Source organism: Oncorhynchus masou, chromosome 18 (genome assembly GCF_036934945.1).
Source record: "Oncorhynchus masou masou isolate Uvic2021 chromosome 18, UVic_Omas_1.1, whole genome shotgun sequence".
NCBI classification, from domain to species: Eukaryota; Metazoa; Chordata; class Actinopteri; order Salmoniformes; family Salmonidae; genus Oncorhynchus; species Oncorhynchus masou.
This window is the reverse complement of record NC_088229.1, coordinates 37,449,713-37,738,070: the sequence shown is the minus strand read 5'-3', so window position 1 is coordinate 37,738,070 and position 288,358 is coordinate 37,449,713. Positions and strand designations below refer to the sequence as shown.

General features: G+C 42.0%; 9 protein-coding genes and 1 long non-coding RNA gene across 25 annotated transcripts; 4 read left to right on the top strand and 6 right to left on the bottom strand.

Moving 5' to 3' along the window:
• Window positions 1-27,964: 27,964 nt before the first annotated feature.
• Window positions 27,965-35,912, bottom strand: LOC135504527 (ERBB receptor feedback inhibitor 1). 2 transcript variants are annotated; one of them, XM_064923204.1, is made up of 4 exons: window positions 35,542-35,912; window positions 33,091-33,295; window positions 32,428-32,516; window positions 27,965-31,208 (listed from the first exon to the last, which is right to left on the bottom strand). In XM_064923204.1, the coding sequence occupies exons 2-4, from the start codon at window positions 33,186-33,188 to the stop codon at window positions 30,058-30,060; spliced, it is 1,338 nt and encodes a 445-aa protein (XP_064779276.1). In that variant the 5' UTR covers window positions 33,189-33,295; window positions 35,542-35,912; the 3' UTR covers window positions 27,965-30,057. The 2 variants fall into 2 exon arrangements, with proteins under 2 accessions (XP_064779276.1, XP_064779275.1); XM_064923203.1 differs by lacking the exon at window positions 35,542-35,912 and adding an exon at window positions 33,678-33,814.
• A 27,436-nt stretch (window positions 35,913-63,348) lies between these two features.
• On the top strand, window positions 63,349-72,445 carry LOC135504523 (outer dynein arm-docking complex subunit 1-like). 8 transcript variants are annotated; one of them, XM_064923192.1, is made up of 15 exons: window positions 63,349-63,433; window positions 64,416-64,495; window positions 64,645-64,744; window positions 65,748-65,937; window positions 66,618-66,740; window positions 66,838-66,951; window positions 67,053-67,120; window positions 67,268-67,455; window positions 67,775-67,921; window positions 69,364-69,446; window positions 70,200-70,368; window positions 70,706-70,869; window positions 71,133-71,236; window positions 71,700-71,787; window positions 72,017-72,445. In XM_064923192.1, exons 2-15 carry the CDS (start codon window positions 64,429-64,431, stop codon window positions 72,110-72,112), a joined length of 1,701 nt encoding a protein of 566 aa, XP_064779264.1. In that variant the 5' UTR covers window positions 63,349-63,433; window positions 64,416-64,428; the 3' UTR covers window positions 72,113-72,445. The 8 variants fall into 8 exon arrangements, with proteins under 8 accessions (XP_064779264.1, XP_064779262.1, XP_064779269.1 ...); XM_064923190.1 differs by having other exon boundaries at window positions 72,011-72,445; XM_064923191.1 differs by lacking the exon at window positions 63,349-63,433 and adding an exon at window positions 63,874-63,954 and having other exon boundaries at window positions 72,011-72,445.
• On the bottom strand, window positions 72,446-83,817 carry zgc:154075 (uncharacterized protein LOC556929 homolog). Of its 2 annotated transcripts, none has more exons than XM_064923199.1 (14): window positions 83,708-83,817; window positions 82,300-82,411; window positions 81,958-82,042; window positions 81,634-81,707; window positions 81,380-81,439; window positions 81,049-81,156; window positions 80,754-80,810; window positions 80,235-80,365; window positions 80,074-80,128; window positions 77,723-77,815; window positions 77,442-77,576; window positions 76,910-77,011; window positions 76,369-76,530; window positions 72,446-73,220 (listed from the first exon to the last, which is right to left on the bottom strand). In XM_064923199.1, exons 1-14 carry the CDS (start codon window positions 83,815-83,817, stop codon window positions 73,095-73,097), a joined length of 1,410 nt encoding a protein of 469 aa, XP_064779271.1. In that variant the 3' UTR covers window positions 72,446-73,094. The 2 variants fall into 2 exon arrangements, with proteins under 2 accessions (XP_064779271.1, XP_064779272.1); XM_064923200.1 differs by having other exon boundaries at window positions 82,300-82,408.
• Window positions 83,818-84,051: 234 nt separating this feature from the next.
• On the top strand, window positions 84,052-85,677 carry taf10 (TAF10 RNA polymerase II, TATA box binding protein (TBP)-associated factor). Of its 2 annotated transcripts, none has more exons than XM_064923202.1 (5): window positions 84,052-84,184; window positions 84,511-84,668; window positions 84,914-84,978; window positions 85,103-85,217; window positions 85,382-85,677. In XM_064923202.1, exons 1-5 carry the CDS (start codon window positions 84,052-84,054, stop codon window positions 85,469-85,471), a joined length of 561 nt encoding a protein of 186 aa, XP_064779274.1. In that variant the 3' UTR covers window positions 85,472-85,677. The 2 variants fall into 2 exon arrangements, with proteins under 2 accessions (XP_064779274.1, XP_064779273.1); XM_064923201.1 differs by having other exon boundaries at window positions 85,379-85,677.
• Window positions 85,678-85,864: 187 nt separating this feature from the next.
• On the top strand, window positions 85,865-129,669 carry ppih (peptidylprolyl isomerase H (cyclophilin H)). 3 transcript variants are annotated; one of them, XM_064923187.1, is made up of 9 exons: window positions 85,865-86,053; window positions 116,852-116,916; window positions 117,161-117,184; window positions 122,963-123,007; window positions 123,354-123,396; window positions 123,755-123,847; window positions 124,024-124,111; window positions 124,204-124,244; window positions 128,925-129,669. In XM_064923187.1, exons 1-9 carry the CDS (start codon window positions 85,988-85,990, stop codon window positions 128,991-128,993), a joined length of 534 nt encoding a protein of 177 aa, XP_064779259.1. In that variant the 5' UTR covers window positions 85,865-85,987; the 3' UTR covers window positions 128,994-129,669. The 3 variants fall into 3 exon arrangements, with proteins under 3 accessions (XP_064779259.1, XP_064779261.1, XP_064779260.1); XM_064923189.1 differs by lacking the exon at window positions 85,865-86,053 and adding an exon at window positions 93,552-93,676; XM_064923188.1 differs by lacking the exon at window positions 85,865-86,053 and adding an exon at window positions 115,297-115,394.
• Window positions 110,843-115,236, bottom strand: si:dkeyp-100a1.6 (probable G-protein coupled receptor 160). The gene is made up of 2 exons (XM_064923186.1): window positions 115,129-115,236; window positions 110,843-112,356 (listed from the first exon to the last, which is right to left on the bottom strand). Exon 2 carries the CDS (start codon window positions 112,260-112,262, stop codon window positions 111,189-111,191), a length of 1,074 nt encoding a protein of 357 aa, XP_064779258.1. The 5' UTR covers window positions 112,263-112,356; window positions 115,129-115,236; the 3' UTR covers window positions 110,843-111,188.
• Window positions 129,670-136,782: 7,113 nt separating the features above from the next.
• ybx1 (Y box binding protein 1) lies at window positions 136,783-143,019 on the top strand. Of its 2 annotated transcripts, none has more exons than XM_064923185.1 (8): window positions 136,783-137,037; window positions 138,766-138,829; window positions 139,092-139,125; window positions 139,245-139,334; window positions 139,734-140,009; window positions 140,689-140,774; window positions 141,765-142,045; window positions 142,691-143,019. In XM_064923185.1, the coding sequence occupies exons 1-7, from the start codon at window positions 136,932-136,934 to the stop codon at window positions 142,009-142,011; spliced, it is 903 nt and encodes a 300-aa protein (XP_064779257.1). In that variant the 5' UTR covers window positions 136,783-136,931; the 3' UTR covers window positions 142,012-142,045; window positions 142,691-143,019. The 2 variants fall into 2 exon arrangements, with proteins under 2 accessions (XP_064779257.1, XP_064779256.1); XM_064923184.1 differs by having other exon boundaries at window positions 139,734-140,072.
• Window positions 143,020-143,113: 94 nt separating this feature from the next.
• Window positions 143,114-178,325, bottom strand: arhgef16 (Rho guanine nucleotide exchange factor (GEF) 16). The gene is made up of 15 exons (XM_064923183.1): window positions 178,156-178,325; window positions 172,357-173,027; window positions 171,435-171,486; window positions 169,808-169,965; window positions 169,082-169,138; window positions 165,096-165,256; window positions 159,565-159,717; window positions 159,013-159,142; window positions 158,247-158,321; window positions 154,910-155,002; window positions 154,590-154,744; window positions 151,897-152,082; window positions 145,903-145,967; window positions 143,886-143,987; window positions 143,114-143,494 (listed from the first exon to the last, which is right to left on the bottom strand). Exons 2-15 carry the CDS (start codon window positions 172,930-172,932, stop codon window positions 143,355-143,357), a joined length of 2,103 nt encoding a protein of 700 aa, XP_064779255.1. The 5' UTR covers window positions 172,933-173,027; window positions 178,156-178,325; the 3' UTR covers window positions 143,114-143,354.
• Window positions 178,326-179,477: 1,152 nt separating this feature from the next.
• Window positions 179,478-278,762, bottom strand: espn (espin). Of its 2 annotated transcripts, XM_064923181.1 has the most exons (13): window positions 278,179-278,746; window positions 267,991-268,184; window positions 256,986-257,172; window positions 255,753-255,935; window positions 251,546-251,677; window positions 245,442-245,691; window positions 242,662-242,942; window positions 222,323-222,484; window positions 219,471-219,702; window positions 209,469-209,614; window positions 197,948-198,310; window positions 183,114-183,193; window positions 179,478-181,948 (listed from the first exon to the last, which is right to left on the bottom strand). In XM_064923181.1, the coding sequence occupies exons 1-13, from the start codon at window positions 278,470-278,472 to the stop codon at window positions 181,801-181,803; spliced, it is 2,652 nt and encodes an 883-aa protein (XP_064779253.1). In that variant the 5' UTR covers window positions 278,473-278,746; the 3' UTR covers window positions 179,478-181,800. The 2 variants fall into 2 exon arrangements, with proteins under 2 accessions (XP_064779253.1, XP_064779252.1); XM_064923180.1 differs by lacking the exons at window positions 179,478-181,948; window positions 197,948-198,310 and having other exon boundaries at window positions 182,052-183,193; window positions 278,179-278,762.
• LOC135504518 (uncharacterized) lies at window positions 203,805-207,065 on the bottom strand. 2 transcript variants are annotated; one of them, XR_010450139.1, is made up of 4 exons: window positions 206,854-207,065; window positions 206,543-206,592; window positions 206,094-206,222; window positions 203,805-205,697 (listed from the first exon to the last, which is right to left on the bottom strand). It is a non-coding gene; the product is annotated as an uncharacterized LOC135504518 (long non-coding RNA). The 2 variants fall into 2 exon arrangements; XR_010450138.1 differs by having other exon boundaries at window positions 203,805-206,222; window positions 206,854-207,064.
• Window positions 278,763-288,358: the final 9,596 nt, after the last annotated feature.

Here is a 288,358-nt window from a genome sequence, read left to right as displayed (position 1 = left end):
AGTCCTCACCCGGGAAGTGAACTCACAACCTCTTGGGTCATAGTACACCAATCCTTCTGCTACACCACCATGTTTGTATCATGTAGAGGTTAATCTGACTATTTATCAGAATAAGGTAAGTCCCAGCTGCACTGTGTAACAATGTTTATTACAGCAACAGAGGCAAAGGTGCAGGACGGCAGGCAGGCTCAGGGTCAGGTCAGGCAGAGGATGGAAATCCAGATAGGGGCAAAGGTGCTGGACGGCAGACATGGTCCGGGTCAGGGGCAGGCAGAGTGGTCAGGCGCAGGCAGAGTGGTCAGGCAGGCGTGTTCAGGGTCAGGACAGGCAAGGGTCAAACATCAGGAGGGCGAGAAAAAGAGAGGCTGGGAAAAGACAGGCGCTGACAGGACAAACACGGGTAAGCTTGACAAACAAGACGAACTGGCAACAGACAAACAGAGAACACAGGTATAAATATACAGGGGATAATGTGGAAGATGGGCAACACCTGGAGGAGGGTGGAGACAATCACAAAGACAGGTGAAATAGATCAAGGCCTGACACTATTCTCATCATTGATTTGATTGACTTATTTCAGCAATTTAAGCGCTTTCAGTATAGTTGTCTAGTGTTAGTTTTTTGTGAGTTGAGATTAACTTCAAAGTGACTTCACCCTATTGTTTACATCCTTACACCAATCAATTTGTTTCAGATCTACACAAGTGTCTAGGGATAAGGGAGTAGGGTTTCTTATGGACAGGAGAGGGCCTAACTATACTGACACAATAAGCACATGTCGTAGAGGCAATCCTTATTGGGACAGGGGTTGGAGCCCAAAAAGGTCACATTACTTGCTTCAGAAAGTATTCATACCCCTTGACTTATTCCACATTTGGTTGTGTTACAGTCTGAATTCAAAATTGATTACATTTATTTTTTTTCTCACCCATCTACAAACAATACCCCATAATGACAAAGTGAAAACATGTTTTTAGAAAAATGTGCAAATGTATTGTGAATGAAATACAGAAATACCTAATTTACATAAGTGTTCAAACTCCTGAGTCAATACTTATCACTGCCAAAGCAACTTTGGCAGTGATAGCAGCTGTGAGTCTCTCTGGGTAAGTCTTTAAGAGCTTTCCACACCTGGATTGTGCAACATTTGCACATTATTCTTTTCAAAATTCTTCAAGCTCCGTCTTATTGATTGTTAATTATTTCTAGGCAACCATTTTCTGACTGAACCAGGTTTTCCTCTAGGATTTTTCCTGTGCTAAGCTCCATTCCATTTCTTTTTAATCCTGAAAAACTCCCCTGTCCTTAACAATTACAAGCACACCATAATATGACGCAGCAACACCTCATGATACAACAATTCTTCCCCCATGTGACCGACTTGATGTGTGTACAGTACAGGTCAAAAGTTTGGACACATCTACTCATTTTTACTATTTTCTACATTGTAGAATACTAGTGAAGACATCAAAACTATGAAATAACACATATGGAATCATGTCTAACCAAAAAAAGTGTTAAAAAAATCAAATGTATTCTAGATTCTTCAAAGTAGCCACCCTTTGCCTTGATGACAGCTTTGCACACTCTTGGCATTCTCTCAACCAGATTCAGCTCAAATGCTTTCCCAACTGTCTTGAAGGAGTTCCCACATATGCTTAGCACTTGTTGGCTGATTGTCCTTCACCCTGCAGTCCAACTCATCCCAAACCATCTCAATTGGGTTGAGGTCAGGTGATTATGGAGGCCAGGTCATCTGATGCAGCACTCCATCACTCTCCTTCTTGGTCAAATAGCCCTTACACAGCCGAGAGGTGTGTTAGGTCATTGTCCTGTTGAAAAACAAATGATAGTCCCACTAAGCGCAAGCCAGATGGGATGGAGTATCGCTGAAAAAATGCTGTGGTAGCCATGCTGGTTAAGTGTGCCTTGAATTCTAGCTAAATTACTGATGGAGTCACCAGAATTGGACATACTTTCAAAATCTTAGCTAACAAGCTAGCAGTCATTATCATGTCATTATCATCATTAACATTTCAAAAGCGCTGAAAAAATAGTTATATTGGCCACGTCAGTCCTAGCTCGCTCATTGATGTCTTAAACGAAATTACGGATTGCCTCTTATCTGCTCTCATCCTCTTATGCCATAGCTTGTACATCTCAATTGTCAGTAGAAACCACATTTGTTTAAGCAAGACAGCCATATCAGCTATGTTCTTTTAAAAGGCAGTAAATGAGGCTGAATTAAGTGTTTCGCTGCCAGACAAGGCTCCGCTGATAGCCAGGTGTAGCAGTGGTAAGGTATTGGGACTGTTGTTGGGACTCTGCTATTGGGACAGCTTTATGTAGGCCCTAACAGTGTGTGGGCACTGTTTGTCACCGTTGTAGCGCAATTAATGTATTGTTTAATGTTGTGTTGTGATGTTGTGTAGTGGATTTGCTGGATTGCATCTAAAAAAATGTTTTTTTCATTTGCCCCCAGATTTACATGCTAAAATCGCGTCTGGTTGCCATATATGAAGCAATCATAGAACCCTTTCTGAGTGTAGGGCAATCGACCTGCTCTCACAAATTATGCGAGCAATGGCGGTGGAAATGCCTTAATGCGCAAATATTGTTATAATAACCATCATATTGAGGTAAACTTGGAGTCACGCGATGATATGGTGTGTGGTCCTCCCATTACGACTCGGGAAACCATGAAGTTTATTAGGTTACAGATTAAATAAATTATTATAAACTTCACAGGGTGGTGAAAGTGCATAGTGACTTGATGCTCCTTTCCAATAAATACTGTATCAAGGGTCTTATTCTGGTGACATGATGATCGATGCTTGACTGCCGTTTGTCAAATAGTAATATCAAGGGTCTTATTCTGGTTATCCATAATAATCTCATCGTGTGGACTAGCCTATCTGCACAGCCATACCCACACTGTATCTGCCAGCTGTTGACTAGAGCACACCTGTCAAGACCAGAGTGGGCATGTTTGCTATTTTAGACAACAGTTTTTATGACAAAACTATTTGTAGAGTTCAAAATGGGATGGAAACACATTTTTACTCAATACATGAAAATGTATACAATGTTATGTCATCACGCACAGATTTGTATCTTCAACAAGTCCGTTTGGTGGAAAGGTCGACACATCATTGGTGGGAAAATTAGCATATTTTCTTTATTCGTATTTTTGAATATTGGCATTAAATCCTGTATTAAATTGTTTGGGAACCTAACTATTGAAAGATGGGAATCTGTAGGATTTCCCCTTGAGCACGAATTATGACCACATTTTCACTACTTCATAAATGATCAGTATTTATTAATTCTATATAGCTGAGCATCTAAAAAAAACAACGTTATCTTATTTTTGAAACCTACACCATATATACAATGTAGAATAAAGGTGTCAGTAGTTCACTTCCAATTGGCGAAATATTTGTATGCGCATATTCTAAAATCAACATAAAAACAATATGCGCATCTCCCACCAGAGATGTGTTTCCATCAAAATGACGTGTAGGAGGCTGTGTGTGACGACGTAGTGCACATAAAACTACCTTCCGTGTTGAAATTCCCTTGTACCGAATAAAAACTACAAATTAAATGGGTTTTCCATCGCATTTTCAACTCAACTGATGGTTTTCTCACAAAACAATGTTGTGTTATATAGCGAATGTGCCCCTAATTTTAAATAGATCAGATACAGTGCCTTGCGAAAGTATTCGGCCCCCTTGAACTTTGCGACCTTTTGCCACATTTCAGGCTTCAAGCATAAAGATATAAAACTGTATTTTTTTGTGAAGAATCAACAACAAGTGGGACACAATCATGAAGTGGAACGACATTTATTGGATATTTCAAACTTTTTTAACAAATCAAAAACTGAAAAATTGGGCGTGCAAAATTATTCAGCCCCCTTAAGTTAATACTTTGTAGCACCACCTTTTGCTGCGATTACAGCTGTAAGTCGCTTGGGGTATGTCTCTATCAGTTTTGCACATCGAGAGACTGAAATGTTTTCCCATTCCTCCTTGCAAAACAGCTCGAGCTCAGTGAGGTTGGATGGAGAGCATTTGTGAACAGCAGTTTTCAGTTCTTTCCACAGATTCTCGATTGGATTCAGGTCTGGACTTTGACTTGGCCATTCTAACACCTGGATATGTTTATTTTTGAACCATTCCATTGTAGATTTTGCTTTATGTTTTGGATCATTGTCTTGTTGGAAGACAAATCTCCGTCCCAGTCTCAGGTCTTTTGCAGACTCCATCAGGTTTTCTTCCAGAATGGTCCTGTATTTGGCTCCATCCATCTTCCCATCAATTTTAACCATCTTCCCTGTCCCTGCTGAAGAAAAGCAGGCCCAAACCATGATGCTGCCGCCACCATGTTTGACAGTGGGGATGGTGTGTTCAGGTTGATGAGCTGTGTTGCTTTTACGCCAAACATAACGTTTTGCATTGTTGCCAAAAAGTTCAATTTTGGTTTCATCTGACCAGAGCACCTTCTTCCACATGTTTGGTGTGTCTCCCAGGTGGCTTGTGGCAAACTTTAAACTACACTTTTTATGGATATCTTTAAGAAATGGCTTTCTTCTTGCCACTCTTCCATAAAGGCCAGATTTGTGCAATATACGACTGATTGTTGTCCTATGGACAGAGTCTCCCACCTCAGCTGTAGATCTCTGCAGTTCATCCAGAGTGATCATGGGCCTCTTGGCTGCATCTCTGATCAGTCTTCTCCTTGTATGAGCTGAAAGTTTAGAGGGACGGCCAGGTCTTGGTAGATATGCAGTGGTCTGATACTCCTTCCATTTCAATATTATTGCTTGCACAGTGCTCCTTGGGATGTTTAAAGCTTGGGAAATCTTTTTGTATCCAAATCCGGCTTTAAACTTCTTCACAACAGTATCTCGGACCTGCCTGGTGTGTTCCTTGTTCTTCATGATGCTCTCTGCGCTTTTAACGGACCTCTGAGACTATCACAGTGCAGGTGCATTTATACGGAGACTTGGTTACACACAGGTGGATTGTATTTATCATCATTAGTCATTTAGGTCAACATTGGATCATTCAGAGATCCTCACTGAACTTCTGGAGAAAGTTTGCTGCACTGAAAGTAAAGGGGCTGAATAATTTTGCACGCCCAATTTTTCAGTTTTTGATTTGTTAAAAAAGTTTGAAATATCCAATAAATGTCGTTCCACTTCATGATTGTGTCCCACTTGTTGTTGATTCTTCACAAAAAAATACAGTTTTATATCTTTATGTTTGAAGCCTGAAATGTGGCAAAAGGTCACAAAGTTCAAGGGGGCCGAATAATTTCGCAAGGCACTGTATGTGGATATATTGAAGCAACACCTAACTGACCTAAGACAGGGAATATGTACTAGGATTAAATGTCAGGAATTGTGAAAAATGGAGTTGAAATATATTTGGCTAAGGTGTATGTACACTTCCGACTTCAACTGTATGTTAAAATGACTGAAATCATATTGAAACTGTGTATAAATTATAATGGATTTCCCTTCATACAGTTTCTTGACTGTGCCCAGCTTGCTAATAATCACCAAAATGATAGCTAGACAATCAGGAAGCATCAAAAATCAAAAAACGACGGATAGAGGGCTATTTTCTTCTCACATTTTCACGGCGTGGAAACAACCAGTCTTCAATGTGGCCTTCCGTACCTTATTGAAGACCGAATGCGGCCCCCGGGGCAAAATGAGTTTGACACCCCTGCTCTAGGGCATGTGCTTATTGGGCCAGTATAGTTAGACCCTGTCCAGAAGAAGCCCTAACCCCTCATCCCAAGGCACTTACTGTATGTAGATGAAAACACTTGATAGGTGTAAGCAATAGGGAGAATGCAATTTGAAGTAAATATCAGCTCTGTTAAAAGTACACTCAACAAAAACTATTTTATTGATCATAGTGTTTAAGGAGTATCATTAAAACAGGTTAACATGCCCCACCAACATTAGACAACTATACCGAAAGCCCTTAAATTGTTGATATAAGTAAATCAAATAAATTATGAGAATAGTCTGATTAACCGATACCTGACACACATGGTGGGATAGCAGGAAAATCGGAGTACCGTGAACCAAGAGGTCATGATTTCAAAGAACACGTGAGAACATTTTGAATAAGAATATGATGGTGATGGAATATTCTACTAACCCACAGAAAACTGGACACATGAACGTTCTTGCAACGTTCCCATGAAACATGTCTAGAACGTTAATGTGTCTGTTCTGAGAACATGGAAACCATGTTCTGTGTATGTTTGGTGGGACACTGATGGAATATTGTCATAACCTTCAAAAAACCGGACACATGAATGTTCTTGCAATGTTCCCATGAAACTAGAACGTTCATATCTTAAATTCAGAGAACAAATAACCACGTTCTGGTTATTTATATTTGATGTTAAGGGAATGGACCCTTGGAAACAATCCTTGCACATCACAGGAACATTCCTACGAAAATGTGAGTTATTGGCCTAATGAGACTTAAGGGAACATTTGTTGTTAGTTGGGTAGATCCCTGGACTGCAGAAACCTTTTACTGTACATCTGTGCTACACACTTGTTACTTTCACAGTACAGTTTGATGTGGCCTACTAAATACAATATGATACCTGTTATTAACAGTTAGTGTTGGTATATGAATTATAATAAACAACAAGTTATACAAAACTTTTTGCCAGTGAATTAACTATTGTATATATATATTTTTCTTTGTTTGCTATACTGTGTTCTGTTAATACATGTGGCTTGAGACCTCAAAAGATAGACAGTGGAGTTGAAAGAGTCTCTGAAAGAGAGGATGTAAGTTCTCTGAGAAACAAAGATGGAAGATGGAAGGTACAGCCAAGAGTGTGGAGAGAGCAGGTGCCCCGAAAATCTACCCCCACGTCATTGGAACAAGAGTTGGAAGCCACATGACATATTTAGCATGGGGGCCAATGGGGGGCCGAGCAGGGGCCCTCCATCTGGACTTGTTAAACGGTGTTAAATCACTGGGTTCTGCCGTTACACCCTTTCACCATATATCATCACCAATGGGCTCCAGGAATGTAAGTGATGTAGAACCACTATGTGTGTGTGTGTGTGTGTGTGTGTGTGTGTGTGTGTGTGTGTGTGTGTGTGTGTGTGTGTGTGTGTGTGTGTGTGTGTGTGTGTGTGTGTGTGTGTGTGTGTCTGTCACAAACTTGTTCTCCATACTACATGCAATCTGCTCTCCTATTGCATTACCTCAATGATTTACCATTGAGTATGTTGGTCCCCATCAAACATTCCACAGTGAGTGTTTCTCCTCAAGATGTCATACTAAGATCATTAGAGTAAAAGTACATCTGGGTATCTGTAAAAGACAGACAGAGCGCCCTGGCTCTCATATAATCAATGTATGAAAAGGAAAAGGTTAGAGGTTTTGTCGGAGGACTTTTCAATCCTTTCCACTGGTTGGACTTTGGTTCCTAATGGAACCACTGCGACACCTCTGTAACCTTAATGACCAGGGCCTGAATCTGCAGGCTACAATGTTCTGTTTTTTTTTAATCCGTTTTGGAAGACTAACTGGCCAAACAGCAAGTTACAAGTGACCAAATTGGATTTGTATGTGTTCAGACAGTTGTCATTACAGATATGGTTACACTAGTTGTCATTGCTGATTGATGTTGGTGTTCCTGCTTCCTCTCACTCAGAAGTTGTTATGTAGCAAGCTAAGGTGACAACAATGCCTTCCATGGAAGTTTCCCAGTTGCTTTGAATGTTCTAAATCATAATGTAAGTACACTTCTAATGCCTTAAAGGATAAGGTGAATCAAACTTTCAAAACAAGGGCTTTTTCGCTAGCCACAATAGTCAACAAGCTAGGTAGCTGATTAGCTTGCTAGCACACTAACTAATTTGTTTGTAAACAAATAAAAAGGTAGTTAACCATGTTCTTGTCAAATTGTAAACATAGTAGCTAGCAAGCAACAAGAATGCCAAGTAGTGCACCACAGTATCTCCCATAAATACCTAGCGGTAAAACACGTAAATGGTTTCAATACTTTTCATATCTAATTTTCATATCTCTCTCGTACAAGGTGACATTTATCAATATATTTGGCTCTATTTACTCTTAGATTCGAAAATGCTAATTAGCATCCAATAGACCTCATGCAAGACTACAAATCCCTGCAAGTTCCTGCACGTCATAATCTCTGACACTTTTGCTGTTAGCTAGCTACTAGCAACCTTGATCCAAAACTAAAGATATATTGAACATTTTAATTTACTGTTCAATATTTAATTTAACAAATAATTGTTGGCATATTTATGCATATTTATGCATTTGGTATTGTGTCTTGTACAGAATACTATCCTAGTAGCAGTCAGATATTTACAATGTGCCATGAATACTAATTCTTTGCAAAGAAGCTAGCTAGCTACCTACCTAGATGATATTAGCAACATGCCCTTATTTGATCAGATCCTCTTCTCCTTCAGATGGTGGGAGGACCATATTTAATCCCTTGTCATTTATGACAACTATATCAACAAGGTGAAATACATGTCAATTCATGGTGTCAGAATGCACTACTGTATTAAAGCAATTCAGAACTAACTTGTTGACATATTATGTTGCAGATTCAAAGCATGAATTAATAAGCATATTGTTTGACAAGAAAGCCCCTAGTCACCCATCAATCACATCAAACACTTGAATGCAAGAAATCAAAATAGTGAAAATAGTGAGTACATATGCTTTTCATACTTAATAACATATTAACATCTGATGAAGCAAAGATTAAATGATTTATTGATCAATGGCACAAACCTGGGACACTCAAGAGCACCATATTAACTATTACTACTATCCGAGAGCGAACAGATTCTTCTGCGTTTCCATTTTAGGAATTAGCCCAGCACGAATAACACAATATGTAAAACAACGTATTTTGCAAATTGAGAAAGTTACAATTTGAGAAACAACTGAATGTGTAAGGTGGGTTTAATATTCAATACCAAGTCAACTCTAGCAGAATTATAAACATACTGAAAATAAGGAAGCCATGCTAAATGCAGCCACAGTTGCATAGAAGCATGTGTTTCAGACATAAGGAAGTGGATGGCAGCAAACTTTCTACTTTTAAACTCGGACAAAACAGAGATGCTTGTTCTAGGTCCCAAGAAACAAAGAGATTTTCTGTTGAATCTGACAATTAATCTTAATGGTTGTACAGTTGTCTCAAATAAAACTGTGAAGGACCTCGGCGTTACTCTGGACCCTGATCTCTCTTTTGAAGAACATATCAAGACCATTTCAAGGACAGCTTTTTTCCATCTACGTAACATTGCAAAAATCAGAAACTTTCTGTCCAAAAATGATGCAGAAAAATGAATCCATGCTTTTGTCACTTCTAGGTTAGACTACTGCAATGCTCTACTTTCCGGCTACCCGGATAAAGCACTAAATAAACTTCAGTTAGTGCTAAATACGGCTGCTAGAATCCTGACTAGAACCAAAAAATTTGATCATATTACTCCAGTGCTAGCCTCCCTACACTGGCTTCCTGTTAAAGCAAGGGCTGATTTCAAGGTTTTACTGCTAACCTACAAAGCATTACATGGGCTTGCTCCTACCTATCTCTCTGATTTGGACCTGCCGTACATACCTACACGTACGCTACGGTCACAAGACGCAGGCCTCCTAATTGTCCCTAGAATTTCTAAGCAAACAGCTGGAGGCAGGGCTTTCTCCTATAGAGCTCCATTTTTATGGAACGGTCTGCCTACCCATGTCAGAGACGCAAACTCGGTCTCAACCTTTAAGTCTTTACTGAAGACTCATCCCTTCAGTGGGTCATATGATTGAGTGTAGTCTGGCCCAGGAGTGGGAAGGTGAACGGAAAGGCTCTGGAGCAACGAACCACCCTTGCTGTCTCTGCCTGGCCGGTTCCCCTCTTTCCACTGGGATTCTCTGCCTCTAACCCTATTACAGGGGCTGAGTCACTGGCTTACTGGGGCTCTCTCATGCCATCCCTGGAAGGGGTGCGTCACCTGAGTGGGTTGATTCACTGATGTGGTCATCCTGTCTGGGTTGGCACCCCCCCTTGGGTTGTGCCATGGCGGAGATCTTTGCGGGCTATACTCAGCTTTGTCTCAGGATGGTAAGTTGGTGGTTGAAGATATCCCTCTAGTGGTGTGGGGGCTGTGCTTTGGCAAAATGGGTGGGGTTATATCCTTCCTGTTTGGCCCTGTCCGGGGGTGTCCCTGGGTGGGGCCACAGTGTCTCCTGACCCCTCCTGTCTCAGCCTCCAGTATTTATGCTGCAGTAGTTTATGTGTCGGAGGGCTGGGGTCAGTTTGTTATATCTGGAGTACTTCTCCTGTCCAATTCAGTGTCCTGCGTGAATCTAAGTGTGCGTTCTCTAATTCTCTCCTTCTCTCTCTCGGAGGACCTGAGCCGTAGGACCATGCCCCAGGACTACCTGACATGATGACTCCTTGCTGTCCCCAGTCCACCTGGCCGTGCTGCTGCTCCAGTTTCAACTGTTCTACCTTATTATTATTCGACCATGCTGGTCATTTATGAACATTTGAACATCTTGGCCATGTTCTGTTATAATCTCCACCCGGCACAGCCAGAAGAGGACTGGCCACCCCACATAGCCTGGTTCCTCTCTAGGTTTCTTCCTAGGTTTTGGCCTTTCTAGGGAGTTTTTCCTAACCACCGTGCTTCTACACCTGCGTTGCTTGCTGTTTGGGGTTTTAGGCTGGGTTTCTGTACAGCACTTTGAGATATCAGCTGATGTACGAAGGGCTATATAAATAAATTTGATTTGATTTGAGTTGAAGTCAGAGGTTTACATACAATTAGGTTGTCGTCATTAAATCTCATTTCTCAACCACTCCACAAATTTCTTGTTAATAAACTATAGTTTTGGCAAGTCGGTTAGGACATCTACTTTGTGCATGACACAAGTAATTTTTCCAACAATTGTTTTAACAAACAGATTATTTCACTCATAATTCACTGTATCACAATTCTAGTGGGTCATAAGTTTACATAAACTAAGTTGACTGTGCCTTTAAACAGCTTGGAAAAGACCAGAAAATGATGTCATGGCTTTAGAAGCTTCTGATAGGCTAATTGACATCATTTGAGTACCTGTGGATGTATTTCAAGGCCTACCTTCAAACTCAGTGCCGCTCAGTGCCGTTTTGACATCATAGGAAAATCAAAAGAAATCAGCCAAGACCTCAGAAAAAATTGTAGACCTCCACAAGTCTGGTTCATCCTGAAGGTACCACTTTCATCTGTACAAACAATAGTACTCAAATATAAACACTATGGGACCACGCAGCCGTCATACCGCTCAGAAAGCAGATGCATTCTGTCTCCTAGAGATAAACGTACTTTGGTGTGAAAAGTGCAAATCAATCCCAGAACAACAGCAAAGGATCTTGTGAAGATGCTGGAGGAAACAGGTACAAAAGTATCTTTATCCACAGTAAAAACGAGTCCTATATCGACATAACCTGAAAAGCCGCTCAGCAAGGAAGAAGCCACTGCTAAATAACCGCCATAAAAAAGCTAGACTATGGTTTGCAACTGCACATAGGGACAAATATTGTAACTTTTGGAGAAATGTTCTCTGGTCTGATGAAACAAAAATGGAACTGTTTGGCCATAATGACCATCGTTAGGTTTGGAGGAAAAAGGGGGATGCTTTCAAGCCGAAGAACACCATTCCAACCGTGAAGCATGGGGGTGGCAGCATCATGTTGTGGGGGTGCTTTGCTGCAGGAGGGACTGGTGCACTTCACAAAATAGATGGCATCATGAGGTAGGAATATTACGTGGATATATTGAAGCAACATCTCAAGACATCAGTCAGGAAGTTAAAGCTTGGTTGCAAATGGATCATCCAAATGGACAATGACCCCAAGCATACTTCCAATGTGTGGCAAAATGGCTTAAGGACAACAAAGTCAAGGTATTGGAGTGGCCATCACAAAGCCCTGACCTCAATCCTATAGAAAATTTGTGGGCAGAACTGAAAAAGCATGTGCGAGCAAGGAGGCCTACAAACCTGACTCAGTTATACCAGCTCTGTCAGGAAGAATTGGCCTAAATTCCCACATCTTATTATAGGAAGCTTGTCGAAGGCTACCCGAAACATTTGACCCAAGTTAAACAATTTAAAGGCAATGCTACCAAATACTAATTGAGTGTATGTAAACTTCTGACCCCACTGGGAATGTGATGAAAGAAATAACAGCTGAAATGAATCATTCTCTCTACTATTATTCTGACATTTCACATTCTTAAGATAAAGTGGTGATCGTAATTGACCTAAAACAGGGAATTTTTACCTGGATTAAATGTCAGGAATTATGAAAAACTGTGTTTAAATGTATTTGTCTAAGGTGTGTGTAAACTTCCGACTTCAACTGTAGGAATTATGAATCATAGTGTAATACTCTATAAAAGTTTTTTTTTACTTCAGGGGAACAACATTCTAATTTGACATTTTAGGCACAAGTTGCAAGGTCAGTGCTGTTCAGGATCCTTGGGACATCCCTACCCTAAACCCTAACCTTAACCATAACCATAACCCTTACTTAACCTTAACCCTTACCTTACCCATTTTAAATGTCAACTTCAATACGGTAGGGATATCCCAAGGATAGCACAGAACCAAGTCACATGGCCAGGATTCAGAATTGTATCTGACTTCAAAACCCCCTATGTATGTGGTTTTAATCCGCTTTGAAAATGTGTAATTCCATGTGCTTTTTGGCTGTTCAGACTGCAGGAAAAATATCAGATTCAAATCTGATATGCAATTTTCTTTAAGGGATTCCAGTCACTTCAATCTGCCAGTGTGAACAAGCCTAAAGAGTCACAGAGCTAGGATCAGTTTTGCCTTTTAAATCATGATTAATAGGCGTATATGGACTGGGACGACGGGGGGGGGGGGGGGGGGGTTGAGACGACTCCTACTCTGTGATGCTTTCTGAATACAGGCCCTGGTCATGTGGATGGCTTTAAAAACAGCAACTCGGTCACTCTGGAACCTTCACTATCTTCTTGGAAGCAACTCCAGTGTAGATTTGGCCACGTGTTTTAGGTTATTGTCCTGCTGAACTGTGAATTCATCTTTCAGCGTCTGGTGGAAAGCAGATTTTCCTCTAGGATCTTAACAGTGCTTAGCTCCATTACATTTATTTTTATCCTGAAAAACTCCCCAGTCCTTAACGATTACAAGCATACCCATAACATGATGCAGCCACCACTATGCTTGAAAATATGTAGTGGCACTCAGTGATGTGTTGTATTGGAATGTCACGTCCTAACCTTAGATAGCCTGTTCATTTCTCTATTTGGTTAGGTCAGGGTGTAATTTGGGTTGGCATTCTAGTTTTCTATATCTTTGTTGGCCATGTAGGCTTCCCAATCAGAGGCAGCTATCTATCATTGTCTCTGATTGGGAATCATACTTAGGCAGCCCGTTTTCCACCTGAGTTTGTGGGATCTTGTTTTTTGTACTGTAGCTGTCTAGCCCTGCAGTACTTTAGGTTTGTTTATATTTTGTTGTTTTGTTGGTGTTTCATTATTAAATTATCATGAACACTTTCCACGCTGCGCTTTGGTCTCACTCATTCAACGACGGACGTAACATGGATTTGCCCCAAACATAACACTTTGTATTGAGGACAAAATACATTTTTTTAAAGTATTACTTTAGTGCCTTGTTGCAAACATGATGCATTTTTTGGAGTATTTGTATTCTGTACAGGCTTCCTTCTTTTTACTCTATCAATTAGGTTAGTATTGTGGAGTAACTACAATGTTGTTGATCCATCCTCAGTTTTCTCCTATTACAGCCATTAAACTCTGTAACTGTTTTAAAGTCACCATTGGCCTCATGGTGAAATCCCTGAGCGGTTTCTTTCCTCTCCAGCAACTGAGTTCAGAAGGACACCTGTATCTTTGTAGTGACTGGGTGAATTAATACACCATCCAAATTGTAATTAATAACTTCTCCATGCTCAAAGGAATATTCAATATCTTCTTTTTTAAAGGTTTTCCAATATACCAATAGGAGGCATTGGGAAAACATCCCTTGGCTTTGTGGTTGAATCTGTTTTTGAAATTCACTGCTCAGCTGAGGGACCTTACAGATAATTGTATGTGTGGGGTATAGAAATGAAGTAGTCATTCAAAAATCATGTTAAACACTATTATTGCACACAGAGTGATTAAGCACATGTTCACTCCTGAACTTATTTAGGCTTGCCATAACAAAGGGGTTGAATACTTGTTGACTCAAGACATTTCAGCTTTTCATTTTCTATTCATTTGTAAAAATGTCTAAAAACATGATTCCACTTTAACATTTTGGGGTGTTGTGTCTAAATGTAATCTATTTTAAATCCAGGCTGTAACACAGCAAAATGTGGAAAAAGTAAAGGGGTGTGAATACATTCTGAAGGGGGTTATATATTTTTGTTCAGTGTATATATGGTGAGGAGGACTGTAGTGTCTCCTTTGTGTCACCACACAGGGCGACTGGGCATCCCTGAAAACTCATTTCTGTAAAACAAAGTTAAATGTTGCTAATGGGACACTGACAAGGCAAAATAATATTCAGAATCCTCACTTACTGAGTACAGATTTATCTCAAGCAAATATTACATGTCTGATTATGATTAGCATGACTGAATATCTGAATTTACATGAGTACTCATGTCACTCAAATTAGGAACAACCAATTCAGAAAGAACATTTATCTATGTACTGGGATTTTAATGGGCATCTCTGTAGGGCCAACACCTATTTTATTGAATCTATTGAACTACACTCCTAATAAGACACAGCACACTCATGCATATCATAATTCATTATGAATAAATATATTTTATTTATGGAGCGCTCTCAAAAAGTGTCAACTCTAAATGCAGGTGCAGTGACGAACACAGATATTTAACATGTACTATTTTTCATGTTTTTTCAACATTATATGAAATGTTAAGACATCTGAGTTCTTGCATGTCTCAAGATGAGAGCAAAGTTGAAGACCCCCTCTCCAACAAGCCGGTCCCTGGCATGTGATAGACTGGTTGGTTGTTTTTCTATAATCAGTTAGCACAGGCTGCCTTTGAAAATGTCAGAAAGAAAGGATTCTGTTTAACAAAGATGAAAGTTACAGCCTCAATTTTACATGCTGTCTCAATTGGTTTCACTAAATCCATCTGGGTGACCAACCCATGAAAAGTGAATCAGTTGATGCCCCATATGCCTCCCACTCACTCCCAACCCAACTTTCATTTCTGCTGTATACGTGTGTGGGTGAGTGAACACGTGATAAAATATAAAAATAATTTGTGTACAGTACACATTTTTATTTTGTGGCCATTTTATATTTTACAATTCCATTTGTTTTCCAGGTTTAAGGGTTACTGGAAAATTATCCTGAAAAGATGAGAAGTACAAGTAAAATGGCCCCCAAACATGTGAAATTGATAAATCAGTGGAGAACATATTTCATGAAACGTGTGAGAATAGGTTGAAACCTATTATTGTGTCTTAGGCTCTTCCTCATTTCTGCAATGCTATCTTACGACTATAGACTGTGTGTTGAAAGTGAGTCCACTTGCCACAACTTACACCAATATGTATAAACAGCAATAAATGCAAAAATGAAACTTTTTCAACAACCAGATCATGCTTAGTTTAAAATGACATGATCTGGCACAATAGCCATGCTTGTTTGACTGTGAACTGAGAGTCTGGACATGGTCACATTGTAGTTCATTGTTCCCTGCCGAGGGTCCTAGATTGAGAAAGCTGGATAGTTTCCTTTATAGTGAGTATGGTAGGCCAGACTGACATTGCAATCACAACACTGGTTCAGCAAGAGACCAAGCCGATTAGAGAGGCAAAACATTGATTTAAATCCCCACTTTTCTCCCCCAATTTTCCAAATGCGTTGGAAGCCATTGGACAGGAAGTAATCCATTGAGTCTGACCAAATTACTCGGCAAAATCGCTCTTCTCAATCTTTCGGCTGTCTCGTCATGACCGTTTGGTTTCAGAGAGCGTGGAGGACTCAGTAAACGACCTGAAACACAAATGTTAGTGCAAACCCATAATCCGATTGAAAATGGAGAAAACGATTCCCCATACAATTAAATGAGGCGTTCGCTAGATTTAGGGGCCACTGTGTCTATGGTCACCATAGACAACCCCAGTAATCTCAATTAGGAGTGGGGTATTGGATACAGAGATGGTGCATATAAACCCTGCCATACCCCCTTTCAGGGAATTTGGACATCAACTTCTACCTCAGTGACAGCCCAACCATTCTTGGTGTGTTAAACGTCTCAGTCATTTTGCAACCGTGCTTTATGATGGAAGCACTCAATGCATGACCATGACTACAACTACTACTACTTCTTCCGCAACTTCATCTCCTCTACAGCCACTCTGTCATGTTTTCATTGTTGAGCTAGTCATCTGGTTCTACATGTGTATAAAAGTATGGAACCGGCATTAGGCCTACAGTATGTGCAATCCTTAGAAGCACGTAATACCATTTAGATATTTATTGAAAATCAATCAGTCTCTCAAACATAGAAAATACCTATTTTACTGTATATTCTGCCTTTAGACCTGGTAGATTCATGCAATGGCACATGAGTAAAATTGCATTTGTGCACATTTCAGTTAGACACTCAACAAAAACATCCCATTGCCATATTGAGAGCACTCTAAACCCAACACAAAGTTCATGTTCGCAGAAGGCCAGTATCGTAAACATAGCTAATTTCTTATGGTGGGGTATTTTTTACTATTCTCCGGCTTGTTATCGGCCCCATCCAAGCATTGCTAACTTGTTTTTCACAGGCGATTACTGCTGGAACAGGCTGTCTCAGAGTCCAGAAGAGCATGGGACCTCCATGAGGGGCGCGAGGCACCTCTGGGATCAATGGTAGCCATTTTGTTGATCAACCAACGCAGATCCACCATGCAAGATGCATTTCGTTTGCTAAGTAATTATCTGAAGTGCCTATTCATTGGGCGATTTTTCACAGGAAAAAGTAGACAGCGTGATGATGACGCTGTTTGGTTGAATAACATTTCTAGTCTTTATTTGGCACAATGTTATATTATATTATTCCTGTGAACGGACTGCTGGGGTATTCTTACTCTTCCTCAACTGATCTACTTTAAAGGGCGTGTCCAGTCAGTAGAGCAAGCAAGAAGGTTATTAAAGTTCTTTAGTCTATTGACTGCTATCGCTGTAGCGCAAAAACAGATATTGCTTTTTGTGTACTTTTGTTCTCTTAAACTAGACAATGAAGGCAATGCTTCAATTTGTCCACCTCGAGAGCCTCCACATTTCTATTGGGAACCAAAGTTTGCTATGCAATGGTGTGGCCGACAATGTTAGACCTACTTTTGGGTTATGAAGTTTCAACCAGACCTGGGTAAAATATGCATTGTATTTTGATGCAAATTTTCAATGTCATTTTCTTAAAGGCTTTTCAGACTATGCCGCAATTTCAATCAATTGCATGTAACTAACTGTAAGTCGCTCAGGATAAGAGCGTCTGCTAAATGACTAGCATGTAAAATAAAGGAAATCCCACTACAGGTTCACTCCAAATGTTTAATTTACTCTGTATCAGGGGTGTTAAGCAGTGGTGTAAAGGACATAAGTAAAAATACTTTAAAGCACTACTTAAGTTGTTTTGAGGGTATCTCTACATTATTTTACTATGTATATTATTTGACTACTTTTACTTTTACTTCACTACATTCCTAAAGAAAATAATGTACTTTATACCAGTGGTGTAAAGTACTTAAGTAAAAATACTGGAAAGTACTACTGAAGTAGTTTTTTGGGATATCTGTACTTTACTATTTATATTTGGACAACTTTTAATTTTACCCATAGTACAGAATGATGACTTAAAAGGGTGGACATCTGCAGATCTGAATGTCAGGAGTGTATACAAGCTTTTGTTCCCGCCCAGCTCATACCTGATTACAAAACAAAGCTTATCACCATGATTTGTGATGTTGATATCTAAGTCAGGTGTTAGAGCTGGGACAAAACCCTTTACTCATTCCTGCTCTTCAGGACTTCCTGCAATGACTGAAACAGACCAAAGCAGGAGAAAAGTGTTCCAGGTTGAAACAGCTTACTAGTAGCAATACTAATGACCGGCTGTCCAGAGGGTAACAGCAAAGAGAGGAATATCTAAAGTAAGCACACTGTTGACTCACAGTGGTGTAAAGTACTTAAGTAAAAATACTTTGATTTGTTTTTGGGGTATCTGTACTTTACTAGTTATATTTTTGACTACTTTTACTTTTACTTCACTACATTCCTAAAGAAAATTAGAAACTTTTTACTCCATACATTTTCCCTGACACCCAAAAGTACTTTTAAAAAAATTTTTTTTAATGCTTTGCAGGACAGGAAAATGCTCCAATTCACACACTTATCAAGAAAACATCCCTGATCATCTCTAATGCCTCTGATCTGGTGGTCTCACTAAACACATGCTTAATTTGTAAATGATATCTGAGTGTTGGAGCGTTCTCCTGGCTATCGTTAATTTAAAAAACAGGAAAATTGCATAGTCTGGTTTGCATAATATAATGAATTTGAAATTATTTATACGATTACTTTCGATACTAAAGTATATTTTAGCTACTACATTTACTTTTGATACTTAAGTATATTTAAAACCAAATACTTGTATACTTTTACTTTGTGACTTTCACTTTTACTTGAGTGATGTTCCATCAAGGTATCTTTACTTTTACTCAAGTATGACAATTGGGAACTTTTCCACCACTTGTGGAAATTGGCACATTACCTGTGTGATCTGAGACAGGTCACCAAGTTTGACTGACTGGGTTTTGACCCTGGGTCATCCAGACAGCTCAAGACCATGCCAGAACACTGAGCTAAAGTTTGGGCATTAGAGCATATACCTAAACCAATCTCTGCTCCACATGCATTGATAATCTATAATATTGAAGTGAATTTTGCGTGTTGAGAGTGCATATAGAACCAAACTCCTGATCTTCTTGTCCCAAAACAAACACACGAACCAGTCACGCTCCTTACCAAAAATGTCAACCAAAATTGATTTCTGGCTCTGTGCAGTCATGTACTCATAATATACACAGAAATGGCTACAACATAAGCCCACTGTGATATTATCCTTATAACAATTTTAATGTTGTATTTCAAAATGATACTGATCATAAATGCAACAGCCTGGGACTATTGTGACAGCCCACTGCAGGTTCACTCCAAATGTTTAGGTTACCCTGTATCAGGGGTGTTAAGCAGTGGTGTAAAGTACTTACGTAAAAATACTTTAAAGTACTACTTAAATTGTTTTTGGGGTATCTGTACATTATTTTACTAGGTATATTTTTTGACTACTTTTACTTTTACTTCACTACATTCCTAAAGAAAATTAGAAACTTTTTACTCCATACATCTTCCCTGACCCCCAAAAGTACTTGTTACTTTTTTATGCGTAGCAGGACAGGAAAATGGTCCAATTCACACACTTATCAAGAGAACATCCCTGATCATCCCTAACGCCTCTGATCTGGCAGACTCAATAAACACATGCTTCATTTGTAAATGATGTCTGAGTGTTGGAGCGTTCCCCTGGCTATCTGTTAATTAAAAAAAAAAACAAGTAAATGGTGCCGTCTGGTTTGCATAATGTAAGGAATTTGAAATGATTTATACTATTACTTTTGATACTTAAGTATATTTAAAACCAAATACATTTATACTTTTACTCAAGTAGTTTTTTACTTTGTGACTTTCACTTGAGTGATTTTCCATCAAGGTATCTTTACTTTTACTCAAGTATGAGAATTGGAAACTTTTCCACCACTGGTGTTAAGCACATTACAACAGACACACAATCAATTCCTTTTGTGGAAATTGGCACATCACCTGTGTGATCTGAGACAGGTCACCAAGTTTGACTGACTGGGTTTTGAACCTGGGTCATCCAGACAGCTCAAGACCATGCTAGACCACTGAGCTGAAGTTTGGGCATTGGTGCATATACCTGAAGTCATGTACTCATAATATACACAGAAATGGCTACAACATAAGCCCACTGTGATATTATCCTTATAACAATTTTACTGTTGTATTACAAAATGATACTGATCATAAATGCAACAGCTTGGGACTATTGTGACAGTTGGGGACTGTTGGGACAGTACGTCAGTTAGGTATCAAGGTCGAAAGCAAAAGATGATCATCTTTTGTGTTGATGGCAGTCCGGAACGCTTCACTTGTATATATTATATAGGGTTGGGAAGGTTGCAAATAATTGATCATGTTTATGCCATTGTCTTGTATTTTAAGGAAGATGGCATTACTTTTTACTTGGTTGACTTGCTACAAACATTTGCTACATTGCAGTTTGAACCTTTCTTACTGAAAATCTTTTCAATGTGAAAGCAATACATTTGAATTAGGACAAATGTCATTTTATATGTGATTGGAGCAAAACGGAGACATTGTTCATCTCTCCGCTGTGAAAGGGTATGTAAAAAAAAGTATTTATCTGGCCTCTTTTTCCAGACTCATTTTATTAGTGACTAGTGATCTGAAATGGCATGCAAATTGCAGTTGAGACTTGTTGGGCATGATACAATCTAAACGTTCATTGATTCTAAATATCCACTTGTTTCAGATAAGTAATAGCATAAGAAAGAGGTAAAAAGGAGGAAATCATGTAAGGATATTTGGCTTCATTAGATAGATCCATTTAAGGGGCAACAGGGTAGCCTAGTGGTTAGAGTGTTGGACTAGTAACCGAAAAGTTTCAAGTTCAAATCCATGACCTAAGGAGGTACAAATCTGTCGTGCTACCCCCAAACAGTCAACTGTTCCTCGGCCGTCATTGAAAATAAGAATTTGTTACTATCTGACTTGCCTTGTTAAATAAAAAAATAACTGGTGTGTTACTTCAATTTCTGATGTTATACTGCCATCTGCTGTTCACAATTTGAAAGCATCTACTTGATTGAAGCAAGGATCTTTTATAGAACGAACGAGCATGTACACGCAGGAATTAGTATGCAAAACATTGAATGACAAAAACAGACGGGCCATGATCGTCAACACCGTCAAAATCATCATGCGCTTCCAAGCCTCGTTGCGTTTGCGAGCGTTGCAAAATAAATGTACACACGTTATTGAATAATTTCATCCATCTGCTCCCGCCCATCAACAAGCATCTGCTTAAGGAGGCGCTAAATAGACGCTTGATGCACTGCAAGTCCTGCCTCTCCGATCTCCTCATTGATTTTTAGGAGCATATACCCATGTGGTGATTGAAAGATGAACAAGGTCCACACTCCGGTCCAGCTGGTGGCAGTAATGCACCTTAAAGTTGGTTGCCAACACCATATAACATCCACAGAAGAAGAAGACTGAACTAGGAGAGATTACTAGAAACTGACTAGGTTTCCCCTTTTCTTATTTTAAAAGAAGCTGAAATGTGACATTGGTGTAGTGCTTTTCTTTTTTAGGTGAGAGCGAGCCCAAAAAAAAGAATGAATGCAATCATAATTTCTCAAAGTATGTAAAGACACTGAACAAAATGATAAACGCGACATGTAAAGTGTTTGTGCCATGTTTCATGAGCTGAAATAAAAGATCCCAGAAATTTGTCATAAGATCAAAAAGCTTCTTTCCCTCAAATTTGGGGTGAAAATGTTGTTACATTCCCAGAAGTGAGCATTTCTCCTTTGTCAAGATAATCTATCCACATTTTTTGAAATATAATACACCTTTATTTAATTAGGCAAGTCAATTAATTATACTCCTGAGCAAATATTCCATAACTGCAGGTGGTAGTAAATCAACAACCTTAGGTTTAAACCTGTTCAGAAAACACAATTCAGGTGGCAGTATGCGCCATTTCAGTTTGTTTACCTAGTCAAATATAAGAAGAAGAAATGTACTACTTTAAAGAGCAATTGAACATAATAAGCAACTTCAACTTTGGAAAACGGCCTATAGACAGACAGGTTGGCTGACATTGTCACGAAAATTATGTAAATGATTTGCGTGCATCGACGTGGCCTGAAGGCGTGCGTTGTTATGATTCTGAATGGTCAGATAGCTAGGAACAATGACAAGAAGCTGGGGACCCGTAGGTGGCTCGTTTCAGCTCATTGAATCTTGTTATTGATAACATGTCTTGTTTTTTAGGTGTTTTGACTGATGTCATGACTCATGTCTATGCTAATATGATTAAAATAGCTAGCTATCTAACCAACGACTGTAACAATGTATTTGAGGGACAGCAAGTGCTCATTTTGCAAACGCATTTATGTTTTCAATCAAAATTGAGACTAAGTCATATTTACATGCTGTTAACAGTAAGCCAACCCTGTCTGTTTTGCCCCATAGTTGCGCATACATCGGTTTTGTTGCTAAACAACCAACCTGTCCATGTGACATCGATGAGTCAGAAACATTTATTCTAGTGTCAAAACTACAAAGTGTAAATAGGATAATTTTGAGGATAAGATTTGCAAGATAATTCGGAAAAAATGGTATGTCATGGAATGAAGTGTACGTAACAGTTTTTTCAAGTTTTATTAGCGAATCGCAACCAACTGCATACACCGCCATTTACTGTACTGGAGTGTGAAGCCGGTCACGATTTATCTATACCACTATATTATCTAAACTAACCTTGAATTTCTAATAAAATAAAATAATTCTCTACAAACATCACTACTCCTATCACCCCCACCAAAAATACCACCCACTCCCCATTCCCGTCCAACCTCTCTGACCCTGTCAAGCCTCTCCATTTCTACATCTTACATTTCACAACATAATAATACATGTTAAACCGTTTCCTCTTCCATACATCCATTACACATTCCAGTACCGTGTTTCCCTTTCAATTCCAAAGATGAATTCAGTCCCGTATGCCCTAATCTCATCCTACACAACCTCCTCCTTTATGTTCCCATGATATGACACTATCTACCATGCAGATTTCCTTGTCTCTGCCAGAAATCTAACCCATTTTTCAGAATCAATGTTTTAATTTCCCCTCTATCCAACTGCACCTGTATATCCACAATATTACTTTTCACTGCTCTTTTTGCTATTATACAGTGCATTCGGAAAGTACTCAGAGCCCTTGACTTTTCCCACATTTTGTTACATTACAGCCTTGTTCTAAAATTGATTAATTTGTTATTTTCCTCATCAATCTACACACAATACCCCATAATGACAAATCAATAAAAAATGTAAAACTGAAATATGACATTTACATAATTATTCAGACCCTTTACTCAGTATTTTGTTGAAGCACTTTTGGCAGCAATTACAGCCTTGAGTCTTTTTGGGTATGACGCTACAAGCTTGGGGCACCAGTATTTGAGGAGTTTCTCCCATTCTTCTCTGCAGATCCTCTTAAGACTCTGTCAGGTGAAAGGTGAACCTTCGACCCAGTCTGATGTTCTGAGCGCTCTGGAACAGGTTTTCATCGAGGATCTCTAATGTACTTTGCTCCGTTCATCATGCTCTCGATACTGACTAGTCTCCCAGTCCCTCCTGCTGAAAAACATCCCCACAGCATGATGCTGCGTAGGGATGGTGCCAGGTTTCCTCCAGACATGACGCTTGGTATTCAGCCAAAGAGTTCAATCTTGGTTTCATCAGCCCAGATAATCTTGTTTCTCGTGGTCTAAGAGTCCTTTAGGGCAAACTTCAAGCGGGCTGTCATTTGCCTTTTACTGACGAGTGGCTTTCGTCTGGCCACTTGACCATAAAGACCTGATTGGTGGAGTGCTGCCGAGATGGATGTCCTTCTGGAACTTTCTCCCATCTCCACAGAGGAACTCTGGAGCTCTGTCAGAGTGACCATTGGGTTATTGGTCACCTCCATGACCAAGGCCCTTCTCCCCCAATTGCTCAGTTTGGCCGGGTGGCCAGCTCTAGGAAGAGTCTTAGTGGTTTCAAACTTTTTCCATTTAAGATTGATGGAGGCTACTGTGTTCTTGGGGATCTTAAATGCTGCAGAATTGTTTTGGTACCCTTCCCCTGTGCCTCAACACAATCCTGAGCTCTACAGACAATTCCTTTGACCTCGTGGCTTGGTTTATGCTCTGACATGCACTGTCAACTGTGGGACCAAAGACACGTGTGTGCCTTTCCAAATCACGTCCAATCAACTGAATTTACCACAGGTGGACTCCAATCAAGTTGTAGAAACATCTCAAGGGTGATCAATGGAAACAGGACGCACCTGAGCTCAATTTCGAGTCTCATCGCAAAGGGTCTGAATACTTATGTAAATAAGGTATTTCTGTTTTTGTTTTTTTAATACGCGTGCACAAATTTCCCAAAACCTTTTTGCTTTGTCATTATGGGGCATTGTGTGTAGATAGATGAGTAAAACAAATAATTTGATCAATTTTAGAATAAGGCTAACTTAACAAAATGTGGAAAAAGTCAAGGGGTCTGAATACTTTCCGATTGCACTGTGCATCGTTTGTAATTTTGTACCTTTGCGCTTCCATGGCTTTCTGTTGTACTTCACATCCTCCGTATGCTGCACTGTTCTCCGTCACAGTTACAACATTTCACTTTAGCATCAGGCCCACATTTCCCATACTCGTGAACCCACCACACTTTGCACATCTCATTTTACCTTTGCACCCATTAGCAACATGCCCTATCCATTGGCACTTAAAGCACCGAAGTGGAGTCGGCACATATTCTCTAACTGGATAACTGAGTAGTGATCCTAGCTGCACCCTATTCGGCAGGTTCCCTTCAAATTGTAACAATGCAATTGTAGTGTCCACTCGACTCTTTTTGCTTTTCATACTTTTCGCATCAATAACTTTTCCTCCATTCGGGGAAGCCTTAACTTCTTCCATGGTAATTTCCAATGGCATCCCAGTAATTACTCCTCCTCAATTAATCCTTTTAGACATAACACCGGGAATGTGACATTTCACTCAACCGCCATTGAGTGAGTTCAATTTTAAAACTTTCTCCTGCTGAATTTTACTTTTTGCAGTGATCAGGACCTTCCCGTAACCCATCGGTTTGGCATCCTTAATCACCCCAATCTCTTCCCTAATTGCCTTTGTCAATCAAATGCAAAGGATGGAAGTACTTACCTGCTGGTTCTGGGAACACTACCAAAACTTTATCTGCGCTTTGCAGGTCTACTCTCAACACTACTCATTGTTTCCCCAGCAGTATTCATCCCTCCATCACCCTCATAGCGATTTATCTTACTCCTGTTTCTCCTATTTATAAAAAAAGGTGTAAATAGCTGATCATCATCATTATTAATTGCCCTAATGCTACCATCTGAACTATCTGCCATACAGACCACAGTCACAGTACAATTGCGCCAAACCAGGATAGCTCTTGCTCGCTCTTTTCAACCACCTCCAAATGACTAAGGGCACTCGTCAATCTGTGTCACATAACAGTTTTCCTTGGGTTGGGTTTATTTCAACCCTGCCCACAGCTGGCTTCACCCAAGTAATTATCACCTTGGAGCCCAGCTGCACATGATATAATCATAATGCCCATAGCCAATTAAGTTTGACATCCCTATAAGGCTAATTAGGGACCATCAGTAACTTACACAATGTACATTTTTATTTAACTAGACAAGTCAGTTAAGAACAAATTCTTATTTACAATGACAGCCTACCGGGGAAGTGTGGGTTAACTGCCTTTTTCAGGAGCAGAACGACAGATTTTTACCTTGTCAACTCAGGGATTCAATCCAGCAACCTTTCAGTTACTGGCCCAACGCTGTAACCACTAGGCTACCTGCCACGCAATACATGGGACAAACTAACTATATTATAGAAATTAATATACTAATATTGAAAGCATTTAATAAGACAACTAAAAGGTGTGGAACATTTACATTGTGTAATTATTTGATGGTCCCTAACGAGGCTATCACAGATAGGCTATCCAAAGTCAATCCAACTTTGCCAAGGTCACACACCAGCTGACTGAAGCTAAATGGTGAAAGAAGTTGGCAAGCTAGCTTGCTCGATAGTCTAGGCTTTCTTCCAGATACAAGATCTGGTTAGAATGTTTCAACTTATCTAGAAGGGTGAGTGACTGTAACTGTGTACTGTTTTGGCAGGGTGAAAGTACAAACGCTTCCCACATTCGAACACACATACAAGAGACACCCCACATCAAAGCACGCCTCCAAAATCCAAATCTCGTTCTCAGTCGCATTTCCTACTAAGGATAATTGAAACTGAGGCTAAATCAGGAAGTTCAGGTGCCCCGGAGGGTAAATTTCTCCTTGCAGTATTTTTACGCAATATATTTAGCATGCTGGTAGACTATTGGTTAGATTCAAAAGGTTGCTGGATCGAATCCCTGAGCTGACAAAGTAAAAATCTGTTGTTCTGCCCCTGAGCAAGGCGGTTAACCCACCGTTCCCTGGGCAATGAAGATGTGGTTGTTGTTTATGGCAGCCCCCCACACCTCTCTGATTCAGAGGGATTGGGTTAAATGCAGAAGACACATTTCAGTTGTACAACTTATTAGGTATCTCCCTTGTTTCAAGATTGGCTTGCTCGGAGTTTGGTGTACGAAACACAACGAAGGTTTTTAATGACATTCCAAAGTCACTTTACTTGGCTTATTAGAAATGTACACTAGGGGGAATCCAGAGATGTCCGTGTACATGCGCCCCCTCAGCATCACAGAATTGTCACCATGGAAATATTATCTAACTAGATCATTTTTCTATGGTTGTCACTGCAAACTATTGTCCACTAGATGGTGCCTAAGACCTTGATGTGGACAGAATTTTAAGCCACTTGACCCCTCAACCCGGCTTTTTCCTGTAAGGGAACTGTAGCTAGTAGCCTGTTAAATAGCAGGGATCAAGTGCAGTTAGCGTAACATGGTTTTGTTATGTCTCATGTTGTTGAACTGCACACGTTTAGAAGTTGTAGTAACTCTTGATAAAACAGTAGAACCTTTAGGTTTGAATGGATTATAGTATGGATTATGGATGACCATGGACAATGGTGTCTCTGTTTGGTTTCGTGCCATGATCAGTTGTGTAAAGCACTTAAGTAAAGGTACTTTAAAGTACTACTTAAGTTGTTTTTTTGGGGTACTTGTACTTTACTAATTATAATTTTGACAACTTTAACTTCACTACATTCCTAAAGAAAATAATGTACTTTTTACTCTATACATTTTCCCTGACACCCAAAAGTACTCTTTACATTTTGAATGCTCAGCAGGATCAACATTTTTTTTCAAATTCACGAGAATCAAGAGAACATCCCTGGTCATTCATACCGCCTACTGTGTTGGAGTGTGCCCCTGGCTATCCGTAAATAAAAAATAAATTGTGCCATCTGATTTGCTTATTGAAAGGATTTATACTTTTGATACTTAAGTACATTTTTGCAATTACATTTACTTATATTTACATTTAAATAAGTATATTTAAAACCAAATAGTTTTAGAATTTTACTCAAGTATTATTTTACATGGTGACCTAAGGTATCTTTACTTTTACTCAAATCTGACAATTTAGTACTTTTTTCCACCACTGGCCGTGATAAAATATTCTCGTTCCTGTTTCAGCTTACACTGAAAATAAAAAGTATAGATTGAAAAGAGTGTCCTGTGACAATCCAGTTGTTTATCAATGTTCAACACCGGTAAGTTGAACCATTACTATAGTACAAATGTTAGCTAAATGTGTTTGTAATAAATATCTGTGTATGTATGGGGTTAACCACTGTGCATGTTATGATGATGATTTTAATGTGTAATATGCCTAATTTACCATAAAGCAGTATTGTATTGAATACCATATGATAGCCTGAAAATAAAACAAACAAAAAAACATTTAATAAATAAGGTATTTATTTAAATAGATTAAGAATACATCATTCAACATTTTTGTCCAACACAATCACTTTTAAATACTGTAGAGAACTACCCATGAAATGACAACACTTTTTAAAGCAGAATGTAACCATGTCTGCTGTGGGAAAAACTTCAACGTCTGTTGATGTAACAAGTATCATATCATGTAAACAGTTTTCTGAACTTCAGAATGAAAGGTAACAACTCTCGTTTACAGCACCACCATAGCCCCCCCCCCCCAAAAAAACGATGTAAATACCCCATATCCATTTGAAATAATATAGTTTGGTAATTCAAGTCATGAAATTGGCTAATCTAGATGGTTATCAATCTCATGCACTATCCCTTAAAATAAATGTATGCTGTAATACACAATTGTACAAACTACAAAGTCACCATACATACAGTCCTTAAAAAATACTATAATTAATTATATTCCATGTTAATTGCATTGATCATATTAAGTAGCCCTACCTACTCATAACAATTTAAGTACAGATATAAATCAATAGTATTTACCTTATCATTGGGTGGGAAATGACTGTACAGGGAAGTGCAACCATTACAACTAATATCACACCCTCATTCTATCTCCCTTTAATACAGGCACTTTTCAAAAACATTTACAAAGACAATACTGTGAGGTGAAATCAAGAGTTAAACTTGGCCAAATTGTGATAATATAAATAATGTTAAATGAAAAAAGTAGATACAATTATGAGAGAGAGACTTATTTATAGAATCAAAAAATCCACAACATCCACTTTGTGTAATACTTGAAAACAGACCAGCTGTTCGAAATGGAGGAGCGACCCAATCTCCATTCATTGTTAAAGGCTCTGTGTTTTTCCTGTGTTTTATCAACTCAAAAAACTGATTGGATTTTTAAAGTCATCAATGTAAAGGAATTTCTTTCTTTTTTTACTCACCTTTTAACCCAAACCCACGACACAGTGAAATGTTTAGTTGTTTAGTAAAATGTTTAGTATAAAAACTGCTGCTTTGGGCCTTTTAATGTAATCACATAGATTGTGGGGTAACTTTGATGTACAGCAAAGCCAATAAAACAACAGTCTACAGCCATCCCCCCCCCCCAAAAAAATGCCTTTTCGTGAACTAACACCTTCACTTCACCTTTTCCCCTCTTACTATCTCTGACTTTGTTTTAGGAAACATTGACTGACTGGGATAAGTGGTTGTCCCACATAGCTATCTTAAGATGTATCTTTAAGTTGCCCTGGATGAGAGCATCTGCTAAATGAATAAAAATATAACATTTCTGAGTCAAGGCCATCCACTGTCAGGTAATCCAATAGGATGCCTACTAGGGGGGGAATCTTTGTGACGTCCAACTCTGGTCATACTGGGTCATATTCATCAGTGCACACACTAGCAAAGCGTTTACCAACAGAAAACAAAAATGAATGTTTCTTATTGGACAAGTTCAGGTAGTCCCTCCCTGTTTCAGTAGGATTTCTTCCATTTGGTGACTAGATAATACGACTCTGGCTGAAAAGGGACGATTTCTATACATATTTTTTGTGAACAGCTAATTAGTGGGTATATACTCCCTAGACTCTGAATATTATAAATAGACCTTTCCCCACATTGAGTAGAACATTTTACATTAGTTGTTACATAACCATGATCAGTAGGGACCAACTAGACCTAGATCAATTAGTTTAAAACTAAACATGTCTAGTAAACCGATACCTTCAAATGAATCCCTCAACAGATTGGTCTTTCAACAGCAAAATAACGTACAACAAATGTTTCACTTGCATGTCTTCAGTTAACCCATACCATTTAACAAAACACTACTCACAGAGGACAACAAAAAAACACCTTATACCAATCCATCACACTGTTTTCTGTTTGAATACAGTGACAGTACAGATCTGACACGAAGCCTCCAGGCATCTATGGTTTATCTTTGCTTTGTTTGTTGCATCAAATGAGGTGGCAAAAGTTTTAGTGGTAGCACCCTAGACTGAATGACTAAGGGTTCGTCCCAAAATGGCACCCTATTTCCACTATAATTAAAGATGCACATTAGTGTGTGGGGGGGTCAGTCTTCAAGCTTTCCGCAATGTTGAAGCTCTATATGATGACAGGAGGTTTCTGCCTGTTCTGGCAACCCCACTCTGAGCTGGGAGTGTTGCTGGACACTGTCTGCCTCCTTCTCCCTCAAGAACCTTTCTAACCTGTCCATGTAGGATGGCCGCCGGGGTAGGAGGAAATAGTGCGTGGCACTGGCTTTCCTCCCATCCTCCATGATAGGCACGATACAGGGGGAGCGTGGCCCCACCAAAGGCCCAGTGGACCCCTCCCTATGCTGCTGTTGTGGCCTCTGGAGGCCCTTGCTGACATATTTGGGGTTAGGGGCGAAACTCTGCGTAGGGGGCATCACCCCATTCACGTATATAGGGAGGCTCTTGGGACTAGGGGTGCAACAGGAGCCACAAGGGGGCGCTATCGGTTTCCTGGGAGGAACTTTGGGTGGCTTGTCCTTGTCTTGGTCCTCGGTGACAGACCAACGGTGGCAGTTGGCAGTCTTGGAGGGGCGTGGGGGGATGGGGATGCGGGGAGGAACTTCAGGCTTGTCCAGCTGGGGGTTGCCCCTGTAGCTGCCATGGTGGTGGTGGTGAAGGTGACACGACTGGCGCAGGCCGGAGGGCTTGAAGGAGCTTGCAGGGCCCGAGTGGGAGCGCCGCAACTTGGACCATTGGGGCCGATCGTGTTGCTTGCTAGAAATGTCCCTCGCTGCTACCACCACGGGCCCTGGCCCTCTCTGTCCCCCAAACTGGGCCTGCTGCTCCTGGGTTCCACTTTGGGCTCCACCATTAGCCGAGCCGCTAGCCCCGGGGGGCCCCTCAAGGTAGGCATAGTTGACCTGGCCACAGCCCCTGAAGCTTCGTCGTCCGGTGGCTCCATAGTGGAGAGCCAGGGCATTCGTGGAGCAGCGCTGGGGAAGTAGGTGCTGCCTCTCGTCGATGAAGAATTCCACCTCGCTGTCTGCCGCCTCATCTGAAGAGTTATCCTCTGGGTCAGGGAGAGGGGGCAGGGGCTTGGGGCCGCAGGACGGACTCTGCTCATAAACTGATAGTCTCTGGAAGGAGGGGACCACCTGGTCCCCCTCAGGAGGGCGGGGCCTGGTGGAGTGAGAGGTCAAGGGATGGCTGCTAGAGTACAGTAGATGGTAGGGCTGGGGCATTTTGTCTGTAAAGACAGCAAATAGAGAGAACATTCAACATAACTTGAATGAAAGCGTCATATTTGCTATACAGAATGAATCTGATAATGTTTTTAATACTCACAATTTACAGTCAAATTAAAAGAGAATGAGCAAAGGAGAAACATTAATTTATTGAACATGGAAAATAGAAAACAGAAACATTTTAGCCTTACAATTATATTATCTTCACTCTTATCTCCTCCCACAAAACAACAGATTTGAGCCAAATGCATTCAACAATAGTGTACAATACACAACCACACTACACATAAATGATACAAAGAGCATCAATTTCCATCCCAAGGAAGGAGTGTCCTCCACAGACACCACTTTCTGAGAGGAAGCTCTGCTCTCTGTAAAATATCAGCCACAACAACACCCAGATTAGTTGACGAATAATTTATCAGCGACGCAAGTGACAATCTTTAAGAAGCTTCCCATAACCTTCGGGAGCTTCCTGAACAACATCCTCCAATGAAAACATCCGATTCTGATTCTGCCACAGAGCTCAGGGACAGCCAGTGACCAGACAGCAAGAGATAGCCTTCTTCCTTTCTCTGCCCCAGCCCTCCCTCTCTCCCATCCCCAAGCCCAGTGTAGACTACAGCAGACCTGGGTCCAAGCAGTATTTATTTACTTTCAAATACTTTAGGTGAACTTGATTTAGCTTTTTGCTGACCTGGCATAATGGAACCAAACCCCTCCTACATTTCCGCTTTTGGAACTATTCCATTGTTGCCATTATGCTTGGCAAAGCTCAAGAAAACAAACTACTATTTCAATCTAGGTCTGATCAGACTCAATTCAACTCTAGGCTCAATCAAATCTACAATCCAGTATTAACGCAGTAGCAAATAAAATTAAAATGCCATTTGTCGAAAAACACAACAGAACAGCTTTGGATCGGAAACAATCCTAGGTAGACACTGCCACAAGTGGAAGGTTCACGTTTTCTAAATAAGACACATGGCATGTCCACAGTATGAAGTATTTTGTAAACAAAGACACTGGGGAAATGTGTGTTTACACACACAGCCCAATTCTGATGTTTTGCCCAATTATTGGCAAAATAGCTGATCTGATTAGTGGAAAAATAACAGAATTGGGATGCCTGTGTAAACACAGCCTCAGACTGGTTGAATTGAATTGTTTTTGCTAGTGCAAAAATATTGCAAATGTCTCCCGCAAAAGTATTTCACTCACTGTCAAAGCCCTGGGACACTGTGTGGTGTTGGTGATGCTCTCTCAAGTTGTGTTCCATCGCGTCGTCAGCATCCAGGCTAAAGCACAGGCTGAAACACAATGACACACAGAAGAATGCTTGAATTCAACACTTGGCCATGTAGATAGTAGATACAGTATGTAGACTGGTCCTACACTTGCCATTGTGTCTGTAATGTCATGCATTATGTATGCATTAAGCTTGAGTCCGAATTCTAACTTCAGGCAACCACACGTAATTCAAATGAACTCAAACAGAAGTCAATGCAGGATTTTTGTGAGAGTTGGGCGCGAGTTATGATTCGTCCTTCAGTAACATGATTGCACTAAACCCATTCTCAATTTTTGCAATAACCATACTATGTATGTCAATATTTAACAAGCATCAATATAACAATATCAATTACACAATTTGAATGAATATTTTTTTTGAAATAAAAAATTATTGCAACAATAACAATATTAAACATCAATACAGGGACATTCCTGTGAATACAATGAAAATACAACTGATTATCAAGTATTTCAGAACTACATTAAGTATTTCAAGTATTTCTGAACTACACTATTTTTTTATGATGAAATGTTTATCAACTACTAATAATTCCTTAAAGTGTACCTTAATGTAAAGTGTTGCCCACTCACCTGTTTGTGCCATGTGGCTGTCCCCAGTAAGCCTTGTTTCGGGCCATGCTGTGACAGAGACTGGGGGAAGGCAGGCTACTCCTAAAGGACATGTACATGTAGATCCATAGAGCACCCAGTCCTCACAGAGACACTGTCCATCTGCTTACTGCAGTCCAGCCAACCAGTAGTAGTCATCCTGTCTCCTTGTTAGGTGCTGGCATACCTGAATAACAGTGTGACAGAGAGAATGAACGAGAGACAGAAAAGGCACGAGAGAGGGAAAGAAACAGAGAGAGAGGAAAAGAGAGAGGGTGAGAGAAAGATAGTGAGAAGAAATAAGAAAACATTCAAGTGTTCATCAACTATGTTGCTAACCATTTTGCTAACCATTTATTTCACAGGCCTGTTTCAGCATCCTTTTGCCTGGTATTTTTGCCTTGTACACAACAGGTAAGCTACCTGATACTAAATACATAGTGGGCCTTGTTATAATAAATCCAGTCAACAACAAAATAATTATTAAACAATGTACTTTCCATTTGACAATGTAATTTCTCTGAAAACACCAAATAAATTACCAATATAATTTAATCATAACCTCTTACCCCTTTAACCATAACCTGACCACTACACTCCTTGTACCAGCGGTTGCTTTGCCTTGCTTTACTGAGCTAAGCCTCTCATGTGTGTCTCTCCTTTGTAGATCCAGCTCAAAGAGCCTGACTGAGTCTGACTGAGGCATGGAGTTGCATTGCACAACCTCTGGGTCAACAGTGGGCAGGCCTAAGCACTTTCTCCACTCCTTCTTCCCCTCCCAGGCCTGTGAGGCTGTGCTCTGCTCTCTGTACTCTGTAGTCATTCTTATTGCAGTGCTGAAGCGTAGGCCCACACCAAGGGGCCACAACAAAGCCCTTTCAACAGAGGCCATTGTGCAACAAGCTCCTGTGACGCTGGAATGACAAACACTCCCAGTGTGAACGTGCGCCAACACTCACACACACGCTTTACTGTGTGTGCGTGCGTGTAGCCGAATGTGCGCAAAGTTTCTCACACATTTGCATACTAGCGTGCACTCACACGTACACACACACAGTAAAGACCTACTTGGTCAGGAGGAGAGCGCCTCTGGCAAAAGGTTCAAGTACTTTCCATATGTCATATGAAAAAAAGTGAATGTCTGACACCACAGAGATCAACATGTTTTTTTCAGAGCTGTACAGCCAGGTGTTCTTGTCAACTTTTTTCTTTGAACATAGTCTTCATACCACCCAGGAAAAAAGGTTCAATTCCAAATTCAAAACACTGACAGCTGACAACAACAATATTGATAATGACAAGTCCACTGGGGAGAAAGACTGGACAAAGTGTAACCACATGCTACACAACAACCTGGGCCCTTTCCTTGCTGCCACGAACGGGTCATGGTCTTGCAAAAAGCTGCTCTTTATGCAAACAAGTGTCAGTGTGACAAAAGGGGATTTGAACTATAATTGTAATGGTGAAAAGTTGGTTGACGTGTGGTGTGGGAAGCTTATGCATATACCATCCATGGAACGCTCTCTAGACAAGACATAACATTTATCTACCTTCAAGTACAAGAAACAACCTTCTGCGTAATTTATGTCAAGAGAGAGCTCAGAGATGCAAGAAACCAAACAATAAGGAATTCTACCGGCAAATAACTCAGTGGTCATGAATGAGGCCACTCTGGGCCATGAATGGCCCTTTGTGTTTTGGCTGTGCGGAGAGAGGCCTGCAAATCCCAACGAACTCTCCCATGAGGTCAGGCCAGAGACATGCCATGGAGACATCCAGGGATGGCAGAGGTGTGTGAGAGAGAGAGATTCCTGGTGAGATTATGACCCGCCATTGGCATCTAGAGATCCGTTTGAGGAAGGGGAAACTAACCTAAAACACAGTCAGCACTAAGCCCATTAGAAGAGATATGTGTTTATAACGTCTGTCAAACGTATACTGTGATGAAATCAAATTCATTTTGTTACTGTCAAATGTTCCCAAACCGGGAAACTATACCTGCTCTACCTGTGCAACAAAGCAAAGAAGCATGAACAGAATAACACACCCTGTCCGGCAGACTCTCCCAGCTGACCGGTGACTCAGGTGAGAATCATTTCCCAAATAGAGGCCCTCAACATTATTCCATTACTGTGTTCAAGTCAAGTTTATTTGTCATATGCACAGGATACACATGGTAGGCGACACAGTAGGCTACAATTACATGCTTAATCGCTTATTTCCGAAAATAGTATTAAGATATAAAAGAAATAAAAAGCATGTTGATCTAATAATCTTCTCATTCACAAATAGGCTAGTGCCTGTTATTGACACAATACTTTCATTTCAGTCGCAGCAGGCTTTAACATAGTAGCCTACTATGTTAAAACAGCCTATTTGATTGTAATATTGCTACTATACTGTCATTGTAAATTAATTTATTAGGCTACTTACCATCAAAGTAGACAGTTGTGTAGTGGAGGTATCGTAGTGTAGTAGCTCCTTCGAATTCTAGCAGGTCTATCCGGTTATTGGACGACTGCTGACGACAACAAAACTTGCACGTGCTATATCTTTTCCGACAACATTCGCTCGGGGAATTAATTCGCTCACAGCAACGCGGTTTCTCTATCTTTTTATAAGCAAGGGTCAACGCTTGAACATTTGCTCCACCCGCGCCTTGCTCTTAAAGTGACCAGTTCTTATTTCCAGCTACTTGTATCTATCCTCTCCCTTTGATATCTCTCCCAATACATCACTGTTCAGAGGTGTAAAGACAGGCTACCACCCAGAATAGTCTTGACATAGTAACCTGTCCGACTTCTGACACCAATTGGACACTTCTGACACCAGCACAGCAAAGGAGGGCGGGGATTCTTGGAACAAACATTTAAACCCAACAGGGGGGGTTCGATTATCTGGTGAGGACACTACACTAAATACTGGTCAACTGGACATGGCATGATAATAACACTGACGCGTTAAACACTTCCAGAGAAATTAGGCTACAGTTTAATAAGTTGTTTTCGATTATACCAATTTATAATAACATTTATTTCTGTCAGTGGGGGACGAGGTGTTGATGACTGTAGATACTATCACCATTCACCAACTTTGTTTACCACCGAATGAGGTCTAGATTTAGATTTGATTGGGATCCCCATTAGCCAACGCCAAAAGGCAGCATTCGGGAAGTAGGGGTGCTGAGGGTGCTGCTTCATTTGAAAGAAATTGGCAAAATTATGTAAATGAAGTATTTCTGTATTTTAGTCACAATACAGTTGCACATTTTTCTAAAAACATGTTTTCACTTTGTCATTATGGTGTATTGTGTGTAGATGGGTGAGAAGAAAGCGTGAATTTAATCAATTTTGAATTCAGACTGTAACACAACAAAATGTGGAATAAGTCAAGGGGTATGAATACTTTCTGAAGGCACGGTACCTATACATATGCCTTATCTGGGTTTACTAGGTTAGATGTGGAGAGGCGTTGTGGTGTGAGGTGTTGTTTTATTTGTTTTTTAAAGAAAATGTTGCTGTTTGCTTGGATCATTTGAGATGGAAGGGAGTTCCAAATGATCATAGCTCTATATCAGGGTTCTCTAACTGGTGCCCGCAGGCTGAATTTGGCCCATGGGTGATTTTATTTGGTCCCCCCAAGTTTTCTGGACATAAATGACTGCAAGAACGCCAGCATATCAGCTCTAAGTGATTTTAATTTACAAAATCTGTTCCAAAGTATTCCCATGCATTATAGAGAGATATATGTGATCGTTTGAAATTATTGTTTTCGTCAAATATTACATCTGTTTGGTCTTCTTGTGGACTACAAATGATTTGTAATTATGTTCCGGCCCCATGACCATCCGCTCAAGAAAGAATCGGCCTGCGGCTGAATCTAGTTGATGATCCTTACTCTATATAATACTGTGCATTGCGTTTCCTTGAATTACAGTATGGACATTGATGAAGTGAAGTTATATTGCACGTCAGATAACAATGTGGGAGTGAGGGTGTGGGGACCCAAGAGTGTGTGTGGGTGGAAGTTCACGGGCGAGTGTGTGGGTGGCTTTGGGCGAGTGTGTGTGAATAAGTGTTTACATGACAAGTACAGTACAATGTGTGTGATCCATAAAGATACAGTGGAAGGGCCATGTGAGCAGGTTGGAAACCTCTGTCTGAACTAACTTGTCTGTTGTACTGACCAATATAATATCCATGAACTTTGTTCTGCCAAACAAAACACACACACACACACACACACACACTACCCACCTAACCCTTCACCCTTCCTTTTGGCCAGGAGTTTGATGTGTTGACATCATAGAGACAGGAACTGCCATATAAGGACATGTCTGACTGCACCTGCAGCCAGGCTGCAGAGGAACAGAGTGACTCTACAGTATATAGATCCACTGCAAATGCTCCAGCAGCACAACAGTTTAACAACAGAATCATCTGGTGGTTTGACAGTTTTAAGTGTGAAATAGACATCTCATGTCTATCTGTGTCAGTTCTCACTAATGTCACACAGTATTTATTTAATAAATTGATCACTAAATAATCACTTTAAATAATGCCACTTTAATAATGTTTACATATCCTAAATTACTCATTTCATATGTATATATTGTATTTTATACCATCTATTGCATCTTTCCTATGCCGCTAGGCCATATATATATATGTATATATATATATATATATATATATATATATATATATATATATATATATATATATATGTGTATATATATATGTGTATATATATATGTGTATATATATATATATGTGTATATATATATATATGTATATATATATATATATATATATATATATATATGTATTTATATGTACATATTCTTTTCCATCCCTTTACATTTGTGTGTATAAGGTAGTTGTTGTGGAATTACAGCACTGTTGGAACTAGAAGCACAAGCATTTCGCTACACTAACCATGTGTATGTTGCCAATAACATTTGATTTGATTTGAGTAATTGAACAGCTCACATCTGCAGTCTCATAAAAGCATCTTTGCGACCTCCACGTCAATTGGGCTTCTTTCTGCCAAGGTTTCTGCTGGGATAATTCAAGCACGGGAATAACATGAATCTTTTCCTAATAAAACAACCAGTACGCTGGTTATTACCCAGCGGGTGACGTTTGGAAGTTTTGTTCATGTATTTTTAGCAACCAGTAAAAAAATATTTTTGGGACTTGTAAACAGGTTTTGTGGTTGAGAAGACGTCATATAACAGATTACAACCAACTGATCTCTGCTATAACCAGGTATCTTGTCTTTTTTCATTACAAGATAAAGATGTTATTGGAAAGATGTTATATTTTGGTTGTTATCAGTCAAATAACCATATAACAACCAGATAAGTTAATAACAAACATTTCTTATACAACCATTACACAACCTGACCATAAAAAGACGTCATAATGACGTCATCATTGCAACCGTTTTTGCCCACTGGATAGAGCACTTAATGCCTAAACACAACATAACTATTCTCTAAGGCTTGGCTGGATTCAATCAATTAAACTGGCACTGATGTCAAACTGCACTCTGGAAAAATGGCTGTTTTCATGTCATGTGCCATTAAAATGTAAGATTATATCAAGGTAACTATTGGCAAATATAAATTGTTGGAAGTAATATGAAGTCACTTTGATTTTAATCAGCAATTTTTTGCATAACATGTTTCCATGCAGTGTTGATTGAATTTCAGCTAAGTCTTTAATCATCTCATGGATCTTGAGGTCCACTTAGTGAGAGGACATTAACAGACATGCATGATATATGGCTTGGTCCTCTCCCCCTGTTCCCCCCTACTGCAGTTTCTTACAATTGGCCATTCCACTGAGAGCTCTGTGGGTTGTAGCTACGGTATGGGGTGGGCCCAACTGAACTCCCACAGGGGAGGTCGAGTCACTTCCTGCTTTGAGACCTCTGTCCCTCACATCTGTTTGTGCCATGCAGATCCCCCATTTGCAACTTCCTCGGCTCCATCTCCATCAAAGTCTTATGATGGATAGATTGCCGTGAAGAAATCTTCAAGCTCTTTGACTTCAAACAGTTGGTCTGAACTGTTTGAAGTCAAGGAGACGTTTTTGAGTTTTTTTGAGCAATAAAACTCAACATGAAATCAAGAATCTGTACATTGTATGAATGTTGAATGTTCATTCTCTTACTGGCTGGCAGTTAGCCATGCTGACATGTGTAGGAGGTGAAATATCCCAGCTGTCTTGATTAAAGGTGTTCAACTGTACACATCCATTCTGGTAAATACATTGTGTAGGCTTGGCTTCATTACATCATGTCAAGAGGAGTTTCCTTATAGAGAAACCACCTATGAACAAACATGACATAACAATTACATTTCCAGGACAGGACTTTATATGGCTGGGATTGACTTTGAATTTAACTTTAAATGATGTTTAAGTAATGTCCTTGAATCTGATTGTAAAAGTAAAGTTCTAATACAGTAGTTAAGAATTAATACAGTTAGTGCTGTTAAAAGAAATACATTATGAGAAAACAATGTTGGGAAAATGTTCATTTTGCAACATTAAATCCAACTTGATCTCAATACACTTACCAGTCAAATAGACTCCTAAAGTACATTCAAATCAATTAAAACGTTATTTCCATAACACTATCCACCCATTTTTCACATTTGTGTTTCTTCACCAAAAAATGATTGCCTATGGGTACCTTCATGTATGTGTAAAACATTATTGTTCTCAGATTTTCAATTCATAGATTCTAGGTGTTTTTATCCAAAACGCTGTATATCCATTGTTGAGCTTGAATGGAAAGGTCATTCCCTGTATATTTGACTGTGGTATTTGATTGTCTCACCTAGCTATCTTTAGATTAATGTCACTCTGGATAAGAGCATCTGCTAAATGATTAAAATGTCAAATGTAAATGTTTTACATACAGATCTCATGTTACTGTACTGATTCATAAAAAAAAATATATAGATGTCACAAATGATTCATTTTTACAGTTCTTTATAAAAAATGTAGTTATTTGTTTCATTTGCTGTGTAAAACCTAGCAGTACTACTTACTTCTCTTAGAGTGAGGTGACTATATAGTATAGCATTTTGCAAAAAATCTGGATTATTTGTCTCTTTGTGATAGATTTAAAAGAAATACATGTCTGTCATTATCACGCCATGACCTTAGATATCTCTGTTTTTCTATATATTTTGGTTAGGTCAGGGTGTGACTAGGGTGGGTACTCTAGGTTCTGTATGTCTAGGGTTTTTGTATGTCTAGGGGTTTTTGTATGTCTATGTTGGCCTGATATGGTTCCCAATCAGAGACAGCTGTTTATCGTTGTCTCTGATTGGGGATCATATTTAGGTAGCCATTTTCCTCATTTGTGTTGTGGGATCTTGACTATGTGTAGTTACCTGTCTGCACTATTTTGTATAGCTTCATGTTTCGTTTGTGCTCTGTTTTGTTTTGGAGAGTTTTCAGTTTATTAAAATTATGTGGAACTCTACTCACGCTGCGCCTTGGTCTCACTCATACAACAATCGTGACAGTCATTCAACAACCCCATGCTATGATTAGATAGCTAAAAAACCCACCTTTCTCTTTCATAAATTCTTTAAACAATAACAACTAACCATGTAACCTTTCTGAAAATGGATATATAGCGTTTTGGAAAGAAACTCTTCAAACTATAATAAAATTAAAAACCTAAAAGTAAAATCCATTCCCCAGCAAAAAGTAGGTCACATGTGGGAAACATGACAATGAACCTTTATAGGATTAAGATGGGATGAGACACGAGTTTATGGTCATTATCACACCCTGATCTGTTTCACCTGTCTTTGTGCTAAGTCGCTCTGGATAAGAGCGTCTGCTAAATGACTTAAATGTAAAATGTAAATGTAAATGTCTCCACCCCCCTCCAGGTGTCGCCCATCTTCCCCATTATCCCCAGTGTACTTATACCTGTGTCCTCTGTTTGTCTGTTGCCGGTTTGTTTTGTTTCGTCAAGCCTACTAGCATTTTTCTTGTGCACCTGTCTTTCTCTAGTTCCTGTTTTCTAGCTTTCCTGGTTTTGACCATTCTGCCTGCCCTGACCCTGAGCTTGCCTGCCATTCTGTACCTTGTCACACCACCCTGGATTACTGACCTCTGCCTGAGCCTCCCATTCTGTACCTTTCGGACTCTGCTCTGGACTACTGACCTCTGCCTGCCCTTGACCTGTCATTTGCCTGCCCCCCTGTTTCTGTAATAAACTTTTGTTACTTCGAAACTCTCTTCATGTTCTCCTGAGCCTTGATAGTCGTAACTGTATGCTCCTAAGCAAACAATGTCAACACAGCCTTGCATTCCAACTCCACTACACTCATACCTCTCCTTTGCAATAACAAAATGGTATTGGGTAAAGTAGGTGTACAGTATGGTATACAATGGGCATTTCACTATTTCATGACCACTTGAAGTGATCCGCCTCATTCTCAATGGGTGATGTCACAATCAGAATCGAGGAAATGTGTCATAAAGGTTGTGATTAAACTGTGTGATGAGGGCCATGACTAATGTCCATATTTCATTCTTACTTACTCACTTATCAATTTATTCCACTGTTTGTATTATCACTTTCCTGGTATGTGTTTATAATGTACTGCTTTTTTCTCTCATAAAGCCTCCTCTTGAGCACAAGATGAATCATTGTCCTTCACAAAATCGAGGTCTATATGGGTCAGTTTCCCTATATGGATCAGTTTTCCTTACCCAGAGATTAAATGTAGCCCTGGATGAAATATCATTGTTGATATATCATTTTTTTTTGTCCAGGCCTAGGCTAGGCTTAGGCTAGGCTTAAGGTCCTAGAACCCTGCCCTATGTGTGTTATAGATACAGTACCAGTCAAAAGTTTGGACACACCTACTCATTCAAGGGTTTTTCTTTATTTTTACTATTTTCTACATTGTAGATTAATAGTGAAAACATCAAAACTATGAAATAGCACACATGAAATCATGTAGTAACCAAAAAAAGTGTTAATTAAACAAATCAAAATATATTTTATATTTGAGATTCTTCAAAGTAGCCACCATTTGCCTTGATGACGGCTTTCCACACTCTTGGCATTCTCTTAACCAGATTGATCTGGAATGCTTTTCCAACAGTCTTGAAGGAGTTCCCACATATGCTGAGCACTTGTTGGCTGCTTTACCTTCACTCCTCCCAAACCATCTCAATTGGGTTGAGGTATGGTGACTGTGGAGACCAGGTCACCTGATGCAGCACTCCATCACCCTCCTTCTTGGTCAACTAGCCGTTGAAAAACAAATGATAGTCCCACTAAATGCAAACCAGATGGGATGGCGTATCGCTGCAGAATGCTGTGATAGCCATGCTGGCTAAGTCTGCCTTGAATACTAAATAAATCCTTTCCTGTGGCAGTCCTCATGAGAGCCAGTTTCATCATAGCGTTTGAAGGTTTTTGCGACTTCACTTGAAGAAACTTTCAAAGTTCTTGACATTTTACACATTGACTGACCTTCATGCCTTAAAGTAATGATGGACTGTCGTTTCTCTTTGCTTATTTCAGCTGTTCTTGCCATAGTATGGACTTGGTCTTTTATCAAATAGGGCTATCTTCTGTATACCACCCCTACCTTTTCACAACACAAATGCATTAAGAAGGAAAGAAATTCCACAAATGAACTTTTAACAAGGCACACCTGTTAATTTAAATGAATTCCAGGTGACTACCTCACAAAGCTGGTTGAGAGAATGCCAAGAGTGTGAAAAGCTGTCATAAAGCTGTCATTTGGCAAAGGGTGGCTACTTTGAAGAATCTCAAATATAAAATATATTTAGATTTGTTTAACACTTTTTTGGTTACAACATGAATTCATGTGTTATCTCATAGTGTTGATGTCTTCACTATTATTCTACAATGTAGAAAATAGTAAAAAATTAAGAAAAACCCTTGAATGAGTAGGTGAGTCCAAATGTTTGACTTGTACTGTATGTTTATTTGAAATAAAGTAAGCTTAAGAACAAATCATTCCAGGAGTGCTACCAATATGGCAACCCAGTCATTGAATGAATAACTGCTATATTCCTCAGTGTACTGTAAACTGAATATCCTGATAGTCTTTCCCTCTACTCACAAGTCACTTCCTTCTCTATCAGATGTTCCTTATTGAGTTCTCCTTTATGTGTTTACTGATGTCTGCCCGTAGGCCTACATCCTCAGGTTACGCTCTGGGGAGGATGCTAGCCAGAGTAGCCAGGTGACTGTAACTTGTTCTTCCGTTCTGTGAGCTCTGGAGGGTGGGCTGCTGTAGGGATACAAAGGCCTAGCGTGGTGGTGTGGTAATGACATTACCGCGCCAGAGAGCTACTCTGCTAAATGGTTTTGGCTTATCAGTCTTCATCTCCTGTCCTCTCACCAACACTATCACCACTTCCATTTCCTAATCGTTGTAGATAACATCCAATAGTGCCACTTTTGTGGGATTTTTTATTTAGAATTGATATGCTGATGAAATATCTCATTAATTATGGAAATTATTTGTCGTATGCCAATTCATAGCTATGTTTCCTGTATCGTATCTATTCATTGTGCATTTTCTTTAAATTAACCTTATACACACCAGTATCTAACTGGTGTATTTCTAGGGAGATCCAACCATTCACAGCCATGTCACACCTGCAGTATGACTCAAATAATAACATGTATACCAGGGCAATATCATAGAGCCCAATCTTGTTTAAGCAGTGGAACCTGACTGGCTAGTTGGAAAACTTGTACTTCCTGTTGTTGTACTAAAGAAGAATTGGTACATTTGAGTCATATCCAATCAGTGAGCACCTTTTTACATGTGGGGAACCATCCAATGATCAAGAGGTCAGCTGGAGGGAGTGGTTTGCCACTGTCACCCCATGGTAACACACACACATACAGTACACAATGTCAAAATACACACACACACAATGTCAAAATGTACACACATGCACTAATTAACAGTGTGATTTCAATAACAGAGGCTTGAACAGAAGGCTTGTTTATTAATGTGTCAACGTGAACGCATCTGTCCCTATCCAACAAAACTAGTCATGAAATAAGCCTAGCTGAATGAAAGCTTGGCATATCAGCTTTGGTCCAACATGAAAAGGAACTGGACTCCTTAGATGTATGCGTGGGCTATACCATGACCTTTGACCTTGACCCAGAAGAGAACAGCTGTCACAGCAGGGTGGCGGGCTGAGACATCAACCACGGGGAGGAAGAGGAGGATGGACAGAGGATGGATGATGTTTGTTTTTCTTCTGCGAGTCAACTAGGAGGTGGGAGAAGAGCTCCGGTAGCCCACAGATGTGGAATAGGGTTGATATACCTGAACCAATGAAAGTTGTGAATAAGCACTTTAAGCTGTATGCATTAGGGCTGTAACAATATTGAGTCTTTAAAGTTGATGACACAAGCGTACCAATATTCTGTGTCTGTGTTGTGTATATGCATTGGTCATTTCAACTGGATAACCTAATCAAAACACTGCACTCTATCATATTGAGGGAACTTGAATGCAGATAGGAAAACCCACTAGGCACAGACGTCTAGTTTTGATTTGCATTTGGTTGAGTTGTCAACTAACGTGAATACAACATGAAAACAACAAAAAATATTGACATGTTATTGGATTCAGGTTAAAATTTGGGTGAAAAAAATATGAAATTCCCTTACGTTGATGACTTTTTGCAAACCCAATCAGTTTTCCACCTGTACATAGCCCATCTGTAAACAGCCCATCTATCTACCTCTTCCCCATGCTGTAATTATTTATTTATCTTGCTCTTTTGCACCCCAGTATCTCTACTTGAACATTCATCTTCTGCACATCTACCATTCCAGTGTTTAATTGCTATATTGTAATTACTTCGCCACCATGGCCTATTTACTGCCTTAACTCCCTTATCTTACCTTATTTGCACTCACTGTACATATACTTTTTTGTTTTATTTTTTTCTACTGTATTATTGACTGTATGTTTTGTTTATTCCATGTCTAACTCTGTGTTGTTGTATGTGTCGAATTGCTATGATTTATCTTGACCAGGTCACAGTTGCAAATGAGAACTTGTTCTCAACTAGCCTACCTGGTTAAATAAAGGTGAAATAAAAAATGTAAATATACAAATTGATTCAATGTCTTCACATATGTTATTTTGTTGTTGAAATGTTGTGGAAACAATGTTGATTCAACCAGTATAAATGGCATTGTACTGCAAATACAGCATTTCAGTTACACACAGTTATTTGCAATCATGGCCAGCTGTGGTTTGAAATGTTGAAATATGGTTCTATATAATTTTGTTGTGTTGTGTGAGTGTATACAGGGGTGTATTCATTATGCCAATTCTGTTGCAAAATGCTTTGTCTGTTACAAATGTTTAGCAACATAAACAGTTTACTCCAAACGGAAACCGGTTTGCAACGAAAATGAGAGTTTCTGTTGGACAAATTCAGGTAGGTCCTTCTACGTTTCATTCTGTTTGCTTCTGTTTGGTTCTTAAACGATAAACGGTTTCTGTTGCAAGACGTAATGAATACTCCACTGGATTCCATGGTTGGTATAAAAAGTTGGTAGTTAAACCCTAGTGAGAAGTATAGAGTATTCAGTCCGTATCGTAATCCTGGGATTCCAATAGAACAGAGTATGTTTTTTAATCAAGGATAATTGTTTCAATTGCCAGCAGGAGATTGGAAATGAAAAGATTAGCACTAGACTACATACACAAACACACACACATACACATACTTTCACAGGATGCTGAGAGAGGGCGAAACAAAGTGAGTCAGTGACTAAACAACTGGGCACGGAAGTGGGCATGGATTCAAGTGATTTTAACACAACACAAATTATTTCATCGTGACGGCCAACTGTGAAAAGCAAGTTTAAGTAGGATCTCCTAAATGAAAGGGGTGATTCTTTGCTGTTTGCCCAGGATACAGCACTGGAGGCCTGGGCAGCTTCCCTACCCGTAGTTCCAGGCCATGGAGGTTTGCAGGCCCAGCAGGAAGCCTTCCGCAGCCCATTGTGAGAGAAAGGCCAGTGCATTAATTTACCAGTGAAAGACTGGGAAAAAGAAACTCCAGCACACTGGCATTCTTGTATGATCCACAATATTTTTAAATGGGGCTACTACTACTGAAGTACTCCCAATTAAAAAGAGGAAGAGAGGGCGAGTGAGGAGACAGAGAGACAGATAGGCTTATTTGGGATTAATTCAAGAGAGATATGTAGGCTTATGATGAGTGGGTTGGAAAGTAAAAATGTATTTCCACACCAACACTGCAAATATGATGAACACATTCATGTTAAGTTCTACCTCATTTACCTGTATACAGAAAGTACTTTGTGAAATGTTAAACGCTTATATTCATCATTCTATGACATTTTTATATTTACTTGTTTTCTTTCCCCTCAGGGACGCTGTGAGTGGATATGGGTGACAGTGTGTACACAGCGTGTGTAACCACCTCCTGGTGAATGTGGTGCTCGTGTGTGTGCGTGTGTGTTTGTGTATGAGTGTTTGTGAAGTTCTGTTGTGTGTATTCATCTGATTAAGTTAGGGGAGCAGTGACTGGGACGTCTATGTATTTTCGGCCCACAAATTTCCTCTGAGGTCCTCTGGCCTCTCTCTCTGGCAGGAACTTGTTTTGGAATCCAGAGGCATTACAAAATATAGCCGCACCCCCTCCTCCCTCCTTTCCTTCTCCCACCTACTCACTCCCACCCTCCTCTCTTTCCATCCACCTCACACTCCACTTCCTGTTGAGTAACAGAACAAGACAGAACCATGTTTTACACTTTTACAGCTCCCCTCATCCCTTTCTCCCTCCCTTCTTTCTGATCTGTCTTTCGTTTTGTTCAATCCCTTACAGAGGGAGAATGAGTTGGAAGTATCTTTCCCTTGGCAGCAAGCAAAATCAATGAATAGCAGATGGAATGAGTGTACAGTATGTATCCATTCCTGGCAATTGAAGTTCAGCAGAGTTCATTGCTACAGTGCATGACAAAGTGGATCACTGAATTATGAGCTTTGCAGAGAATATTCAACGGCAATATTATACCGTAAAGAGAGGATAGAGGGGAATCTGTGAATTGTAACCATCCTAAGTGCTGGTATGTATCAACATAAACACATTCAAAGGCACACACACACACACACACACACACACACACACACACACACACACACACACACACACACACACACACACACACACACACACACACACACACACACACACATAGTTAGCGGCGTGGAGGCACAGCAGCCAACTGAGTCAGCAGCAGTATGTTAAATGAGTCAACCAGGCAACCACTGAGCCCTTAGTGTTTCCAGGTCCTCCCACACGCATACAAGCACGTAGCCTACATTACACAGTGCCCTCCCTTTGCCTCACCATAGACCTTTCCCTCTGTCTGCCAAATGTGTTACCACCTGGTTTTTATTAAATGAAATGATGCTTGTATAATGTCAAAGTATGCAATATTTTTATAGGGAAAATGTTTGAGGCAACAAAATTGGACAGAATTGGACAATTTTGTAATGACCTTTCTCGCAAATGGGCTCTCTAGTAGTTACTTTACCATATATGTAGCCTCTTTATCTTCTGCTCCTTCCAAAATATATGAGGTAGTATTCTGTCACATATAGGCCAGGAGTGTCACGCCCTGGTCTATATTTATTATGCTTATCTTCATTTATTGGGTCAGGCCAGGGTGTGACATGGGTTTATTTGTGGTGTGTTTCGTCTTGGGGTTGTGTGGGGTGTATAGCATAGTCTATGGCTGCCTGAGGCGGTTCTCAATCAGAGTCAGGTGATTATCGTTGTATCTGATTGGGAACCATATTTAGGTAGCCATATTCTTTGTGTGTTTCGTGGGTGATTGTCTTTAGTGTCCTTGTTCCTGGCGCTGTGTTAGTTTACATAAGTATAGGCTGTTTCGGTTTTCGTTACGTTCATTACGTTCTTGTTTTTGTAGTATTTTGTATTGATTCGTGTTTACGTTTTTTGATTAAACATGGATCGCAATCTACACGCTGCATTTTGGTCCGACTCTCCTTCGCCGCCTACAGAAAACCGTTACAATTTATAACATTTGCAAAATACAAATTAAAACTAGAACAAAGTGTTTTAAAGTGCTTTAAATTTTTTTTTAAATATATAAACGATTTATTTAATATTTTTAAACAGACCGTCCTAAAAGCCTCAATTTAAAGAATACCTGAGGATAAGATTCAGGAACAGAGTATAACATACAACTCACAAAAGGGGACTACAGACAGAGAGATTTTAAATACAGACTAACATTATATAAAAATGTTATGTACTGATCAGATTTGAAATACAAACATTATTTTACATTATTGTAGCATTAGTACACAACATCAATGTATCAAACTACTTAGCTATTTTAAACTCTTTAAGGGAAATTAATTCCCCCGCGGTGAATAGAGGGGTGGCATTTCCCAACACTGCTCCAGATCCCTTCTTCAGTATTCGTACTTCAGTATTCCTTTACCAGAACACAACCGGTATTCATGCTGCGCAGACATGTTGCCGGTGTGGTGATACTGATGATTTGTTGAGACTGATGGTTTGTTGACAGCAGTAGCATTTTAGCTAAGCCTAACCTACTACGGACAGAAGTGACTTTTTGCAGCAGTTTATGAGAACAACACAGCAGGTTAGGGGAATTAGCGTAGCAGGATAGGAGAATTAACGTAGCGGATTAGGAAAAGTGTAAGGGTTAGGTTTAGCAAAAATGGTTATCCCGGACGTGACAACTAGATAGAGCGTACTATTCCGTACAAATGTGCGAAACCGCAACATTCAAACAAGGCTACAAAGAAAACTAATGGGACTGTAGCGACTGTGTTGACATAAAAATCGGGGGTGTGATTCAAATTCGACACAAACCTTCAAATAGGTATGTAATGACACACTATATAAACTCTTTATAGTGTTTTATTTACATTTTAGAGACGATAAGGTGAGTTGGACAGATCGAGTGAAAAAAAGCAATTTTCCCACACAACATCTCTCCTTCTTACTATCACGCATTAGTTTCGCTTCCCCACCCGACATTTAAAAAAGACCAGACGGGCCTCATTGCCTGCTTGAATTATGCAGAAATGGGCAGCATTTAGGTCATGTAATTGATTCTGTTGGAGAGGGGAGAAATTGTGCTTTAAAATGGTATTGACATTAGTTGATCTGGAAGTATTATGTCTGGAAGTATTACAAATGTCAAGATTGCGTTTTTGAATTTCTGCGATAAAGTTATGTGATATAAGAAACAAAATATATTTGTCACGTTGCTATTTATATATTATGTGTTAAGTGTATCGCCATGTTGATAGTGCAGAGTTTGACAGTTTTTTACTGTGCAGTGCAGCCGTCACACATACAGACCTGGGCCAATAGGTACTTGATTTAGCTTGCCTGGCGTGACAGGTTGACAGATTTTGCACTTTTGGGAATATTCCATTGGCTCCATTTTGCTGGGCAAGCTAAATCAAACCCATCTATGATATTTGAATGACAACAAATACTATGTTGACCCAAAGAAGCCACTGACTTGAGCCAGGCTTGAGTATTTCCTCTGATTCTATCCCTCTTTAGTGATTTAATTTGTTTACACTATACCCACCCACATATATTGTCACAGCCATATAGGAATTGTGTCAATTGCTACAAGAAATGAAATGTGGTTCTACTGGTAATGTGGACATTGTGACGTAGCCAGGATTACTCACATTAGAAGTGTTGCAAGAACCTGATCACTCACATCAACATTCCCAACACTGTAGACAATGACATTAGGTCATGACATGAGTAAATAATCCGTGGTATGTACAGGACTAGTCAAAAGTTTAGACACACCTACTCATTCAAGGGTTTTTCTTTATGTGTACTGTTTTCTAATGAACTTATCCTCAGCAGCAGAGTTAACTCTGGGTCTTCCTTTCCTGTGGCGGTCCTCATGAGAGCCAGTTTCCTCATAGCACTTGACAGTACTTGAAGAAACTTGTAAAAGTAAAAATAAAATCTGCATTTAGTGACCTTCATGTCTTAAAGTAATGATGGACTGTCATTTCTCTTTGCTTATTTCAGCTGTTCTTGCCATAATATGGACTTGGTCTTTTACCAAATAGGACTATCTTCTGTATACCAACCCTACAACTGTTAATTTAAATGCATTCCAGGTGACTACCTCATGAAGCTGGTTGAGAGAATGGCAAGGGTGTGCAAAGCTGTCAAGGCAAAGGGTGGCTACTTTGAAGAATCTCAAATATAAAATATATTTTGATTTGTTTAACACTTTTTTGGTTATTACATGATTCCATATGTGTTATTTCATAGTTTTGATGTATTCACTATTATTCTACAATGTAGAAAACAGTACAAATGAAGAACAACCCTTGAATGAGTAGGTGTGTCCAAACTTTTGACTGGTACTGTATATAGTCCCTCCATTTGAGGAAATCATAAGTATTTGGACAAATTCACTTATAGTGTATTACAGTTGTCAAAAGCTTAGTATTTGGTCCCATATTCCTAGCAAGCAATGACTACATAAAGCTTATGACTACAACATTTTTGGATGTATTTGCAGTTATAACACCTGTTGTCGGAAGGAGTGGACTAAAGCGCAGCTTGAGAAGTGTTCATGAGTTCTTTTATTATCACAAAAACACTTGGAACAAAATGAATGCAAACAGTTCTGTCATGTAACAGACACTAAACAGAAAATAACTACCCACAAACACAGGTGGGAAAGGGCTGCCTAAGTATGATTCCCAATCAGAGACAACAATAGACAGCTGCCTCTGATTGGGAACCACATTCAGCCAAAACAAAGAAATAGACAACATAGAATGCACACCCCAAATCACACCCTGACCTAACCAAATAGAGACATAAAACGGCTCTAAGGTCAGGGCGTGACAGCAGTTTGTTATTGATACCACTGTCAATGTACTCATAGGTTCTTAAGACTATAGTTCTCATAAACATGCTCACGTAATGCCCTGTTAAATGATTAATGATGTTAGTAGAGAAATAATGGTTATGCGAATTCATGGTTGTAACTTATGGTTGACGAGTCATATTGTGATCCTACAATAAATCTATATCAAGCATCATACACATTGTTAGTCATGAAGGCTCTGCCATAGGGGAATGTGTACTGTCACTCTTGGCTAATTAATTTACTGGTTGGCAGCTGGGGTGGGCGGGAGCGTGTTCTGTGCACACACGCTGTCACGCCTATTCCCGCTCCTGCGCTAGACGTGGTAACCTTCATTATGCACACCTGCTCCCTGTCATTACGCACACCTGGACTTCATCATCACCTTGATTACCTTCCCTTTATTTAGCCCTCAGTAACCAGGAAATATTGGTTTGTTTTCATTCACGGTCTGTATGTGGCGCATGGTTTATTTAGCTGCATTCTTCTTTATTAAACTCACCTTCTGCACCTGCTTCCTGGACTCCCTGTAACGGCTTTCGTTGTGGGAAGGAGGAGCGGACCAAAATGCAGCGTGATGGTTACTCATGTTTATTGTAGAAAAATTACTAGACGTGAAATAACTGAACATGTACAAAAACAACAGACGGAAACGTGAAAAAACTATACAGCCTGTCTGGTGAAACTAAACACAGAGACAGGAACAATCACCCACGAAAACAGTCAAAGAATATGGCTACCTAAATATGGTTCCCAATCAGAGACAACGATAATCACCTGACTCTGATTGAGAACCGCCTCAGGCAGCCATAGACTATGCTATACACCCCAACACAACCCCAAGATGAAACACACCACAAATAAACCCATGTCACACCCTGGCCTGACCCAATAAATGAAGATAAACATAATAAATATAGACCAGGGCGTGACAGAACCCCCCCTAAGGTGCGGACTCCCGGACGCACATCAAAACAATAGGGAGGGTCCGGGTGGGCGTCTGTCCATGGTATCGGCTCCGGCTCCGGCGCGGGACGTGGAACCCACTCTATAAATGTCTTAGTCCCCCCTCCTCGCGTCCTAGGATAGTCCACCTTCGCCGCCGACCATGGCCTAGTAGTCCTCACCCAGAACCCCACTGGACTGGGGGGCAGCTCGGAACTGAGGGGCAGCTCAGGACTGAGGGGCAGCTCGGGACTGAGGGGCAGCTCGGGGCAGAGGGGCAGCTCGGGACAGAGGGGCAGCTCGGGACAGAGAGGCAGCTCGGGGCAGAGGCGAAGCTCAGCACTGAGAGGAAGCTCGGGACTGAGAGGAAGCCCGGCACTGAGAGGAAGCTCAGCACTGAGAGGAAGCCCAGCACTGAGAGGAAGCCCAGCACTGAGAGCAAGCTCAGCCAGGTATTTGGATCCGGCAGATCCTGGCTGACTGACGGATCTGGCAGATCCTGGCTGACTGGCAGATCTGGAAGAGTCTGGTTGACTGGCAGATCTGGAAGAATCTGGTTGACTGGCAGATCTGGAAGAGTCTGGCTGACTGGCGGATCTGGAAGAGTCTGGCTGACTGGCGGATCTGGAAGAGTCTGGCTGACTGGCGGATCTGGAAGAGTCTGGCTGACTGGCGGATCTGGAAGAGTCTGGCTGACTGGCGGATCTGGAAGAGTCTGGCTGACTGGAAGAGTCTGGCTGGGCGGATCTGGAAGAGTCTGGCTGACTGGCGGATCTGGAAGAGTCTGGCTGACTGGCGGATCTGGAAGAGTCTGGCTGACTGGCGGATCTGGAAGAGTCTGGCTGACTGATGGATCTGGCTGCTCCATGCTGACTGGCGGCTCTGGCTGCTCCATGTAGACTAACAGCTCTGGCGGCTTCTTGCAGACTGACAGCTCTGGCTGCTCCATGCAGACTGGCAGCTCCATGCAGACTGGCAGCTCCTTGCAGACTGACAGCTCCTTGCAGACTGACAGCTCCTTGCAGACGGACAGCTCCTTGTAGACTGGCAGCTCCTTGCAGACTGACAGCTCCATGTAGACTGGCAGCTCTGGCTGTTCCATGAAGACTGACAGCTCTGGCTGCTCCATGTAGACTGACAGCTCTGGCTGCTCCATGTAGACTGACAGCTCTGGCTGCTCCATGCAGACTGACAGCTCGGGCTGCGCTAAACAGACGGGAGACTCCAGCATCGCTGTAGAGGAGGAAGGCTCCGACAGCGCTGAACAGGCGGGAGGCTCCGGCAGCGCAGGAGAAGAGAAAGGCTCCGGTAGCGCTGGAGAGGCGAGGCGCACTGTAGGCCTGATCTTGAGAGCAGTGTTGGCACAGAACGTGCAAGGCTCGGGATGTGCACAGGAGGCCTGGTGCGTGAGGCTGGTACCAACTTCACCAGCCGACTAACACGCACCTCAGGACGAGTATGGAGCGCTGACCCAGGTGCCATCAAATCCCTGACACGTTCCGACGGGCGAATTCCATGCAAAAAGCACCAACACAGCAACTCCCTCATTTCTCTCTCATCCAATTTCCCCATTAACTCCTTCACAGTCTCTGCTTCGCTCACCTCCAACACCGGTTCTGGTTCTGGTCTCCTCCTTGGCCCCTCACGATAAACAGGGAGAGTGGGCTCAGGTCTGACTCCTGACTCTGCCACACTCTCCCTGAGCCCCCCCCCCCCAATAAATTTTTGGGGCTGACTCTCGGGCTTCCATTCGCGTCGTCACGCTGCCTCCTCATACCAGCGCCTCTCAGCTCTCTCCGCTTCCAGTTCTTCTTTGGGGCGGCGATATTCTCCAGGCTGATCCCAGGGTCCTTCTCCAAACAATTCGTCCTCCCATGTCCATTCCTCCTTTCGCTGCACCTGCTTGTTACCACGCCACTTGGTCCTGTTGTGGTGGGTGATTCTGTAACGGCTTTCGTTGTGGGAAGGAGGAGCGGACCAAAATGCAGCGTGATGGTTACTCATGTTTATTGTAGAAAAATGACTAGACGTGAAATAACTGAACATGTACGAAAACAACAGACGGAAACGTGAAAAAAACTATACAGCCAGTCTGGTGAAACTAAACACAGAGACAGAAACAATCACCCACGAAAACAGTCAAAGAATATGGCTACCTAAATATGGTTCCCAATCAGAGACAACGATAATCACCTGACTCTGATTGAGAACCGCCTCAGGCAGCCATAGACTATGCTATACACCCCACACAACCCCAAGATGAAACACACCACAAATAAACCCATGTCACACCCTGGCCTGACCCAATAAATGAAGATAAGCATAATAAATATAGACCAGGGCATGACACTCCTGGCCTATATGTGACAGAATACTACCTCATATATTTTGGAAGGAGCAGAAGATAAAGACATCTCACAGATGGTTGGTGAACAGGGACAGCTAGTCTGTAAACAGCTGGCTCACCTGGGTGTGACTATGGATGAGGTCCTGTGCGTCCTCCACTGCCTCGACACCACCCGAGAGGATTCGCCTACAACTAGCGAAGGGCCTTTTACCTCAAGCTGTACCGGTGAACCAGTCCCTCAGCCTACCCAGCAGTCTGCCTAGGGAGGTGATGCCCGACTGTCCCTCCTGGACAAGTAGGATGGGACTCCATCCAAATGCCTTGGCTTCCTACTCCAGTGCTCCCTCTATTTCGCCCATCAGACTGGAGCCCCACCACCGAGAGGTCCAAGGTTGCCACGGTCACTTCCCTACTGACCAGGCGGGCATTGGCGTGGGCTACAGCCATCTAGTGGAGAGTAAGAGTTCCTACGAGAGATTAATGGCTCTGTTCACAGCGGTCTTCAACCATCCAGCAGAGGGAGGTGAGTGACTATTCCAACTCCGGCAGGGTGCACAGACAGTTCAGGAGTACCTCAACTTCCGGCCCGTGGCAGCCTCCATCAGATGGAACGAACCGGCGCTCTGACTGCGGAGGTGGTCAAGATGGAGTTGGCGTGCCTGGATGACAACCTTTCCTTGGACGCGCTCGTCGCGATGACCATCCATCTGGACGACCTCCTTCAGGAGTGCCAGTGCTTTCCTTGCCCTCCTCCTTTGGTCATCCTGAGACAGAGCCTGAACCCATGGAGTTAGGGGTCACACCTCGTCGCAGCAGAGCGGTATCACCAGAGACAGCTGGGGCTGTGTCCCTATTGTGGCCAGGAGGGGCATCAACTCCAGCGGTGTCTGGTGCATCCCAAACCGAGGTCCACTAGGGCAGAGGGACGGCCCCGTGATCATCCGTCTCCCAGGGGAGGTGCGAGTATTCCTTCATGGTTTTCCGTCAAACCCTTCCTGGTTTTCATTTTGCTGGCTGTACCTTAGGTGTTGTCTATACAGCCCTAGTGTACTCCGGTGCCGTGGGGAATTTCATCGACCAGACCCCTGTCTCCTCCCTATACATCTCCTCATACCTGCTCTGGCACTATCACGCATATCACCACTCACCCTTACCGTGGGACCAAGAAAGCCTTCCCTTCCTCATCACTGCACCCATTCAAAGTCTCAATGGAGATGGATAAACTTTACATCAATGGGCAACTATATAGGGACTCTAGAGTAACTCCCTGGCTATTTTAATTCAATGTTCAAATCTGAGTTTGTTGTCGTGTATCATGACTTCAGCTATGACAAATGCATGCGCTATTGATCTCCTTGTTATGCACGCCTCTATGAAGAGGGAACGCAACACCTTTCATATACCTTTGACTATTGGATGTTCTTATAGGCACTTTAGTGTAACAGTATAGCTTCCGTCCCGCTCCTCGCCCCTACCTGGGCTCGAACCAGGAAGACAACAGCCACCCTCGAAGCATCGTTACCCATCGCTCCAAAAAAGCAGCGGCCCTTGCAGAGCAAGGGGAGCAACTACTCCCAGTCTCAGAGCGAGTGACGTTTGAAACCCTATTATCGCACACCCCGTGAAATGGCTAGCTAGTTAGCATCGGGTACACCAGCTAAATCTTGGGAGTTGATAGGCTTGAAGTCATAAACAGCTCAATACTTGAAGCATTGCGAAGAGCTGCTGATAAACTCACAAAAGTGCTGTTTGAATGAATGCTTAGGAGCCTGCTGCTGCCTACCATCGCTCAGTCAGACTTCTCTATCAAATCATAGACTTAATTATAACATAACACACAAATACGAGCCCTTGGTCATTAATATGATTGAATCCAGAAACTATCATTTCAAAAACGAAACGTTTATTCTTTCAGTGAAATACAGAACCGTTCCGTATTTTCTCTAAAGTCTAAATATTGCTGTTACATTGTACAACCTTCAATGTTATGTCATTATGTACAATTCTGGCAAATTAATTACAGTCTTTGTTAGGAATAAATGTACTTCACACAGTTTGCAATGAGCCAGGTGGCCAAAACTCCTGCATATACCCTGACTGCTTGCACGGAACGCAAGAAGTGACACAATTTTCCTAGTTATAAGGAATTCATGTTAGCAGGTGTAACAGTATAACTTTCGACCATCCCCTCACCCATACCCAGGCGTGAACCAGGAACCCTCTGCACACATCAACAACAGTCACCCACGAAGCATCGTTACCCATCGCTCCACAAAAGCCGCGGCCCTTGCAGAGCAAGGACAACTACTACTTCAAGGTCTCAGAGCAAGTGACGTCACCGATTGAAACGCTATTTAGCGCGCACCGCTAACTAAGCTAGCCGTTTCACATCCGTTACACTGGCAAAATTGACTAAATATGCAGGTTTAAAAATATATACTTGTGTATTGATTTTTAGGGAATGCATTGATGTTAATGGTTAGGTACATTGGTGCAACAACAGTGCTTTTTTTCGCAAATGCGCTTGTTAAATCATCACCTGTTTGAAGTAGGCTGTGATTCGATGAGAAATTAACAGGCACCGCATCGATTCTATGCAACGCAGGACATGCTAGATAAACTAGTAATATCATCAACCATGTGTAGTTAACTAGTGATTATGTTAAGATTGATTGTTTTTTTATAAAATACGTTTAATGCTAGCTAGCAACTTACCTTGGCTTCTTGCAGCCCTCGTGTAACAGGTAGTCAGCCTGCCACGCAGGCTCCTCGTGGAGTGCAATGTAAGACAGGTGTGTTGGACTAGTAACCGGAAGGTTGCAAAAATGAATCCCTGAGCTGACAAGGTAAAAATCTGTCGTTCTGCCCCTGAACAAGGCATTTAACCCACCGTTCCTAGGCCGTCATTGAAAATAAGAATGTGTTAACTGACTTGCCTAGTTAAATAAAAGTGTAAAAAAAATGTTTGGCCAATCGGTGTCCAAAATTACTGATTATGAAAACTTGAAATCAGCCCTAATTAATTGGCCTGCCACGCCTTGGTCTTAGTATTTTGTGTTTTCGTTAATTAGTTGGTCAGGCCAGGGTGTGACATGGGTTTATGTTGTTGTATTTCATGGTGGGGTTTTTGTAGTATTTGGGATTGCGGCTGAGTAGGGGTGTTGTATAGGCTTGGCTGCCTGAGGCGGTTCTCAATCAGAGTCAGGTGATTCTCGTTGTCTCTGATTGGGAACCGTATTTAGGTAGCCAGGGTTTCACTTTGTATTTCGTGGGTGATTGTTCCTGTCTCTGTGTAGTGCTCACCAGATAGGCTGTAATAGGTTTCACGTTCCGTTTTGTTGTTTTTTGTATTTATAAGTTATTTCGTGTATCGTCATTTGTTCCATTAAAGAACATGAGTAACCAACACGCTGCATTTCGGTCCGACTTTCTTTCGACAAACGAAGAACGCCGTTACATGGCCATTCCGATTTAATCGGTCAACCTCTAGATGAGAGTCCTGTGAGTGCCCACCAGCCCATCTTTCCACCCTCCCGTATCGTTGGCCCCGTGATTTGGGATGTAAATGTGGACATCCGCCACGCTCTGGAGAAGGACCCGGCACCTGCTACCTGCCCTCCTAAGCACATCTACATCCCCACGGTGGTGAGGGATCGGCTGTTGACCTGGGCACACATCCCTTGCCACTGGACACCCAGGTATCACCCCCACCAATCAATCCATCTCTGTGAAGTACTGGTGGCCCAACTTTGCACAGGATGTCGCCCGCTATGTCAACTCTTTCTGTATGTCCCCAAACAATCTCCCCGGCACGCTCCACCAGGGGGACTCCTTCCCCTTCCCGTGCCTCAGCAACCTTGGTCCCATCTGTCCATAGACTTCGTCTCCCTCTGTCTGATGGTTTCAGAGCTATTATGGTTGTTGTGGACAGATTATCTAAATCCTGCTGTTTAATCCCTCTGGTCACCCTACCGCTCTCCAGGTCGCTAAGGCACTGTTGGAAGCTGGAAGATTCCTTAGAAGGACCGGCAGGGGGTGTGGGCCCGGGTTCCTTCCCTGGGCAGAGTATGCCCACAACTCACTTTGTCACTTCTCCACCAGGCTGACTCCTTTTCAGTGCATCCTGGGGTATCAGCTGGCCCCAAGGACCCTGAGCCAGATCGAGGCCCCTGCGGTGGATGAGTGGTTTGGCTGTCACGCCTACTCCCGCTACACCGCTCAGGTACCCAAAGTCGCCGGTCTACTAACCACCGGCCCTAGCAATCTTCATTACACACACCATTGTTTATCATATATGCATAGTCACTTTAACTATACATTCATGTACATAGTACCTCAATTTGCCCCGACCAACCAGTGCTCCCGCACAGTGGCTATCTGCATTGTGTCCCACCCGCCAACCCCTCTTTTACGCTACTGCTACTCTCGGTTCATCATATATGCATAGTCACGTAAACTATATCTACATGTACATACTACCTCAATCAGCCTGATTAACCCGTGTCTGTATGTAGCCTCACTACTTTTATAGCCTGTCTTTTTACTGTTTTATCTCTTTACCTACCCATTGTTCACCAGATACATTTTTTTGCACTATTGGTTAGGGCCTATAACTAAGCAATACACTGTAAGGTCTACACCTGTTGTATTCAGCGCACGTGACAAATAAACTCTGATTTGATTTGATTCCTTTTATTTAGCCATCAATCATAAGGTCTGTATCGTATGAGACACTGACTGCAGATTGGGTTCCCGGTGGGATGGACTAATAAATGGTCATCTTTGACCATCACTATTATAGTTCAAATGATCAAATATTAATTTCTTGTGCTAAGTATGAAGATCCCTCCTGAGCTCCATGCAATCTTAACGGGTGTCGGGATAAACATGAGGCCCTTCTCCAGAAGCTACTGTTCTGCCACTGTAAGCATAAAAGTAACTGATAGGTTAAGGACATTGGTGTGTTGGGGAGTGACACTAGTACTGTCTTCCCCTCTTAGTAGTTTAATTGGTCTAGCCAGTAGTTCAAAATCTTTACAGCTGCATCTGGTCTCCAATGCACTGAATCGTAATGCGCTGTCTAGAATCTGAGCTCAGTTCCGTAAAAATGTCTGGATATGCTTATTCAGTTGGTTCAGTCCCTCCTGCAATTTCCACGGTTAGCCCATCTGAAAAGTGTATGAGTGTGCATGAGAAACTTTAGCTGCTCTATTCAGTAGCTGTTGTAACTGTTTGATTGCAGTAGTGTACTCCTGATTCAGACCATTAACAAGAACCACTGATGGAATACGCTGTGTGTTCAGCTGTGGCTCCATCTTGCCTATCACTCCTGAAATATGTCTGAGAGTTGCTCTAAGGAAACTATCTGTATGCTATTGTCAGGGAAACTAAGGAATGCGAGCAAGGTTGGAATCCCCAATAAAAAAACACAGGTTTTGTAATCTCAACACTCCAATTAATTTTACTTTCAGTGCTAGATTGACATTGGGTAGAGAAGTTAGTGTTAGCCACCTAGTAACGTTAGCTACTAAGGTTAGGGTAAGGAGTTAAATTAAAGGGTTAGGGGAAGGGTTGGTGACCACTAACGGATCAGCAACTCCGGGGAAGCGGATATTATGTTTGAATCAGATGGCATGCCGTAGTGGAGATGCGGGTGAGAGGAATTGCAAAAGGAAATAAGAGAAGTAAAGTGGTAGTGGAATCTAGTAAATGAAAGCCTAGTTATTTTTTGGTTGGAGTAAGGGTTTTTAGATCAATGTTATCTGGGAGATCTGATTGAAGTCTCTATAAAAATTGTGTAGGCGTTGGATGAGGTGGCGTCTATAAGAGCAACGAGAAGTGTGCCAATCTAGTTTTTTGTGTGTATCTATGAAACAGAAGGAGCGTGCTCTGCACCTCAAGAAGATATCAGATTGTAATGTGTCGTGTGGTGTGTGGATCTTCGAAGCAGGGCGCCTATCAACGGTATCTCTGGGGTGGCGCTAGAAGTAAAAGCTAATTATATATATAAGAATTGGATGAAGTGGTTGGTGCGCACAGACTAACCAGCATGGTGGATGGAATGAGGAAGCCCACTTCATCCATTCTATTGTTTTTATATGAAGAGTCACTCCCTACTCACGTGTATTTGGGTTTTATGATATTTGGTCAAGTGTATCTAGACGGGGGGGGGGGGGGGGGGTGTATTGTATGCAGCGTATGAAGTGTCCTGTTAGGGTGAAGGAGACAGAGGTGATAAGAATATGGACTGTCCAGCATGTCTCCTATGCGGAGGCAGTGAGAAGAGTAGAAGAAAGGACTGAAGTTAAATAAATAATAATGATAGTAGGATTAGAGATGCCGGATAATATTCCTTGTCAACAGAGGGATCCTGACATGTTGCATGTCAAGTAGATGGACTTTGTAGCATTTATTGCACTGGTTGTCCACGGCACAGCACAAACAGAGAGGAAATTTGAGAAAAAAGGCATCATTGTGAGTGTGGATGAGCAAATCTTCCCGCAATGGAATTGTTTTTTTCCCAATACCCCTTAACAATAGGTGTCTGCCATAAAACCTTGAAGAAGAAGTAGGGGACTGGTTAGCTAACATGCTAAGTAGGTGCAAAGTATCTACAAAAGTAGTAAGTAGTTGCAAAGTTGCTAATTAGCTAAAATTATAAGGTTGTCCATGATGAGATTCAAACACACAACCTTTGAGTTGCTAGACATTTGTGTTATACGCCCATCCATCTTTCGTTTTTGCCTTAAGTAACCTTCTGTCATCTGTAACCATACCAAATGTAACATATCATATGTGTCCCATAATTTGAGTGTCCCAGATTTACATTTACTATGTTATGTCTAGTATATGAGACCAGGCTGGTGTCACATGCTCACTGCTCAAGTAGCCTAGCTTCATTAACGTTTAGTCGGTCATTGACCATAAATATATATCTAATAAATCTATATCAAGCATCATACATTGTTAGCCATGTAGGCTCTGACATTGGGGGAATATGTACTGTCACTCTCTTTGCATATTAATTCACTGGTTGTCAGTTGGGGTGTGCTGGAGTGTGCACACACACACACACGCACACACACACACACACTGTGGTGTAAAGTACTTTAGTAAACATAGTTGAAAGTACTACTTAAGTAGCATTTTTGGGTATCTGTACTTTACTTTACTATTTATATTTTTGACAACTTTTACTTAACTACATTCCTAAAGAAAAGTATGTACTTTTTACTCCATTTTCCCTAACCCCCAGAAGTACACTTTTGAATGCTTAGCAGGACAAGAAAATAGCCTAATTCATACACTTATCAAGAGAACATCCCTACTGCCCCTGATCAGGCGGACTCACTAAACACATGCTTCATTTGTAAATTATGCCTGAGTGTTGGAGGATGCCCCTGGCCATCTGTAAATTTAAAACAAAACAAGAAAACTGTGCCATCATGGCTTGCTTTTTTATTAAGAATGTGAAATTACTTATACTTTTACTTTTGATACTTAAGTATGTTTTAGCAATTACATTTACTTTTGATACTAAAGTATATTTAAAACCAAATACTTTTAGAATTTTACTCAATTAGTATTTTACTGGGTGACTTTCACTTGAGTCATTTTCTATTAAGTTATCTTTACTTTTACTCAAGTATGACAATTGGGTACTTTTTCCACCAGTACACACACACACACACACACACACACACACACACACACACACACACACACACACACACACACACACACACACACACACACACACACACACACACACACACACACACACACACACTACAGAGGTTGTCTAATACAATACAGCTGAAGCATAACTATCCTTGGGCCAGGCCTAATATCTGTTTTGGCCTACACAGACAACATCAAAGGTGCTTGACAGATAAGCGTAGAGGTTGAACAACTCTGACACCCAGTGGCAGTCACTGAAATTGCAAAAAAATATAAGTGGGTCTCAGTGCCTTCTATAAAATATCCTTGCTTCAAGATCCTTCATATGCACTGAGTGTACAAAACATTAAGAACACGTGCTCTTTCCACGACAGACTGACCAGGTCAATCCAGGTGAAAGCAAGACAAAATATTTAAGTGCCATTGAACGGGGTATGGTAGTACGTGCCAGGCGCAACAGGTTGTGTCAAGAACTGCAACGCTGCTGGGGTTTTCACGCTTATCAGTTTCCCGTGTGTATCAAGAATGCTCCACCAACCAAAGGACATCCACCCAACTCGATCCAGTCAACTGTGGGAAGCATTGGAGTCAACATGGGCCAACATCACTGTTGAACACTTTCGACACCTTGTAGATGCCATGCGCCCAATGACTTGAGGCTGTTCCCGAGTGCAAAAGAGGGTGCAACTCAATATTTGGAAGGTGTTCTTCGTGTTTCGTACACTCAGTGTACACATACTGTCATTGGTCTATGACCCAATGTTTGTTTGTCAATATCATGGCTGCATACATTATTTACAAACTCACATCTAAACCACCTAAAACGAACGATACAAATATAGAAATGTAACGTAACTTATCAGTATTGCAACATTGTAACTAGCCAACTAGCTACATATTTTGTCAGTAGATATTTTGCTACATGTGTGTCTGTGACAGGTTAAAGGAAATATTCATAGCCTGTTATACATTAAAAAGTATTAGTAAATTCATAGTATGTGGGGATCTTAAAACATCTAAGGTTAAAAAGATGCATTCAGTATTAGTTGATAGAGATTGATAACATTCATATAATTGTGTTAAAGATCAAATCTGTCAAAGTGTACGAATTGTGAGAGTAATGTGTAAGCGTTATATTGATTACTTTATTTTGTAGTGCCTAAAAGTGTTAATCTGTGATCTACGAAGTGCTCTTAATCTATGAGCCGGTGATCGATTGCTCTGGTCTCCACCCATATTCCTGGGGAAAATCGCGGTCTTTTCTCATTACACTAAACGTTGAATTGAGAATACAACATCGTATCACTCTCGTGATTATTTCTCCCCTGTTTTCAGGTACTTTATTGATGATAAAAATAGTAATTTAAATGTTATAACTCGCTAACATGTCAAGAGTGTTTAAGGTGTGTCTTAGTAACGTCTTGAGGAAGTTAGAAGAGAGTAATATTAGCCCTGCTCGGTTGAAGTGAAGAATAGCATCGTACTGAAGAGTAGCTGTCATCTTATGTCGATTGTGAATGAACATGTGCGTTGTTAATAAGATATTTTGCTGTGTTATTTGTATAATGGGTTTTCTGTTGTTTTGTAATGTGTTACTTTTGTGAAATGATTACACTAAACGTTGAATTGAGAATACAACACCGTATCACTCGTGATTATTTCTCCCCTGTTTTCAGGGGCGTAACATGTCGCGTGGTCAAGTAGCCAAGCGTCGTCAACGGTTACAATCGGTCATTGACATTGGAGAGAAAGCCAGCTAGCCAGTCAGTCATAGGCAAATGTGTTGCATATTATTTTAGCAAATATCTACAAACTACTACTACTACAAAAAAGGAAGCTTCACGATCCTGATAACAGTAAGAAAGTCACATATGTTTGTTAGCCAACGTTAATGTAAGTTAACCAGTGTTCGCTGCAGCCAGCCAGCCAAATGAGGCAGTTTGCAAATAACGTTAGGTGTAATAATGGCCGTTGGACAATATGCCTTATAGTAGTGGTCATTGGCCAAAGGCTGTTCCTTCATATTTCTTCTGATCTAGCTAAATATATATATATATATATATATATATAGTAACTAAATGCATATCAGGTAAGCATATAGCAATTAGTGATGTTAGGCATAGCTAACTTTATCAGGGGTCCACCCTAAGTCCCTTCAGCCTTATGGTCCAATGTTCCCTCAGCTCTATGTTCCCTGGGCCCAATGTTCCCTCAACCTATGTTCCCCCAGCCATAGGGCCCAGGGAACAAAGTGCTGAGTGAACATAGACATGGTCCCCTTTATCATATCACATGAATCTGAATTTCTCTCCTCCAGAACAATCACCACCATGCGTCGCAGAAGATCAGCTTGTAGTGTCAACTCTGACAGCAGTGAGATCGATATTGATCTCTTAGGTATGCGTTTATACAGTTCCCCTACCTACAAGCATTCAATAGCATCTGTTGCAATGACTAAGAAATGTCCTTTTGTCTGATATCCTACCTATTTTTATCCCATAAAACATTAGGATACACTTACCAGTTTTCAAAGTTGTGTGTTGCAGCTGAGACAGAGTTGAGCAAACTCCAGAGACAGTTTCGCATCATGGAAGGAGACAGGCAGGCGTACACCGTAGAATCACAGGATCTCATTCGCAGACAGCTGTGAGGATATTTTTGTCTTAAAGACTGAAGACATAATTACTTAAGATTCAGTGTACCTCTAAAGTTGTCTTTTGCTATGTTTACCTGGACATTGAAACTATACTGTACGCCCATGACAACTTATTGTGGAACATGTGAACTCCGTTCTGCCACCTTTGGTCACTTGTCCCACCGCCCCCGCCCCCGAGTCCCTGCCCATCTTCCGAAAACATCTGAGAACCTACTTCTTCAAAGAGTATCTTAAAGTCCTACTCCAGTCTCCTTTTCACCTCATTTATCACCTGATTTACTTAGCAAAAGGCACATCTTAATAGGGGCTCTAGGTAGCATCATGAATTTAGGATTTTTGTTTTGTTCTCTATTGCTAGAGGGGGAGGCCGATGACATCAGAGAGCGCCATAAGACCAACTCCTTGAATGGCCTACTCCTTGAAGTTTGCAGTTGTGTCTGAAAAAACATTATTTGCTCAAAATAATACTATTTTATCCTTACGTGTGTGTTCATTACTGTATTTATTTTTCAAAAGGAAAAGTTCAAAAAGAGCTGGAATACCCCCTCCAATTTGTTTTAATTAAATGACACCCTTGCTTTACGTGAAGTAACACTATTTTTTCCTACTAGCACTGACTTTGCTGAAGGCTACTTTGAGGACAAATGTATTTACTATGACTGAGATATGTGGTTTCCTCACCGAGCTTTCTTAAGATTAACACACAAAATTTAAGTCACTCTGGATAAGAGCGTCTGCTAAATGACTAAAATGTAAATGCAAAATGTAATAAAAAGGAGTTTAGTTGGAGAAATGTAGCCAGCCCAGCCACTGTCAATTGAACTGGCCTAATTGCTAACAAAAGGTTTTTAAAACCGTATGATTAAGTGTAGTACAGTGTTCCTCCATATCAGGGCTAACGCTGTCTCTAGTAAGAGCACTAAGTCCAGTATGACACAAGCACATGGCTTCTTCCTTTGACACTGAAATGATGCATGTCTGTTACCCAACCAGGAGGGAGATCCAAAGGCTACATTGTGAACGCGATGAACTTCTCCGGAGCCTGCGTGTCTCAGAGAGTCCATTTCGATGCTCGGATGACGCAGACGCCACGCAAAATCTGAGCAGCATGCTGGTGTACCGCGACAGGGTGGTGGAGCAGCTCGACTCTGAACAAGGGAAAATGGCTTATCTGCGACAGGAGGTGTTTGTATTGACGATTGCTTTGTTACAAACATTATGGATGTGAATTGCCCAGATAATCAGGAATTCGTGATAGTTTAACCTCATCCTACCCATGCTAGAAATGGACTTTACCCCCAAACCTGCAGATGGGAATCTGGGAAACTCTTTCATCAGCCTGAAGTGTCGCCCCTTGCCCTGTTTAAGAATGCTTTTTTCAATAGCGCAATGGGTTTTGGAGGGTGGTCACGTGTTTGGGAGGTTGTGAGTTTGAGAGGTGAATCAGGAGAAGCAGTACTCACTAAGCAAGAAGCGTGACATCCTTTACAATGGTGCTGTGACCCAGCTCTGCAGCTGCACTCCGCTCAACCGCTGGGATTGCTGTGGAGTGAGTTTGGAGGGTGAATGTCGCAGATGAGGACCTGTGAAACTCATTCCTCAGCCTGCAGTGTCGCCCATAGCTCTGTTGAATAAGGCCTTTTTTCAAAAGCGCAGAGTTCCTAAATTTGAGTCTTGGTATCAGGTAGAAGCGCTAAGCAAACAGCATGAAGTCCTTTACACAGGCCTATATCCTTTTCTAATTTATTTTATTTTAGTCAGCTCCAATTGACAATGTTTTATTCTTGCTCAAATACCTAGTGATATTCCTTAGGTAACCAGATGTATTCGCTTATCTGCTTTTATCGGCTCCTTCTGTGGTAGATTTTGACTTGGGAGAGTAAGCTGGCTGGCCAGAGGAGAGGAAGCACCGCATGCCACAGTCAGAAGTCGGAGGCAAACCAGACACAGAAGAACAGCCTCATCTTGGAGAACAAACTGGAGAGGGTTAGCAGTAGCCCGAGTGCCAGTCTGTTTCTGCACTCTTGTCAACTCCTTATGGAATTGTCATGGTGTTGACATGTCACCCATGTCTTTGCACCAGGGTCGTGTTCGCTTCAATAAGCTTTTGGCCAAGAACGGGCAGCTGAGAGAGGAGCTGAAGATCTTGCACGTGGAGAGGAAGCAGTTCCTCCACCTCTACTGCAGGATGGAGAGGGTAGGGCTCACAGCACCATAGAAATCAAATTACTCGAATGGGTAATGAGTTGAGATGCACCCAACTCACTGAGCAATGTTGTGTTCCTGTTTGTCATTCAGGAGCTGCAGGAGATTCGCAAGGACATCCGAGACATGATGGCTCAGTCCACTGCTGCTTTTGAGGCCAGGTAATACATACAGCTTTTTTGTGTTGATGTGTTTTTGAGTAGAAAAAGGTTATTTGGTCTGCATTGTAGAAAACAGACTAAAACAGGGAGGGACTACCTGAACTTTTTTTTTTACGATGGTGTGCCATCATGAATATGATCCTTCAGAGTGGAGGCTCGGTGCAAACGGATGCTGCTGAAGGAGAAAAAGGTGAAGGACCTGACCCAGTATGGCACGGAGGTGAGCGAGCTGCAGCGGGTCATCTCCCACGACCACCGCCTAAAGACCTTCATGAGCATCAAGGGCAACGAGTGCAGCAGCCAGGAGGAGGGCCAGGACCTGAGCCGCAGACAGGGTCATAGATGAGATACTTATTATAAGCCTTGTTATAAGACATTATAAAGGCTTATACATGCTTATGAGAAGTGACAGAGCATTATACCTGTATGCTTTAATTCACACAATGACAACGATTACAAAATGACAAATTACTAAATCAAATACACAGCGCCATGGCTTTTCAGCAGACCGATTATTTTATTTAATAGCCAAATGCAACGCAGAATAAGCAATAGTTGAGTAGTTCTGATTTGGGGCACTGAGTTGATGGTGTACTGCTTTATGTAAGTCTGACTTATATCTGTCTGATTCTGACCTCTAACCTCTGTCTTTAGTTGAGGAGAGGCAGCGCAGGAGACTGGGACTGGACACTCAGGGAGGGACTTTTGGGACTCTCGATTCCTTGCAGGAGACCTTCCACAAGATCCACTGTGTCACAGGGGAGGAGGACCTGCACAAGCTGGTGGGGACCTTCATTCAGAGTGAGTCACAAAGCCATGTCTCCTCAGCAAAGGGGCACCTCTTAACTTCAAAATACGTGCATTTACTACTTTATTATGGAAATATGATAAGGAAATATGCCGTTCTCATATTTTAGGCCCTCTAGAGTATGCTCCTTAACTCTCAAACTACCAACATATTTTACATACATGGATTATTACCTAGAACATTTAAGAAGAAACTATTGGAAAAAGCAACAATCGTAACAAAATATCAACTTAATTATTTTAAAACATCATTAGGTATGTAAATAATGTTATCTGAAATAAAAACAATAAAAATAACCAGTAAAAGTATAGTTAAGTAGCATAATCTGTCAAATTAAGATATACATTTTTCCCTTATATAATGTGCAGAATTTTTCAAAAGGATAATCCACATTAGTAATAAAAAGCTAATTTACAACCATTTGATTGTAGTATCATTTCGTTTTTTAGAATTTTGAAGTACATATTAACATTGCCATATTTATGTTTGTAAAAACCAACATTTGAAAGAGCCTATACTTAATGTTATTGATAAAAAGTGAGTGATCCGGAGAGATGGCTTAGTTTTCTTTATTTACTTACCCCCCAGCCAACATTAGAATTGCTGCTTGTGTAACAATGGGAGTGGTAGGGCCTATGGCAGAATGTTTCAAAAAGCAAGCCAAACCCTCAAATTCACTTCCAACCAAATGTTATAACAACCAAAATACCATAGCAAGTTGCAAATATAGAATATTGGACGGTATTATATGAATGCTGGTATTTATATAACATTTTCCAGGAGGGTATTGTATGAATTCTGGTATTTCTATAACATTTTCCATAAAATCTATTTTTCATAGTATACACACCAATACACGCCAGGTAGCCTAGCGGTTAAGAGCGTTGGGCTAGTAACTGAAAGTTCTCTGGTTCGAATCCCTGCAGCCAACTAGGTGGAAAATCTGTCGATGTGCCCTTGAGCAAGGCACTTAACCCCAATTTTTATGGGGTTAAAGTGTAATAAATGTAATACGGCACTGCAAATTCAGAAGGCTGCTGGTTTCTGTAATTACAGTTCTACCAAGTATTCATAGCACTGACAGACTTTTATGAGCTGTTTTGACTGCAATTAAGCATATAACTAATTTAGATTTTGTACACGGTCATACCTAGTAGTTATAACCATAGGCGAGTACATAAGGTGCATGTGATCTGTTTATCCGGTCAAGATCGCTCCACCCTCTGAGGATATGTATGACTTGATATTATGAACAAGTTGATTGACAAATTTGAAAAATTTAATGAACCACCTTCAGGCTATGATAAAAAAAAAATATCCCAGTTGGTAGTTTGAGGGTTGAACAAGGTCTGTGTTGACACAAGAGGCCATCTAAGATCTATTCTGTTATATTTGTAACTGTGAAAAATACCTTTTGTGTTTATGCATCCTACAGTTGAAGACAAGAACTTTGCTTTGCTAAACTTTGTTAACGAACAGAACAACAAAGCCGAGACCTTGAAGGACGAAATCAACCAGGTCTGGATGAAATTGAAACTACGTGCATGTTTACCTTTGAAATAAGTAATTTCTTTGGATGTTGTGCTTTAATGCACACATTAAACTATAGTGCACCTTCCTTTCTATTTGGATACTTTGTTAAATGTAGCCAACTAATTGGAGGAGTGTGTGCATGTGTGAGTTCTACGTGTATGTATTATTGTGCATTCATGTGTCCATTAGGTGCCTCTTCTACTTTTGTGTTCAACCTGATCTCAGAGCATTTCATATTATTCGGACATCTATTTTAGTATGATATGTTACGTTTCGTATGGTATGTATTAATTTGTGAATGTCCGTCACCCATTTTGTATGATACGTTATGAATTACAATTTGTACAATATGTTTACGAATTAGCAAAACTTACAATATCTTACAAATTTGCAAAACGTATGAAATGTTACAAATTCTAGCGAAGTTGGTAACGTTAGCTAGCTGGCTAGGGGTTACGTTTAGGAGTTAGCTAAAAGGGTTAGCTAACATGCTAAGTAGTTGAAAAGTTGCTAAATAGCTAAAATGCTAAAGTTGTCCGTGATGAGACTGTCCGTTGTGTGCCTACCCATCCACCCCGACCAACCACAATAGTTTCGTTTTTGCCTTAACTACCTGTCTTATGTAACCATATCAAACGTAACATATCATACTAATTTGAGTGTTCCAGATTTACATTTACTATGTTACATCTAGTCTACGAGACCAGGCAGTTGTGTTTTGGTGTGTGTGTGTCACAGATCCGCTGTGAGATGGAGGTGGTTTCCAGAGAGGAGCGCAGACAGCATGAGGAGCGCAGGGCCGTGCTTTGGGGGGTCAGTGTGCAGCAGCAGGCCACAGAGCAGCAGATGGAGGGCTACCAGCAACGCATCACCTCAGTGGGCAAGATCCTCAACCAGCTGAAGACGGGTATGGATGGGAAAGAATGGTTTGTTTTGTTTCAGCCCAGTACTATCTACATCTTACGGCTATGACTTCCCTTCCTGTGGAGGCCTTAATAAGCTACTTACTATGACTGTTGGTACTTATACTACTATAACTAATAAAACTATTACTACTAACTTACTATTTTCTTCAAATTCAACTAAATCAAGTTAGTGCTGGGCTGTAACAAAATGTGCACCTCCTGGTGGTCTTGTCTCTCATTGCAGTGAAGAGACTCACCGAGTGCCAATTTCTTTCTGCTTCTTTAGACAACCAGATTGAGAAGAACCATAAATTCTTCTTGTGTGTTTCCGTGCACCAGGAATAGACCGTGTGTGCCACAACATAGACTGTGACAGGTCAGTGATCGAAGACAAGTTAGGCTCCTCGACCGGGATCCGGGACAGCACCATTATGACTTACCTGGGATTGGTGGAGCGCAGGACCAACGAGCTGCTGACTTTGCAGTCTTTCCTCAGCTCCAAGGTCATTTCAATGTCACAAGGTTATTTAAAATGCATCCATCCCTCCTTCATTACTTCTCTGGATTAAAAATGGATCCGATAGGACTGGATTGATGAAAGCTATTGTAATGTAGTGGAAACCTACTACTACTATCAAATTGTGTCAGATCAGGGATAGGCTACATCAGTGGAGGGAGGGTGGAAGTATGGATTTTAGAAGTGAACAGAGCCTCAGTGAAGTGTTGCCCTTGAAACATTTTACGTTGTTCTCTGTCTCCGCTCCAGGACCTTGATAAAGATTACAATCCTAGAATGGTTGCCAGGCACCTCCTAGGACAAAGTCCACCACTGCCTAGGCAAAACAAAACGGTTGAGGCTCCCACTTCTGGGTATGTCTGTGTGTGTGTGTGTGTGTGTGTTCAATATAGAAGCTGCTACATCTAATGCCGGAAAGGGATGCCAATGAACAGTGGCAAGTTTGTTTCCAATCCTGTAACAATAACCTATAAAATACATGTGGTTCTGTTTCTGAAATATATCCCTGACGATGCAGTTATATCCACTTTGCAGCTCATGTTTTTTTTGTTTTACCTGTGCTGCAGCTTAGAGAAACTTTTTAACCAGCCCAACTGTATTCACAACCTTGCCGGAGGACAAACTAGTGTGCTATTCCAGGGCATAGTGTGCTATTTTAAGAACCTATTTTAGGAGTAGGACCTACATTTTCAGTTTTTCTCACGTTCATAAGGAAATAGTAGGTGAATGCAATACTTGGTACTAAGTGTGTTAACCATAGAAATATAACATATAGTTTAACTTTATGGTGGTAATGTAAGACTACTACTATTTTAGGGATGACAATGACCCAGAGGAGTCCCTGCTAACAGACCAGGTGAAGCCCCTCTCCAAGGACGAGCTGCTCCCGCTGGTAATGACGAGGGTGAGGCTTTCCCTTCAATCAACATGGACCACCACAACCATATAGCCGGAGATGGCCTACCTGACTCTAGTTTAACCCTCAATTGGTAGCAAAATAGTGTCCACAATTCAGAAATATCATCCATACCTGATCATTGTTATTGTAATACTATGGGTTGATAGCATTCTGAATTTCCTACCGCACACATAACAAAATACGGTCTCATTGGGTTGTTTTCTGCCAGATGCAGAGGAAGGCAAGGATCGTCCGACCAGAGGTCCGAAAATCAGCCTCCAAACTCAGCGTTGTGGCCAGCAGAATCCACCATGGCTCCCTAGGACTCTGAACTCATCATCGCTTTATGAATATTGATTGGACACACACAAGGAAATAGTTTATTGACCTCATCCTCGGTACCTTGACCTAGTCCCATGTAATCTGACCTCATCCCTGGTAGCTGCAGACTGGGGGACCGCAGGAGGCCCACTCCTGTGGAAAGCAGCATCACAGCCCTGCTTTCATGAGCCATTCATAATCTGTTACGTTTATAATGCCTCATTAGTTGCAAATTTGAGTTTAAAAGAATTGAAGTATTCATTATTTGTTCATCAAATAAAATATTCGGTGGTGTAAGCTTTTAAAGATGTATAATTAATTTAAATCAGAATAAATGTCAGCCTCAGATAAGACATTTTATTTTTACTATGGCGGGCAAAATGGTTCAACGTGCCAATAAATCAGCACAATCGTCTTTTTCGGTTATCCAAATTGACAGCATCTTGGAGCAAGAATTGGTATCATCTATACTGTGCTAATGACAATACAAAAGAAGAGTAATGTAGAGCAAAGTACAATACGGAAAAAGAAACATTTTTGGTAAGTGCATGGGGTGTATTTATAGATGTTTGCTTAGATAGGCTACATGTGTGTAATTTCAAAAGCATCTTCGAGGGGGCCTTGATTCCAGTTTCTTACAAGATATTAGAACACACAACATTTGAGAACTGGCAAAATATATGATTCTTTGAAAATCAGTTTCTCACATAAAAACAGTTGCTGACATGACAAACAGTACATGCATCACATTTTGTTAAGAAAATAATTTTCATGGAATGTGCACATGAAACAATCCTTGAGAATTAAGCAATCTCAACACTAGGCCTCGCTACAAATTACATACAGTAAAATCAAATATCCATTAAATATCCAGTTAATCATTTTCATGTGCTGCCTGAGTGAGCTCTGTCATAATTATTAAGAGTTGAATCATTAATGTTGATGATCAAAATGATGATTATGTCCCTTCACGTCACCGTTCATGTAGACGTCTAGTCCTGGTCAGTCCCACAGAACACCACCTTGCTCTCCAGCCGAGACCGCTCAGCCTCAAACACCAGCTTGTGGCTCAGTAGAGTCTCCTCTGGTCCGGAACGGATAAAAGATGCATCTCCACTCTACGCGACACACACACACGCAAACACGAGTCACATTTTTTTCCATCGACATGAGTGTAATGTAAGGTTTATTTATTTCACCTTTATTTAACCAGGTAGGCTAGTTGAGAACAAATTCTCATTTACAAATGCGACCTGGCCAAGATAAAGAAAAGCAGTGTGACACAGACAACAACACAGAGTTACACATGGAATAAACAATAAACAAGCCAATAACACAATAAACAAGTCAATGACACAGTAGGGAAAAAAAGAAAGTCTATATACAGTGTGTGCAAAAGGCATGAGGAGGTAGGCAATAAATAGGCCATAGGAGCGAATAATTACAATTTAGCAGATTAACACATTGACAAATGAGCAGATGATGATGATGTGCAAGTAGAGATACTGGTGTGCAAAAGAGCAGAAAAGTAAATAAAAACAGTATGGGGATGAGGTAGATTTGGTTGGGCTATTTACAAATGGACTATGTACAGCTGCATCAATTGGTTAGCTGCTCAGATAGCTGATGTTTAAAGTTGGTGAGGGAAATAAAAGTCTCCAACTTCAGCGATTCTTTGCAATTCGTTCCAGTCACTGGCAGCAGAGAACTGGAAGCAAAGGTGGCCAAATGAGGTGTTTGCTTTGAGGATAGTCAGTGAGATATACCTGGAACGTGTGCTACGGGTGGGTGTTGTTATGACCAGTGAACTGAGATAAGGCGGAGCTTTACCTAGCATAGACTTATAGATGACCTGGAGCCATTGGGTCTGGCGATGAATATGTAGCGAGGGCCAGCCAACTAGAGCATACAGGTCGCAGTGGTGGGTGGTATAAGGTGATTTGGTAACAAAACGGATGGCACTGTGATAGCAAACTGGATGCAGTCTGAGTATTGCAAGCTATTTTGTAGATGACATCGCCGAAGTCGAGGATCGGTAGGATAGATAGTTTTACTAGGGTAAGTTTGGCGGCGTGAGTGAAGGAGGCTTTGTTGTGAAATAGAAAGCGAATTCTAGATTTGATTTTGGATTGGAGATGTTTAATATGAGTCTGGAAGGAGAGTTTACAGTCTATCCAGACACCTAGGTATTTATAGTTGTCCACATATTCTAGGTCGGAACCGTCCAGGGTGATGATGCTAGTCGGGTGGGCGGGTGCGGGCAGCGAACGGTTGAAAAGCATGCATTTGGTTTTACTAGCGTTTACGAGCAGTTGGAGGCCACGGAAGGAGTGTTGTATGGCATTGAAGCTCGTTTGGAGTTAATTAGCACAGTGTCCAAGGAATGGCCAGAAGTATACAGAATGGTGTTGTTTATGTTGAGGTGGATCAGGGAATCGCCCACAGCAAGAGCTACATCATTGATATATACAGAGAAAAATAGTCGGCCTGAGATTTTAACCCTGTGGTACCCCCATAGAGACTGACAGAGGTCCGGACAACATGCCCTCCGATTTGACACACTGAACTCTGTCTGCAAAGTAGTTGGTGAACCAAGTGAGGCAGTCATTAGAAAAACCAAGGCTATTGAGTCTGCCGATAAGAATACGGTGATTGACAGAGTCGAAAGCCTTGGCCAGGTCAATGAAGACGGCTGCACAGTACTGTCTTTTATCGATGGCGGTTATGATATCGTTCAGTACCTTGAGCGTGGCTGAGGTGCCGCACCCGTGACAGGCTCGGAAACTGGATTGCACAGCAGAGAAGGTACGGTGGGATTCGAAATGGCCAGTGATCTGTTTATTAACTTGGCTTTCAAAGACTTTAGATAGGCAGGGCAGGATGGATATAGGTCTTAGGTCTGTAACAGTTTGGGTCTAGGGTGTCACCCCCTTTGAAGAGGGTAATGACCGCGGCAGCTTTCCATCTTTAGGGATCTCAGACGATACGAAAGAGAGGTTGAACAGGCTGGTAATAGGGGTTGCAACAATGGCGGCAGATAGTTTTAGAAAGAGAGGGTCCAGATTGTCTAGCCCAGCTGATTTGTACGGGTCCAGGTTTTGCAGCTCTTTCAGAACATCTGCTATCTGGATTTGGGTGAAGGAGAAGCTGGGGAGGCTTGGGAGAGGAGCTGCGGGGGATGGGGGGGGGCTGTTGGCCGGGGTTGGAGTGGCCTGGAGGAAGGCATGGCCAGCCGTTGAGAGATGCTCATGGATTTATCGGTGGTGACTGTGTTACCTAGCATCAGTTCAGTGGGCAGCTGGGAGGAGGTGCTCTAGTTCTCCATAGACTTTACAGTGTCCCAAAACTTTTTGGAGTTAGAGCTGCAGGATGCAAACTTCTGCTTGAAAAAGCTAGCCTTTGCTTTCCTAACTGATTGCGTGTTTTGGTTCCTGACTTCCCTGAACAGTTGCATATCGAAGGGACTATTTGATGCTATTGCAGTCCACCACCAGATGTTTTTGTGCTTGTCAAGGGCAGTCAAGTCTGGAGTGAACCAAGGGCTATAACTGTTCTTAGTTCTGCATTTTTTGAATGGGGCATGCTTATCTAAGATGGTGAGGAAATTACTTTTAAAGATTGACCAGGCATCCTGACTGACGGGATGAGGTCAATATCCTTCCAGGATACCCGGGCCATGTCGATTAGAAAGCATTTGACAGTGATGAGGGGTGGTCGTTTGACCGCGGATACAGGCAATGAGGCAGTGATTGCTGAGATCCTGATTGAAAACAGCGGAGGTGTATTTGGAGGGCAAGTTGGTCAGGATAATGTCTATGAGGGTGCCCATGTTTACAGATTTAGGGTTGTATCTGGTGGGTTCCTTGATGATTTGTGTGAGATTGAGGGCATCTAGCTTAGATTGTAGGACTGCCGGGGTGTTAAGCATATCCTATGAGTGATACTGCAAAAGGTGTCATGACTGTTTTTTTAAAGGTGTTATGAATGCCTTTTGTATACCCCCTTCAGGTAGAGTTAGGCTAAGAGTTTTTACAGTACCCAATACCATTCTGTGATTTTATTGAACCAGGTACTGCAACAGTGTAAATTTCGCAATGGGGTTTGATTGAATCCAAACAACGATCTAGATAACTCAAATAACATTTTGTTCCACGACGTTCCACGACATCAACGTATGATTAACACAAGCCTAAGTCAAAGCACAGATCTAAAGTTTAAAAAAAATGTCCCTCAATGTTGACATTCACACAGGCTCCCAGCACTCACCGCTACAGCAGAGATGAAGGCTTCCACCAGTTGGTAGTCCGCCCCGCCGTGTCCGCCCATGCCAAAGGCCCCTGGGGCGCAAGTCTCTGCCGTGTGCTTGGTGGCCCTCCCTGTGAGGAAGTCAAACACTCGAATCTCATGTCCATCACACGACAGCTCCCCCTATAGGAACAAAGCAATCATTACATGATAAGAAAATGTTTGCAGGTTATCTTTATGTACTAAAATCAGACAGTAGCCAGATACATCCAGCTCTAGCTTTACTTTTACTACAAATACAGATTATTATTTATAAGGATAAATATTCCCGGACAGAGAGATTCCAAAGTTCATAAACTATGACACAGAAATTCACGTCAATAAACTATTTCAGTTTGTGTGTGTCCCATCAATATTCATAATCTATCTATATCTTATTATCATATCACATTAATTTCAATCACACAAGTGGCATATTAATGATCAACAATGAATTATTCATAATGATTTAACCTTATGTTGGATTATTCAAGATTGTGTCTGGACTGGAGTGCTACAGTACCTTGCTGCCATAGATGGTGGTCCTCCGCTTACATATCTCCTCTGTAAATGCCACCATGGAAAAAGCAGCTGTAAGACCCCCTTCAAACTCCATGTTCACCACCTGTACACACAGGTACAACAAGGTGAGAGAAGAGAGATGAAGAGAGGAGTTGTGTCGACTTGAGCCAATATCAAATCCAAGTCAAATTGTATTTGTCACATACATGTGTTTAGCAGATGTTATTGCGGGTGTAGTGAAATGCTTGTATTATTATTTCTGACCGAAGCATAAACTTAATTTAAATACAACAAAAGTGTGCAGGACTTAATTTACAATTCTGTAACCTCTCTTCTGACACTCGGAATGGTCTCTGTTACGAAAGAGACACTTATTCTAAAGGAGATATCCTGTTAAAATAAAGGTGAAATACTGAGTAATAAATAATAAATAAATAATTCATAATAACTGTAGCTGTATAAATGTAGAATAACCCTTTTTCTAAGCATGGTTTCTCTGCACTAGCGGCTAGCCAGATGGTGGTCAGTCTTACCTGGTTGGTGCAGACGTCGTTGTCACACTGGTAGACACAGCGGCCGTACGGCCCTGATTTCAGAGCCTCGGTCACAGACTCAATGTCTGGGAGAGAGCTGGAACATATCACAGACACGGGCCAGCCCACACAGCCCTGAGAGACACACACAGGCCGGGTTACTGTAAAGTGCTTTGTGATTTTGGTCATTTTCTATGAGCCTTCTGATTTACACTGCTTGCCCTGAATAATAATTGCCCCTCGTGGGACAGATCAAATGTAATTGACATGAATGGAAAAACCTGTTTGACTCTGTCCAGGTAGATCTTGCGTGCAGAATATGGGCAAGATTCCTCTACAGGGCAGTCTAGGCAGCGGTCTGCAGCACCTGGTGGCTGGAGGAAAAACTCTTTAGCACTGAATCACCTTTGACTATTCTTGGGTGGGTTTACCGAAAGCGTCGTAGCACTCACATCATCTACAGCAAATCCATTGTAGGCAATGGATCGAAAGATGATCTTAGTGCTACAAAGCTTTTCGGAAACCCACCATTATACTATGTAGGACTAAATGGAAGCTCATTGTGGACTTATGTCCCAAAGGGGCCAAAGAGGGTTGAGTACCTTTGACAGAATCAAAAACGATCTAAAAACAAACATTAATACAACGAGTGATAATATCGCACAATGAGTACAGTATGATTAGAAGGTAACTCAAAAGTGGAAATCAAATGTAAAAGCATGGACATCAGCTGCTTCGGGAGAGGTGGATGTAAAGGCAGGAAACTGGGGTTGTGGTTGTGGGAGTGTGATGCAATGCTTTGTCAGCTATGTTTTCCCAGACAAAGAATCACCAGGAGTTAGTTACAGTCAGTTCTCAGGCTTATGGGGCAGCATCTCCCACTGTATCGCCTGGGGGGGGCTGTTATTCTGACACAGTTACTCTGTGTAAAGGTTGTATCGGCTGTTGCTGTAATGTTTTCCTTAACGATCCATATTTTCCCTAGTTTGGGTCCAAATAGTTGTGAAATCAGTGGTTCCAGTATATTAAAAACTAAACAATATATTTGAGATGGTATGGGAAGTATTTGAGATGGTATGGTATTATATAGTATTTGAGATGGTATGGGAATGTGGATGCTATTATGTTAAAGTAACACATTCATCCATGTCTATGTAACTATGGTTGTCATCACTCCAGGGCCTGTATTATTGTTCAATGGCATGACAAACCCATTGTTTAAAACTATTTAGAGTTCAATCAGTGTCCAAAACAGACACACATAGTTGTACCACTTCCTTTCTGATTACAGTGCATTCGGAAATATTCGGACCCCTTTACTTTTAGCACATTTTGTTGAACAGGTTTTTAGATCTTTTTGCAAATAAAAACAATTTAAAAAATACCTTATTTACATAAGTATTCAGTCCCTTTGCTGTGAGACTTGAAATTGAGCTCTGGAGCATCCTGTTTCCATCGATCATCCTTGCGATGTTTCTACAATTTGTTTGGAGTCCACCTGTGGTAAATTCAATTGATTGGACATGATTTGGAAAGGCTCACACCTGTTTATATAAGGTCCCACAAACCAAGCCATAAGGTCAACAGATTTGTCCGTAGAGCCCCGAGACAAGATTGTGTCGTTTGGAACCAACTCTTCCAAGACCTGGCCACCTGGCCAAACTGAGCAATCGGGGGAGAAGGACCTTGTTCAGAGAGAAGACCAAGAAACCGATGGTTACTCTGACAGAGTTCCTCTGTGGAGATGGGAGAACCTCCGGAAGGACAACCATCTCTGTAGCAGTCCACCAATCAAGCATTTATGGTAGAGTAGCCAGACGGAAGCCCCTCCTCAGTAAAAGGCACATGACGGCCCACTTAGAATTCAGCAAAAGGCACCTAAAGGACTCTCAGACCATGAGAAATAAGATTCTCTGGTCTGATGAAACCAATATTGAACTCTTTGGCCAGAAGGCCAAGCATCACGTTTGGAGGAAACCAGGCACCGCTCATCACCTGGCCAATACCATCCCTATGGTGAAGCATGGTGGTGGCAGCATCATGCTGTGGGGATATTTTTCAGTGACAGGGACTGGGAGACTAGTCAGGACCGAGGGAAAGATGAATGGAGCAAAGTACAGAGAGAGATCCTTGATGAAGTCCTGATTGCTTTGGAGCAGGTTCTCAGACGGGCGAAGCTTCACCTTCCAACAGGATAACGACTCTAAGCACACAGCTAAGATAATGCAGGAGTGGCTTCGGGACAAATCTCTGAATGTCCTTGAGTGTCTTAGCCAGAGCCCGGACTTGAACCTGATCGAATATGTCTGGAGACACCTGAAAATAGGTGTGCAGCAACGCTCCCCATCCAACCTGACAGAGCTTGAGAGGATCTGCAGAGAAGAATGGGAGAAACTCCCCAAATACTGGTGTGCCAAGCTTGTAGCGTCATACCCGTGAAGACTTGAGGCTGTAATAGCTGCCAAAGGTCTAAAAACCTGTTTTTGCTTTGTCATTATGGGCTATTATGTGTAGATTGATGAGGGAAAAAAACGATTTATTCCATTTTTAGAATAAGGCTGTAATGTAACAAAATGTGAAAAAAAGTGAAGGAGTTCAATACTTTCCAAATGTATATGAGAAGACCACACACCCTTTTCTCTTTGCGGAAGTGACTGAGAGATCCAAATGATGACACTTTCAAACACCTGTGAAGAACAAGCTTTTTTTAATAGGGCTGTCAGTCGATCAAATAAATGAGTTGATTAACTTGTTATTTTATTTATATATATTTTTTAAACATTGCCTCTTTACCTTCGTCCTCCAGCCCAGTGATGTATCAAGTCAATGTCATGGCAGGATTTGGCCAGAAGTGCAAAAGAGCTCTCAGCCTCATTCCTCCAGTTCCCTCGAACAAAGGAGTGGGCAAAGTGAAAGAAACCCACCTAGAACAGGAGAAAGTAACCATGGAAATCTTTGCAGATACTTTAACCCATGCAGGCTGCACTGAGAGCGGAGTGGAGGTCACTATTCAAATGTACAATACTGTACGAAGACCTGGGTTCATATACTATTTGAAATCGTCCATAAATATAAGCGTTTGCTATAGCCTGTCTGGAGAGCCTAGGTGAGCGGGCTTTGCAGTTTTGCAACTATTATAGTAAGTGAAGTTTATTTCTTTATTCTGTTGGTTCCACTGTGCACGGCAAGATCACTCAAACACAGATACATTAAATACTATTAGTACTTTATAGTAATAGCACTTGAACCAGGTCTGGCTATACTCTATGTAAATTATGTAAAATTTACAGAGTATTGTAAATACATCCCTACCGGTTCTAGGTGTTGAATATGGACCGGGTCTCCAATCGCTCCACTGTCCATCAGCACCTGTGGGGTCAATTCCAAAGCATTGGCAACACACTATATGGCAGCCCTTTTCAAGATTGATTTGACTGCTTCTATCCCGCGAGGAGTACCTTGTTACTAGGCATATTTTCGCTCGAGCTCTGATTGGGCATTAAATCCAATCACAGTAGCCATTGTCCTAATGATGCTGGGCTACGCAAAAAGCATAGATCTGTGCAAAACATACTGTAATATTTCAAATAAATGAATATACACTTACTTTTATCTTGTGAATGACAGGGTCATATCGGAGGACATGGCACACTGTTAGCATCACACCATTTTGAATGCAAGTTCTTACAATCTCTGTGCAGTCCTCAGCTGTTACCTAAAACGAAAAAAATATCAATTTGACACTGTGCGTACACACGCCTGCACGCCCACAAAAACAAACACGGACAGACACAGACACACTCTTTCTATATCTCTAGATATGATTGATTGTATAAACTATGTGTACTGGGCTGGTATAGGGTAGCTGAAATAATCTTGTCTTGATCAGACATCACAACAACATACATCGTATTTACAGGGGTTGGGGGAACACTCACAGCCATGGGCTTCTCCAGAAGAATATGGTAACCTTTCTTTGCCAGTGCCACAGCGGGGTTCTTGGCAAGAAGACAAGAACACACACTCACTCAGAACAGCCATCATGGATTCTCAATCTTAGCCTGCTGTAGCATCAATGGGCAAAATACTAGACACTGAGCATCCTAAAATAGTTCTGTTGAAATGGTTGCTCAGATTCTGTCATATACCAAATTTGATTAATTGAGTAACAAGTATGCTCTACTACTATTACCTTATGTTGGCGGTCTGGAGTACAAATGAACACAGCATCAGCAAACTTCTCCCTTTGTACTATACCACGCCAATCTGGGAAAGAGGAATATAGGTAACATATGTCATAACACTTTTCATAACTGATTACAATGCATGCAAAATTATACTGGTTTGTACTTAACATTCAGAGACATAAGATGCCACGAGAGCTTATTGTTACAACATGCTTGTGATAATATGACGCTGTTATGCCGTATAGTTCAAATTAAGTGCTACTAAATAATCAATCCAGCGTAGGGAGAAAATGGGTGTGGACCGACAATTAAATATGTTTCACTCATACCAGCAAACACGTTGACATCTGCTATTCGGTGTTGCTTCTGAAGTTTCTCCCGTGCAAATTTCCTGGGGTCAGCCACTCCAATGACCTACAGTTAATTTGAGTTTTCATTGTTTCCATTATTATCATCATAATCATCATCATGACTTTTATGTAAAACCTTAGTCAAGACCGAATGGCTACTAATCGGTAGGACATTTCAATTCTGATGGAAAGAAGTGATGAATGATTTAGCCTAGCAGGGATGAAAGCCTATATCTCACTAAGATCAGATGGTCTACTCATTTAAGTTATTTCAGTCAATATTGACAAGATCAGATGTAGAGAGATATTGTGGAGCCTTACTCGCATGCGTTGAGGCTGGAGGGAGGCAAAATGTGCGTATGTCTCCCCACGGTTCCCAGCTCCCACCACAATGACATCCACAGGTGATGCCATCCTGTCTTTCTGGGCCCTGCTTAAAAATGACAAAGACATCAGTTCAAACCAGCCATGTTTAATTTATTGATGTATATGATGTTTAATGCTATTGTTTTCGTTGACTGAACATCATGTAATAGATCACTTTCATGGAGAAAAAAATATTATAAAACAAATATTATTGTGCCAAGTTATATTTGAAGAATGACAAATTTCTTGTTTTCCTAGTTACTTATTTTATTTACTTTTACATTAATAATGTATTCGTTTAAACAAGGTTGTCGCTAGTTAACACAGCCACAAAGTCAAAATTGGCCATGTTGTAAAAATTCATGCAAACAAATACGAGGTTTTTGGTCTTCATTCAAGGTTAGCAGTGTTGTTAAGGTAAGGTTTCACATCTGATTTTAACATGCTGACTACACCGGGCACGCATGTTGATTGTGTCCATCCACAGCAGACGAGATCAGGACATGCAGGTTGAAATATCATATCATAACGAACTCTGAACCAACTATAGTCATTTGGAGACAGGTCGAAACACATGAAACGTTCATGGACATTTAGCTAGCTAACTTGCTGTTGCTAGCTAATTTGTCATGGGATATAAACATTGGGTTGTTATTAAATGCGCAGGGTCCTTTTTTTCCTGGATCTTTGTAGAAATGTGACCAATTTTGAGTCACACAACATCGTGTTATCTAATCCGACAATTAATCCACAGATAAATGGGGAAATTTAGATAATTTCTAGTAATCGACTTTATATGGCAGTTAGCAACCAACTTTGAGGTGCATTTACCACCAACAACTGGACTGAAGTGTGGACCGTCAGCTTCCAATCACCTGCGTGGGTATATGCTCCTAAAAATCAATGAGATGGGAGAGGCTGGACTTGCAGTGCGTCAATCGTCAAAAATAGAACCAATACCTATTTCGTAGGAGCTCGTTGACGCGCGCGAGCAGTTTGGATGAAATGATTGAATAACATGTATGTGTAAATTTATGTGTAAGAATGTAAGAAAATAAATTGTAGAAATAGGCGGGGTTTAGCCATAATTATGACTGTTAAACTAGTGACGATCTTTTAAACAAAGCATGTACGTTGTTTCCCTTTACTGACAAGATAAAGTGACTGTCACATGATCATATAAAAATCAGCAATAGTAGGCTGAAGGTTAAATGGGAATGCAATATTTCAACAACAAAAATACAACGACCATTATTCACGCCAGAGTTTATCTTTGACCGTGTACAAAAAACGCGAAATTCAGATCTATATATTTTTTTCTACAAACGTTTGCATACAATATTGGCTACAGTAGGCTACCTACCTTAACCGGCGGTGGTCTTCTTCAGTGAATCCAAGATTCGGTGGATGCATCTGCGTGCATTCTTCTGGGGGGGAACCAATAGTAGGATAAGACATGGTTATGCCAGACATTGAAATCGATGCACACGGAAGGCGTGAAAATACAATTTCATAAGCTAATGCCACTGTTTGCTAGCACGATTATAGTGTACGAATTATCTTGATTTTTCGCTATTTGCCCATACACTGTTGTAAAAGGGTATTTTTGGTAGTTAATTTAACCCTTTCATTATAGCTAGCTAGCTAACTTAATTATTTGATTTAGTCTATTTTACCAAGCGAACTGCGGTGCAGCCAGCAATCAATATGAACGTTGATACTCCACAGCCAGTCATACCAGGGGGCTCTTCTTCAATTTCCTCGACATCCAGTAATTGCATCACTAACAACAATGCAGCAACTAATGCCAGCAGTATCCCCTCGGTTGCCATAAGTAATGGTAAGTATTTCCGCTCATTTTGAGGTTATAAACAGCTTTATGAGCTGGCTTTAGACACGGTTACACAACACATGAATGGTCTGCTATTTACTAGCTAAGCAAACTAGATCAAAAGTGACTCAGAACTGTTGAAATTCTTCAAGTACAGTATCCCACACATATAGCACCATACAGAACTTGAAACCCATCTTAGATCTAGCACGTTCATTGCTTGCTGTTTTGTGAAACAGTCCATAGCTTAGCCCAAAGCTGGACCTTGGCTATCAACATCTCAGCTACATTTAGGAAGACATTAAACCATGTCATTATGTTTTTTTTTGTTTCAGCCCCAACCTCGGCTACCATGGCCACACCATCATCTGACACATCCGTGTCCAACGGTGTCTATGTTCCCAGTGGCATTGCCAACGGCGATGTGAAGCCTGTAATCTCCACCACACCACTGGCTGACTTTCTCATGCAATTGGAGGACTACACTCCTACAGTGAGTCATACCCCTTTTTAAAGTCGTAACATTAGTTCACGAGAAGACAAATGTAGATTACGTTTTTCGCATACCTAGGCTGATGACAACAGTCAATTTACTTGTATACATATTGCATATTTGTGTTAAGTAGTTTATATTTAGATTATAAATGTCCTTCCGGTATCAATTGTGGTGATGCTAGGGTTCAAAATACCATACTAAAACACATCACAATGACTTCAGTCCAACCATTTGTTTGCCAGATCCCTGATGCAGTGACAGGCTACTATCTCAACCGGGCCGGCTTTGAGGCGTCTGATCCGCGAATGTAAGCCTCATCTTGTTTACTTCTTTACCTGCAAAGTGTCCTCTCCATCTTTCAGCTTTTACACCAGTTATATCAACTAATTTCACTGCCAAATGTAAACATTAAATATGCCCATTGTTTTCAGAATCCGTTTGGTCTCCCTAGCAGCTCAGAAATTCATCTCAGACATTGCTAACGATGCCCTGCAGCATTGTAAAATGAAGGGCACGGCCTCTGGGAGCTCCAGGAACAAGACAAAGGTTGGTGCATTTCTGATGTTATTGAAACATAACATAGGCTAAACATCTCAGTGAATGAACACTAACTGTTTACATGAGTTGCACAGAATTATTCATGCACAAGTATGACTGTATTGTTGATTGGTTTCTCACTATGTCATCCCACCTCTTCTCTCCCAAAGCAGGACAAGAAGTACACATTGACCATGGAGGACCTCTCCCCTGCCCTGTCTGAGTATGGCATCAACGTAAAGAAACCTCATTACTTCACATAGGATATTGGCATATGCAGTCTGGCAGCTTCTGCTGTTTTTGCGCCTCATAAACCCCTTATGATGGTCATTTAGGATGGCCATGGAATATTAATTGCAGTCACACTTTTGTTCTGTTTTTTTTCTTCCAAGTAGAGCATGCTTTACTTTGTTTGAATTTGAGCTTGTAATATTTTATTGAGACAAATAAAACATTCAGCAATTACTTATTTCTGACTTTGTGCTTTTTCATTTATGTACTTTTTTTTTTTACTCTGGTGTACAAGGAGAAGAGTTATGGGTCGTTTATATACTCTTGATTTGGATGCGATAACATTAGTAGCCCCCCAAATTTTTTTTTTGAGTGGAGGCAATCAGTAATGCTTGTCCATGGAAGTGAGCCGTAGTAATTGTCCACCCGCGGCTACCGTAGATTTAGGAACTGCAGTTCTTTTTGAATTCGTTCGCTAATGACATGCTTTCGGCTAACCACTGAATAGTTTCACGTGTTGTTTTACTTGTGCGTGAAAATAAATAACAATGAATGTTCAGCCTTCTAACCCCAACAACCCGATTGTGTTCTTTGATGTCACCATTGGAGGACAAGTGAGTAACTAGTTTTATTGCTTGCATAGCTATGAAATGGCCAGCTAGCACATTGTTGGCTAGCCTGCCTGCTAACTTTCCCCCAAAATGTAATTATGACAAATCTAGCTAGCCATCACTTTGAGGCTCAAAAACATCCCATATAATATGTAGACATGTGGTCTCAAGCAATAGATAGCACTTCGTACGTTAGCTAACGTTACGTGATAATAGTTTATTTGTAGTAGCTACGAATGCACAAATCATAAATCCAAAGGCGCAACATCGCGAGACTTCCGGGAACGCTTGCGAAACACATCAACCTTTGAGGAATGAGAGAAGTAAAACATTCTCCCTTTGAGAGAATTAACTACTCTGAAGATGCAACGTAGTTTTGAGCCTATGTCTTCATTATTTTAACATGTTATTAAGACAAACTGACACGTTTTTATTTTCGTTAATCTGCTTCTCCAACAGAAATTCCCCATCACACTCGTGGGCGATGTTATGGCAACGTTGGCTAGTTAAATTCATGCGGAGAACAAGTATTTCGGAGCGCCTTTGATTTGACCACATACGCAGTTCGTCGTGAGACGGGCTTTAGACCGGATGACGTTTCTTAAAAAAAATGTTTTTATTAACAACAAATCAATACGTAAAGCACATGAGGGAACACAAGCATACATAGATTACAAACAATGGACAATGGAGCTAGGGGGTACAATATCACATTACAATTACAAGGACCTTAAGGGACATGCATATACTTACAATTCTAACAGCTTTTTTGTTAGTAGAGCATTTAACCGTCTTAAAATACAGTTCAATTTCTTTTTGTAGGGTACGAAAATGTGGTTTTCTGTTTGTAAATTTACATTTGTGTATATGAAATTTGGCCAAAAGAATAATGAAATTAATTACATAAAAATGTTTCCGCTTATTTCTATTGTATGTAAAGAATCCAAACAGTACATCTCTCCACAATAGTGTAAACTCTTCATAAATGTGTTCAATTATAAACCTACTGATGTCTTGCCACAGTTTTCTTTCATGCATACAATGCCAAAAAAGATGCAAAACTGTTTCTGGGTGGTCATTACAAAAGGAGCAATTTGAGTTGATGTTTTCCTTAAACTTCTTCATATAGTGGTTGGCAGGATAATATTTATGAATAATTTTAAAGAACTTCCTTAATTTTGTTAACAAGTAGGTATGTGTGTGGCAACATCCAAACTTTTTTCCAACATATATTATCAATAAATCCATTCCAATAAGGCATGACATAAGGTATAGTTTCAGCAGGATGTTGTATCTATACCAGATTACGTTTCTCTTCATGAACTTAGCTAGCCAACGTCGTCATTACATTGCTTACAAGTGTGATTAGAGCTTTCTATTGGTGAATACGTTTTTAGCCTATCTTCATACTGTTCTGTCTTTGACAAAGGCAAAAACAGTACCGAAGATTTTTATTAATAACCCAAGATGGATCACAGCCTGTCATTTCCAATGGGAGAAAATTAATCAGTGGCGCAGCGGTCTAAGGCACTGCAACCCAGTGCTAGAGGTGTCACTACAGACCGTGGTTCGATCCTGGGCTGTATCACAACTGGCCGTGATTGGGAGACCCATAGGGCAGTGCGCAATAAGAATTTTTGTAAATGAGAATTTCTTAACTGACTTGCCTAGTTAAATAAAAACAAGCGAGGAGATGGGCAGAGCATGAGCTAGCAATATCCTATTGGCACGTTCTAGCAAGTATTTGCATATTTCTGTTAGGGAACGGCTACTTCGTGAAGTTGGTGTTTGCAATAACTCAATTCACCCTTGAACAAAAAACCAAAACATTTTGTTGAAACATTGGCAAAGAGTAAAGTCTACAAAACTTAGTCCACTCTGTTTGTAACAGATAGTTTTGGTAACAAAACTATTGAGATCAAATGTTTCATCGATGAGTAAGATAGCAGCATTCTGGCCACTGGGCTTCCTCATTACCATATAGTGAATGGAAACGCCAACTGGATGCTTCACATTTATACATCTGGTGAAATCTCTGGTTTGTTGTTCCATCTGTGACAGTACAGTAATGTAGATAGCAAGAAAGTGCTGCTCCAATAGAATTCTCCTATCACACTTGTAGGAAAGAAATAGTAACGGCGTCTTTTTGTATGCACTAACTCCGCCATGGTTTGTTGTACAAAGTTAATGTAGAAATTAATGAACTACAATCCCAACTCTCTGTTTTAAAGTTGAGAAAAGTTATTAATCCTCACTAGCGTTAAGGTTATGGGAAACCTTTGGAACTTTCATTTAAGCAAGAAAGAATCTTTCAAATATAAAAGATAGGCTAACTGTGTGCGGTTTAGCAAAGTAGCACCAAGCTGTTTTTACACACCGCCTCGCTATGACACATCCTCTCACTTTCTCGCATTTCCAATGGACCGTTCAATTTCACATTTCCGTCTAGATCGCGTTTCTCAAAATACAGCAGGGTGCAACTTTCCTAAACTGCGTAAAGTTAAGTATCTTTTTACAAGTGTTAATTCTATACATAGAATAAAATCTTTTTTTATTATTCTTGCTTATATGAAAGTTAAGTTCCAAGTGTTTTTAAAGTTGTATCGCATGCCAGGCGTATTTGCGTTTAGACAGAGGTTTTCCCTCACAAGGCTAAAGGGGATGTCCAATGGCTCAGTGTAATGGAATTGAAGTTAATTAATAAGGGCTAGTGGTTCTCCAATAACCAGAGAATATTCAGAAAGATATTAAATTCACATTTTGTATCAAATAAAAAAATGTTGCTTGCATACACCACCAAGATGGCATAGCAGTCAGACGTCTTTTGTCCTCGTCTTGTCGTGTCCCATATATATTTACAACTTCATTCGCATACCTTTTTATATATATTTTATTTTTATTTTCCATAAACCCAACTTCAAAACACTCTCCGGCAACCCGCCTCACCAATTTATATTTAAAAAACAAAGAGTGTATTATTTACCTCAAATCTGTAATCCTCCATAGAAGCTAGCCAGAAGCTAGCCAGGTAGGTAGCTTCTTTACTGGCTAATCATTAGTATTCAGCTAACCACGGTTTGTGGTCATCAGCTATCCTTTAGCTCGAAAACCTATCGCCAGTTTTGTATGGCGCGGCTTGGACCGGAACATACCGGACCTATTCTTCTCTCCATGTCCCCGGATTTCAACTGCAAGCTCTGGACATTTATACCTGGATCTCACAGCTAGCTAGCTGCTATCCGTGTAACTATCGGCTTACGTCAATCCCGGAGCAAACATCAATTATTCCGGAGCTAGCCAGCTGAAGAGTTCCATCAGCCACTCCTGGGCTACAATCACCTATCCGGACCCGTTTTACTGCCAGCGTGGAGCCCCACCAGGCCTTCACAACTGGACTACCGAGGTTATTTGCCGAGGGAGTTATCCAGCTGGCTCCTCCGTCACGACGTTACCTCAACGCCCATCTGCGGTCCGCTAATCGTTAGCTGTCTTGTCGGCTGCTATCTTAATAGATCTAATAGATTTCTTGGGCCTCAAAAACTATTTTTTTTTGGCAAATTGGATTGATCCCCTCTACCACACGGAACCCCACTAATCCTACCGACAGTAACGCACAAGGTGGCTAAAAACAGACCTCCATCCTATGCAAGCTTGCGACCGATGGCCTGGCTAGCTGTTGAGATCAACGTGACCCCAACCAACCTCACTACTCACTGGACCCTTTTGATCACTCGACTAAGCATGCCTCTCCTTAATGTCAATATGCCTTGTCCATTGCTGTTCTGGTTAGTGTTTATTGGCTTATTTCACTGTAGAGCCTCTAGTCCTGCTCACTATACCTTATCCAACCTATTAGTTCCCACACATGCGATGACATCTCCTGGTTTCAATTATGTTTCTAGAGACAATATCTCTCTCATCATCACTCAATACCTAGGTTTACCTCCACTGTATTCACATCCTACCATACCTTTGTCTGTACATTATACCTTGAAGCTATTTTATGGCCCCCAGAAACCTCCTTTTACTCTCTGTTCCAGATGTTCTAGACGACCAATTCTCATTTATTTTAGCCGTACCCTTATCCTACCCCTCCTCTTTTCCTCTGGTGATGTAGAGGTGAATCCAGGCCCTGCAGTGCCTAGCTCCACTCCTATTCCCCAGGTGCTCTCTTTTGATGACTTCTGTAACCGTAATAGCCTTGGTTTCATGCATGCTAACATTAGAAGCCTCCTCCCTAAGTTTGTTTTATTCCCTGCTTTAGCACACTCTGCCAACCCGGATGTTCTAGCTATGTCTGAATCCTGGCTTAGGAAGACCACCAAAAATTCTGAAATTTTCATCCCTAACTACAACATTTTCAGACAAGATAGAACTGCCAAAGGGGGCGGTGTTGCAATCTACTGCAAATATAGCCTGCAGAGTTCTGTCCTACTATCCAGGTCTGTACTCAAACAATTTGAACTTCTACTTTTAAAAATCCACCTCTCTAAAAACAAGTCTCTCACCGTTGCCGCCTGCTATAGACCACCCTCTGCCCCCAGCTGTGCTCTGGACACCGTATTGTGAACTGATTGCCACCCATCTATCTTCAGAGCTCGTGCTGCTAGGCGACCTAAACTGGAACATGCGTAACACCCCAGCCATCCTACAATCTAAGCTTGATGCCCTCAATCTCACACAAATTACCAATGAACCTACCAGGTACCTCCCCAAAGCCGTAAACACGGGCACCCTCATAGATATCATCCTAACCAACTTGCCCTCTAAATACACCTCTGCTGTCTTCAACCAAGATCTCAGCGATCACTGCCTCATTGCCTGCATCCGTAATGCGTCAGCGGTCAAATGACCTCCACTCATCACTGTCAAACGCTCCCTGAAACACTTCAGCGAGCAGGCCTTTGTAATCGACCTGGCTGGGGTATCCTGGAAGGATATTGACCTCATCCTGTCAGTAGAGGATGCCTGGTTATTTTTATGAAATGCCTTCCTAACCATCTTAAATAAGCATGCCCCATTCAAGAAATTTAGAACCAGGAACAGATATAGCCCTTGGTTCTCCCCAGACATGACTGCCCTTAACCAACACAAAAACATCCTATGGCTTTCTGCATTAGCATTGAACAGCCCCCGTGTTATGCAGCTTTTCAGGGAAGATAGAAACCATTATACACAGGCAGTTAGAAAAGCCAAGGCTAGCTTTTTCAAGCAGAAATTTGCTTCCTGCAACACTCACTCAAAAATGTTCTGGGACACTGTAAAGTCCATGGAGAATAAGAACACCTCCTCCCAGCTGCCCACTGCACTGAAGATGGGAAACACTGTCACCACTGATAAATCCACTATAATTAAGAATTTCAAATTTTCTACGGCTGCACCCCCCACAGCAATTTGCCCACGCCTCCCCCATTTATCCTTCTCCCAAATCCAGTCAGCTAATGTTCTGAAAGAGCTGCAAAATCTGGACCCCTACAAATCAGCCGGGCTAGACTATCTGGACCCTTTCTAAAATGATCTGCCGAAATTGTTGCCACCCCTATTACTAGCCTGTTCAACCTCTCTTTCGTGTCGTCTGAGATTCCCAAAGATTGGAAAGCAGCTGCGGTCATCCCCATCTTCAAAGGGGGGTACAATATTGACCCAAACTGCTACAGACCTATATCTATCCTACCCTGCGTTTCTAAGGTCTTCGAAAGCCAAGTCAACAAACAGATTACTGACCATTTCGAATCTCACCATACCCTCTCTCCTATGCAATCTGGTTTCAGAGCTGGTCATGGGTGCACCTAAGACACGCTCAAGGTACTAAACGATATCTTAACCGCCATCGATAAGAAACATTACTGTGCAGCCGTATTCATTGATCTGGCGACTCTGTCAATCACCACACCCTCATCGGCAGACTCAACAGCCTTGGTTTCTCAAATGATTGCCTCGCCTGGTTCACCAACTACTTCTCTGAGAGTTCAGTGTGTCAAATCGGAGGGTCTGCTGTCCGGACCTCTGGCAGTCTCTATGGGGGTGCCACAGGGTTCAATTCTTGGACCGTACTCTCTTCTCTGTATACATCAATGATGTCGCTCTTGCTGCTGGTGAGTCTCTGATCCACCTCTACGCAGACGACACCATTCTGTATACTTCTGTCACATCTTTTGACACTGTGTTAACAACCCTCCAGGCAAGCTTCAATGCCATACAACTCTCCTTCCGTGGCCTCCAATTGCTCTTAAATACAAGTAAAACTAAATGCATGCTCTTCAACCGATCGCTACCTGCCTGCCTGTCCAACATCACTACTCTGGACAGCTCTGACTTAGAATACGTGGACAACTACAAATACCTAGGTGTCTGGTTAGACTGTAAACTCTCCTTCCAGACCCACATCAAACATCTCCAATCCAAAGTTAAATCTAGAATTGGCTTCCTATTTCGCAACAAAGCATCCTTCACTCATGCTGCCAAACATACCCTTGTAAAACTGACCATCCTGCCAATCCTCGACTTCGGCGATGTCTTTTACACAATAGCTTCCAATACCCTACTCAACAAGTTGGATGCAGTCTATCACAGTGCCATCCGTTTTGTCACCAAAGCACCATGTACTACCCACCATTGCGACCTGTACTCTCTCGTTGGCTGGCCCTCGCTTCATACTCGTCGCCAAACCCACTGGCTCCATGTCATCTAGAAGACCCTGCTAGGTAAAGCCCTGCCTTATCTCAGCTCGCTGGTCACCATAGCATCACCCACCTGTAGCACGCGCTCCAGCAGGTATATCTCTCTGGTCACCCCCAAAACCAATTCTTTCTTTGGCCGCCTCTCCTTCCAGTTCTCTGCTGCCAATGACTGGAACAAACTACAAAAATCTCTGAAACTGGAAGCACTTATCTCCCTCACTAGCTTTAAGCACCAGCTGTCAGAGCAGCTCACAGATTACTGCACCTGTACATAGCCCACCTATAATTTAGCCCAAACAACTACCTCTTTCCCTACTGTATTTATTTATTTAGCTCCTTTGCACCCCATTATTTTTATTTCTACTTTGCACATTCTTCCACTGCAAATCTACCATTCCAGTGTTTTACTTGCTATATTGTATTTACTTTGCCACCATGGCCTTTTTTTGTCTTTACCTCCCTTATCTCACCTCATTTGCTCACATAGTATATAGACTTGTTTCTACTGTATAATTGACCATGTTTGTTTTACTCCATGTGTAACTCTGTGTTGTTGTATGTGTCGAACTGCATTTCTTTATCTTGGCCAGGTCGCATTTGTAAATGAGAACTTGTTCTCAACTAGCCTACCTGGTTAAATAAAGGAGAAATAAAAAAAAATACATGTGTGTTTCTGTTTTGGTTGCACTGTCTGATGCGCTGTTATCTACTTTTAAACGTGGCCCGGTCACATAGAAACGACTAGTTCCGGCAAAGATATTGTGAATGCAACATGTCTGGCAGGTGAAATGGTGAGGGAACTACTCACTCAGTGCAAAATGTGGATTTAATATTTTTCAGAATTTTGTCTGGTTTATCGAGAACCATTTTCAACTGGACACACATTTACAAGATTCTTTGTTCTCAATTCGTAAGAAAATTGTAAGTAGGCTATCGCCAAGCACAGGTTAGTAGAACATTTGCCTGGAATTCTTTACACTAGCTACTTATCAATGACTAATCGCTTAGCTGGAACGCAGATAGTAATGATCAGACTAGCCAATGATTTATTAGCTAGCATTGTGGCTCTCCTACTCAGCGAATCCCAGCCTGGAGGTCCAGACTAATAGTGCTGCTTTTCTGTTCTAGCTGATCATTGATTGCACCCTCCGCACAGAGTTGTGTGGTGTCCAATCCTAGGTCTAAATCAGTCCTTGTTTAGAGGGGAAGAATGAATATCAGCAGTGGAACTGGGCTGGTTTCGAGGTCCAGATTAGAGTTTTCCTTTGGTAAGAGGACCCAATTCATTTGGAATTTGACTCTTTCCTCTCCACCAGATACACTAAATAATAGACAGACGTTCATATTTTAATGTAATCTGACACAAGAAAGTTTGGTCATGACTCATGAGGACATTGCGCATTTGACATGACCAGCAGATGGAGTCTGTTACCAATATTGTGGATTTTGTTAGGGCAGTTGGTCATTTGTCACTTTATGAAAAACACAGCGTACTTGGCAGTAAAGGGCGGGACTGTGTCACCACATTTGATGACTTAAGCCGGTTTTTAATTGTGTGTAGGACACTGTAGGCCTACACTAGGGGCTCAATTCAATCATTGTTGTACAGTAGCAGTCTTTTCTCATGGTAAATATAGGCCATTCCATGGTTGCATAGCCCCAAATGTTTTGGTGTCTCAGATTGTTCTGGTAATTCTCACAAACTTATACTGAACAAAAATATAAACGCAACATGTTAAGTGTTGGTCCCATGTTTCATGAGCTGAAAAAATGGCAGACATTTTCCACACACACATCTTATTCCTCTCAAATATTATGCACAAATTTGTTTACATCCCTGATAGTGAGCATTTCTCCTTTGCCCAGATAATTCATCCACCTGACAGGTGTGACATATCAAGAAGCTGATTAAACTGGCATTGTGTCACACAACACAATTCCAGAGATGTCTCAAGTTTTGAGGGAGTGTGCAGTTGGCATGCGGACTGCAGGAATGTCCACCAGCGTTGTTGCCAGAGAATTGAATAATTTCTCTATCATAAGCAGCCTCCAGCGTCGTTTTATAGAATTTGGCAGTATGTCCAACCGGCCTCACAACCGCAATCCACGTGTTGTCATGCCAGCCCAAGACCTCCACATCTGGCTTCTTCACCTGTGGGATAGTCTGAGACCAGCCACCTGGACAGCTGATGAAACTGGAGTATTTCTGTCTGTAATAAAGCCCTTTTGTACAGGAAAAACTAATTCTGATTGGCTGGGCCTGGCTCCCCAGTCTTGTGAAATCCATAGATTAAGGCCTAAATAATTATTTCCTTATAAGAACTGTAACTCAGTGACATTGTTGCATGTTGCGTTTTATATTTTTGTTCAGTATATCTGGGGGGAAGGATGCTTGATATGCTTTTACATTTGTAAAATAAACCATATTTAAGAAAATTGTGAAAGTGACAATTTTAGGCCCTTTTTAGGCCTATACATGCCCCCTGTAAGACATAATGGTCTGTAAACCGTACATTATACACACTACCTTTGTTTCATTATACCCGGTTGAAGCTTTGAGTGAACAAAGTAAGCATGAGTCATTTGGCACATTGTGGATATAGGATACTCCATCTTATTCCTGCACAATAGGCCTGGCTGTCATTGAAAGACTAAGGTTGATGTATCCTTAGTTGTAATGCATCATTGAATTTGCAAACGGTGTAGTCAGTGTGAGGAAGTTAGTTGTGAAACAGACCTACAAGAGTTTTAAACACCACATGTTTGTGGACAAACCAGACCTACAAGAAAGTGTCTACCATTGTCCTAAAAAGAAAGGCATTTAAAAAAAAAATTATGGAATATCTACATTGGTGTACAGAGGCCCACGATCAGCTACCATCACTTCTGTGTTCCAATGGCAAGTTGTGTTAGCTAATCCAAGTTTATAATTTAAAAAAGGCTAATTGATCATTAGAACACACTTTTGTAATTATGTTAGCACAGCTGAAAACTGTTGTTCTGATTAATGAAGCAATAAAACCTGTCTTTAGACTAATTGAGTATCTGGAGCATTTGTGGGTTAGAGCGTCTAGTTTGAGAAACAGTCTCACAAGTCCTCAAATGGCAGCGTCATTAAATAGTACCCGCAAAACACCAGTCTCAACATCAACAGTGAAGAGGTGACTCCGGGATGCTGGCCTTCTTTTACAGGTGATATTGGTGTATTAGGACGTGGATAGGTGTGGTTGTAAGGTTTTTTAGATGCATTTCTGGATTGAATGGGATCTTATGGGCAAATTGGATAATACAGAATGCCTATAAATTATCTAAATATGTGACCTCAAAGTGGACCTCAAAATGACGTGGTAATCAAATTTGTGTTTTGGTAATGAGGCCCTTAAACCTTGGCTACAACGGCCATGCTCGTACGCAGGCTTGCACGTTTTGCTTTTGTCTCGCTGCACCAGAAGCAATCGGGACAAGCAAGTTGAAATATTAAAACAAACTCTGAACCAATTATATTACTTTGGGGACAGGACGATGTGGTTAGTGCCTTTTCCTGGTTAAATTTTTGAGTGGAGAACGTTTTCTGATTTCACCATGATTGAGGAGTGATAACATGGGTAAGTACAAGTGACTGAGATATAATCACTAATTCAGAAATCTGATGCCAGTTGACATTAATTGATCAGGTAGTGACTTAGCAGGTAGGAAATAATGCCAGCAATACAGCAGACCTTGAGGTTCAGTATTCAGTGCCCAATAAAAAGTGTAATCAATTCAAATGTATTATAACTTACCTTGACTGGATGTAAGCTATCAAGAATGATCATATTTCCATTCTTTCTGATTGTTTACCCTAGAACCGTTGGGTTGGGTCTTACGTAGATGCCTTACAATAGTGTCATGGAGGGATTTCCATCTGGTTTTGCACAATTCAACATCTGTGAAGAGTAAAATGGACATGATTGTTAACCAATAACCAAATATTTATTTTGTCATTACCAGGTACTTGGCATCTGGCGGCTTTATTTTCAGCCTGGCCTTCACCTATCGTCTTCAAATCGATTATGGAGATTTGAGGCCATATGTCGCCATCATCCATCCATCCTCCTCTCAATCTGCTGTGACCCACCGAGGAAACCTAGATACAAACTGCTCAAGAGTTTAAGAAAAAAATGGTACTTTCCCAATTATTTGGGATTGGTTGACGGAAAACATTATGATCACCAAATTCAGGGAGATGTTTCTTTAATTATAAAGGAACCCTTTCTGTGGTGCTACTTGCCGTTTTGGATGCCAACTATAGCTTCACAGCTATTCATGTTGGGGGATTTTGGAGAAACTCCGGAGTCTATGCCAACTCTCCAATTGGAAGGGGAATGGGGTCAAAAACTCTGCAGGTGCCCCAAGATAGATGCCTTTCTGCCTGGGAGTGAAGAGTTGGGAAATATACCATACACAGTGGTGGGGGACGCTGCTTTCCCTCTAAAGCCCTACCCAGGACTCTAAAGTGCGACCAATTTAGTTGCATATGCGGAAAAATATTTGGCTGTGCGACCAGGAGTTTTGTTTGGGAGCACTGTGCGACTTTGAAAAAGATCTCCCAGATAATTGCGGTAATGATAAGGCATCCCTCTCGTTGTTTCCGAGTGCCCGAGAGAATCGTTAGCGTCATGGTTGCACAATTACTTCAGAGAACTGCTTGCCTCTAGCCCAACCAGGTTAACAGATTAGACCTATATTACCTGCGCAACATTCTTATTTACATTTTGTTCAGTCATGTCACCTAATTGACTAACTTCACCAGTATATCCGAACATTTGGGGTCACAGAAATAACGTTTCTTCAGGAGATCAATGATTTAAATGGCAGATCTTCCATGACAAACGTAATGTTTTTAAAGAGATGGTGTAAAAATGTAGAAACCTAATATTCTACATATGGCTTATAGGACAAAATTTCAATGACAGGTATTCATATCAAAATTTTAGCTTTTATAATAAACTAATGTATTTACAGTATTCAGACCCCTTGACTTTTTCCACATTTTGTTACAGATGTATTCTAAAATTGATTAAATAGTTTCCCCCCTCATCAATCAACACACAATACCTCATAATGACAAAGCAGAAACCGGAAAAAATAAAAACGTTTTGTAAAAACTGGAAATATCACATTTACACAAGTATTCAGACCCTTTACTCAGTGCTTTGTTGAAGCACCCTTGGTAGTGATTACAGCCAAGTCTTGGGTATGACATTATAAGCTTGGCACACATGTATTTTGGGGAGTTTCTACTATTTTTCTACTATTCTTTCTACCTAGCATAGACTTATAGATGACCTGGAGCCAGTGGGTCTGGAAGAATATGTAGTGAGGGCCAGCCGGGGGCCAGCCGACTAGAGCATACAGGTCGCAGTGGTGGGTGGTATAAGGTGATTTGGTAACAAAGTGGATGGCACTGTGATAGACTGCAGTTTGCTGAGTAGAGTGTTGGAAGCTATTTTGTAGATTACATCGCCGAAGTCGAGGGTCGGTAGGATAGTCAGTTTTACTAGGGTAAGTTTGGCAGCGTGAGTGAAGGAGGCTTTGTTGCGAAATAGAAAGCCTATTCTTAGATTTGATTTTGGATTGGAGATGTTTAATATGAGTCTGGAAGGAGAGTTTACAGTCTAGCCAGACACTTAGGTATTTATAGTTGTCCACATATTCTAGGTAGGAACTGTCCAGGGTGGTGATGCTAGTCGGGCGGGTGCGGGCAGCAAACGGTTGAAAAGCATGCATTTGGTTTTACAAGCGTTTACGAGCAGTTGGAGGCCACGGAAGGAGTGTTGTATGGCATTGAAGCTCATTTGGAGGTTAGTTAGCAGTGTCCAAGGAAGGGCCAGAAGTATACATAATGGTGTCGTCTGCGTGGAGGTGGATCAGGGAATCGCTCACAGCAAGAGCAACATGTTTGATATATACAGAGAAAAGAGTCGGCGCGAGAATTGAACCCTGTGGTACCCCCATAGACTGCCAGAGGTCTGGACAACATGCCCTCCGATTTGACACGCTCAACTCTGTCTGCAAAGTAGTTGGTGAACCAGGCGAGGCAGTCATTAGAAAAACCAAGGCTATTGAGTCTGACGATAAGAATACGGTGATTGACAGAGTAAAAAGCCTTGGCCAGGTCAATGAAAACGGCTGCACAGTACTGTCTTTTATCGATGGCGGTTATGATATCGTTCAGTACCTTGAGCGTGGCTGAGGTGCACCCGTGACCGGCTCGTATTCTGATTGCACAGCGACGGTACGGTGGGATTCGAAATGGTCAGTGATCTGTTTATTAACTTGGCTTTCGAAGACTTTAGATAGGCAGGACAGGATGGATATAGGTCTGTGACAGTTTGGGTCTAGGGTGTCAACCCCTTTGAAGAGGGGGATGACCGCGGCAGCGTTCCAATCTCTAGGGATTTCGGACGATACGAAAGAGAGGTTGAACGGGTTGCAACAATGGCGGCGGATAGTTTTAGAAAGAGAGGGTCCAGATTGTCTAGCCCAGCTGATTTGTGCTGGTCCAGGTTTTGCAGTTTTTTCAGAACATATGCTCTCTGGATGTGGGTGAAGGAGAAGCTGGGGAGGCCTGGGCGAGTAGCTGCGGGGGGGCGGAGCTGTTGGCCGGGGTTGGAGTAGCCTGGAGGAAGGCATGGCCAGCCGTTGAGAAATGCTTATTGAAATGGATTTATCAGTGGTGACCGTGTTACCTAGCCTCAGTGCAGTGGGCAGCTGGGAGGAGGTGCTCTTTAGTGTCCCAAAACGTATTTGGAGTTAGAGCTGCAGGATGTGAATTTCTGCTTGAAAAAGCTGGCCTTTGCTTTCCTTACTGACTGCGTGTATTGGTTCCTGATTTCCCTGAACAGTTGCATATCGTGGGGACTATTCGATGCTATGGCAGTCCACCACAGGATGTTTATGTGCTGGTTAAGGGCAGTCAAGTCTGGAGTGAACCAAGGGCTATATCTGTTCTTAGTTCTGCAGCTTTGAAGGGGGCATGCTTATCTAAGATGGTGAGGAAATTACTTTTTAAAGATTGACCAGGCATCCTCGACTGACAGGATGAGGTCAACATCCTTCCAGGATACCCGGGCCAGGTTGATTAGAAAGGCCTGCTCGCAGAAGTGCGTTTGACAGTGATGAGGGGTGGTATTTGACCGCGGACCCATAGCGAATACAGGCAATGAGTCAGTGATCGCTGCGATCCTGATTGGAAACAGCGGAGGTGTATTTGGAGGGCAAGTTGGTCAGGATAATGTCTATGAGGGTGCCAATGTTTACAGATTTAGGGTTGTACCTGGTGGGTTCCTTGATGATTTGTGTGAGATTGAGGGCATCTAGCTTAGATTGTAGGACTGCGGGGGTGTTAACCTCTCTAGGGTAGGGGGGCAGCATTTGGAATTTTGGATGAAAAGCATGCCCAAATTCAACGGCCTGCTACTCGGGCCCAGAAGATATGATATGCATATAACTGGTAGATTTGGATAGAAAACTGTTAAAATAGTGTCTGTGAGTATACCAGACCTGATTTAGCAGGTCAACGAGTCCATTCAGGAAGTTGTTTTTTTTGGTTTTGTAGTTTTCTATTCAATGCCATTACAGTATCCCTTGACTTTGGACTCCATTTGCAGTTCCTATGCCTTCCACTAGATGTCTAGTCTTTAGAAATCGTTTCAGGCTTGTATTCTTATAAATGAGGGAGTAAGACCAGTCTGAACGAGTGGACCCTACCGTGTCGCAGAGCTTTTTCATGAGCAAGTGCATTTCTTGTTTACCTTTTATATTGACAACGTTATTGTCCGATTTAAATGTTATAGATCATTTAGGCTAAAAAAACAACCTGAGGATTGATTATAAACATCGTTTGACATGTTTCTATGAACGTTACGGATACAATTTGGATTATTTGTCTGATTGTTTTGACTGAGTTTGAGCCTGTGGATTACTGAAGAAAACGCGCTAACAAACTGAGGTTTTTGGATATAAAGAGACTTCGAACAAAAGGAACATTTATTGAGTAAATTAATATCTTCTGATTGCCACCATATGAAGATCATCAAATGTAAGGGATTAATTGTCTCTATTTCTGTGTTTTGTAATGCTTCTGCTTGGCTGGTTACTGTTTTTAATAATTTGTCAACTGGGCTAGGTATGTTCTGGGTTAGGTATGCTTTCAACGAAAATAATTTTTATAAATATGACACTGGATGGTTTAACAAGAAGTTAGTCTTTAAATCTATTTAAAATGTTTTGTTTTCTGAATTTTTATAATGAGTATTTCTGTAATTGAATTTGGCGCTCTGCAACCTCACTGGATGTTGGCCAGATGGGACGCTAGCGTCCCACGTACCCTAGAGAGGTTAAGCATATCCCAGTTTAGGTCACCTAACAGAACGAACTCTGAAGCTAGATGGGTGGCGATCAATTCACAAATGGTGTCCAGGGCACAGCTGGAAGCGATAGCAGGCGGCAACAGTGAGAGACTTATTTCTGGAGAGGTTAATTTTTAAAATTAGAAGTTCAAACTGTTTGGGTATAGACCTAGAAAGTATGACATAACTTTGCAAGCTCTCTCTGCAGTAGATTGCAACTCCTCACCCTTTGGCAGTTCTATCTTGACGGAAGATGTTGTAGCTGGGTTTGGAAATCTCAGAATTGTTGGTGACCTTCCAAAGCCAGGATTCAGACACGGCAAGGACATCAGGGTTGGCGTAGTGTGCTAAAGCAGTGAGTAAAACAAACTTAGGGAGGAGGCTTCTGATGTTGACATGCATGAAACCAAGGTTTTATCGATCACAGAAGTCAACAAATGAGGGTGCCTGGGGACACGCGGGGCCTGGGTTTACCTCCACATCACCCGAGGAACAGAGGAGGAGTAGGATGAGGTTATGGCTGAAGGCTATCAAAACTGGTTGCCTAGAGCGTTGGGGACAAAGAATAAAAGGAGCAGATTTCTGGGCGTGGTAGAATAGATTCAGGGCATAATGTGCAGACAGGGGTATGGTGGGGTGCGGGTACAGCGGGGGTAAGCCCAGGCACTGAGTGATCATAAGAGAGGTTGTATCTCTGGATAAGCTGGTTATAATGGGTGAGGTCACCGCATGTGTGGGAGGTGGGACAAAGGAGGTATCAGAGGTATAATGAGTGGAACTAGGGGCTCCATTGTAAACTAAAACAATGATAACTAACATAAACAACAGTATACAAGGCATATTAACATATGAGAGCGACATACAGCGAGGCATAAAGTAATCACAGGTGTTGATTTGGACAGATCGCTAAGACAACAGCTAATCAGCTAAAACAACAACAGCTAAAATGGCGATGAAAGGGCAGAGTGTCTTAACTACACACAGAGCCTGAGTTTGCGGCTAGGGCCGGGCAGATGAACAACTAAAATAAATATATAAGCAGAATGGAGTACTGTGTTTAGTGGACAGTCCAACGGGCATCAGCTATAGATGGAACTGGGAGGCCGCGGATTAGTCGTTACTACGCTAGCACGCAGGTGACGCGGCATTTAAAGTTAGTAGCCCGGGGCTAGTAGAAGCGTCTGCTCCTTCTGAGGCCAGTTGAAGACACAGCGGATGGAGTATTTGTCAGCAGCCCTGTCGTCGACTAATGATCCAAGCCAGGTGGCGAGAGAGGTATTGTAGTTGTAGTAATTTAGTTTTCTGTCTGGGAGATGCGCCTGGCTCACGGCTAACTGGTGCTAGTTTCGGGGCAGAGGCGTTAGCCACTATAGCCACTCGGTAGCAGCGGTGATCCGGTGCCAAGGTTCAGAGCTTAGGGCAAGGATCCGATGGAGTAGTGTGTTCTAGCAGTGTTTGGGTGGAGTCCAGGTGAACAATTGAGTAGGCCGGGAGGTGGGCCTCAGTGATAGCTTCGGTAATCTAGCTGTGAAGATCAGGTGAATGGTTCAGGGATTTCGGCAGGAATCCGGCATTGCAGTGGAGAGACAGTCCGTTACTGGTAGGCTGGCGAGTATTATCCAGGCAAAAAAAAATTTTTTTTTTTTAAAGGGCTGGTACCTGTGCAGAAGGTAAAGGCTGCTAGCAGTGGCTAACAATGACTAAATAGCTTGTAGCTAAATAGCTGGGTAGCTTCTAATGGCTGTGGTTCTTGCTATAAGGTCTAAAAATTACAAATAATAGCGGTTCCGTATCACATTGGGCCAGACGGGTTACCGGAAGGTGTAATTGAACCAAAATGGAGAAGAGATTGAAAATAAAATCGAAATATATACAAAAAAATAGTAAAGTACACGAGAGGACGAACAAAACACGTCTGCACTGCTATGCCATCTTGATGCAGAGTTGTCATAATGCTTCAGCAAATATATATCACACCAGGGGTGTCGGTAGATGCAATATAAGTAACTTAATACATGTCCCTCTAACTGCTCTGAATGCCTCTGCTGATCCTACAGCAATTGTATGCAGTAATCATGTGCCTACGAACCCGATTTATACTGTTAGCACTGAGTCGGTGTGCCCTAGTAGGAAGTCCCACTGTGTGCAGCTCACCCTACATTAGCATAAGGAACACATCTACTGCTGTTAAGCTTCCCGAGTAAAGCAATAAAAACAATTAAGCATCCCGGAAGAAAAGTGCTCAAAATAGCCCACGTTAACACATGTATCTTAATGCAACTGCTGTGTCAGATTTCAAAAAGGCTTTCCGGGAAAGCACACTGTGCGATTATGTTAGGTCAGCACGAGTCACAGAAAAACATCCAGACATTTTCCAAAGAAGGAGAGGTGTCAGAAATAGCTTTATAAATATTCACTTACCTTTGATCTTGATTGGAATGCACTCCCAGGAATCCCAGTTCCACAATAAATGTTTGTTTTGTTCAATAAAGTCCATCATTTATGTCCAAATACCTCCCTTTTGTTCACGCGTTAAGCCCAGTAATCCAAATGCATAATGCGCAATCACTTGTTCAGACGAAATGTAAAAAATGTCTATTACAGTTCGTAGAAACATGTCAAACGATGTATAGAATCCATCTGTAAGGATGTTTTTATCATAAATCTTCAATAATGTTCCAACCGGAGAATTCCTTTGTCTTTAGAAATGCAATGGAACACAGCTAACTCTCACAGGCGCACGCGTGATCAGCTCATGGCACTCTGCAGCTATCTTTCTCTCCCCCTTCACAGTAGAAGCCTCAAACAAGGTTCTAAAGACTGCTGACATCTAGTGGAAGCCTTAGTGTCTATGGGATCATATTGCACTTCAAATCAAATCAAATTTATTTATATAGCCCTTCGTACATCAGCTGATATCTCAAAGTGCTGTACAGAAACCCAGCCTAAAACCCAAAACAGCAAGCAATGCAGGTGTAGAAGCACGGTGGCTAGGAAAAACTCCCTAGAAAGGCCAAAACCTAGAAAGAAACCTAGAGAGGAACCAGGCTATGTGGGGTGGCCAGTCCTCTTCTGGCTGTGCCGGGTGGAGATTATAACAGAACATGGCCAAGATGTTCAAATGTTCATAAATGACCAGCATGGTCGAATAATAATAAGGCAGAACAGTTGAAACTGGAGCAGCAGCACGTTCTGGTGGACTAGGGACAGCAAGGAGTCATCATGTCAGGTAGTCCTGGGGAATGGTCCTAGGGCTCAGGTCCTCCAAGAGAAGGAGAGAATTAGAGAACGCACACTTACATTCACACAGGACACCGAATAGGACAGGAGAAGTACTCCAGATATAACAAACTGACCCTAGCCCCCCGACACAAACTACTGCAGCATAAATACTGGAGGCTGAGACAGGAGGGGTCAGGAGACACTGTGGCCCCATCCGAGGACACCCCCGGACAGGGCCAAACAGGAAGGTTATAACCCCACCCACTTTGCCAAAGCACAGCCCCCACACCACTAGAGGGATATCTTCAACCACCAACTTACCATCCTGAGACAAGGCTGAGTATAGCCCACAAAGATCTCCGCCATGGCACAACCCAAGGGGGGGCGCCAACCCAGACAGGATGACCACATCAGTGAATCAACCCACTCAGGTGACGCACCCCTTCCAGGGGCGGCATGAGAGAGCCCCAGTAAGCCAGTGACTCAGCCCCTGTAATAGGGTTAGAGGCAGAGAATCCCAGTGGAAAGAGGGGAACCGGCCAGGCAGAGACTGCAAGGGCGGTTCGTTGCTCCAGAGCCTTTCCGTTCACCTTCCCACTCCTGGGCCAGACTACACTCAATCATATGACCCACTGAAGAGATGAGTCTTCAGTAAAGACTTAAAGGTTGAGTTTGCGTCTCTGACATGGGTAGGCAGAACGTTCCATAAAAATGGAGCTCTATAGGAGAAAGCCCTGCCTCCAGCTGTTTGCTTAGAAATTCTAGGGACAATTAGGAGGCCTGCGTCTTGTGACCGTAGCGTACGTGTAGGTATGTACGGCAGGACCAAATCAGAGAGATGGGTAGGAGCAAGCCCATGTAATGCTTTGTAGGTTAGCAGTAAATCCTTGAAATCAGCCCTTGCTTTGACAGGAAGCCAGTGTAGAGAGGCTAGCACTGGAGTAATATGATCAAATTTTTTGGTTCTAGTCAGGATTCTAGCCGCCGTATTTAGCACTAACTGAAGTTTATTTAGTGCTTTATCCGGGTAGCCAGAAAGTAGAGCATTGCAGTAGTCTAACCTAGAAGTGACAAAAGCATGGATTAATTTTTCTGCATCATTTTTGGACAGAAAGTTTCTGATTTTTGCAATGTTACGTAGATGGAAAAAAGCTGTCCTTTAAATGGTCTTGATATGTTCTTCAAAAGAGAGATCAGGGTCCAGAGTAACGCCGAGGTCCTTCACAGTTTTATTTGAGACGACTGTACAACCATTAAGATTAATTGTCAGATTCAACAGAAGATCTCTTTGTTTCTTGGGACCTAGAACAAGCATCTCTGTTTTGTCCGAGTTTAAAAGTAGAAAGTTTGCAGCCATCCACTTCCTTATGTCTGAAACACATGCTTCTAGCAAGGGCAATTTAGGGGCTTCACCATGTTTCATTGAAATGTACAGCTGTGTGTCATCCGCATAGCAGTGAAAGTTAACATTATGTTTTCGAATAACATCCCCAAGAGGTAAAATATATAGTGAAAACAACAATAGTGGTCCTAAAACGGAACCTTGAGGAACACCGACATTTACAGTTGATTTGTCAGAGGACAAACCATTCACAGAGACAAACTGATATCTTTCCGACAGATAAGATCTAAACCAGGCCAGAACTTGTCCATGTAGACCAATTTGGGTTTCCAATCTCTCCAAAAGAATGTGGTTATCGATGGTATCAAAAGCAGCACTAAGGTCTTGGAGCATGAGGACAGATGCGGAGCCTCGGTCCGATGCCATTAAAATGTAATTTGCCACCTTCACAAGTGCCGTCTCTGTGCTATGATGGGGTCTAAAACCAGACTGAAGCATTTCGTATACATTGTTTGTCTTCAGGAAGCCAGTGAGTTGCTGCGCAACAGCCTTTTCTAAAAATTGAGAGGAATGGAAGATTCTACATAGGCCGATTAGTTTTTTATATTTTCTGGGTCAAGGTTTGCCCTTTTCAAGAGAGGCTTTATTACTGCCACTTTTAGTGAGTTTGGTACACATCCGGTGGATAGAGAGCTGTTTATTATGTTCAACATAGGAGGGCCAAGCACAGGAAGCAGCTCTTTCAGTAGTTTAGTTGGAATAGGGTCCAGTATGCAGCTTGAAGGTTTAGAGGCCATGATTATTTTCATCATTGTGTCAAGAGATATAGTACAAAAACACTTGAGAGTCTCTCTTGATCCTAGTTCCTGGCAGAGTTGTGCAGACTCAGGACAACTGAGCTTTGAAGGAATACGCAGATTTAAAGAGGAGTCCGTAATTTGCTTTCTAATAATCATAATCTTTTCCTCAAAGAAGTTCATGAATTTATCACTGCTAAAGTGAAAGTCATCCTCTCTTGGGGAATGCTGCTTTTTAGTTAGCTTTGCGACAGTATCAAAAAGGAATTTCGGATTGTTCTTATTTTCCTCAATTAAGTTAGAAAAATAGGATGATCGAGCAGCAGTAAGGGCTCTAAGGTACTGCACGGTACTGTCTTTCTAAGCTGGTCGGAAGACTTCCAGTTTGGTGTGGCTCCATTTCCGTTCCAATTTTCTGGAAGCTTGCTTCAGAGCTCTGGTATTTTCTGTGTACCAGGGAGCTAGTTTCTTATGAGAAATGTTTTTAGTTTTTAGGGGTGCAACTGCATCTAGGGTATTGCGCAAGGTTAAATTGAGTTCCTCAGTTAGGTGGTTAACTGATTTTTGTCCTCTGGCATCCTTGGGTAGACAGAGGGAATCTGGAAGGACATCAAGGAATCTTTGTGTTGTCTGTGAATTTATAGCACGACTTTTAATGTTCCTTGGTTGGGGTCTGAGCAGATTATTTGTTGCAATTGCAAACGTAATAAAATGGTGGTCCGATAGTCCAGGATTATGAGGAAAAACATTAAGATCCACAACATTTATTCCATGGGACAAAACTAGGTCCAGAGTATGACTGTGACAGTGAGTGGGTTCAGAGACATGTTGGACAAAAATAGCACGACTTTTAATGTTCCTTGGTTGGGGTCTGAGCAGATTATTTGTTGCAATTGCAAACGTAATAAAATGGTGGTCCGATAGTCCAGGATTATGAGGAAAAACATTAAGATCCACAACATTTATTCCATGGGACAAAACTAGGTCCAGAGTATGACTGTGACAGTGAGTGGGTTCAGAGACATGTTGGACAAAACCCACTGAGTCGATGATGGCTCCGAAAGCCTTTTGGAGTGGGTCTGTGGACTTTTCCATGTGAATATTAAAGTCACCAAAGATTAGAATATTATCTGCTATGACGGCAAGGTCCGATAGGAATTCAGGGAACTCCGTGAGGAACGCTGTATATGGCCCAGGAGGCTTGTAAACAGTAGCTATAAAAAGTGATTGAGTAGGCTGCATAGATTTCATGACTAGAAGCTCAAAAGACGAAAACGTCATTTTTTTTTTTTTTTCTTGTAAATTGAAATTTGCTATCGTAAATGTTAGGAACACCTCCGCCTTTTCGGGATGCACGGGGGATATGGTCACTAGTGTATCCAGGGGGTGAGGCCTCATTTAACACAGTAAATTCATCAGGCTTAAGCCATGTTTCAGTCAGGCCAATCACATCAAGATTATGATCAGTGATTAGTTCATTGACTATAATTGCCTTTGAAGGAAGGGATCTCACATTAAGTAGCCCTATTTTGAGATGTGAGGTATCATGATCTCTTTCAATAATGACAGGAATGGAGGTGGTCTTTATCCTAGTGAGATTGCTAAGGCGAACACCGCCATGTTTAGTTTTGCCCAACCTAGGTCGAGGCACAGACACGGTCTCAATGGTGATAGCTGAGCTGACTACACTGACTGTGCTAGTGGCAGACTCCACTATGCTGGCAGGCTGGCTAACAACCTGCTGCCTGGCCTGCACCCTATTTCATTGTGGAGCTAGAGGAGTTAGAGCCCTGTCTATGTTGGTAGATAAGATGAGAGCACCCCTCCAGCTAGGATGGAGTCCGTCACTCCTCAGCAGATCAGGCTTGGTCCTGTTTGTAGGTGAGTCCCAGAAAGAGGGCCAATTATCTACAAATTCTATCTTTTGGGAGGGGCAGAAAACAGTTTTCAACCAGCGATTGAGTTGAGACTGCTGTAGAGCTCATCACTCCCCCTAACTGGGAGGGGGCCAGAGACAATTACTCGATGCCGACACATCTTTCTAGCAGACTTACACGCAGAAGCTATGTTGTGCTTGGTGATCTCTGACTGTTTCATCCTAACATCGTTGGTGCCGACGTGGATAACAATATCTCTATACTCTCTACACTCGCCAGTTTTAGCTTTAGCCAGCACCATCTTCAGATTAGCCTTAACGTCGGTAGCCCTGCCCCATGGTAAACAGTGTATGATCGCTGGATGATTCGTTTTAAGTCTAATACTGCGGGTAATGGAGTTGCCAATGACTAGAGTTTTCAATTTGTCAGAGCTAATGGTGTGAAGCTTCGGCGTCTCAGACCCCGTAACGGGAGGAGTAGAGACCAGAGAAGACTCGGCCTCTGACTCCGACTCGCTGCTTAATGGGGAAAACCGGTTGACAGTTTCTGTCGGCTAAATGAGCGACACCGGTTGAGCATTCCTACAGTATTCCCTTCCAGAAACCGTGAGAAAGTTGTCCGGCTGCGGGAACTGTGCCAGATGATTTATACTACTATCTGTACTTACTGGTGGCACAGACGCTGTTTCATCCTTTCCTACACTGAAATTACCCTTGCCTAACGATTGCGTCTGAAGCTGGGCTTGCAGCACAGCTATCTTCGCCGTAAGGCGATCGTTTTCCTGTATATTATGAGTACAGCGACTGCAATTAGAAGGTATCATGTTAATGTTACTATTAGCTTCGGCTGTTGGAGGTCCTGACCGAACCGTGTCCAGATAAAGCGTCCGGAGTGAAAAAGTTGAGGAAAAAAATATATATAAACGGTAATTAAAAAGTAAAAACCGTAAAGTTGTCAGGTAGCAAAATAGGTTGGCAACAAAACGCACAGCAACTCGAAAACAGGTCTGCAAGTTGTGACCGGAAATGACGTCACTTCCTATCTTGAAAAACTACAATCCTTAGATTTCCCACTTCCTAGTTGGATTTTATTTCAGGTTTTTGCCTGTTATACTCAGACATCATTCAAACAGTTTTAGAATCTTCAGAGTGTTTTCTATCAAAATCTACTAATTATATGCATATTCTAGCTTTTGGGCCTGAGTAGCAGGCAGTTTACTCTGGGCACCTTTTTATCCAAGCTACTCAATACTGCCCCCCCAGTCCCAAAGAAGTTAACAACACTATCAACATGGCAGGTCCTATAGGCCCTAGTTTTGTCACACCTGGACTACTGTTCAGTCGCGTGGTCAGGTGCCACAAAAATACTTAGGAAAGTTGCAATTGGCTCAGAACAGGGCAGCACAGATGGTCCTTGGATGTGCACAGAGAGCTAATATTAATAATATGCATGTCAATCACTCCTGGCTCAAAGTGGAGGAGAGATTGACTTAATCACTACTTGTTTTGATGAGAGGTATTGACATGTTGAATGCACCGAGCTGTCTGTTTGAACTGCTGGCGAACAGCTTGGACACCCATGCATACCCCACAAGACATGTCACAGAGGTCTCTTCACAGTCCCGAGTCCAAAACAGACTATGGGATGCACACAGTACTACATAGAGCCATGGCTACATGGAATTCTATTTCACGTCAAGTAACTGATGCAAGCAGTATAATGTAGATAAAAAATAAAATAAAGAAGATGGATACACCTTATGGAACAGCAGGGACTGTGAAGCAACACAAACATAGGCACAGACACATGCATACACACACATACACGATAACATGCAAACTGTACACACACGTACATGGATTTTGTACTGTAGATATGTGGTGGAGTAGGAGCCTGAGGGCACACAGTGTGTTGTGAATGTATTATTTTTTTAAATTGTGTGAACTGCCTTAATTTTGCTGGACCCCAGGAATATAATCAATACAAAAGTAAGGACTTCTCCTCTAGATGATGCATCATGGGAGAATAAATATGTTTTTACAGGAACTTGAAAAAGTCTTACTTTAATGAGAGACGTGTCCACAAACACTTTTTCCATAATACCTATAGATTAATGGAAACTTAAACTAGTATAGATTTTTTTAAATTATTTATGGACAAACGACAACATACTGTTTTTATTCAAACAAGTTAGAATTGTTGAAAAGGACCAGAGAATTTAATCCGGACAAATTTCAGTAATGAGAATTAGGGGTGTAAATTTACAAAATTCAGTCAGCAATCTAAAATGCTTTTAAAATAAGACACTTTACCAAAAACTAGGCATCTTAGTCTTCAGAATGATAGTTGCTTTTTGCAGATGCGTCATGGTTCTGTAACTCAGTTTGCTACAGACAGTTAAAACTAGTTTAATGAGCATCGCCCGGTTTCTCTAAAGCATATTGAAAAACCTTTAACAGAGAAACATGAAACTTCGAGGAGTGGGAGTCGGTACAGAGAGTTTATTGAGCAAACATACAAAGTACACCACTACATAAAGTGTTGCAGGTCCTTTTATTATGCCCATGTTGTTGGATGTGTGTGAAAGTGTTTGTTGTAACAATGAGCTAGCCTAAACTAACAGCACCACCCTTCATACAGTTAATATATCAAGGGCAGGAACTATTGAGAATCATATAGGCTAGTAACAAGGCTATCAGTAGAAGTATGTAACAGCATAACTGCTTTCTTTTGTCATATCTGAAAGGAACATTATCAAAGGAATGTAAAGGCAATACAGTAGGCTTATCGCGCATCATGAGCCAAGCCCGCTTTCGATTGACCTAATTCAGACATGCAGGAGTGGGTTTCTGTCCTTGCCTGACAGGCTGAACACAGTCTTGGGAAGTTTCTCTGTGTCTCTAACGGGTCCTCTACTTAAGTGCCAGTAAACCTGCCACTGGCAGATGTCGTCCGGGAGATCGCTGTACGGCCCCAGCCAGTCGCTCTTGAGCCAGAACACCAGCCCTACCAATAAGCTATTGGCACACTCCAACCACAGGAGGTTGATGGCAATGTAGGCGGGAACCGCAAGGCCCAAGAGCTCACAGGCAACGCACATGACCAGGTATGATGCCCACGTTGTGCTGAAGCCCAAAGTCAGTCCGAGGTAAAGGGGGTGCCTCTGCCATTCGGTTTCCACCGCCAGTGCTTTCTCCTCGTCCTTGTCAGCCCCTGGCTTGCCGAACTTGGCATACCTGAAGCTCAAGTCGCTGTGCAGCGTTGGGTTGACGTCGTCCCTATACTCTGAGAGCCTGTTGGCCTCCTTCAGCCACGAGGAAAGACGTTTGTAGTGCAGCATCAGCACACAGCAGACGGCTACGGAGATCCCCACTGAGAAATGTACTACAAACACAGACTCCTGCACCATGCAACCTAAAGCATGCCTCCCTCCCTCATACTCCACCTCTATTAGGGTGGTGAAGGCTGAGCAGCTGGAGCGCACACCGGCCAGCACCCACACCAGAAGTGTCAGGGTGCAGTTCCACAAGGTCCTGCAGGGGGCGGCATGACAGGAGGTGTAGCGTGACTCTGTGGCGTAGTCCAGCAGCCCCAGGCCCAGCACGGGCAGAGGGAGCGCGTTGAACACGGCCGAGGCCTGCGCCAAGAGGAAGCACACGGACACTGGGGAGCGGTCAGGTCCTAGTAACCAAACGGCCACAACGGCGCATGCCAACGCCACGTCGACCAGGAAGACGGAGAGACCACAGACGCCCATGAAGGAGGTGTTAAGCCGGCGCAGGCTGATGAACAGGACCAGACAGTCCATGCCCACCTTTAACAGCAAGATCAACAGAAACTGGCTGGTGTTGTCCTTGATGCAGCTCCCTTCCTCTTCCCACGACTCAATGATGGCCAGCATGTTGAAGCTTTTGCCGTTGAGACTGTGCCCAGCCCCAGAAGTAACCTATTGGGTCTGTGATGTTCCGGTCGACGTCACCATGCTCAGGAAAAAGCTGTCGAAGAGAGTGGAGAGGTTAGCAGTAATCTACAAACAGCTTTTACCAAGAAATTAGACTGTTTCTAGTGTTATCAGTACTACCTGGCTTTTCATGACTCATCTACAGAAACAACAACACCTTATGGAAGTCAAAAATAATCACCTTAAACTCTCCCTAATGTATGTTTGCACCAGTGTGAGCTGATAATATTTTTGGCATCTCAGATTGTTCTGGAAATTCTCACATTTCTCAGACTTAGTGTTTTTGGAAAGTATTCAGACCCCTTCCATTTTTCCATATTTTGTTACGTTACAGCCTTATTCTAAAATGGATTAAATACATTTTTTCCTCAGCCATCTACATACACTGCCCCATAATGACAAAGCAAAAAAAGTTGTTAGAAATGTTTGCAAATGTATAACAAGATAAAGAGACCTTTTTATTTATGTAAGTATTCATACCCTTTGTTTCCATTGATCATCCTTGATGTTTCTATACGTTGATTTGGAGTCCACCTGTGGTAAATTCAATTCATTGGACATGATATAGACTGGTGTGTGCCTTTCTAAGGTCCCACAGTTGACCGTGCATGTCAGAGCAAAAATCAAGTCATGAGGTTGAAGGAATTGTCCGTAGAGCTCCGAGACAGGATTGTGTCGAGGCACAGATCTCTGGAAGGGTGCGAAAAAATGTCTCCATCATCGAAGGTCCCCAAGAACACAGTGGCCTCCATTCTTAAATGAAAGAAGTTTGGAACCACCAAGACTCTTCCTAGAGCTGGCCGCCCGGCCAAACTGAGCAATCGGTGAAGAAGGGCCTTGGCCAGGGAGGTGACCAATAACTCGGTGGTCACTCTGACAGAGCTGTAGAGTTCCTCTGTGGAGATGGTTATCCTTCTGGAAGGTTCTCCCATCTCTGCAGCACTCTACAAATCCAGCCTTTATGTTAGAGTGGCCAAACAGAAGCCACTCTTCAGTAAAAGGCACATGACAGCCCACTTGGAATTTGCCAAAAGGCATCTAAAGACTCTCAGACCATGAGAAACAAGATTTCCTGGTCTGATTAAAGGAAAAAAGAACTATTTGGCCTGAATGACAAGCGTCACGTCTGGAGGAAACCTGGTACCATCCCTAAGCTGAAGTATGGTGGTAGCAGTATCATGCTGTGGGGATGTTTTTCAGCGGCAGGGACTGGGAGACGAGTCAGGATTGAAGGTAGGATGAATGGAGCAAAGTACAGGGATCCTTAATGAAAACCTGCTCCAGAGCGCCCGGGAGCTTGGAAGGTGAACCTTCGCCCCCAGTCTAACAGGACAACGACCCTAAGCATACAGCCAGACAACGCAGGAGTGGCTTCGGGACAAGTTTCTGAATATCCTTGAGTGGGCCAGCCAGAACCCAATCGAACGTCTCTGGAGACCTGAAAATAGCTGTGCAGCGACGCTCCCTATCCAACCTGACAGAGCTTGAGAGGATCTGCAGAGAAGACGAATGGGAGAAACTCCCAAAATACATGTGTGCCAAGCTTGGAGCTTCATGCCCAAGTCTCAAGGCTGTAATCGCTGCCAAATGTGCTTCAACAAATTACTGAGTAAAGGGTCTGAATACTTATGTAAATGTGATATTTCAGTTTATTTTAAAATTAAACAACTTTTCTAAAAACCTGTTTTTTGCTTTCTCATTATGGGATATTGTGTGTAGATTGATTCCCCCCCCAAGTAGTCCCTTTTAGAATAAGGCTGTAATATAACAATGAGTAAAAAGTAGAGGTCTGAATACTTTCCGAAGACACTGTATGTTGTGAATCGCCCATAAGTTTGTAAAGTATAAATATGATTTCTAGGCCATATTTCCCAGCCCTAGTTTGACGAGTATATTGCTACAAACAATGTCTTTTAAAATAAGAAAAATCAAAAAGAGTAGTTTGACGATATTATTTTATGTTGAATAAATTAATTTGAAAATGTGTATTTCAAAATCTATACATAGGCTTACTCCATATTTATGAGAATGTTATAATGACACCAATATGTTGCCTGTATCATGTACGATTCGTAGATCATAGGGTCTACGTGTGTGTGTGTCTACGTGTGTGTGTGTCTACGTCCATGTGTGTCTAAAAAGGGCCTAAAATTGCCAATTTGATTATGTTTTTCTCAAAAATGGTTTGTGATACAAAAGTATGTTAAACGTCAGTCCTCCCAATGAAGTTCCTATGTGAGAATTCTCAGAACAATCTAAGATGCAAAAAATAGTTTCCACTCCCACTGGCGTGGAATCGCCCATGTAGCATGCCTCAACACTCATTGTTTGGAGTCCAACAACCTCAAGTTTTAGGAAATATAGTAGCCAATTATGTATATATTTAACTGGTGACAGCCTGAGGCTAGACAAAAGCTAATATTTCAGTTACGGCAATCCAATCTGTTTACTATTCATTCCTATAAAAAACAGGTTTGTTTACGCGTAGGAGGAAATGCGTGCCTTCTTTTGATACAATGCTATTGCTTAACCCAGATATTTCCAAATACAGGAATCTTCAAAGATTACACCATTTTTTTTAAGCTTATCAACTATCATGCTGTTGTCAGGGAATGTTAGTCCTTGCATCCATAGCTCCATCTATGAATTTGAGCATGATTAGGCTACATTCAGCCAGCCCCACCTCTCAGCTTTATTGCAAACCCAGGGATAGGGCTGCCTTATACTTAGCTTTTTCATTGTCATCGTAAAACAATATCAATCCACATAATACTGTGATCTTTTGAACACTGCAAGTAGGCCTTACCTCTTAATCGTTGTGGGTAATCCTGGTCATTTATGTGTAGTTTGAGATCCAGTGGCAGCATCAACCGGTGTGTGCTTTACTCTTAGCAACAGGCTAGTCGAGTTTGACAAGCACTTCCTTATTATATGGTAATTTTACTGCCTCATTGTGGGTGGGTCTATTACCTGCTCAGGCTTTTCTGGGTGAAACTAGCCTTGCAACCAACCTGACACACCTGTAATTCTACCTGGCGGCTTCAACCACCATCCATGCCCTTCCCTCCTCAGGTACAACCTCTCAGTTTTGAATAGGCTGTTGTTGAGTTTTGGGTGGGGTGAAGATGAAGATTCACCACTAAGATCATGCAGAAACGTTTGTTTTGTTGAAGAGTCGGTGTGTCTTACAAACGTGCTCTTCTGCTGTGATGCCGATATGGGGACAACACGGTTCAAACCCGAGACGTCCATCAGGAATGATTCCTGTAAAATCGAGTATACGGTTATGGTCTAGAGTTCCATTTTATATTGTAGCCCCCCCACCCCTCATGTTGTGAAATGTTGTTTTGTAAATGCATGTGTACTGTAAATGTATGGCCTGAGCGGGGTAACAGTTTTTTATTTTTTATTATGGCAAAGTAGTTTGACGTTCATGATACATGCTGCTAATAGGTTGGCATATATTGGTTGGGCATTTATGTAATGGCCTATTTTGCATAGCAGGTTGAGGGCTATGTGTAGGGGGGGGGAAGACATATCTTCTCTTGTCTGTTCAATGCAATAAAGAACTCCCTACCACCTCAGTGACTCAACCCCTGCACCTGCATTAGAGCAGCTAGAGGCCAGCCAGTGTTTACTTGCTGGTCCCTGTAAATGTTCAGGATATTATGGAGTCACGTGGTTTGTTTTGGTCCAGGTTAAGTGAAATGTTCTGTCTCCAAGGGGAACAAAGGCCAGGTCTAGATTTCTTTCTCAACCTGAACAAATGGTTAATTAACAGGGATGAAAGGAACACCTATAATAGGGTGTAAAAAGCCTGTTTATGGTTTATCCGGTATACATGGCGCAAAGGATCCGCTGGGCGATTTGAGGCAATTACCGAGAAAATCGAAGTGTGCTGGGTGTTGACTAAGTGGAGGCTGCTCCTGCACCGCCAATATTTGTTTAACAACACAGAAGCTCTCCGGGGATGCCTTGGGGACAAATGGCTCTTTTCAGAGGGGCTGAATTTCAAAGCTGTAGCACAATATTTGACATAAAGCAGGTTTTCAAAGAGTTTAGTTTGCTTCTTATTTTCCTTTTTGCCATGGAAAATTTGAGTACTGGTGTTACCCACCTCAATAACTAGTATCATGACAACCCTACAGTTGGTACTGCTTCATTAATCCAGTGGGAACAGGTTTTCATTAAGTAGCCTATTATTCATTTAATTTGTGTAAAGTGTCTTACCATGTGAGTATGATATGATGATGACAAAATATTGTTGAATACAAGAAACCAGAAGTTCTTTGGTCAAACGATGTAGATACTATGTTTTGTCATATACATTGCTTCCAGAAAACCATTTCTCACGCAGAACAATGAATGTTGTTTAGAAATATTAATCGTTAAGCATACCAGGAAATGTGAATGTGGGCAAAAGCGGCTTTCAAAACCCGGTTGAGCAAGGTGATGACTTGTGGTCTCCTGTCAATATTTGCATGTGGAGTGTTTACAGAAGTCAGCCCTTTTGACTTACTGTTTTCCAGGAAGTTGGGAGAATGAAGGTAGAACTCTTTGCCGATGTGGTTCCAAAGACGGCTGAGAACTTTCGGTAATTTTACCTAAACAAATTTCATGACTTCTTAGTGCAAAATCATTCCCTGTCACATCAAGGCCACATTCAGTATGGCATAATGTTGTAGAATGTCGGATCGAAAATTATTCTGTAGAAGAGACGTGCCTCTGACATATCTGTAAATTGCACCATCCTGAATTATGAAATATTTGTTAGAGATGATTAGTAGAGGTGATTTTTGCCCTTCCAATGAATAAATGATTTATTTTGTCTTTTACAGGCAGTTCTGCACAGGGGAATTCAGGTAAGGGATATCTCCATGGACACTAGAGTAGGCTATATATTGATCCCTGGTACACTTGCTGATCTACTCGCTCTGACCACCCAACTGTACCCATGTACTACCACAGTTACAAGCACAGTCACTATGAAAGGCTGTAGTCAGGAGAGATTTTATTGCTCACTTGACACAAGTATCTATCAGGTTAAGGTGTTGGCTTTATAACGCCATCTACTGGAGCTGTAGAACCCTTCCCATTATCTTCCTGACACCTAACTAGCATAGTCACCCTTGAAGAGAGTGCGGTATTTGATTTTTTTAAATGTACCTGTTGCCTGTTCACTGGCCATGGTGTCCACTTAGTGGAATAGGTGTATAGAGTGTTATTTTTTTCCTCTGTACAGGTGTTTTTAATTGTGGTAAATGTCCCTTTTCACTTATTGTTTAGGCTGTTGAGCACAATTTAAAAGACAGTAGTCGGGCCAGTTCCTTTGAGATGTGTCAACTCTGCAAAATACAAAACCTGTGCACCCTAATAGGAGAATGGTAGGGAATCAGACCACAACCTCTATCTCTTTTCCTTTCGACTTGTTCTTTAGGCATTCAACCATTTGTGTTAATTGCTGTTTTTAATTGCAGTTTGCGTAGTGATCTTCTGAGGGAAGAGAAACAATCCCACAGACAGCAACTCTGACATTCCAACTATGGAGACAAACAATGAGTCTTTATGATGACTATACAAGATCTATTCAGGCATTCTTGGGGAAAAACTGATAAAAATAATTTGTCATTGTCATTATTCAAACTCTAATAGCTAAAAGGTAAACCCCTTGTCTATTTTACATCAGTAAATATTACTGTGATTTGAAATAATGAAAATGGAAAGGACGAGTACTTTATTCTAAATAAACACTGAGTGTACAGTACAGCTTTCCATGACAGACTGGCCACGTAATTCCAGGTGAAAGCTATGATCCGTTATTGATGTCACCTGTTAAATCCTCTTCAATCAGTGTGTAGATGAAGGGGAGGAGACTGGCTAAAGAAGGATTTTTAAGCCTGGAGACAATTTGAGACACGGATTGTGTGTGTGTGCCATTCAGAGGGTGAATGGGTAAGACAAAAGATTTCAGTGCCTTTGAACGGGGTATGGTAGTAGGTGCCAGGCACACCGGTTTGAGTGTGCCAGGAACTGCAACGCTGCTGGGTTTTTTACGCTCAACAGTTTCCCGTTTTGTATCAAGAATGGTCCACCACCCAAAGGAGATCCAGCAAACTTGACACAATTGTGGGAAGCATTGGAGTTATCATAGACCAGCATCCCTGTGGAACACTTTTGACACCTTGTAGAGTCCATGTCTGACAAATTGAGGCTGTTCTGATGGCAAAAGAGGGGGTGCAACTCAATATTAGGAAGGTGTTCTTAATGTTTTGCAAAATCAATCTATTTTGAAACTCAAACATGGTTGAAAATGTAATCTGTTTTGACACTGTCACACATATACCCCTATCTGACAAGTGAGCCTAAAGAAAAACCTACATGGCAGCCATTCTCAACAGGCGGACGGACCGCTGTCCGGATCTGGACCCAGAATGGGGTCAATAGGGACCACCACGGGTCCCGACAATATTTTGAAGGGGGGGAAAAATTGATCAAGTAGCCCATGTTAGCTAGGTAGGTTAGCCTAATTTATCTATCTAAATCTTGTACACTAGTTAGCATGGCCAGATTATGTGCCTTGGGCCCTCGACCCCCCCAGGGGGCACTCAATTTTATTTTGTTGAGTCATTCGGGCATCATATGAACACACATAAGACATGGCAAAATGTTTCGAAATAAGATTTAAAACGGCTAAAATTCTATGCCAACGAGAAATTTGAACAGTATGGGACTGCAAGGTGGGGTTTGTTATTAATACGCTGTTAAATGAGAATATCCATTCACACTTTTTCCACCTAGGAAATTAGTGTCTTCTTAAATAGTACATAGTAGTTGAGCACCCCTGCTATAGGGTAAAAGTGAATCCCTCGACCAGGATTTGCATGTACAGTACCTAGTGAGTCTACACACCCCTTTCACAGTCTTCACACTTTGCTGCCTTAAAATTATATCAAAAAGTACTACACATTTTCAAAGTGAAAGACAAATAATAGAAATGTTTCATAATCAAGACATCTTTGTTATTTATTGTTAATTAGGTCTTCACACCCCAGAGTCAATACTTGGTAAAATCTCATTTGTCAGCCTTTACAGCTGTGAATAATTTTGAATAAGATTCTACCAACCCTTTGCAAAAGCTCAGTAAATTTGGTTGGGAGTAAGTCTCTGATTTTCAAGCAGATTTAAATGGACCATTTAGCAACACTCAACACCTATTGGAAAGCTATTTTGGCGTGTCTTTGGCATAAAAATGTGTGTAATTGTCCCACTGAAAAATAACAATATAAACTCAGTAAAAAAAGAAATGTCCTCTCACTGTCAACTGCATTTATTTTCAGCAAACTTAACATGTGTAAATATTTGTATGAACATAAGATTCAGCAACTGAGACATAAACTGAACAAGTTCCACAGACATGTGACTAACAGAAATGGAATAATGTGTCCCTGAACAAGAGGGGGGATCAAAATCAAATTAACAGTCTTTTCCTCATGGATTGCACAAGATTTGCCAGTTCTTGCTGTGAGATGTTATTCCACTCTTCCACCAAGGCACCTGCAAGTCTTTCTGAGGGGAATGGCCCTAGCCCTCACCCTCCGATCCAACAGGTCCCAGACGTGCTCAATGGGATTGAGATCCGGGCTCTTCGCTGGCCATGGCAGAACACTGACATTCCTGTCTTGCAGGAAATCACACACAGAACAAACAGTATGGCTGGTGGCATTGTCATGCTGGAGGGTCATGTCGAGCCTGCAGGAAGGGTACCACATGAGGGAGAAGGATGTCTTCCCTGTAATGCACAATGTTGAGTTTTCCTGCAATGACAACGAGCTCAGTCCGATGATGCTGTGACACACTGCCCCAGACCATGACGGACCCTCCACATCCAAATCGATCCCGCTCCAGAGTACAGGCCTCGGTGTAATGCTCATTCCTTCTACAATAAACACGAATCCGACCATCACCCCTGCTGAGACAAAACCGTGACTCGTCAGTGAAGAGCACTTTTTGCCAGTCCTCTCTGGTCCAGTGAAAGTGGATTTGTGTCCATAGGCGATGTTGCCGGTGATGTCTGGTGAGGACCTGCCTTACAACAGGCCTACAATCCCACGGTCCAGCCTCTCTCAGCCTATTGCAGACAGTCTGAGCGCTGATGGAGGGATTGTGCGTTCCTGGTGTAACTCGGGCAGTTGTTGTTGCCGTCCTGTACCTGTCCCGCAGTTGTGATGTTCGGATGTACCGATCCTGTGCAGGTGTTATACGTGGTCTGCCACTGCGAGGACGATCAGCTGTCTGTCCTGTCTCCCTGTAGCGCTGTCTTAGGCGTCTCACAGTGCTGACATTGCAATTTATTGCCCTGGCCACATCTGCAGTCCTCATGCCTCCTTGCAGCATGCCTAAGGCACATTCACGCAGATGAGCAGGGGCACTGGGCATCTTTCTTTTGGTGTTTTTCAGAGTCAGTTGCCTACCGTCTGTAAGCGGTTAGTGTCTTAACGACCGTTCCACGGGTGCATGTTCATTAATTGGTTACTGGTCATTAAGCAAGCATGGAAAATAGTGTTTGAACCCTTTACAATGAAGATTTGTGAAGTTATTTAGATAATTCATAATCATCTTTGAAAGACGTTCCTGAAAAAAAGGGATGTTTCTTTTTTTGCTAAGTTTATGTATTCAGAAGACTGAGACAGAGTTTTCTCTTACTTTTTAACAGGACTTTGCTCCTTTCATATTTCTTTTGATCCTGACAAACTCCCCAGTCCCTGCCGATGACAAGAATACCCATAACATGATGCTGCCACCACAATACTTGAAAATGCAGATGATCAACACCATTGCATTTACGCCACATTACTGGCCAGTATGGCAAAGTGAAAATAAAAAAGATCCACTCCAAATCATCCATTGTTTTTGCAACAACGCTGTTAAGTGATACTGCAAGACAACACGGCAAAGAAATGAATGTTTTGGCCTGAATTAAAAACTTCAGGCTTGGGTCAAATACTACACACTACAGGGTGAAACCCTCTATTTTCAAGTATTGTGGAGGCAGCATCATGTCATGGGTATGCTTGTCACCGGCAGGGACGGGGGAGTTTGTGATGATCAAAATGTTAGAGAAAATCCCCCTCATTCTTCTGAAAACCTAACCCTAGCTTTGTTTCCATCCAATTGGTGACAGATTTTCCTGCAAATATTAAAACATCTGCATAAAGGAAAATATGCACGTCTTCCCACCAGTAGTGTTTACAACAAAGTGACTTGTTGTGGATAAAAACCGTGCGTGATGACGTAGTGCACATAAAAGGTACTTTTTTTGCTTAGGTGTTCATGTACTGAATGAAAATGTAAAGTTCAATACTTTTCCAGGGCATTTTCAACTCTACTCTCTTAGTTTTGTCACAAAAACTGTTGCGTTAAATAGCAAATGTGCCCACTGGTCTTGGCAGATGCAATGCGGGTGGGCTAGCCTACATGAGAATATTATGAATGAGATTTTTATTTATTTCTCAAACAGCAGCCAAGCATCGATCATCATGTCACCAAGACACTCACCACCCTGTGATAATTTATTTAATCTGTAGCCTCACCACCCTGTGATAATTTATTTAATCTGTAGCCTAATAAACTGCATGCACCACACAACATATCATCACGTGACTTATTACGTGGTTATTATATTAATATTTCAGCAGAAAGGCGTTTCCACTGACATTTCTTGCGTAATGAATTCTGTTCCCTCCATGTCGAATGAACAAATTGTCGGTCAATATTTATGAATATGTACCGACATTCCTTGTTTCCATCAGCCCAGCCGTGACTCTTTTTATGCTACAGGTAATTCATCCACATGAAATGGTTGGATTGAAACCTGGTTCCTGAGAGTTTTGTTTTTCAGCAGGACAATTAACACATTTTAATGCCAAAGACGCCAGAATGGCTTTCCAAGAGGTGTTGAGTGTTCCTAAGTGGTCGAGTCTGTTCTTATTTAAATTAGCTTGAAATCTGAGAATATTGCAGTCCAATGATTCCCAACCAAATGTGCTGTTTGACCAATTTGAACAAATAAAATGGTAAAATGTTGTCCTCAGAGTTATGCAAAGTTGGTGGAAGCAACTTTGGCAGCTATTACAATGACTGGTAGGCCGTCATTGTAAATAAGAATTTGTTCTTTAACTGACTTGCCTAGTTAAATAAAGGTTTAATAAAATAAGTTAGATTCCACCTAGTATTAACTCTATGGTGTGAGTTAAGATATTTGAGTTTTATATAATTTCCCAACATGTTCTATAATTTTTCTTTCAATTTGAAAATGTGCAGTAAGAAAATGTTTAATTTATTTTCATTTTAAGGCAGCAAGGGCTGCGTAGACTTTCACTAGCGACTATATATTTCCAAGTTAACAGTAATATGTCTGGTTTGTGAAACTTCATGTTTATTTCTTTTCATGTGAATGTGCTATCTTTAACTACCTAGCGCTAACTTGGCGGTGTAAAATGAGCTAAATCTAAAAAAGTTTTGGTGAACTAGCCTTCCTTAAACTTTAGAGGCTTTCTGTATACTCTGCTGACTTTTATATCAATACAGCAAAGGAGGCAGTAAGTACCATGTTAATTTTCCGTACAAACTCTCTTCTACAGAAAAGATGGTGTCCCTATCGGATTTAAAGGCTGCACCTTCCACAGGTATGCTTGAGTGGGATGATGGAAGATGATGTGACAAGTGTTACTTTACATATATTTTTGATCTGACATCAAATCACAATAATGGATATTGTGATAGGCTAAGCATGGTCTCTAAGAAGCAACAACATGCATATTAAGTAATTATTGAATCCATAAAACCTATATCTTGATGGGGTGTTTAGTGTCTTTGTGTTGGTAATGCTTTTGTTCGCAAGCACATTCTTACATGTTATGATTTGGTAAGATACAATATGAATATTTTTGTATAATTGAATTTGATTGTTAGATAAAAAGCTCCTCAGTCTGTTGCCAGTTTTAAAGTTTATTTTATTGCCTCCTCTACTAGGGTGATAAAGGACTTCATGATCCAAGGCGGGGACTTTGTAAATGTAAGTCAATTCACTGCTCTTTGTTGTTTCTGATTTGTTCTTTTAGAATTCCAGCCAAACTGTTAGTTTATGCCGTTATAACTACTTTTTTTGCAGCATGTCCTTCATCTGCACTGCGGTGCAGGTTAACTTTCTCATGTACCCAACTGTAACAGTGTGCTACGGAGTTGGAAGTCGGCACATATCTGCTATTCGATAAGTCAATTAAATACGGTGCGAAATATGTAGCGGGCTCGGCGGACTATCGCTCTCTGCGACTCTGGACTCTGTAATGCTAATGTATTGGTAATTTAATACAATCTACTTCTAATCTAATTTGTCCTCCTTTGTTTCCCTTGACCCTGTGGTGCACCTGTAGGGTGACGGGACAGGTATCTGCAGCATCTACAGAGGACCATTTGCAGATGAAAACTTTAGAATGAAGCACTCTGCCCCTGGCCTCCTATCCATGGTACCTTTTTTATTTCAGACAAAAACTCACACATATGCGCACCCACTGCTGTTCATACACACATGCTCCATTGGAGACATTTAAACCTTGATATGAATAGACATAGATTATAACTGATGTTATTGGTTGATGTAGGTGAAGCATCCAGTAATAACCCTCCAATCCGTCCTCTGCAGGCAAACAGTGGCCCCGGAACCAATGGCTGTCAGTTTTTCATTACCTGTACGAAATGTGACTGGCTAGATGGAAAGCATGTGGTCTTCGGTTAGTATTACTATATTGTGGATTACAATGGATAAGATTTAACATGTTGTATGTGTATTTGGCTCATAAAATATTGTATTTCAACATTTCAGGGAAAGTGGTCGACGGTTTGCTCGTCATGAGAAAAATTGAGGTAAAAGCTCTTGGTTTGGGTTTGTGGGGTTTGTGCCCAGGGCAAGATATACAGTGAGGGGGGAAAAGTATTTGATCCCCTGTTGATTTTGTATGTTTTCCCACTGACAAAGTAATGATCAGTCTATAATTTTAATGGTAGGTTTATTTGAACAGTGAGAGACTGAATAACAACAACAAAAATCCAGAAAAGCGCATGTCAAAAATGTTATAAATTGATTTTAATGATGGAAATAAGTATTTGACCCCTCTGCAAAACATGACTTAGTACTTGGTGGCAAAACCCTTGTTGGCAATCAGAGGTCAGACGTTTGTTGTAGTTGGCCACCAGGTTTGCACACATCTCAGGAGTGATTTTGACCCACTCCTCTCTGCAGATCTTCTCCAAGTCATTAAGGTTTCGAGGCTGACGTTTGGCAACTCGAACCGACAGCTCCCTCCAGTTGTCCTCTGAATCATTCAGATGTTCATTGGCAAACTTCAGACGGGCATGTATGTGTTTTCTTGAGCAGGGGGACCTTTTGCGGGCACTGCAGGATTTCAGTCCTTCACGGCGTTGTGTGTTACCAATTGTTTTTTTTGGTGACTATAGTCGCAGCGGCCTTGATCATTGCCCAGATCCTCCAGTGTAGTTCTGGGCTGATTCCTCACCGTTCTCATGATCATTGCAACTCCACTAGGTGAGATCTTGCATGGAGTCCCAGGCCGAGGGAGATTGACAGTTCTTTTGTGTTTCTTCCATTTGCGAATAATCACACCAACTGTTGTCACCTTCTCACCAAGCTGCTTGGCGATGGTCTTGTAGACCATTCCAGCCTTGTGTAGGTCTACAATCTTGTCCCTGACATCCTTGGAGAGCTCTTTGGTCTTGGCCATGGTGGAGAGTTTGGAATCTGATTGATTGCTTCTGAGGACAGGTGTCTTTTATACAGGTATCAAGCTGAGATTGTGCTCCTAATCTCAGCTCGTTACCTGTATAAAAGACACCTGGGAGCCAGAAATCTTTCTGATTGAGAGGGGGTCAAATACTTATTTCCCTTATTAAAATGCAAATCAATTTATAACATTTTTGACATGTGGTTTTCTGGATTTTTTTTGTTATTCTGTCTCTCACTGTTCAAATCAATTTACCATTACAATTATAGACTGATAATTTCTTTGTCAGATGGTAAACATACAAAATCAGCAGGGGATCAAATACTTTTTTCCTTCACTGTATAATGATGATCCTCAACAAAGATCAAACTTTAAGGGCCGGTGGGTTCCATGGAAGTAGAAGCAGCGAATACTGTTCTTAGATAATCCAGATTTAGAAACGTGATTTCAGAGCCATGTTTTAACCTTGGATTACATAGTAGTGGATTATTGCGTCCTTGACTGTGCTAGAGAATAACAATGCTAATTTATCATCTGAATTAGTCGCTTAGTAGATCTAAATAACATTGGGGCTGTTTTCTCGACACAGATTAAGCCTAGCCCTGGACTACAGAGAATTCTCCATTGAGTTTGCTTTTTAGTTCAGGACTAGGCTTAAAGGGCAACTGAACGTAAACACTAATTTATCTGAAAATGTCTTATGTGGCATTGATATTAGTTAGAAAAAGTTATTCCAGAACCAAAATGGACTAAAAAGTATAAGTAGGTTAATTTTGGTTATTGAGTCCGTATACTCCAAAACATAGTTTTGTGGGATTTGTGTAATCGAGGTCATCACAATACATGAGGTTTTGGTTTGGATTACAATCATGCCTACTATCATAGGATTTTAACGCCTAGGGAGAATTTTCATGCACAGAGAATCAGCAGCATTTATTGCGCTTTATTCAATCATAGCAGTGAACCTCCACAGACACTGAGACAGACCTGCCCATGACACAGCGCCTTGGACTTGGACCTGTTTACATAAGACATCACGTCGCCAATGTTATGTTGAAAGAACACTTGGCCCTTAGCCCTTTATGGAGTGGCCACTTCCTGGTGTGGTTCATAGTGAGCACTTCAGTCTGCCACTATTTTGGGCTAAATGAGAATTGAGACGATGTTCACTTATATCAACTACCACTTGTCAATATATAAAAAAAGTCTAAAATAATTTGCAAGCATTTTGTGTCCTGCCGCGACCTGTTTTGTAACATGATCTGCAATGAAACACTGCCAGACATATGTATACTCTAGTAATAGATAGTAAGAAAGTTGTATAAAATCTCAACGGCACCGAAGCACACACATGATAAGCTAATTTAGCTAACTTGGGCAGCTATTAGCTAGCTTCATTGACAAACAGAGATGGAACTTTGCTTGCTAGCTAGTGATTTTGGGCACTGATACACAGCGGGTAGCAGCTTGTGCTTTATTTACGATAGTTTAACAGCTTGCTGCTGATGAAGTTGTAGACGTTCTCAGAAATCAGTCCTGAGCGCAGCTAGCAGCAGCTAACTCCATACTGTCTGCAGTGCACATTTTTTTGTTATACAAATGTTTTTAACTTGAGAAATACTGCACCAAACACCTTAGCTAGATATGAAATTGTGTGACTAAGACCTCTGCAAAAATGTCAAAATTACAGATTTCATGATTTAGCTTAGATTAATTCTGACTGTTTTTGAGGAAGTGGTAGTGATTCTGTTGTTGCTACTGTGCCTCAATGACAAAAAAACAACTGCCAGGGTACAATAAAGCGAACTAAACACATCCAAACCGTACCACATCCCCAAGACCAAAATCTTGTTTTTCATAATGAGCTGCAGAAAAACATGTGTAATCATTAATCCGCTCTTTAATCTGTGTCCCGGAAACTTCCCCATTGTGTTTCTTGAAAGCAGACATATGTTGTTGTATAGTCGGTCAGATTTGACTATAAATACAGTGCCTTGCGAAAGTATTCGGCCCCCTTGAACTTTGCGACCTTTTGCCACATTTCAGGCTTCAAACATAAAGATATAAAACTGTATTTTTTTGTGAAGAATCAACAACTTGTGGGACACAATCATGAAGTGGAACGACATTTATTGGATATTTCAAACTTTTTTAACAAATCAAAAACTGAAAAATTGGGCGTGCAAAATTATTCAGCCCCCATAAGTTAATACTTTGTAGCGCCACCTTTTGCTGCGATTACAGCTGTAAGTCGCTTGGGGTATGTCTCTATCAGTTTTGCACATCGAGAGACTGAAATTTCTTCCCATTCCTCCTTGCAAAACAGCTCGAGCTCAGTGAGGTTGGATGGAGAGCATTTGTGAACAGCAGTTTTCAGTTCTTTCCACAGATTCTCGATTGGATTCAGGTCTGGACTTTGACTTGGCCATTCTAACACCTGGATATGTTTATTTTTGAACCATTCCATTGTAGATTTTTCTTTATGTTTTGGATCATTGTCTTGTTGGAAGATAAATCTCCGTCCCAGTCTCATGTCTTTTGCAGACTCCATCAGGTTTTCTTCCAGAATGGTCCTGTATTTGGCTCCATCCATCTTCCATCAATTTTAACCATCTTCCCTGTCCCTGCTGGAGAATAGCAGGCCCAAACCATGATGCTGCCACCACCATGTTTGACAGTGGGTTGGTGTGTTCAGGGTGATGAGCTGTGTTGCTTTTACACCAAGCATAACGTTTTGCATTGTTGTGGCAAACTTTAAACAACACTTTTTATGGATATCTTTAAGAAATGGCTTTCTTCTTGCCACTCTTCCATAAAGGCCAGATTTGTGCAATATATGACTGATTGTTGTCCTATGGACAGAGTCTCCCACCTCAGCTGTAGATCTCTGCAGTTCATCATGAGTGATCATGGGCCTCTTGGCTGCATCTCTGATCAGTCTTCTCCTTGTATGAGCTGAAAGTTTAGAGGGACGGCCAGGTCTTGGTAGATTTGCAGTGGTCTGATACTCCTTCCATTTCAATATTATCGCTTGCACAGTGCTCTTTGGGATGTTTAAAGCTTGGGAAATGTTTTTGTATCCAAATCCGGCTTTAAACTTCTTCACAACAGTATCTCGGACCTGCCTGGTGTGTTCCTTGTTCTTCATGATGCTCTCTGCGCTTTAACGGACCTCTGAGACTATCACAGTGCAGGTGCATTTATACGGAGACTTGATTACACACAGGTGGATTGTATTTATCATCATTAGTCATTTAGGTCAACATTGGATCATTCAGAGATCCTCACTGAACTTCTGGAGAGAGTTTGCTGCACTGAAAGTAAAGGGGCTGAATAATTTTGCACGCCCAATTTCAGTTTTTGATTTGTTAAAAAAGTTTGAAATATCCAATAAAAGTCGTTCCACTTCATGATTGTGTCCCACTTGTTGTTGATTCTTCACAAAAAATACAGTTTTATCTTTGTTTGAAGCCTGAAATGTGGCAAAGGGTCGCAAAGTTCAAGGGGGCCGAATACTATCGCAAGGCACTGTATCTGGCTGGGGGGGGAATCTTAGTTTAACCTCAACCCTTCTACACTTCAGAATACACACTGTTTAGACATGAGAATATCTGTCGCCGGTCCCAAGCTGTTTGCAACAACCATCTGATTTAATATACGTCAGAATTATTTGTATACAGTACATCTATTGCTGGTAGTAGAATCACAACCCTAATTTGGTCTCCAACAAATGTCGTAGTGTAGAAATGACTGTACCATTTTAGAATGTTATATTGAACGTTATCTGGACTCCTCTTTCCCACAGAACGTTCCTACCGGCCCAAACAACAAGCCCAAGCTTCCCATCCTCATAGCTCAGTGTGGGGAAATGTGACTCAGCTTACAGGGCAAGTTTCTTTTTTAGGACATACACACACCCTCTTTTTGTACTTGAATAAGTGTGTTCTTCTCCCATGTTTGCGCTCAATAGACATCAACCAAATTCTGTTTACTTCTGTAAGTTGAGTGGAAGTCAGTTTGCCACACAATCATGACGTCTCCTATGAATAGTAAAGCTATACAAATTGCCAACACTTTTGCATTGCTTGAGTCGTTAAAATTCAGAGACTGTAAATCTAGGATGTAAGACATCTTGGATATCAACTAGACTTGAGCCTCATTTACTCCTTACAACAAAAATGTTTCAGTTCAAAGTATCACCAATCCATACATTTCCTATGTGTAATTCGATAACTTGCTAGTAATTGTATAGACTACTGTAGCTTACTCAAATGTTTTCTCAATGCCTAGCTATGAATAACAATTATTGGAAATTCAATGTTTTGTATGGAATCTGTTGCCTTTTTATAAATGGATAATATAAATGTGCTTTTTGGTGCAGTGGTTTTGTTCAGTAGTTGTTTTTCAACAATTATTTTGTATCCCCCACCAACAATGTATGTGAGTAACAAGACATTGAGTTTTCTTATAGCCTAAACAGAATAGATTCCACATATGGACAATATTGAGGTTTATCAATTTGTCAGGTATAATAAATTAACTTTTGTCAACTACGCTGGTATTCTAATTTATTAAGACATTTAAACTGATGAACCATATTATATATTAGGGTTGAGAAGCAATCTCAAAGGCATTCACAAAGTTCCTCAGGTAATGGATGGACTATAAGTTGGACAAAATCTGACCTTTTTTAAAACGGGACTTAAAGAAAATACGCCTCCCAACCCCCACGCCTGAACTTGCCTTGGACCCTTTCCCTCCCAGTACAAAAGAATCCTTTCAGATGGAGCTCGGCTCTCTTATGGAGCAGGAAGAGTTTTTGGGGGGCTTGGTGGGAGGCTTCTGGGGTCAATGTTAAAGGCCGTCTTTGTGTGTGACAACAGGGTCCGACCATTAACAACAGGCTCTTCACACATCAACCAGTACTCATAAACCATGCCAGCGGGGCATTAACATGACAAAAGATGGGGGGTGGTTTGGGGCTGTTTCGCACTCAGGCTTGGGCTGGCTGGCTGTCTAGTCTACCACACTGGCAAGTGGATCCTTTTACATGTTGGATTTTAATCGAGGACAAAATGATGACAATTTAGCAGTGGTGTAAAGTACTTAAGTAAAAATACTTTAATGTACTACTTTGGGGTATCTGTACTTTACTATTTATATTTTTGACTACTTTTACTTCACTACATTCCCTAAGAAAATATTGTACTTTTTACTCCATACATTTTCCTTGACACCCAAAAGTACTCGTTACATTTTGAATGCTTAGCAGGACAGGACATTTGTCCAATTCACGCACTTATCAACCAAACATCCTTGGTCATCCCTACTGCCTCTTGGTCTAGAGGACTCACTAAACACACATTCTTTGTTTGTAAATTATGCCTGAATGTTGGAGGGTGCCTGTTGCTATCTGTAAATGAATAAAACAAGAAAATGGTGCAATCTGGTTTGCTCAATTTAAGGAATGTTTTATTATTTATACTTTTTTAAAACTTTTTATACATTTTAAACCAAATACTTAGACTTTTACTCAAGTAGCATTTTACTGTGTGAATTTTACTCAAGCTATTTTCTATCTTTACTTTTACTCAAGTATGACTGTTGGGTTTGTTTGATTTGAGGTATATTGTTGATAGGAAACCCAAGTTCCTTCCTTTGAAAATGAGCCAAATCTTTTTGGATAGAAACGCCTCTTGGTGCTGCTACAGACTAAAGAGAAACACTTCACATACAGTTGAAGGCAGAAGTTTACATACACCCTTAGCCAAATAGATTTAAAATATTTTTTCACAATTCCTGACATTTAATCCTAGTAAAAATTCCCGGTCTTAGGACAGTTAGGATCACCACTTCATTTTAAGAATGTTAAATATCAGAATAATAGTAAAGAGAATTGTATATATTTCAGCTTTTATTTCTTTCATCACATTCCCAGTGGGTCAGAAGTGTGCATACACTCAATTAGTATTTGGTAGCATTGCCTTTAAATTGTTTAACTTGGGTCAAATGTTTTGGGAGCCTTCCACAAGCTTCCCACAATAAGTTGGCTGAATTTTGGCCCATTCCTACTGACAGAGCTGGTGTAATTGAGTCAGGTTTGTAGGCCTCCTTGCTCACACATGCTTTTTCAGTTCTGCCCACAAATGTTCTATAGGGTTGAGGTCAGGGCTTTTTGATGGCCACTCCAATACCTTGACTTTGTTGTCCGTAAGCCATTTTGCCACAACTTTGGAAGTAGACCCATTTGCAACAAGCTTTAACTTCCTGACTGATGTCTTGAGATGTTGCTTCAATATATCCACATAATATTCCTACCTCATGATGCCATCTATTTTGTGAAGTGCACCAGTCCCTCCTGCAGCAAAACAACCCCACAACATGATGCTGCCACCCCCGTGCTTCACAGTTGGAATGGTGTTCTTCGGCTTGCAAGCGTATCCCCCAGATACTTTTGTGCTGTTGTTCTGGGATTATCTCTAGGAGACAGAGCGCGTCTCCTTCCTGAGCGGTATGACGGCGGCGTGGTCCCATGGTGTTTATACTTGCATACTATTGTTTGTACAGATGAACATGGTACCTTCAGGCGTTTGGAAATTGCTCCCAAAGATGAACCAGACTTGTGGAGGTCTACAATTTTTTTTCTGAGGACTTGGTTGATTTATTTTGATTTCCCATGATGTCAAGCAAAGAGGTACTGAGTTTGAAGGTTGGCCTTGAAATACATCCAGACACACCTCCAATTGACTCAAATTATGTCAAATAGCCTATCAGAAGCTTCTAAAGCCATGACAACATTTTCTGGAATTTTCCAAGCTGTTTAAAGGCACAGTCAACTTAGTGTAGGTAAACTTCTGACTCGCTGTAATTGTGATACAGTGAATTATAAGGTGAAAAAATCTGTTTGTAAATAATTGTTGGAAAAATTACTTGTCATGCACAAAGTAGATGTCCTAACCGACTTGCCAAAACTATAGTCTGTTAACAAGAAATTTGTGGAGTGGTTGAAAATGACTAAAACCTAAGTGTATGTAAACTTCTGACTGTATACTATACATATCAGCCAAAAATGATGCACAAAAGCTGTAATATGATAGAGATGTGCCTAGAACTATGGCTATTGAATAATATCCTTTATTTGTAAAGTGCAATTTCATACAGTGACCAGCTTTTTTTTCACAATAAAGAATGCATATAAAAACAATTAAACATAATAAATGGTAAAAACAGCATAGAATAATACAAATTAATACAAACACATAGGAATACGATGTTAAAAAAGACAAAAGTTAGCAAGACCTAATTACAAGCCAAACTAAAGAGGTTGAATCTTAACCTTGCTTGTAAAAAAAAAAAAAAAAAAATGGTTTCTCTATTTTGCCTCCTTCCTTTTTTGATGACGTGGTACAGCATTCCAGTTGTGGGTTGTAAAAGCTAAAAGCCGCTTCCCCACTTGACAGTAATGTGTACGGAATTCCAGAAAAATCTGGTAAATACTTAGAAATTGCCTTTGAGCGCTCCATTAATAGCTCCTAGAATAATCTGCTCTTTACTTTTGATGTCAGCAACTATAGACATTACTATACGGTTACAGCAACTGACTAATAGCCTGCATTGTTTAAGGGCACTCTTTTTTTTAAATGATGCTGGGACACAACATGACACTTGACATTCATGGGAGCACCCTGGAACCTACCTCCTTCCTATTCTCTTTTCCCAACCCACAGCCATTCCAGTGGGGATTTTGGCGCCACTCCGGCCATGATAACCAAACTGAAACATGTCCAACTTTTATAACAACTAAAGGATAGGCTAGGTAGCTACCAGGCAGAGTGGTACATAGCTAGTGGAGACTGGTAATTGTGAAATAACAACGTGAAGGGTACAGTTAAAATCAGAGCAGCCCTTTTAAGAGTTTAAAGACTAATACCGACTCCAACAAGCTCATGTAATATATGATTCACAGAGAATAAAAATGAAAAATATGATTTATTCATTATTTCATTATTATTAATTTGTTATTTTCATTAATGTATAATAATGATTGATCCCACTGAAAATGACCAAGGCATCATGAAACCTTCACCGTTCATCAGGCCTATATAGATGCTTCAGAAAACATTCATAAGCAATTGTTTATAGTTATAAAAGGGTGGCAAAAGGCTTGTGCCACTGTCATATTTGGCAAATCACCAGCAGGACCTTTTAAATCCCTCATACGACTTTGCTTAGGCCTTTGATTTGTGAAAGATGTATGTAGTGCTTATGAAGACTTTATGAATGCTCTCTAAACCCTTCAAGTCGTTGTTAGTTTAAAATGATGAGGACCAACATTTTATACAGACCTACAGTAGCGGTCAAAAGTTTGGCCACACCTACTCATTCCAGGATTTTTCTTTATTTTTACTATAATCTACATTGTATAATAATAGTAAAGACATCAAACTATGAAATAACACATATGGAATCATGATGTAACCAAAAACGTGTTAAACAAATCAAAATATATTTTATATTTGAGATTCTTCAAAGTAGCCACCCTTTGCCTTTGACAGCTTTGCACACTCTTGCCATTCTCACAACCAGCTTCAAGGTAGTCACCTGGAATGCATTTCAATGAACAGGTGTACCTTTTATTAAAAGTTAATTTGTGGAATTTCTTTCCTTAATGCTTCTGAACCAATCAGTTGTGTTGTCACAAGGTAAGGGTGGTATACAGAATATAGGACTATTTGGTAAAAGACCATGTCCATATTATGGAAAGAACAGCTGAAATAGGCAACGAGAAACAACAGTCCTTCATGTCTTAAAGTAATGATGGTCAGTCGATCCAGAAAATTTCAAGAACTTTGAAAATTTCTTCAAGTGCAGTCGAGAAAACCATCAAGCGCTATGATGAAACTGGCTCTCATGAGGACCGCCACAGCAAAGGAAGACCCTGAGTTAACTCTGCTGCAGAGGATAAGTTCATTAGAGTTACCAGCCTCAGAAATTGCAGCCCAAATAAATGCTTCACAGACTTCAAGTAACAGACATCTCCTCATCAACTGTTCAGTGACTACTGTGTGAATCAGGCCTTCATGATTGAATTGCTGCAAAGAAACCCGTACTAAAGGACACCAATAAGAAGAGACTTGCTTGGGCCAAGAAACACAAGAAATGGGCATTAGACCGGTGGAAATCTGTCCTTTGGTCTGATGAGTCGATGATGATATTTATGTTTCCAACTGTCGTGTCTTTGTGAGACGCAGAGTAGGTGAACAGATGATCTCTGCATGTGTGGTTACCACAGTGAACCATGGAGGAGATGGTATGGGGGGTGCTTTGCTGGTGACACTGCCAGTGATTTTATTTAGAATTCAAGGCACACATAACCAGCGTGGCTACCACAGCATTCTGCAGCGATACGCCATCCTATCTGGTTTGCTCTCAGTGGGACAGTCATTTGTTTTCCAACAGGATAATGACCCAACATACCTCCAGGCTGTGTAAGGGCTATTTGACCAAGAAGGGGAGTGATGGAGTGCTGCATCAGATGACCTGGCCCCCACAATCACCCAACCTCAACCCAATTGAGATGGTTTGGGATGAGTTGGAGGAGAGTGAAGGAAAAGCAGCCAACAAGTGCTCAGCATATGTGGGATCTCCTTCAAGACTGTTGGAAACGCATTCCAGATGAAGCTGGTTGAGAGAATGCCAAGCGTGTGCAAAGGGTGGTTACTTTGAATAATCAAAAATATAACATTTTGATTTAACCTGTTTTTGGTTACTACATGATTCAATATGTGTTATTTCATAGTTTTGATGTCTTCACTAGTATTCTACAATGTAGGAAAAAAAACCTTGACTGAGTAGCTGTGTCCAAACTTTTGACTGGTACTGTATGTAACATATGGGGATTGGTGAAACTCACTCCTCAGCCTGAACTGTCCCCACTTGCACTGCCGAATAGCTAGCTTTTCGGTGATGCTACTAGGTAAGATGCTTTAGGAAAGCAGTCGCTTGCGAGGCCTTTGTATGAACCGAATCAGGAGGAAGAGGGAACTCGCAATGCAAGCAGCATGACTTCCTTTACACTGGTGCCGGGACCCTCATCAGCAGTTGCGCTCTTCTAAACACTGGGGTCACTGTGGAGTAAATTGAGTAAAATGTATCACATGGGAATGCATGAAATTCACTCCGCAACCTGAAGTGTCTTGCGCCGCTGAATAGCTAGCTTTTCAGGGGGTGTGACTTAGAGACTTCTGGAGGGTGGTCAAGTGCGTTTGCGAGGCAGAGGTCCTGGGTTCGAGCCTCTGTATGAGTTGAATCAGTGCAGTAATCAATAACAATGTAATACTAAAAATAACATACTCTGTCCATGGGCTCCCCTTGGGTGCACATTTTGTTTTTTGTCCTAGTGTAACAGTATAACTTCCGTCCCTCTCCTCGCCCCAACCTGGGCTCGAACCAGGGACCCTCTGCACACATCAGTCACTCACGAAGCATCATTTACCCATCGCTCCACAAAAGCCAAGACCCTTGCAGAGCAAGGGGAACAACTACTTCTAGGTCTCAGAGCGAGTGACGTCACCGACTGAAACACTATTAGCGGGCACCACCGCTAACTAGCTAGCCATTTCACATCCGCCACACTTGATTTTCTAATAATCAAAGTGTTATGATGTCTTGTGTCTTTACAAAATTGTTTAGCTACAATGGGCGGAATCGATTATGCTCAGTCGCGGGCCACCGGTACATGGCCTGGGACGTGAACGCACAAAAGTGGTGAGGGAAGAACGCCTTCTCAAATTGAACAGTAATCTCAGCCATGTTGTGATAGATGTTTCTGGAAGCTGCACCTCCATCTTCCATAAAATATGTTTCAAACTAGTTTTCATTTGGAAGGCAGATAAAGTGTTTTTATCAAGTAATCTCTTTTGCATGTGAAAACACAGAATTCTACTCATTACTCCACATGCTCCCAAGTCACTTTGGTTTTGAGCCGATTTCGCAGTGGGCTTTGAACAGGGCAACTGTTGTTGTTTTTTATCATTGAGTCAGCCCGGTTCCAAAACGTATGCAGTCAACTTTCACCCGGTGCAAAACTCGCTTTGCCGGGCCAGATTAATCGAATCCCCTGTATTGGTCGTCTGTCTGGCTCCAGCTCATAGGTCTGGCTCTGTCTTGTAGGCGGTGTTGGTTTTCGACATAATTTCTCTTGTACCAATTAATTTTCAGGGCAGCCATATTTCTGAAAAACTGGCAACCAATGAGGGGATTCTATGAATCTGTCCCGAGCGCCCGGGAGTGAAATTTGATAGCATTCGTTTTGGAATCGGCTGACTCCCGGGCGTGAGCCAGGTGACCTGCTCAAAACCCACAGCGAAGTCTGCTCATAACAAAAGTAGCATAATTAAGCACGTGGAGTAATGAGCAGGGCTGTGTTTTTTTCCAAAGTGACTGCTTTTAATGATAACGCTTGATGTGACTTTCCAATTAAAAGTCGTTGGCAAATTCAAAAGTATGTACGTTACTACTTTCCCGTCACGTCACGAGCCATAGACCGGTGCCCTGCGGTTCAGTATAATCGAATCCGCCCATTATTACGTTTATCGAGAGGAAATAATTGACCAATTATATTAGAGTGGGCGGGACTATGGCTGGGGATAGTCCACTGCATAGTTTTTCGTTCCTCCCAGTTCGATCGGCAACGGGAGAGAGGAAAGTTGAGAGCCCGAAGGCAGCAGCCCCCACCACCGCCGGCCCAGGTTACCATCTAGCACCGGGAAATACACTAGAGAGCCACCGCCGGCATTACCAACCAGAAACCATGAGCAGCGAGGCCGAGACACAACAACCGCCGGAGCCTGCTGTGGATTCGGAGAGCCCACCCAGCCCGCCAGCTACAGCTTCCGCGGGGGATAAGAAGGTCATCGGTAACGTTAAGCTACATAGCGTTAGCCAAGTGGAACATTATTGAATGCCAAATTAGATTTTATTGGCACGGTAACGTTGATTTCAACACGAAGCAAACCTAGTTATGTCTAAATAATTGTAGTAAACTAACTTAACTAGGATGGCTAGCTTGAAATCGTTAACTAAAACGAACGTTATGTTCTCATCAGATGTATGTTAACTAAAGTGCCAATTCAAAATGTCAGTTGGTGTAACGTTTTTTTACTTCATAAGTTACCTAGCTGACGTTACACAAATTGTCAGAATTGACTAACTATGGTGCTTATATACTATAACTAGTCAGTAGGCTGACCATATATCTGTGAGTCAAGTTCCGAGGTAATGAATACTGGAAGTTAGCCTTTCCTCCATATCCGCTGTCTCAGGCATCTGTCCTAATAGTGATTTAGCCAACCGCAGATAGCCTTTCTGCTAAATGGCGTGAAAGAGTTTATATTGGCCTTGTTCGTGACCGATTACCGGACCCCCAAAAAGCATACTGGTTGCACATAAAAAAAACACAGATCCCATGCCCAGGATAGGTACTATACAACGTGTATTTTACGCAGTTTCCATTTCTAAAGTAATCGTGGCCCTTTTCTAGGGAGCTGGAACAACGAATTTGAGGCCAACGACTGCACCAGAGCCACGATTGCAAACGTATGATATCCCTTTGTTTGCGAAGGTGCACATACTAGCTAGGTGGTTGGCTTTCTTGATAGCCATCGTGCTAAGGCAGCTAGCTACTAACGTTATATTGCTACATTTCGATAGCTAGCTAATGTTATGTTTCACCTCCCCCCAAATTAGTATTTTATGTTAATAACTTAAGTTGCAGATGGAGTAGCTAGCCAACCAACTAGCTTCCCATTATGTCTCGAGTGGATAGTGGCGACCAAAATGTCCGCCTCGATGTTCGGGATTCTAATAATTTCTTTTGTCCAGCTTTGGCTGACAATTTTACTGTTATCGCGCCTAAAACCTTACCCATCACCCGCGTAAGGAATACTCACTCGGTGCCCATGTGGGTATTTATTTGAGTTGTTGAATAACAGGTTTAAGCATCCTGGCCCGTATCCAACCACATGGTTGAGACCAAAGGCAATCTGCTAGCTGAGTTAGCTACAGTAGCCATGTAGTTAGCTAAGCTTGCTTGCTAAATCGCTAGCTAGCATCTTAGGGCGCGACACCACGTGTAAAGATTCGAGCACTTCCTTGTGCGCATTGAAACGGGGGTAATGGTTTTGCATCTCTAGTTCCGGGCAGTAGATGTTTATCCGCCCAGGCCACACATTATACCAGCCACACTGATCAGTTGTGTACATGGCGTAGAACACATTGAACGTTTAGGTTAGTACTGGTAAGCTCTGGCCTCATTATAAGACCCTCGTCACGTAGGACGGTCATTATTGCAAGCTAATAATATGCGTTGGACCATGCCATAGCAGCTGGCAGACAAACACCAAGGGTTTAGCGGCGGAATCTATAAAAAGCTCAACAGTTAATTATAACTTCCAGTATTTTTTCCTATCCTGGTTGCTGTCTGTAGTCTCATCAGTCTTGCCATTTGATTGCCCACATGAAGTGCTCTTGACCCATTCCCCCTTTTGAGTAATTTGAATGAGATCGAAAGCAGCTAATGTGCACAGTACATCTTTGCAGGACTGTTTATTATAGTTGGTAACGCAGCTACATTTTGTCTTTTTCAGCAACTAAGGTTTTGGGTACAGTCAAATGGTTCAACGTCAGAAATGGCTACGGGTTCATCAACAGGTATGTTGCACCCTCCTGGGCGTGTCCAAAAGCCGCAAATATGAAGTGTGTGTAAGAACATTCTCAATCCTATTATGGCTTTGGTTTGCTTACAAAGCTGGGAAGCAGATTTGGCTGTCCATAACATGCTCTTGTTGTCGTGTCACAATTAAGCCAGCTGGTTCTGTTTAAAGCTGTTAGCCTCAATTATAAAGTAGACATATATTCCAGTGGTTTTTATTGGCCTAAATGTAACCAATCTCTTCCCCCCTTCTATCACAAGGAATGACACAAAGGAAGACGTCTTTGTCCACCAGGTAACAAGCTCCAAAATTCTCGATCGAGTAATTTTATACCCCTTTCCAGGAGTCAAAAACAGATTGCAGTTGGTGTCCCAATGGAAAAAGTTTATAACTAAATGTTGTTTTTCTTTTAGACTGCCATAAAGAAAAACAACCCAAAGAAATACCTTCGCAGTGTTGGAGATGGCGAAACTGTGGAGTTTGATGTGGTTGAGGGGGAGAAGGTAGTTGCAGGCTCATATACATTAATATGCCTTAATGTATTTTGGGAATGTTTAAAGTTTGACAGATCTATAACTCACATATTTCATTCTCTTTGAAAGCAAGTCTAAGTGGTAGAGCTGCTCTGTGTGCTTCCCGTTAGGTGTAGTTTTACTTACACCAGCTGAAAATAAAATAGTTCTGGTTATGGAAAATATATTTCAGTGGTTTTGGCTGAACAATCAATCTCTACACAATATTTGCTTGTTTTGGCGCAAACTATATTTTTGGCGATCAGGAAATAGCTGCGTGATTTCAGCTTAGTGCACCTTTAGGGCATGCAAATTTACTCTTAACATCACGTACCTCAGTTATGTAGTGTGCCCCCCAGTGGTCCGAACAGTGTTTGAATCTCTTCCCAGGGAGCAGAGGCAGCCAATGTGACCGGCCCAGCGGGTGTCCCAGTCCAGGGGAGCAAGTATGCAGCTGACCGGAACCGCTACAGGCGGTACCCCCGCAGGAGGGGCCCAGCCCGTGACGGCGAATACCCGGACAACTACCAGAGTGACGGCGAGGGTGAAGGAGAGCGCCCCCCCCGCAAGAGCCGCGAGAGTGCTGAGAGTGCCCCAGAAGGAGAGATGCAGCCCCAGCAGCGCAGGCCCCCCTTCCCCGGGAGACGGCGCTACCCCCCATACTTTGTACGTAGACGCTACGGCCGTCGGCCCCCGTACACCAACGCACCTCGCGGAGAGATGACTGAGGTACGCTGTCACAGGCACTCCTGAAGCAGTCCGGCCCCGTTCCAGTGATGTCATACACACTCTCATCGAACACGCGCTACACTTGGTTTTGGCCGGACAAAACCAAACCTCAAGTGTATTAGTCAACAGACCAATACGGGTTCACCAAAATAGGTCTACATAGTCTATATACTGACAGGACCTAAAGTTGTCTCCAAACAACTGGTCAACAGACTACAATTAAACCGTGATCGTATTGGTCAACAGACCAATGCAGGTTGACTAAAATGGGTCTGTCAATCTGTCACACAACCCCCAAAGCGTTACACCTGCTGTTGGTCAGACACGCGCAGAGACTAAAATCTAATATAGTGGCTGGTGATTCTTTCTATCCAGATAATAGGTAGAATCTACCACACCAAGGCAAAACTGGAAAAACAGGGTAGTGTCTCCCCACAGAGGCAAATTAATTTAATGGTAGCTAAGCTTTGTCAGTCAACTGTAATCAGAATATCTTTTCCTGTTTTTTCACATTCTTTCTATACAATAGTGAGTTTCAGTCCTGGATCTAGGTTGAGTCAGGACTTCGTGAGCCTTGAGTGATTTATGACTGTGACTAACTCTTGTTTGTTTTTAGGGTGGCGAAGGTGACGAGAACCAGGGAGGTCCAGACCAGGGCAACAAACCAATGAGACAGAACTACTACAGAGGCTTCCGACCAAGGTTCGCATGTTGTGTTTATTGACACAAGGCTGCAAGAAGGGGTTATAACCTCAACACGAATGGACCCAGAACTTAATTGAGCAGCTGACCTATTACAACAGTTTACCAAGATGATTCCTATAGTTATAAGTATTATGAAAGGCATGATCCTGGTGAATTGGCCAAACTATCTATGGACTATGATGTTAAATGATTCCAGAACCAATCTTTGTAAATATCAATGCTGTTGAAATGATGATTTTCTCATGTCTCTTCTCTGACATAATTAATGGAGAGAGCATAAACACCTCTGATCTCAGCATGTTCACTTTTACGTGCCCCTCAACAACCCTGTTTAATTTGAGAAATATTTGTTTCCATTTTAAGTGTCATTATTTTGTCACACCTGTGGGCCATGTAATGGCGAGGCCTTTTGCTCTGCCAGTATGCCTCAATGATGAACCTGTATGTGGGCATGGTATTTAATTTGAACGCCAACACTTGTTTTAAGCTCAAATGCATGCTGCACTGCTAGCCTGTGGACAATTCTTTACTCGTTTCAACCAAGGACAGATTTTTACACACTCCAGCACTCTGTGGTCCCGTTCTATAAGCTTGTGGCCTACTACTTTGGCTGAGATGTTGGTCGTAGATATTTCCACTTCACAATAACAGCACTTAGTTTGACCAGCTGACTTGGTGGTTGCATGCTATGACAGTGCCATGTTCAAAGTCATGGAGCTTTTCAATAAGGCCATTCCACTGCCAATGTTTAGAAAAAAGATTAATCTAATTTCAAGTGTCCGCATACCTGTCTCAGTTCAGTCTTATTTAGCAAAAGATCATACATTGCAGTTGGGGAACAATTGGAATATAATTCTGCTTTGAAATGCGTAATCATACTTGAGGAAATGGTTCCACCTGGTAAAAAATGTAATTCGTGGTGGTTACATTTCAAATTCCCGGGCCATCTTGAGGCAGATGTTAAAGTGTGTCCCTCGACTCCTACAGCAGGGGTGGCGGTCCACCCCGTCCCAGACCGGTGCGGGACGGCGATGGGGAAAATAAGGAGAACCAGGATGGTGATGGTGAGAACCAGGAGCCCCGCCAGCGCCGCTACCGCCGAAACTTCAACTATCGCCGCAGACGCCCACAGACTGGCGGCAAGCCCCAGGATGGCAAGGAGGCCAAGACTGACGGCGAACCATCTACAGAGAAAACGCCCGCTCCCGCGGCCGAGCAGGGCGGGGCTGAGTAGAAACTGCCGGCATACCATCTCTACCATCGTCCGGGTGAGTCCCCAACACACATTGCTACTCGGCATACCGGATTTCTGGGGGAATTTTAAAATCCTATGCAGCAAGCATGCTGGATTAGCTTTCACTGCAGTCAAGCTTAGTTTATTCAATATGGGACTGCAAGATTATTCATGGTAAAACGTACAAATAAATGCACAACTTTTTCCCCCAAGCACGCTGGCATTGATATTGTATAGGTTGGAGAAACAGGTCCTTATTCCTTAAAGATCCATTTCAATTTAGGGATGTTTGAGTGTAAGTACATGCATTCTTGTTGCATCAAATAAATTACCCACATTTTAGGACCACAGGCTGCATTAAATCTGCTTGCGGGCAGTCTGACCCCTGATTCAGTGGAAAAGTCCATCAGATGGCCATTGGGCCAGTTCACTCGTTCTAAAGTCAGCCTCAGTCTGCACTTTCTATTGACACTGCTCCATTGCCCAAGGCAGGGGCAGAATGAGGTAATGCCATGGATTTGATAAAGCAAACTGGCTGCCTGATTAGTCCTGCCATTGTGCCATGTCTGATGCTGGCGTCAACCTCTGCCCCTGTTGCACATTCATTTCAGTTGACTGGTGCAGTAAAGGGATATGACCAGTAATGTATTTTCTTTAACAATCCCTCTTTTCTCTACAGTTGTCATCAAGAAGAAACAAAAGATCTGAGCAATAAGAAACAGATTTGACTTGACGATCGTCTTAAGCTTGCACCATGAATTTGACCAGATTACCACCGATTGCCTGCAGAATCTATGCAGACCTGTTTTGTTCCATTATTTTTGTGACAGCTAAAAAAAAGTTTGGGGGAAACGGCAGATGTTTTTCTAAAAATCGGTCCTAAGTTTTTACACCAAATGGTTTTTAAAAGTAATTTGATATCTGGTCAGTTGACATTTTTAAATAACTTTTTATGTATTCAAACATGAATTTTAACAACGCAAGCTCAAATAAAAAGTCAAAGGAGAACTGTGGACTCAACTGTTTGTTTTGCACCAATGGTCTGCGCTGTCCAAATACATGAAACACTTTCAATTAATCAAAGACTTGGTTGGGTATATACTGTCGTTAAGAATGTATACAAGTTTTAATATTTATTTGGCACTTGCAGGCATCACAATTAACATTGATGGGAAGGCATTACTGACACTGTCCCACCACCATGGTATGTTTCAAATTAATGTAAAATAGAAATACATTTACAGAATAACTGACATTAAATTCATACAACACTACCATGGCAGCTACTTCCTGCCCAAGCAAGTGAGGTCTGTTGCTGATATGGAGGCAGGGATGTTGGTTGGCTAAACGTTGGTCTCCTTGCGCAGACGCTTCATACGCTGTACATTGTTCTCCATGGCAATGCGGTTGGTGATCTCCGTGGCACAACTGGCAGGAAACCAGCCTCTCTCTCCATCCCTCATCCTCTCCCCATGGCACCAGTCTACAACAGGAAGGAAGATATTTTGGTAGCAATATGATTTAAGATTATCCTTATCCTGACAAGTCAATGCATTATTTGCCTTAAAGCAGCGAACTGCACTTCATGGTTTCACTAAAAAGCTAAGGGATGGGGTTTGAGAAGTAACCACAAATTCAGCCAGAGCTATGGATGCAAGGACTGACATGGGTGAAGCTATACTTTCGATTCAAACCAATTTAAGTAAACATTGAGTAAAACAAGCTTATTTGGTACGACAGTTGAGCTCAGGAGGCATTTAAATCAATGGGTACATACTCATTTACAAGTCCAAAAATTGATGCAGGTTGCCTCTTAAGTGTTAGCACTAGGTTACTTGTTTTGACCAGGTCCACTTGTTTCTATCCAGACTTACCCTCTTCTTTCTGCAGGAGGATGACTACCTCTGCTTGCTGCAGGCCGAGCTCGTCTGGCTCCTTGGGCATGTAGGCTTTGGTGGCCTCGTACTGCGGCAGGCCTGAAACACCACCATAAAAAGGCCCACTAATAAGTTAACCAATGTCATTGCAGTGGAAAGAGTGTAGGAAAGCAGATACATGTAGTTAGTCACATCTGAAATTGTTGGCACCTGAGAGAAACATGTTAAAGTATGCTCAAAATTGTTTAACAAGTAATGATTCGTATAGATAAATTCAAACATTTAATCTGCATTAACATTCTTTAAGGAACTATTGTGGCTTCCTGTTTCACTGGGGTATAGAAATGGATACCATGCATGTAAAATCCCTTCTGCTGTTTTCCATGGTGATTGTTGACCTTAAAATAAAAAAAACAGGCAATGGGTATGAAAATTGCAAACAAACAAATTTACCACTAGGGGAACAATTAAGTTTGGTGGATGACAATTTGGCCTTTTCTTGGAGGCAATGGCCACAGGCTCAGACCGAAGTACGGCCCTGGAGAGATTGTGGTCTAAGATCCCAATATGTACTAGGTGATGTTATCCTTGCAAGAGGAGGGTATTAAATAGGTTGCAATAATTTACGTTTGAATTTATTCATTGTATTAGTATAAAATAACACTTCCCAATACAATTTAGCTCAGTATTTGGTTAATTGAAAGCGTTGTGTGGAAATCCATGAGCTGGCGCACACTCAACTAATGGCAAGTAAACTGTCAGCTTTAAAAAAAAAAAAGACCTTCAGAGTGGGGCAGTGGTCTAAGGCATCACTACAGACCCAGGTTCAATCCCAGGCTGTGTGCAGCTGGCCGTGACAGGGAGACCCATGAGACAAAGCGCAATTGGACCAGCGTCGTCCGGGGAGGGTTTGGCCGGCTGGGCTGTTCTTCACCCATCACGCTCTAGTGACTCCTTGTGGCGGGCAGAGCGCGTGCACACTAACTTGTCGTACAGTGTTTCCTCCGATACATTGGTGCGGCTAGCTTCCGGGTTAAGTGAGCAGTGTGGCTTGGCAGGGTCATGTTTCGGCGGACTCATGGCTCTCGACCGTCACCTCTACCAAGTCCGTACACGAGTTTCAGCAATGGGAAAACACTAACTACCAAATTGGGGAGATTGTGGTAAAACCGTTTAATGTAAATATTCAAGCATTCATGATATTACCCTGCAGAAGGCACTGATACCAAAACTTTGGTTTACACATTACTGGGAGCTTATACTGTATATAGTGTGCAATAATTTTTATAGCATGGTCTTTTTTGCTCATCTTTATCAAGGGTGATTGTATATACCATCAGGGTCTTCAATTTGAGCCAAAAGTTGCAAGTAATTTGATAAGGGAGATAACAGGTGTGCCTCAGGAAAGTTTATTCCATCAAGTTGTGCTGCAGTTCAGAAACGGTTGGAAACTGATATACTGCTTATGTTATCTACGGTAAATAGCCAAAAGATGGCCAATATCCAGTGGTGGACTAGTGAACTACATGTAGTTCAATTACTAGTTGAACTACATTTTGCAGTAGCTTGGTGGTAGTTTCATTAAATTCCAAATATTGATAGTGTTTTCAGTAGATATTTACTGATTTTCCATGTAGGAGGTCAAGATAACCACTACTTTTTTGACAAAAATAAAATGGGGTATTATTGCCCTTCACCCATGTCTCGGCCTCAGACCTGCCTAATTCGAATTTGAAACGTTTGTGTTGAAAAGGCCAAATTACACATTCTGATAAGATATAACCCCAGATTAATCTCTTGCCATTTAATCAAGGGATTTCAGATTTACATTTGATTTTTCACAAAGTAGATCACTAGATCCAAAAGTAACGTCAGAACTATATTTTTATTAAGGGCAGGTTTAGTGTAGCTTAACGTCTTCCAGTGTGAAGTAGTTGGTCAATTATATTTTCAGTAGTCAGTGTTGGGGAAAACATCACCATCAATCAAGGTAAATTGTATCTAATAATCCTACCGTCTGCACTGGTCCTGTTCTGCTTGTGCTCCCGGAGAGCACTTACCCAACGAGCGCGGTCGACCCTTGAAATTAAGACAAAGATCACACTCAAATGATTAAAATAACACGGCATTGTTTGTAGAAACTGAATCAGTGGTGCATTCCAAAGCATGGGGAAAGTGGGTGGGGAGATTGATAATCAGTTTCACTTTCGGTAAAGATGCTTTACAGACTATCCTAACCCTGAACTTAACTCTGACCCTCATTGGAAACCTAACCGTAACCCTAGCAAGCAGTTGCTTAACAGATATGACCATTTGTAGAACATCTACAAATGGACAATCCAAATAAGGTGTGACCTCACTTTGTTTCCAAAAATGCTAGCCATAATATTCTGGATGTTGCTGAACTACTAGTTAATGAATTTTAAGCTAAAACTATCCCTATAAACACGTGGTATAATGCAGTTACAGTGCATTCGGAAAGTATTCAGACCCCTTCCACCCGTAAACAGGTTTTTAGAAATGTTTGCAAATATATTAAAAACCAACTGGAATATCACATTTACATAAATATTCTGAACTTTGACTCAGTACTTTGTTGAAGCACCTTTGACGATTACAGCCTCGAGTCTTCTTGGGAATGCTACAAGCTTGGCACACCTGTATTTGGGGAGTGTCCCCCATTCTTTTCTGCAGATCCTCAAGCTCCGTCAGGTTGGTATTTTATTAAGATCCCCATTAGCTGTTGCATAAGTAGCAGCTACTCAGCTACTCTTCCTGGGGTCCACACAAAACATAATACAGATCATCATTAGACAAAAACAGCAAGGACAACTACATACAAAAAAAAAAAATTTATAGCACACGTAGCCTACATATCAATGCATACAAACTGTAGGTCAAATAGGGCAGAGGCGCTGTGCCACGAGGTGTTGCTTTATCAGTTTTTTTAAAACCAGGTTTGCTGTTGATTTGAGCAATACGAGATGGGGAAGTTCCATGCAACAAGGGCTCTATATAATATTGTACATTTTCTTGAATTTGTTCTAGAGACTATGAAAAGACCCCTGGTGGCATAAGTGTGTGTAAGTTGACCATGCAAACAATTTAGGATTTAACACAATTGTTTCTTATAAAAAGTAGTGATGCAATCAGTCCTCAACCCTTAGCCAAGAGAGGCTGGCATGCATAATATGCCAGCCTCTCTTGGCTAAGAGTTGAGGACTGATTGCGTCACTACTTTTTATAAGAAACAATTGTGTTAGATATTTAAAAATATATATATGATTTATCTATCTATCAATCTCTATCTATCTATCAATCTCTATCTATCTATCAATCTCTATCTCTATAAATCTCTAAATCTCTATCAATCCATCTCTATCTATCAATCGATCTATCAATCAATCGATCTATCTATCAATCGATCTATCTATCAATCGATCTATCTATCAATCAATCTCTATCTATCAATCGATCTATCTATCTATCAATCAATCTCTATCTATCAATCAATCAATCTCTATCAATCAATCAATCTCTATCAATCTCTATCAATCTATCAATCTCTATCAATCTATCAATCTCTATCAATCTATCAATCTCTATCAATCTATCAATCTCTATCAATCTATCAATCTCTATCAATCTATCAATCTCTATCAATCTATCAATCTCTATCTATCAATCTCTATCTATCAATCTCTATCTATCAATCTATAAATCTATCTATCTACTCTGATTACAATTAAGAGCAAAATGTGCCACTGTTCTGGACCAGCTGCAGCTTAACTAGGTCTTTCCTTGCAGCACTGGACCACTCAATCAAGATAAGACTAAATTAGAGCCTGCAGAACTTGCTTTTGAAGTGTGGTGTCAAAAAAAAAGAGCTTCTTCCCATCTTTGCAACGATTGAATCTATATGTTTTGACCATGACTGTTTACAATCTAAGGCAATGCCAAGTAATTTAGTCTCCAACTTGTTCAATCGCCACACCATTCATTACCAGATTCAGCTGAGGTCTAGCACTTAAGGAATGATTTGTATCAAATACAATGCTCTTAGTTTTAGAGGTGTTCAGGACTAGTTTATTACTGGCCACCCATTCCAAAACAGACTGCAACTATTTGTTAAGGGTTTCAGTGACTTCATTAGCTGTGGTTGCTGATACGTATATAATCATTAAAATAATTGGCAACAAATGGTTGTGTGATGAATAAGCCATCGACGAAATATGGAGTTGAATGTCTTTCTGCCCATAATTTCAAGTACAAGTTTTTGATCTTGGCTTCATAATACAGTTCTTTTTGTTGTTGAGTTAAGTCACAATCTCAATTTGCAGTAAGTAAGCCAGTCAGATGTTAATGCATTGAGGAATTGAAAAACTATGGTTAACAGTTCTAACAATCAATAATTGGAAGAAGCAATTTCATAAATTCATCAAGTGCAGTGTCTGGATGCCCCTCAATCACATCAGACCCACAAATATTTTTAATATCCACATAAGAGTCACAGTAAAATATTTTGTATGATCTTTTATATACTATTTTAGGCCCAGCTGTTGGAACTTTGGCTTTCCTGGATATAGTCACTATATTGTGATCACCACATCCAATGGGTACGGATATAGATTTAGAACAAAGTTCTGCAGCATTAGTAAAGATGTGATCGATACAGGAACAAGATCATCCACATGTATTGTTTGTAAACACTCTGGTAGGTTGATTAATAACCTGAGCCAGATTACAGGCGTTGATTACAGTAAGAAGCTTCCTCTTGAGCAGACAGCTTGATGAAAACCAGTCACTATTCAGGTCCAAGAAAGTAGACCTCTGTTTACATCACATACACTATCAGGCATGACACATTATTTAGATACTGACTGTTGGCACTTGGTGGCCTAAAGCAACACCCCAAAAGAAAAAGGGTTTAGATGTGCTAAGTGAACCTGCAACCACAATACTTCAATAAACATAAAATCTTCTAAGCATTACAGGGATATGGCTCTGAAAATATACAGCAACTCCTCCCCCATAAGCATTTCTGTCTCTTCTATAAATATTATATCCTTGTATTGCTACTGATGTATCAAATTAATTATCTAAGTGAATCTCAGAAATGGCTAATGTGAATGTTCTGATGTTAGAAATAAGGTTAATGAAATCAATAACATGCAAAGGCTACATATATTGATATGGGCCATTTCAGCCCTTTCCTTAATAGCTTAACAGAGAGACAAAGCAAGATTAAAAAGAAAACCCACACATTTAGCAGTCCATTAATCAATTTGTGTGTGGACTGCGGGGTTGAGGTTACGAACCCATAGGCTTGGCTCTCAACTTTTCCAGGCTTCTGGGAGGGAGGGATGGACAATGAGCCGGTCGTCGCAGATGTAAGCAATGTCCCCACACGCTCTGGCAGCTTTCATGGCTGGGATCAGTGCTTTCCTCTGGCGCACAGCTTCAGGACAGTCCTCGTTAAGGAAGATATACATTCCTCTCACGTTCTTGGCTCTTTCCAGAACAGCTACCTTGTTCTTGAACCTCAGGAATTTGACCACTAATCGCCCTGGGTCTATCACCTGGGCCGGTGGTGGGTTTTCCAGTCCTGTGGGCATGCTTCACCTCAATCTTCCTGTGGTCCATCTTCAATTTCTCAGAGATCATTTCCCTCACCTTGTCCTCAGACTCCATCCAGGTCTCATGTGAAGATTCTGCAATTCCGTCCACAACCATGTTGTTTCGCCTTGATTGTCCCTCGAGATTTAGATTCTAACTAATGTCTGAGTCTTTAAAGGAAATTAAGTTCATGTATATATAATTTGATATACAGAAGAATATACATAACCGTCTTTTGATTTATATTATCTTGTCCTCTCTAAAATGACCTAGATTGCGGTCATCTTGCCATTCTCCTATTTCAACTCGTGGTGCTGACCTTGGGAGAACTGCAAACTGCTCTTCAGGTCCACGTCCATTCTTTTATTAGTAGAATCCACGAGTATTTGAACAAAACACTTAACTATTTTCTTGTTGTTGTTGTAACAACTGCTTATAGGTTTCTTTGTTCATTTAAAATGATCCTTCACGTGTGAGAGAGACACCACTGGCACTGTCCTCAACGGTACTCCCGCCAGCTTTGGTCTGTGTCATGGTAGCTAGCAACGTATGTTAGGCTGTTACTCCTTGCAGTTCCAGACAGGGCAGGTCACAGGGAAAATTGAAAACATCAGGGATCTACAGTCAAAAATCAGGACAATCTGTGGTCCCAGCCACAATGGCTAACCGCGTCGTGGGCTATGTTCAAGACCACCACACTAGCTTGACGTCCAGCTAGCTAGCAGCGACGCCAAATAGCTCCTCAGTCGGCAGGATCACTGGAAAACTGATGCCAACTGCGTCAAGGGAACCAATGGAAGCTAGGTAGCTACCAAGAACTTTCCAATACACTTTTAAACAAACCAAACAGAGCTCTTCCTCGCACAACGGGAAGTGATGAAATTCAAGTCTACATAGCTGGGATGGGGAGCATCGCTGCACAGCTATTTTCAGGTCTACAGAGATGTTCGATCGGTTTCAAGTCCGTGCTCTGGCTGGACCACTCAAGGACATTCAGAGACTTGTCCCCAAGCCTCTGTGTTGTCTTGGCTGTGTGCTTAGGGTCGTTGACATGTTGGAAGGTGAACCTTCACCCCAGTCAGCGGTCCGGAGCAAGTTTTCATCAAGGATCCTTCTGTACTTTGCGCCGTTAAGCTATCCCTCAATCCTGACTAGTCTCCCAGGCCCTGCTGCTGAAAAACATCCCCACAGCATGCTGCCACCATGCTTCACTGTAGGGATGGTGCCAGGTTTCCAGATGTGACGCTTGGTATTCAGGCCAAAGAGTTCCATCTTGGTTTCATCAGAACAGAGAATCTTGTTTCTCATGGTCAGAGTCCTTAAGATGCCTTTTGGCAAACTTCAAGCGGGCTGTCATGTGCTTTTTACTGAAGAGTGGCTTCCGTCTGGCCACTACCATAAAAGTCAAATTGGTGGAATGCTGCAGAGATGGGAGAACCTTCCAGGAGACCAACCATCTACACAGAGGAACTCTGGAGCACTGTTAGAGTGACCATCAGGTTCTTGGCCACCTCCCTGTCCAAGGCCCTTCTCCCCCAATTGCTCAGTTTGGCCGGGCGGCCAGCTCTATGAAGAGTCTTGGTGGTTCCAAACTCTTTCCATTTAAGAATGGAGGCCATTGTGTTCTTGGGGACCTTCAATGCTGCATACATTTTTTGGTACCTTTCTCCAGATCTGTGCCTTGACACAATCCTGTCACTGAGCCCAACAGACAATTCCTTCAACCTCATGACTTGATTTTTGCTCTGACATGCACTGTCATCTGTTGGACTTTATGTAGACAGGTGTGTGCCTTTCCAAATCATGTCCAGTCAGTTCCATTTACAACAGGTGGACTCCAATCAAGTTGTAGAAACATCAAGGATGATCAATGGAAACAGGATGCACCGGAGCTCAATTGCAAGTATCATAGCAAAAGGGTCTGAATACTTATGTAAATAAGGTGTTTGTTTTGTTGGAATACATTTGCAAACTTTTCTAAAAAAAAAAAGCCCCCCGCACCTCTGATTCAAAGGGGGGTTGGGTTAAATGCGGAAGAAACATTTCAGTTGGAAAACTGACTAGGTACCCCCCTTTCCTAAAAAAACAGTTTTTGCTTTGTCATTATTGGGTAGTGTGTGTGTAGATGGATTTAATAAATAATTTCCTCATCAATTTTAGAATAAGACTAATGTAACAAAATGTGGAAAAAGGGGTCTAAAAAAGGAGTACTTTCCGAATGCACTGTATATGCTTTAAGACTTATGAGCAACCGCCTTATGATGATCCTGACTAAATACAATTCTGATAACATAAGCCTTAAGGCTTTTTTTTAAATGACTCATACATGCCTGTAAATTGTAAAGTTGTTGACACGTATTGGACTGAATGAGAGTCAAAGAGCTAGTGATACCTGGACTCAGCGACCAGAGCAATCTCCTCCGGTCTCCCCTCGCTGTTCCTTGACATCAGCAGTCGCAGAGACAGGTGGGCGGAGCCTCCCTTGGCGGGTGGTGATGTCCGTCCCTCCAGCTCCTCCGCCGATTCCACCTCCACATTCACCAGCGTGGCATAGTCCATCACCACATAGCTCTCTTCACTGGACACAGACGAATTACATGTTTGCGTTTGAAACATATCCTGTACATGTATAATATCACCACATACAGTACCAGTCAAAAGTTAGACACCAGCTCATTCAAGGGTTTCATTATTTTTAACAATTTTCTGCATTGTAGACGAACAGGCTGAGACAACTCTGAAATAACACATGGAATCATGTGGTAAAAAAAGTGGTAAATCAAAATATATATATTTTTGATTCTTCAAAGTCTCCACCCTATTGGCATTCTCAAACAGCTTCATGAGGTAGTCACCTGGAATGCTTTTCCAACATTCTTGAAGGAGTTCCCACAGATGCTGAGCACTTGTTGGCTGCTTTTCCTTCACTGCGGTCAAACTCATCCCAATTGGGTTGAGGTCAGGTGATTGTGGAGGCCAGGTCACAGCACTCCATCACTCTCCTTGGTCAAATAAACCTTACACAGCCTGGAGGTGTTTAGGGTCATTGTCCTGTTTGAAAAACCAATGATAGTCCCACTAAGCCCAAATCAGATGGGATGGCGTATCGCTGCAGAATGATGTTTTAGCAATGCTGGTTGAGTGTGCCTTGAATTCTAAATAAATCAGAGTGTCACCATCAAAGCACCCCGACACCATCACACCACATGTGTAGATCATCTGTTCACCTACTCTGCGTCTCACAAAGACACGACGGTTGGAACCAAAAATCTCAAATTAGGACTCAAAACCAAAGTACAGATTTCCGTTGGTCGAATGTCCATTGCTCGTGTTTCTTGGCCCAAGCAAGTCTCTTCTTATTGGCGTCCTTTAGTACTGGTTTCTTTGCAGCAATTACACCATGAAGGCTGTGATTCACGCAGTCTCCTATCAACAGTTGATGTTGAGATGTCTGTTACTTGAACTCAGATTGCAGCCCAAATAAATGCTTCAGAGGTGCAGTTAACTAATGAACATCCTCTGCAGCAGAGGTAACACTGGGTCCTCATTTCTTGTGGCTGGCCTCATGAGAGCCAGTTTCATCATAGTGCTTGATGGTTTTTGCGACTGCACTTGAAGAAACTTTCAAAGTTTTGAAATATTGACTGATCTTCATGTCTTAAAGTAATGGACTGTCGTTTCTCTTTGCTTATTTGCGCTGTTCTTGCCATAATATGGACTTGGTCTTTTACCAAATAGGGCCATCTTCTGTATTCCAACCCTACAACTGATTGGCTCAAATTCATTAAGGACTACCTAATGAAGCTGGTTGAGAGCAGGCCAACAGTGTGCAAAGCTGTCAAGGGAAAGGGTGGCTACTCAAAATATATTTTGATTTGTTAAACAATTTTTTGGTTACGACATGAGTCCATGTGTTATTTCATAGTTCGTCTTTACTATTATTCTACAAAACAGTAAAAAAAAAAATCTTGAATGAGTAGGTGTCCAAACTTTTGACTGGTACTGTATACAGTCAGGTCTATAATTATTGGCACCCTTGATAAAGATGGGCAAAAAAAACAAATACTGAGCTATATTGTATGCCATTTATTTTCTTATACTAATACAATTTATTTCATAAGTCAAAAAAAATGGGGGGGGGGTTAAAAATTGCCACCCCTTGTCAATACTCTAGCACCCTCCCCTCACGAGGATAAAAACATACTTTTGCTAAAAGGTTGAGAGATTAGAGAAGACATTGTTGAAATTAGAACATTCCGCCATACAGAATCTTTACCAGATCCTTGACATCCTTCCTCTGCTCTTATGGAACAGTCCTCTTCAATTAAAACCTTATGTTTTCAATTGGGGTACAAGTCCAGAGACAGATTGCCATTACAAAATTTTGATTGTGGTCAATTAACAATTTGTGGATTTTGATTTGTGCTTGGGGTTATTGTCTTGCTGTAAGATCCAACAGTTGGCATGACTACAAAGTAGGCAAAAGCACAAACAGATCTGGGATCAGGCTTCTCTAGACAGTCATTGTGACCTGAAGAAGATTGTGTCTTGAGGCCATCTTACAGTTTTGAACATGACACCAGCACACTGGCATATCGCTTTCTCTCACCATTGACATGGATATAGCCTCCTAACTCAGGCACATGGACACACACACTGACTGGAGTCTGCTGAACAGACATGGTGTATTGGGGTTCTAGGAATCCCAGGAATGCTCAGCAACATTTTCCCTCCGTCCATACTCTCCTACCTTCCATGACAGGTTGCAGCTGGCCCTACTCAACCCCCCCAGAGATCATGACCTCAGTCTCCACTGGCTTAAATTGAAGGACAGCAGATTAATGACTCCTCTTCAAATGAATGAGTTGGATGTGAGTGCGAAACAAGCATAAAAGCTTATTCTGCTACATCAAAATGTAATTTGTTGTATGTAACCATGTTGCTAGAATACGCCTTGGGACAAATGTGTTATGGACGGAGGCCAGAATTAAAATTGAAACACATTGCGCTGACATTAAAAGTTGAGTGCATTTTGATCTCAGCCCATAAAGAATGGTATTGTCAGAGGCTGAGGCTCGCTCTCACCTCTTCTTTTTGGTGACGATGAGCACGTCGTTGAAGAGGAACAGGTAGTAGCTCCTGTGGCTGAAGGCCTTCCAGAAGATACTGAGCTCCTCAGTGCAGACGGCGAGCTCCCCGCGCTTCTGCAGCCAGCGTGATGACGACACCAGTGGGAAAGGCTGAGGACAGATTCAGGATTTTTTTTGTATTAAAAAGTACACTCGGTCATAAACATTTAAAATAAAATTGATCAAATAATACGTATAAATAAATTAGAAAAAAAAGCTGACAACAAAACAATTATTGAAATGTAGTGCTGTGAGTGAAGGTCTGCTTGGCTGTACCTTGATCTTGCCAAACTCCATCTGCTTCTGAATAGTGTACATCTGTTCCGTCCTCTCCATTCGCCTTGCTCCGTTGTTGCAGCTATTCACCAACTGATGGGATGAGAACACATGTAACAAAAGTTATTTTATTTACAGATCTATTTTGGTTGCACAATGCTCAGTAATCCAACACACAGCAAAGGAAATGTAATGCGAATTCAGACCTTGACTTTTTCCACTGTTTACATTACAGCCTTATTCTGAAATGTAAACTCAGCAAATAAAAGTCATGTCCTCAATGTCAACTGTGTTAATTTTCAGCAAACTTACTGTGTAAATATTTATGACCATAACAAGACTCAACAACTGAGACAAACTGAAATTGTTCCACAGATGTGACTAACAAATGGAATAATGTGTCCGTGAACAAAGGGGGAGGGGTCAAAATCAAAAGTATCTGGTGTGGCCACCAGCTGCATTAAGTACTGCAGTGCATCTCATGGACTGCACCATATTAGCCAGTTCTTGCTGTGAGATGGTGGAAGAGTGGGGTAACAAGGCACCTGCAAGTTCCTGGACATTTCTGGGGGGGGGGGGGCAGAACACTGACATTCTGGTCTCACAAGAATTCACGCACAGAACGAACATGGTCACATTGTCATGTTGGAGGGTCATGTCAGGAGGAGCCTGCAGGTAGGGTACCACATGAAGGAGGAGGATGTCTTCCCTGTAACGCACAGCGTTGAGACTGCCTGCAATAAGCTCAGTTCAATGACGCTGTGACACACGGTCTGGGGCGGCAAGTAGCCTAGTGGTTAGAGCGTTGGACTAGTAACCGAAAGGTTGCAAAATCGAATCCCCGAGGTGACAAGGTAAAAATGTCGTTCTGCCCCTGAACAAGGCTGTTCCTAGGCCGTTATTGAAAATAATTTGTTCATAACTGACTTGCCTAGTTTTTTTTTTTTTTTTTACGTCCGGACCCTCTACATCGATCCCGCTCCAGAGTACAGGCGTCGGTGTAACGCTCATTCCGTCGACAATAAACGTGAATCCGACCATCACCTCTGGTGAGGCAAAACCACAACGTCAGTGGAAAGCACTTTTTGCCAGTCCTGCCTGGTACAGCGACGGCGGGCTTGAGCCCATTGGCAACGTCGTTGCCGGTGAGGACCTGCCTTAGAACAGGCCTACAAGCCCTCAGTCCAGCCTATTGTGGGCAGTCTGAGCACTGATGGAGGGATTGTGTGTTCCTGGTGTAACTCGGGCAGTTGTTGCCATCCTGTATCTGTCCCGCAGGTGTGATGTTCGGACGTACCGATCCTGTGCATCTGTTACACGTGGTCTGCCACTGCGAGGACGATCAGCTGGCCATCTTGTAGCTCTGTCTTAGGCGTCTCACAGTACAGACATTGCAATTTATTGCCCTGGCTACATCTGTCGTCCTCATGCCTCCTTGCAGCCTGGGCATCTTTTTTTTGTGATTTTCAGAGTCAGCAAAAAGGCCTATTTAGTGTCATAAGTTTTCATAACTGTGACCTAATTGCCTACTGTCTGTAAGTCGTCAAGACACTAACGACCATTCCATAGGTGCATGTTCATTAATTGTTTATGGTTAATTGAACAAGCATGGGGAACAGTGTTTAAACCCTTTACAATGAAGATCTGAAGTTTGGGATTTTTACAAATTATCTTTGAAAGGCAGGGTCGTTTCTTTTTTTGCTGAGTTGATTAAATAAAAGCTCAATCTACACACAATATCCCATAATGACAACGCAAAAACAGGTTTAGATTTTTTTTTGCCACTTTATTAACAGAAATACATTTACATAAGTATTCAGACCCTTTACTATGAGACTTAAAAATGGAGCTAATGTGCATCCGGTTTCCATTGATCATCTTTGAGATGTTTCCACAACTTTGAGTCCACCTGTGGTAAATTCAATTGATTGGACATGATTTGGAAAGGCACACACACCTGTCTATATAAAAAAGGTCCCACTGTTGACAGTGCAATGTCAGAGCAAAAAAGTCAGCTCATGAAGTTGAAGAAATTGTCTATAGAGCTCAGACAAAGGATTGTGTCAATGCACAGATCTGGAGAAAGGTACCAAAAAAATGTATGCAGCATCGAAGGTCCCCAAGAAAATAAGGCCTCCATCATTCTTAAATGGAAGAAGTTTGGAACCACCAAGACTCTTCCTAGAGCTGGCTGCCCGACCAAACTGAGCAATCGGGGGAGAAGAGCCTTGGTCAGGGAGGTGACCAAGAACCTGATGGTCACTGACAGAGCTCCAGAGTTCCTCTGTGGAGATGGTAGTCCTTCTGGAAGGTTCTCTCATCTCTGCAGCACTCCACCAATCAGGCTTTTATGGTAGAGTAGCCAGATGGAAGCCACTCAGTAAATGACAGCCCGCTTAGAGATTGCCAAAAAGGCACCTAAAGAACTTACCATGAAAACAAGATTCTCTGGTCTGACGAAACCAAGATTGAACACTTTGGCCTGAATGCCAAGCGTCACATCTGGAGGAAACCTGGCACCATCCCTACGGTGAAGCATGGTGGTGACAGCATCATGCTGTGGGGATGTTTTTCAGCGGCAGGGACTGGGAGACTAGTCAGGAAGGAGGGAAAGAGGAACGGAGCAAAGTACAGAGAACTTGCTCCAGAGTGCTCAGGACCTCACTGGGGCAAAGGTTCACCTTCCAACAGGACAACAACACTAAGCACACAGCAGTGGCTTCAGGACAAGTTTCTGAAAGTCATTGAGTGGCCCAGCCAGAGCCCAGACTTGAACATCTCTGGAGAGACCTGAAAATAGCTGTGCAGCGATGCTCCCCATCCAACCTGAGAGGATCTGCAGAGAAGAATGGGAGAAACTCCCCAAATTCAGGTGTGCCAAGCTTGTAGAGTCATACCCAAGAAGACTTGAGGTTGTAGTCACTGCCAAAGGTGCTTCAACAAATTACTGAGTAAAGAGTCTGAATACCTATGTAAATATAATTTCAGTTTATTTGTAATGAATTGCAAAAATGTCTAAATACCTATTTTTGCGTGTACATTGAGGAGAACAAAAACAATTTAATCAATTTTAGAATTAGGCTGTAACGTAACAAAATGTGGAAAAAGTCAAGGGGTCTGAATACTTTCCGAATGCATTGTAAGTTGTTACAGCACCAGGGTACAGCTGTAGCAGTACTGCAACATACCAACAATACACCATGCGCGATTAAGTTAGATGTATAAATCAAAATGGATGCCTGTTTCCGGCCCTGTGAAGTGTTCAAAAAGGTTGACATTTAGAAATGTTGGAGGACGGATGCAACAATGAATATGCAGGGTTTGTGGAGCAGCATACCTTACTGATGGCCTTCAGGGCCCACACTGCAGCAAAGTGCTCCGCCGTTGTGTCTGGAGTTTTCTGACAGATCGTCTGGGTGGGAGAGAGAGAGAGAGAGATATGGATGATGTTGGGGAAGGGAGGCGCTCCCAAATACTACAGAACCACCTACAATTGCCCGTCCGGATTTCAACCCCTGGATACCAGACATAGCAACTGGTTTACCCTGGGAATCTGCTTATAGAACAATGAATACCTCTAGGACCTATAGTAATAGCCTAGTCGGGTCACGTCGACGAGAGACTCCTGTCCGTACGGATCCCCAATCCATCTACAACAGGGGTTTCTAATGCTGGCCCTGTGGATGTACAGGGTGTGCAGGAATTCATTCCAGCCCAACACTAACGCATCGGTTTCAAATAATCAACTAGTTGAATAATGAGTGTTGGTGCTGCGCAAAAGTCTGCAGACCAAGCAGCACTCTCCAGGTCTGGAGTTGGAGAACCCTTTCCTATACAAGTGGCAGGGCTTCGACTATTATTGGTCTGGTGTCAAATCTCTCCATTAGGGTGCGCCCAAGGCCTCTCTGCAGTGTGTCATAGCAATTCAGCAATGTTTGAATCTCACGGAGCACTCTCCTTGAGGGACATTACAAGATCAGAGGAAAGTATCTAATTTTCTCCTCGCTTACCCTTAACGTTTTGAAAAGGAGGATGCGAGGAATCAAGACAGACTTTTGGGATTCACCTGTTGACTCCCATCAGAGGAATCGTGAGGGACTTACATCTAATAGCAGCGGCAGCCGGGTGACTCTCTGCATTGGAAGGATGAGGAAGGAGATCATGGGCAGGCCTTGGGACTCGCCACTCCCCTCAATCCGTTTCAGCACCTCCTTAAAAGCAGTGTTGCTCGTTCTGAGAGAAACACACACAAGGAGAGAAGATGAAGGAAGCCAATATAAGTAATGTTTGAATCATAATATCAACATTGCATTATCCTTTAGCCCAATCACTGATCGGACATGACTGGATTGGTATAACCTACGTAGTGGAAAACTTGATTTCCATTTATCCAGCCATTTAGATTTGGTGATTTGATTACGGATAGGAGGACAAAGGGATGCATGTTAAAATTATTTTAAAAACAGGGTTTCTGTTATTGGCCCAGTTCGATTACTTCAGAAATGCATACTTATTTTCAACCTTACTTGATGTAATCACAGAGCTGAATTAGTTTGAATGGATGGGTGTACTCTCACCAATCTCTTAAAGATCTGTACTTGAAAGATGCATTTCTGAAGTATTCGAACAAGGCCCTTAATTTGTCCCCTACTCACAGCAGCTTCTGCAGCGTCCTCTGCTGGAAGGTCTCGTTGGAGCAGTACACGATGTAGGGCTCAAAGTGGTGGGCGGCGTGGTTCTGCACTATGTCGCTGATGTCCCGGATCACCACGTGGTCATGGTGACGCCTTTCAAGGTCGTCGAAAAACCTGTCGAGAACAGAACACATGCATAACTGTTCCCTTCCCTCTCTAACCATAAGAGCTACTGTACCGGAGCAGCCATTTAATAATAACCGCAAAAGCAGTTACATGGAGAATATTCCAAGCGCAGCCAGCAGCAGCATTGTGCAAAGGTTGTAATTGACCTCTTAGTGCTGCCCTGAAAATGGAGCTTGTGATCTTTTGATTGCTGAGACTGATAGCATGTCATAATACAGGGATTCCTCAAACTATCGTTGAGCCTCCCCAGGTTGACTTAGCACAACACAGCGGATTCAAATCCAAGCTTGTTGATGGGTTGGTTATTTGAAAATCAGTGCTAGAGAAACATAATAATGTGCACGTTGGGGGGGGGAACCAGGACCCAGTTTGAAAAACCATGTCAATGAACAGATCTAAAGACTTGGGTGGAGGGAGGGGGGGACGACACACACTGATTTTATTTGGTCGTGAACCGATATTGGAGATAGCAAATTATGTAAAAACAGTTTGTCCACTTTCAAAAAGGCATAAGGTGGTAATAAAATATATGTTCCACTATCTCAGAGTGCACATTAATGAAAATACCACAATCTGCTACACTGAATGTGAGCCAGGAAAGCATTCATACAAATCAAAACAAAATTAGCTAAGCTAGTAAGGCCAATGATGTATTACTTCTAGGGCTGGGCGGTATACCGTATTTTATGATATACCGGAAATGGATGGTTTGGATTTTTACTTTGCCTTCTATACCGGTATTTGAATGTTTGGTTTGTTAAATGTGATACGCCATGTGTACTTTACTTTGCTACTTGGGGAGGCAGGTAGCCTAGCGGTTAGAGAGTTGGGCCAGTAACCGAAAGGTTTCTAGATCGAATCCTTGACAGGGTAAAAAAATAAATAAGTCGTTCTGCTTCTGAACAAGGCAGTTAACCCACTGTTCCTAGGCCATCATTGTAAATAAGAATGTTTTTAACTGACTTGCCTAGTTAAATAAACTTGAGTCATCCCTCTCCGCTCTTTCTCGCAGTGCCGCTTTGCACACAGATCTAGCTACGTCCCCTGTCACTCAAGGAACGCATTTGATGTTCCTCAACCACGAGACACTTCAGTCTGCATGGTCAATGTAGCACAATGCTGATTTCACTTTACTTCTTAATATAAATCCACTAGCGTTCTATAATGACACTGCTTGTTTGTCTTTTCCTTAGCAAGTTGTCATAAAGTCGCTAATTGTCGCTAATTGTTAGCCACTAATGCTAATAGTTAGCTAATAAATGTACTGAGTAAGAGCAAACATAGCTAGCTAATACAGTCTGATGGTGTAGACCTAAAATCAGCATGTCGTTTGTGCAACAGTATCTTCCAAAACAAAGAGGAATATGCAAAGCAAGAACATGTTAGCTACATGAAGTAGCTAAGAGAAAACATGCAATGTAGCAAAAGCTTATAGGTTCCCTTAGGAAGCAAATATCAACACTAGATCCTACCCTGTCGCAATAACTCCTCCCTGGCATTTTAATTCATTGTCATCAAACTGTATATATATATTTTTTTATTTTACCAGGTAAGTTGACTGAGAACACATTCTCATTTGCAGAAATGACCTGGGGAATAGTTACAGGGGAGAGGAGGGGGATGAATGAGCCAATTGTAAACTGGGGATTATTAGGTGACCATGATGGTTTGAGGGCCAGACTGGGAATTTAGCCAGGACACTAGGGTTAACACCCCTACTCTTACGCTAAGTGCCATGGGATCTTTAATGACCTCAGAGAGTCAGGACACCCGTTTAACTTCCCATCCGAAAGACGGTACCCTACACAGGGCAGTGCCAATCACTGCCCTGGGGCATTGGGATATTTTTTTTTTAGACCAGAGGAAAGAGTACCTCCTACTGGCCCTCCGACCTTGAATATGTGGACACCTATAAGTACCTAGGTGTCTGGCTAGACTGCAAACTCTCCTTCCAGACCCATATCAAACATCTCCAATCGAAAATCAAATCAAGAGTCGGCTTTCTATTCCGTAACAAAGCCTCCTTCACTCACGCTGCCAAGCTTACCCTAGTAAAACTGACTATCCTACCGATCCTCGACTTCGGCGATGTCATCTACAAAATTGCTTCCAACACTCTTCTCAGCAAACTGGATGCAGTTTATCACAGTGCCATCCGTTTTGTCACTAAAGCACCTTATACTACCCACCACTGCGACTTGTATGCTCTAGTCGGCTGGCCCTCGCTACATATTCGTCGCAAGACCCACTGGCTCCAGGTCGTCTACAAGGCCATGCTAGGTAAAGCTCCGCCTTCTCTCAGTTCACTGGTCACGATGGCAACACCCATCCATAGCACGCGCTCAAGCAAGTGTATCTCACTGATCATCCCTAAAGCCAACACCTCATTCGGCCGCCTTTCGTTCCAGTACTCTGCTGCCTGTGACTGGAACGAATTGCAAAAATCGCTGAAGTTGGAGACCTTTATCTCCCTCACCAACTTCAAACATCAGCTATCTGAGCAGCTAACCGATCGCTGCAGCTGTACATAATCTATTGGTAAATAGCCCACCCATTTTCACCTACCTCATCCCCACAGTTTTTATTTATTTACTTTTCTGCTCTTTTGCACACCAATATCTCTACCTGTACATGATCATTTATCAATCCAGTGTTAATCTGCAATATTGTAATTATTCGCCTACCTCCTCATGCCTTTTGCACACATTGTATATAGACACCCCTTTTTTTCTACTGTGTTATTGACTTGTTAATTTTTTACTCCATGTGTAACTCTGTGTTGTCTGTTCACACTGCTATGCTTTATCTTGGCCAGGTCGCAGTTGTAAATGAGAACTTGTTCTCAACTAGCCTACCTGGTTAAATAAAGGTGAAATAAATAAAAAAAATAAAAACACCACTTCCAGCAGCATCTGGTCTCCCATCTAGGAACTGACCAGGACCAACCCTGCTTAGCTTCAGAAGCAAGCCAGCAGTGGTATGCAGGGTGGTATGCTGCTGGCTGTATTATAGAATAGTCAAATCGCAACATTTGGTTAAAAATAAGTCCTAGATTATTTGCCCATATCGTGCAGTCCACCGTGGCAGTGTAGAAATTCTCAATTGAGCAGTGGCGTAAAGTACTTATGTAAAAATACTTTCAAGTACTATTTACGTTTTTTTTTTGGTATCTGTACTTGACTATTTGACAACTTTTACGTCACAACATCCCCAAAGAAAATACTGTACTTTTAACTCCATACATTTTCCCTGACACCTAAAAGTACTTACATTTTGAATGTTTAGCAGACCAGGAAAATGGTCCAAATCACTCAGACACTTGTTAAGAGAAAATCCCTGGTTATCTACTGCCTCTGATCTGGAGGAGTCACTAAACACAAATGCTTTGTTTGTAAATTATGTCTGAATGTGCACCTGGCTATCTGTAAATTAAAACAAATAAAATGGTGCCATCTAGTTTGCTTAATATAAGGAATTTGAAATGAGTTACACTTTTGATACTTAAGTATATTTGAAACCCATACTTCTACTCAAGTAGTATTTTACTTGGTGACTTTCACTTGAGTCATTTTCTATTAAGGCATCTTTACTTTTACTCAAGTAGGACAATTGGGTACTTTTTCCACCACTGCAATTATGTTCTGAAATGTGTTTTGGTTGAAGTTGAATTGAACAGCATAAAACAATCAGAATGCAGAAAGACTCATTGAAATCACTTAGAATGTGTGTTCTGCCACCCTAGGATCACTCACTACTCAAAGCAAATGTAGAACTTATTATTCAAAAACTAAAAACTTTTTAAATACCGTGATATATTTTGGCCATATCACCCAGCCCTAGCTTCTAATAGTACAATTTCCAATGTGCCAGTAGATAATAAAGCTACAGTTGTTACTTCCAGCCCCACCCATTACAGGGACTCATTTTTTGCTGACAAACCTTGAGTAAACTGACACCCAAAACAACAGCTCAACTGAAGCAGCAATGTCACACACTACCACACGATAGTCGAGCAAACCCTGTCAAGACAAGTTCCACCCATCAGTTTCATTAGAACTGCGCACTTTCCATTCAATTTTAACTGTGGGCAGTTGCATAACGATTTATGCAATTGCCATTGACAGAGACTAGATCCATTTTCATTCAAAAAGCAGCAGTAACAAACAATAACAATGTAGCCTTGAACGCAACATCATTATTAAGCTCTGCTGAATACCACCTGACCTACTAGGCAGTAGAACCGGTTGAGCCAGCGTGTCTAAACACGCTCCGTGAGTCCTTCCAGGAGACTTGCGCCTGTTCAAATTCCATCAGAGGCTGCGTTTACACAGGCAGCCCATTCTGATCTTATATCCCACCAATCGGTCTTTTGACCAATCACATCAGATCTTGTTCAGATCTGATCTGATTGGACAAAAGACCAATTAGTGAAAGAAATATCAGAATTGGTCCAGCTGTGTAAAATTTTTATTCACAGATGTTACAATGTTGTGTCAATGTTTATCCATACAAGCATTTCCAAAACATTGATAACAATCATTTTGCTCTAGGTATGTCTGTGTTACTAGTCCTAGCTAGAAGAGCCAGGTCTGCTAGACTTCATTGAACCTCAGATAAGATGCAAATTCACTCTTTAGATGGCCTGTAGTTTCTCAGAGATCGAGCAAGATAAATGAAATAATTATTTCCACGTCACATAAGTAATGAAGGACTTGACTGACTAACAACAACCTAAAGCTCAGGGTCAATGAATGTGGTTTCAGCCTCAGCCTGCACTTCTGAATGCCTCCAGCTGCTAGGTTTGTGGAATTTGATGCTTATGGTGAGATCTCCTAGTGCTAGCCTAGTCCAGATATGGTTGTGCTTCAGCCAACTGCGCAGCTCTGACTATTATGCATTAGTGATACAAATAAATTGATAGTTGCATATCGGGACATTATTTATGACGATATAGCGTATCACTTTGACAATATAAATTGTGCTAGTTGGCTGTACCTGCACCAACACAACTGAGAATGCCAACAGTGTGCAAAGCTGTCAAGACATAGGGTGGCTATTTTGAATCTCAAATATATTTAGATTTGTTTAACACTTTTTTGGTTACTACATGATTCCATGTGTTATTTCATAGTTTTGATGTCTTCACCATTTTCTTACAATGTAGAAAATAGTAAAAAATAAAGAAAAACCTTTGAATGAGTCAGTGGGTCCAAACTTTTGACTGGTACTGTATATAGGCCACGGCCCCGTTTGCCATTAAATAACCTCACTATTCCAATTGCAGGCCAGATAGAAATGCTGTGACCTTCATACTGAGACCATCCTAACCCACCAGTCTCCAACTGGAGTCCAGAGAAATGTAGTACCTTTTGCTGACACCTTCGATGACAGCGATGTTGGAGAAGAGATGGTGGTGCTCGGTGGCAGTTATGGTCTTCCGCAGTGCCTCGCTCCCTTTGAAGTGCCTCACCAGAATGCCAAGGCTGTGGAGGTACGAGAACTCTGAGGTGATGATCTCAAATATGGCCTGCCAAAACCACATGAGAGAATGTCAGTGTGGGGAAAATGCCCCTTATATAGCAGGGTGAATCACAAAAAGACCTGTATTGTGCAATGAACACTAGTGAACAAAAATATTTCAAAAACCCAACAATTTCAAAGACTTTACTGAGTTAGGGCTGTGGCGAGCTGGTTATTATCATGCAAGAGACTGCCAGTTTCTGTAAATTGACCGTTAACAAAAACAGGTTTAGCATCTACAAGCCTCCACACATACAAGCAGCTGCTACATGCCATCTACATTTTAAAAAAGTTAAACAAATCAATTTAATATACACATCACAATAAATCCATCATTTTAGTCAGGTCTAAAGAAACATTATGTATTTAAGAAGAACAGAATAGGAGTTGGCCTACATTATCTGGCTATGTGCCATAAGATGACAAGATATACTGATAAGTCCCATGACAATTTTATTGTAAGACGAATGGAATTCAACCTAACAATGAAATTGAAAGGGTATTTTTCCCATTACAGAGCGAGTGCACATAAAGTGGCCATGTTGAGCGTAAAAGTGATCATTTGAAACAGGTCCTATATGCTAAATTAAAGTTGCCGAATAACTCCGTTGCAAATGATAAACCTTTTGTTTTGATCTAAGATATTCTTTGGGCTGCATGATGCGATTATAAGCCATTGATTTGAGTAGCAAAAAAAAGTGATCATATTTTGACTGTCTATTTTCAACGTAATCTTGTCTTTGAAAATCATTTTACATATTAGTAATTTAGAAGGGCTTTTCCGCAAGTCCGTTTTATAGCGGAGCATGTGCTTAATATGAGCAGCTGAGAAATAATAACATGCATCAACCACTGATATTCCTGTCGTGCAGTTACATGTTTTCACAATGAAACATTTCACTAAACTGTTTGGCAGCCCGTCTGTGCGCTCAAGAAAGGAATAAAGGAGAGGAGATGGATGGTGGTGAGATTCTGTATAGCTTATGGTAATGTCACAATTCATTATGAAAATATATTTTTCCAAACCCCATTACTAGGCTATTCAAAATCAAATTCACTAATTGTAGGCAAACCCTGCAAAATCAACAAACCTAGGGCTATACGTTCTTTCCCAGACTCGTGGATAGACATTTGAGTGTAGCATAAGGTAACCAGTCAATCCAGTATGCATAATAATAATACTACTACAGTCCACACTCAACGTGATTACTTGAATGTTAGTTTTTGGAGGAGTATATTTTGGGGCTTGGGCTCATAAGCCTATCATATGGAGGTTTTGAATTAATCACCTTAGAAAGCGCCGCCTATTTCATTGTGTTAGGCTTTGAAACATACACAAAAACAAAAAACATGTTTTACACTGTTTCAACCTGCTGTTGAAGATTTTTCTTTAAATTGATCATCACAGTGAGGGAGTTGTAAAAGTACTATAGGCCTGCTGTTTTGATTAGTGTTTAATGTGATTTTCAAATGCATTTACATTGATGTCAGAGAGTTTAGAGGGACAATAGAGCCCTGAGTACCAGGCTAATGACCGCCAGGTCCTAATGACAAGTTGGGCACAACCAAAGCATGTCCAAAGTGCATAAAATGAGATTGCATGATTCAACAGTCACATGGAATTTTACTGCGGTCATGACTCATTACTGCCAGTGTGGCGGTAATATGGTCACCGCTACAGCTCTAGTTACAGTTCATATAAAAGGAAAATAAGTTAATTGAAATAAATTTATTAAGCCCTAATATATGGATCTCATATGACTGGATACAGATATTCATCTGTTGGGTCACAGATATATTTTTAAAAAAGGTAGGGGTGTGGATCAGAAAACCAGTCAGCATCTGGCATGACCACCGTGGCCTCATGCAGCTCAACATCTCCTTTGCATAGAGTTGATCAGGCGGTTGATTGAAGAGTGAGACAACATGCCACAATGGCTGTGCGAAGTTTGCTGGATATTGGGGGGAGGGGGTGGAACACGCAGTCATACACGTCGACCCAGAGCATCCCAAACATGCTCAATGAGTGACATGTCTGGGGAGTATACAGGCCATGGAAGAACTGGGACATTTTCAGCTTCCAGGAATTGTGTAAAGATCCTTGGGACATGGGGCCGTGCATTATCATGCTGAAACATGAGGTGACCGCGGCTGATGAATGGCATGACAATGGGCCTCAGAATCTCGTCATGGTATGTCTATGCATTCAAATTGCCATCAATAAAATGCAAGTGTTAGTTGTCTACAGCTTACACCTGCCGATATCATAACCCCACCATGGGGTACTCTGTTCACAACATTGACAAACCGCTCGCCAACACAACGCCATTTATGCCGTCTGCAATCTGACAAGTACAGTTGAAACTGGGATTCATCCAAGAAGAGCACACTTGTCCAGCGTGTCAGTGGCCATCGAAGGTGAGCATTTGCCCACTGAAGTCAGTTACGACTCCAAACTGCTGGCAGGTCAAGACCTTGGCGAGGATGACGAGCTTCCCTGAGACGGTTTCTGAGTTTGTGCAGAACTTCTTCGGTTGTGCAAACCCCCAGTTTCATCAGCTGTCTGGGTAGCTGGTCTCAGACAATCTCGCAGGTGAAGAAGCTGGATGTAGAAGTCCTGGGCTGGCGTGGTTACACATGGTCTGCGGTTGTGAGGCCGGTTGGATGTACTGACAAAGTCTCTAAAATGACGTTGGAGGCAGCTTATGGTAGAGAAATGAAATTATCTGGCAACAGCTCTGGTGGACATTCCTGCAGTCAGCATGCCAATTGCACGCTCCCTCAACTTGAGGCATCTGTGGCATGGTGTTGTGTGACAAAACTGCACCTTTTGTCCCCGGCACAAGGTGCACCTGTGTAATGATCATGCCATTTAAATCAGCTTGATTTGCCACATGGATTATCTTGGCAAAGGAGAAAATGCTCACTAACAGGGATGTAAACAAATCTGTGCACAAAATGAGAGAAATAAGCATTTGTGTACATGGAAAATTTCTGGGATTTTTTATTTCAGCTCATGAAACATGGGACCAACACTTTACATGTTGCATTTATATTTTTGTTTAGTGTCTTTACAAATATAGTGGTATACATATACAAAGGTCTGAGCAGCTCAGCATTCAAAGATACAACTGGATGCATACTGCTAACGACAATAATTAGCAAACAGCAGCAATGATAGAGAACGTAGCATCACCATTTTGTTTGTTTCATTCGCAGACACGTCCCTAGAGTTAACTATTATAGTGAAATAACCTTACAAGATGTGTAAAGGATTAAATGGGATAATAATATTGTGAATGGGATGCAAAGGCCACTTGTTTGGAAACCAAAAAGGTCGCTGAAAGGTGAAACTATTTTGAAGAAAACTTTATTTTAATGACGTCTACTATGTGTTCCCAACTTGTATGGGAACAAAATGTTACACATCTTTTACCATTTTGAATGGACCATGTACAATTCATACACAATAGAGAGCCATGCCTGTACATTACAATGGTTGTTGCTTCCAAAGGACACTTTAATGCAATAAAATATACGTATTTGCCTTACAGAAGATGTATCACTGATAAATCTAGTTTGGAGCTCAGCTAGCTGCTTCTAAGACTTTTGAGAAGGGTGATCGTGCTATTGACATTACAGGGTTAGCCAGCAGGAGTGGAGGGACTAAGGCAGCCAACAAATGGAGGGAGTGGCTGCATTTAGCACACAGAGAGCAGGCCGGGTGGACTTTGATATTTAGACAATAGTGTGTTCTGACTACCAATAGAAGAGTCCCAGAGCAGGCACTCTCAAAGACCCTGCTGTAAACTCAAAACTCAGAGTCCCTTACCTCCTGTCGCTTCCGCTCCTCAGCAGAGATCATCTGAATAATGTCGTTATCCTTCACCTGAGGTATAGAGGAAGATGTTTACAGCAAAATGATTAGTACATAAACTGGCTGTCATTACATCATACAGTCAGGTCCATATATATTTGGACATTGACCAAGTTATTGTTTTAACTGTCCACCACAGCATATTGGAGTTGAAATTAAATAATGAATATGAGCTGAAGGTGCAGACTTTTACATCCAAATCGGGTGAATGGTGTAGGAATTAAGAGCACTCTTTATATGTGGTAATTTGAAACGGTATATTTGTCTTTATGGAACTAGGCAAGTATACAAAGTTAAATGGAAAATAACAGTTCTGTTCCTAAAATCTTTAATTTTAAGTCTGAGTGATATATTGTGAGAAAGTTGAATCGAAGAGTGCAAGTTATTTTAGGATGTTGTTTAGGCCACATTTTCATAAAGGCAATAAATGCATTGTTTACTTCACAAGGCTTTCTGTAGTGCTTTAATTAAAATTCTAAGACAGCCACAAAACAATTAAGATTGGGTTCAAATTTCAGAAACCCATCCCTTTTACTGCCTTCTTTAAAGCGTATGATCCACGCCGAAGTTCAGTGTTGATGCACAGTCACACAGGTATCTGCTGTCAGGGTTCGGATCCCACATCTGTGCCCCTACCAGTCCCCGCTGGCCTGGAAGACCCCTCTGCTCCTCCCTGCTTACCTGTTGTAGCGAGCTCCAGGTCACCTGCGCTGGCCTGTAGCTCTTTACCACGATGGCCTGGTCCTCCCCGGGTGGCTCCACGTGGACAAAGTCATCATCATCCGCAATAGTGGTGGGCTGCAGCCCCCGCTCCGTGATCTCCTGGTACAGCCGAGGATCTACGGGCAAGACAAACGAATTGGAATAACTTTATTGTTCCATGCAATGTTGAAATGGCTTTTGTAGTCATGTGATACTGACATGGAAAATGTTGAAATGGCTTTTGTAGTCATGTGATACTGACATGGAAAATGTTGAAAGGTTTGTAGAACTTCAAGTCCTCACTTTACTGTCATTAAGAACACTTCATTTGACACATTCACCATGGTTACATGCACAATAATACGATTATTGTAGATAGTCTGATTAATATACGTTACATGCTTTGCAAGAAGAACGATTTCCCTAACAAGCCTGTATATAGCACATCTGAAATCAGGCTACTGATACATGCAAAACAGTAGCTTTCTGCCACAATGACCATGTTATTTTTGCGAAGACTATTTGATTTGGAGTTGGGACATAGTTCTCACATACAAATTTTAAGACGCATATACGTTTTTCCGCACTCACTTTAATTGCACACAAGAGCGAGGATTGCGCTACCGGTGCTGGCATGTGCATAGATCAAATATACAGCTGATTAAGCGTTCCAGTACCATGTCCTAATAATTCAAAAGATTGCTCAGAAAACTAGGTGCTTTAAAAATCGGCATGTTTACTTTATGACCTTAACGTGATTAAGATAAGCGAATCAAGGTGCTTACATGACTAATACCATACTCCGCCTTCTGCCATAGTCAGTTTAATATTGAATTATTAGTGTGCATGTTAACGTACTTAATGAGAAATATCCAGTATCTCTAGGAGCAATAGTTACGATTTGTCGGGTTGAATATTTTCTTAGCTATAAAATAAGCGTCTAAAACACGTTTTTATCCAGGGTTTCCCCATTTTCTGCCTGTGGGATGCCATTGTCCATTCTAGAACACAGGCACACGAGTATCTCCCACTTCTACATGTGGAAAATGGGAGACCCTGGATAAAAAAACGAGTTTTAAATGCTTATTTGATAGTGAAGGACACATTCAACCCGACAAATCATAATTATTGTTCCTAGAAATACTGGATATGCCTCTAATGTTATTTTGGTGAAACGCAGTAGTTTAGATTTGGTTGATCAAGGACGCCAGGCTACAGAAGTTTCCGCAACGAGCCATCTGTCTAAACAATGGCTCGTTGCAGGATGAAGCCACATGCTAACCAGGAATGAGGGTCAACCAATTATATTTGAACTTCAAGAAGTGAATTGAAAATTAATGACAAATCTTCACTCGAAAGAAATATTGCGCAATTGTGGATTCATTAACTGGATTTTGATTAATCCCGACTTTCCCATATTTAAAAAATGTATTGAATAACCAAGAGGCTAACATTTGTCATTTGATCTTTTCCTGTCATCTGCTAGCCTGGGTGCCAGTCTGTTTCTGCTCTTTTGCAAACTTATGCAGAAATACACTGGCATGACTAGTCATCTGTATCTCTAGGGGCAAAGCCCCGTCAGCCGGAAGGAGTGACACATAAGTACCGTCTTTGAATGAGCCCCCGTGCCTCTGGTTCCTCTTTCTCCCCAAGGTTCTCTAGAAAGGAGATGGTGGAAACATGAGTTAATCATAGAACAGGCATCATCAACTCGATTCAGCCACAGGATGATTCCCTTCTTGAGCGGATGATCAGGGGGCCGGGAACATAATCACAAATCATTTGCAGACTGCATAAAGCCCAAACATATAATATTTGGCTAAGACATCATTTCAAACCTCGCTTACGTTGGTATACAATCACATACAGTATATCTCACGATTATGTGTGGGAATACTTTGAAACATATTTCAAAAGATAAAATCACTTGGAGCTGATTTGCTGGTGTTCTTACAGTCTTGTCCCCCCCCCAAAAAAATATATATATTAAAAAAATATAGCCCGCCCCGGGAAAAATTTGGCCCACATGCCACCAGTTGGGGAACATTGTCACAGAGGAATGAATGTGGAAGAGGGCCTCCACAGAAGGACATGGAGCCCTCTCAATTTGGTCAGTATGTTTTGCTCAATGTTAAAAACCATAGGGTTGTCAGTCGAGGAAGTCCTGCACTAACAGTTTATGCACGGGAAGCGGTCTTGGAAATTTGACCTCGCTAACTAAAAAGATGGCTTCTAACTTAGGGACTTATCACCAGCACTTTGGCACTAATGACTCAAGACAGCTAGGTTGTTGAATAGACACACTGAGGAGTGAGGTGTCCAATACAACTATCCTTTCCAGAACCACAGAAGTTTCCTACCACAGATTCAATGATTGACAATAGCCAACAGACCTGGTCTCCCAAGTCTAAAGCAAACATGTGCAATCTTAAACAAAGTGCCTGAGGAACACCAGGACCAGGGTTGCCTACCGCTAGGGGATAGCAGGGGGCTAGGTGAAATTCATCCAGCGACATGCTCACACTTGCCTTGCGTCCGGGAAGGTGTGCCGGCCCTGGGCTGGAGGCTCTGCTGTCCTCCTTTACAGGCATGAGTGTGTTCGCGCCCCCGTTGTTCACAGCAATGGCTTCCATGTCAGGGCTGGTCACCGCCACCCGGTACGACTGGTTCCTGCGGTTCCTCCTCGATGCGAATCCATTCCCGTCACTGTCGTAGTCCTCCCAGGATGCATCAGGCTCCATGGCAGAGTGACGGCTCCTGGAGGAGGAGGTGGTGGAGTCGGCCTCCAGACCCAAGGGGAAGGTGACCACGGTGGTGTGGTGGCGGGGCTTACTGGGCCGACTGGTCACCGCCAGACTCTTGGGGATTAGCTGCTGGGTGCCCAGCTTCCGCGCCGCCGCACTCTGAGTACTCAGGACCACCGGCTTCCGCCCCATAGAGCCGTCGGCCAATGGGGGCTCGGCCTGGGACGTGGGCGAGCCCTGCGGTTGGCCACGGTGGTTGTCCAGTGAGTCACAGTCCAGCTGCAGGTCGGAAGAGAAGCGTTGCTCCAGCAGGAGGGAGGTCTGGTCACCCATGGACCCGTCTGATTGTCTGTTGGACATTCCTCGTCCGTGGTCCCGGTGGTTCAACGTTTGCCTGCCTGAGAGCTTGGTTCTCTCTGCAGCATCAGCAAAAGGCTACCATAGCAGCATAGAGACTGTTGGGACAAATACAGGAATGTCAACTGGAGCCAGGTAGGGGATTTAAGTTTTGCAATTGAATGAAACTATAAAAATTTGTTTCACTATGTCTCAAAGATTACAAACTCTGTGGAATGTGGTAATTATGGGTGGAAATAGATAATGCTTTGAAAGTGAATGTCCTGCTTTGAATTTCCCGCACAAATGCCAGACAACTAGCCAACCAATGTTCCCTGGCTACCCAAACTCTACGCCACTACCATGGACATTAGTTCCTTCTCCGCAATGAGTCTGGATCTAAGTAGGGTCCTTGGGACGTCCCTACCACATTGAAAGTTTAAAAGTGCACACTGAACAAAAATATAAAAAGCAATATGAAAACAATTGCAAAGATTTACTGAGTTAGTTTGTACAGTGCATTCGGTAAGTATTCAGACAGTGACTTCTTCCACATTGTTTCATTAGCCTTATTCTAAAAATGTTTATTTTGAATTCCCCTCAATCTACACACAATACCCCATAATGACAAAGCAAAAACAGGTTTAGAAATGTTTGCAAATTCAGACCCTTTACTCAGTACTTTGTAGAAGCACCTTTGGCAGCAATTACAGCCTCGAGACTTCTTGGGTATGACGCTACAAGCTTGGCACACCTGTATTTGGGGAGTTTCTCCCGTTATTTTTTGCAGATACACTCAAGCTCGGTCAGATTAGATGGGGAGTGTCGCTGCACAGCCATTTTCAGGTCTCTCCAGAGATGTTCGATCGGGTTCAAGTCTGGGCTCTGGCTGGGCCACTCAATGACATTCAGAAACTTGTACCAAAGCCACTCCTGTGCTGTCTTGGCTGTGTACTTAGGGCCATTGCCCTGTCTGAAGGTGAACCTTCACCCAAGTCTGAGGTCCTGAGCGCTCTGGAGCAAGTTATCATCAAAGATATCTTTGCCTTGATCCCGAATAGCCTCCTAGTCCCTGCAACTGAAAAACATCCCCACAGCATGATGCTGCCACCACCATGCTTCACCGTAGGGATGGTGCCAGGTTTCCTCCAGAAGTGACATTTGGCATTCAGGCCAAAGACTTCAATCTTGGTTTTATCAGACCAGAGAATCTTGTTTCTCATGGTCAGTTCTTTAGGGGGCCTTTTGGCAAACTCCAAGCAGGCTTTCATGTACCTTTTACTGAGGAGTGGCTTCCGTCTGGCCACTCTACCATAAAAGGCTGATTGGTAGAGTGCTACAGAGCTACAGAGATTGTTGTCCTTCTGGAAGGTTCTCCCATCTCCACAGAGGAACTCTGTCATAGTGACCATCAGGTTCTTGGTCACCTCCCTGACCAAGGCCTTCATCCCCGATTGCTCAGCTCTAGGAAGAGTCAGTTTGGAACCACCTCTTCCATTTAAGAATGATGGAGGCCACTATTCTTCAATGCTGCAGAAATGTTTTGGTACCTTGCCCAGATCTGGGCCTTGGCACAATCCTGTCTCTGAGCTCTACAGACAATTCCGTCAACCTCATGGCTTGGTTTTTCTCTGACATGCACTGTCAACTGTGGGATCTTTATATAGACAGGTGTGTGCCTTTAAAAACCCTGTCTAATCAATTGAATTTACCACAGATGGACTCCAATCAAGTTGTGGAAACATCTCAAAGATGATCAACGGAAACAGGATGCACCCGAGCTCAATTTCAAGTCCCATAGCAAAAAATCTGAATAGTTACGTAAATAAGGTATCTGTTTGTTTAAATGTGCAAAAACTCTAAAACCTGTTTTCACTTTGTCATTATGGTGTATTGAGGAAGGGGAAAATAATAATTTAATCAATTTCAGAATAAGGCTATAACTTAACAAAATGTTAAAAAAGGGGTCTGAATACTTCCGAATGCACTGTACCTTAAGGTAGGGCCATGGATCAGAAAATAAGTCAGTATCTGGTGTGACCTCCATTTTACTTATGCAGTGCGAAACATCTCCTTCGCATAGAGTTGATCAGGCTGTTGATTGTGGCCTGTGGAATGTTGTCCCACTCTTCAATGGCTGTGTGAAGTTGCTGGATATTGGCGGGAACTGGAACACGTTATCTTACACATCAATCCAGAGCCTCACAAACATGCTCAAATGGGTAACATGTCTGGTGAGTATGCAGGCCATGGAGGAACTGGGACATTTTCAGCTTTCAGGAATTGCCTACAGATCCTTGCGTCATGGGGCCGTGCATGAGGTGATGGCGGCAAATGAATGGCACGACAATGGGACTCAGGATCTCGTAGCAGTATCTCTGCACTTTCAAATTTCTATATATAAAATGCAATTGTGTTCGTTGTCCGTAGCTTATGGCTGCCCATACCATAACTCTACCCTGGGGCATTCTGTTGACATCAGCAAACCGCTCACCCATACATGCTGTTTGCCATCTGCCCGGTACAGTTGAAACCGGGGTTCATCCATGAAGAGCACACTTCTCCAGGGTTCCAGTGGCAATCGATGGTGAGCATTTGCCCACTGAAGTCAGTTAAGACACCAAACTGCAGTCAGTTCAAGACTGATGAGGACGAAAAGCACGCAGATGAGCTTCCCTTAGACAGTTTGAGCAGAAAATACTCAGTTGTGCAAACCCTCAGATGATCCCGCAGGTGAAGGTCCTGGGCTGGTGTAGTTACATGTGGTTTGCGGTTGGACTTGAGACATCTGTGGTATTGTGTTGTGACAAAACTGCACATTTTATTAGCCTTTTATTGTCCCCAGCACAAGCTGCACCTGTGTAATGATCATGCTGTTTAATCAGCTTCTTGATATGCCGCACCTAGCAGGTTGATTGGATTATCTTGGGAAAGGACAAACGCTCACGAACAGATGTAAACAAATTTGTGCACAAAATTTGAGAGATATAAGCTTTAGAAGGTATAGAATATATATATATATATATTATATATTTTTTTTTCAGTGTAAAATGGTTACCTATGGGTTAACGTTGGGATTAGGTAAGGGTTAAAGTTTGGGTAGGGTTTAGGGTAGGCATGTCCCAAGAATTCCAGATAGCACTACCCATCTGAGTACCACCCCAACAACTTCTAGAACAAACACATGAACAGTTCTGTTTGTTCCCAGAAACCAATAGGTTGGGTCAGAGCCAGAACACACGTGGTTACAGCAGCATTTGGAAAATATGTCATTGGCTTGATACTCTGATTGGATAAAGATTAATTAGTTTTCTACAACATTTTTTTTTTTAGAATGACCAATGATGGCAACATAGCCACGGGAAGCAGTTGGGAATGGGGGTGCAGTGATTTGGGGCGAGGGGATGCTGAAAATTGCCTGCATTGAAGACTTCTATATCGGTCCACTAATACAGGTCTAGTAAAAGGCCCAGTGCAGTACTTTTGTGCTTTAAAAAAAACTAAACTAAATGAATGAGTGTTTTCCAGCATTTGTAACTGGAGTCTTATAATTATCTCTACAAAACAGTTAATCTGATAATACTTGTGGAATATAAAATTACTATACATTTTCCAGTTTGACACTTTGCAAATCCAACTTATGTGAAAACTGAAATGGTCTATTCATTCCTTCTCCATGTCAGTAGGCACTCTTATCCTGAGTAATTTACAGTAGTGAGTGCATACATTTCCATACTGGTCCCCCATGGGACTCGAACCCACAACTCTGGCACTGCAAGCACCATGCTCTACCAACTGAGCTACATGATCCATTACATACCATTTGATGTTTCAATGTTCTCAATTACTGTATTGTGCATTGTTTTTCTTCATGGCGATGGAAAGTCTACAGGTACAAACCTATACAGTACAGTAATGTACATTTACATTAAGTGGTTTGTAAGGATGGTAAATTAATACTGCGCAAAAATAGTTTTTCTATGTTATTTAATCAAGATTGGCCCGTCCTAACATGCATCTGCATATTTCCGTTCGGAACGCCTACTGTGTAAAGTGCATGTGTGGAATAACTCAATTCGCCTTTGGATTCCTTCTAAACGTTGCGATTTTGTAGAACTTCGGCAACGGGTAAAGTCTACAAAAAGTAGTCCACTCTGTTCAAAGCAGATTTGTACGGAGATCAAATGTTTCATTGTTCGCAGAATGTCGGCCAAAATGAATCTCCGTCCATCTTCTCCGACGACCGGAGACTGGGGTTCTCTCACTACCATATTTGGTAGTGAGTGGAAACGCCAAGCAGATGCTTCACATTTATATATCAGGTGAAATATCTGTGTTATTGTTCTATCGCTCCGCCATTTCCTGGTTGCTAAAACGCCAATAGTTCGCCTAATTTCAGTTGGTACAATAATTAGTTTATTTTGTCACAATCTAAACCGCTGTGAATTATATTTTCAGCCGTTTGAAACCGAAAGTAAAAAAGATGCAAAAACAAAAAACGTAAGAATGGTAAGCATAGAAATAGGACAGAATAGATCTACCGCTTCTTAGACTTGCTTTCAAGTAAAATGGTAGATCTATAACTAACAATTCTGTGAATTTGGTCTTGTCGCCCAAAAAGTTACATATTGCAACTTTAACTGTGCCCGTTCCCAACGGAATAACATAGCAATCAACCCATGACTCACCGCTCACGCATACCCTCTACATACCCCCAACACAAATCTGTGAACTGACTGAACTGCATTTATAACAGTTTGTAATAAACCTAGTAGACTACTTTACAGACGCATATATAGCCTTGAGGGAAAAACGACTTTCACTGCAGCCAAGCATCACCCAAATCTATCACACAGGTAGATTGTGTAACTGTAGGTTTATAAATCATAATGACTGTACACTTTAAAAAAAAGTTTGAATGAAAATATGGTAAATACGCGTAGTTTGCTGTAGGCTATGGGATCTCAATATGGTAGCTAGCCTATAATTTGCAAAGACAACGTTGTAGGGACAAAACTACGAATAGGTGTATCGATGCAGTATTTGTAACAAACCCATTTATCACATGTGTTTTATGTTCATAATTTCAATAAAACAATAGCCTACGCACGGTGGGTGCACCTCCTGAAAACTTCACCGTTTATAAGTTGATTAGAAAGGAATGTGAGCGTCGCGCACTCACACTGTCCACGACAGCTCTAAACTAAAAGCAATTAAAAACGATTTATAAATGTAGTACTACTGTACCTGTCCAACTAAAAAAAATGGTCATCTTCCAAACAACTACGTGTTATTTATCGTGCATGTGTCCAGCAAAACAGTCGCGGAATTAAAAAAAAAAAAAAGTAGGCTAAATTGACTCCCTTTCGTGTAGACTGCTTTTCCTTCTCTTCCTCCTCAGTTTGCATATATAACAGAGCCCATCAATCTGTGCATGCAACGTCACTACAGGTGTGTGAGGGCGCGTTCCTCTGCCCAGACGTTGCTGAAGCATACCAGATCTTACAATGCCTGGATAGGTATTTTAAGTATTAGCTAACCATATATGTTAGAGCAATCTGTCAGTGGATGACACAGTCTATAACGTAACACGCAAACGTTGATTGACGCTTGCAACGTCTGAGCAGGTGAACGCGACCTTAAATCTGCTGTCAAAACAGCGAGAATATTTTCCAAAGAAGCATTTGTTAAATATGAAGCCATTGTAATGTAACTGAATTGATAGATTATCCCTTTGAAATTTAATTTAATTTGTCAGTGAATTAAATTGAGAGAAAAACAATTACAACATTAATTACAAATTAGCTTGTTTAGTCTACCCATAAATTATGGCCCACCAATAAACCTACATAAACAAAAGAGCAATAGGGTTTAGCCTGCCCTACAAGGTGCATTTCATTACATTTTCAAACTCAAATTCCACTTGAAATAGCAGTCTCTGTGCTAAAAGTTATATTGCATGACAACATTATTTACCACCTGTTTTGAAGCTATCCATAATGTGTTTACAGATCTCTTATGGCAACCAAAACAATGGAGTAGATTCTCATTTTTGGTATTATGATGGGGAAGTATTATAATACTGTAAATCACATTCTTATAACGTAAATTGATATTTTCATTAGTTGAAATGGCCAATGAACGACTGAAAATCGCACAGATTGTTGTATGTTTTGACTGACTAGTAAGCCTACAGACCCTTATATAACCCCTATGGTCCCCTGCTCTAGGGGCCAACTCCAGGATAAAAGTCTCCCCTGTTCTGGTGAAGAGTTTGCTATATGACTGGGGTGCCATCTAGTGTGTTTACAGCTATATTACATGTTTTTTTTTTTTATTTTACCTTTATTTAACCAGGCAAGTCAGTTAAGAACAAATTCTTATTTTCAATGACGGCCTGGGAACACTGGGTTAACTGCCTGTTCAGGGGCAGAACGACAGATTTGTACCTTGTCAGCTCGGGGGTTTGAACTCGCAACCTTCCGGTTACTAGGCCAACACTCTAACCATTAGGCTACCCTGTGCAAGGCAGTGGTAGAGAATCAACTGAAAAAGATCAACGATTGCAGTAAATTGTCATTTATTTATTTAATTCCATTTGACAGTCTGAAAATATAGTTTTACATTAATGAAGCAATAATCTATGTAAGCAAGGCTGAGAACTGTAATATCATGCAATTTTGGAACAATGAAACAAGTATTGAGGGTTACTATATACAGTATTTATGTATAGAAAATCTTCTAATGGCAATGACGTTTACATAGTTTTAAATTTCAACATCAATATGGCATCCAATGAATTGAATATTTCCAAATGATTTCTCAACAAAGGACCATGCACTTCCTAATATATTATGTATGTAATGTATATGTTTGATACACCCAAAATATACAAAGTAAACCTACAGCACATTTTCTGACATTGAGGGGTTCCCATATATTTGTTATATACACATTCAGAAAGACACATCTGGCACATTTCTGAGGTCCAACAACTCTAGCCACAACAACTACAGTGCACAGTCTACCAACCTATAAAACCTACAATGCGTCTATGGTCATTTCTGAGAAAGATGATGCCCGAGTTACCTTTAGTTTGGTCCCCTGGCAACAAAAAAAAACACAATTTGCCTAAATTAAAACCTGTAGGTGGATTGAAAATAATAATGTAGGTGAATAGGAAAACAATGAGAAAGAATAGAAAGACAACATTTTCCTGTGATCCACATAATGGTATTATACACAGCAACATAATTGAAGGAGTGTTTAATTTTAGCCGGAGAACACACAAAGAATAAGGGCATCCACAAGGACTTGTGTTTCTCAGACACACACACAGAGGAGAGAGAGGGAGGGGGAGAGAGAACATTCTCCTCTAGTAAAGGGATCTGCTCATAAAATATTAACTTCCAAGGTTTACTGGGGCAAACCAGATATAGGTCACAGGACAGGAGTCACTGATGTATTTTGGGGACTTTTGCAACATTCAGTTTGCTGGTCAGACTTCTGTTACGATTGTGCCCCTAATATTTTCCAGATCACTTTAAAAAAAAAAACATGTTTGCTTGTTGAACTCAAGAGATTTGCTAAATAGTATTTTTTCAAAGTTGCATGGATATTTCTTGGCGTGGTTGTGAAATGTGGTCTGGGGTGTTCAATTCTCTTGGATAACAAGAGGCGTGCTTTTGTTTTGACAACACAGACAATGATGACATCCATAAGACACAATATGCAAGACACAAACAATTCACCATGATCACAATAACTTAACATTTAGCGACATTCATTGAAAAAATAAAAAAAGGTTATATGCTCAATGTATTAATTATTCATTTAAGATGATACGTTGCTTAAATTACGCTTTCCAGAACTAGCAAAATTAAACCCATTTTTAAAATGTTTATGGTTGCAGTTAAAAACCATGATATTCATGTCCACTGAAAAAAATTACAACATGTAAAGGAGGGACCTCTATCAATTTCCCATCTGTTTCAATAATATCTCTGCAGTTCAGATGGGCTCGGTGAGAAATAGCATCCTTACGTAGAATGGCCTGATTCCATGTCTTTGTGCATTAAATGCAGATTAGGATACACGCAGTATAGAAATGCCTGCTGTCATAGGAAAACAAATATTTAAGTCTTAAGCATCTATCGGAGTCCAAAACGTGTATGTGTACGCACAGCAGTGTTCTAGAATATTGGACCGTTGGCTTTCCTCCATTTCAAATTCTCAGCACAGCTCAAGCAATTTCTCCAACTATCAACACATTCAAATGAATAGAGGATGTGTACGACGAGCCGCGTTGGTTGGGAATTATGGGGGAGGTGCGCATTTGGGCTCTACGTCCCCCGCGGACGGTGGCCTCAGAGCCTCGTAGCTATGTCACAATGGGATGCCGGACTATTGCATCGATGCGTCATTGCACTCTGAATTACACTTTAGTGGAGGTTATGTTTAACAAGCTGTTGCTTATTACGTTGACCATGACACTTTCCATACTAAAAGCAAACATACAGTAGCCTACAGAGCTCAGTTATCAATGTAAGTAGTGGGTGTGGCAGATGAAAGGAAAACAGATGACATTTAGGAAAAATGGCTGGACATTTAGCCATGACAGATGTAATCACCACAGTAAAAAACTACTTTTCCCACAATGCCCCACAAGAGAGCCCAACATTGAGCAAGGTTGTGGTAGTGTACGGTAATGTGTGGGAACTTTCTACAAAGTGTGATGTTAAACAACTTGATGTAAAGTAAGCTAGTGTATATGATTCAAGAATTAGGGTCTTCATGGTAGTTGGGTTGGGGGGGTTTACAATGAAGGTGCAGAGGGTTGGACAGGGAGGTTGATGTGGGCAAGGACCTGGGGGTGCCATGGAGAAGGGCTGTCTACGGTTTCGCTATGTCTCCTTTCTTTAGGATGATCTGCCGTTGCCATGGCGCCAGTTTGCTCTCGTCGTAACCCAGGGTCCGTAGTCGCTCCTGCTCCGTCTTCTCCTCGCTCTCCTTCTCCTTCTTTGCTCGCTCCTCCTCTTTTCTAAGTGCACCAATGAGAGGAGAATACAAGGTGTCAGTATGATTCAATGCTTGTGTACCATAACAAGTCACTGTCACTGGTAACATTTCCTTTCACAGTCCTGTTTCAGCTGGTATTAAGAAACAATTGCCTGAGTCACACTATAGAACCAAAACGAACCGTACTGTGATTGCTCTGATATTTTATTTTTTACACTGTCCTTCCCAGCTCAGTTCCAGAAACTATGGTAGATGTGTAACCAGGCCAGCCCAGTACAGCTCGCTCGGTTTGGCCCTGTTGTATGAATAACAAGGTCACATTTAGCAGTCTGTTTAGCTATCAATATACTCCTTGCCATGTTTGGAATGACACAGAGTACAAGGAGTAGCATGTAAGCACAAAACAGGTTCTGAATTTCAGGCCAGATCATAATCAGACCTAGGTCAAAAACAACAAGTTATATTGAAGTATTTGAGGTGTTCTTGAATTAGCTGGGAGTTTGGGACTATTCCATTGTACCAAATCAAGCACAGCTCAAGTATTTCACACAGGTCTGGTAACAATGGATACTTTTGGTACTTCTGGTAACTACCTGGTAAACCAACGTTACTGTGTAATGTATAAATACATACCAGGTAAATAGACTTATGCCTCGTGGATGTTTTAACCATATCTTTAATGCATGTATGGTATTTCATGGAGCAGGATTGATGAGTTAGTGAACTAACTCTGATCAACAATCAGCAATGATGTGAAACCAAAAATGCCATATGGCATCAATGATAATAACAAATGTTTATTTCTTACCTTTTTTGCTCCCTGCACGTCCCGGAGAAGATAAGCACAATGGGGAATTTAAGTAATTACAGTATTAATCCATGGCATTCAAAATGTTACATTACTTAATGACTACAGGAAAGAATGCATAGCGGTTATAGTAGGTAGCTAGCTATATACTCTAAACATTTCAGGATCTACATGACTTGCAAATTTTAGAATCAACCCACCCAACTGAACTTGAGGTGGGGAAAAGACAGAAAAAAAGAAATAAAGCATTAACCAGACAGACATAAACAACCAGAGAAATTGACAGAAGTGAGGACAAATCAGAGAGCAGAGTGACAGTGGAGACCCCGAGGGCTCCTGATTGGAGGAATGGGACGGGGTGGCGCCGTCTCTCACTCACTTCTCTTCATCAAGCTTTTTCTTCATGATGTCCCTCCGCCACGCTGGCATGGATGCCAGGCGCGCCGCCTCCTCGTCCACCTGCAGAGGACCAAACACACAGGAGCCAACATCTGTCATAATGGGGCCCCACTGGTAACACTGTCCCTGCCCGTCTCCAACTCCACTACTATAGTCATCCCTTTAGCCTCCCAGGAACTGAGACTTTCCCATCCTTTCTTGTTTCTATGATGGAGCTCACAAAGGTGACACACCTGATGGGATTAAGCATAAATTAGATTCAGCATCAACTTCATCTCCAGCACCACCCCAACATCAACATGTGAAAACAGCACCTTTCTATATATTGTAGTAAAACAAGATACAGGAAGATAAGTATTTCCAATTATGTCGGTATGCATCATGGGATTTTAACCAATTATCAATAGGCATTGCCATTTTCACATACATTGATGTTGAGGTGGTGCTGGAAATGAATATTGTATAGAGCAGACTAGGCTTCGAATTCTATTTGAAATAATTTCAAATGTATTATCTGGGCTTGATTGAGCTTGCCTGGTGCAAGGTAACCAATAGAGTAATTGCAAAACTGCAAACCCTGCCCATCTGGCACTCAAGACAGGATAAAGCATTTTCAAATAGTATTTGAACCCAGGTCTAGTATAAAGACTATCAGTCAGACTGCGGCATAGAGAGACACATTTTTAATAGACTTAAACCCAGCTCATTGCAGACAGGTTGTGGACCGTGCACGCACACAGAGGCGTGTGCACACACCACCTGAAACTTGACCGACTCCCTTCTTTCAGGTCGTAATTGGAGGCGGGGCTGAGAGGAGCCATCTTGGATTTCTAATATTCACATAGCTACAGATCTATTACACCACACCCCCACATAGCATTTCACTGGCCCCATCCAACAGTATCCTGGTAAGCTTATCTCTACACATTGCATGTTTAATGATTCCCCAGGGAATTATAACATTTGTGGAGGGGGGGAGGGGGTCATTTGATAGACAGGCAAGGAAAGTGAGACAAAGCCAGTTTAATGTTACCAATACAACAGGAGAGCATCCATTCAAGATTGACATGGTTGGATACTAATTGCCTCACATCAGAATAGGCGTTCAGCGCGCAATATCAGCTTGCATCCATTCAAACATGCATACCTGGAGGAGTAACAATAACTATTGCTGTTTAAATTCCTCTAATTACGTTAAACAAAAATATTGTCATATTTAACCTGCAACGGTCATCAACATTGTTAAACTGTTTTTAAAACAATTATAATAAATGCAACAGTTGGCAAATGGATGAAGTTACTCGTAACGTTAGCGGGGGAAAACGACAGGCACAATATAAACTCAACATGTAAAGTGTTGGTCCCGTTTCATGAGCTGAAATAAAAGATCCCAGAAACGTTCCATACGCACAAATAGCTTATTTCGCTCCAAGTTTGTGCACAAATTTGTTTACATCCCTGTTAGTGAGCATTTCTCCTTTGCCAAGATAATCCATCCACCTGACAGGTGTGGCATATCATGAAGCTGATTAAACAACATGCTCATTACACAGTGCTGGGGACAATAAAAGAACACTATAAAATGTGCAGTTTTGTCACACAACACAATGCCACAGATGTCTCAAGTTTTGAGGGAGTGTGTAATTGGCATGCTGACTGTAGAAATGTCCACCAGAGCTGTTGCCAGAGAATTGAATGTTCATTTCTCTACTATAAACTCCATTGTTATTTTATAGAATTTGGCAGTATGTCCAACCGGCCTCACAACCGCAGACAACGTGTAACCATGCCAGCCCAGGACCTCCACATCCGGATTATTCACCCGCGGGATCGTTTGAGACCAGCTACCCGGACAGCTGATGAAACTGAGTTTGCACAACCAAAGAATTTCTGCACAAACGATCAGAAACAGTCTCAGGGACGCTCATCTGCGTGCTTGTCTTCCTCACCAGGGTCTTGGCCTGACTGCAGTTCGGCGTCATAACAGACTTCAGTGGGCCAATGCTTACCTTCGATAGCCACTGGCATGCTGGAGAAGTGTGCTCTTCATGGATGAATCCCGGTTTCAACTCTACCGGGCAGATGGCAGACAGCATGTACAGCGTCGCGTGGGTGATAAGTTTGCGGATGTCAACGTTGTGAACAGAGTGCCCCATGGTGGGGTTATGGTATGGGCAGGCATAAGCTACGGACCAAGAACACAATTGCATTTTATCGATGGCAATTTGAATGCACAGAGATACCGTTACCGAGATCCTAAGGCCCATTGTCATGCCAGTAATCCGCTGCCATCACCTCATGTTGCGTTTAGATTTTTGTTCTGTGTAAATTGACAATCATCCTGTCCAAATTAATAATCAATATTTGGCTGGTGGGCCGGTGTTTGCGTTTATAAATTGCCTTAGATAATAGTCTGTTGGGTTTCCGGACATCTAGACAGTATGTCCCCAATCTACAATCTTGACTCCATCCTGTACTCAAATCTATGTATAGACCTATCGCTATGGTTACCACGAGACGAGAGTGCCTCCCACCTCGGATTGATTGGCTTAAAGTAGATCAGAATTTGTCCACTGTAAGGAGTAACCTCCTTGTGGCTTCAGTATAAGCCACCTCTCACTAGCATGACAGCAGGTGACAGTAAGAGGGTTACTAGCCCAGGGGGGCGGAATTTAATCTGGACGACGAGAAAACACTATGACAAAATGTGTCTTTGCTGTCTTGGCTGTCTGTCGCAGTTGAGGAATAAACGTTGGTTGACAAATGTAGAAATACCCACATCGACTGGCTCCCTTGTTGTGCATACTGGTGTAGTACTCAAGTAGGGCGAAAGGAAGCACAATTTGTTTTTTTAAGCGCACTATACTCTTACTCAGTTTAGGCTCATTGCACAGATCAAATTATACTAGGCTAATTGGGAACGGGGAGCTTTGCATGACCTTTGAAAAGGCAGTAGAGAACCAATCATGAACAGGCTCTACAGGGGATTCTTGAAAAGTATGTTTTATGTTTCAGGCAGAAAGATTAGACCGTTGATCGTTAATGACAAAAGAACGTAAATGTCTGGGGGTAGTTAATAAGGAGGGTGCTACATGTAGGTGCTACACATCGATCAGATAGATATGTTTTGTGTAGAAAATACAAGGTCCTCAGTCATGTAAAAAAAATAGCCGCTCTGCACATTACATTTTTATTTGGAATGTTTGGAATATTGCACCCCACTGAATAATACCCTGAAGTGGTCAGCTTCTTGTCACCTCATGAATTTGACTTTGACCTGCTCCTAAACAAAGCATACAAAATGTCAAACAAAACAAAACGTTACTTACTCAAACTTTATTGATAGGAACAAATTATGTAACAAATGGGGGGAAAAAATGCAGAAAACACACATCTAAATGCAAAACCGTTTGAATAATAAATCATCAAAAAGTATAAATTGCAATATCTACATAAGTGTGACGATATACTGGATATATTCGTACTCTACCCCAAGGCGTCTTCAGCAATCTGAAGGATTTAAGAATGAAAATTAAATCGTCTGACCAAATCGTTTGCTGGTATATCAGCGTGGGAAAGTGTTGATGCAAAACAATACCGTAACAAAAGCATAATTCATTCCCATTGAATGCAAACCCTGCAATCATCAACAGGCTCCTCACTGAAAAGGTGTGCAATGTGTACATCCCGATAAGGTCACAGGCTGGGGTAAAAAGACAGCATGTGAGCCATTGAGTAACACTTGAACCTAACACTGGAGACCTACTGTACTTTCCTTGCCTTTCAGCTCATGCAACAACTAGTGCATCAAGCATTATGTGTGAAACTGAGGACGAGGAATTCATGGCCCTGATCCATTTGTAGAAGTAAAAGTGATCATAATTCTTGAATATGAAGCTATTATTCATAATCAATAACTGTATATGCAAGAGTAAAGAGTGATAGTCAATTGTAACTGTAGAGTTTTAAGGGAATATTTGTCAAATCTATACAATGAGGCCAACCTACTGTATGTGTGTGCTTAATGATAGCATAGTGTATCTCGTGTAGAGGTTTAACTAATAAAGGTGAAACAGCATACACCCTAAAAATGCACTAGTATAAATATTAGAGGTCGACCGATTATGATTTTTCAATGCCGATACCGATTATTGTAGCACCAAAAAAGCAAATACCGATTAATCGGCCGATTTTTAAAAATATATTTGTAATAATGACAATTACACCAATCCTGAATGAACACTTATTTTAACTTAATACACTGCTCAAAAAACTTAAGGGAACACTTAAACAACACAATGTAACTCCAGTGTAACAGTATAGCTTCCATCCCTCTCCTCGCTCCGCCCTGGGCTTGAACCAGCAACACAACGACAACAGACGTTGAAGCAGCGTTACCCATGCAGAGCAAGGGGAACAACTACTAGAAGGCTCAGAGCGAGTGACGTTTGAAACTCTATTAGTTCGCGCTAACTAGCTAGCCATTTCACTTCGGTTACATCAGCCTCATCTCGGGAGTGGATAGGCTTGAAGTCATAAACAGCGCAATGCTTGACGCACAACGAAGAGCTACTGGCAAAACGCACGAAAGTGCTGTTTGAATGAATGTTTACGCACCCGCTTCTACCTACCACCGCTCAGTCAGATACTTAGATACTTGTATGCTTGTATGCTCAGTCACATTATATGCAACGCAGGACACACTAGATAATATCTAGTAATATCATCAACCATGTGTAGTTAACTAGTGATTATGATTGATTGTTTTTTATAAGATAAGTTTAATGCTAGCTAGCAACTTACCTTGGCTTACTGCATTCGCGTAACAGGCAGTCTCCTTGTGGAGTGCAACGAGAGAGAGGCAGGTCATTATTGCATTGGACTAGTTAAATGTAAGGTTGCAAGATTGGATCCCCTGAGCTGACAAGGTGAAAATCTGTCGTTCTGCCCCTTAACGAGGCAGTTAACCCACCGTTCCTAGGCCTTCATTGAAAATAAGAATGTGTTCTTAACTTAACTGACTTGCCTCGTTAAATAGAGGAATTAAATATATATATATATATATATATATATATATATATATATATATATATATATATACAGTGCCTTGCAAAAGTATTCGGCCCCCTTGAACTTTGCGACCTTTTGCCACATTTCAGGCTTCAAACATAAAGATATAAAACTGTATTTTTTTGTGAAGAATCAACAACAAGTGGGACACAATCATGAAGTGGAACAACACTTATTGGATATTTCAAACTTTTTTAACAAATCAAAAACTGAAAAATTGGGCGTGCAAAATTATTCAGCCCCTTTACTTTCAGTGCAGCAAACTCTCTCCAGATGTTCAGTGAGGATCTCTGAATGATCCAATGTTTACCGAAATGAATAATGATGATAAATACAATCCACCTGTGTGTAATCAAGTCTCCGTATAAATGCACCTGCACTGTGATAGTCTCAGAGGTCCGTTAAAAGCGCAGAGCATCATGAAGAACAAGGAACACACCAGGCAGGTCCCAGATACTGTTGTGAAGAGGTTTAAAGCCGGATTTGGGTACAAAAAGATTTCCCAAGCTTTAAACATCCCAAGGAGCACTGTGCAAGCGATAATATTGAAATGGAAGGAGTATCAGACCACTGCAAATCTACCAAGACCTGGCCGTCCCTCTAAACTTTCAGCTCATACAAGGAGAAGACTGATCAGAGATGCAGCCAAGAGGCCATGATCACTCTGGATGAACTGCAGAGATCTACAGCTGAGGTGGGAGACTCTGTCCATAGGACAACAATCAGTCGTATATTGTACAAATCTGGCCTTTATAGAAGAGTGGCAAGAAGAAAGCCATTTCTTAAAGATATCCATAAAAACTGTTGTTTAAAGTTTGCCACAAGCCACCTGGGAGACACACCAAACATGTGGAAGAAGGTGCTCTGGTCAGATAAAACCAAAATTGAACTTTTTGGCAACAATGCAAAACGTTATGTTAGGCGTAAAAGCAACACAGCTCATCACCCTGAACACACCATACCCACTGTCAAACATGGTGGTGGCAGCATCATGGTTTGGGCCTGCTTTTCTTCAGCAGGGACAGGGAAGATGGTTAAAATTGATGGGAAGATGGATGGAGCCAAATACAGGACCATTCTGGAAGAAAACCTGATGGAGTCTGCAAAAGACCTGAGACTGGGACGGAGATTTGTCTTCCAACAAGACAATGATCCAAAACATAAAGCAAAATCCACAATGGAATGGTTCAAAAATAAACATATCCAGGTGTTAGAATGGCCAAGTCAAAGTCCAGACCTGAATCCAATCGAGAATCTGTGGAAAGAACTGAAAACTGCTGTTCACAAATGCTCTCCATCCAACCTCACTGAGCTCGAGTTGTTTTGCAAGGAGGAATGGGAAAAGATTTCAGTCTCTCGATGTGCAAAACTGATAGACATACCCCAAGCGACTTACAGCTGTAATCGCAGCAAAAGGTGGCGCTACAAAGTATTAACTTAAGGGGGCTGAATAATTTTGCACGCCCAATTTTTCAGCTTTTGATTTGTTAAAAAAGTTTGAAATATCCAATAAATGTCGTTCCACTTCATGATTGTGTCCCACTTGTTGTTGATTCTTCACAAAAAAATACAGTTTTATATCTTTATGTTTGAAGCCTGAAATGTGGCAAAAGGTCGCAAAGTTCATGGGGGCCGAATACTTTCGCAAGGCACTGTATATATATATATATAAAAAAATTGTCAAATCGCCGCCCAAAAATACCAATTTCCGATTGTTATGAAAACTTGAAATCGGCCCTAATTAATCAGCCATTCCGATTGATCGGTCGACCTCTAATAAATATCATTAGAATGACACTCGAGCATGCCACGGGTGCAGTTTCTTGGGGAGGGGGGTCAGGGGGCACCTCGCCCAACTATTCTCTACATTATCACATTAAAAAAAAATCAGCATTATTCCTGTTTGATCAAATTATGTTACATACAGTAGGTTGCATTATGTCCAAACGGACTTGCTTATGTATAACATGTTATATTACATTTGGATGAAAAACCACCTCACACACTACATTAGGGCCTGTCTTTGGATATCAAAGAACTACTGTTGCAAACCAATAATAGATAAGAAACTTGGAATAAAAAATATTTGTTCCAAAGACTAATTAGAATTCAGGGAGTCATTGCTGGTAGTGCATTTAGAGCACTCCCTCTTCCACTGTATCATTACATCTGATCATTTTTTGCATATCAGTGGTTGACAAGACAAAGTGATTTGACTGCCGGACATCCAATCACAGGCTGGATGCTCCTTTCCTTACTGAAACCATGTCACAGTTCCTTGTGTTATCTGAGGCCTCAAGGCTAAAACACAGATTAGCTCTTTCCCTAGCATGTTCCACATAGGAGGATAGTTTCCTTGACACTTTCCCTCGTGGCTTTGTTGCCTGCTTTGTCCAAGCATGTTTAGCCTAACACTTTTGTGTAAAGAGTATTCCACATATCTTCTGCTTATCGCTGATGGTCAGATATCAAACAGTTCAGCTTCCTTTTCCTTCCAGAAGGCAAAGCTGCGCTCAATGTACCTGCTGATCTCCTCATTGCTGAACTCTTTCAGTTCGTAGATCAGTTTGATTGATTCTTCATTGGGCTCTTCTCTGTGCGGAGGTTCATATACAGGTGTGACTATGGTGACTTGAAGTGGAACAGGTGCAATGTCCTGCGTCACACACTTCCCTACACTCTGTCCTGTGGTCTCAGTTGTCACAACCTGGCCTACTGAGTCTTGCAAAGCCTCCTGAACAGTATCCTGCCCAGTTTTCTGCGCTGAATCCTGCACAGAAGTCTGAACTCTGTCTTTTGGAACACTCTCTTGTGCTACACTTTCAGTCTTCACGGCATCCTGAATAGGCCCATTCGCTGGACTCGGCTCAGAAGTGTTCACATCTGCCTGAACAGTGTCCTCCACTGCACTCTGCTCTGCATGGTTAATGCAGTCCTGAGCAGTAAGCTGGACACTATCCTGTACAGCAATCGAAGGCAAATACATGTTTGGTTCTGGGGCAGGCAACGGCACCTGGACTGGCACTACCGACACCTCAGGAGCAATTGAAAGTAGCGAGGCGGTCATCATTCCTCCCCCATCCGCAGAATCACCAAAGTACTTTTGCTTAATGTCTTCAAAGCTGTCCGCCCAGTCCCGCTTCCCTTGCTCAATCTCCTCCATGACCTCACGGTGGAACTGGCGAATCAGCTCCCAGCTGTAGCTTCCGAGGCGGTCGAACATCTCGTAGCACAGTAGGTGGCGGAACTTGCGCTCGCTGCGTGACATGCTCATCTCTAGGAGTTGGAAGTAGCCCAGCATAAAGAGGTCTAGGGTTAGGGTCTCGTAGCTGACCGGTGCTCCATTAACGTGTGGCAGGAAATGCTCCGGCCAGTAGATCATCTGGGCCCGACTGAGCCGGCGGATCTGGCGAGTGGGCACCTGGCTCATGATGGTCCTCCAGTGGCCAATCAGGTTCCCTACCACTTGCCTGGACTTCATGAATAGGAGTGTTTTGTCATCCTCACTCGGTGTGTCTCCTTCCAGATCAGCGGTGAACCGGTTATAGTCGTCCAGACCCACCCTTAGACTTCCCCGTTTGCCTGTGTACTTTGGCCTGTAGGACTCTGAGAGGGTGTACTTTCTCCAGTGTTCCAGGAACAAGAAGACGATCCGCTCCTTCCTCATCTCAATGCACTCTTGGACATAGCTCATGTCCGTCTGCACCTCCAGGCTCCGGGTCAGCTGCTCGTGGTTCAGTATAGGGTCTGTAGACAGAACCTGGTTGAACTGATCAGACTGAGGGATCACATCAGAAGACTGGTATGTAAGAGGAGCATGAGATGGCATGATTACAGGTTCCTCCACCAGAGGCAGAGATTCCTGGACTGGAGAAATGTCTCCATTGTTAGGGGACTGGGGGACCTCTGCAGGGGAACACGGGACCTCATCTTCCTGAATCGGCTCGGGGAGATAACTGGACTCGCTCACTGCAGGGAGGGACCTCTTGCGCTTGTACACCCGGTTCGTTTTGTCATCAGCAAACTGGAACTGGTTCTGAATCTCATAGTTGGCCTTCAGGTTCTTCACAGAGACGCCACACTGCTTGATCTCCTTCTCCACCTCCTCCCTAGTGGAGAACGACTGGGATCGTCCGATGACCCCAGTGGCAATGGATCCTGCTGGGGTCATCTGGCCAATCCTATTGTTACTCCCTTCCTCATGAGCATATCCGGGAGATATCAAATCCAAGATGTCTATCGTCTTGCCTCCCAGGGTGGCCAGGAGAATAGCCATGCTCTTGAGCAGCGTTGAGATTTTGCTGCACCAGGCTGGCAGATCTTCCGCTTGCCCATGAACTTGCTTGGGGTTGATGTAGAAGTGCTCCTGGTTGAGGGCGGCAGACACGGGAAGAAGTTGTTGAAGCTCTCGCTCCAACTCTTCCAGTTCCTTTTCCACCTCCGTCACCTTGTGCATGACCTGCAGGTTCTCGATTTGCTTCTCAATGCGGATGAGGTCGTCCTCCATCATCAGCTCTCCAAAGGGGCCCAGGATGGCATTGTGGACATGAGAGTAGTGCCACTCTTGAGGCTGGTAGTGTCCACTGGCCGCAAACTAGATTAGAGTTCAAGGGACAGCAAAGAACAACAGAAAAGAGGGGGGAAGGGGGAAGTTCCTTCAGCTTGCACTTCCTGGTGTACTGTTAACACACGGCGCATGTTCATACTTCCTCGTCACACAGGATTTACATGGATTTAGTGGTGCAATGGCACTGCCTCAGTACAAGCTTCATAACTCCTAGATTAGCTGAGAGTCAGGGCACAGGCTACTCCTTTATGAAATCAGGGTGGAAAAATCCTCAGCGCACAACTGCTGGCTGAATATGGTTGGGTGTATGGGTTCACTTTATTTGGAGGTCTGCATTTAAACTGCTTAGAATTCATTATTTAATAGATTAACTATTATAACGGTTTGTAAATCATTCAATGTCATTTGTATATGTATAAATAAATTATGATGGAGAGGATCAGGCTTATGCATGTATATGGTTAACAACATATGTCATTCATGGTTATAAGCAGTTTACAAGCAGACCTTGAAATAGAATGTTCAAGTTTTATGTCATGATGAAAAAAGTTCCCTTTCTGTTTTGATCATTGGGGCAAATTAATTCTACTCTTCCTAGTTAGTATTTCATTATAATTGTGTGTGAACAGGGTTGTTTTATAAATCCCTATTGGTTTGATAGGGAGTTTTAATAGGCTTATCCATAGCAAAAAAAGAAACCCAGTGAAGCATCCTCAAAGAAGTAGATAACGTGGAGTGTATAGATGGACATGGAGCTCGTGTGAATAGGCCTTGCATCACACCACTGAATCAGCATGTAATGACTTAGAGCTGCACTGCTCCATCTCAAATTACTAGCCACACTGTGAAGCCATCAGCCAGATCCTACTGCATATCAGGCTTTTAAATGGGCTAGAACTGGAATGGGCACCGTAGCCTGTAAGTATCCATTTCACCACACTGCAGGGGCTGGGTTCAGCACAAAAGTCAAGTAAAATAAAAAAAATGCATGCATTTGTTGTGACCCCTGAACTCAATATATCAAAGCAGGATATACAGTATCTGCATGGCCTGATGGAAGGGCCACAAACAATCCGATTCAGCATCATTTAGATTGTACTTGTAAATTCGGAAATGGTTACATCGGCATACAATGTATCGACTTAAAAATAATGAAGGCATCTGTCACTGTATTAGTACAGTAGTCAATGCCCACCATCTTGGATGGAACAGGTACTGACTTAAGTATATGAAATCATATTTAACGTTCCAGTCAAAACAAAGCAATCTGATAGTGATATGTTTAAATAAAATATAGATTATATAAATTAACAAACACCTACAGTACCAGTCAAAAGTTTGGAGACACCTACTCATTACAATGTGTTTCTTTATTTTGACTATTTTCTACATTGTAGAATAATAGTGAAGACATCAAGACTATGAAATAACACATATGGAATCATGTAGCAACCAAAAAAGTGTTCAACAAATCAAAATATATTTTAGATTCTTCAAAGTAGCCACCCTTTGCCTTGATGACAGCTTTGCACACTCTTGGCATTATCTCAACCAGCTTCATAAGGAATGCTTTTCCAACAGTCTTGACTTCACTCTGTGGTTCAACTCATCCCAAACCATCTCGGGTGATTGTGGAGGCCAGGTCATTTGATGCAGCACTCCATCACTCTCCTTCTTGGCCAAATAGCCCTTACACAGCCTTGAGGTGTTTTGGGGTCATAGTCCTGTTGAAAAACAAATGCTTGTCCCACTAAGAGCAAACCAGATGGGATGGCGTATCACTGCAGAATGATGTGGTAGCCATGCTGGTTAAGTGTGCCTTGAATTCTAAATAAATCACAGACAGTGTCACCAGTAAAGCACCATCACACCTCCTCCATTCATGGTGGGAACCACACATGCAGAGATCATCCGTTCACCTACTCTGCATCTCACAAAAGACACAACAGTCCAAAAGGACAGATTTCCACCGGTCTAATGTCCATTGCTAGTATTTTTTTGGTCCAAGCAAGTCTCTTCTTATTATTGGTGTCCTTTAGTACTGGTTTCTTTGCAGCAATTCGACCATGAAGGCCTGATTCACGCGGTCTCCTCCGAACAGTTGATGTTGAGATGTGTCTGTTACTTGAACTCTGGGAAGCATTTATATGGGCTGCAATTTCTGAGGTTGGTAACTCTAATTAACTTATCCTCTGCAGCAAAGGTAACTCTGTGTCTTCCTTTCCTGTAGCAGTCCTCATGAGAGCCAGTTTCATCACAGCACTTGAAGGTTTTTGCAACTGCACTTGAAGAAACTTTAAAAGTTCTTGAAATTTCCCAGATTGATTGACCTTCATGTCTTGATGGGCTGTTGTTTTTCTTTGCTTATTTGAGCTATTCTTGCCATAATATGGACTTGCTCTTTTACCAAATAGGGCTATCTTCTGGCTCAAATGCATTAAGAAGGAAAGAAATTCCACAAATTATCTTTTAACAAGGCACACCTGTTAATTGAAATGCATTCCAGGTGACTACCTCATGAAGATGGTTGAGAGAATGCCAAGAGCGTGCAAAGCTGTCATCAAGGCAAAGGGTGGCTTCTTTGAAGAATCGCACATTTTTTAAATATATTTTGATTTGTTTGAACACTTTTTTGGTTACTACATGATTCCATGTGTTATTTCATAGTGAAGTTTTCACTATTATTCTACAATGTAGAAAATAGTAAAAATAAAGAAAAACTAGAATGAGTAGGTCTGTCCAAACTTTTGACTGGTATTGTCTGTTGCAAGTTTCCTATTATCAATAGTTCTAAAAGAGCGACAAGAGCAAAGAATCCCTCAAACTGCTTTAAAGACATTCGCCATGGGGAATACATGCACAGTTCTAACATGTCAATCAATTATTCATGTTTTTAATTGTATTATGATAAAACTGCTGCCATTGTGAAGAATCATTTATGTTCAAGCTCCCACAGGTAATAGTAGCCGATACTAAGGGCACAGGTACTAGTACCAAGCAGCCAGGCAGACCAGAGACTTCGACAACACATACTAACTTATTGACACATAACAAGACTTAAAACATAACCTCTGAAAAGGATTGTTGTTCATCTAATAACAAAACATGTACAGTGCCTTCGGAAAGAATTCAGACCCCTTGATTTTTTTTTGAGTTACAGCCTTATTCTAACATGGATTAAATAACAAGAAATCCTCAGCAATCTACACACAATACCCCATATTGACAAAGCGAAAACAAGTTTTTAGACTTAAAAAAACAAAAACAGAAATACTTATTTATATAAGCATGAGACTCGAAATTGAGCTCATGTGCATCCTGTTTCCATTGATCATCCTTGAGATGTTTCTACAACTTGACTGAAGTCCATCTTTGGTAAATTCAATTGATTGGACATGATGTGGAAAGGCACACACCTGTCTATATAAGGTCCCATAGTTGACAGTGCATGTCAGAGCAAAAACCAAGCCATGAGGTTGAGGGAATTGTCCATAGAGCTCAGAGACAGGATTGTGTCGCAGCACAGATCTGGCGAAGGGTACCAAAAATGTCTGCAGCATTGAAGGTCCCCAAGAACACAGTGGACTCCATAATTCTTAAATGGAAGAAGTTTAGAATCACCAAGACCTCTCCTAGAGCTGGCCGCCCGGCCAAACTGAGCAATTGGGGGAGAAGGGCCTTGGTCAGTGAGATGACCAAGAACCCGATGGTCACTCTGACAGAGCTCTAGAGTTCCTCTGTGGAGATGGGAGAACCTTGCAGAAGGACAACCATCTCTGCAGCACTCCACCAAATCAGGCCTTTATGGTAGAGTGGCCAGACGGAAGCCAATCCTCAGTAAAGGCACATGACAGCCCACTTGGAGTTTGCCAAAAGGCACCTACAGACTCACCGACCATGAGAGACAAGATTGGTCTGATTAAACCAAGATTTAACTCTTTGGCCTGAATGCCAAGTGTCACATCTAGAGAAAACCTGGGAACATCACAACAGTTAAGCATGGTGGTGGCAGCATCATGCTATGGAGATGTTTTTCAGCAGAAGGGCCAGGGAGACTAGTCAGAATCGAGGAAAATATGAACGGAGCAAAGTACAGCGATATCCTTGATGAAAACCTACCCCAGGGCGCTCAGGACCTCAGACTGGGGCAAAGGTTCACCTTCCAACAGGACAATGACCCTAAGCACACATCCAAAACAATGCAGGAGTGGCTTGGGGACAACTCTCTGAATGTCCTTGAGTGGCCCAGCCAGAGCCCTGACTTGAACCCGATTGAACAGCTCTGGAGAGAACTGAAAATAGCTGTGCAGCAACACTCCACATCCAACCTGACAGAGCTTGAGAGGATCTGCAGAGAAGAATGGGAGAAAATCCCCAAATACATGTGTCAAGCTTGTAGCGTCATACCCAAGAAGACTTGAGGCTGTAATCGCTACAACAAAGTACTAGGTAAAGGGTCTGAATACTTATGTATATGTAATAGTTCCGTTTTTGATTTGTAACACATTTGCAAACATTTTTAAACACCTGTTTTTGCTTTGTCATTATGTGGTATTGTGTGTAGATTGATAGGAAATAAAATAAATACAAAATAAATAGAATAAGTCTTTAAGAGAACAAAATATGAAAAATGTCAAGGAGTTTGAATACTTTCCGAAGGCACTGCATATTAAAACGTAAAAGTAATGACTGAAAGTAGACTGCTCGTGTAGAAGTCCTCAAACCATCTCACTACAACCTGCCTACTTCTAAACCGATTATAAAATGAACAATCAATTCAGATTATAAACTCAGCCATCAGATACTGCAACACCCATAAAACATCAGAAGCACTACACCTATAATGTTCTTATTCAATCCAAATTTAGCTCCCTTTAAGGAATATAATCCACATACCATATTCTGACATGCAGTGGTAGCCATATCAAGCTCTTTCAAAAGACACAGCAAAGGCTTGAGCATGCGTTCAAACAAAACCAACCCACCAAAATTGCACACCAACCCACATTTCAGCCATCCTCCTTGTGCTTTCAATCCCTTTTAACCACGTTTGACCGTGGTATTCCCCCGAGCACCAGTTCTGTGACAGCAGCACAAAAAGGAGAGCTGAAACTGTGAATCTTTCTCATCACACTTGGACTTCTATCTTTCTCTCACCCCCTCCCATTCATGCCTACCTTGCGTTTGTGTTCTTCCTCCTCCTGCATCTTGACCTGGAGCTTGCGTACCATGACCTGCCTCTTCCACTCGGGGATGGCCCGGCCCTGCTCATCGTGTGTGGGCACGAGGGCCTCCACGTCCGCCAGGCTACCCTTCCTGGTCTGACCCATCAGGCTAGATGCCGACGCTGCTCCGCTGCCATTTCCATTGAGGAGCTGCTCGCTGCTCTGAGAGGTGGAGAGGGTCCGGGGCGTGCCAGTGCCAACCGGGCTGGGGGTGGTGGGTGGCGAAGTGGCGCTGGCAGCAGGGGGCGGGGACATGGGCTTGGCTGATGGCGGGCTAACCGTGCGGGTCGGGGGCGGGGACGTAGGGCTCTCTCCCTGGAGGATGGAAGGGGTATAAAAGTCAAACTGGAATTTGTCCATGGCTTAAACTACATGGGCTCAATTGCAATATCCATACACTTCATAGAATCTACAACATTGATACTCCCCTACGTACATTGCCTTTGGAACGTATTCAGACCCCTTGACGTTTTCCACATTTCGTTAGGTTACAGCCTAATTCTAAAATGGATTAGGGTTTAGGGAGGGTCTGGCCGGTAGGGAAATCGTTGTCTCATCGCGCACCAGTGACTCTTGTGGCGGGCCGGGCGCAGCACACGCTAACCAAGGTTGCACGGTGTTTCCTCCGACACATTGGTGCGGCTGGCTTCCGGGTTGGATGGCACTGTGTTAAGAAGCAGTGCGGATTGGTTGGGTTGGGTATCGGAGGACGCATGACTTTCAACCTTCGTCTCTCCCGAGCCCGTACAGGAGTTGTAGCGATGAGACAAGATAGTAGCTACTAAACAATTGGATACCATGAAAATATATTACAAATTTAAAAAATAAAACTTTTTCCTCAGCAATCTACAAAAATACATTTAAAAAATAATCAGACCCTTTGCTATGAGACTCGAAATTGAGCTCAGGTTTCCATTGATCATCCTTCAGATGTTTATACAACTTGATTGGGGTCCATCTGTGGTAAATTCGATTGATTAGACATGATTTGGAAGCCATGAGGTTGAAGGAATTGTCCATAGAGCTCAGAGACAGGTTATGTCGAAGCACAGATCTGGCGAAGGGTACCAAAAAAATGTCCGCAGCATTGAAGTTCCCCAAAAACACAGTGGCCTCTATCATTCTTAAATGGAAGAAGTTTGGAACCACCAAAACTCTTTCTAGAGCTGGCCGCCCGACCAAACTGAGCAATTGGGGGAGAAGGGCCTTGGTCAGGAAGGTGACCAAGAACCCGATGGTCACTCTGACAGAGCTCTAGAGTTCCTCTGTGGATATGGGAGAATCTTCCAGAAGGACAAACATCTCTGCAGCACTCCATCAATCAGGCCTTTATGGTAGAGTGGCCAGACGGACGCCACTCCTCAGTAAAGGCACATGACAGCCCGCTTGGAGTTTGCCAAAAGACAACCTAAGCACTCTCAGACCACGAGGAACAAGAACCTCTGGTCTGATGAAAACATGATTTAACTCTTTGGCCTGAATGCCAAGCGTCACATCTGGAGGAAACCTGGGACCATCCCTACGGTGAAGCATGGTGGTGGCAGCATCATGCTGTGGGGATGTTTTTCAGTGGCAGGGACTGGGAGACTAGTCAGGATTGAGGCAAAGATGAACGGAGCAAAGTACAGAGAGATCCTTGATGAAAACCTGCTCCAGAGTGTTCAGGACCTCAGACTGGGCTGAAGGTTCACCTTCCAACAGGACAACAACCCTAAGCACACAGCCAAGACAACGCAGGAGTGGCTTCGGGACAAGTCTCTGAATGTCCTTGAGTGTCCCAGCCAAAGCACGGAATTGAACCCAATCGAATAACTCTGGAGAGACCTGAAAATAGCTGTGCAGCAATACTCCCCATCCAACCTGACAGAGCTTGAGAGGATCTGCAGAGAAGAATGGGAGAAACTCCCCAAATACAGGTGTGCCAAGCTTGTAGCGTCATACCCAAGAAGACTCAATGCTGTAATTGCTGCCAAAGGTGCTTCAACAAAGTACTGAGTAAAGGGTCTGAATACTTATATAAAAACTATATATATATATATATAAAAACATATATATATATATATATCCAAACATTTCTAAAAACCTGTTTTGCTTTGTCATTATGCGGTATTGTGTGTAGACTGATGAGGTAAAACAATGTTTTTTTTTATTACATTTTGGAATAAGGGTGTAACGTAACAATATTTGGGGGGAAATCAAGGGGTCTGAATACTTTCCGAAGGCACTGTATTTATTTGGACAGTGAAGCTAAAACATTAAATGTGGCTCTATACGCCAGTATTTTGGATTTGAGATGAAATGTTTTATATGAGGCGACCTTACAGAATGTCACTTTTTATTTGAGGGTATTTTCATATATATGTTTTACCATTTAGAAATGAAAGCACTTTATGTATCTAGTCCCCCCATTTGAAGGTATCATAAGTATTTGGACAAATTAACTTAATGTATTAAAGTATTCAAACGTTTCATATTCCTAGTGCGCAATGACCACATCAAGCTTGCTTGTAAACTCTACAAACTTGTTGAATGCATTTGCAGTTTGTTTTGGTTGTGTTAGAAATTTACCCTCACACATCACCACACTTTATATACCAGGGTTGACTGGCCTTCTCTTGTCAATCGTAGGCTCAGTCACTGGTATACTTTTATTTAGAAAGACATTTTTGGGGACTCTACCATTTTATTTGGCCATTTTTATTGTTCAGAAATGTGGTGGGCACTCTCTTCGTTCGCAGGACTTTATCCTGCTAACTGTTACAAATGTCTGAACTGAATTTGGTAAGGTCTTTTACGTTCTATGCGCCATCGGCTTGGAACGCCTTACAAAAACTTGTCCTGATTGGTGTTTTTAAATCATTGATGAAGGATTTTGAGGCAGATTCCCTGACCTGTCAATGTTTTTATTTTGCTGTTTTTGTTATACTCTTGTGAATTATGTTTTTTGTACTAGATTACCTGTAGTTTTTCATGTCTGTCTGTAAACATCAAAAGGTTAGTAATTGAAACAATATTTTCTAATGTAAATAATGTGGGAAATGGTTGGTGGGGCTCTAAACAATAATCATGTCAAATAAGTTGTTGTTTTGTGACATAATTAAAAACTGTATAACCAAACAAATGTATTTGTCCCAGTTTTCAGATGTACATCTAAATGCTGTGGAACTTATATGATTAAATATGAAACTATTTGTGAGAAGATGAAATGCGATTTTAGCCTTCTAAATGAGACTTGTCTTTCATGTAAAGTCTTACCCAGTCAGTAAACACGCCCATGTGAGCACAGACATTATGACAAAAGGAGGGAACACCCTTTTTCTCCAAGTGTTTATAAAAGGACTCCTAACAAAATTTACATTAGACCAGAGAGGGTGAGGATCATGCACTCGTTTGAAATGGTGGGAATTGGAATCTCTAGAGACCAAAACATGCTGGTTTGCTGCCGGCATGGACAGTGGTCTTAGCTGTACCCTGAATAATCAATCAATTAGACCAGTATACGGATGGTAAGCCGGACGTCACAAATGGTTTAAATCTAAAGACTCGTATACGTGCAGCGCGAGCTGAACACGTTACGAAATGGATTAAAGACTACAACACCAGAAAATGGCAAGACCCTCTGAAACTCTCTCTCTCGAAGACTACACAGGGACATATAGTATGCAGCCGTTTATGCACGGTTAGCATAGGAAACTCGACCAAAGACGAGAGACAAAGAACAATTTCCTTTCACCACTATAGGTGGTTATCTATTCTAAGCAAACAGAGCGAAGGACAAGGACTGCTGAACACCACGTGGTACACCTCTGGAAGATCCGTTATAACAGACACTCCGAGACCAAGAGGCTTCAACTACAAAAGACATGGTGGACAACCAGAGACTTACACAGAGACTTTCTATCGACTGACTCCACAGACTGATCGGGCGCTTTCAACAGGGCGAGACAACAAAGACATACAAGCGTAAATATGTACCTTGCATTTTTAAATCCGAATGAGCAGTTGTTGGGGTGCTAAATATCCATACTTATGATAAGCGTCTCTCCTCCTCCCGCACTTTCTTCCACCCCCTTACATTGTGTAACAAACCATCATATCGGGTTAGACCAATAGGGATTTTTCATTGCATCATGTTAATAATCACTGTATAATCTATCCTTCTATTGTTTATTTATTTATTGTTCTTTCCCCCCGTTTTCTCCCCAATTGGTAGTTGCAGTCTTGTCTCATCGCTGCAACTCCCATATGGACTTGGGAGAGGCGAAGGGCGAGAGCCATGCGTCCTCTGAAACACAACCCAACCAAGCCGCACTGCTTCTTGACACAATGCCCGCTTAACCCGGAAGTCAGCTACACCAATGTGTCCGAGGAAACACAGTGCACCTGGCCACCATGTCAGCATGCACTGCCCCCAGACCGCCACAGGAGTCGCTAGTGCACAGTGGGACAAGGACATCCCTGCCGGCCAAACCCTCCCCTAACCTGGACGATGCTGGGCCAATTGTGTGCCGCCCCATGGGTCTCCCGGTCGCGATCGGCTGCAACAGAGCCTGGACTTTAACCCAGAATCTCTAATGGAACAGCTAGCATTGCGATGCTGTGCCTTAGACCACCGCGCCACTCGGGAGGCCATGTTTATGTATTTCTGTGTGATTATTTCATTAGTTAGTAAATAAATAATTAAGCCAATTTGTGTAAACTGATTCATCATGGAGAATAGGGTTTGTGCAGATTTAACAGATTATTCGACGTTCAGAATGAGACTGATGAGGTAAATAAGAATGAATGAATTGACTGTGACTGATGTAAGAGATATTTATATCTTTAGAGTTTAGTCGGGAGATAGGAACTCGTTAAATAACTTTTCCCATGGTGCCCAAAGATCACGAATTGTTACATGATGAATTTAATCATCGTAATAATTAAACATAGTTAATTGATTTGATAAAATAACTGTCAAACACATTAATGATGTCACGGATCCCTCCGGCACTGCTCCTCATTCTGTTCACCAGTTCCGGAGGTCTACGTCACCGGCTTTCTAGGCTTCACTATCATCAACCCAGGACTGTCTTGTCTGATTACACACACCTGCTTCCCATTTCCCCCGATTAGTATGTTATATATGTGCCCTCTGTCTTTTGTCGGTTATTGTTTCCATGTCCATTGGTTGTGTGAGTACCTATGCGTTGGTGCAGCTGTTATGCTGCGTGCTATATATAGTGTGTATTACAGAGATCGTGACGTTCAACGAGGTTTACCCTCGCTCTTTTGTTTGGATACAGCCCAGTGTTTTTGTATACGTGTTTGTTTTGGGTGTATTAAAAACTGCTATTGTGTATTCTGTGCCTGTCTCCAAATCCTTTATACCAGCGTGACAAATGATAGCAACGTCACAACACTAGTTTATCCAAATACATTTCATGAACATCACAATGCATTGATCCAGAAGTTGAAGTCAACACTATTGGTTTCTGATGCAGCGGGAATCATTTAGTCACTTGTAAAGAATATTATATAAAACATCATTATACACAGTACCAGTAAAAAGTTTGGACACACCTACTCACTCAAGGTTTTCTTGAATGAAAAAAGAAACATATGGAATCATGTAACCAAAAAAGTGTTTGACAAATCAAAATATATTTTAGTCTTCAAATTAGCCAACCTTTGCCTTGACGACAGCTTTGCACACTCTTAGCCTTCTCTCAACCAGCTTCATGAGGAATGCTTTTCCAACAGTCTTGAAGGAGTTCCCACATATGCTGAGCACTTGTTGGCTGCTTTTCCTTCATTCTGCGGTCCAACTCATCCCAAAACATCTCAATTGGGTTGAGGTCGGGTGATTGTGAAGGCCAGGTCATCTGATACAGCACTCCATCACTCTCCTTCTTGGTCAAATAGCCTTACACAGCCTGAAGGTGTGTTGGGTCATTGTCCTGTTGAAAAACAAATGATAGTCCCACTAAGAGCAAACCAGATGGAATGACATATTGCTGCAAAATGCTGTGGTAGCTATGCTGGTTAAGTGTGCCTTGAATTCTAAATAAATTACAGACCGTGTCACCAACAAAGCACCACCACACCTCCATGCTTCAAGGTGGGGAACCACACATGCAGAGATTATCCATTCACCTACTCATCTCACAAAGACACAAGAGGTTGGAACAATCTCAAATCTGGACTCATCAGACCAAAAGGACAGATCTCAATAGGTCTAATGTCCATTGCTTGTATTTCTTAGCCCAAACAAGTATCTTCTACTTATTGGTGTCCTTTAGTACTGGTTTCTTTGCAGCAATTCGACCATGAAGGCCTGATTCACAGTCTCCTCTGAACAGTTGATGTTGAGATGTGTCTGTTACAGGAACTCTGGGAAGTATTTATTTGGGCTGCGATTTCTGAGGCTGGTAACTCTAATGAACTTATCCACTGCAGCAGAGGTAACTCTGGGTCTTCCATTCCTTTCCTCACGAGAGCCAGTTTCATCACAGCGCTTGAAGGTTTTTGCAACTACACTTGAAGAAACGTTCAAAGTTCTTGAAATGTTCCAGATTGACTGACCTTCATGTCTTAAAGTAATGGACTGTTGTTTCTCTTTGCTTATTTCAGCTGTTCTTTGCCATATGGACTTGTTCTTTTACCAAATAGGGCTATCTTCTGTATACCTCCCCTACCTTGTCACAACACAACTGTATCAAACACATTAAGAAATTCCATAAATTAACTTTTAACAAGGCACACCTGTTAATTGAAATGCATTCCAGGTGACTACCTCATGTAGTAGTATGTGTAGTTCCCACCGTGAAGCGTGAAGGAGGAGGTGTGGTGGTGCTTTGCTGGTGACACGGTCTGTGATTTATTTAGAATTCAAGGCACACTTAACCAGCATGGCTACCACAGCATTTTGCAGCGATATGCCATCCCATCTGTTTTGCGCTCAGGCTGTGTAGGGCTATTTGACCAAGGAGAGTGATGGAGTGCTGCATCAGATGACCTGGCCTCCACAATCACCCGACCTCAACCCAATTGAGATGGTTTGGGATGAGTTGGACCGCAGAGTGAAGAAAATGCAGCCAACAAGTGCTCAGCATATGTGGGAACTCCATCAAGACAGTTGGAAAAGCATTCTTCATGAAGCTGGTTGAGAGAATGCCAAGAGTGTGCAAAGCTGTCATCAAGGCAAAGGGTGGCTACTTTGAAGAATCTCAAATGTATAATATATTTGGATTTTTTTAAACGCTTTTTTGGTTACTACATATTTCCATGTTTTATGTCTTCACAATTATTCTACAATGTCGAAAATGTGTAGGTGTGTACAAACTTTTGAGAGGCAGCAATTTATGTACTACAATGCAGTTGAACATACTAGGTATTCTATATTATACTAAAACATCAGTCTAACTGAATATGGGTGTTGGTTGAATGTTCCAGGCAGGTTCCAGAATGTTCTTCAGCTGGTGCACCTCTTCTACTGTTGGGTAATGTCAGCTGGTTTAGCAGGCTTTGGCGCTGTGGCAATGTTGGCAGGGTTTGGGGAGCTGTGAGTCTGGCTTCTTGTTGACAACAGTCTGTTATTTTCTGCACTCTACAACCAGGTGGATAAGCGTCTCCCTGAAGTGGTGGGTTCTGGGCTTCTGCACTTTCTTCACCACCCACTTCTTTGACCTCTTGCAGAATAATTGTTTGTACTGTAAGTATCCTGGAAAGACATGACGACTGATCATGAGGATGTATAATCATAAAATAAACCATGTTAATCTGTAAACAAAACATGGAACAGTAGACTGGTATGTGTTTTGTTACACTCAGAGTCAATAATGGGGCTTTGAGATGGGATGCTAACATGTGAAATGTTTGAGCGGGGGGGCTTGACATGTAGACAGTCTAGTTGTGTATGAGCACCCACAGTTGTGCTGTTGAGTAGACAATCACTTCCAACAATGGAGTGAATAGGCTAGAAGAGTATAGACTAACAACTCCTCTCAAAGAACTGACTACAAGGGTGTGACAAGTTTAAGGAGCACTTGGCTTGTAGACAGTTTAGTGTATTGGTGATGTTGTTTTCTCAAGAGGGTATTTGTGCTTTCATAAATGCCTTTGGCCGTCCTGGCTTGTTTCCGAGTCAGATGATGTTGAGCTTGTTCCCGGCTGAAAGCTTTCATCCAATGGGCTCTGTACTACTAAAGCTGGTGTTAAGTCCATCGTCATCAGTAGCAGGGTTATTCTGTAGGACACATAGTAGTCCGTGATTAGTCAACATTTTACTACTTTGTCCCAATCAATACCCACACCCCTTGTGTCAATAGATCATGCATATTAACCTTCACACCCCCCCCAACAGACACCAGTCAGTCACAAACACCTAATATCTCCTTTTTCCATTTTCAAACATGAACAATCAGCTAAGCCGCCATAATATAAAGAAAACTACAGTAGAAGTTGTAACTTATATAACAACAAGACACAGAACATGTTTATGCCTAGCTGCAGTATATGTATTTGCTCAACATGGAGTCATGGAAAGATTTAGCAAAGGTGACTTACAAAATAGTTCCTGGTGCTGAGCTTGATGCTGCTGCAGATGGGCTCGGACTCTATAAACACATAATCACGTTAGCCTCTGTGGTAGTTAGATTGCTAGCTAGTTAACGGTTAGATACAGTCCAGTAGGCTGTAGCTAGCTAAATTAACCTAATGAAGCTCACAATGCAACGTTTCAAATCACGTCGCCAGATAACAGCTGGCTATTTACATTGATTTGATTTGGAATGTTTAGCCAGTGTATTATGAAAGCTAGCTAGATAAACACATGTAGTTCGCTAGCTAGTTAGCTAGGTAACGTTAGCTCCCTTTACCTCAGCTTGACTTCTTTTCTGCTGCACTGATTGACGTTGACTGATCGCAAGCCTTCCCCTTTGAAGTGAAAGGGCAAATCAATGGAATAGCATCACTTTAACGTCCGACCACCTGGAAACCCCATCAGTTTCGAAATCCTCTGGCGGGAAGTGCTGGCTACAAACACAGACATTTTGATATTTCTGCACGTCCTGAAATCGCTATGAATTCTGGATATTGTGGTTTGCTAACAACCAGAACATGTCGACGGCCTGTTAAAAACCAGTGAGATGCAGAAACGCTCCTATTTGCGTGTTGCAATTTTTATGACACACATGGTATGTTAATAACATATGAAATGGACATATGGTGAAATAGAGCAGCAGTGACATTTCCCTTTAAGTTTACAAAACTATTGTTGAAAATCGAATAACAAGGTGTGGAGAACTAAAGTGTTTTTACATTTTCAATTTATTTGAGAAGAAATGGAGAATTATTTAAGAAAAGTGAAAGGGTGCCAATATATTTGGCTGATACTGTATGTATGAAAATACCCTAAAATAAAAAGGTGACATTCTGTACTGTCTACTCAAAACAATATTTGATCTCAAATCCAAAATGCTGGAATATAGAGCCAAATAAAACATTTTAGCTTCACTGTCCAAATAAATACATAGGGGAGTGCATTTGAAATTAGCCAGAGTGCCTATAGAATAACTGGAGAACCTAACACATTGTTTTGATGTGTCACACGGCAATTAAGAAGACAAGACAATGCCCACACAGAGCACCACTAGTATTGGATTGCTTATTGTGTTCGCTGAGTGGACACTTTGGGCTGACTCCGTGTTATGCAACCAAGCATGGGGGTGGAGGCCAGGCCAGCTCTGCTACCAGGAGGAGAACAATGGCTCGAGTCAGGTCACAGAGTTTTAGACTTCCTCAATTCTTCTCCACAGTAGCAGAGTGCAGTCAGCAGCATTAAAAGCCACCATTCAGTGACGTGTTTGTTCAGCCATCAGTGAGTCATCATTTGACCATGTGTTAAATGATCATATTGTGATATGTGCAAATGGCTGAGGTCACTGTCTGGTTAGTCTCAAAGGGACAATGGTCACACTGTACAGTACACACACAGTGTATGTTGATCATGTGAAATGCAAGCGGGTCTCATGTTGCAGAGTGTGTCTAGTCACTTCAATGAGGTTTCATGACAGTGTGCACTCAATCTGGGATCTTATACTACAGTATTTACTGTAGTATGCTGTAGTATTTACAGTTAACTATAGTATAAATACTGTAGTAAAAGGAAACGGTAGTATATACTATAGTAATTAATGTAGTGTTTTTGCAGATTGTAATATACTTTAGTATTTACTGTAGTGTTTTTGCAGACATTACTGTAGTATTTACTACAATGTCCTTTTGCAGATAATACTGTAGTATTTACTATAATAGTCTACAGTATACTATAACATTCCTGGTAAGTACTAAACACGCGAGGGATACTACAGTGTAGTATTCTACAGTATACTACAGAATTCCATAGTAAGTACTGTAGTATTATATAGTAAATTAGTATTTTGGGCAAATCCAAATATTTGCCTATGCAGCAGAAGCCTTTACAATTGAACAGTTTCAGATGCGGTAGAATTGTGGATATTGCCTAGAATGACTTCCAGTCTTAGCTGTACAACCTGGTTATAATGACATAACCGTTTCCCTTGGCATACTGCAAACAATGATTCTATGTTGGCAGTACACAAAGTTACGGTCTCTCCTAATACTCAGTTCTGACTACTTCTACTACTGTCTGAGCTAAAAAGTCACGATTCCCTCACAAGTATATCTTTGGTATTAATATTTCTGTGTTTTGGCTTTGGCTTTGCTCTTCCAACGGTCAGTAGTAAGACGAGCACTTTTGGACAACATCAAAGGGGATGAGTCTCGCTGTCCTACTCTGGCTACAACCGCTAACTCCTGCGTTGGCAAGTAGATATGATGGCACAGTTTGTTTGAACATTTCTTATTGTCAACGACAACAGACCACATGATAGAATGCTGTTTGAATGTCACTTTTAAAGAAGGACTAAGTGACTAGCAATCCCATGTTACCTCCAACACAGATTACTGAACCTAATTTTCCAGAATGAGTCAAACTGCTTTGCTAAAACTACACTATCCAATCTGATGGCTCAGTTCGTTGGAGCATGCTGGAGTTTGTAACAGCACCGTATTTTCCCTTGAATACGTACTTGGGGCGAATCCTAACTTCTACTTAAGTCAAATTTTCACTTAGTCTCACATTGACACTTAACACTTAAGCAAGTGACAATTTGACTTAAATTGAAGTTTGGATTTGACCCATACAGAATATGTGAATCATTAGTCTTTGTTGAGTGTGGATAAAGTGTCTGCTACAATGAACATATCATCTGACAAGGCAAAAATCTGTCGTTCTGCCCCCGAGCAAGGCAGTTAATCCACTGTTCCCCAGGCGCCGATGACGATTAAGGCAACCCCCCCCCCCCCCCCGCACCTCTCTGATTCAGAGGGGTTGGGTTAAATGTGGAAGACACATTTCAGTGGACTAGGTATCCCCCTTTCCCTTTCCTGTAGATATTGTGCCACCTACGTCGTTGCCCGGCGGGCCGCTGTTGGAGAAGACAGTGGTGTAGCCTTTACTGTGTGGAGTGGGCTTCAGGTTCTTCCCCGCTTTTATTTCGGCCAGCAGCTCAGAGTTGTCTCCGGTGGGGGACATCATGTTGAAAGATTTGTTGCCTGGGGAGGACAAAAAAAATGAATGGAAAAGTGAGGCAGGGGGAGAGAGAGAGCAGAGAGAGAGGAAGAGAGAGGGGAGCAAACGAGAGAGGAGAGAGAGCAAGGGGGGAAGAAAGAGAGAAGAAAGAGTGAGGGGAGAGAGGAAAGAGAGAGGGGGGAGAAATCTAGGCAGCCTACCCAATCCCTTTTTATAGGTACTGTTGACAGGCCTCCTGGGCCGTATACAGTGTTCCTCGCTGAGATCCCTGAATTCCTATCGGAACTTGTAGTCATGGCAGATAACATTCACATTTTTGGCTACTTCAATATTCCTATGGAGAAGTCCACATCTTATTATGTTTAATGGTAACAAAAAATGAGCTTAGACCCCAACCAAGGATTATCGACCCAAAGATTCCTTGATGCCCTTCCAGACTCCCTCCACCTACCAAAGGACGTTGTGGTACAAAAATCAGTTAACCACATAACCGAGAATGTAAACTTAACCTTGCATAATACCTTATATGCAGTCGCACCACTAAAAGAAATGTGTCACAAGAAACTAGCTCCCTGGTATACAGAAAATACAGAGCCCTGAAGCAAGCATCCAGAAAACTGGAACGGAAATGGCGCAAATTGTAAGTCTTTTGACTAGCTTGGAAAGACGGTACCATGCAATAACAAAAAGCCCTCACTGCTGCCCTATATCTCTAACTTGATTGAGGAGAATAAAAACAAACAATCAAAAATTGTTGCAAAGTTAACTAAAAAGCAATATTCCCCGAGTGAGGTTGGCCTTCACTTCAGCAGTGATGAATTCATGAACTTCTTCGACGAAGAGATCATGATCATTTGAAAACAAATTACGGACGCTTCCTTGAATATGGATATTTCTCAAAAACAGTTGTCCTGAGTCTGCACAGAACTGGCAGCACCTCACCACCTGGACAAAAGAAACACCTACTTGAGAATGCTCTTCATTGACTATATGTCAGCGTTCAACACCATAGTGCCCTCAAAGCTCATCACTAAGCTAAGGATCCTGGGACTAAACACCTCCCTCTGCAACTGGATCCTGGACTTCCTGACAGGACACCCCCAGGTGGTGAGGGTAGGTAGCAACACATCTGCCATGCTGATCCTCAACACTGGAGCCCCTCAGGGGTGCGTGCTCAGTCCCCTCCTGTACTCCCTGTTCACCCACGACTGCATGGCCAGGCACGACTCCAACACCATCATTAAGTTTGCAGACGACACAACAGTGGTAGGCCTGATCACCGACAACAATGAGACAGCCTATAAGAGACCTGGCCGGGTGGTGCCAGCTTATCAACCTATCTCTCAAAGTAATCAAGACAAAGGAGATGATTGTGGACTACAGGAAAAGGAGGACCGAGCACGCCCCATTCTCATCGACGGGCTGTAGTGGAGCAGGTTGAGAGCTTCAAGTTCCTTTGTGTCCACATCACCAACAAACTAACATGGTCCAAACACACCAAGACAGTTGTGAAGAGGACACAACAAAACCCATCCCCACTCAGGAGACTGAAAAGATTTGGCATGGGTCCTCAGATCCTCAAAAGGTTATACAGCTGCACCATTGAGAGCACTGATTGTATCACTGCCTGGTACGGCAACTGCTTGGCCTCTGACCGCAAGGCACTACAGAGGGTAGTGAGTACGGCCAATACATCACTGGGACTAAGATGCCTGCCATCCAGGACCTGTACACCAGACTGTGTCAGAGGAAGGCCCTAAAAATTGTCAAAGACCCCAGCCTTCCCAATCACATAATGTTCTCTCTGCTACCGCATGGCAAGTGGTACCGGAGCACCAAGTCTGGGACCAAAAGGCTTCTCAACAGCTTTTACCCCCAAGCCATAAGACTCCTGAACAGGTAATCAAATGGCTACTTGGACTATTTGCATGGTGTCCCTCTCCTGGAAAAGCAAAACGTTTCTGGTGTCCTTTGACAACTCTTTGGTCTTGGCCATAGTGGAGTTTGGAGTGTGACTGTTTGAGGTTGTGGACAGGTGTCTTTTATACTGATAACAAGTTCAAATAGGTGCCATTAATACAGGTAACGAGTGGAGGACAGAGGAGCCTCTTAAAGAAGAAGTTCCAGGTCTGTGAGAGCCAGAAATCTTGCTTGTTTGTAGGTGACCAAATACTTAATTTCCACCATGATTTGCAAATAAATTCATTAAAAATCCTACAATGTGATTTTCTGGATTTTTTCCCCCTCATTTTGTCTGTCATAGTTGAAGTGTACCTATGATGAAAATTACAGGCCTCTCTCATCTTTTTAAGTGGGAGAACTTGCACAATTGGTTGCTGACTAAATACTTTTTTGCCCCACTGTACCTACATGTAGGCAATGGTCACAAGACGCAGTCCTCCTTATTGTTCCTAGAATTTCTAAGCAAACAGCTGGATGCTGGGCTTTCTACCTATAGAGCTCAATTTTCATGGAATGTTCTGCCAGTCCATGTTAGAGACGCAGACTCGGTCTCAAACAATAAGTCTTAACTGAAGACTCATCTCTTCAGTAGATCCTATAATTGAGTGTAGTCTGGCCCAGGGGTGCGAAGGCGAACGGCAAGGCACTGGAGTGACGAACCTCCCTTACTGTCTCTGCATGGCCGGCTCCCCTATCTCCACTAGGATTCTCTGCCTCTGACCCTATTATGGGGGCTGAATCACTGGCTTGCTTGCGCATCTCCATCCTTCTTGTCCTTGGGCTCATGCGGTGGGGAGATCATCGCGGGCTATACCCGACCTTGTAATCTTACAGTATAATCTCAAGTCGGCACAGTCAGAAGTGGACTGGCCACCCTTTAGAGCCTGGTTCATCTCTAGGTTTCTTCCTAGGTTCCTGCCTTTCTAGGGAGTTTTTCCTAGCCACTACATCTACATTGCTTGCTCTCTGGGGTTTTAGTCTCGGTTTCTGTATAAGCACTTTGTGACAACTGCTGTTGTAAAAAACGGCTGTATAAATACATTTGACTGATTGATTGATTGATTGATTGAGGAGTGAGAGCTAGGAGAGAGGGGAGAGAGAGAGACTTGGTGGCGAGTAGGGCTGTAACGGTGACCGTATTACCTCCACACCGGCAGTCACGAGTCATGAAGGCAGTCAAATTCCACGTGACCGCCAAGCTCTAATGCTGCTAATGGTCCTTAGTAACCTACCATACTTGCTAACTTAACTGCCTGGAACTCAACACTCTATTGTCCCTCTAATCACTCTGACATGAATGCAATTGTAATCAAAAATCTAATCAAAAACTTCATGTTGCGCAACATTTCTATAGGCTATGCAATTGCATGAGAAAACAGAGTGATGGCTTCTATTAAAAAGAGGAGGGTCCCATCAGTTTTCTATAGGCTAGGCCTATTATATTTATATCTTAACTTTCCTAATATTAAGCACATCGCTTGTCTTTACAACAGGAGTATAGGAGTATAACCACAGGAAAAGCGTCCTCCATTTGCTATTTAAGTGCATGGATTTTTTCCCCCTGCCTCTGCTTCGAGACAGGTGCATGATAATGGTCACTTCTAAATCAAAACTAATTTCACACATATTATTTAGTATAGGTAAAGACAAGATTAAATCAAGAATAGTGGGATGGGTGACAATATTAGCCCATCAATTATATATTATCACTTGTGAATGATGCCCAGCGTAAAGCAAGAAACAATGCATACCTTTTGTTATGCGACTTTTTAAAATCATAGACCCACACCTCATGTAGCCTAGTCCATAGGCCTATATGTTTTGATAAGGTTTGTATCACAACTAAAAGGGACCAAATAACTTCTTAAAATTAAGCACATCAATCCGCTTTACAAAGGGTGTAGACCCTAACTGGCATACATACGCAGCGCGTGGGTTTCAAGTTTGTGGGGATCATTTTCATCATAGAAATGCACCTTCATAATAAAAGCATTACATGCATGATTGCATTTGCTGTCACTTTTGATAAGGGCGTTTTCCCGCTAATGGAACATTTGAGCGTATAGCCTACTGCCGTGTGCGCATTGCTGCGCTTATAATGCGAAGAAATAGCCCAATAGTTGATCAACATTTTAAGCTAAACATTCTGATCTGTTGCACCAGCCACATTGGGTACATTTTTGGAGGGATGCTAGAGGTTGTATTAATTTGGGATCTATCACATCCCACACCTGTCCCAGACTATGTTTGGAATATTTATTTCTCACACAGGAAATAATAGGTCAACTTTTGTACTATGGGGGATAGTAGATTGACATAGGCTAGTACTTTTGCCGTTCATTAGGCCTTACTTCTTGACTGAAAAAGAAATGTTGACAGTTCTTCCAATATCTTCAATATGCGCCTTGGAAATGGATAAGTACGCCCCGATGTGTCCGTCTTCACCTGTAGCCTGTGAGAAAGACCGATATCATGACGGAGAGCCATGTGCGTGAGCACACAGCACGCATGGAGAAGGGAATGCAAATGATTATATTCAGCCCAAGGGCAAAACGGCCACTGGCCGCAAAAGGCATGGATTCTTTTAGTGGGCAATACAGCCACACAAAGGGGATTCAAATTTGAGGCATTATCACATGCTTGTCAAATTGTGAATGAGAGACTGATGACGTGTGTACAGCCTACACACAAAAAAGCATAGCTCATGTCCTTCATGCAACTTCTTTCAAATCATCATTAGTCGCATTTTGCAGCCTTAGAATGTATAATTTTTGTTTTTACATACATTTTGTTTTTACACTGTTTTGCATTACAACTAAAGTTACATAAATAACTCTAAATTAAGCATATAGACAAAGCTGTTTCTTAACCGCTCAACACAGAATAGCCGCATGTTCGCACTCCCTCAAATAATTTGGAGAAAATATCCTTTCTATTTTATTCAGCTTTGTTCAATTGTATTCTTCATACTATAAAATACTACAAAAGAATGCCACGTAGTTCTAAGCAAATCTTGTCTGCGACATGAATGTAGCCCACAGCAATATGGCATTGCCAGATCAGGACAACTCAGAGTATGCTATTTTGTTCTTCTGAAACAGACTACATTTTCTTCATATCATGTTTCTTTAGACCTGTCTAAAATAAATAATGGATTTATTGTGAAGGTGTAGGCTATATTACATGAATTTATCAGACTTTTTAAAATGTAGATGTTCCAAAGGTCTACATCAGTGGCTTGTAGGCTATGTGTAGAAGCCAGGAGATGCTAAATGTGTTTATGTTAATTAACGGTGTGAATTACCGTGAGACCGGCAGTTATTTGCTTGACAATCACCAGCTGACCAAATTTTTGTGGCTGCCACAGCCCTAGTGGCGAGTGACACTGACAGACACCTGGATGTTGAATATTTCATCTGCCAATCGGTCAGGGAGAGGGAGAGAGAAGAGGAGAGAAAGAGAAAGAGGAGAGAGAGATGGGAGAGCGAGAGAGTGAGACTTGGTGGCGATTGACACTGGGCACTGGTAGACACCTGGCTGTTGAATATTTCATCTGCACATCGGTCAGTGGCAGACACAATACTGACCTAAGGCTTGTATGAAACGCAAAAGAGGAGATGAGTACAGAGGAGCCTTGATGCTGTTTTTATTGTATCATTTTTTGAGTGCCTGCTTGGCTCCACTTGGAGTAAAATGACACCCCTTGTGACAGGACCATAATGGAGCCTCCGCTTTCGGGTTCTACTCAATTCATCTCCAATGATCATATGGTTTGGAAACTAAGCGAAAAACTATTTTGGCCAGAAGGGTCACATGCACCGGATGATATATTTAGGCAAATCTGCAAATAATCTGCGAGTGCAACTCCAAGGGAAAGAACAAGACTTTGCACCACTCTAGAGCTAATGTAGAGATAGATTGACAGTCTGCTAATATGCTGCAACTGAGAAAATGCTGCAGCAAATTATTTCACGCGACCAAACTGAAACAGACAATCAAGATGCACAGATTAGGAATGCTCCAGCACAGCGACCGTAACAGCTCATTATGTAAAACAAAAAAATCCTGTTTCGCTGCCACGAGCCCCAATCTCTTTACGACAGAATAGTGCCCTGAAAATTGGGTCTGCTATTAATTGTTAAATCTAGAAAACAAAAGCACTTTGTTTGGACATTGTACTCGTGTAAAGGACATTGGAGAAACAGAGGTTTTCTATCTGGTAAAGAAATGAACACATCCTGTAATGCCACCAGGTGATTTATCTGAAGAATGCATCGAGTGACAATGGTGACTGTCTATTAACACAATAACAGTTATTGAACAATGGTTGAGTTACATGAGAAATGTATTTATGCAATGCCTGTCATATTGAACAAGTAAAGTGTTTTTTAAATATGGCAAAGGCACTTAGTTAAGTGACTAATGGGTGTACTGTGTATATACACTGAGTGTTCAAAACCTTAGGAACACCTCTTTCCATGACAGACTGATCAAGTGAATCCAGGTGAAAGCTATGATCCATTATTGATGTCACTTGTTAAATCCACTTCAATCAGTATAGATGAAAGCGAGGAGACAAGTTAAAGAAGTTTATATATATTTTTTTACAATTGAGACATGGATTGTGTATGTGTACCATTCAGAGGGTGAATGGGCAAGACAAAATATTTAAGTGCCTTTAAACAGGGTATATTAGTAGCTGCCAGGCACACCGGTTTGAGTGTGTCAAGAACTGCAACGCGGCTGGGTTTTTCACACACAACAGTCTCCCGTGTGTATTAAGAATGCTCCACCACCCAAAGGACATCCAGCCAACTTGGCAACTGTGGGAAGCATTGGAGTCAACATGGCCAGCATCCCTGTGGAACGCTTTCGACACCTTGTAGGGTCCATGCCCTGACGAACTGAGGCTGTTCTGATGGCAAAATGGGGTGCAACTCAATATTTTTTACTGACAAATAAGAGCAAACCAACTAACTCAGTGTAGATAACACAAACGTATTCAAATAACATTAACAATTAAAAGGTAAAATCAACAAGGGCTACCTGAAACCTTGAAACCAAATCAGACTGACAACTCAATCAACAGGTCCAACACTAAACTATACAATAATAGAATAAACACAACTGAATAACAAGACTCATCATACCTTTTCTAAGACACCTAAGGTCATATCTTTAACATCCCAATGACAGACATGGCATAAAGCTCACCCAAAACAAATAAAACAGTAGGATAGATACATCACCTGAGTTTAAGTTATAAAACTCCTCTCAACTTGACGATCCAGTACACTATGGATCATTCATTAATTCCTGCCTGCCGGGGAGGCAAAAACCCGACTTGCTGCGAAGCAACGGCAACAGGCTGACCGAGAAACCGGGGCAAAGCTTCATGCAGTCACCCACCCCTTCTTACTCCCCCTCCTCCCCCACTCTCCCTCCTGCGCTCTCCCCATCTCCCTCTCCGGCCCAGAGAAAAGAGAGCAGCAGTCTATAAAGGACCCGTCGTAGTTGGGGAGAAATCCAAAGGAATCAGTGGTAATTAGCGCCGACAGCGAGCGGCTTGCCAAACTGGGCCTGGATTTAAGATCCAGCCTTACCCCACTTCCCCCGTTTGCCTCACCCTGCCTCCTCCAGCCCCACCCCTTCCTCACCCCTGCTCGCATTAGCACTGCCGGTAGATTAGAAGGAGGGAGAGATCTCAGTCAGGCAAGCTAATGAGCAGCCTAGTCCAATGAGAAGCCTGATCACACACAGCCAGCCAGCCTGACCATTGACATAAAGCGAGATCAGGAAGCAGACCCTTTCAACTCCAAAGCACCATTACGGCCCATCATCTATTCTAAAACAAAAAGCTACAGGCCACATTCACCTCATTCATTTGACAGATTAACCATGTATGTTTCATATATATATGTAGATATAAATCCACACAGACCATACACAAAAATATCCATAAAATAGCGGCCCCTGACAACTGATAGTATTACCCGCCGATGGGGCTACCTTCATCTTTTTGGTCCTGGCAACTCTTCATTGCGGAGCACAAGCTCAGCTTTAGCGATTCAGAGTCTACAAATGCAGAAAGCTCAGTTTTGTGTGGTGTGATATTTTCTATAGAGGCAAGGATGACGGGTGTGGACTGGTGTGTGAGAGAGAGTGTGAGTGTGTTTGTGTGTGATGCTAATGGGAACACAATGGAACCCAACTCAAACCGCAATAGCACAGCAATGGGACCGCAATAGCACAGCAATGGGAATGCAATGGCACCAGGTTTATGGTTAATTTCTAATGGTTATACTGCTGCAGGCCACATCTAAGGGCCATTGAAGCATCTGAAGTCCCTTTACCCCCCTTTAACCTTTACCCCCCTTTATCCTATTGGGGCTACTTATTTCGGGAGGTTTCAGATACATATATTTAAGTACCGTAGAACTGGCATGCTCGATGCTTCTTAGCCATGTTATTGAACATGGGAATCATGTCCGCTCTATACTGTGTATGTCCATACACCTCATTTAAATAAGCCCTTTGTTCCACATCTACCCATCTATTATTACTTTGATGTGACTCTTATTAACCCTTTATAACCTGCCAACTAACCAGGATACAGCCGCTGACCCCTTTTGTTTTGTCGTTTTCTGCCCAAGAGACTGTGTCGATAATGACAAACAGTCTCAAGCGGGCAGACAGTGAGACAAGCGTCATGGCAGGTGGATGTAAAAGAAAGGAGGGGAAGGAAGGAAACTGTGTGAACTGTTAAAAGACAGGACATCTGTCCAGAGGGAGGACGAGGATGTTGATTTGAGACTTGCCTTAAATGCCCATGAGGGGATAAATAAAGTCATATTGAATTGGAGCTCCCAGTACTTACTCTTCATCACCTTGAGTGGGCCGCCTTCTGACTGAGGAGAGGGGGACAGAAATGCCCCGCCTTGGAGAGGCGGCAGTGGAGAGAGAGATAAGAGGAGAGCGAGAAGGGGCAGGCACATGCAGTCAGATAGCAGGTGTTCCAGAGGGGAGGAGAGGGATGGGACCATGAACACAATTGAAGGAGGAGGAATAAGAGAGCTCATTAGTAGAAGACAGATGAGTTTCATGTTCAAGAGGACAAATCATATATGAGAAAGTCAAAACCATAGAGATAAAAACTTTCGAGGCTGATGTCATCGATCCCCAAAGCTCTGGAATGGAACAATTTGCCAGACTCTTACCTGAGGACAGTTCTAAACAAGCAACATCTGCATTCTGTGGTCAAAACGTTCTTTGACATCTAACTGATGAAGCAAGCTTTGAGGCAGAGCATAACTACTCAATTGAACATTTCCCCAAATCCAAACTCCCCACGAAGCATAGAAAATAACCAGCATCTTTGTAACTAGAACAGAGGGAACAGACAGGGGCGACGAGCAACCGTGGCGAAGAGCAGCCATGTCAGGTAGTGTCAGTCAGTCAAGGCAGAGAGAGATGGGGGCAATTAAGGAAATGGCTGAACACTAAACCGGTTCTCAAGGTAACGGTAGCCCTGAGCAAGGGCATACATTTGTAATCAGTTATCTGGGACGGTAAGGCCAGACTCATCTCTCTGTCTCTACAGGGTGAGATAACATTGTTTTTGCGCCTGCCCCAACTCAGCTTTCCAGGAATAACTGCACTATCAGGGGGAGCGGAGGAGTCTATTGACACTTCGCACAGGTTTTGCCATCTGTGAAATGCAATGGCCAGGCAAAATAACACATAATGAACCATTTAAAATACAGTAGCAAATATAACATGACATTTTTTTTTATTCAGAATGAACTGCAGCACAATGTCAGAAAGAAAGGGCGAGTGAAAACAGAGAGAAAGGGAAAACGGGGAAAGCAAAATAAAGAAAACGCGCGAAAGCTACAGGTAGCGGCAGTGGGCACTCACTTCCTGAAGAGGAGGAGGGGCGTCGCTGGTTGGTGTTTGAGGAAGGGCTGTACTGGTAGGTGGGCATTTCCGAGGGCAGTGGTGGGGGAGGAGGGGGTGCCGGGGTGGGGTTGCTGATGGGGAGGGGAGGCGGGAGAGGAGGAAGAGGAGGAGGGAGGGACAACTCCTCCGTGGTGCCGTTCTCAGGGCTGGGGGCGGGGCTGTCGGCTGGCTCCTCCAATAGCACAGAACCCTGATTGGATCATAAAAAATAAAATAGAAAATGGTTAGTTCGTATTCCACCAGTCAAAACATAACCGATACCGGTCCATCTTAAATATGAAGGGTCTCATTTTGACAGAGCTAAAATGTAGAGATGTTACAAAAATATCATTTTAAATACTCGGACAGAGTCAAAAGCAATTTGTCATTGAATTCGCACACGCACTACTGTTAGCTTATAACCCATCCATAACATCGCTCCCTTTTCCATGGACATGAAGAAATGGAGCTAATTATTTATTATTTTTGGTAAACAACTCCCAATTTTTGCACCGTCAAAAAAAAAAAAAGCCCCCATGGTGATCTTTCGATCATCTCATTCCTTGACAGCTGGAAAGGAAGTTGTAATAATGGTAGGAGCCAATGAACCGTATCACCCCTGACAGCATAGAAAGACATGCCAATAGACAGTCTAGCAGTGCTTGGCTCGACCCATAACATTATTGTATGTGGGAGGAGAGGGAGAATGATACTGTGACAGATGTACAGTAGTTGACTCTATAATGACGGCCCAATTAGACACTTGCTGTCTGTAACACCCCGTGGGAATAATAATGCGTGCCCATAATAATGCAGTGAATATGGCAAAATCTAGGGTCTTTCTGGGACAGGGACACCAGTGGTGGAATAAGTATCCAATTGTCATACTTGAGTAAAAGTAAAGATACCTTAATAGAAAATGACTCAAGTAAAAGTCACCCAGTAAAATACTACTTGAGTAAAAGTTTTTAATTATTTGGTTTTAAAAATACTGAGGAGTATCAAAAGTAAATGTAATTGCTAAAATATACTTAGGTATAAAAAGAAAAGTTAAACTATTTCAAATTCCTTATATTAAGCAAACCAGATGGCACAATTGTCTTGTTATTTTCATGTACAGTCAGTGGCACACTCCAACATCATTTACAAACAAAGCATGTGTGTTTAGTGAGTCTGCCAGAACAGAGGCAGTAGGATGTTCTCTTGATAAGTGCTTGAATTGGACCATTTTCCTGTCCTGCTAAGCATTCAAAATAGAACGACAACTTTAGGGTGTCAAGGAAAATGTATGTAGAGTAAAAAGTACATTATTTTCTATACAAATGTGGTGAAGTAAAAGTAAAAGTTGTCAAAAATGTAAATAATAAAGTTATCTCCAAAAATTACTTAAGTACTACTTTAAAGTCATTTTACACCACTGAGTGATACTAAGGGCTCAGAATAGTGTTTGCTGGCCGAGAGTACTTAGCACCTCTGAAGATAATTTGTGCACCGAGTGCACACCAATTTTACATGTAGACTCACAAGGTCCGAATTGGCTCAATGTAGATTACACCCAATAGTGGCCTTCGACACCAAACTGTGACATTATGACATTATGGGGCCGTTGACTGTGCGTGCAGGACCTCATGATGCGTGTCTGTGGAAATATGTATCTGCACGGTTTTTTCAGCACACAACATCTAAAACACCATTTTAGTTCATATAGGCAATTTTTTTGTTCAGACAGGAAACCCACGTATTCGTTAAACCATTTATTTGAAAATAGATAGCAATACATGTGGTTTTGGCATTAGGCTCTGCTCGTTCAGGGGAGCTTACTGCCAGAGCAATGCGTCAATTATTATCATTATTAATCAACTACAAGCAGTGAGCGAGATATACCAATCCCCCTAACGGGAACAAAAAGAAGAACCAAACAGTTGGGGTGGTGGTGGACTAGCAGAAAACAGACAACACATAGTGGGTGGCAGCAATGTTACAGCAGCAGCAATATTAAGAAGCAAAGAGAAGCCAAATCGCATACCTTAGCACAACCTTTGAAAGGTTAAGCACAGATTTATTATAAAGCCAAGTTTTCATTAAAATGTCATTTCCCTGGTAGTACAGTGCAGTCCTGGTTAGCTCCACTTTGAGGATAATGGAACAGTAATCGGTTTGTTTGTGCCTGTGTTTTGCAAGTGAGTTTTCACAACAGGGCGGAGATCAGGCAGTATCCTTTGGTATCGGTTGGTATCGGATGTTATGTTATGTAACACAGAGACACACTGCCGTCTGTGGCCCTTTAGGACAGCAGTTTCTTTCTCTGTCCCGCGACAGAGTTGTGCTGCACTATGCTGGCTTGTCAGGTGAGACAGCAAGACCTGGGTTGAGGTGAGGATTGGGGCCTGGGAGGAACAGAGTTCTGCTAGATTAGAGGGCAGTCACTGGGGGATGCACTGGTCTGACTGACCGCTACAGGAGCCAATCCTGTTGGTGCCAGCTAGTTGACTAATGGGGCACGGTATGGTAGCCATTTTGATTATCAACAGCTTGAAAACGCTGTGCGGCTGACTTGACTATTACAGAACTGATCTTGTGTTTGTCAAATCCCCCCAAACAAACGTCTCCCTCTTCTACAGTGAATATATTACGGAGAGATACTGGGTGAGATACTGGGTGAGCAGGCTTGTGTTCCAGCCCAGTACTATCACACCAGTTGCAGGCAATCAACTGGACCATGATAAGTTGAATCAGGTGTATAGTTCTGGGCTGGAACACAAGCTTGCACAGCCAGTTTGCTCTCCAGGAATGGAGTTGGAGAACAACCCCTGTTGTCTGGTCCTGCTTACCTCCTCGTTAGGCGCCATGGCTCTGATCCCACGGTTGTCGACCGTGTCGCTACCCAGGGCTTTGTAGTAGTCCCCGGTGCTGGGCTGCTTGTTGAAGTTTCGAGACTTTCTGTTGGAGTCCACCCGACGCAGCCTATCGTGGTGATCTCCTGGAGTCAGTTGCTGGGTAGAAACAAGAAAGGGGCCAATGAGCAGTGAGTAAATATATAACATACTGAACAAAAATATAAATGCAACATGTAAAGTGTTGGTCCTATGTCTGCTGCCCGGTTCAGTTAAAACCGGGATTTATCCACAAAGAGCTCACTTCTCCAGCGTGCCAGTGGCCATCGAAGGTGAGCATTTGCCTACTGAAGTCGGTTACGATGCTGAACTGCAGTCAGGTCTAGACTCTGGTGAGGACGACGAGCATGCAGATGCGTCTCCCTGAGATGGTTTCTGAATGTTTGTACAGAAATTCTTTGGTTGTGCAAACCCACAGTTTCATCAGCTGTCCGGGTGGCTGGTTTCAGACGATCTCACAGGTGAAGAAGCCAGATATGGAGGTCCTGGGCTTGCGTGGTTGCATGTGGTCTGCGGTTGTGAGACCGGTTGGACGTACTGTCAAATTCTCTAAAACGATGCTGGAGGCGGCTTTTGGTAGAGAAATTAACATTCAATTCTCTGGCAACAGCTCTGGAGTCAGCATGCTACATGAACGCTCCCTCAAAACTGGAGACATTTGTGGCATTGTGTTGTGTGACAAAACTGCCCAGTGGCCTTTTATTGCGTTATGTGGGCGAGCGGTTTGCTGATGTCAATGTTGTGAACAGAGTGCCCCCTGGTGGTGGTAGGGTTATGGAATGGGCAGGAATAAGCTACATATAACAAACAAAATTGCGTTTTATAGATGGCCATTTGAATGCACACAGATACCGTGACAAGATCCTGAGGCCCGTTGTCGTGCCATTAATTCGCCGCCATCACCTCAGGTTTCAGCATGATAATGCACAGCCCCATGTTGCAAGGATCTGTACACAATTCCTGGAAGCTGAAACTGTCCCAGTTCTTCCATGGCCTGCATACTCAGACATGGCACCATTGAGCACGTTTGGGATGCTCTGGATTGACGTGTACGACAGTGTGTTCCAGTTTCCACCAATATCCAGCAACTTCGCACAGCCATTGAAGAGGAGTGGGACAACATTCCACAGGCCACAATCAACAGCCCGATCAACTCTGTGCGAAGGAGATGTGTTGCACTGCTTGAGGCAAATGGAGTTCACACCGGATACTGACTGGTTTTCTGATCCACGCCTCTACTCTACATGACCAACAGATGCATATCTGTATTACCAGTCATGTGAAATCCATAGAACAGGGCCTAATGAAACTCAGTAAAATCTTTGAAATTGTTACATGATAATGATTATTGATAGACCTCTTACCAACTATATTCACTGTTGCTTTCAAAGTCACCCAAAGGGTAGTTTTAACAGAGCAAATGAAATGTAACCATACTTTATAAGTCACACAGTATATCATCAATGATACTATTTAGGCCTATATAGCATTTGCAAAGTCATCAACTGTTATTGTTCACATTTAACCCAGGGTTCAACTAAAAATATGCAATACATATAGGCCTAGGAATTCAAGCTTTTGTCGATTTGAAATGTAACTTCCAAGTTAATCATTAATACGTTGGATCCACGTCTACCTCAACCAAAAATCTAACTTAAAGAAAAACGACTAAATCAAATCAAACTTAAGTTAAATTTAATGTATTTAAAGTTAGGTTAGATGAACTTATATTCTTAAACTTGCATTGTTTAGTTGAGATAGAGATAATTCCGCAACTAAATATCAAAGTGCAATTAAAGTTTAACTTGATTTAGTCCAACTCTTCAACTTTGATTCTTGGTTGAGATAGAGACGTAAATCAAACATATTCATTATTAACTTGTGGACAAACTGGAATTTGTTAACAACCACACACAAGTCAATATCAATTTTGTAATACAGTAAATAGCCTATCGACAAGTTAACAAATTATATGTTGGATTCATGTCTCCAACTAAACCAAAAATGCAAGTTAAAGAATAGGAATAAATCAAACTTATTTAAAGTGCATTTAAAGTTTGATTTGATTGAGCCACGGCTCAGATGAAACTATGATGTGTTGTCAACCAAACAATTCAATCATCTTTTTCTAATACAGTATCCTAACGTTAAGGCTATCTTGCAAACTAATGTAACTGTATTTGTTCAACCTTAAAATGAGTAACACATCCATGGCCACTGAGATAAGCCTACTGTAACTCTAAATGTCTTCTTATGTAATCATAGAAAGCATGTTCACGCAAAGGTCGCAGGTACTTGGAGATCTTCACAATTGCTGTAATCTGTGCTGAATCTTTAACATCATTGATCACTTGCACCATGTACGTTTAGTGTAATCTCAACTGGCATCCAGGTCATTTGGTTGTGCTATTAGATACAAAATATCTGACATTGTATTCCCATTTGACCTTCGTTGTGCTTTTAAATGGTTGAAAGTAGGGCCAGGACAATACCAGTATCTAAATATTTTTTACATGGCAAAAATGAAAACACAAAGCAGACCAAACTCTTTGGTCCTTTAAAAACATTCAGTATGTAAAATAGGGTGTGCTATAGCTTGGAAGATAAATACATGTGACTCTGAATGACAACATAATGATGTTTGTTTTCAACATTAGGGCTGTATTCCTAAAGAACTTAAATCCGCTTCTTGTTTTGTTGCCTTGCCACGATACTAACGAGTATCACGATACTGGTAACGTCCCGGCCCTAGTTGAAAGTGCAGATAACACATTTAGATGGCAACTAAACCAAAAATACAGTTTTCTATTGGAATTTGGCTGTTCTTTTAAATGGTTGAAAGCATACTTATCACACATTGGGAATACAACAAACTTATAGATGTCTTTTTGAGTGGGTAAATAAATTTCACCGTTGAAATGACATGGTGTGCCCAGTGGGATGGCTCCTTCATCTCCGGGTTTCTCACTTTCCCATTCCGAGCTCTCTAGGCCACTTGTTGAGGAGAAAGTTCATTGGACACCTGACACAATAGACCCATGTTTCAAAGATAGCTAGGACCATTGAAGATACTGCTGTAATCCAAGGTTGGGGACAATCCCAGTGGGCAAAAAATGGTTTAATCAACTTTGTTTCCACGTCATTTCAACTTAAAAAACAACAACAACGTGACAACATTGAATCAACATGGAAAACTGAATGGATTTACAAAAAGTCATCAACCTAAAGGCATTTAGTCTTTTTTTCACCCAACCTTTAACCCAAATCATATGACATGGTGACATTTGTTGTTGATTTCACAGTTAGTTGATAAATCAACCAAATGAGAATCAAAACCAGACATTGAACGTCATGAACTGACGTTCAATTCAGTAAGTAAATATGAGTTGATCCCAAACCTCTTCTTCAATATGTTTTAATCTTGTGTACTAAACACCAATGGAGTGCTTTTCCACCTACGTCTTTTTTTTTTTTGGGGGGGGGTGTATTTACCTAATGCAAAGTATTGCATTACGACTATTTGCATTGAAAGCATTGCTTGACTAAGAAAAGCTGGGATGTGTGGGCCTTTTCTTTCCTTTCTATCTCCTCACCTCAGTTAAGTATGGCCAGGCTTACTCTGTGAGATAGAACAGCCCGAGTGTGTGCTTTTTTAAAGAAGTCCTGCTCACAAAAACACATGAAATAGTTGTAGTCTACGAAATACCACCCAGCAACCAAGCAGTAGAACGAGGGGGAAACAATTTCTTATTTTGGGCTCTGTACTTATCACTATAGATAGACAAGTACATTGTTTATAGTCCACAGAGTATAACGAATCAATCAGATACAGGATTATACTATATTCATAGAAAGTGAATAAAGTGAGAATGCGGTTGAGTACATTCGAAGCTATCGGGTCAACGTGCTCATTTCAGACACTCATTTTGCCTGTCAAATCGCACAAAAACAAGAGCATCACAACCGGCAAATGTCGACATTTACATTTTAAATCGCATTCATTTCGTTTTCGAGAGGTACCTCCTAGAGACAACCTAGAGACATCCAACAGATGTCTAAAATCCTAGACAATGTACACACAGGCAGAAAGAATTGGCAGTGATCCCCAAAGGCTGTGACGGCCCTCTTTTCCCTCTATATTGTCCTGTTGTTTATTTTATATTTTCTTGTCCTATGTGGCTTTATGGGTGTATTTACATTGTTGACTTACATCTGCTGTCAGAGACAAGGTCCCAGAGCAGCACTTAGCGAAGTGTGTACGTGTGTGTAATGTGAGTAGGGAAATCCACAGGTGGTTTAATGGTCATCCTCTGAAGGATTGAGGGACATCATAATAGGTAGCAGACCAGTGTACAAAGTCTCAAGACCACCACCCCTACTCCACCGTAACCACCCTTAACCCCAACACCTCCCATCACACTGATGTCTGGCTGCTGGATAGACACTGCGATCTGTGTTCATTTAGCGGGTTTCTGTATTTTCTTCTTACTTTACTGTTGAACGGGTCGATGTGGTCGCGCTGTGGCATACATCTCATTTGCATGGACCACTACTAACATCAGAAACATACATCTAATTTGCATGGACAACTACTAAAATGGAGAAGCAATGAGCGTTCAAGTGTCCGTTCATACTTTGTCAATAATTCAGGAGCTCATATGAAAGATATGAGCAAGTACATCATACATATGAAGTATGTTTCAGTGAGGGGATCATTGCAGGAAAAAGCCTTCACTAATGAAGACAAAAGAGACATTGTGCAACATAAGACTGGTCCTTAAAACAACCTCTAACTTGATTTGATAAAGTGACATATTTCTGCAAAGTCATATGTTTGGCTTGTTAGCTTCCTTTTCCCCTCAGAACCTATGCTGAGTAATCAGTGTTTTGCTTGTGATTTCTTTCCATTGAAAATGTTTTACCATCCTGAAAATGATGGGAGTAGCGGCAACGATTTACCAGCAGTGGCCCTGGGGAAACACTAGTACTGTATGTTCCCCATATGCAAAGATGCCATACAACACAACCATTCATACAAAGAACACATCCTCCCTCCCGAACAAAGCAACCCCGCGCAGGTCGGTATAAACCAAGAGATTGCTCGCATTAACACTTCAAATGCAACAGTTCCCCTTAACGACAGCCAAGTCACTCACATAAAAAGCTGTGGTCACTTCTAGGCTTACCGTAGTTTAAGTTCTTTCCCCTCAGTAGTACTCTTGGTCTTGACAGATCCGACCCAGAAGCTCAGAGGTGCACTGAGAGCAGCAGTCACCACATTTCCAGATCTCCTCGTCCCCCTGCGCTCTACTGTGTCACTCTACCTGGCCCTCTCACTTTACCCACAGGCCCTCATCAATAAGGCACACCTACAGCGACCCGTGACATCAGCGCTTCAGGCCGCCGACCAACCAACCACAGCGCGGCACAACGCCCGGTTGAGCTCTTATGCAAAGTACAGAGCAGTAAAGGGCTGAGGCAGGGCGGGCACAACCCTCTCGGCTGCCCACACTCAAATCTCCCAGGGTTTATGGATTAGAAGAATTCCTGCCGGCTCCATTTTGATTAGCTATGAAAGGCCAGACAAACACTATCTTTGCTACTGTTATAATTGTAGAGCGAGCAGATCCTATAAAATCCGTCAGTCGTAATACATAAGTCTGAGTCTAAGTGGCCAATGTACAAAAACATCACCTGTCACAAAACAAAAATACTGAATTGGGGGGGGGTTGAATTCAAGCAAACCTACACTGCGAAAACACTGTAGAAGAAAAAAAACTACATAGCACCTGCAAAGCACAAAATGGCCCCTCTGAGTTTTATTTGATTGTACTTAGAGTGGGAACATAGAGTTGCTACATACATTTTTGGACTTTTTTAGATAAATTAATGATATACAGTACGAGTCAAAAGTTTGTCTTTTTTTTTTTTACCCCTTTTTTCTCCCCAATTTCATGGTATCCAATTGTTTAGTAGCTACTATCTTGTCTCATTGCTACAACTCCTGTACGGGCTCGGGAGAGACACGAAGGTTGAAAGTCATGCATCCTCCAATACACAACCCAACCAAGCCGCACTGCTTCTTAACACAGCATGCATCCAACCTGGAAGCCAGCCGCACCAATGTGTTGGAGGAAACACCATGCACCTGACAACCTTGGTTAGCGTGCACTGCACCTGGTGCACGATGAGACAAGGACATCCCTACCGGCCAAACCCTCCCTAACGACACTGGGCCAATTGTGCGTCGCCTGGGCGCGAACCCAGAGTCTCTGGTGGCACAGCTGGCGCTGCAGTACAGCGCCCTTAACCACACCAACTCTTTTAAGGGTTTTTCTTTATTTTTACTATTTTCTACATTGTAGAATAATAGTGAAGACATCAAAACTATGAAATAACAAATATGGAATCATGTAGTAACCAAGAAAGTGTTAAACAAATCAAAACATATGTTATATTTGAGATTCTTCAAAGTAGCCACCCTTTGCCTTGATGACAGCTTTGCACACTTGGCATTCTCTCAATCAGCTTCATGAGGTAGTCACCTGGAATGCATTTAAATTAACAGGTGTGGAATTTCTTTACTTCTTAATGCGTTTGAGCCAATCAGTTGTGTTGTGACAAGGTAGGGGTGGTATACAGAAGATAGCCCTATTTGGTAAAAGACCAAGTCCATATTATGGTAAGAATAGCTCAAATAAGCTAAGCGAAACGACAGTCCATCATTACTTTAAGACATGAAGGTCAGTCAATCAGAAACATTTCAAGAACTTTGAAAGTTTCTTCAAGTGCAATCACAAAAACATTCAAGCGCTATGATGAAACTGGCTCTCATGAGGACCACCACAGGAAAGGAAGACCCAGAGTTACCTCTGCTGCAGAGAATACGTGAAGTGTTAACTGCACCTCAGTATGCAGTCAAAATAAATGCTTCAGAGATCAAGTAACAGACATCTCAACATCAACTGTTCAGAGGAGACTGCGTGAATCAGGACTTTATGGTCAAATTGCTGCAAAGAAGCCACTACTACAGGACATCAATAAGAAGAAGAGACTGGCTTGGGCTAAACACACGAGCAATGGATATTAGACCATTGGAAATCTGTCCTTTGGTCTGATGAGTACACATTTGAGATTTGCAGCGTCTTTGTGAGATGTGTCTTTGTGAGATGAAGAGTAGGTGATTGGATGATCTCCGCATTTGTGGATCCCACCGTGAAGCATGGAGGAAGAGGTGTGATGTTTGGGGGTGCTTTGCTGGTGACACGGTCTGTGATTTATTTAAAATGCAAGGCACACTTAACCAGCATGGCTACCACAGCATTCTGCAGCAATACACCATCCCATATAGTTTGCGCTTAGTGGGACTATCATTTGTTTTTCAACAGGACAATGACCCAACACACTTTCAGGCTGTGTAAGGGCTATTTGACCGCGATGGAGAGGGATGGAGTGCTGCATCAGATGACCTGGCCACAATCACCCAACCTCAACCCATTGAGATGGTTTGGTATGAGTTAGACCGCAGTGTGAAGGAAAAAGCAGCCAACAAGTGCTCAACATATGTGGGAACTCCTTCAAGACTGCTGGAAAAGCATTTCAGGTTAAGCTAGTTGAAAGAATGTGTGCAAAGCTGTCATCAAGTCAAAGGGTGACTACTTTGAAGAATCTAAAATATATTGAATGTTGATTTGTTTAACACTTTCTTGGTTACTACATGATTCCATATGTGTTATTTCATCGTTTTGATGTCTTCACAATTGTTCTACAATGTAGAAAACAGACAAAACAAAGAAAAACCATTGAATGACGAGGTGTGTCCAAACTTTCGACTGGTACTGTATACCAATTGATTCTTATAGAATGTACAGTTGAAGTCGGAAGTTTACATACACTTAGGTTGGAGTGATTAAAATGAATTGTTAACAAACTATAGTTTTGGCAAGTTGGTTAAGACATCTACTTTGTGCACGACACAAGTAATGTTTCCAACAATTGTTTACAGACAGATTATTTCTCTCATAATTCACTGTATCACTTATCCAGTGGGTCAGACGTTTACATACACTACGTTGACTGTGCCTTTAAACAGCTTGGAAAATTCCAGAAAATTATGTCATGGCTTTAGAAGCTTCTGATAGGCTAATTGACATCATTTGAGTCAATTGGAGGTGTACCTGTGGATGTATTTCAAGGCCTACCTTCAAACTCAGTGCCTCTTTGCTTGACATATATATATATATATCCCATTTAGCAGACGCTTTTGTCCAAAGCGACTTACAAGTCGGCTGGGGCCACTACTTTTACATATGGGTGGTCCCAGCGGGAATCGAACCCACGACGCTTGGCGTTGCAAGCGCCATGCTCTACCGACTGAGCCACACAGGACCCACATCATGGGGAAATCAAAAGAAATCAGCCAAGACCTCAGAAAAAATAATTGGAGACCTCCACAAGTCTGATTCATCCTTGGGAGCAATTTCCAAACGCCTGAAGATACCACGTTCATCTGTACAAACAATAGTACGCAAGTATAAACACCATGGGACCACTCTGCCGTCATACCGCCCAGGAAGGAGACACATTCTGTCTCCTAGAGGTGAACGCAGAACAACAGCAAAGGACCTTGTGAAGATGTTGGAGAAAACAGGTACAAAAGTATCTATTTCCACAGTAAAACGACATATGTCAACATAACCTGAAAGGCCGCTCAGCAAGGAAGATGCTCCAAAACCGCCATAAAAAAAGCCAGACTATGGTTTGCAACTGCACATGGGGACAAAAATCATACTTTTTGGAGAAATGTCCTCTGGTCTGATGAAACAAAAATAGAACTGTTTGGCCATAATGACCATCTTTATGTTTGGAGGAAAAAGGGGGAGGCTTGCAAGCCGAAGAACACCATCCCAAACGTGAAGCACGGGGGTGGCAGCGTCATGTTGTGGGGGTGCTTTGCTGCAGGAGGGACTGGTGCACTTCACAAAATAGATGGCATCATGAGGAAAATGATGTGGATATACTGAAGCAACATCTCAAGACATCAGTCAGGAAGTCAAAGTTTGGTTGCAAATGGGTCTTCCAAATAGAAAATGACCCGAAGCATACTTCCAAAGTTGTGGCAAAATGGCTTAAAGAAAACAAAGTCAAGGTATTGGAGTGGCCATCACAAAGCCCTGACCTCAATCCTATAGAAAATATGTGGGTAGAAATGAAAGTGTGTGCGAGCAAGGAGGCCTACAAACCTGACTCGGTTACATCAGCTCTGTCTGGAGGAAGGAGGCCTACAAACCTGACTCCGTTACACCAGATCTGTCAGGAGGAATGGGCCAAAATTCACCCAACTTATTGTGGGAAGCTTGTGGAAGGCTACCTGAAACATTTGACCCAAGTTAAACAATTTGAAGACAATGTTACCAAATCCTAATTGAGTGTATGTAAACTTCTGACCCACTGGGAATGTGATGAAAGAAATAAAAGCTGAAATAAAAAATTGTCTCTATTTTTCAAACATTTCACATTCTTAAAATAAAGTGGTGATCCTATTTGACCTAAGACAGGGAATTTTTACCTGGATTAAATGTCAGGAATTGTGAAAAACTGAGTTTAAATGTATTTGGCTAAGGTGTATGTAAACTTCCGACTTCAACTGTAGTTTTTGATAAATGCCTCATGAGCTTAAACTGTCAAACCCCATCAGAACACAAAATATTAGCTTGTTTTAACTCCATTGTTTGTAAACATCGTAAACATAAACAAACAATGTAAAGCCTCAAAACATGCTTGAATCTATCATTTTTATATACTGGATAGTCAGTTCTTGCATCCTTAGCTATGTATATGAATTTGAGAGTGGTTACATTTCTCCAGCCCCATCCCTCAGCTTTTAACCAAGAAGCGGGTGTTTCAACAAAAGACTGCTGCTTTAACGTAACTTCTGTGAAGTGAAGATAAGTCCATGGGTGCTGATAGGTAGATAAACAATTGACCAGGATAGTGTTACCCTGCTTTGCCGTTTCTATGGCATGCCGAGCAGATTGTTTTCACTGTGTCTATGGTCTCTCTCTCCTCTCTCCTGTGTGTGTGTGTGTGTGTTTAATTATTAATGAAGGCGCGCGCGCACAGGGCTCGTCACCTGGGTACCGTGAAAGGGGGAGGGGAGCTCATTAAGAAGACCCTCCCTCCAGGGCCGAACGGCACACACTCAGACCATGGCAACTGACCACACCATGGAGACGTGCCATGGCAACAGGATTGTTATGTTGTTACAGTATGTAAATTGGACTGGGTTATTTACCAGTAACTCAGTCATCAAACACCTGTAAGCCTAAACCATGTTTCATTCTCTATCATTCAGGGGACACTTATAACAGAGATGTGACTTGGTAACCTACAACAGTCACCTTTAAAATAGCTTGTGTTTTATGGAAAATTGAACATCTGTCAGTGCCAGTCGGTGCAGTTTAAGATGAGGGAGAGTAATACATATTATGAGCATGGTCTTATTTCCATTACTGCATATTGGATAACCGTTATTCATATTCCATCCATCCAGCTCAATGTAACATCGACAGGTTTAGGCTACTACATGATACTCAACATTTCCCTATACCCACCATGAGGTTGCTACAACCTAGCCTATGAATGAAAGCTTGCAACACAGGTGCACAGGTTGAGACAAATTTTAGTAATCAAGGTGACAGACAGTGACATATTGAATACCTACCACCTTGCACACTCTTGCCTGCATCTAGCTGATCTAGGGTGTAATAGTCCAACAGTTGCAAACGAGAGTTTCTACTGGATAAATTCAGATATGTTTATCCCTGTTTCGTTCAAGAAAAGTTTTCCAACAGAATCGGCGGAATGAATCACACGCAAACACAGTTCACTTTCATAGCAGCCACATACAAACAGCATGAGCCCTTTGGTCATTGGATAATTCCTTCTCACATCTACGCGCTCTCTTCCTCTCACCTGTTCCCTTTGCTTGTAGACTTCAGTGTACAACACATCCGATGTCTGTGACCAGGAAAAAAACCTTTCCAAGCCAAATCTTCATATCATTACCGCTTACCACTACACACAGCCTACATCGTTGTCAGCATATTAGCTAACATCATAGTCAACATAATTCTATTAGCTAGACAGCAAGCAGTTTAGCAGTTCAACTGGCGGGCCCTGATGGCAATACATTAATAAAACCAAAATATTACCTTGACTTGGAAGAGTTTCAGTGTTGGATAGCCATAGCCAGCTAGCTAACATTGCATCCCCCTCTGTTTAAACCGAGTGTTTGTGTAATATAAACTAGCTAACTTTATTCGGTAGCTAAATAAAATAAATATAACATATAGCTAGCTCTCTCCCCCTCTCTCTCGCTTCTCCTTAATTTTTATAAAAATCTATTGGTTCAAAACTGTTCAACTATTGTCTTTCACTCTCGTTGTGTCAACTACACCACATTTTATGCACTGCAGTGCTAGCTAGCTATATCTTATGCTTTCAGTACTAGATGAATTATCTGATCCTACACCATGGTACCACTATACAGAGTGCTGTTAAGGCTACTGTAGACCTTTGGTAACACGTAAATATACAGTACGAGTCAAACGTTTGGACACCTACTCATTCAAGTGTTTTCCTTTATTTGTACTATTTTATACACTGTAGAATAATAGTTCAAAACTATGAAATAACACATATGGAATCATGCAGTAACCAAAAAAGTGTTAAACAAATCCAAATATATTTTACATTTTAGATTCTTCAAAGTAGCCACCCTTTGCCTTGATGACAGCTTGCACACTCTTGGCATTCTCTCAACCAGCTTCATGAGGAATGATTTTCCAACGGTCTTGATGGAGTTCCCACATATGCTGAGCACTTGTTGGCTGCTTTTTCTTCACTCTGCGGTCCAACTCATCCCAGACCATCTCAATTGGGTTGAGGTCAGGTGATTGTGGAGGCCAGGTCATCTGATGCAGCACACCATCACTCTCCTTCTTGGTCAAATAGCCATACACAGCCTGAAGGTGTGTTGGGTCATTGTCCTGTTGAAAAACAAACGATAGTGCCACTAAGCGCAAAGCAGATGGGATGGCATATCGCTGCAAAATGCTGTGGTAGCCATGCTGGTTAAGTGTGCCTTGAATTCTAAATAAATCACAGACCGTGTCACCAGCAAAGCACCACCACACCTCCTCCTTCATGCTTCACGGTGGGAACCACACATACAGAGATCATCCGTTCACCTAATCTGTGTCTCACAAAGACACGGCGGTTGGAACCAAAAATCACAAATCTGGACTCATCAGAACATTGGACAAATTTACACCAGGCTAATGTCCATTGCTAGTGTTTCTTGGCCCAAGCAAGTCTCTTCTTCTTATTGGTGTCCTTTGGTAGTGGTTTCTTTGCAGCATTTCGACCATGATTTCCTGATTCATGCAGTCTCCTCTGAACAGTTGATGTCGAGATGTGTCTGTTACTTGAACTCTGTGATGCCTTTACTTGGGCTGCAATCTGAGGTGCAGTTAACACTAATGAATTCATAATCTGCATCAGAGGTAATAAAAAATAAAGTACATTACAATGATATATTTTAGTTTATGGGAACTGAATGCTAAGTTAGGGCTACCAAGCTTGCTAGGACAGACCAGATACAACTTGAATTAGCACTGAGGGTTGAAGTGAGAGGTGTCAAAGCCTTTGAGCCCAACAAGTGGCAGGAGTCTCTCACAGCCTACCCAACCAAAACCCAGAGGCATTTGAAGCCCCCTCCCGCTGTTCGGCGACCATCCACTGGCATTTTCTACAAGAAATCTACCTCCAGAAATAAAAGCTTCTCCCAAGTGGGTGTGACACCTACTCCCGTTTCCTGCTGCACTGCTGCTTGGACACCACCTGGCAATCTGTTTCCCATCTGCCCTGGCCTGTCTCCCCCTGTCTGGTACAGGTACCCCCACCACAGTCCCCCCTCTCTCCCAAGCTTTGGCTCACCTCCAGCACACACACACACACTGTTGGGGTGAGTGACTCTGAACTTAAAATGGCTAGCCCCAAGTCGTTATATATATTTATTTTTTCTCAAGCATTTTGCTATTTCCTATATGAAATTTCTTGCTCAATTGTCATAAATCAACAATGCAGAGCTCTCCCTGTCCTCTGCCGTGCCTTGATTGTATTACTGCTGATGTTATCTGGAAATGTGCATGTACACCCTGGCCCATCTACTTTTGCTAGCCCCAATTCTGACTTGTGCTATGATATCTGCTTCACTGATTTCTGCTCTCGTAAAAGCCTGGGTTTTCTGCACGTTAACACTAGACGCTTATTACCTAAAATTGATCAATTGAAAGTGTGGGTTCACAGCTCCAATCCAGATATGTTGGTCATTACTGAGATGTGGTTAAGGAAGACTTTTTTGAATACTGATGTTAACCTTTCTGGTTATAACATTTTTCAGCAAAACAGATATTCCAAAGGTGGGGGAGTGGCAATCTTTTACCAACGATCAACTTCAGTGCTCGGTTGTCTCCACCAGGTCTGTCCCCAAACAATTTTATTTGCTGGTTTTAAGCGTTAAACTTTCTTTGTTGATTGTTGCTGGGTGCTATCGTCCTCCATCAGCACCGACCTGTACCCTACCTGCCATAAGCTCACTCCTGGCCCCTTACACTAAGTCTGAATTTGTCCAGCTAGGTGACCTAAACTGGGACATGCTTAAAGCACCTGACCAAGTCCTAAAGAAATTGACTTCCTAAATCTTTCTCAGATTATTACCAATCCCACAAGGTATGACTCCAAACACACAGACAAGGCTACTCTCCTCGATGTTATCCTCACAAATAATCAATAATCAGTCTGGTGTTTTCTGTAATGACCTTGGTGATCACTGCTTTACAGCCTGTGTTTGTAATGGCTGCTCAGTGAAACGACCTGTCCTGATTTGTCATAGAAGCTTGATAAAAAAATTTAATGAGCAGGCATTCCTTCATGAACTGGCCTCTGTAAAATGGTATAGAATCAGCTTGATCCCCTCTGATGACGCTTGGACCTTCTTTTTTGATATTTTCAGTGGTATTGTTAACAAACACTCCCCCATAAAGAAAAAGAGAATTATAAACAGGTACGCCCCCTGGTTCAACCGTGATCTTGCAGTTACTCCACCTCAAAAATTGCATTTGGCGAAAGGCTCGGCACACGCATACTCAGGTTGACTGGCTCTCGTTTAGGCAAATTAGTTAGTGAGTTAGTTCCTTTAAGGAGCAGGTCTCTCTCTGTGGGTCTAACCAAGAAGTTCTGGAAAAAGGTTAAAGACCAGGAGATTAAACCCCCTCCTCACAGCTGCCCATGTCCCTTAATGTTGATGATGTGGTTGTTACTGACAAGACGCACATGGCTGAGCTCTTTAATCACCACTTCATTAAGTCAGGGTTCCTATTTGACTCAGCCATGCCTCCCTAACCTTCCAACATTTCGTCATCTGCCACCCCTTCTAAGGTGACTAGCCACGATGCTCCTCCCTCTTTTCCCCCACCCCGCAACACAGTTTCTCCCTGCAGGCGGTCACTGAGTCCTAGGTGCTAAAGGAGTTCCTTAAACTTGACCTCCAAAAAACAATTTTCACCTAAAATGACATACCCAAATCTAAATGCCTGTAGCCCAGGACCTGAAGCAAGGATATGCATATTCTTGATACCATTTGAAAGGAAACACTTTGAAGTCTGTGGAAATGTGAAATGAATATAGGAGAATATAACACATTAGATCTGGTCAAATATAATACAAAGAAAAAAACATGTGTTTTCGGTTTACCGTTTTATCTGTGGATTAATTGTCAGAGTAGAGGACCTTGTGCATTTCAGGTAAAATAACAACCCAATGTGTATATCCCAACAGCAAGCTAGCTAGCTAAATTGTCATAAATGTTTAATGCTTTTCGACCTGTCCCCAAATTAATATAATTGGTTCAGAGTTTGTTTTGATAGTTTAACCTGCGTGTCCTAATCGTGTCTGGTGTGGGGGTACAAAATCAACATGCGCGCGAAGGCGCACACAGGTGCACGCGTATGTCCGTTTTGGTCAGAATGTCAGGTCTCTTTATGTAGTGTTGTCTCTCTTGTCGTGATGTGTGTTTTGTCCTATACTTTCCTCCTCCCACAGGAGGCCTTTTGCCTTTCGTAAATATGAATTTGTTCTTAACTGACTTGCCTAGTAAATTAAAGGTTAAATAAAAAATAAAATAACTCTGCGTCTTCCTTTCCTGTGGCTGTCCTCATGAGAGCCAGTTTCATCATAGCGCTTGATGTTTCTTGAAATTTTCCGTATTGACTGACCTTCAGGTCTTAAAGTAATGATGGACTGTCATTTCTCTTTGCTTATTTGAGCTGTTCTTGCCATAATATGGACTTGGTCTTCTACTAAATAGGGTTATCTTCTGTATACCACCCTTACCTTGTCACGACACAACTGATTGGCTCAAACGCATTAACCTTTTTGGGATAGGGGGCAGCATTTTCACTTTTGGATGAATGACGTGCCCAGAGTGAACTGCCTCCTACTCTGTCCCAGATGCTAATATATGCATATTATTATTAGTATTGGACAGAAAACACTCTGAAGTTTCTAAAACTGTTTGAATGATGTCTGTGAGTATAACATAACTCATATGGCTGGTGAAAACCTGAGAAAAATCCAACCAGGAAGTGGGACATCTGAGTTTTGTAGTTTTTCAAAGCTTGGCCTACCGAGTACACATTGAGATATGGATGAGGTTGCACTTCCTCGGGCTTCAATCGTCTTTTGAAACTTGAATGAGGATTCTACTATAAAGGAGGGGCTCCCAGAGACCTGTTTGAGTCAGTGGTCTGGCATAGTGCCTCAGTCTCATGACGCGCACTCCCGACAGTGTTACCTCTCGTTCCAGTGCCTTTCTGAAGACAAAGGAATTCTCCGGTAGGAACATTATTGATGTTTTATGTTACAAACATCCTAATGATTGATTCCATACATCATTTGACATGTTTCTAAAGGACTGTAACGGATCTTTTCAAGTTTTAGTCTGGATGAAATGCTCGCGCCTCATGAAGATGGATTACTGGGCTGAACACGCTAACAACAGGTGGCTATTTGAATGTAAATGATGGAACTTTATGGAACAAATCAGTAATTTATTGTCGAACTGGGATTCCTGGGAGTGCCTTCTGATGAAGATCATCAAAGGTAAGCAAATATTTATGGTGTTGTTTCTAACTTTGCTGTTTTGGGTTCTGAGCGCCGTTCTCAGATTATGCTTTTTCCGTGAATTTAAAAAAAAATCTGACACAGCGGTTGCATTAACGAGAAGTCTATCTTTAATTCTGTGAATAACACTAGTATCTTTTATCAATGTTTATTATTAATATTTCTTCAAAATCACCGGATGTTTTGGAATCAAAACATTACTGCATGTAAGGCGTCAATGTAAACTGAGATTTTTTTATATAAATATGCACATTATCGAACAAAACATACATGTATTGTGTAACATGATGTCCTATGAGTGTCATCTGATGAATATCATCAAAGGTTAGTAATTCATGTTATCTATATTTCTGCTTTTTGTGACTCCTATCTTTGGCTGGAAAAATGGCTGTGTGTTTTTCCGACTTGGTGGTGATCTATCATAATCATATGTTGTGCTTTAGCTGTAAAGCATTTTTGAAATCGGACACAATGGGTAGATTAACAAGATGTTTATCTTTCATTTGCTGTATTGGACTTGTTAACCTGTTAAATCTATGGGGGCGCTATTTAATTTTTGGATAAAAAGGCGTGCCCGTTTTAAGCGCAATATTTTGTCACAAAAAGATGCTCGACTATGCATATAATTGATAGCTTTGGAAAGAAAACACTCTGACGTTTCCAGAACTGCAAATATATTGTCTGTGAGTGCCCCAGAACAGAAGCTACAGGCAAAACCAAGATGAAACTGCAACCAGGAAATGAGCAGGATTTTTGAGGCTCTGTTTTTCATTGTCTCCTTATATGGCTGTGAATGCGACAGGAATGAGCCTGCCCTATCTATCGTTTCCCCAAGGTGTCTGCAGCATTGTGACGTATTTGTAGGCATATCATTGGAAGATTGACCATAAGAGACTACATTTGCCAGGTGTCCGCCCGGTGTCCTCCGTCGAAATTGGTGCGTCATCTTCAACTGCACGTCTTTTTCCAAGCGATTCACCGGAGAAAGGAGACTACCACGAACGATATATGAAAAACACATTGAGGATTGATTCTAAACAGCGTTTGCCGTGTTTCAGTCGATATTATGGAGTTAATTTGGAAAACAGTTTGCCGTTTTGATGACTGAATTTTCGTTTTTTTTTTGGTACCCAAACGTGATGTACAAAACGGAGCGATTTCTCCTACACAAAGAATCTTTCAGGAAAAACTGAACATTTGCTATGTAACTGAGAGTCTCCTCATTGAAAACATCCGAAGTTCTTCAAAGGTAAATGATTTTATTTGAATCCTTTTCTGGTTTTTGTGCAAATGTTGCCTGCTAAATGCTACGCTAAATGCTACGCTAGCTATCACAAATGCTTGTTTTGCTATGGTTCAAAAGCATATTTTGAAAATCTGAGATGACAGTGTTGTTAAGAAAAGGCTAAGCTTGAGAGCTAGCACATTCATTTCATTTAATTTGCGATTTTCATAAATAGTTAACGTTACGTTATGCTAATGAGCTTGAGGCTACAACTGGATACAGGTTTTTTTCATAGCCAAACGTGAACAAAACGGAGCGATTTGTCCTACACAAATAATATTTTTTTGAAAAACTGAACATTTGCTATCTGAGTCTCCTCATTGAAAACATCTGAAGTTCTTCAAAGGTAAATGATTTTATTTGAATGATAAACTTGTTTTTGTGAAAATGTTGCTGGCTGAATTCTAGGCTTATAGCTATGCTAGCTATCAACACTCTTACACAAATGCTTGTTTAGCTATGGTTGAAAAGCATATTTTGAAAATCTGAGATGACAGTGTTGTTAACAAAAGTCTAAGCTTGAGAGCAAATATATTTATTTCATTTCATTTACGATTTTCATGAATAGTTAACGTTGCGTTATGCTAATAAGCTTGAGGCTATAAATAGAATCCCGGATCCGGGATTGCTCGACGCAAGAAGTTAATGTGTGAAAGTTACATATTTCAAAAAAATATTTTTGAATTTCGTGCACTGCCTTTTCAGCGGAATGTTGTCGAGGTATTACGCTAGCGAAACCCCTGCGCTAGAAAGGTTAAGAAGGAAAGAAATTCCACAAATGAACTTAACAAGGCACACCTGTTAATTGAAATGCATTCCAGGTGACTACCTCATGAAGCTGGTTGAGAGAATGCCAAGAGTGTGCAAAGCTGTCATCAAGGCAAAGGGTGGCTTGTTTAACACTTTTTTGGTTACTACATGTATTCCTTATGTGTTTTTTCATAGTTTTGAGGTCTTCACTATTATTCTACAATATAGAAAATAGTAAAAATAAATAAAAACCCTGGAATGAGTAGGTGTGTCCAAAAATGTGACTGGTACTGTATTTAGCGTAACTTTAATGTTTCACTATTTTTATGAAATTACTGAGGTAGACGGTCCTCCCCTTCCTCTTCTGAGGAGCCTCCACTGACATCTGTGGACCAAAAAAACTCCCATGTGTCAGAGTCTGGCGTTGTGATTATCCCCCAAGACTCTGGACCTATACTCCTGGCAACGTGGGTTTGAATCCCATCTCAGCCCTTCCTCTTGGTTTCCCTCTGTATCGGTCTCTCCTCTACATTCCCATAAAAAAGGAAGAAAATATATTTAAATTGTTGTTGTTGTTTTATTTAAATCGGCCATGATATAAGCTTAGTAGTGGGAGGGAAGTTGTTTTGATCTATGGAGCCCACTCATAATGTGGCCAGAGTAATTAGTGGAATTAACGTTGGGCCCATCACTCTGCTCATCAAGAGGTGCCAATGGGGAGGGCCGGCTCGTAATGAGGATGCTCGTTAGTACAATAACAATAGTGTGGGCTGGAGAATCCCTCTTCTTGTCTGCCTTCGCGCTGGGAACAGGGGACGTTGTTACACTGACTGGCCAAGTGATTAGTGGTCGGCGCGACAGGGAAAATGGCGCCTCGACTCCCTGCACCTAAACACCTCACTCTGCTAGCCGCTTCACTGTCCAGAAACGTCTTTTCAGTCCCCATTTTGAAACGTCTCAGTGGAGCAAGCAGTATCTGCAGGGGGTCATTGTTTCTATGTTGTAGCTACTGATTTCATAAACTGAGAATGCAACCACTAATACTCACAACCTGCTGCTTTTTAAGGGCCTGTCCACCCCTATTCTAGAGAGCAACTTCAAGCTAAGACAACTGCAGGCCCCATTATAAAATCAGCTTGAGGGCTGGATCTGGCCCACAGGCCACCAGTTTAAGACCTGTAAACAAGCAGATACAGGAGATGGACAGTAATAAACAGATCTGTACAGCCATTAAATCCTGCATACACAATTGCCTTTGTCAATAGAGGTCTCTGTGCGTTCCCTCTCCTTAAGGTTATGATATAGGGGAGGGTAAACTGGTCCTATATTTTATCTGAACTGTATCTGAGTTTGCTCTTATGGGGGGCTAATAGTGGGGTCTGTTTGATCAGCTTGCTGCTCGTTAATTGAGATGACTGCTGAGGAGGGCTCAATCATGCAATCACACTAACTGAGTCCACTAGGCTAGGGCTCTCCATTGGCTCCCTGTCCAGCCATCTTGTGGCATAATGAGTCTTGGATATTGCTGTCCTATGCTATTTCACGCTAGAATATTAGCCACAAGGCTTTTAGAGGATTTCACTGATCACTGGACTGGTCATCAGGATAATGACAAGCTGGAAAGCCTGGCATTGATAGGCCACCCTCTGTGAGGACTTGGCCATCTGTCACCAGCATCCAGAGAGAACAAATGTGGCAACCATTTTTAGACTGGGGGCTCAATGGCATCAAATGGTTAGGTTGAGAGGAAATCGATCTCCTTAATTCCTGGATACTGCATTCTCTCAATGGACACAGAAGACGTAGTCTTCAAAAAGGCTCATTAATTAATGTGAAGGACTGCATGTACAAGTGACTTGATAGTGTGTGTGTGCGCGCGCGCATATATATCTCTATTTCAGGGATTCGTTAACAAAGAAACAACAGGACTGTGGACCTTGAGAAACCAGAGTCGTGACCTTCTGCTTTTCACCAGTAAAAGAAGAGAGAAGCTCACCTCATTCTCCACATGCCTCAGGTTGCTCTTCACCTTCAAGTAGATCTCGGCGTCTGAGTCCTCGGGGGGCTGGGGTGGCGGGTAGCCGGGGGGTGGGGGTAGTTGGGAGGGGCAGTCAGGGGGAGGGGGTGGTGGAAAGGCTGGCGGGGGTGGGGGAGGCTGCTGAGTGGCAGCGTTGGTGGCGGGGTCCTTGCTGTTGGGAACTCCACCCCCTACGTCTGGGTTCAGCATGTCCATGTAGGTCTGCATGTCATTGATGGTCGACTCCGTTGGGCCTCCACCTGTGACAAGGACACGGTGGGTCAGTGGTGAGATTTCTGCCACAAAATGGCTGATGTGGCCATGGAAATAGAATTCATTGTATGGACATCCCCCATTCAAGTCGATGGGTGGACGATGGGATGACCGACAGCCCGATCTAGGAATTATATTTCAATGGACATACAGTGGCTTGCGAAAGTATTCACCCCCCTTGGCATTTTTCCTATTTTGCTGCCTTACAAACTGGAATGAAAATAGTTTTTCTTGGGGGGGGGGGGGGGTGTATTGATTTACACAACATGCCTACCACTTTGAAGATGCAAAATATTTTTTCTTGTTAAACAAACAAGAAATAAGACCCAAAAAAACAGAAAACTTGAGCGTGCATATCTCAATACTTTGTATAGCCAACTTCTAGAATAATTACAGCTGCAAGTCTCTTGGGGTATGTCTCTATAAGCTTGGCACATCTAGCCACTTTTTGTCCATTCTTCAAGGCAAAACTGCTCTAGCTCCTTCAAGTTGAATGGGTTTCCCTGGTGTACAGCAATCTTTAAGTCATACCACAGATTCTCAATTGGATTGAGGTCTGGGCTTTGACTAGGCCATTCCAAGACATTTAAATGTTTCCCCTTAAACCACTCAAGTGTTGCTTTAGCAGTATGCTTAGGGTCATTGTCCTGCTGGAAGGTGAACCTCTGTCCCAGTCTCAAATCTCTGGAAGACTGAAACAGGTTTCCCTCAAGAATTTCCCTGTATTTAGCGTCATCCTTCCTTCAATTCTGACCAGTTTCCCCTTCCCTGCTGATGAAAAATATCCCCACAGCATGATGCTGCCACCAGACATAGCGTTTTCCTTGACGTCCAAAATGTTCAATTTTAGTCTCATCTGACCAGAGTACCTACTTCCATATGTTTGGGGAGTCTCCCACATGCCTTTTGGTGAACACCAAATGTGTTTGCTTAGTTTTTTCTTTAAGCAATGGCTTTTTTCTTGCCACTCTTCCGTAAAGCCCAGCTCTGTGGAGTGTACGGCTTAAAGTTGTCCTATGGACAGATACTCCAATCTCTGCTGTGGAGCTTTGCTGCTCCTTCAGGGTTATCTTTGGTCTCTTGTTGCCTCTCTGATTAATTCCCTCCTTGCCTGGTCCGTGAGTTTTGGTGGGCGGCCCTCTCTTGGCAGGTTTGTTGTGGTGCCATACTCTTCATATTTTTTAATAATGGATTTAAATGGTGCTCCGTGGGATTTTCAAAGTTTCAGATATTTTTTTATAACCCAACCCTGATCTGTACTTCTCCACAACTTTGTTCCTGACCTGTTTGGAGAGCTCCTTGGTCTTCATGGTGCCACTTGCTTGGTGGTGCCACTTGCATTATGGTGTTGCAGACTCTAGGGCCTTTCAGAACAAGTGTATATATACCGAGATCATGTGACAGATCATGTGACACTTAAATAAAGTCCACCTGTGTGTAATCTAACTAATTATGTGACTTCTGCAGGCAGTTGGTTGCACCAGATTTGATTTAGGGGCTTCATAGTAAAGGGGGTGAATACATATGCACACACCACTTTTCCGTTTTTAATTTTTTAGAATATTTTGAAACAAGTACTTTTTTTCATTTCACTGCACCAATTTGGACTATTTTGTGCATGTCCATTACATGAAATCCAAATAAAAATCAATTTAAATTACAGGTTGTAATGCAACAAAATAGGAAAATCGCCAAGGGGGATGAATACTTTTTCAAGGCACTGTAGCAAAACCCAGGTGGGGTATTACACAATATAGCTGGTGGATGATGCAAGTTTCATCTACATAATATGTCAAGTGCTTTAACCACCTGGAAAAGCGCTAAATAGTCCATTCTATTATCTATGTTATGACACCCGTTTTTAAAACACTCAACTAATCAGTCTTCAGTCTGAACCGTCATTATTTAACAACTGGTGTGCAGGGGTAGAACAAAAGCCTGCACACCCAATAGCTCTCCGGGATTGCATTTGCAGACCCTTGTTCTGGAGAGTGTGCAGGGTTTTGGAATTTGGTTGATTCACAGACAGATTATTTATCCTATCTGCCACTAGAGGGTACTACTTGAATAAAGTGCTGCCGTGGCACCACACAAAAGAATGCAAACTGTTACATGGAATTTGTTCCAGTCAGATGAGCGGTTGAAGTTCCCACCATTGTTATGATAATAGCGTGCAGGGTGCATTACCCAAGCAAATATGTCATGTCATGTTTGGGGGGGGGGGGACACACACACACGCACTCTAAAGTTGGCTAAAGCACATAAAATCATACAAAGAGTGTATTCAATAGTGTATTTGGCACAACTGCCTTGCCATAGCATGACAGACTTTTTCTTCCTGTGAAATCTGAACTATTATCTTCATCAGGGTTCAACTTCAGGAAGTTCATTTAAATAGTGTAAGTGTTTGTGTGTGCACGTGCATGCGTGTGTTTTGGCATGTTTAAGTGCCTCCATGTGTGACAAAGCGTGTGTTTGTGACTGACCAGCCGGGGCTCGCGACGATGGGGGCGAGCCGCTCCTTTTCCCTCCTGTGCTGGACTGACTGGAGTTGGCCGAGTCGTAATTGGACAGAGTGCTGGAGGGTGAGCCCATGTCGAAGTGGGCGGGTTGCTGGGCCTGCCCCGACCCCGCCGGGGGCATGGTGTTGTTGGGGGACGACAAACCTGAGTCAGGCTGCTTGTTGTACTCCAGGTCAGCCGATGGGTCTCTGGAAAGCACGCGGTGCTCCACACTCTGGAAAAAGACAACCACAATGAGGGGTTAACGAAATGGTCAACCAAGAACCTGGGGGAAAGCACCGCTAACCTAGCATGGGACTGAAAAGGAACATTTCCTGAAGAAAATGTGTGTGCTTGCTTGTCTTGAAGTAACTGGTGTTCAGTGAGGTCGCGTTCAACGTTTCGAATGTTATATATCGAAAATAATTACACAAAGCCTTATGGAAACAGCGTACAATGGTTGTGCAAACATTTTCCAGAGCAAATCTTCAATATCAGTATCAGTTGTATCACAACCAAACATTGTGTCAAATGTGTTTAACAACCAAAATGTGTACAGGGTTTTTACCACTCCTTAACAGGCCCCAGGTCAGTAGTCAAAACAACATCACAACAAATTACAGATGATCATCTTTAGGTGCTGACTTCTAGCTGGCACGAGCCACACAATTTAGAATCTAATGCGGCTTGAGACTGCCACTTTAAAAGTCTCGACCGCACTGACTGTCCATAATCTGTCACCTCAACGCCAAGGTAATGTTGAGGTGACATTGAGTGACATTGAGTGACAATCAGTTAGGTACTACACTTCATTGAGGAGGTGTCGGAGGACTGCAGGAGGATGTGCCTGCTGTGTTTGAGCTGTGCAATCAATCAACCCAGTGAAGCTTTACCCTGGTCCCAGATCTGTTGTTAAGCCATCTACTATGTTTGTCAATGTTTGACATGACAAGGAGTTGGCTATGCAGCATGCACATATCTTGGACTGCAGCCCCTATTTATAGGGAGCCCCTCAGTCAGAGTAGGAGTACCGATCCAAGATCAGTATTGGCATTTGTCTTATAATGAATATGATTACACGGACAAGGGTGTCACGATATCCGCCGAAGTCGGTCCCTCTCCTTGTTCGGGCGGCATTCGGCGGTCGACGTCACCGGGCTTCTAGCCATCGCTGATCCAACTTTCATTTTCCATTTGTTTTCTCTCGTCTTCCCACACACCTGGTTTCAATTCCAACATTACATGTTGTGTATTTAACCCTCTGTTCCCCCCATGTCCTTGTACGGAATTGTTTATTGTAGTGCTTGTGCGCGTTATGCCGGTGTGTCACAGGTTTTGTTTACCCATTGATTTAGTGTTCTGTTTACGGTGGTTTTGTTTATTAAACTGCGCCGTTGTAAATCAGTTTTTGCTCTCCTGCGCCTGACTTCTCTGCCACCAGTACGCACCCCCTACAAAGAGTGACATGATCCTAGATCATTATAAATCTTAAATTTAGAAAATAGTATAAATAAAGAAAAACCTGGAATTAGTAGGTGTGCCAAAACTTTGGACTGTGTATATACAGTGCCAGTCAAAGGTTTGGACTCACCTACTCAAAGGTTTTCCTTTATTTTTACTATTTTCTACATTGTAGAATAATAGTGAAGACATCAAAACTATGAAATGACACATATGGAATCATGTAGTAACCAAAAAAAGTGTTAAACATATCCAACATATCCATCCTTTGCCTTGATGACAGCTTTGCACACTCTTGGTATTCTCTCAGCCAGCTTCAACTGGAATTATTTTCCCAACAGTCTTGAAGGAGTTCCCTCATATGCTGAGGACTTGTTGGCTGCTTTTCCTTCACTCTGCGGTCCAACTCATCCCAGACCATCTCAATTGGGTTGAGGTCGGGTGATTGTGGAGGCCAGGTCATCTGATAGAGCACTCCATCAATCTCCTTCGTGGTCAAATAGCTCTTACACAGCCTGGAGGTGTGTTGGGCATTGTCCTGTTGAAAAACAAATGATAGTCCCACTAAGCGCAAATCAGATGGGATGGTGTATCATTGGAGAATGCTGGTTAAGTGTGCCTCGAATTCTAAATAAATCACCAGCAGTGTCAACAGCAAAGCACCCCCAAACATCACACCTCATCATCCATGCTTCATCATGGGAACCACACACTTTATTTTTATTTAACTATTCTTATTTTCAATGACAGACTAGTCAATTAAGAACAAATTCTTATTTTCAATGACAGCCTAGGAACAGTGGGTTAACTGCCAATTCAGGGGCAGAACAAAAGATTTGTACCTTGTCAGCTCAGGGGTTTGAACTTGAAACCTCCCAGTTACTAGTCCAACGCTCTAACCACTAGGCTACCGCTGCCTCCACATGTGGAGATCATCCGTTCACCTACTCTACATCTCACAAAGACACGGCGGTTGGAAGCAAAAATCTCAAATTTGGACTCATCAGACCAAAGGACAGATTTCTATCGGTCTAATGTACATTGGTCATGTTTCCTGGCCATAGCAAGTCTCTTCTTCTTAATGGTGTCCTTCAGTAGTGGTTTCTTTGCAGCAATTAGACCATGAAGGCCTGATTCACAACAATTCGCAACAAAGCATCCTTCACTCATACTGCCAAACATACCCTCGTAAAACTGACTATCTTACCAATCCTTGACTTCGGCGGTGTCATTTATAGCCTCCGACACTCTACTAAGCTAATTGGATACAGTCGATCACAGTGCCGTCAGTTTTGTCACCAAAACCCCATACACAGATGAAGTCGGGAAGTTTACATACACCTTAGCCAAATACATTTAAAGTCAGATTCACAATTCCTGACATTTAATCCGAGTAAAAATTACATGTCTTGGGTCAGTTAGGATCACCACGTAATATTAAGAATGTGAAATGTCAGAATAATAGTAGAGATAATTATTTATTTCATCACATTAACCTACAGTCAATTAGCATTTGGTAGCATTGCATTAAATTGTTTAACTTGGGTCAAACGTTTTGGGTAGCCTTCCACAAGCTTCCCACAATAAGTTGGGTGTATCTTGGCCCATTCCTCCTGACAAAGCTGGTGTAACTGAGTCAGATTTGTAGGCCTCCTTGCTCGCACACGCATTTTCAGTTCTGCCCACAATTTTCTATGGAATTGAAGTCAGGGCTTTGTGATGACCACTCCCATACCTTGACTTTGTTGTCCTTAACCATTTTGCCACAACTTTGGAAGTATGATTGGGGTCATTGTCCATTTGGAAGACCCATTTGTGAACAAACTTTAACTTCCCAACTGATGTCTTGAGATAATGCTTCCATATTTCCACATAATTTTCCTCCTTCATTATGCCATCTATTTTGTGAAATGCACCAGGCCCTCCTGCAGCAAAGCACCCCCACAACATGATGCTGCCACCCCCATGCTTCACGGTTGGGATGGTGTTCTTCGGCTTGCAAGCCTCCCCCTTTTTCCTCCAAACATAAAGATGGTCATTATGGTCAAACAGTTCTATTTTTGTTTCATCAGACCAGAGGACATTTCTCCAATAAGTACGATCTTTGTCCCGATGTGCAGTTGCAAACCGTAGTCTGGCCTTTTTATGGCAGTTTTGGAGCAGTGGCATCTTCCTTGCTGAGCGGCTTTCAGGTTATGTCAATATAGGACTCGTTTTGCTGTGGATATAGATACTTTTGTACCTGTTTCCTCCAGCAACTTCACAAGGTCCTTTGCTGTTGTTCCGGGATTGATTTGCACTTTTCGCACCAAAGTAAGTTCATCTCTAGGAGACAGAACGCGTCTCCTTCCTGAGCGGTATGACAGCTGCGTGGTCCCATGGTGTTTATACTTGCGTACTATTGGTTGTACGTTCAGGCGTTTGGAAATTGCTCCCAAGGATGAACTAGACATGTGGAGGTCTACAATTTTTTTCTGAGGTCTTGGCTGATTTCTTTTGATTTTCCCATGATGTCAACCAAAGAGGCACTGAGTTTGAAGGCAGGCCTTGAAATACATCCACAGGTACTCAAATGATGTCAATTACTCTATCATGACATAATTTTTCTGGAATTTTCCAAGCAGTTTAAATTCACAGTCAACTTAGTGTATGTAAACTTCTGACCTACTGGAATTGTGGTACAGTGAGTTATAAGTGAAATAATCTGTCTGTAAACAATTGTTAGAAAAATTACTTGTGTCATTGTCGCATCCTGACCATAGAAAGCCTTCCTTTTCTATGGTGGAGTAGGTCAGGGCGTGACTGGGGGGTATTCTAGTTTATTATTTCACACCTGTCTGTATAGGGTCCCACAGTTGACAGTGCATGTCAGAGCAAAACCAAACCATGAGGTCGAAGGAATTGTCTGTAGAGCGCCGAGACAAGATTGTGTCAAGGCACAGATCTGGGGAAGGGTACCAAAAAATGTCTGCAGCATTGAAGGTCTCCAAGAATCCAATGGCCTCCATCATTCTTAAATGTAAGGAGTTTGGAACCAGCAAGACTCTTCCTAAAGCTGGCCGCCCGGCCAAACTGAGCAATCGTGGGAGAAGGGCCTTTATCAGGGAGGTGAATTTGATGGTAACTATGATCGAGCTCAATCTCTTCCTCTGTAGAGATGGGAGAACCTTCCAGAAGGACAACCATCTCTGCAGCACTCCACCAATCAGGCCTTTATGGTAGAGTTGCCAGATGGAAGCCATTCCTCAGTAAAAGGCACATGACGCCCGCTTGGAGTTTGCCAAAAGGCACCTAAAGGACTCTCAGACAATGAGAAACAAGATTCTCTGGTCTGATGAAACCAAGATTGAACTCTCTGGCCTGAATGCCAAGCGTCATGTCTGGAGGAAACCAGGGCCTGCTCATCACCTGGCCAATACCATCCATACAGTGAAGCATGGCTGTGGCAGCATAATGCAGTGGAGATGTTTTTCAGCGGCAGGGACTGGGAGACTAGTCAGGATCGAGGGAAATATGACGGAGCAAAGTACAGAGATCCTTGATAAAAACCTGCTCAGGACCTCAGACTGGGGCGAAGGTTCAACTTACAACAGGACAACGACCCTAACCACACAGCAAAAACAACGCAGCAGAGGCTTCGGGACAAGTCTCTGAATGTCCTTGAGTGGCCCAGACTCCACCGATCGAACATCGCTGGAGAGACCGGAAAATAGCGGTGCAGAGACGCTCCCGATTCAACCTGACATAGCTTGAGAGGATCTGCAGAGAAGAATGGGAGGAACTCCCCAAATACAGGTGTGCCAGGCCTGTAGCATCATACCCAAGAAGAGTCGAGGCTGTAATCGATGCCAATGGTGCTTCAACAAAGTACTGAATAAAGGGTCTGAATACTTATGTGAATGTATTTTTTAAATAAATTTGCAAACAAATCTAAACCCGTTTTTGCTTTCTCATTATGGGGTATTCTGTGTAGAATGATGGTGGGGGAGCACACAATTTAAATATATTTTAGAATAAGGCTGTACCGTAACAAAAAGTGAAGGGGTCTGAATACATTCCGAATGCAGTGTACACTGACTGAAGTGGATCAAACATATGATGTTAATAAGGGATCGTAGCATTCAGTTGGCGTCACCTGTACGGTCTATGCCATGGAAAGAGCCGGTGTTCATAATAACATCTTGTAACAAATGAAAACGGCCTACAAATGTCAACATCCCACGGACAGTGGCGAGAACCCAACTAGCCTTGTAGTGGTGATCGTACTCTCCCCTCAAATAAACTAGGGCTTATACCCTCTTATTGCTTTCCCATAACAAACCACGTGAACTCCTTTCACATGGAGCCTGTGATGACACAACACATTGTGAATGTGGGCACTGTAGCCACAGGAGCCAGCATGTCCCCCGACTGACACCGGTGTCTCCGCTAATGACAATTACTGCTATTTACCTTCTCTGCCTGGCATGGCCCTTGTGGGTGGCATGAGAAAAAATAAACACTTCTGAGACTCCCCAAGGTTTGTGGGAAACACATCTCACCCCTCCCCCGCCCCCATTTCCATCTCTCTCCCGCTCCTTCTCCTTTTGCCACTGTGTGTCCTAATGAATACATCCCGTGTCTCTCACCATGTTCTCCACATTGCGCAGGTACTTGGCACACTGGGCGTGCCCGTTGTACTCTGCCAGGTCGGCCGCGGAGAAGCCGTCCTGATCCCGTATGCCCAGGTCGACGCCGTTCACCACCAGGATCTGACAGCACTGAGAGAGAGAAAGAGAGAGCGAGAGTAGGGAGAAGGAGAGGGAGACAGAAACACAAAAAAAGAGACAGAGGAAGAAAGAGACATTAAGAGAGACAAAGACAGAGAGGTCAGCTCGTCAAAAAAATAACTGTCTGGGATGTTATAAAGAGAGTTCACACAACAGCTGTGACGTGTCTAACCAAAGGAAGGGAGACAATCTCAACTTGCCGCTCACACTTGGCTAGTTTCTGGACTTGTATGAAGTTACTTGTTTGTTGTTCCCTTCCCCCTTGGTGTCTTGATTAGCCTCTCTCCCTTCCTACCCCCTCTCGTCACATACAGTATGGCCCAGTGCCCTTTGACTCACCCTCCCCCTATCTTCCCCATCTTTCAAATACTTGAACTATTCAAAAATACCTTTAAAAAATGACATACAGCAGATTTTCCTGGGCCTGCTAATGGTTGTAAGCTGATATGGGCATTACTCTCATTGGCCAAACAAACACCACAACACGTACGAGTCAACCAGCTAATGTCAACCGCTGCAGATTGCGATCTCTAATGGGAGTGTACTGTGTAAGCACACAGTACATGCTTCACAGCCCTATATGGTGTCTCAACCCATTGACCCATTGTCTTGTCCCCTCCGACAGATCCTGCCAGTCACAGACCTCTGCTACAAGTGTGATCAGCAGCCTCATAGACTTCAGGTGCCGGTTGCACCAGTAAGCGGGTCGTAACGATGCCTCCGTTAATATACCTGTTGCACCACCTGGGCGTAAATTCAACGCCTAGTAGGGACCAGGCGTAGGGTGTGAAATTGGGCCGATCATCATGAAACGCATAAAAATCTATAGCAATCTATATTTTCAAAAGCATGCGAGTCTCGGGTTCATATTTCACAACCTCTGCGGGCTGTTGGAGTTGCATATATGTGAGTCGATAGTAAATAATAGCCTACACTTGATTTAGGCTACATTAGCATGCTAAATATTTGTTTCTGATCAGTGATAGATGAGCCAACCAATAGATGAGCGATCACCTCCACTTATTTGCCCAGTCAGAGATCAATTAATTGATTAGGCAAGTTATGGGCTTTTGGTCGAGTAGGCTATCATGCAAGAAAAGATGAAATAAAATCCACTTGTTGAGATGTGCAAACTACACAAGATGATCATGAGCACCCACCTCAACTTTACTAGGCTAGGCTGGTAACAGCCTAGTAATGGACGCTGCCGAGAAACCATCATAATGAAGATATCAAATCTCATGAATGTGCATTGTTTATGCTGGACAGCTACGACTCGTCTTATTTTTGGTTAGGGCAACAGATGTAAATTCGGATCACAAAGTCGGACGTAGCTACACATTTAAGACAAACTTTTTTTTACGGCCAATTGGTGCAACCGGCCCCAGTATCCCAGACTGTTCTGTGGACAAATGTCATCCACTACCCACCAACTACCTATATACATATAACAGTTTATTTGTCACATGCGCAGATTACAACAGGTGTAGACCTTACAGGGAAATGCTTACTTACGAGCCCTTAACCAACAATGCAGTTAAAAATAATAAAAATATATGAGATAAGAATAACAAATAATTAAAGAGCAGCAGTAAATAACAATAGCGGGGCTATATACGGGAAGTACCAGTACAGAGTCAAAGTGCGGGGGCACCGGTGTCGAGGTAAATGAGGTAATATGTACATGTAGGTAGAGTTATTAAAGTGACTATGCCGTACACACTACCCTCTGTCGTGCCTTGCGTTTGGAGGCCGAGTAGCTGCCATACCAGGCAGTGATGCAACCAGAATGCTCTTGATGGTGCAGCTGTAAAACCTTTTGAGGATCTGAGGACCCATGCCAAATCTTTTCAGTCTCCTGAGGGGAAATAGGTTATATCGTGCCCTCTTCATGACTGTCATGGTGTGCTTGGACCATGTTAGTTTGTTGGTGATGTGGACACCAAGGAACTTGAAGCTCTCAACCTGCTCCACTACAGCCCCGTCGATGAGAATGGGGGTGTGCTCAATCCTCCTTTTCCGGTAGTTTACAATCATCTCCTTTGTCTTGATCACGTTGAAGGACAGGTTGTTGTCATGGCACCACACGATCAGGTCTCTGACCTCCTCCCTATAGGCTGTCTCATTGTTGTCGATGATCAGGCCTACCACTGTTGTGTCATTGGCAGTTGGAGTCGTGCCTGGCCATGCAGTCATGAGTGAACAGGGAGTACAGGAGGGGACTGAGCGCACACCCCTGAAGGGCCCCAGTGTTGAGGATCAGAGTGGCAGATGTGTTGTTACCTACCCTTACCACCTGGGGGCGACCCGTCAGGAAGTCCAGGACATAGTTGCAGAGGGAGGTGTTTAGTCCATGGGTCATTAGCTTAGTGATTATCTTTGAGGGCACTATGGTGTTGAACGCTGAGCTGTAGTCAATGAATAGCATTCTCACATATGTGTTCCTTTTGTCCAGGTGGGAAAGGGCAGTGTGGAGTGCATTAGAGATTGCATCATCTGTGGATCTGTTGGGGCGGTATGCAAATTGGAGTGGGTCGAGGGTTTCTGGTATAATGGTGTTGATGTGAACCATGACCAGCCTTTCAAAGCATTTCATGGCTACAGAGGTGAGTGCTACGGGTCAGTAGTCATTAAGCAGGTTACCTTAGTGTTCTTGGGCACAGGGACTATGGTGGTCTGCTTGAAACATGTTGGTATTACAGACTCAGGTTGACAATGTCAGTGAAGACACTTGCCAGTTGGTAAGCGCATGCTCAGGGTACAAGTCTACGTAATCCGTCTGGCCCTGCGGCCCTGTGAATGTTGACATGTTTAAAGGTCTTACTCACATCGGCTGCCGGAGAGCGTGATCACACAGTCGTCCGGAACAGCTGATGTTCTCATGCATGTTTCAGTGTTACTTGCCTCAAAGAGAGCTTCGAAGTTATTTAGCACGTCTGGTAGGCTCGTGTCACTGGGCAGCTCTCGGCTGTGCTTCGCTTTATAGTCTGTAATAGTTTGCAAGCCCTGCCACATCCGACGAGTGTCAGAGCCAGTGTAGTACGATTCGATCTTAGTCCTGTATTTACACTTTGCCTGTTTGAGGGTTCGTTGGAGGGCATAGCGGGATTTCTTATAACCTTCTGGGTTAGAGTCCCGCTCCTTGAAAGCGGCAACTCTACCCTTTAGCTCAGTGCGAATGTTGCCTGTAATCCATGGCTTCTGGTTGGGGTATGTACATACAGTCACTGTTGTGATGATGTCATCGATGCACTTATTGATGAAGCCAGTGACTGATGTGGTGTACTCCTCAATGCCATCGGCCGAATCCTAGAACATATTCCAGTCTGTGCTAGCAAAACAGTCCTGTAGTCATCTGACCACTTTTTTAATAGACCGATTCACTGGTGCTTCCTGCTTTAATTTGTTCTTGTAAACAGGAATCAGGAGAATATAATTATGGTCAGATTTTCCAAATGGAGGGCGAGGGAGAGCTTTGTATGCGTCTCTGTGTGTGGAGTACAGGTGGTCTAGAGTTTTTTTCCCACTGGTTGCACATTTAAATAAGAAATAAGAATTTGTTCTTAACTGACTTGCCTAGTTAAATAAAGGTAAAAAAATAACATGCTGATAGAAATGAAGTAAAACTGTTTTAAGTTTCCCTGCATCAAATTCCCGGCCAATAGGAGCGCCACCTCTGGATGAGCGTTTTCCTGTTTGCTTAAGGCTCATTGAGTGCGGTTTTAGTGCCAGCATCGATCTGTGGTGGTATACGTGCTTTCAGTTCATCCCATTTATTTCCCAGTGATTGAACGTTAGCTAACAGTACAGATGGCAAAGGCAGATTAGCCACTCTTTCCACGAAATCTCAGTTTATTTCTCCAGCGAATGATGGGGATGAGTGCCTGTTCGGGTATTTGGAGTAAATCCTTCCCAGAAGCTCTTTTCGGTCATGAGATGTACAAAATAAGTTAAAAACCATGCGAAAAAACAGTTGGTTAAGAGCCAATAAAACAGCCACCCCCCCCCGGCGCCATCTATACGGTAGCGCATTAAAAACTGGCAACCAACACACAAACACACACACCTCCAGCTCCTCGTTCTCAGCGGCGTCATGTAGCGGCGTTCCGCCCCAGCTGTCGGTGATGATCTCGCCGCCGTGCAGCAGCAGCCAACTGAGCACCTTGGCGTGGCCACGGCTGGCGGCAAAGTGCATAGCCGTGGCACCGTCACCATCCCGGTCGGACAGGCTGATCTCTGTGAAACTCACCTGCAATGGGACAACAGTAGAGGTTAAACCAGACAGGGGAAAACTACGGCCCGCGGGCCAGATCCAGCCCACCAGCCAATTAGTGTAGAAGCGGATTTAGAAAATTAAACAAAAAATTTGTCAACTGAGTACGGAGCTTAGTTCATTAGAACAGCTGTTACGTCAGTAACCTCCGATGTCCGCTAATTGCAGGGGGAACAAACAGATCAGTTTCTGAAATTATACAGTAATAGGCCCACTGTTCTTAATTCCCTGAGTCATTCTTCAGTGTCTTTCCTGGAAACACCTTCAGGCGGCTCACCTAAATGTTCTCAAACTCAACCAAAGAAACCAGTCCAACGTGTTCATGAAAAGAAGTAAAGTTAATAACTTTTGAACTATTGTTCCAGGGAAGATGAGTTTGAATGGCGACATTTTGTTAGCATGCTGCCATTACCTAAGTTTGCTAATTGGCGTTAGCTAAGTTTCCTAGCTGGAGCTTCTTTTTCTCCTTTGTAATATTCATTACCCATACAATTAGAGTATTACAAATGCAATGTCTGTCATAGTTGAAGTGTATCTATGATGAAAATTACAGGCCTCTCTCCATCTTTTTAAGTGGGATAACTTGCACAATTGGTGGCTGACTAAATACTTTTTTTGCCCCACTGTTTGTGTGCTACGCTACCACATGTTAGCCTGCAAGTGAGCCCCTATTGGTGACGCTGGTGTATTCCAGTAGGACATTCCTTCTAGCCTTCTAGAACATTAGTTTTAACCTTTAGCTATAGCTTGTTTTCCACCATAATGCATTGCTTTGCTTTAAGCATATTAGTATTTCATTTGCATATTGCAGTTGTCTTATGTTGCTCATAACATTTCATATCAATAGCATTTTATTGCCATGAATTAGGCTCTTTGTGGTCTCTGGATATTAATGTACACCCACATCGGATTTATTTGGAGCTTGTCTAGGACCAAAATATACTATAAAATGCACTATAAAATAGTACAACAAATACAGTAGAAGAAATATCAAAAGACAGTATGAAGTGGGGACCATTGACCTACCAGCCAGACGATGACAGTGTTATGGCCCATTTGGGCGGCGGCGTGCAGAGGTGTCATCCCATCATTGGCTCTGATGCCTGGCTCCGCCACACAGTCTTTCACCAGGTATTGGACAACCTCCAGGTGACCTTCCTGGCAGGCCAGGTATAGGGGTGTGGCACCATTCTTTGTTTGGGAATTGACAACACTAAAGGAGCATAAGAAAATAGACCATGTATTCAGCTTTATTTAATAAATTACCATATTATTACATTGTGATTCTTGAACAACATAACTACTTTGGGTTGACCAAGAAGAGTGTATAAATATGTATACGGTTGCTAACATTGGGCAGTAATGTTATTCTCGGAGGTTTTCTTTGTACCCAAACTAATCTAATCACTGACAGGTCAACATAACTTCATAACAGCCCTTGGAATAAGCTCGGTCCGAGTTGCCACCTTAAGGATCCTTTCCATGAGGCTCCAGTCCAAGTAGCCATGACTGGGGGAGGTATTCTGATTAGCACATCGAGCCAACTCCACCCCCTGGAGCCAAACTCCGCCCTCCCTGTTCTCCCCAAAGGCCAACTTGGCAGTGGATAATTATTTGCCCTATCCAATGACAATGCCTCTGCTTGCCCCAGATCTCCTAGTCACAGAGGGAGTTGAAGGAATGAAGTGCTTCCCTTCTAAATCCCATACAGCCTTGCTTTATTTGGACACTGACTGACAAGCGGGCAATGATTCCAGTAAGAGGCTTACTACCCTGCTGGTTCTGTTCCTCACTACCTCAGTGTTAACCAGGTGGCAGTAAGTGGTGACAGGCCAGAGGGAGGGAGGAAAAGAGATGTAAAGAGGGGGAGGGGTAAAGGAGGAGGGGTGTCTCCCCTCAAACCAAACACAATTGCACCCAGTTTCCCCTCACAGAATAGAGACGGCAGTTAGAACCCAAGCCAACAACTTACTCGACTAAGTCGAGTTTGTTACTGAAGCTATATTTGGGCGATGTATACGTTTCCTGGATCCAAAACGTAACACCTCAAGTAACAACTCCTTTCCTGTCCTTTGTTCCTTGAAAATATGACAAAGGCCCAAATCTTAGGCGTGACCAACGGGGCATCCTTGGGGTGCATTTGGGGCGAGGTTTCAGGTAAAAACAAGTGCCCTTTAAATATTTAAATGCCACAGGAAGGGGACCTAATCTCCAGTTCTATCATCAGGAAGTAGGCAGATGGCTGCATTATTCATGAGTGTAACTAAAGTGGGCCGGAGCTCTCCTGCATCCCGGGGTCTGGAGAGGGTGCCCAACATATGGTATGTTTATGGAAAGGGGCTGACACTGACGTGTGAACATTGACGCAACACACAAACCCCCTCAAATACACCTTAACACTGGATAGAAACTGCATCGAGGTGTCTGTGTGGTCTTATGAGATGCCTCATGACTAGGGTGACTACTGAGTTTTAGCCTACACAGACTCAGGTACTCCACTAAAGGAATTGCTTTAGGAGTACAGGTGTAGATTTCAAAAGGGCTTAACAAAGAGGCTTGTCTTTGTGCGAGGGTAGAAATACAAAGTGTGACAATAGATGATACCCCGTCCCACACACCCTCAACAAAAACATGCACACGAGCCATTTTGTTCGTCTGTAACTTGTCAACTTGAAATTGGCTCCACAATTACTGGATACAATACACACCATTCTCCCTTCCTCCACGCTCAGTGTATGTAACAAAGGGCAATCTTATCTTCATTATTAGCAAAGTAATAGATGTTGTCACACTAATAGGCTTCTTGCCTGATAAAAGCTTATTGTGTTCTCAGTGGCTTTTCTTGTTTAAATAATTAAGTGACCCATGACGAGAAAAAGTTTTCCTCCATACTGTTACAGAGGACTGAAGAAATTACATACTTTAACCAGCATACCCCCCCACCACCACCAAAATTTTTAAAATGACTTACATTCTCAACAATTATTAGGCGTTACTATTTTGTTTGTTTTTTCTAGCTTACTGTTACCTGCACCCTCATACAGTCTCAACAGATAAAATCACATAGAAAATGATTGGCACCCTTGATGAAGATGACGAAAATTTTTATTAGTGAGCTATATCAAATGCTCCAAAAAATTTGAAAACTATATTATTACTTTTTTTCTCAAAAAGATGTGTCAATAGTATTGGTACACCTGAAGATTCTTAGAAATAAAATCAAACAAAATTACATCCGCATTAACATTCTACTTTTTAAAATTCATCTCAGTTTAAAACGTCTACAGGATTAGTGTCCCCCCGCGGGAACGGTTGAGCTAACATAGGCTAATGTGATTAGCATGAGGTTGTTAGTAACAAAATAATTCCCAGGACATTTTAGACAAAAACTTGGTTGCCTCTGCCAGGAGACTGAAACTTGGGATCTTACAGCAAGACAATAACCCCAAGCACAAATCAAAATCCACAAGGAAATGTTAATTGGCCATAAAAAAAATCACAATTTTTCTATGGCCATCTCAGTATTTGGACTTGAACCCCATCAAAAACCTCTAGTTTGAATTGAAGAGGACCGTCCATAAGTGCAGACCAAAGGATATGGAAAGATTCTGTATGGAGTAATGGTCTATATCCATCCCAATGTGTTCACCAATCCCATTTTTTTAAAGGCTCAGTGCAGTTATCCTCGAAAGGGGAGGGTGCCAGAGTATTGAAAACAGGGGTGGCAATAATTTTGACACCTATCTTTGAGAAATGTTTTTATTACTTGTTAAACATAATCTCTTTTTCTGAGTAATTGTAAAAACATAAAATAATTTTCAATTTGTTGAGCATACAATATTATTTATTATATAGTATTTTTTGCTAATCTTTATCAAGGGTGCCAATAATTTTGGACAGAACTGTATATATTCGTTTTTTGATAAACAACACCAATAGCGGTTCACAGACTTGGATGAATCCAGACACAACAACACATTGCTAGACTCAACAAGATATACTCTTAGAAAGTTAAAGATTCTAATCCCCCCCCCCCAAAATAGCTTTTAACCTTCAATTTATGCATCCTTTGACCCTAACAATGACCCTAACATAGTTGCGCTAAATATCCATCTACTATACTTGGCTAGGCAGAAAATATAGCATGGAAAAGGGACGTGGGAAAAGTGGGAGTGCATTAGGCTAATCCAAATCCTACACTCTAAATATACTTGACACGTTCTAGATGCCTGAGTGCCACGGTGGGTGAACTTTCAGCAGCATCTCGCTCTCTGGGTCTAAAGCAGGGGAAGGCAACCCTGGTCATGGAGTGCCGCGGGCACTTCATGTTTTTCATTTAACCGACCTGGAAGACCAGGTGTGTTGAATTTAGGCAATCATTGAACTGAACAATTAGCTAAATTGGTCTGATGTGGTGCCTAGTTGGAACAAAATCCTGCAGTACCTGCAGCACTCCAGGAACAGGGTTGCCTACCCCTACTTTAGACCCAGAGAGAGAGATGCTGCTGAAAGTTCACCCACCATGACACTTGGGCATCTAGAATGTCTCAAAAGTAGATTTTATGGTCCTCAGTCGGCAGCAGTCGCCCCACCCCTTTTGACCCCATGCTGCAATTAAGCCCTGGCAAAGCTCTTAATCTGCGCTAATTGATTGCATAACATGTTCCTTCTCTCTCGCTTTCTCTGTGAGTCTGTGCAACCATCTCGCTGAGGTTTATTGCCAGTTCGTCGCCTGTCTTTTATGTTCCAGCAGCACTATCAGCGGAGACACAGCACGTCATCCTGTTAGCTTTGTGGAGACACAGGATGACAGGGAAGTACAATTCACAGATTCAGCCCTTTGAGCCCAGGCCCATACATTTGGTGGCCATTGTCTAGGAACTTAATCTGCGTCAGTCCTGCATCCCTATCCCCATTTTCTACCACAAAAGACAGACATAGCCTAATGAGCAGCACACTGCTGACAGCTGAGTACTTGGCATGTTGACTATGGCTCACACCTCACATTACACTAGGCTCACACACCTCCGGGGCGGCAGGTAGCCTAGTGGTTAGAGCATTGGGCCAGTAACCAAAAGGTCGCTAGATCAAATCCCCAAGCGACAAGGTAAATGTCTGTAGTTCTACCCCCCTTGTTCTTAACTGACTTGCCTAGTTAAATAAAGGTCAAATAAAATTGGCTTCACTTTATAGCTGCAGCAGAGTGAACTGAACTTGTCCAGACAAACAGCTCACAGCTAACTAAGTTACCGTAACTAAAACAGTTGTATAACTTCAGTCATCCATTTTGTGCAAATACAGTACAATATTAGGCTAAACAATGGAACACTTCCCACGGTATGTTGTGATGTCAGAACTGTGATGTAGATTGACGATTTCACCGTACAGTTTTAGAATGGTCAGCCTAACTCAACTTTGTAAAAATTAAAAACAAAAAGTACAAATGTGAGAACTATTGCACATGAATGGCCTGCCTTGGAGTCAATTATCGGAGGACTTTAGTGGAATGGATTCTAGGGCCTTTGATGTTTTTTTCTGCACTGTAAATTGAGAAAATGTTTAGCATATGGGTTTCCAAGGCCTTGAAACCATCCATCTGTAATAACGTGCTCCAGACAAATCCAATCCTTACCACATTCTGTGCAGCTAGCTAAGTCGGATTACTACCAACAGGAAAGGGAAACTATATGGGGGCTAAACAATGATGATGAATGTAGCTTTTTACATTCCGCTAACTAGTGCTCAATCAAAATAAATGAAGGAACAGTGTCGTATGATAAAGGAGAAATGCTTCCCTTGTGAGGGGTTGCCTCCCTTGTGATTTCTGAGAGCTAAGGTAACAGCTGTCAAACAGGCCAATTACCCTTTGAAATCCATAAGATAACATTCTGTTCTACGCCGTATAATAAACCGTGACATCACAATGCTATCTCCCCACAGCAAAAGGCCTCGGCTAAACAATGCCAGAGACGACTAGAAAGCGGTCCCCTTCTTCATGCCTGTATTGTTTTCCCTCATTAGCTTATCGCCAGTTCGCTACTGTGTGTCACCATGGCTGCAGCGGTAAATAGCATGAGTGGTGGGGGAAGGGAAGAGGCAGGAGTGAATGGAGCAATGCTATCAGGCACAGCCACGTCTCTGGGGCCAATTAAAGATTCAAGAGCTACGAACCTGTCTGGGTTGCACCTAGACAACACTGGAGTCCCTGGTAGGTAGGCCCCAAACTCCAACACCAAGGCCAGAACACTAGCCTATCGCCCTCAGACTCCACCTCTTCAGCTTATTCCTATAGCTTTATGGCAGAGGTGAGTGATCTGTGCCGCATGTTGAAGTGAACAGAACAGTCCCATTGGACAGCCTTGATGAGGCCTTAGGTGGCAGCTGGCTATCTGGTCCCTATCATATTTTATTCCTTTACAACCAACAGGAGGTTCCCATTGCTTATCTATTGGTTAGGCTATAGGCTCAAACATTACACTGTTGTCTCTCTATGTTCTGCCAGCATGCTCTTCATATGCAGTGCATTCGGAAGGTATTCAGGCCCCTTGACTTCGTCTGCATTTTGTTATGTTACAGCCTTATTCTAAAATGCATTAAATCGTTTTTCCCCCTCATCAATCTACACCCAATAACCGATAATGACAAAGCAAAAAGAGTTTTTTTGAAATTTCTGCACATGTATTAACTATGAAAACTGCAATATCACGTTTACATAAGTATTCAGACCCTTAACTCAGTACTTTGTTGAATTACCTTTGGCAGCAATTACAGCTTCAAGTCTTTTTGGGTATGACGTTATAAGCTTGGCACACCTGTATTTGGGGAGTTTCTCTCATTCTTCTCTGCAGATCCTCTCAAGCTCTGTCAGGTTGGATGCGGAGCATTGCTGCACAGCTATTTTCAGGTCTCTCCAGAGATGTTCAATCGGGTTCACATCCCTGACTAAGGCCCTTCTCCCCCAATTTCTCTGTTTTTGATGGGTGGCCAGCTCTATGAAGAGTCTTGGTGGTTCCAAACCTCTTCCATTTAAGAATAATGGAGGCCACTGTGTTCTTGGGAACCTTCAATGCTGCAGACATTTTTTGGTACTCTTCCCCAGATCTGTGCCTCGACACAATCCTGTTTCGGAGCTCTACAGACAATTCCTTCTATGGCTTGGATTATGCTCTGACATGCACTGTCAACTGTGGGACCTTATATAGACAGGTGTGTGCCTTTACAAATCATGCCCAATAAATTGAATTGACCACAGGTGGACTCCAATCAAGTAACGTCTGAAGGATTATCAATGGAAATAGGATGCACCGGAGCTCAATTTCGAAACTCATAGCAAAAGGTCTGAATACTTATGTAAATAAGGTATTTCTGTGTTAATATATTTTTTTAAATAATTTTGCAACAATTTCTAAAAACCTGTTTCCACTTTGAGAAAATGTTGTTTATGCCATCTCCCACCCTATTGCCTCAACCCCATCTCCCACCCTCTCCTCAACCCTAACCACAATTGAACTGATGTTGACAGACAGCAGTTCTTTGACTGAATATCCACCCTGCATGGGCACTCAGTGTTGCTAATGCCTTGGCATGTGTCCATGACAATCGTAAGGCCATATGGCTCCATGTTCTCTCTGCGGCACGGCTCCTGTAGTGCAACAGTGATTAGCACCGACATTCAATAACATTACACACACACCTCTCTCACAACAAACACACACACACACACACACACACACACACACACACACACACACACACACACACACACACACAAATTAGATTCTACATGACAAAACCAATGCACGATTATCATGACAAATCTAGCGATGAGCAGGAGACGTCCTATATGTGACAACATTATTATTAATCCAGGGCAATCATTTGCCCCTGAGGACAATTCAGCAAAAAAGGCAGCAAATGTCATATTTGGCCATGGTTGAGTGCATTCCTTTAGGAAGTATTCCATCATGTGATTTCAACTGAAGGTGACTAGTTTACTCAACAGTTGCCAAAAAAAGCAAGTGTCAGATTCCCTGGCAACATCTGTGATCTCTTGAAAATCCCCTGTTAGCCCGCAGTGTTGACAAAAGACAATTCACTGAATCAAAACATGCATCAGAGCCTGAGTCTCTGTCATTTCTTTCAATACCACTTTACAGTAGCTTTCATTAATAAGTCATTAAAAATGCTTATAAATGGGTTAGGGTTATTGGCTTATTTGCCTTAATTCATCTTAAGCGTTAACCATGTTATTATTACAGAAAACTATGAGTTAAGGCAGATGATTATCTGCATGTAATGCCACAAAAATGCCCAACATCCTCAAAAACTGTGAAAACGTAGTATTCTGTGGCAGTCCTGTTGACTTAGGAAATATCGAAGGCCCACAGTAGGCTACCAATTAAGAGAAAAAGATGGCTGCCATGTCTTAGTGTGCACTTAAAGTATATTCTCACGGCAAGAGATTCTTTGAGAAAGTTTGAGAAAGTACACCCGGCTCGACCTTTTACAGTATTCTTGCAAAATTGTCACATCTGCGCCAACTCCAGAGGTCGCTGGCAAGCCTTTTTTGAGAGTAACCTCCCTCCGAGCCGTCGAATGTAAACAGAATTGTCTCGTGTAGCCAAATGCTCTTACAGTAAAAATCTTAATAGCGGAGCAATGTTTTTTTTTAACGGCTGAAATGTCTAGACATTTTACTTGTATTTTTTTGTGTTTTATTTTGCTTTTACCTTCAAATGCAGTAATATCCTGTTTGTGTGGCCTTAACAAAACAGCTGGCAAAAGTGCATCCAGGGAGTTCATAGAAACCCTTGGGTAAGCACTTTTTCGGGACACCTAAGTCTATCTAAACTGTAAAAACAATTTAACATTTCAATATTATTTCCTATTTTATTTATTTATTTATTATTATTACTTTTTGGGATGGAAAAATGTTTTCAGTGTAAACCTAAATGTCTAGAAAATGGATAATGGACCTATATATTTTTCATTATATAATCTTTGAGAACTAACAATCACCTAAATAAAAGGTAAACATTGCAAATTCCAAAAACAATTAATGTAACAGTATTGATTTTTGTTTGAGCAAAAAAACAGCATTGGGCATTGCAAAATGCTTAGAAGTGCAGGAAATTATTTTTAAAACTGCTAGATGTTCTCTCAACTCCATGGTAAAATGTGTAGAATTGCAGAAAATTAACTTACATTTTTGCAGTTATCTCGGCTCCAATGAACAATTCTTAGAATTGCAGGAAAATTGGCTCTGAATTTCAAAATTCTGCCCCACCGATAGCGCCCATTGCCACGCCCCCTGCCACGCCCACCAGCCCCTTTTTGATCCCAAAAAAATCCTGGCATCCGAGTGCCAACATTATAGCTCATTGAGTGAGACAACTCCTTAGACTTTGAATTAGCTAATAGCTGATGTTTTCAGGCGCAATTTGCTTAGCTATATCCCATTTACTGATTCTAACATGAATGATTTGCACTATAGGATAAAACGAAGCCTGGTGTGTTTTGGAGGTAATTATCTTAAATTGTAATATAATCGAGATGGCTGGTTTAGGTAGCTAGCAACATTAATCAATTATGTGATGAATAGCCTACATTATTTGTTTAGCTTGCTACCGAGCTCTGTATAATACATATGATACTGTATGATACTGTTTATGCACTTCTGTATTTGAGAGCTGTAGAAATGTTGTTTTTTTATATACTGTAACTAGTGGTAACTAGTGATGCACCGATATTACATTTTTGGCCGATTCCGATATCCAATATTTTCCTTGCAAAAAAACCTCTGATATCGATATTTACAATTTTAGCTGCCTTTTAAGCATTCTAGTACAGTTAAATAGTAAACACACACACATGGACGTAGCGGTGTAAGGCACTGCATCTCAGTGCTAGAGGCTTCACTACAGTCCCTGGTTCGAATCCAGGCTATATCACATCCGGCCGTGATTGGGAGTCCCATAGTGAGATGCACAATTGGCCCAGTGTCGACCGGGACGAAATTGTAAATAAGAATTTGTTCTTAACTGACTTGCCTAGTTAAATAAAGGTTACACAGATACACACACAACACTGACCAAAAAGTTATTTTGTTGGCATTTACGTATGTCCCTATTACCAGTAAAACCTCATCAAAACCAATTTCTTTCACTTACTTGCTGTGCTGTTTCATTGTTCATTTGTTCAGTCGTTTCATTCTCAACCAGGATTTCTATGGAACGCAAGTGCTCGCCGCGTTTGACGCTGTGTGCACCTGTTTACGTGCTGAAAACTACGGCCATCGTATAGCACGGTCAAAAATTACTTGAAAATATTGTGTACTACTTAGCTTGCAGTTATCAGTGTCTTTAGTAGCGTTGGCTGTAGCTAATGTCAACACATTTCTTTATTGTATTACGAGACTGCCGCTGGTAACAAGTCCAGTGAATCTGAATAGGCCCTTATTGTCTAGGTAGTGTTAGTTGTTAGTGTTAAATTGAGCCTTAGGGAAAAGTTCATAGTAGAGGTGAAAGTTAGGAGCAGGGAAAGTGTTAACACAAGGACAAATATTGGGTTGTGTAGTAATGCTCGGCACAGTGGTTAGGGTGATTGAGGTTGGGACTCCTATTTGGGATCACTTTAAATGTTAGTACTGATCAAATCGCAGTAAAAAAAAATAATAAATAACACTCAAACATCCCAAAATCCTGTCAGGGTTAGCTACATAAACCCTGTGTGTCTATTAGTGGTGTGAACGTTTAAACGTTAAAACATTTAAATGAAGTTGGGATCCTTTACGTTAAGAAAAATACCAAACAATATTCTTTGTTTTCCCCCCCTACCTTAATTAAAATCACAGTTTCTGTGTTACAGCTGACAGGCTATAAAGGCCTGGGGAAGTTGTGTAATTCAAATAAATCCAGAGGAAGAGGTGAACTTTAGCCTACTTGGTGAATTTGCAATGCATGCAAGACAAGACATTGCGAGATGCAAATGACCAAAACATGCCGCTCACTCCTTCATGCTGGCCTGCCTGCTCTGTGTCTTTGCTAATGATGCAAGCGTGTGTTCAGTCTTCGGTCTGTTGCGTGTAGAAAACCCTAGGCTCTTCATGACACCGATGTCATCAGGGCAGTCTTGCGTGTAGCCTACTCTTCATTTTTGCCTCATATGAAATTACAAATGGCTACCCATAGCCTGTATTGATCACGCTTTTAAGACATAATGGAATGTGGCCCTTTGAAAGCATCCTCCACTACTGCATGTTTGTTTGTCTGTCTGTTAGGGTAGGCAACACTATGGTTTTTTAAATGCCGACACGAAAACTTCTCTGGTGATATGAACTGACATTTTTATTATCTGTAAAGGAATGCCATTCTGAATACGGACTCAAATCCATCACTTTTCAACCAGAACTGTCAATCAAATAATCTTGAGCTGCTGCCTGTGTGCAGACCACTCTCTCCGAAGTACTTTAAAGTTTGTCAAATACCATGACTTACCAAGACATTTAGTAGAAATAAAACACATCTAGCTACCATACCATGTTGTTAGGGAAAGAATACAGAACTTTTTACACCGGAGCAGAATTCTAATTTCTGTAATTCTACTGTAATTCTACTTTATGGAATTCTAAGGTCTGGAATTCTACTGTCTGGAATTCTACTGTCTGGAATTCTACTGTAATTCTACTCTCTGGAATTCTACTTTCTGGAATTCTAAGGTCTGGAATTGCACTGTCTGGAATTCTACTGTCTGGAATTCTACTGTAATTCTACTGTCTGGAATTCTACTGTCTAGAATTCTACTGTCTGGAATTCTACTGCAATTCTACTGTTTGGAATTCTACTGTAATTCTAATGTCTGGAATTCTACTGTCTGGAATTGTATGATTTTTTCTTATCGTTTTAACGGCAAAACGATTTTCAAACGAAACGACATTAAGCAAAACTGTCAACTTGTCACAGCCCTAGTGTGGATAGTATATGGATAATGGCTAGTAAGTGGGTTAGCTTAGCGTTAGCATTGGCGCACTTACTTTGGGCTGTGTCCCAACAGGAGACGGAGGGAGGGCAGGTCTCCCTTGGCAGCAGCATAGTGGACAGGCAGGGCCCCAGTGTCTGTGGACGCCCCGGTGTCTGCTTCCCCGCTCTTCAGCAGCCAATCTGTGATCTCGTGATGGCTGAACCGGGAGGCGAGGTGGAGAACGGTGGCTCCAGAACTATCCCGGTCCTACGAAAGAGGAAAGACACAGGAAATATCAAAGTCATGTTTCAAGACTTAATGCTGATTCATTTAAATGGTAACATCCTGCGTGGTCTTGAATCACAAAGATGACATTGATCATCAGTATGCTCTGCATTCAAGATATCTTTAAGGAGTTGACTCAAGTGATTGAAAAATGAATATGAAACTTTCGTTGAAGAAATATACACTGAGTGAACCTGCTCTTTCCATGACCAACTGACCAGGTGAATCCAGGTTAAAACTATGGTCCCTTATTGTCACTTTCAAATCAGTGTAGATGAAGGGGAGACTGGTTAAAGAAGGATGAAGGATTTTTAAGGATTTTTAAGCCTTGAGACAACTGAGACGTGGATTATGTATTTGTGCCATTCAGAGGGTGATTAAAGTGCCTTTGCACGGTATGATCGTAGGTGCCAGGCGCACCGGTTTGAGTGTGTCAAGAACTGCAACGTTGCTGGGTTTTTCACACTCAACAATTTTCTGTGTGTATCAAGAATGGTCCGACACATCCATCCAACTTGACACAACTGTGGGAAGCATTGGAGTCAACGTGGGCCAGTATACCTGTGGAACGCTTTCGACACCTTTGTAGAGTCCATGCCCTGACGAATTGAGGCTGTTCTGAGGGCAAAAGGGGGTGCAACACAATATTAGGAAGGTGTCCCTATTGTTTTGTACACTCAGTGTAGGGTAACCCTGATGAATACTTTAATAGACGTTAAGCTATTATCTGATTCAGGTATCAAGTGTTTGCACCAGAAACCACTTTCACAAAACAAGCGGTGTGTGTCAATGATGCTCTGAAGCGATGTCAGTGACCCATTGACATCGTGTGGAAACCAACAAGGAGTACCCACTGTGTCAAAACTCATCTAGATTACATTACTAACGGGAAGAGAGACCATATACAAATGTCAGCCAATCACTGACACTCTATTTGGTGGTTGTATGGTCAGACAGCCACTCAAGCCTAGCAGTGAATGGTGAACATACACTGAGTGTACAAAACATTAGGAACACGTTCCTAATATTGAGTTGCACCCCCTTTTTCCTTCAGAACAGAAAAAAAGAATCCTTCTTTGACCTGTCTCCTCCTCTGCATCTACACTGATTGAAGTGGATTCAATGAAAAAAAATATTTTACCTTTATTTAACTAGGCAAGTCTGTTAAGAACAAATTCTTATTTACGATGACGGCCTACCATGGTCAAAACACTAGCCCGGACGACGCTGGGCCAATTGTGTGCCGCCCTACGGGACTCCCAATCACAGCCGGTTGTGATACAGCTTGGAATCAAACCATGCCTTTAGCACTGAGATGCAGTGCCTTAGACCGCTGCCCCACTCGGGAGCTCATTTAACAAGTGACATCAATAAGGGATCATAGCTTTCACCTGGTCAGTGTATGTCATGGAAAGAGCAGGTGTTCCTAATGCTTTGTACACTCAGTGTATGTGGTGGTAATGAAGGGAACACTTATTAGTCTACTTCTTTGACTAGCACTAATTTATTGAACAGAAAAATATTGAAAGGACAAAGTAGTACTAGTAGTAGTAGTAGTAGACATTCCATTGGTTTGGGGGGAGTAACCGCTCATTTAACCCCCTAATTTGTTGTTGAACGGTCTGTCATGAGTAGAGGTCGACCGATTAATCGGAATGGCCGATTAATTAGGGCCGATTTCAAGTTTTCATAACAATCAGAAATCGGTATTTTTGGATGCTGATCTATTTTTTTTTTAAGTACACCTTTATTTAACTAGGCAAGTCAGTTAAGAACACATTCTTATTTTCAATGACGGCCTAGGAACGGTGTGTTAACTGCCTTGTTCAGGGGCAGAACGACACATTTTCACCTTGTCAGCTCTGGGATTCAATCTTGCAACCTTACGGTTAACTAGTCCAACGCTCTAACCACCTGCCTCTCATTGCACTCCACGAGGAGCCTGCCTCTTAGCTGCTAGCTAGCATTAAACTTATCTTATAAAAAACAATCGATCAATCAATCATAATCACTAGTTAACTACACATGGTTGATGATATTACTAGTTTATCTAGCATGTCATGCGTTGCATATAATCGATGCAACGTTGGGGGATGATTTAACAAAAGCGCATTTGCGAAAAAAGCACAATCGTTGCACAACTGTACCTAACCATAAACACCAATGCCTTTCTTAAAATCAATACACAGAAGTATATATTTTAAACCTGCATATTTAGCTTAAAGAAATTCAGGTTAGCAAGCAATATTAACCAGGTGAAATTGTGTCACTTCTCTTGTGTTTATTGCACGCAGAGTCAGGGTATATGCAACAGTTTGGGCAGAATTTGCCAGAATTTTACGTAATTATGACATAACATTGAAGGTTGTACAATGTCACAAGAATATTTAGACTTAGGGATGCCACCCGTTAGATAAAATACCGAACGGTTCCGTATTTCACTGAAATAATAAACGTTTTGTTTTCGAAATGATAGTTTCCGGATTCGACCATATTAATGCCCAAAGGCTCGTATGAGCAAGGAACTCAAACATTAGCTTCTTTACATGGCACATATTGCACGTTTACTTCTCCAACACTTTGTTTTTGCATTATTTAAACCAAATTGAGCATGTTTCATTATTTATTTGAGGCTAAATTGATTTTTTATTGATGTATTTATATTAAGTTAAAATAAGTGTTCATTCAGTATTGTTGTAATTGTCATTATTACAAATAAATAAATAAAAATCGTCCGATTAATCGGCATCGGCTTTTTTTGGTCCTCCAATAATCGGTACCAGTATCGCCGTGGAAAAACATCATAATCGGTCGACCTCTAGTCATGAGGGTTTAGCTGAGCTTATTCAAGAGGTGATTTGCATAGCATTAGTAAGACTGATGGCATAAAGGTCATTTCAATGTTAAAGGACCCATGAGCACCAACATGTGAAGTTTAATAGGAGCGTGTAAAATTGGGTGTCAAATTAAAGCTAAGAGTATTTAGATTTTTTAGTAAGGCATATAAAAAAAATTACCATTTAACATCCTACAAATTAGGAATAAGCAAAGGTTTTCTGGTCAAACAGATGGAAAAGGAATCTTAGAAAATATCTACCACAAAAAGTCTTAAAGGGTATTAGAAATACATCACAACACAGTAATGTTGAAGTCACGACCCCTGCCAACTAATATCAACACTTCTATTTAGTTTGAGAAATGTTACTGCCTTCTGTAAGTTGAAGAAACGTTGCTTGTGACTTAATTCCGTTAGCAAAAACCCTTCTCATGAGGGAGAAATGTGAAAATATCTTAAAAGTTATGTGGGTTTTTGCTAACGGAATTAAATCACAAGACAATGTTTCTTAAACTTACAGAAGGCAGGAACATTTCTCAAACTAAATAGAAGTGTTGATATTACCCCAATTTCCCGAAAAAAATCTGTAATGGAATTTGCTACAATGGGAAATTATAGCAGTCACAAACCACAGGTGGGTTCACAAGTTTGGACAGCACAGCACAGTAGAGTAGAGTACAGTAAAGAAAAGTAGAGTACAGTACAGTACAGCAGAGTACAGTACAGTACAGCAGAGTACAGTACAGCAAAGGAAAGTAGAGTTCAGTATAGTACAGTACACTAATGTACTATACTAAACTCTACTCTACTGAGCTGTACTTTCATGTCCATACTTGTGAAACATCGACATCTATGATTGGTTCAGATTTGGTCTGGTCTGGACCAACCAACTTGTTTGGAGGCAGAGCTCATTAAAATAATAGCCAGTGTGAAGAATAATACCCAAATATGCAAAGGAGGATATTGCCTATTTATACCTTTGTGTACCTATTTAGGATACATCACCATGAAGAGAATGGTATGCATAATTATGGATATGAATTTCTGTGTAGTACAGATCAGGGACGTATAATGAAATTCCGTTACTGGCTATAAATCCACTTCACTTAGTATAGTTCAATAACCAAAACAGATTTTGGTTATGGTTCAATGTGTCATGTCATAGCTGACACCCCATTCTTTCTGCAGACATTATTGAATCTTAATTTGGAGCAAATGCCAGTGGCCAGTATGTGTTGTAATAAAAAGGTGTCACATGTTTTAAATCATTGCATGCCAACTATGAAGCCCCCCCACCTCTCTCTCTCTCTCCCCCTCCCTCAGCCTCTCCCAGCCTCTGTCTCCCAGCCTCTCTCTCTTGCCTCTCTCTCCCAGCATCTCTCTCTTTCCCTCTCACTCAGCATCTCTTTCCCTCCTTCTCCCCTACTCCCAGCCTAACGCTCCCCCACTCCCAGACTCTCACGCTCTCCCAGCCTCTCGTGCTCTCCCAGCCTCTTTCTCTCGTGCTCTCTCAGTCTCTTTCTCTCGTGCTCTCCCATCCTCTTTCTCTTGTTCTCTCTCAGCCTCTTTCTCTCGTGCTCTCCCAGTCTCTTTCTCTCGTGCACTCTCAGCCTCTTTCTCTCATGCTCTCCAAGCCTCTTTCTCTCGTGCTCTCTCAGCCTCTGTCTCTCGTGCTCTCTCAGCCTCTGTCTCTCGTGCTCTCTCAGCCTCTGTCTCTCGTGCTCTCTCAGCCTCTTTCTCTCGTGCTCTCCCAGCCTCTTTCTCTCGTGCTCTCTCAGCCTCTTTCTCTCGTGCTCTCCCAGCCTCTTTCTCTCGTGCTCTCCCAGCCTCTTTCTCTCGTGCTCTCCCAGACTCTTTCTCTCGTGTCTCGTGCTCTCCCAGCCTCTTTCTCTCGTGCTCCCAGTCTCTCTCTTTTTCTCTCCCAGCCTCTCTCATCCCCTCTCTCTCCCTCTCTCTCAGCCCCTTTCTCTCTCAGCCCCTGTCTCTTCCAACTCCTGACTCTCACTCCATCCCCCCAAGGGTGTTTTGCATCTGCACAGTTCTTCCAGTGAGTGTTTCTGTAAAATGTTCAGTGAAAATTGTTAATAGTAGTATTTGTGCATTGAGTTGTGTGGTGTGTTAAACTTTGAAATCAATGGTTTTTGTTTGGCATACATGTAAAGTGAAAAATTGGCATCTCCGCATTACCATGGAATTGCCCTATAACAAGTCTGTCATCCCTCCTTTCCATGTACCCTCTCTCTAAAGCCTGGGACATGTATGGGAGAACAGCCAGAGGAAAGAGGGATATAAATTCACTACTGGGTAAATCCATTTGAATTCAATCACTTTTTGACAGAACTCCTTTTGATTTGAGCGAAACCTTCCATACATATTTGCCCATTTCAGAAGTACTTAGAAAGTGACTTTCAGCTCTTGAATAAAAGGTGGGTGTCACGTTTTGGCTGATAAATGTACTAAAATGGGAATACAATTGAAATGGTTGGAGGTCCACACATCAGAGAATGTTGACCAGAATGGGGATATCCATTGTTTTTAAAGTATACTGTCAATCCTCCATAGGAAACCTATTGAAATCATAGAAAGATAGATCAACTCAGCAAAAAAAGAAACGTCCTCTCACTGTCAACTGTGTTGATTTTCAGCAAACTTAACATGTGTAAATATTTGTATGAACATAAGATTCCACAACTGAAACATAAACTGCACAAGTTCCACAGACTTGTGACTACCAGAAATTGACTAATGTGTCCCTGAACGAAGGGGGGGGGGGTCAATATCAAAAGTATCAGTCAATATCTGGTGTGGCCAACAGCTGCATTAAGTACTGCAGTGCATCGCCTCCTCATGGACTACACCAGATTTGCCAGTTCTTGCTGTGAGATGTTACCCCACTCTTCCACCAAGGCACCTGCAAGTTCCCGGATATTTCTGGGGGGAATGGCCCTAACCCTCACCCTCCGATCCAACAGGTCCCAGACGTGCTCAATGGGATTGAGATCCGGGCTCTTCGCTGGCCATGGCAGAACACATTCCTGTCTTGCAGGAAATCACACACAGTACGAGCAGTATGGCTGGTGGCATTGTCATGCTGGAGGGTCATGTCAGGATGAGCCTGCAGGAAGGTTAGCACATGAGGGAGGAGGATATCTTCCCTGTAACGCAAAGCATTGAGATTGCCTGCAATGACAACAAGCTCAGTACGATGATGCTGTCAAACACCAATACCAGACCATGACAGACCCTCCACCTCCAAATCGATCCCGCTCCAGAGTACAGGCCTCAGTGTAACACTCATTCCTTCAACGATAAACGCAAATCCAACCATCACCCCTGGTGAGACAACACCACGACTCGTCAGTGAAGAGCACTTTTGCCAGTCCTGTCTGGTCCAGTGACGGTGGGTTTGTGCCCATAGGTGACGTTGTTATCGGTGATGTCTGGTGAGGACCTGCCTTACAACAAGCCTACAAGCCCTCAGTCCAGCCTCTCTCAGCCTATTGCAGACAGTCTGAGCACTGATGGAGGGATTGTGCGATGTTGGTGTACCTCTGGCTGTTGTTGTTGCCATACTGTACCTGTCCCGCAGGTGTGCTGTTCAGATGTACCGATCCTGTGCTGGTGTTGTTACACATGGTCTGCCACTGCGAGGACGATCAGCTGTCCATCCTGTCTCCCTGTAGTGCTGTCTTAGACATCTCACAGTATGGACATTGCAATTTATTGCCCTGGCCACATCTGCAGTCCTCATGCCTCCTTGCAGCATGCCTAAGACACATTCACGCAGATGAGCAGGGATCCTGGGCATCTTTCTTTTGGTGTTTTTCAGTCAGTAGAAAGGCCTCTTTTTGTGTCCTAAGTTTTCATAACAGTGAGTTTAATTGCATACCGTCTGTAAGCTGTTAGTGTCTTAACGACCGTTTCACAGGTGCATGTTCATGAATTGTTTATGGTTCATTGAACAAGCATGGGAAACAGTGTTTAAACCCTTTACAATGAAGATCTGTGAAGTTATTTTGATTTTTACTAATTATCTTTGAAATACAGGGTCCTGAAAAGGGGACGTTTCTTTTTTTGCTGAGTTTATTAGAATAGACATGACGATTTAAGTTGACATGCCACGTGAGTGTATCAGTGGTCATTTTTTGTGGTAGTATTTAGAAGTTTCAATTTCAATTTAATTTACATTTCAATCGTGTACCAACACATTGCAGGGTTCTGAAGGGATAGGTCCATTCTATGAATTCGATTTCTATGACTGAAATGACACCCACCCTATAGTCAAGAGAATGTGGTGTCTCAAGCCATGGAATGCACGACACAAAAACCTCAGATGATGTTTAATAGAGTCTAAGCTACAACATATGCTTATGAATAAAAAATGTAGTTTGCACGTTAAAAGGTTTCAAAAGGACAATTTTTATTTAAAAAAAAACAAGTACTAAAATAGTTTGACAACACTGTTTGTAAGCTTTTAAATTATATCAATCTCAACCATTTATCTTTTCCAATGATGAAGAAATGGATGTCTCCTGTTATGGTTGTGTATGCAAAAGGGGTCAATTTAGAGCACCTTTATCTACCGATCGATTCCCCATTGCTACGACCTCATTTTTGCTGAATTGGTCAGTGAACAAAGCAGTGTGAATGCCAGTGTCTTTCAGTCCTAGCCCAGACTAAGTGATTGGCACATGGCGAATAGAGTTATCGAAAGATAAGTCATTAACCTAATTAATTGTGCGGACAATGTCATCAGGGCATACCGCTTTCCAAACTTCTAATCCCATTTGAATGTGCTCTATATAGGGTTTCATCCCTTGTACAGATTTAACACTCTTCAAGTACCCAAATGAAATAACACAGCTACCAGATGCTTCTAGACAGAGCCAAAACAAACTATTACTTGAGTTTCAAAGCAAGAAGCAGTGGAGGCTGCTTACGGGAGGACGGCTCACAATACGGGGAACGGAGCAGATGGAATGGCATCAAATAAATGGAAACCACGTGTTTGATGTATTTGATACCATTCCACTATTTAACGCTCCAGCAATTACCACGAGCCCATCCTCCCCAATTAAGGTGCCACCAACCTCCTCTGATTAGGTACATTATATAGTTTACTTTCAGACATGTGTTTAGGTGACATTGGACTAATGGTGTGCACCACTACTCTATGGCTAATAGATATGAAGATTACAGCTGAATACATCCTTGTGACTCTTTGACCGAAAAGGATATTGTCAAATCTTGTAACCAATGTCTCTACTGACTCAAGTGTGAAATGACGAATATGTATCATTGGGCTCAAATGCTGCTTTATGTGGACAAGTCAGACTTCTTGTTATTAACATAGAGGGTGGAAACGCTGTTTTATGTGGACAAGTCAGACTTCTTATTATTAATATAGAGGGTGGAAAGTGAATGTCTTTTTCACCCTATAACAATCACTTTTACACAATAATATTACATTCATATTTCCCAGGATGCTGAAAGTGAGGACAAACATTTATGTAACCTGTGCCATTAGGTAGACAGAGTTAAGTTTGTGTATGGAAATCAATGCGCTTTTACCAAAATGACTTTTCCCCCACGTTTTGTCAAATGGTCCAGTCGCTACACATTCAGCACGAGGACCTGGGATCTAGGTGAATTTTTTTCTCAAGCTGTTGTAAAAATCATATCAAATTAGTCCAGCATAGGTGACATTGTTGTATAGACCTTAGTACACTGGGCGGACTGCCTGCTGTGGTGACACTTCCCTTAGAATGGGTATTGATGATAATTACAGAGTAATAACTAATACAAGTCTCAGGTATTCTCAATGGCAACAGGTTATATACAGTAGCACAATTATCCTGACCATGTGTTGTTCATTGAGACAAACGCCTGCACAAGCCTAAAGAAAAGTGGGTGGTGCAGTCACTGATGTACAGTATTTAAACCCTGGATTGTTGATGCTATGTATTGACCATTGAGAGGCTTCGAAGCCACTTGTCGGTCATATTGGCACTCCCCAGTAGAAGCATTCCTCCAATGGAATGAATGGAATTCTACAGTATTTCCATTAAATGATTCAAGGACAAAATTGCATGTATATAATTATTTTATTAGTAATCTCTAAAAAATGATACTTTAATGAAAATGTTTTATATTTTTGGTATGTTTTATTTGTATGTTTAGCTTGCATAATATAATGTAAAAAATATGCATTAAGTTGTCTGTAATAGAATACATGTGGCAAAAAAACAACTGTAGATATGAATAAAATGCTAAATATGTTTTACAATGGTGGGGGAGTGCCAAGATGATGCACGATGGCTTCAACACAGCGCCCCCTATCAGTCATCTAGTGTAGGCCTATACATAAATCTTTGGGGGGTACTGGAGACAAGGTTTATCCTCTTAGGCAGATGGCTTCAACACAGCGCCCCCTATCAGTCATCTAGTGTAGGCCTATACATAAATCATTGGGGGGTACTGGAGACAAGGTTTATCCTCTTAGGCAGATGGCTTCAACACAGCGCCCCCTATCAGTCATCTAGTGTAGGCCTATACATAAATCATTGGGGGGGTACGAGAGACAAGGGTTATCCTCTTAGGCAGATGGCTTCAACACAGCGCCCCCTATCAGTCATCTAGTGTAGGCCTATACATAAATCATTGGGGGTACTAGAGACAAGGGTTATCCTCTTAGGCCTTTACAATAGAGGTCAAAGAACTGTCTGAGTGACTAATTGTGTTGTGCTGAAGTGGTGTGAAGAAGTGATGAATGTAATTTCCAGGCTGGAAATGTGGCAAAATGCTCAATTTGACAGTCAAGCAAATACTGACCTAAGAGAGATGGGTAGGCTCGGGCCTAGTCCAAGATGACTAATCATGGGAAACAATATAACTAATTTGTGTTTTTCAGGTCTAGGCTACAGGACTGATGGATTGGAAATTCAAGTAACTGCAGGCCTCGACTTTGCTGCTCTAGAAGTTGTCCTATAGACCTCTGAGCTCTGACTGGTCTTAAAATGATAACAAGAGGACTGTGATTAATGATGTTGGCTGTATTATGGAACTATAAGCCTTTTTAAAAAGCAATGTAGGCCTACTGTAGGCTATGTAGCTATGTAGCAAGAAAATAACTCCACTCACCGCGGTACGACATCCACCTTGAGTTAATAGCCACTGTAAGCAGGCCAGGTTACCAGTGGCAGCAGCGTCGTGTGCGGGGCTGGCGCCATTATTCGCCAAACTGTTGCCCGGTAAACCCGCTTCTTCCACGAGGAAACGTAGGCAAGTCAGTTTTCCAGCACGGGCGGCATGGTGGACAGGTGAGGCTCCGAGAAGGTCCTTTACGTCGCTGTTCAGTACTTTCTCCGCTAATTGCACTTTCAGAGTTTGTACATCCCCCTGCCTTGCGGCAAGCAGTGTCCTCTCCACCACCATAACTGCTGCTAGACAACTCCTCCTTATTTATAAACGCAGCATCTAGATGAGGTTTAACCTCTATTTAACTCCTGAACAATTTTCTTCGTAAATAACAATATAATTCCAGTCCTGTGATCATTACAGTAATATAACAAATGTATGTCCACTATTTAGAAGCATATCTCGTTGAATTGACAGAGATCTGCATACATCATCTAAGTGAGAGAAAAAAAGCCTATTTCTTTGGACAGGTAGGCGATGTCTTTCAATTAGCATGTTTTGGTCATTTTACTTATTAAAAACAAATGTTGTTTTACATAATATCAACCGAATTATAAAATTCTGAGTCATTTTAGTAATTGAGTTAATAAAGTAAACATAAACATAATTCATGCATACTGGTAACCTATAATTGCGCACGACGATAAAGTTCACCTGATGGCTCGTTCTCCTCTGCCTCAACACGCATAGCTCAAACACCTGTTACAGAGATATTCTTTGGTCTTCATATTGACTTCTTTCTTCATAATTTCTCTGTTATGATAACGTTAGTGGAGTTGTAGGACATTAAGAATATAATTCCGGGCGGCTGTCTTGGATCCCGTATCCACAATTGCCGCAAATCGCGACATGGGACTCACCACTTGATAAATAATCCATCGGGGGGAGGATCACTCCAGTAGTATGTTGGTCGCTTGAAATCGTCTCAGTAGTTAAAGGGACAGTAGCCTACGTCAGTGGTGGCCAACCCTCCCCTACTGATGGGGGTGCAGGCTTTTGCTACTAATGAGATCAGCACCTTGATGAGCAGAATCAGGTGTGTTAGAGAAGGTTTGGAGCAAAAACTTGCAGCTGCTCTCCAGGAGGAGAGCTGACCATACCAACATTTCAAATACTTGAGGTAGCCGAATATAGTTTATATAGAGTTTAAACTAAAATGCAACTATTTTCTTTGATATTCAAATTTAGATCTCAGAAAACATAAATCTTAATATGTCCTATAGCCTAATTAAATACACGAGGGAAATGGAATCATTTCAACATTAGAGTACACCACTTTTACAGCTTCAACATGACAAAAAAAACATATATTCATGAGTGAGACATAAGGTAATATAGGAGCACTTGACATGAAGTTCTTATATATGTGTAGTAACTTTGCAATTATTACAATAACAACATTGTTGTTAGATAGTACTTTGGAAATTGCTTTAGAATTGCATAATAATTTAGTTATTAAGTGTGCGTCCGTTCCCTCTGGCTATCTACTCCATTTTCAGAGCACGCGTCTGACTGCCAGAGCGCAGAATAACTGAGGGATTTACGAACGTTCAACATCCGTTGAATATGGCTGTTGTCAGTAAACGTTGGCAAAACAACGTCATTAAATTATTGCCAGCTGCAGTTACAGTCACCTACGCTCTAGATAACATAAAAACAGCATATCAGCTCTGCTAGGGCGAGTAAAATGGTCAGAGTGAGGTGTTCTCTAATTTGTGTCTGGAAGTAGCTAGCAAGCTAGCCAACGTTAGCCAGTTAGCTTGGATGTTTGACTGCAGTTGTGAGGCCAGAACGCTCGATCAACCCTACTCCTCAGCCAGAGCGTCCCGTGTGCGCTCTGACCGCTCTGAGAGAAAAAGGCTCTGCATATATGACTGGACAATCTAACAAGCTCTGCATTTACGAAGACCCAGGGGCCACTCTGAGCGCACTCTGGCACTCCAGATTGAATTTACGAACGCACCCTACATAAGTGGAATAAAGAACAGTCACTATTCCTATTGTGTACAGTAGTTACAAAAACACTCAGCTCATTGCTATGAAATTAAAATGCAATTAAGTATTATGTAACAACATGCTAATAAAATGATCCTCTAATTATTAATTACAGTTTTATTACACAGGCACAAGAACAGTTTAATGTTAAGTGTTACTGAGAATGTTAACGGTAACAAAAATATGTCTATTAAGTATCAAAAGGAAACAAAATATTCCAAAACTGCCTTCTTGAATCAACTACAGCCAATATAGGTGGAAATTCATGTTAGGTTGTATTCTGAGTAAACTATCCCTTTAAATATAGGGTAGTATGTGTTTGAAACAAGAACACTTACCCTCAGATGGACAAAGAAGTACAAAAAAGTTTTTTTCTAAGCATCCAAATTGCTATTTGCAATGTTTTCAAATGGCTTTGAATTAGTATGCAGTATTTTCAGGTATCACAAAATTAATTGCATGTTTCAAGCTTTTCAGCGGCATGTTGAAAGAGTAATACAGTAGTTGAATGTTACAACTTATTTACACTTATCTGTACAAAATATCATTGGTTTATTGGTTTGACTTGATTATGGGCAATGGGGCAATGGACATTCAGGAGAATGGACATATACAGAATGTTCAGATAGAAATGTATTGTGTAGATCAAATATGACTGTCAGATAGATTGGAATGGTATAGGAGATTGTGTGTACTCTTTTCAACATGCAGTTCCAGATACAGCCCTGCCATTAGTTGAAGGCAGCCAACCCAGTAGTTCGGTATCAGATCGGTATTAAAATAGCTTTAGAAAGTAATTACTTTCTGAGATCTGTATTCAAATAGTTTAGAAAAGTAGTCACTTTCTGAGATCTGTATTGAAATAGTTTTAAAAAGTCATTATTTTTTGGGACAACAGACCTAATTTGTGTTTTTCAGGTCTAGACTACAGGACTAATGGATTGGAAATTCAAGTAACTGCAGGCCTCGACTTTGCTGCTCTAGAAGTTGTCCTATAGACCTCTGAACTCTGACCGGTCTTAAAATGATAACAAGAGGTCTGTGTGATGAATGATGTTGGCTGTGTTATGGAACTATTAGCCTTTTTAAAAATCAATATAGGCCTACTGTAGGCTATGTACCAAGAAAATAACTCCACTCACCACGGTACGACATCCACCTTGAGTTAATAGCCACTGTAAGCAGGCCAGGTTACCAGTGGCAGCAGCGTCGTGTGCGGGGCTGGCGCCATTATTCGACAAAATGTTGCCCGGTAAACCCGCTTCTTCCACGAGGAGACGTAGGCAAGTCAGTTTTCCAGCACGGGCGGCATGGTGGACAGGTGAGGCTCCGAGAAGGTCCTTTACGTCGCTGTTCAGTACTTTGTCCGCTAATTGCACTTTCAGAGTTTGTACATCCCCCTGTCTTGCGGCAAGCAGTGTCCTCTCCACCACCATAACTGAGGCTCCATCATACCAATCACACCATTCATATGGTGAATGTGGTACCCCACACGCCATATGTGTGGTATACAAGTTCACCAAAGAAACCAAACCCCAAACTTTTCCCTGGAGTTTTTCCTGTCAAATTCCTGGGTTTCACAGGAAATTGTCTTTGAGCTTTTGATCGGGAGTGGACCGTGTAATATTTACAGGTAAGGAAAGTTCCTCTACAACTGAATTATGCCATTGGCAAGTATAGGCTATCATATTTAAATTTAGCATGCTTATTATAAAAGCCTGCTTGAATTGTAACTTGGTGAGCTGTTTAGACCCTGATTTTCTAAATGAGCTAGTAGCTAAATTAGCTAGTAACAATTGCCTAAAGAATGTTAGTTACAGTAGCTAGCTATAAAAACATTAGCCAGCTGTCCTAATCACGTTGTAGCTACATTACATTTTTCTGTTCCCAGTCAAGTCTGTTCCCACTCAAGGATGACTTCTCCCATCACTCAAGGTATGTTCAACAATTCCCTTCAATGTTTGTCTCATAAGAATAAGTAAAACACATAAACAGGTGAAATATTTTATTAGATTAGCTAGGTACTTGTCATTAAGCTTTAAAAGGGGAAATCGGACGTTTCTACGGACATCTTTGGACATGTAAATTAATTATATGTTTCCATTGCTTCTTTAATAAAATAACTTATAAATGCCTTATCAGCTTAGTTCAACTGTCCTACCCCACCAGGACCCCAAGTATAAGATTGTTTTACTCCAATATTTGTAAACAAAGTAAATGCCAACAAACACTGTATAGCCTCGAGCTATATCATGGATGGTCAGTCCTTGCATCCATAGCTCTGTCTACGAATTTGAGAGTGGTAACGTTTCTCCAGCCCCGTCCCGTAGCTTTTTACTGAAACAGGGACATGGAAGACGCTTCATTTTTTCTCTTGCAGATTGCCGCTTTAAGTGCTTTTCATTTGCTTCATATTGTAACCTGCATTAGGCTGTTTATGTGAGTGATATATAATGCAAAGTTTGGCTCCTACTACCCTGACCAACGGCTTTTGCGCCAGCTGGCAAAGGCCAATCCCCTGTAAGTTAGACCAAAAGGCCTGAAGGCTCTTATTCCAAGACAAGGAAGCACTTACGTACATACACTGGTGAGGAGAGTGTTACAGCAGTCTAGTCAGGAAGTAACCAAGGCATGGATGAGGGTTTTCGGTGCTGGAGTGTGACAGTGAGAGGCGGAGCCTGGAGATATTGTGGAGGTGGAAGAATGCTGGAATGGTGCGGGTTTTTATGTGGGGTTCGAAAGAGAGGGAACTATCCAGTGAGACACCGAGGCTTTTGACTAGTGTTTACAGTGGGAAACCATCTGTGGTGATGCTTGGAGAGAGTGGATTTGGAGCCGATGAGCATGACCGCTGTCTCGTTGCTGTTGAGTTTGAGGAGCTTCATGCTCATCCAGCTCTGGATGTCCTGAATAGAGCTGATGAGGGAGGGGAGTGGTGGGTTTAGTGGAGAGGTAGAGCTGGGTGTCATCAGCATAGCAGTGGAAGTGAACTTTGTGATGTTGCATGATCTTGCCCAGGGGTAGCAGGAATAAACCTGTTTCCTAATTTGTTTCCAAGTGAATAGTAAGAAAGTATTTTTATCCACCCTGGCACTATCACACCTGAATTAACTGGCCAACGAATCACAAAGCCCTTTATACAGACTAATGCAATGAGTTGTATCTGATGTGCCTGAGATAGATTTCAAATAGACAGCAGATTTATTTTCTGAAGCACCAATATCTTTCAGCATCTCTATAATCACCATTGGAGCACTCTGCAATAATATCACACAATCTTCAGCGCTAACGCTCATATGGTGATCCTATCACCAATATATACTTATTAGCTTTCACTTTAAATTGAAACAGCAATACATTCAAAGGTTATAGGTTTAGGGAAACGTGCCCAGGGAGAAGGAGAACTGATCCTGGCTGGAGGTCATAATTTTCCAGGCTGCCATTCCTGGAAATTTGGTCTAAGTCACCTTTACTTCTCTTGTCCTCTCAATGCACTCCAACCTTTACAAATAATGGAAATCTTCTGGGCACTGGGAAACACTGGAAATGTATAGAGAAATCTCCACCCACCAATAACGAGATGCACCTGGGCGCAATAACAGTTAGGTGACCCATGTCACACCAATAAAACAGTCGACTTGGGTATTCCGTAATGTTTAATTAGAGAACAATTTCAAAGTTCATTGTTTTATTACACATGTACTCTTCATTACATAAACAATTTGTTTTCCAACATATTTAGAAAGAGGTTAAGCTACGCATGACTATGTTGCATGACGAAGTCGCTTGAAAATGTCTCCTTAATGGCTTATATTATCATATATTATTAGATAATATTATATGTGGACCATAATATCTTTATATTATTGATACAGTCATGGGTCACGTGTGTTATTGTGTGTTAATAACCTACTGTATCTGGCCTGTTAGTTGAATATCTGGTTAAATAGTGAAACAACATGGTGTGCTTGCCTTAACTCTGTCACAGTAGAACTGTGTCTCTTGGCGCTGGAGCAAGGGCACCCATTGTCTTGTACCACCGCATCTGTACAATAAACCTGGAGATTCGGGCCAGTTTTTATAAGGTTATGCTATTTTGAGGGGCTCCACTGCTATAAGCATCGTCTCCTGGTGCAAGGAACGATCAAATCAAATCAAAATGTATTTGTCAAACTCTCCGAATACAACAGGTGTAGACCTTACCGTGAAATGCTTACTTACAAGCCCTTAACCAACAATGCAGTTCAAGAAATAGAGTTAAGAAAATACTTACTAAATAAACTACAGTAAAATAAATGTAAAAGTAACACAATAAAATAACAATAACGAGGCTATACAGGGGGTACAGAGTCAGTGGTACCGAGCCAGTGTTTGGGGATAAAGGTTAGTCAAGGTACTTTCTACATTTCGGTAGGTGTAAAGTGACTATGTATAGATAATAAACAGAGAGTAGCTGTTAAAACAAATGAGGGGGGCAATGTAAGTAGTCCGGGTGGCCATTTGATTAATTGTTCAGCAGTCTTATGGCTTGGGGGTAGAAGCTGTTAAGGAGCTTTTTGGACATAGACTTGGGGCTCCGGTACCGCTTGCCGTAAGCGAACATGGAGAACAATTTATGACTTGGGTGACTGGAGTCTTTGACAATTGTTAGAGGAGTGCTGTGAGCAGATGGGAATGTAGTGGTGCAGAAGGTCAATAAGGTATGAGGGCGCCAGTCCATTGAGTGCTTTTTTGGTGAGCATGAGCAGTTTGAAGGGGATCCTATATTGTTCAAGTAAGCCAATAGCTCACAACACTTTTTAGGGGGAAGCACATGGGGTGGTTGGCGGAGGCACACGGGGTGGTTGGCAGAGCCAGGTTGCAGACCAGAGCCAAATCCCCGCATTCGTTTTAAGGAGCGTGTGACTCTTCAGGCACCATGCTTTGCGGTTACACGTACTGTGTTGCCGGCACACATCCACAGCCCGGTGCGCTCTATGCCAGCTCCCCGCATTTGCCGTGCTAGAGTGGGCATTCAGCCAAGACGGATTGTGCCGGCTCAGCGCTCCTCGTCTCCGGTGCGTCTCTTCAGCCCAGGATATCCTGCGCCGGCTCTGCGCACTGTTGTCTCCGGTGCGCCTTCATAGCCCAGTGTGTCCTGTGCCAGCGCCCCGCAGTTGCCGGGCTAGGGTGAGCATCCAGCCAGGACGGGTTGTGCCAGCTCTGCGCTCCAGACCTCCTGTGCATCTCCACGCACCTGGCCTCCAGTGCATCTCTCCAGCCCGGTGCGTCCTGTGCCAGCTCTACGCACCCGGCCTCCAGTGATGATCCAGGCCCCGAAGCCTCCAGTGATGATCCATGGCACGAAGCCTCCAGTGATGATCCATGGCCCGAAGCCTCCAGTGGTGATCCATGGCCTGAAGCCTCCAGTGATGATCCATGGCACGAAGCCTCCAGTGATGATCCATGGCCCGAAGCCTCCAGTGATGATCCATGGCACGAAGCCTCCAGTGATGATCCATGGCACGAAGCCTCCAGTGATGATCCATGGCATGAAGCCTCCAGTGATGATCTATGGCACGAAGCCTCGAGTGATGATCCATGGCACGAAGCCTCCAGTGATGATCCCTGGCCTGGGGCCTCCAGCGAAGATAAGCATCCGTCGCCTTTTATGCTCGCTTTGAGGCAAGCAACACTGAAGCATGCATGAGAGCACCAGCTGTTCCGGACGACTGTGTGATCACGCTCTCCGTAGCCAATGTGAGCGAGACCTTTAAACAGGTAAACATTCACAAAGCCAATTGCAAATGTCTTCACTGACATTTTCAACCTATCCCTGGCCGAGTAGGTAATACCTACATGTTTCAAGCAGACCACCATAGTCCCTGTGTTCAAGATAGCGAAGGTAACATGCCTAAACGATTACCGCCCCGTAGCACTCACGTCGGTAGCCATGAAGTGCTTTGAAAGGCTGGTCATGGCTCACATCAAGACAGTCATGCCAGAATCCCTAGACCCACTCCAATTCACATACCGCCCCAACAGATCCACAGATGATGCAATCTCAATTTCACTCCACACTGCCCTTTCCCACCTGGACAAAACGAACACCTATGTGAGAATGCTGTTCATTGACTACAGCTCAGCGTTCAACACCATAGTGCCCACAAAGCTCATCTCTAAGCTAAGGACCCTGGGACTAAACACCTCCATCTGCAACTGGATCCTGGACTTCCTGACGGGCCGCCCCCAGGTGGTAAGGGTAAGCAACAACATATCTGCCACACTGATCCTCAACTCTAGTGCCCCTCGGGGGTGCATGCTTAGTCCCCTCCTGTACTCCCTGTTCACCCACGACTGCGTGGCCAAGCACGACTCCAACACCACCATTAAGTTTGCTTACGACACAACAGTGGTAGGCCTGATCACTGACAACGATGAGAGCCTATAGGGAGGAGATCAGATACCTGGCAGTGTGGTGCCAGGACAACAACCTCTCTCTCTATGTGAGCAAGACAAAGGAGCTGATCGTGGACTATAGGAAAAGGAGGGCCGAACAGGTCCCCATTACCATCGACGGGACTGAAGTGGAGTGGGTCGAGAGTTTCAAGTTCCTTGGTGTCCACATCACCAACAAACTATCATGGTCCAAACACACCAAGACAGTTGTGAAGAGGGCAGAACAACACCTTTTCCTCCTCAGGAGACTGAAAAGATTTGGCATGGGTCCCCAGATCCTCAAAAAGTTCTACAGCTGCACCATCGAGATGGCAACTGCTCTGCATCTGACCGCAAGGCGCTACAGAGGGTAGTGCGTACGGCCCAATACATCACTGGGGCCAAGCTTCCTTTCATCCAGGACCTATATACTTGGCTGTGTCAGAAGAAGGCCCAAAACATTGTCAAAGATTCCAATCACCCAAGTGATAGACTGTTGTCTCTGCTACCGCACAGCAAGCTGTACCGGACCGCCAAGTCTAGTACCAAAAGGCTCCTTGACAGCTTATATTCCCAAGCCATAAGACTGCTGAACAACTAATCAAATGGCCACCCGGAATGTTTACATTGACCCCACCCTCTGTTTTTACTCTGCTGCTACTCGCTGCTTATTATTGTTGGAGCAAACCATTGAGGAAAGCTCAGCATTGCATGTAGATAGGTTTGGCTGCTAGGCTGAAGTAGCAAGGACATGCACATTAAGAGAAGATGATATCCAGGCCATATGAAACCCTGACCATACTCTATTTTTGAAAGAATACATTAACCAAGACCATACATGCATTCATGACAGCTGAACGTGCTATGGTCAGCAGGATACAGGAAGAAAGATGTAGGCAAGATAACTGATGACTAACACGTAAAACATAAGCATGCAATACATACATTATTTTTAGAACATGGAAAGAGTTCTGCCATCATTGTAACCAAAAGCAGATATGAGCGTTAGTGGGCGTAAACAAGCAAAGAACTCAGAATAGGAATTTAATGGTGGCAGACGAACTAAGGGGGAGTAACTTTATTTTCATATGTGTTGTACACAAACACTATGTATGTATAAAAGCAGAGCCAGTGCTAAGAAGGGGAGGCTGTTCCGCGGACCAACACGGCTCTTAATAACTTGTATTAAAGTCTACATTGAATTCACAAAGTTCTTCTGAGAGTATTATATTTCTGAAACAATTCTCCACGACATTATCTATGCATAGTCACTTAAAAAATGTCCTTGATTAACCTGCACATTGACTGTTTACCGGTACTCCCTGTATAAAGCCTCAATATTGTTATGTAAGTGTATTGTGTTACTTTTTTGATTGATTAGATTTTTTAAGCTTTAGTTTATTTAGTAAATATTTTATTAACTCTATTTCTTGAACTGCATTGTTGGTTAAGGGCTTGTAAGTAAGCATTTCACGGTAGACCGGTAAGGTCTACACCTGTTGTATTCGGCGCATGTGACAAATACAATTTGATTTGGTTTGATTTGATAGCCATTAAAGTCTGTCCAAAATATGCTTCTGCAGCTAGCGAGGACCCTGAAGGAACGACAAAAACAGGGTTGTTAACACTAAAATGTTCAGTTGAGACTAATCATATTTCAGCTACATTCCTGTATGGGAGGTGTTGAGGGGGGCTGAGCTACAAAGTAGGA

Bases quoted from the DNA above. Each gene is read 5' to 3' on its own strand.
- si:dkeyp-100a1.6 (XM_064923186.1), bottom strand. From the start codon at position 112,262: ATGCTGGCCATCATTGAGTCGTGGGAAGAGGAAGGGAGCTGCATCAAG.
- espn (XM_064923181.1), bottom strand. From the start codon at position 278,472: ATGGTGGTGGAGAGGACACTGCTTGCCGCAAGGCAGGGGGATGTACAA. The intron at 242,943-245,441 runs GTCAGTCACAAA...TCCTTGTCACAG, and splicing joins ATCGTCGCGAGCCCCGGCTG to GTGGAGGCCCAACGGAGTCG. The intron at 183,194-197,947 runs GTAGGCATGAAT...GGTCCTCTGCAG, and splicing joins AGGAAGAACACAAACGCAAG to GTGGACGAGGAGGCGGCGCG.
- LOC135504523 (XM_064923190.1), top strand. From the start codon at position 64,429: ATGCGTCGCAGAAGATCAGCTTGTAGTGTCAACTCTGACAGCAGTGAG. The intron at 67,121-67,267 runs GTAATACATACA...ATGATCCTTCAG, and splicing joins ACTGCTGCTTTTGAGGCCAG to AGTGGAGGCTCGGTGCAAAC. The intron at 67,922-69,363 runs GTGAGTCACAAA...TGCATCCTACAG, and splicing joins GGTGGGGACCTTCATTCAGA to TTGAAGACAAGAACTTTGCT.
- taf10 (XM_064923201.1), top strand. From the start codon at position 84,052: ATGAACGTTGATACTCCACAGCCAGTCATACCAGGGGGCTCTTCTTCA. The intron at 84,185-84,510 runs GTAAGTATTTCC...TTTTTGTTTCAG, and splicing joins CTCGGTTGCCATAAGTAATG to CCCCAACCTCGGCTACCATG. The intron at 85,218-85,378 runs GTTGGTGCATTT...TCTCTCCCAAAG, and splicing joins GCTCCAGGAACAAGACAAAG to CAGGACAAGAAGTACACATT.
- zgc:154075 (XM_064923199.1), bottom strand. From the start codon at position 83,817: ATGTCTGGCATAACCATGTCTTATCCTACTATTGGTTCCCCCCCAGAA. The intron at 81,157-81,379 runs GTGAGTGTTCCC...TTTTCGTTTTAG, and splicing joins TTCTGGAGAAGCCCATGGCT to GTAACAGCTGAGGACTGCAC. The intron at 77,816-80,073 runs GTGTGTGGTCTT...TTTTTCCTCCAG, and splicing joins ACTTCCGCAAAGAGAAAAGG to CCACCAGGTGCTGCAGACCG.
- ppih (XM_064923187.1), top strand. From the start codon at position 85,988: ATGAATGTTCAGCCTTCTAACCCCAACAACCCGATTGTGTTCTTTGAT. The intron at 86,054-116,851 runs GTGAGTAACTAG...ACTGTTTTCCAG, and splicing joins ATGTCACCATTGGAGGACAA to GAAGTTGGGAGAATGAAGGT. The intron at 123,008-123,353 runs GTATGCTTGAGT...CTCCTCTACTAG, and splicing joins AAAGGCTGCACCTTCCACAG to GGTGATAAAGGACTTCATGA.
- arhgef16 (XM_064923183.1), bottom strand. From the start codon at position 172,932: ATGTCCAACAGACAATCAGACGGGTCCATGGGTGACCAGACCTCCCTC. The intron at 159,143-159,564 runs GTGAGTAGGGGA...TGTTTCTCTCAG, and splicing joins AGGACGCTGCAGAAGCTGCT to AACGAGCAACACTGCTTTTA. The intron at 155,003-158,246 runs GTATGCTGCTCC...TCATCCCATCAG, and splicing joins CCCTGAAGGCCATCAGTAAG to TTGGTGAATAGCTGCAACAA.
- LOC135504527 (XM_064923204.1), bottom strand. From the start codon at position 33,188: ATGTACATGTCCTTTAGGAGTAGCCTGCCTTCCCCCAGTCTCTGTCAC. The intron at 32,517-33,090 runs GTGAGTGGGCAA...ATTGTGTTTCAG, and splicing joins CAGCCACATGGCACAAACAG to CCTGTGCTTTAGCCTGGATG. The intron at 31,209-32,427 runs GTGAGTGAAATA...CTGTCTTTACAG, and splicing joins AGTGTCCCAGGGCTTTGACA to ACAAAATGCCCCAGCCCTAC.
- ybx1 (XM_064923184.1), top strand. From the start codon at position 136,932: ATGAGCAGCGAGGCCGAGACACAACAACCGCCGGAGCCTGCTGTGGAT. The intron at 137,038-138,765 runs GTAACGTTAAGC...TGTCTTTTTCAG, and splicing joins GGGGGATAAGAAGGTCATCG to CAACTAAGGTTTTGGGTACA. The intron at 140,775-141,764 runs GTTCGCATGTTG...CGACTCCTACAG, and splicing joins TACAGAGGCTTCCGACCAAG to CAGGGGTGGCGGTCCACCCC.